This window comes from Eschrichtius robustus, chromosome 15 (genome assembly GCF_028021215.1).
Source record: "Eschrichtius robustus isolate mEscRob2 chromosome 15, mEscRob2.pri, whole genome shotgun sequence".
Lineage (NCBI taxonomy): Eukaryota > Metazoa > Chordata > Mammalia > Artiodactyla > Eschrichtiidae > Eschrichtius > Eschrichtius robustus.
In genome coordinates this window covers 13086652-13375009 of record NC_090838.1, presented here as the reverse complement: position 1 = coordinate 13375009, position 288358 = coordinate 13086652, and the positions used below count along the sequence as shown (strand labels likewise).

Genomic DNA, 288358 nt, shown 5'->3' with positions numbered 1-288358 from the left:
CATAGCAAATGTGGGTTTGAAATTGTGGTCACCACAGAAGAAAAGTAGCTTATTTATCAGCCACTGCAGAAGGGAGATACAGTTTTTTTCCTTAATAAAAAAGTTTTACATCAAAGACAAGATAGTTCTAACACACACACACACACACACACACACACACACAATAAGTTAGATCAAGTTATAGCATAACAAATACAAAAAAAGTAAATGGAAAAATTAGCATATGGCACAAAACCAATAAAAGCACACAAACCCAGACTGAAACAGAAGGAATGCTGGTTGATAAGATCATCACACAGATTCCACCTGGCAAATGATAAAAAAGGAAATGGACAGCTTACAAAGGCATGAGTAAATGCAGGTAATAAATCACCACATGGCCACGGCTTGACTTAACTTGCTGTTGTTAAAATGTAGAATTACCCCTCTGAAGGCACTGCTGCTTACATATCAGAATAGCAAAACTGCATTTAACGCTGGTAAAATCAGAAGTTCACAGGGCCGTCTTCATAGACATATAAAGCACCTCACGCCATTCTATACCCTGGAAGCAGGTAGTTTTAATAAGAACAACATTTTTCTTGTAGGATAATCTGCTAAACAACCAAAGCCAAGACTGGACTCCTTGTAGTTATAAAATGTAAGTCAAGGGTAAATGAAGAAAGTACTATTTTATATCACACACGTCCTTATATAGATATGCTGAAGGCATTCACATATCAAAAAATAACACAAAATAAAACCTCCCAACCCCAAATTCCTCTTTGCAACACAGCTGCTTGAAAACATTTTTTACACTCATCCTTCCTTCTTCTGCTACAATACCTACCCTAACGCCGCACTAAGTGTTTTTGCTAAAGGCACCTTCAGGTGACCAAACCCGTCTGTGCGTGACTCACTTGTCCAAGGCATCTGTCACTGCTGGCCTCGCGGCCCCTGCCGTTCACTGACACCACTTGTCTGGCTACTCATTCTTGGTTTCCTATGAAACTCTGCTTCCTCTTCCCAAATCTTAAATCTGAGGTCACAAATAAAATACCTGCAGGGGCTCGGCAGGTGCCCAAAATGAGAAAGGAGGTCACCGGGCCATTGTGACAAGCTGGGGACCACCAGCCCTGCCAAAAAAGGACCGCTGTCCCTTATCTGTGAGCATCAGGTGGCCAGACTGCCCCACACTGTCAAGAACGCCCACAAATCTTATTTTTATGGGAACTTTCCCAACTCTTTCACTGTTATCAGCTTTGTTGTTAATGTTTTAATACTGTAAGCCAAATCAAACAGATCTGTAGCCTGGATACAATCTGCAGGCCTCAAGTCTGTGTCACCTCCCCACCCCGTGGGTTCTTTCTCACCCCGCTGTTCTTCTCCCTGAAAATTTCACCCAACTCCAGAGGTCAGGGGTGGATCTCCAGCCCTAAGCTTCCTCCTACATTGTGGACTCATGGAACTGCCTACTGGATGTATCCATTCAACTGTCCTAATGGGACCTTGAAATAAACACATCCACACTTTCCCTGCATCCTCTGCTCCCAAATATCTCTCAAATCCCTTTCCTTCCCCTCTCTCTCTCCTGCCTCTGCTTTAATTCAGACACTTGGCATTTTTCCATGGTTTACTCAATAGACTTCTGACTGTCCTCCCTGCCTTAGGCCTGTCCCCATTCCCTACTCTCAAATTCATTCTTCAATCCAAGCTAAAGTTACCTTCTAAAATGCACAACCTTAACGTGCTTGATGGCTTCCTTGGCCTTCAGGATAAACTCTGGATCCAGACCGCTTGAGTCTGAATCCCAGCTCCGTCACTCTCTAGCCATGTGACTTGGGCAAGTCACTTAAGTTCTCTGAGCCTCAATTTCCTCATTTGTGAAACATGGCTACAAAATATCACATACCACATCGGGCAGTGACAAGGACTAAAAATGAGATAGTACAAATAAAGCTCTCTGTGCTTGGTACATAGTTAATGCTCAATTAAATGTTAGCTGTCAGTATTATTATCATTACTCATCCATTATCTTCGCCTGTCACAACCCAACTCAAACTCTAGAACTGTAAAGAATTACTTGAAGTTCTCCACAAGTGCCCCCAGCTTCTCACTTGTTTGCTCAGAATGCCCTTCAAGACTCATATTCTCTATCATATTCTTCAAAACCAAGCCCTGACCCCTGACCTCTCCCTATCCCCAAACCAGTTCCCCCCATCCCCCATCCGCCAGTATCTGCCTCCATCTGAGTATATAACTTGCTGAGCTGCAGTAGAACAATTTCCTCGAAGCCTCCACCATGACCCTGTGAGCTCCTCAAAGGCAGGGCCTATTTTTTCTTAATTTTTGCATCCTTAATGCCCAGCAAGAAACAATGAATGAATGAATGATCTTCTTTCATCCCCAGATCCACCCAGAGAGGCAGGCATTATTATAATCCACCACTTACGGATGAGGAAACTGAGGTCCAGAATGGTTAAGTACACATGGGAGATGGCAAGCCCTGGGCCCAAGCCCAGCTCCCCGAGTGAGGCCCGTGTGGGTAAGCTGGTCATACTCTGCTCCTGTTGGCTGTCTGTCCTCACACACCAGGCTCATGTACTTACAGCAAACTTCATTTTTATCCTATATCCCTAAATAAGTGTGGGGAGAATACATGTAACCTTTATCATCTCATGTTCTTTCTATGAAAAGCTACAAGATATCTTCAAAGGTCATTGTATAGAGCACAGGTGTTCAATACAAGGGTCACAATTTTTTTGTGCACTTTTCTCAACAAGGTATGTACAGTCAGTCTTCCTGATAGTATCTAAAGCTAAGGTTCAAATTCATAGGCAAGAGCATGGACTCTGTACTTAGCCTGACTTGATTTGAATTCCAATTCTGCCACTTTCTAGTTCTATGACTTGGATAAATTATTAAAATCTCTCATTGATGTTTCTTCATCTGTTGGTAGATACATAGATTAGATAGATAGATGAACAAGTAATATAAGATAAACTGATAATACCTACCTCGAAGTATTGTTATGAGAAATAAATGAGTTATTATGTATACCACATTTCGAGCAGTACCCAATACTTTATATAAGTACTACGTAAGTATTGCCAGAGCCCTGAGTGTCCTCTGAGTAAGAACTGAAATTCTAAATACACAGAGATTGCCCCATCTCTTTGATGCTATTTTCACACACACACGCACACACACACACGCCCAGGTAGACACACCTGCAGCCAGGATCACCTGCAGCAACACCGCAACGTTCATTGGCAGGGCCTTAGTCTCCGGTGTCCCTTTCAGTACTTCCCTCGTTCCCTTTCAGCAAACACCATCCTGTGTTTGCCCTGTTCCCCTTTCAAAACCAGTAGAAAAGGCTATGAGATTAGTCTTCATGCTCTGGTGTGAAGTAAGGCCTTCGGACACTTCCCACATCACCAAAGGCTCTTTGGATACAAACAACACCTGGGGTGGCTCACTAACAAATCCAATGTGTGTCAGTCAGAAGGCTACCTGAAGCTCTCAGGACCAAAGGGAAGTCTGAAGAAACCACACCTGGCAACAGACAGGAGCCAGGGCACTTCTGAAGGACATGGAAACAGGAACAACTGATAGAAGAAGACGTCTGGTTAGGGAGACCAAGGAACACGCTAGTGGACTCTTCCGTCCTCCAGTTCCTCCACTGACAGAGCGCCTGATAGGCTGGGCAACGCCACCTGCCCACCCAATGGCTGGACTGGGGCAGAAGGAACCTCGGGGAAATCCTTAACACTTACCATCCCACCAAGACAACATTCAAACAGGGAGGAATAATTACCCAAAGGAAATTATGAGGCTGCAGGAAGTGGAAACAGATGTGTGGCCAAAAATTCCATTCAACCTTCCCAGAGAGTTCTCTATTCTTGACCTTAAAGTATAAAGATAAAGAATGTAGAAGTCTAAGGAACAGGTCAAATTAACTACCTGGGTGATAGAGGCCCCGCTCTAATGCACCCAAATCCCACTAGTAGACAAGTCAGTGACGGCATCTTGCCCCCGCTTCTCACTGACACCCCTTCTGCCTCCGCAGGCAGCCAGAGAGACTTTTCTAAACTACAAGTCAGAACGTGTAGTTTAGATAAAGCTTCAGTGGCTCCCCAGTGTGTTTGGGATAGAGTTCAGACTCCTCCACTAATGTCAAAGCAAGAACATTCCTGCCTGCCTCTCTGACGGCTGCGTCCACCAATCTACTTCCAACCCCTCTGCCTCAGCCCCATCAGATTCCTTCCCATTCCCAACCTTAAGGTTCACTCTCTTTCTCATTGAAGCTGTTCCCTCTGTTCCCTTCTTTTCCAGTTAGTCCCAGTTTTGTCCTCAAGAAATCAGCTCCAATGTCACCTCTTCCAGGACACTCCCCTTTGATGTACTACACGTGTGCGCACGTGCACACGCACCCACATACACGTCTCATGCTACATAGGCACCACCCGCCACGCTTGCAGAACCGAACCATATTTGTAAGCAATATCACCAATACACAGTGGTATCAGCGTCCGATATACAGCAGAGAAGTGGGAGAGATGTTTGGTGGAAGCATAACTAAATTAATGTTCTGCATGAGGGTAAAAGACAAGGATTTTCCTGCTCAAATGAGTGGAGAAGGCTGTTTGGAAGGTGCCTTCACATCATACAGTCTTTCCTGGAGACTCCAGGACAACAGGATGAGAATGCCTGACCAAGCTATTGTTTCTACCTAGTCTGCACACCTGACACATTATGGTCTTTCCAAAGGATTGTAGAAAAGTATTTATTGCAGCTAGGAGTCACAGATTTTGCCAAATCATAAATCCTCGGCATATTTACAACAAAACTCTGAAAACAGCCAAATGTCTGTTGCTGTAGTAAGTTGCCACAGTGACGATTTATTTCATGGGTTGAAAAAAGAAGTTTCACTTAACATTTTAAATATGATGGTTTATATAGCATCTAATAAATACGATGGTTTATAGAACACCTAATCCATTATTTGGAAGGGAGAAAAAATGTTTTTATGCTTCACGGACATCCACATCCAGCTCCTGAAAACCATCCTGAGAGGATTTTTTTTAATGCTTTGCCCAGAACTATCCGCTATGACGAATTCCATACTTTATCAATATGAAAAAAATTATAAAATAATGAGATCCCCGGTGACGCAAGTCAGAAGGTTTTCAATTTGACGTATTAAAATAAATTTTCACAGCTCTCCTTTCTCCAATCTATGTCCTATGTGTGCTCACCTCTCTCTGAGTTTCCAAGTTCTCCATACAACGAAGAATGAGGTGGGATAGAACAGGAAGGAAGAAAAGGAGAGCCCCCAAGCCCTCCAGTGAGCGCAGCAGTAACATGTGACAGTAGGACAGAGTCCCAGGGACAGCTTTCAGCACAGCCTCTGGAGGGGTGCAGACTTTCCTTCTGAGATGTTAAAAGGAAGTCCTCATTCCATAGTAAATAAAAATGCATGCTTGAGAAAAACAAATGATACGATAGTTGTTTTTTTTTTTTTTAAGGAGCCACCTAGTTCTTTCATTTGAAATCATAGACAAACAACATATGGAATTGCTAAAGTTCAAATTCAGATAATATTAGATGAAAAGAGACGAAAACATATAACACAACCAAAAATTAACTTGGCTGGAGATTTATTCTATAGCAGTAGTTCTCAAAGTGTGGTCAGGAAACTCTGAGGTTCCTAAGATCCTTTAAAGTATTCAGGAGGTCAAAACTATTTTCATAATAAACTAAGATGTTATTTTCCTGTTTCCCTCTCATTCTCTCACAAGTGTCCTATGGAGTTTTCCAGAGGATGTATGATGTTTGAAAACATAACAGACTTGATAGAGAAGCAACTCTAAGAATTCCATTGTGTTCTATTAAACCGGACAGTAAATAAATTTGTAAAAGTGTAAAACAATGCCACTCATAATTTTGTTGTTTAAAAAAGATAGTTACTTTTCATAAAGATATGCCATTTATGTTAACATGTTATGAGATGATTATTGTTATTTTTAATGAATTAATAATTAAATACTTTGAAATGCGTCTGTCTTCATTTCTAATATAAATATTGACAGATATAACCCACATTAACAAAAGCTCTTGGCGGGTTCTCAATAATTTTTAAGCATGTAAAGTCCTGAGAGAAAAACATTTGAAAATGTTATTTCATAGCACTGGAATCTCAATTTCTCCTTCTTCCAAATTTTTTATTGTGGTAAAATACACATGACCTAAAATTTACCATCTCAACCATTTTGAAGTGTACAGTTCAAAGGTATTAAATGCATTCATGATGTTGTGCAACCGTTCACCTTGCAAAACTGAAACTCTCTACCCGATACGGTACTTTTTTGTGGATTTGTCTATTTCGCCCAATCGGCTAAGCAGCCCACACTAACGGGCGCTCTTCCTCCTCTAGGCTGTGCGTCTGAGAAGATGGGTATGTGGGGCAGGACCCTGTCCCCAGGAGAGAGAGCTCCGTCCCCTCCCGTCTACACCACACAGTCTTGCACTTCCACTGCTCAAAGCCATCTACCGCCCCACTCCTTAGGACTTAACTCTGCATTCGTGGGGCATTCTGAAACCTAACCCCGATGCCTCATAACGCTTAAGTGGGAATTATTTCCGAGTTGCTGACACTAACTTACAAATGAAGGATTGTAAAACAGGGTTTGCTGGCGTGCAACTGTTGATACGGGTGATAGGAGCAACTGGTAAAAAAGCAAAGCCAGGGGAGTTTAGGGCCACATTACATAACTGTACATCCTACTGGGTACTCTCTACTTCAAAGTGCCGTATAAAAGACACGAGATGAGAAGGCAAAGTGTGCTGCACCTTCCGCATTTTAAGTCTGGAGGAGCTGGGGGAAGAGAACTCAGGGCTCAGCACCAAAAAGAGGCACCATGCTGACATTTGATTTCTATTTAGATCCAGGAGCCTGGGGAAACTGCTTAAAGGTGAAGCTCTCAGGCCCCATATGAACTTTCATAAGATTCCTATTTTTGCTTATTTGGAGAGCCTACACTGTAGGATTTGTGATTTAAGGAGATGATAATGTATGGGGATATTGATATCATTTTGCACCTCAGCATAGATAGATAGATAGATAGATAGATAGATAGATAGATAGATAGATGATAGATAGATAGATAAACACTGTCACATAATGACACTTTTTATTTACACATTTAGCACAGAGGAGACAAGCTTCACCAAGAAGTCCCAACCTTGAAACAGCCTAGGGGATAAATCTTGGCCAGGCAATAGCTCATGACCAAGGGGTGGAGGGCGGGCAGAGGTCTTATGTCAGTGGCCTCATGAGGGTACCACACTTAGAAAACTGGGATCTTAAAAACCCACAAGAAGGGCTTCCCTGGTGGCGCAGTGGTTGAGAATCTGCCTGCCAATGCAGGGGACACGGGTTCGAGCCCTGGTCTGGGAAGATCCCACATGCCGCAGAGCAACTGGGCCCGTGAGCCACAATTGCTGAGCCTGCGCGTCTGGAGCCTGTGCTCCGCAACAAGAGAGGCCGCGATAGTGAGAGGCCCGCGCACCGCGATGAAGAGTGGCCCCCGCTTGCCACAACTAGATAAAGCCCTCGCACAGAAACGAAGACCCAACACAGCCATGGATAAATAAATAAATAAAATTTTAAAAAATAAAAATAAAAAGAAGTTGAAATCTTAAAAAAAAAAAAAAAAAAACCCACAAGAAAACACTACCCAGAAGATATGATTTACTGACCTCAATGACAAAAGTGCTGAAATACTTTTGCCAGAACCCAGGCGTATCCATATCTGCAAACCACGATCTTTAACCACAGAGTTCTCTCATCTCTTTAGCCAAATAAATTCTTTACCTTAAGTAAATCATAGGAGATGATTTTAGGTTCACTTTGGCAGGCCAATCAGGGCTTAGGAAAGCCAAACCAGTTCATAGAAGAACGTAAGTGAAAAAATGTAAACATGTTCAAGCCCAAAATGTTAGTCTGCTGACATTCTTTTATCTCAACACACTAATTATTTGCCGGGATATAAGTCACCATCACTGAAAGAAGTCTTCAAAAGGCCTCTTAACCAATGTTTGCAGTAATTTTCAATTATGTGGTCCTGTTTATGCTTTCCCTACAACTATAAATTGGTCACTGGGTACTCCACCGCTTCTTCAAGACTCCATCAGGCTATCTGTGATGTTCCTTATTGATCTTTAGGCCAACATATTCCACTGAACATGGGTTCCCAGATGACAGATCATATGTTGCTCTCTTGCATCTTTTTACAAGATACCAGTGGGTAAAGAGGAAGAGTCTCATGTGCCGAGGAAGACCTGGTAAAGGAGGATTCCACTGAAACACAGAAAACTGGCCTCTAGCCATGCCTCAAGCTCTCCATTGGGCCTCGCCCCCATACATCTTGGAGAGGCTTGACATCTCCTCGCCACCACGCTGACCACTGATTTCTCTCCATTTAAGCCAATTCGAAAGCAGCTTACTGGTGATCATCAAGGACCAAATGCTTAGAATCTCACCACAAATGTTCCCACATACCCACTCATAGTTCTCCTAATTCAATTTATAAAAACAATCCAAATTAACACATATAAATGACATTATGGGAGAAGAATATTCATAGAAAGATTATCTGTTTTTTTAATCATAAAATTTCCAGGCTGTGGGAAAAAAAACCAGGGAAGGACAAGTGATACGCTTAAACTTACCCAGCGATTGGAGACAGAGTCAGACAAATGTCTAACCTTCTAGAAGGGCTAGTACGTACCATGTAACCCCACATACAGAGATGGGTATGTGTTGGTTTATTGAGGAGCTGGACTCAGCTCCCTAACCTCAGCCGCGGTCACCTTCCACATAGACAGACATAAATGCAAACCCTCCCCTGCACTCACCCTGTCTCTGTTTTGTTTCATAATCAACCTGTACCTGTCAGGTCTCCACTTCCTCACCGCCCATTCGTTCTCACTCAGTCCAAGCTGGCTTGAGGTTCCACATCCCCAGCACGCCTCTAACTAAGCTCCCAACTGCCATGCTGGAACCTCTCTAATCTTTTCTTCTTTAATATCGTTTTCACAGCCTTCACAGGTGATCTTCTAGAAACACAAACTGACACTCCCCTGCCACTACTCCATTATCTCCTTCCCGGAGCCCTCGGGATAAACTCTAAGATCCTGAACTTGGCCCAAAGCGCACAGCGTGATCTGGCCCTTGCCCTCCTCTCCAACCTCCTCCCAGTGCCCCGGCCGGTTCTCCTGGAGTTCCTCCAACCATCAGTGCTCATTCCTGCCTTAGAATCCTCACACGCTTTGCAGCCCAGACATCTTTTTCTCTGCCTTTTCACGTGACAAACTCTTCTCCATCCCTCAGAAGGAAAAGTCTCTTCCTCAGAAAGGTCTTCCCAGCTCCCCCATCTAAACTAGCACCCTCCCACCCTTGCTACTCTCCCAGATGAAGCTCTTTAGAACATTTGCCACTGCTCAAATGTTTGCATTTATTTGTTTAATGTCTGTCTCCTACCCAGCCCCAGCCTTGTACATAATATGGGGTAAGTACTCAAATACTTGTTGAATAAAAGCTTGTGCATAATTGTATATGTAAAGAGGATATATACACGACCACAGAAGTTAATCACTAAGTCAACATTGGTGAGCATCTGCTGGGTGCTCCGTTGAGCTCAGCTGATCTGCTCAGGACCCCAGCAGGATGCTTCATTCGCTAGGAACTTCGGCAACCACACTGTAGCCAGCTGCTGTCAACATTAACTGCTGATCTGTTACGTTACTGCCTAAAAGGGGGTCTTGGGCCTTTATCATCCAACGCTTGTGCAGTTAAAGACTATTTTATAAGGTATCTACTCCAAGCAAACCATGGTGCAACTGGGAACTCTGCTCAATATTATGTAGCAACCTAAATGGGAAAAGAATTTGAAAAAGAGTAGATACATGTATATGTATAACTGAATCACTTTGCTGTACACCTGAAACTAACACAACATTGTTAATCAGCTGTACTCCAATATAAAATAAAAAGTTAAAAGAATAAATTTTTTTTTTTAAAAAAGCTGCTTGCTTTCTCTGCCTCTTATACAATTCTGACCAATAGAAAGTAAGCAGAAATGTTCTGGAAAAGCTTCTGAAAAAAAAAAAAAAAACACCATGATGCAAGGCTCTTCAGGATTCCAGAAACAGCAAGACCCCCTCGCCCACAAAGAAAAACACTACAACCTAATCTAGGAACTACTTATAGCTTAGCAAGAAGAGTTTCCTTTTATAAGGGGTAGGTGTGTGTGTTGCAAAGTTGCCAAAGGTGATCTAAAAGAAATGGTAAAGGAAGACAAGGATGGGAATTCTTCTAAATCAGCTTCGACATTTGACTGCACATTATAAACATCGTTGTTGTGTTCACCACAATTGGGATTTCTCTCCAAGTTTCACCTACCACGTCACTGAATGCAAAATAAAATAACAACAGTAAAAAGTACTTTCTCCTCCTTCCCTGCTCCAACTAAGCACCCTGACTAGCCAAGAGCAATAACCAAAAGCCAGCTTCAGGATGAAATTCAAACTCCACCACCTCCAAGGACCCTCCACATCCACTGCCCTCCTTGTGAGACACAAAGATGATGGACTTGGCCCACAATCTTTATGATCTGTCTCCTTTTTTCCCAACTAGCTGGGCAGAATTCCACTGGAAAGAGGATAACTTTGGCAAAAGAAAAAAGAACATTTTTCTTGCATAGTTTTCAAGTTTCTTTCCAAGGGGAGACAGGGGGCCGAAAAGTCGCTTGGTAACAGCAAGCCACCTCTCCCTGTCACCATTCAACAAGCCCAGTCTGAGTCCTATTAAGCGCAGGGCACAGTGTCGGGGCTATAGGGATAAACAAAAAGGACAGAATCTCACAGTGGCTCCACAGCCAGATTGCCAGGGACAGAATCCTGGCTTCACATCATCCTCATTATGTGACTTTGCACACGATACTCATTTGTCTCTTTTTTTCTCATCTACAATAGGTTAATTCATGGAGGCAGAGGTCAGAGTTATGTAGCCATAAGCCAAGGAATGCCTGGAGCCACCAAAAGCTAGAATAGGCAAAGAACAGATTGCCCACAGAACCTCTGGAGGGAGTGTACCCCTGTGGGTAACCCTGATTTGGGACTTCCAGCCTCCAGAACTGTGAGAGAACATTTTTCTGTTGTTTTACGCCAATACAATCAAATTAAATTAAAATGGGATCATAAAAGAGCCTACCAAAAAAAAAAAAAAAAAAAAAAAAACCACAGGATGGGACTTCCCTGGTGGTCCAGTGGTTAAGGCTCTGTGTTTCCACCGCAGGGGGCAAGGGTTCGATCCCTGGTCGGGGAACTAGGATCCCGCATGCCACACAGTGTGGCCAAAAAACAAACAAACAAACAAACAAAAAGAGCCTACCTTCTAGGGTTGTCATCAGGATGAAGTGAATTAATACATGGAGAGCTTTCAGCATAGTGCCTAGTACAGGGTAACAACAATGTCAGATGTCTACATCCTTGCAGCTAAATAGACTGAGGCTCAGAGAAGCAAAGTGACTTATGTTGAGTCAAGGAGCCATAAGCAGGTAGGAATCAGGCTAGAACCCAGGTCCCCAGTCCTAGTAGGTTTTTCACACAAGTGGCACCCAGGCAGATCTACCTTCCTGACACCTGATCAGCAGAGACAATAAGCACGCCCACCTGCCCCTCTGCCTCACCCCACCCTGGATAGCTGTCCTCACCTGCCAGTGAGACCTCAGGCTCAGCCCCACCCTGCGGTCTCCCATCAGGCTCAGAATGCCCGGCAGGGACTCCATCTACTGCTGGCTCCCACTGAAACAGTGTGACCAAGAAGGGAAACCTCACTTCCCAATGGGGGTGTTCTGAGGATTAAATGAGATAATGCCTGGAAAAGTGCCAAGCAGCATAGCTGGCATATGGTATCCAGACAATAAATGTCATCTATAAAAAAAAAAAAAGAAAGAAAGAAAGAAAGAAAGAAGGCTTCCCTGGCCGTCCAGTGGTTAAGGCTCCGCGTTTCCACTGCAGGGGACCTGGGTTCAATCCCTGGTCTGGGGAACTGGGGAACTAAGATCCCGCATGCCTCTCAGGGCGAGGCCAGGAAAAAAAAAGAAGTGGAGGAAAACCCTTGTGATGCCTGCTCTCTCACGAAGCTGACACACATCCCAGCCCCAAATGCCAGACACAGGGCAGATGGAGATCTCTGGTAGAACAGAGGGAGGCAGGGTCTGTGAAGGATTACAGCGAAGGGCAAAATCCACTGAAGACAGAGGAGGTGGCTGAAGTGCCCACTCTTCCCCTACTTTTTAAAAATAATAATAATAATAATAATAATAATAATAATAATAAGGAAGAAGAAAAAACTTAGCTAGTGCTTTGCTGGCAAACTCCAGTGTCAGAGCATTGGCTTTTTAATATTTTAACATTTCTGAACAGAACAAAGATTGCTTCCAACCTCCCAATTTGCTCTCACACACTTAACCAGCAAAACCTTAGCTTTGCTGTATTCATTAATGGCTTTTCTGTTCAGGCTGATTTTCCAGGTAATGATGGCTCAGACACAAGCCTGAGTCCACACAGATCCTGCAAGTCTCCTTAAAATATTCACAACATGCTCTGGCTTCAGAATCCTTGAGTACTTCAGTCTCATCTCCTCCCTACCCTAATATTGACAACTCCTAGTTCTGAAATGGCTAATTTAATATTAGAACAGGAGAAGGAACGAATCTGGTGAGGAAAAACAGAATAGACTGGGAGGCAGAAACTTCACCATGCTCTGGGTATGACCAAGGACTGGCCCAGCCACTGTGGGCTGGTTGTAGATACATTCTGAGTGAATCAGTGTCCTCAAGCAGTTTACAACAGAGGTAGAATGAGGCCTGCCCAGTGCACCAAGTTCAACCACAGAATCAGTGCCACCCTCTCTCAGCCTGAGACATGTGGGGAGAGAGGCACTAGGGCATCTGCCTTTAGCAAGGGGGCACGTGCTCAGGAAAATGCTTGCTTCCTGTTTACCTGGGCAGGTATTTGCAAGTAGTCTAGAAAGGGGAGCAACTAGGGGTAACTTACACAGTTCTAAGCCAGTGCTTATGCAAATCACTTAAGCAAATACATGAAAAGGGAGGGGAAGGTTTCTGATCCGGTTTATCTCACCCGCTCCTCTCTCGGAGGGTGACATGAAAGACAAAAATCAAGAGTCTACTCTCCAAGAGGGCGAGGAGAAACACCCCACCACCACGCCCCAGCATCAAACTAGGGCCCCAGGGCCATTCCCGCGGGTGGAGGTGGTTCTCTGCTGCCGTCCACCCCAGTCGTGGGCTGCCTCAGTTAGACTACCGGCTCAGTGACCCCCGCCGAGACGCTGGAGACACCAAGGGCACAAACGACAAGAGGCAGAGCCGGGGAAGCGGCGCGGGTGGCGGCGGTTCAGAGTGATCCCTGCAATGCGAAAGGCGCCCAGCCCGGCTCGCCGAGGCCCCTGCCGGCAGGTCTGCCTCGCTCGCCAGCCCGTTCACCTGCAGAAGTCGGGCAGCCATCCAGAGAGGCGCGGGAAAGGAAAGTTCCCGACCCCGAGGCACCCACTCCCATCGCTATCACTGATCCAAACGCAGTCTGCGGGCGACTCAACACGGGCCCTGCAAGCCCCAAGCCGCTCGCACCCGGAGCGCGCCCGCAGTCCCTGGGCGCAGCGCGGCACCAGAGCAAGGGCCCTGGGTGCGCTCTTCCCAGCAACTGTCGCGGGGCGCCTCGCACCGCTGCAGGGCAAAGGGGAGGGGAGAATGACAAGGAAGAAGGCGGAGCGGCGGCCTGGGAAGCACTTACGTTGGTCAGGAAAGCGCCTCCTCTCGAGGAAGAGAAGGAACGGCTTCCCGGCTAAGGGAACGCCCCAGGGATGCCCCTCCGCGAAGTGCCGCCTTTCCCCAGCTCCTCGATTTCTCCCGCCTCCATCGGTCCTCCACCTCGCGCTCAAGAGCGGATTCTAGACACCCTCCCTGCGGCTTTCCGAGGCACCCAGACACTGTCTCGGCTGCCGGCAGCCCGCGCAACAGGCGGACCCTTAGGACTCCAGCAACGACGCGTCTGGGGACCGGAGGATGGACAGCGCCGGAGACAGGCGCCCAGCCGGATGCAAAGTCCCCTGCGGGTGTAGATCTGCGGGGTCGTGCACCCGTGACCTGGGCCACGGCGGGGCTGGGCAGCAAAAGGTGGGGAAAGTTGCGGGGTCGCACGGAGAAGTCTCCCGAGCGCACGGGGAGGAGGGGACACAAGCAGGTTACCTGCGGGAGTCCCGGCGCCTCTGGCTGGCTCCGCTCTGCGACGCCGCCCGCCGGCGCTGCAGGGATCAGGCGTCTCCGCGCGGCCCTGCGCCCGCCGCGGCGGCGGCGGCGAGGAGAGCCGGGCGGCCCGCGTCGGTCCGTCTGTCCGTCCCGCCCGGCAGGAGCGCGGCGCCCGGGAGCCGCCGGCGGGGCGGGGCGGGGCCGGCCGCTCGGCCGCCGCCCCATTGGTCTCAGCTCCGCACGCCGCCTCGCTTCGGGCTCTCAGCCGGCGCTCCCCGGGCCGAGAGCGCGGCGCTGTGCCGCGGGCGGTTGCTGGCTGCCGGGGTCAGGCCGCGCGGCAGGCGAACTGTTGGATGGACAGAGAGGCGGCCCCGCGGGGCGCGCGCCCCCGCCCAGACCCAAGTGCAGAGTCACCCGTGGAGCTGCGCGCCCAGTCCGGGGGGGGGGGAACCGGAGCGCGCCCCGCGCCTCCCACCTGCGAGCCCTCCGGGGCTGGGAGCACCTTGAACCTGTGGGAGACAGATGACCTCCTCTGCGGCCCAGGCGGCTCCGGCAACCGCCTCTCCTCCCAAGCAAAGCCCTGCGAATTTGCCGGGATTTTCTTAGTAAGTATCGCGGCCCCCAACTTGTTTTAAAACAAAGTGCGAAGGAGGAAACAGACTCAGGTCCTGCCTGTTTACCACCAGCTCGGCTGCCTGAAGACTCACGCACAGTGCAGAACAAGATTGTTTCACACGCTCCATTCCTCGACTTACCAAATCAGAAGAGGTGGCGGACGTATGCACTGAGCGGAAAGAGGACGAGTCCGGTCCCCTTCCCGAAGGTCAGAGGAAGATGCCTTCTGCCGAGGTTGAGGAGCGAACCAGGACTTCAGCAAGGCCGGCGTGTGGTCCAAAGGCATCGCCCGCCCCTCTGCAGTGAGCGAGAACGCTCAGTGAACCGCCCGGAGGAGAAATGGGACGCTCGGTGACCCACCCCCGCGCTCCCCCGCCCGCCCCCAAACTGCAGATTTTTAAGTTGTGCAGACTTGCAATAATTCCTCAGAGCCAGCTGCGCCAAGCTGTAGGTGCCCAGTGTTCCTTGGGCTCCCGCCCCACATCAGGCAATCTGCCAGCTGCCCCCAACCCGGCACCCTCTGATCACTGGCCTCAGACCAGCACCCAGCAAGACCACACATAGTTAAGTTCCAGACCCTGAGCCAGGCCCACGGGGGGAGGGGGTGGGGGCAAAGAGATATATGGAAAAGGTGAAAGACACTTTCTCTGACCTCATCGAAGTACCCGATGGTGTCTTTGGGTTTTTCTCGTCATTTTTGTTCGATCAAAGCCCACAGTGGGAGTCAGAGGTAAGGGAGCAATATCTGGTAGGCTTCTAGAAGGTCAAACCTGCACCTTACAGGGTTCAGGTATCTGGTACAGTATCTGGTAGGCTTCTAGAAGGTCAAACCTGCACCTTACAGGGAGGTTTGGCTAGAGGAGAGGGTAGCAGCAGGCAGGAATGGCAGAGGAGGAGAGAAAACCCGCCTTCCCTCAGCCTCCAATATTTTCATTTGGCTCATGGAAGGCGAGGTGGGGGGCTCAGGTGCCTGGAGAACAGTTGTTTGGGGGCCCTCTGACCCTGAGCCCATGGTTCTTTAGCTCCCCCAAGCCTGCGCCCTCTTCTGTGGAAGAGGAGCCAAAGCATTTGTCTACACTGCTGTTAGCAAGCAGCTGGAAAGGTAAATTTTCATGCACCATTCATCATCTTTAGCATCAAATCTAAGATTATTCTAAAAATATGTTTACATTGTGTCAACACCTGAGAAGAATGCTTCCAGGTCTCTTCCAGCAGTTAGCTGTTAAATCATTTTTAAATCACTAAGCTTATCCCAAAAGTCCGGCATTGTTTACTTGGGAATGAACTATGTTCCGAATCTCTAAGCACTGCAGAAGGCATCTGCAGTGCAGAAGAGTCTGGAGTGAGGTCCTTCTCACAGGGTCTGGATGGCACATGTGAACTGGAGGGAAGGCGCACAAGGGGGCTCGGAAAGGGCCCCCACTTGGCATCTGTGAAAGCTGAGCACAGAAAGGTCAGGCCTCCACTCTGGGCATATTTGGGGGACGGGGTAGAAGGGGCACAGATTTGAGAGTCAGACAAACTGGGTTCTCATCCTGCTGTGCCCTGTGGGGAGCCCTGCAAGCAAGTCACTTAGCTTTTTCAGCCCTGGTATCTTCATCTACAAGAAAAGTTTCTCCCTCAAAGGGTGATCATGTGAAGCCAATGAAATAAGAAACAGGAAAGCATTGCGTGTACCATAAAAAGCGTGTCTGTTCCCTGAAAGTTTACCAAGGTTGAGTCAGGCCAAGTGGTGAATGCACTCCTATACACACACACACAGCCACGCTCTCACCCCCTGTGTCTAGAGCCCCTTCCTCTGGCCTCAGTCTCCATCACCACGGTGCATGCACGGATCTGTCTGACTGACATGCTCTGATCTCCCTCCTTCCGCACACCCACCTCCCACCCCGTCAAAATGTCTTTTTGCCGCATGATACAACACTCCGTCTTCTTTTCACTAACCCTGCCCACAGGGAAGCGTCTGGGCAAGCCATGCACTGGGCTGTAAGGGGTTAATCACCAGCTGACGATAGCGCTCACCCTCCACGGTTTCCGAGAAGATTCCCAGAGTCCGTGGAGGCGTCGCAAGCAAATGTGGGCTTTGTGCAGCCTGTCTTCCAGGGCTCCATATTCTCCTTGCTCTGGACACATCTCATTTTCAGGGTCTCCCTCTCTCACCCACTTACCCACACGTCCCTGTACTCCCTTCCCTCTCCCCACCCAAAGCAGTCCTTGACCTTTCATTCTCGCTAAAGTCCAAATGACAGAAAACAGCTGGGCGTCACCCCTGGAGGCAAGGGAAGTACTAATTTGCTTTTTAAATGGGGGATAGGTCTACACGTGGATATGAAGAGGCTCTCATCTCTGGTGGGAAGTTGGAGCGTGAAGGGGTATTAGTAATGATGGTCAACATTTATTCAGTTGGTGCCTTTTATTCGCTAGTCTTTACCCAGCCAATATGAGCACGTTAAACACTTGCAATTCCCCAAAGCCCCCAGGCTTTTTCATGTTTCCCTGCCTTCTGCTTAGAATACCCTCCGCCAAACCCTTCTTTATTCAACAAACTCCCTTTGTATTGGGATGCCATTCAATCATAATTACTACCCTCTGGAAAGACCCCCTTCCTGTCCTGAGTTACGTATCTCCTCTCCCTTTGCAACTACCATAGCATCTGCCATATTGAATTTAATTGTTTATATGCAACCAGGCAATGAGCGCCTTGAAGACTGAATTTCCAGGACCTTCTATAGGGTCTGCATGTTTTGGGTTTTTTTGGTTTTGGTTTTTTTTTAATTAATTTATTTATTTGTTTGTTTTTGGCTGTGTTGGGTCTTTGTTTCTGTGCGAGGGCTTTCTCTAGTTGCGGCAAGCGGGGGGGGGGGCAACTCTTCATCGCGGTGCGCGGGCCTCTCACTATCGTGGCCTCTCTTGTTGCGGAGCACAGGCTCCAGATGCGCAGGCTCAGTAGCTGTGGCTCACGGGCCTAGTTGCTCCGTGGCATGTGGATCTTCCCAGACCAGGGCTCGAACCCCTGTCCCCTGCATTAGCAGGCAGATTCTCAACCACTGCGCCACCAGGGAAGCCCGGGTCTGCGTGTTTATGAAGTGAATTACTGAAGGCTCTGTCATGGGGCTGCTCAGCTCCTCCTGCTCTGGATGGGGGCCATCATCCTTTATTTCTCTGTTACCTTCTATCAGGTAAAAAGAAACATATAAACTATCACATTGATCTCTTTGCTTGGATGCCAGGCAGCTCAAGACCAAATCTAGAATTCTTTCATTCCAGATTATTGCTACAATGATCACTCTTCTTTCACAAAATCATTTGTATGCTTACTTTAAATGCCCTGTTATATTATTTTTATTTTGAAAGTGCCTTAAATATTTATCATCTTCAAGTTCGAAGACTTGAATTCTAATCCACCTCTGCCTCTGAACATCTCAGTGATATCTCCTCTCCAGTTCTGTTTGGGTTTGGACTAGATGATCTCCAAAGTCCTTGCCAGTTCTAAAATTTTTACAATTCTACAGATAAAAGGACACCGTTTACACATTATTAAAGAAAAAAAACAAAACAAAACCCTGTGACAGAATATGGCTTAAGTCTCCAGGCACAAAGGAACACTCTCCTAGGTACCTGGAGGTATCCTCTGAGGACTCCCAAGGTGAGTTCCACAGAACACCTGTGCCATGGTCAAAGGCTTTGGGCACACACATACTGCATTCCACTTGTCAATACATATAATACATTTTAGCACAGTAAAGGCTCTGTCTGAGAAGTCAGGTCATAAAAATACTCCAAGGGATGGACTTCCAAATTGCTCATAATCTGGCCAAAACTTATCATTTTAGCCAGTGTCAAGCTCTTCACAATTTTCTCTCCGTCTTACGCATTCCTACACATCTCCCGCCACCCCAACACACACACTCTCCACTCACATTCCAACCTGACACATCAGCTCCTTCTTTCCCCTGTGCTCATTGTGTGCTCTCTGAGCCTTGGCCCTACCTACACTCTATTTCTATAATGCCCCCTTCTCTACCTGGCAAATGCCAACTCAACCTCCAATATCATTATCACCTATTCTGTGACCCTTTCCCTTAACCCACAAATCATGTTTAGTTGTTCCTTCCACTGGGTTCATTATACTTTGTACAGTTATACTCCTGTAGTATTGTTTCCTGCTTGGAATGAGTCTCCTCTATTAAACTGTGAGCTCCTTGAAGGCTGATATTACGTGGTGTTATTCAGCTCAGTACCTTCAAAGCCTAGCCCGTTACAGATGTTCCGTGACTGCTTTAAGAATAAAAAGGTGGGTGATTGGATGGATGGATGGATGGATGGATGGATGGATGGATGGATGGATGGATGACAGGGTTTCAGACTTCAGGGAGGGTGCAGGAAAGCAAACTCAGAGGCACTAAAGATCAGATATGTCAACCTGGTGGGTTTTCCTCTGGGGGAATTCTGCACCTGTTTTAATAATCCTTCATTTGTATGATGGAACTTAGGGTCTAGTCTTTATTTACAACTAGAAGAGTAGAGAGTTTCTCCATGACAGAGATTGCTAGGAACAACCCCATGATCTTTTCTCTTCTGCTTCCTCAGTAATAATATCTCCAATGGTTACCCAGGTAGTACGGTGAACTACTCTTCCTGGTTTTCCTGGGATTGTCTCAGTTTTAAAACTGAAAGTCCAGTGTCCCAAACCTCCTCAGTCCAGGCAAACCAGGACAGTTGGTCATCCTACAAGATACATTGCTGCCCAGGATAAAGTCTACATGCTCAAGCTTCCCATGTCACTAGGGGCGAGCATACGACTGAGGTCTTTCCACTGGGATGTCAGTGGAAGTGACCCATTCAGTTGCTGGAACAGGAGAAATTTCCTATTAAAATTTCTTTTGAAAAGAAAATCATAGCGTCTTATCACAATAATTTGGAGGCAGTTCTGCCATAGCAAGATATGGTGGAGAGAAGGAACCAAAAGATCTTTCTGGAGGAGCGAGATGGGAAGTAAGTGCCCTGCTCTGCTGGCAGGGCACTCTTGGATGCATCCACTCTTCCTCTTTAAATACAGCTTCAGTGACCTATGAGTGTGGGTCAGCTGGACTGACTTAGTCATCTTTCTTTCCTTCCCTTGGTTGCAGAAGGCTACTCAATACCCTTCAGTAAGAGCATATCATCATCATTAGCACACACAAGGCCTTCTCCTGTTCTGAATGTTTATTTCGCCTTTATTCCCCATTCCACACTTGCATTGTCACCCCCTCTCCATAGACTGCCATTCTAATGAGCTTGTTGATCGCCTTCATTTCCATGTGCCCTTGCAAAACGTGTATGGTTGTTTTGAATGCATACATTTTAAATTTATGCAAATAGTCATTTGACCTTTACCTCAATCTTCTCATGTGTTTCATTCCACACGGCGGGATGGTTTTTACCTCCATCCCTGTTGGTCTGTGTGTATCTCTACTTTATTACTGTGTATGTCATCCACTCTCCAATGACGGGCACCCAGAATAGCCCAAATTCCCCACCACCATAAAAAACACTGGGATGAAGAACCTCACACGTATCACCTTATGGACCTGGAAAGAATTGAGGGTGGTAATATATTACCAGGATTGCTGGTCGTAGAGTCCAGAGGGGGCTGATACAGAAATACTGAAATATTTCTGTACTTGTTGGTAAGTAGCCCTGCCCCCAAGCTTCCTGAGTATCCTTCCCATTGACCCAGCCCCTTCTCCAGGAGCCCCCAGAAATTTCCACCATCCACCAACTAAGGGTTAATGCCTGACCCAGTGAGAACTGACAGTCTTTCTAGCAGTTATAAGTATTTTGAATATCACCCCTGGATATGCATATGCTTAATTTAATGGTCCTAGTCGTTATTTCTCCACAGAGCAACCAAAGCAAACAAACAGACAAAAACACCCTTACCTAAAGAGTTCAGTCCAGTCTCTTGTCCTGTCCTTAAGGAATTCTCAGAGCTATAGAAACACTGCTGATGTTCCCATCTGCAGCCCCAAGGTCATGTCCTACGCTATGCTAAGCAGAGATATGGGAGCCAGCAGGTTGTGACCACCCACCTGATTCAGGGCCAACACCACAGGCAGCTGTGCCAGCATGTGAAGCACCCTGGACTCAACACCCTGAGTTTTAACTCTCTAACTGGGTGACTTGGAGCATTTCACCTCTCTCTCTGACCCTCAGTCTCGTCCTTGGAAAGATGCTTCCCCAGAGGGTGGGAGTCAGGTTCAAATAAGATAATGATGTGATACACAGCAATATCAAGGAGGGAAAAAGCCTTTTGGTATTAAACTCAGCATTCTACTGGCTGTCTCACCTTGACCCTCCCCGGGTCTCAGTTCCTCCCATGTAGAATGGGGATAATTACACTGTATTGTACCCCCCAATTATGAGATTCCATGTGCTGCCTTAACATCGTTGAACTTCACAGGTCCGCAGAAGCTTAGCCATGAGTTCCCCTGCTCCGGCCAGATATGCCCCCACCCAATGGGGAAGGCTTTCCTCCTGGCTAGGTCTCCCGTATCAGCTGGACCAGCTCTACTCCACTGGGTCCTCAGCCTTATGGGTTTCACCTCCCTGCCAGTTCACAAAACTACTCAAACTAGCCAATAACATCCTCCTGTGGAAAGCAAGAGTCACGTCATTTTCTTGTCACCGCAAAGCCTGCTGGTTCACACCGCTCCTGAATGCAGCCCTGTGTCGCCCTGCTTGGCATGTGGTGTCCTCCTCCCCAGGGCTGTGAGTACATGTGAGCAATGACCTGCAGTCAGCCTCAGCAGTCCAGTGTCAGGGGTTATGTGTTCAGCCATCTCATATTTAGTGGGGGGGATCCCTCCGTCACCAGTGCGGTGAATAGGAGGTGATCAGAACAGACACCTATCTCAAAGAGTTAAAAAATTAAAGTGAATCATATATGTAAAGCATCCATCATCATGCCTGCTCTGGTAGAAGTTCATGCCAACAGAGAAGAAAACAAAAGGGAATGTAGCCACGGGCAGGAGGTATTCTCACCAGAGGCTGGGACACTGCTAGAAGTCATGTGGGAATGAACCCTATTGCAAAGACCTACCTCATGCTGACTGGTTTCATGTTTTCCTTGCCGAAGGGGAAAAACACATAGAAAAATGATCTCTCTTCTTTTTAGTATAACAAGGAATGTTGTCACTCATAATTGAAATGGCATTGTAAGGCACCCCATCTCCCTTTGGCTCAGTTTTCTCACCTGTAAAATGGGGATTTTGAGCTGAATAATATGCCAGATACCAAGCTAAAGAAGGGAGCTGAAGAGAAAGGATCAGAATGATTGATAACTGGGTCCCTCCCTGCAAGAGCTCACAGTTCAGAGGGATGATACCGCCTGCCTTTTGCACCAGGCAGGGAGTGAAGATAACTTAGCAGGATAATATAATTGAGAAATAAGAGCGCTAGAGAATGTGATGGGGACTGCCACTTGTCACTCAATTTTTATTTACAGGGCAGTCACATCCCTAACCAAACACATTACACTTCCCAGCCTCTCTTGCAACTAGATTGGCCATACCAACTATTAGACAGTAACCTGTAAGCCCAAGTGGTCTTTGAAGATGTTTCCAGAGAGTCTTTTTTAAAAGAGTAGGTATGCCCTTTTTCCTACTTTCCTCCAACTCCTGTGTAGATTGTGGATGAGATGGCTAGAGTTCTAGCAGCCATTCTGATCCAAGAGAACAAGTTACATCCTAGGGATGGTGGAGTGAGCTACTGAAATATGGGACCCTCACCAGTTCACAGAGCTGTTATATCAATGTCAAGGGCTACGCTTCTTTTACCTGAGAGAAAAATAAACAATTTATTTGTAGGACCATGTGTGTATATGTGTATTAATGCAACCAATTCTAATCTCAACTGATACAACAAATACTTAATATTAAAAAATATTATACCTAGTTACGATTTTATTTAGTTCCTAAAGATCTTATGAGATTTTCTAAAACATAAGACCCTTCAAGAATTCATTTTAGCTTCTGAAATGTCAAGTTTCATGGTGGTACAGCCTTGCATCGCAGGTATTCTCACAACCAGGAGACCCAAATCAATGTTTGGGCTTAGGTCATTTTAGGACTGAAAAGTCTAGAAAATTCTACCTTCTGAACTAGTAGGTAGATATCTAGGACTGTAAATCTGCTGTACAGAACGTGGGTCCACGTGCACCCTCAGCCACATGCCTGTACAGTCACGTGCGCACACCTGCGGGGGGCACACACATACTCTCAGGAAGTTGCACTTATGCATCACACACACTCACAGCCACACACAGGTACATTCTCGTATCCACACACGGTGAGAGCTCCGGTGGTTCCCTGAGATTGTGAAAGCCCCAGATTTCTCCTTCGTCAGAGCACTAAACTATTATATGAGTTATTTTCAATAACCTTGTATCCTGAACTGGAAGTAGAATGCTGAGTCATAACAAGCAAGAGCAAGAAAGCTCGGTAAGTCAATCCTTGACCGTAGAGGTGCACTCATGGCCAAGCAGGAAAGGGAGGATCTCCTTCCCTCCCCCATACGGGTTCAGGGTCAGAAGGAAGATCCCGGTGAGTGTGGGAGGGGGGCAATGTGGATTTCATGAGGCCTCACCTTCATGGGGGATACTTCCATGCGAGTGTGCGTTAAGCTGCTACCTGAGCCTCTGTCCTTCTCTCTCCAGGGCTGTTCCCCTAAATTGAGTGTATCAGTTGACTCAGTCCCTGCCTGTATAGTCTGATGTCTCCTAGAACTCACCCCCTGGCTCTGATCCCAGTCTTCTGAGAGCTTGCTCAGCACTGCATGTTGTGCTAAGGACTTTGGAAAACACAAAGATGAAGGAACTTAGTCCCTGCTTTCAAGAGGTGAGCATTCTATCCAAAAATCAACTGAGAAACAAATATGGAGAGCTGACTCCATAAAAATGTATGGATAATTACAGAAGTTGACATGAACCTAAAATGTCACTTGCCACCTTTCGAACCTTGAGAAATTCTAAGTTTTCTCATCCACCACTTGGGAATAATATCTGGTTCCTTCCAACATGGCTGTTAGCCATACCCCCTTCTTTGGGAGACGGGTCCCTTTGCCAGTCCAGATGGCTCAGGTGTCTCACTGGAAGTGATGCCAGTGGTCTGAGGGTGGGCCTGGCAGGACAGGAGAACCTCAGCGTGGAATCCTTGTCTAGCCATTCATTAGCGTTCAGACTGCTTCTCACAGACCTCAGTTCATCTCTCTCCTGAGCAGGTGCAGAGGCTGACGTTCCCATCCATCCATCGCCTCCCTGCAGGCACCTGGGCAGTCTGTTTGCTGGTGAGAAACCTGTAATCCTAGTTTACTCTTTTCAAATTGTCCAAACTATCCTCTGAGCACCAGTCCCAGTGGATTTAGTTCTCTCCGCTGGTGACCCCAGCCCACCTGGTGTTGGAAGAAAACTTTACCAATCAGAGCTCACTCCCAATTAGAAAACTGCCTGCCACTCAGCGATCTCAGAGATGCTGGAGAATTCACACTTGTCAGGAAGTACCAACTTTAGCTCCTCAGGGCAGGCTGGCACTCAGAGAACCATTTCTAACAGCCCTCCAACTCCTTCTACATAAAATAAAATACGCAAGCACCACCAAACAGTTAACATTCCTGAGAATTCTCTCAACTAGCTGCTAGAACAGGGCTGGCGCTCTGGAGAAGACCAAAATGAAAAAATCATCATCATCATCTTCTTCTTCAAAAAAAAAAATTAAGGCTGTTCCTTTTCTTCCTCAACCATGAATTCATCTAGTGATACTCACATCTAAAATCTAACCCTGAAAACCACTGACCCTCTGCCAAACAGACTAGGGTATTCCAAACCTGTGTACATTTTTAATCCATTTATATAGTGTCCAGTACTTCACACATATTTTAGTTTTTCAGACTTTTTTGTGTTCAAATATGACTAGGGATACATACAAATTTAAGACGTGCATATGATGTCATTGATTTCTTTAATATGCTTCCTTAAATCGTTGCTCTCTGAGAGAATAATTCTTTTAGAAAATTCACCTAATATTGCATGGGACATATTTATACTAAAAACATTTAATTGGTGTATATATATATACCAATTAAATGTTTTATACATATATAGATATATATACATATATATGTGTGTATATCTATTTATATATATACACACACATATATCTTAGTCCGCTTAGCTGCTATAACAAAATATCATAGACTGGTGGCTTAAACAACAGAAATTTATTTCTCACAGCTCTGGAAGATGGAAAGTACACAATCCAGGTGTCAGCAGATTTGATTCCTAGCGAGAACTCTCTTCCTGGTCTATATACAGCCGTCTTCTTGCTCTGTGCTCACAGCCTTTCCTTGGTATGTGCTATGGCGAGAACGCTCTCTGTCTCCTTTTGAGGACACTAATCCCATCATAAGGGTTCCACTCTAATGAACTAATTCAAACCTAATTATCATCACATTGGAGGTTGGGGCCTCAACATGTGAATTTTGGGAGGACACAAACCTTCAGCCTATAACTGCTCTACACACACACACATATATAGTGTGTAGATACTTTTTCCTCTGCTAAATCTGGTAACCTGTCTCCTACCAGTTCATCCCCTGCATGCCCCCTCCCCACCCCGACCCTCAACATATGCACACAAATCCGTACCCTTAGGAAACTGGTAGCATCCACACTGCTGCCCTGGGGCTGTCCAGGCTGGACCACAGATCCAGTGTCTGCTCATGTCCTCCTACCAACTCTGCTATGGTGTTGAAGAGCTCACCTCTCTCCTGAAGAAATCCAACTTTCTCTTAAAAAAAAAACCCATGTTGAATGACATACAGTTATAAAATTCTCTGCATAGGTCACAAATTTGTTTCTCCCAGTTCTGGAAGCTGGAAAGTCTATGATCAAGGTGGTGGCACATTTGGTGTCTGGCGAGAGCCGGCTTCCTGGTTCATGGATGGCCATCTTCCCACTGTGTCCTCACGTGATGGAAGGAAGCCGGGTAGTCTGTGTCAGAATTGAATTGACCCAGTTGATGTCTTCAGAGAACTGGAGAATTGCTTGGAGTGGAAAACCCATATATTTGGTGTCAGAACTGTTGTGACAATGAAAAACAGTTCATAGAAAAAGCAGGGGTGGGGACAATACAAGGGACTAAACTCCCCGCCTTCCTGTGGTTTGTTGTGTCAGGGATGTGCCGTTTCCCCAGAGGCTGAGGTCAGGCATCGGGCAGACACTATGGGATGCAGCTCAGCCCGGGCCATCTTGCAGCTACTCCCCCCCGGGGAGGGACTCCATCAGCAAGAGGCCCTGAACTGGGCACTGGTGGCAGGAGCCGAGGAGGAGGGAAGAGTTAGGTTTCCCACGGGCAGGGACTGAGCAATGGGGAGCCTGGGGGCCCACTAAAAACCCAGCCCCCTGAGGCCATCAGAGCCATCAGTGTCAGCCAGCGCAGCAGTGGTGGTCGACAGGGAGGAGACTGTATCTGTGCCCGCTCAGGCAGAGACCAGCCCTTTATCCTTCATCCAGGGGTGTGCTCACTCCAGCTCACATCTCTTCCCAACTCCACCTCCAGTGACTCCACATCACTAACTTGAAATCAGCCTTGGAGGTGGGGCGGGGGGGGGGGGCGGTGGAGGGCATTTACCCCATGGAAATGTGCAAGCACTGCAGGTCAGGGAATCTTTTCCAGGGAGCTGGTTGTTAAACATTTACCAGCGCACCACTGCCCACTTTCCACCTCCCTGCCCAACACTCTGCTGGATTAAAGACTACATCAGGCAGGAGAAACAGAGGAAGAGAAAGAGGAGAGGGAAGCCGTGCCCCACTCCCTACTCCACGCCCTTCGAGCATGGCAGTGACCTAAAATGGGCCAGAAGAACAACTCTGAATCACATATGAGGTTGGCCTCATGAACTGGACTGGACTGGTCTGAATCAAAGGAAATAACCAGAGCCTGTGAAATCTGCCCAGCATGTAGCGAAGGGGGCTGGCCATATTCCAGCTGTGGAAAGTGATTGTAAGAAACAGCACTATTCTGTGTTTATGCCTTGAGTAGAGGGTCCTCAGAAAACCCGTTCCATCAGTCTCCCCACTGCGCTTAGTAGGGCGCTGAGCCACAGGTGGCTCTCCAAAGCGCGTTCACATAACTATTACCTGGTCCTCACCTGGCCACTGGGCTGCTGATAATCCTGGGTTAATCGCTTCCCTCTTGGGGCTCCAGTGTTCTCCCCTGTACAGAGGTGACAGGAGGAAATGCCCTCTCCTCTCTCAAGCATGTGATGCTCCTCTGTGAATCACACACACACGCAATACACATACACACACCCCATACACCCAGCACACACACACGCTTTGCAGGACACCAAGTTAGTCATCACTGAGGTTGACAGTCCACTATCCTCTGGGGATTTCACAACCAAGAGAGAGGACAGGAGGCCTGAAGCGGAGCCAGGATGCCTGACGGAGGGGGCTGGCAGCGTTGTCCTTGCGCTGGGAGCCCGGGAGGTTTGGAATAAGGGTCTGTGGGGAGCGATAATGTCCTCTGCATTCTGCTCACCCACTTACGTGGTTTTTAAGAGAAACCGTGTGCAGAGAACATGCAGGGGTATATTTATTGATCACCGTAATCTGAAATGGGACGATCTAGGGCAGGAGTGTCACTAGAAGGGCAGACTGTGCCCCCCGTCACTGCAGCTTACCCCTGAGCTGCCCCCTGCCCCTCTCCCCAGTTCTGGGCAGCGGTGGCTAAAGAAGGGAAAACTGAGGCCAGGAGGCTTATTGATCAGCCTCGACTCAAAAATAAACCTGAAGAGGATTTCTTTTCCAATCATCAATTCAACCTCATCCCGTCAAATGGCTCTTTTTTTGTCCTTAGTGACGCCCGGGGAAATGCCACAACCTGTCAGGTAGTTGTGTTTGTTAAAAGTCCAGGATAGTTTGAAATAAAAGAGGCAAACAGGCAATAGGCTGATAGCCAACGCGCAGCTTTCACTCCCCCAGGTCCTGGCTGGTCTTGAGGCTGAAGGGACCCAAGTCAGAGACGCCTAGGAGTGGAAGGGGGGACTGCTCTTTCCCAACACCCCCCTTTCTTCTCTAGGAGCAAAAGGCCTCCCTATATTAGGGCGAGGAGGAGAGAGAGGGAAAAAAACAAGCATCTTGTGGGTTGTGTGTGTGTGTGTGCTTTCCCCGCCTCTCCCCAGGGCTCTTCTCGCTCAGGTGGCTCAGGGCAGATCTGCAGCATCTCTGTTCAGCCAGGTGCCCAGTCTCACCTTCATTCAGTCTCCTCCCCGAACCTCCAGGAGCCTCCGGCTTCTGACCCGTGCTGTGGGACTTTGCCTTGCACTTCGGTTCCTAGAGATATGTAGGGGCCAGAGGAAAAGCCCCACCTATCCCAACAGAGCAGAGGGTGCCCGGTCTCCTGCCTCTGAGCTACACCCTTCAGATCCGAGCATGCCTTTCTCAGTCCCAGCCTCCTTTAGGCACTTCGCCCTCGCTAAATGGGGCCAGTGAATGTTATAAAGGAGGGCTTAGGACGGGTGTTATTTCAGTGCGGGGCCGTTCCAGGAACTAGGACGGTCAGGTTTCACTCTGCTCTCTGCGTTCAAGTTGTTCACTAGCAGCTCCGCGGCGCCTCCTAAAAGCCATCGGAGGGGCACAGGCTCCGCCCTGTGGCCGACTCCTAACATTGCACCTGCACAGGATTACAGCCTCAGAAAATTCAGATCTCTCTTAATCTTACACGTAAAAATCCTCAATTTACCATTCTGTTGTATTTACTCCCAGTAGGCTTTCCATGGGCACAGAACGTATGAAGATCTATGTCCTTCTTTTCTCACTTAACTGCCCAAGATAATTTAATTTTGCTACTCTTGGGCATTTTTTAATGTACAAAATTCCTTGCGCAAAGTATTGAAAAACTTGCTAAAATACTGAGAAACGATCACTTGTTTTACACTGAATAGTTTTCTCTCTCTCTGCCTCTCTCTCTCTCTCTCTCTCTCACAGACACACACGCACACACACACATTTAGGGAATCTTTATTTTTCCAAGTAGAAGTTGGAGGTCGAAGGAGAGAAGGGAGTTTCTTATATGCTTTCTTGAGTGTGTGTCCCTAATTTGCCAGGCACTTTTTACATGAGAACATTGTGACACAATAAATCCCTATTTTACAGATTAAAAAAAAAAAAAAACACCTCAGTTCAGAAGAGTTAAGTAACCTTCCCAAGGTCACACAGCTGATGAGTGTCAAGATCAGGAATGAAGCACTTTCATGACCCCAAAGCCCTGAGATACTAGACCTGCCAAATTAGAGCTTCCTCCTACCCCTGGAAATGGTATCATTGAAGGATATCAGTTGGGACAGCGTCCAGGGTTTTTTGGATCAATTTCACGCATTCATCCAGAATGGCTCTGGCTCTGCCACAGTTCCCCCCAATGAATGCTCACACTGCCCTCAGGGCAGAGTCTCCTCACCCGCTCCCTGTCCTTGGAAGGTACACCCTGCCCACTGTTCCCACAGTGGGAATCGTTTCCAATGACAGAGACTTGACAAAGCCCTGTGCTGTTGAGACCATCTGGAAGACGTACATGACTGAACCCTATTAAGACCTCTATATAAACTTTTAAGATTCCTGGGGGCAGATGTGGCGACCCACTTGTCTTGCAGCCTCCCAGGACAATCCTGGTATGTAAGTTCCCTTGCTTATTAAACCTGCCGCCTATCAGTCTGGAGTGGTCTGCCCCTTCTTTGGTGTCTCCTTGACCTCCGTGTGCAGGAGCCAGTTTCAGATCTCACACAACAGCCTAGGGGCTGGGTTACCAGGGGAGATTAACTTCACCCCCATATCCCCAGTCCCTAGCACAATCCCTGGTAAATAGCAGGTCCTCGTTAAAAGGGTCTTAACCCATGACAGATTCCTGCCATGGAAAGTTCTTATTCCAATAAGGAGAGAGGTGTTCTCTATGTGTACACACATAGTCAGGTTCACTCGCTCCCAGGTTGATTCCATTTAGTCTTGGCCAAATATCTCACAGGTCTTTCTCAGCTACCTGTTTAATATGCACATCGAACCAAAAGTGGCAGAAAAATTTTTTTTATTTGGACAAATACATATTCTTTCTCATCCTAGTTTTCCTTTCCTGCTCAGCAAAACCAAGACCTTGCAATAGGGGTGCCAATTTAGCAAATAAACATACAGGATGCCCTGTTAAATTTGAATTTCAGATAAACATGGATACTTTTTTACCGTAAGCATGTCCTAAATATTGCAAATATAATAATTGCAATATTCCCCAGATTATCTGAAATTCTAATTTAACAGGGCATCCTGTATTTTATTTGGCAGCCCTACTTGGGGGCCTCTCCTGGAGTGTTTGTGGAACATTCTGGGTGAGCTGGAAAGGGAAGCCTTGGGAAGGAGTCAGCAGATGGTGGAGGCCTCCTTGCAGGGCAGCTGTTCTGGACCCTGCCTTGTTTCTGGGAAGAGGGGGAAGGGCCGCTATAGTGGATTCTCCTAGTGATTGCAAGTCCCACTGAGGACAGGTCCATGCTGACAGGCCAAGCAGAAAGCAGAGCTTGTCTGCAGAGATAAAAGGCCAAAAGTCTGGGCTGGGCCTCATCTTGTACCTGGCTGCATGTCTTGCCGTGAGGTGAACAATTGTACCTGGCTCTTACTGTAGGTCTGCAGCTGAGAGAGGCCACAGGACCTCAGGGCTCTCGGCTATTTGAAAATACGAGTTGGAAGATTAGTCCCTGTTCTCGATATTGCTCTCTCCCTCTCTCTCTCTGCATCTGTGTGTGTGTGTGTGTGTGTGTGTGTGTGTGTGTCTGTGTCTGTCTGTCTATGCATATCTATCTGTCTGTCTATCTCTGTCTCTCCTCACCCGCCCAGCCCCTCTTACTGACACTGTTTGGTAAATTTCTCTCAATGCCTCTCAAAGCAGGATGCGGGGGGAAGGCATTCAAGTGCAGACTTAGCAGCAGAGTTTGTGCTGTCTTTGATCACAGATTAATTCTTCTTGGAGCTTCAGTTTTCAGACCTGGGGCCCCTGTTACAGGTCGTTGATGAGGTTTTTCTTGTCCGCCTGGGCATGGTACGGCTAAAAGTGATATTCAGAGGCTCACCGCCCCCCTTGTCTTTGCTTCACGTAGCTGCCTGTCCCTGGACTATGTGGGGAGCGTCATGTGAACAACCGCGGAGTCTGCACATGGCAGGGGCAGTATCTGGACTTGCATGTAGTTGGTGAGCCTCGTCATCTGGGGACAGTCTTGGCTACACTTCATTCTCATGGGGTAGGGGGAGTCGTTATCTCACTCGGGTTTTTTTCTGTTTTTTGGTTTTTTTTTAAAACCCCACATTTGTTTATTTATTTATTTTTGGCTGTGTTGGGTCTTCGTTTCTGTGCGAGGGCTTTCTCTAGTTGTGGCAAGTGGGGGCCACTCTTCATCGTGGTGTGCGGGCCTCTCACTGTCGCGTTTTAATCGTGCCCAAGGATTGCCTATTTTGCAAGTAGAGCTCAGAAAGGCCTCCTGGTTCTCACAAATCCCTGGTACTTCCTGGCTTCCTCGGTATCAACACAGCCCTGATTTGCCATCTGTAGAGTATTTCACTAAATCCTAGACCTCTAGCCATGGCATAATTGGCAGATTTCACACGTGGGTGGATTTGTATATAAACTGTTGCCTATTACCAATAAGGAACAGCCCACACTTCAGAAAGGAGCTATGTGTCTTATAGAAACCACAAAATATCATGGAGAGTGCTAAAACCTGAGTTTAACTTCACCTCTGTTGTTCACTAGCTGTGTGACCTTGAAGGGTACTTAACCTTGTGATCCTCAGTTTCCCCAGAAGTTGCAGACAGACGACGTCATGTGTTTTGCAGAGGGAGATGCATGGATGAAATACTTGTCAAGGGTCCAGCAGAGCCCCTGCCACATCATAGTAACTTATTCCTTAACAGCCATAATTGGGCACCTACAGTATACCAGACACTTCCTGGAGGCTGAGGGAGGTGGGGTCAATGAGAGAGACTACAAAAATTTCTATTTTTATTTAAAAAAAAAAAAAAAGACTGAGAGTACAGGCCTTGGGTCAAGTGCCTGAGTTTGAATTCTGGCTCCATCTCTCCTTAGCTGTGTAATTTAGGCAAGGTTTTTCTCATCTATAAAGTGGGGACTGGTAGATTGGCACCTGAAGCTGAATAGGGAGAAGGGGGTAAGAAGGTGTCTGGGGCTCTGTTCAGACCAATTTGGCTCAGGAAGAAAAATAGATGAGGCCCTGGCTGCCCAGTGTGGCTACAGCATCCTGTCGGACCACTGGGAGAGTGTGGGCATCTCTCCTCAACCACTACACTTATGTACAGGTGTGACCCAAGCCCTCTAGGGGCACATTTAGCCTTGGAAGTGGCTATAGGCTTGGAGTTTGGGATCTTCCCCGAGTTACTAATATATTAGCAGTCTCACCCTTGGCTTCCCCAAGCCCTTTCTTGGGGAAAGGACATCAGCTGAGTCAGACACAAGGACCACTCAGGGCTGGAGTTGGACCCCTACCCAAGGAGTCCATGACCTTTGAGGTAAATGTTGAGATTTGATGGTTCCATGTTAATTTTTTTTTTATCATCCTATGATGATTCAGTCATTAACGGAAGCTTCTTTCTTCCCAATCAGATTTGCTACATTATCTACATTTGAAAGAATTTATGGTCAACAGTTTATCCAAAGGCTTTTATCGAACCGCTAGAAAGAAAGCTACAGAGCTAGATACATAATACTGAGACATCACCTAGGCTCAGATCAGCTCTAGAACCTAAACTAAATAGTAAATTTTCTTCATATACACATATAGTCTAGACTCTGAATCCTCTTGTATGAATAGTTTTGTTTGGCGTCAGAACTGACTGCACAACCTACTAGCTCTTTTTTGCCCACATTCCCTTGAGGCCAACTAGACAACAACCATGAAGATTTTAGAACCTGTGTACAGGGTGGGATTGGGGACAAAATCACCACAAAATAGAAAATGATATTTTAACCCCCCTCCTTCATTACTCTGAAGCCACTTGGGAAATCTCTACCAGATATAATCTGTACTCTCCTAGGAGGTAAGTCCTTCCAGAATCGCTGCTTCACTAAAGTTACTTTTGAAAGACAGTCAAACCCTTGCTTATATGAAAGGTTTGTCTATTATTTATCCCTTCTCTTCTGAAAAATTAATAGGTAAGATATTTTTATACTTTTATAACGTAAAGCTCCATGCTTGACACACTAGCTATATCACTCTATGAATGAGAAAAAAAAACCTCTTAAACAAGGAATTCACAACCGAAGAAATCTATGGATGAAAGCTGATTATTAAGCATACCATATTGTTCCATCTGTCTCATTTTTTGCCTAATTTCTCTCCTCACTAATTTTGCTTTGGGTGGTCAGTTTGGAGCAGTAAAGAATGCTTTAGTTTAACCTGAGACTACCACAGACTCCTAAGCAGGAATAATTACTAAAATGCAAGAATGTCTTTGACCTAACATGTTATATCCAATTAGAGTTACGTTCAGGATTAGTAATACTTTTTGAATCTGAGGATGCCTGTCTTTTATCAGTTCTAGGATACTCTCAGCCATTGTATCTTCAAATATTACTTTACCCATTCTCCTTTTTTGGAACATCTATTAGACATGTGTTAAACCTTTATTTTTCCATGTCTCATTTTGTTCACATTTTTCACCTGCATCTTTGTTACTTTTATTTTTTTTTTGACTGCGTCGGGTCTTTGTTGCAGCAGGATCTTCGTTGAGGCACGCGGTATCTTTCATTGCGGTGCTCCCCGGCTTCTCTCTAGTTGTGGTGTGCGGGTTTTCTCTCTCTAGTTGAGTCGCGCAAGCTCAGTAGTTGCCCTGCGGCATGTGGGAACTTAGTTCCCCAACCAGGGATTGAACCCGCATCCCCTGCTTTGGAAGGTGGATTCTTTACCAATGGACCACCAGGGAAATCCCCTTTGTTACATTCTGAATAAATCCTTTAGATGTACATTCCACTTATCAAATTCTCTTCAGCTAGGGACTTCCCTGGTGGCACAGTGGTTAAGAATCCCTGCCAATGCAGGACACAGGTTCAGTCCCTGGTCCGGGAAGATCCCACATGCCGCAGAGCAACTAAGCCTGTGTGCCACAACTACTGATCCTGTGCTCTAGAGCCCACGAGCCGCAACTACTGAGTCCTCATGCCACAACTACTGAAGCCCGCGTGCCTAGAGCCCGTGATCCGCAACAAGAGAAGACACTGCAATGAGAAGCCCACACACTGCAATGAAGAGTAGCCTTGGCTCACCCCAACTAGAGAAAGCCCACCTGCAGCAGTGAGACCCAACACAGACAAAAATAAATAAATAAAATAAATCCATAAAAAAAATTCTCTTCAGCTATATCTAATCTTTTACATTTTCCATTAACTTTAATTTCAGGAATGAGTTTTAATTCCTAGAACTATTTGATTCTTTTTCATATGTGCCTCTTATGTGATAATGCCATAGACTTATGTTTAATAACATTTGTACAGCTCCTAAAATTGACTTTGTAAATTATATCTTACGGTTCTATTACCTGAAATTCTTTTTTTTTTTTTAATAAGTTTATTTATTTATTTATTTTTGGCTGCGTTGGGTCTTCGTTGCTGCGCATGGGCTTTCTCTAGTTGCAGTGAGCAGGGGCTACTCTTCGTTGTGGTGCACAGGTTTCTCATTGCGGTGGCTTCTCTTGTTGCGGAGCTCGGGCTCTAGGTGCGCGGGCTTCAGTAGTTGTGGCTCGTGAGCTCAGTAGTTGTGGCTCGCGGGCTCTGGAGTGCAGGCTCAGTAGCTGTGGCGCACGGGCTTAGTTGCTCCGCAGCATGTGGGATCTTCCCGGACCAGGGCTCGAACCCGTGTCTCCTGCCTTGGCAGAGGGATTCTCAACCACTGTGCCACCAGGGAAGCCCTATTACCTGAAATTCTAATCCTACTGTTTATCTATTAACTGAAAGATTTCTTTGTGTGTTGTGTTACTTTATGTTATGAACTCATCTTGAATAGGATTTTGGTTGTAGGAATCTATGTGGAATGGTTTGAGAAGGCATTTTTCCCATAGAGGTTTTGTTGTTTCTGCAAGAAACCCTAGGTTTATTTTCAGCTGGAGAACATTCTTTTTCTAAAGTTCCCAGTTTGGTTTTCTACATCAAATGGATTAGAAAACCTAAAACCCAAAATCATGTTGTGAGGGCGGGCTTAGTATTATAAATGCTCAGGGGAGACTTTTCTACCTGACTTTCATCAGAGATGGAGAATCTTCCTTGTTATCTTTTCTTATTGCTATGTGGAAACAAAGTTTTACTAGCTTACCATTTCAGTGAGAGTATAATCCTTTGCGAGGGGTCCAGGCTTCATGCAAGGGTCACATGTTAAATCCAAGCCTTCTACAATCCTGAGATTCTCCTGTCACCGTACAGGTGAAAATACACATCCTTGGTTCTTGGGACTAACGCCATCATCTCTAACCCCTACACCCGTTCTACAGCAGCTGCAGCGTCCAATCATCATTTCTTTGTCCAAGTTGTGGTAACCTCTTCTTTATGGTCTCAGGGATTTCCTTTATGGTCTCTGCAAGCTCAACTGTGCTCCTAGGTATATTTGTTATATTCTCTCAACATTTCCAGCTTTCATTCAGTGGTAGGGTTTTCACATTTCTCTGGTTCACAATGTTTCTGGAAAGGAGTCTCCTCACCTGTGTAAATGTCTGCAGGACTGCACATCCAATGGCTCTATGGTAGTTACTGCAATGAAGCTGGAAGGAGTACCAGGCCTGGATCCATCAGAATTCACTTTATGAGACAAATGTTGCCAACCTATAGTTGTTATCAAAACAAGCACGACATTTATGTTCAGCGTGAACACTTGAAGAACCAGCAGAGAGGTACGATTTTTTTTTTTTTTTTTTACCACATCCCTATGTCTTGTCTATTTTCAATGTGGTTGACTCTGTATTCACAATTGTCTTCCCTACGTAGCTTGAAAATCACATCCTGACTTATGAGGACCATGTCCTTTACTTCAGCCCTGGAGCAGCTGATCCTGTGTACCGGTAAGATGGTGTGCAGGGCAGGGGGGACCAAAGCAGAAAAGACATTGCTTCAGAAAGCTTTAATTTGGGGGTTCTGCTTCTATGTAAGTGAAAGACTTTGATATTCCACCTCCTTTCTCTCCCCATCTGGAGTTTTGTGAAAAGCAGCAGAAGGGGGGATGGAGGTGGGGGAATTAAGTCATAAGCTTTGTAGTTAATGATGCTTGGTGATTCAAGGAGTATTATATCCTTTCTAAGGGGATACTGTTGTATTTTTCTTCGAGGACACGTGCCTGTTAATATCCTCTCCAGTTACAGTCAAAGAAGAACCCACACCCAGGGTTGAGCCAGGACTTGGTTGTGTTGCCCTGACCATGAAGTTGTCCAAATGTAAGTTCTTCTTGGTCTTATGGGAAGATAATTCATCTGTTGACAACAGTAATATAAAATAATTCAGCCGTGCCTTAAATAACACTTCCTGTCACTCTTACTTATGTCTGTTTTCTCATTTGTCCTTCAGCTACCATGAGAGGCAAGCAAGAATTACTCCACTTTTTTTCTGTCAGGAAACTGAGGCTTAACAAAAGTAGAACTGAATAGTACAACAAATTACAGAAGAGAAATATGCTTAAAATGAACAGATCTTATGAGTGAATGACTTACTGATATCAAACAGAAAGGTGGGAATGCGATACATACAATTTACCAAAAATACAAACATCCTATATATAAAAATGTTGATCACCAGAAATTAGAAATAAAGATTAAAAGTAAGTTATAATTTCTTACCCACTAAATTAAAAGACTTGGCAAAGTTGATTCTGTGTTGGCAAAGGTGTGGTAAAACAGGTGCTGTCATATTGCTGCTGGTAATAAAATTTGGCAACATCGTTCCAGAATGCAATGACAGTATGCCTCAAGAACATGAAGAGTTTATATTCCTATGGCTAGAAATTTGTTGTAAAGAAATAAAATTTATTCAGACTCACATACAGATGTGATCATCTCAGTATCTATAAATGTAAATACATACACACATATCTACTGAAATAAATAATATTCTATAGTGAGATAGATAATATTCCAGAGAGAAAGAGGGACTATTCCAGAGTGAGAGAGAGAATATTCCAGAGAGAGAGAAAGAGAATATTCCAGAGATTGATTGATTGATTTTTTTAAAGCTGAAACCTCTAAGAAAAAGGAAGTTAGGGTACATCCAAGTGACAGAAAATCTGTGTTATTATATTAACTCTGTCTTAATGAGTCATTAGTCAAGTTGGGAAAGCAGTAAGAAGATAATGATAGAATAAAATGAAATTTTAGATAAAATAACTGAAAAATCTAGAAAAACAGTGTCCTCTGGATGGGTGTTTAGGATTTTAGAAGGAATCCTCAGACCTCATTTTTCTGTCTCTAACTTGATTTGTATTATATCACAGTTGCTAAGCTGTCGAAACAATTGTTTTAAACGTGAAACTTTATATTAAACCTGTGACCAAAAGAATTAATTTCTAAGCTGATTCTTGTAGAATTCTGAATACAATGAATCTGTAAGGATGACAAATATCCAGTCATGAAGTACTTAAGAGAAGCAGTTTTCTTCAAAACTGAGCTTCAGAATACATCTGAAGATCCAGAGCTGGAGTTATTCCTAGAGGACTTCTGGTCTACCGTCAGCCCAGATCCCCAGAGCAGTCCACGGGGGGACATCATTATTAATAGGTAAGTGACTTCAAATTGATAACAGGTGTTAGTTATGATGTGTTACAGGTGAATGAAGTGAGTCCTCTACTCATAAGAATGCTTAAGGTATAACAAGTCCTAATTCATTTTCCGCTTAACTTAAACTACTTCTATGCATTCTCTTTGTATTTTGGCCTTTTCTTCCCTCATCTCTTGTAGAAATTCAATTTGAAATCTTTGGTTTCTTTTCCTGACTTAGAGGGCGCTATATAACATGAAATATGAGGTGTTCCTTTCTGAGTCCAGTCCTAAGAGAGACTAAGTTTCAGTATAAGGTATCTTGTAGGTAAGAATTAATTCACTCAAACTGAGCACAGAGTATGGACTAAGTACTGTCTATACACCAGAAATAAAGCTGCGAACAAAACAAAGTTTCTGCCCTCAGAGCCTACATTCATTTGGGGAAAACAAGCACAGACATCATCTATTGCTCTAAAGAATAGGAAGTGTTGTCTCAATAGTAACTCGTAAGTCCCATGTTGGATGTGATAGTTACACTCCTTGAGGAAGTGCCTTTGGGTAGAGACCTGAAAATTGAGGCTTATCACAAGGAATCTGTGCTATTTCAAATACCCAGGAAACTAATTAATAAAGATGTTTCTGCCTAGAAGTTAGAAATTTGGCCAACTGAGCTCATTCCCTATGGTGACTTCTCCCTGAGAGCAATTCCATCGTGTCCTTGGCTCATACTGAGAATCAATGTAAAATCATCACATCTCGTCGTCTTCTAGGAAACCATGTTTGAAGGTCGAGCAATAAAATGGACTGGCCCTTCTAAGACCAGTTCTTTTTAGCACTTAATGCCATAAACATCTTTTTTTGTAAATTTTGTCTTCAGACAAAATTCCATGACAGTTTCCTCTCCTGCCTTGACTGCTAGGAAGCTCAGAAGTGAACATTTTATCTACCTGGAATTAAACTATTCTCCCTACTCTCGATAGTTTTCACTTTTCTTGTACTATTTCAACAGCCTTTTTATTTATCTCCCCTCTTAAATATTTATGATAAGCAAAATTTTTAATTCAGCATAAAGATAGTACATAAAGTTGACCCTTCAAGTCCATTTCCACAGAAGAACTAAGATATTGATATTTTTCTGTTCCTGTAGCACGCAGATGATCCAATATCTCAGTAGTGAGGTTTGTTTTGTGAGATAATGAGAAACATTTAAGACTGTACTCTTTGGATTGAGATTTAGACCTTAATTGCAAACATTAATTGATACCCTCTAGCGCTGATCTTATAATAAGGTCTCTCTTCCCAACCCTACCCCATTTTTTATAAGAAGCTCCACAAATGCTGAGGATTCCCGTGAAACCGCCTTTTATCATGCGGATGTAACCTTCATAAAGTCTCCTTCCCACATGAGGAAATTTGAAGTAAAAATATTTACCTTCATGAAGGAATAAAGTACAACGTTGGAAGATGTGAATAGGATTTTTGCTTATGACTATTTATTTTCACGCTTGCACAAAGAAACCTACTCAAATATGCCAATGGACAGATTGAAGACCAGGTGAATAAGAACGAATTTAAAAGTTAGATTTGTCCAGTTGTAGGTCAAGTTGTAGGACAAGAGGGAAACCAGGATGAATCAGCAAATCCCTGTTCAAAACAGCTGTAGCACTTTCTTTAACGAATGACCCTCTCTAAAAATTCATTGCCAGTACAAGCCATAAGATAGACATTGAAATACTTATTTTCTTTTATTTATAGACATTTCTTTTAACTTGTAACTTTCTTTACCCCAAATCACTCATGATAGTTCTATGTCTAGACCATGAAATCTTCTATCTATAACTCCCTATATTTTGAGATTAACCCTATAAGCATTTGCATATAAAACTATAACCTTTATATAAAACTGTTACCAAAACTGTTACCATCATCTTCCAGAATTTTAGAATCATTAGACTTAAAAGTTGAATTCTTTAATCTTTTGGAATTTCACTTAGCCTCTTGACCTTGATTTATTTAGCTTAATATTATCCAAGTTAATGAGTCCATACTACAGAGCAGTCTCTGACTGGCAGCCTTTAAGTGGTGAGACCAAATAAATTTCATTGGAATTGTTGGCTTGTCAGGATAGTTCATGTGTCCTGGCCAACCTCACCAACGAATGCCTTTTAATTCCTGCAGCTTTATTTCCACTGTAGAGTGGTAATATGTGACGCTAAGGCGCCCATATCAGACCTGCTGTGTGCAAGAAAGTACATTCCTGGCAGACAGAGACCTGATAAGCCACGTTAGCAATATTTCACTCTAACCAGATTTGGTTCCACAAAGTCAAAGAAAGGTAATTGGCCTATCAGACCATCTGAGTGATCTAATGCAGATGTCTCTCTTCCACGAGAGACTCTAATAGATGTCAAGTATAATTTTTTTTTAAATGTGTGATTATCGCCTAAGATAGGACATCATATATCCCTACTATCTCCTATCTTCTTTTGGTATAAACGCTAGCTTGAAGGAAGGATCTGACTTTACATTAGAATCTGGAATTCAGAGATCTGAACAAGAAGAGTATGGAACCAGCTTTTACAGAAGAAATACTTGTTTTCAGACAGCAGAAAACCCAGAAACTAAGGTCCATAAAATTGAAGGAATTTTCCCCGAGAGATACTTAAAAACAAAAAAAAAACAGTGACGTTAGCCAAAGACTAGAATAGTTTGAGAAGAATTTCCTTGGAATTATATGTATATTTCACCCCCTATTTATCTACAGGAAGAAGTGCTGGCTTATATCACCCGAGAGAACATCTCTCCCAGAGCCATCATCTTGGCCACTTCACAGACAAGCTAAGCACCTTTTCACCCAGAAGTCAATGACACTTCTCCAAAACCATATCCTTATTTATATAATGGGTTTCGGAAGATGTCTAGACTTACAGCTTCTAATGTACACATGTGTGTGATATGTAGCTTTCAAGCATTGAAAAGCATGATGAAGCTCTGTCTGGTCATTGGAAAGAGCCTTCAAGTGAGACCTCTTCTTTCCTTCTTTGCTTCCATGTGTCTTAAACCACATAAAAATCAGTACTATTTAAAAATTTAATTAAGACTAACTTAGATCTTGCTAAAAGTACAAGAACTGAGCTAATCTTGTTCTTCTACCAAAGATTTACTGAGTACCTGATACAAAATAAGATAAGCTGAGTCCTGGCCTAGAGCCCCTCAAGGTGGGGTATCTGTATAATAATAACAAGTAAAAGAATATAATAAGACTGAAACAGACAAGCACCTAAACTATATTTTGACAAAAATACCGCACTGTCACATAACCCCTTGCTGCTTTCAGTGGTAGTTTAAAAATGCTATACATTCATTCCCCAGACGCAGAAGAACCTGGACAAAAGTACGGGGGGTATCAGATACACTGTGTACCTTCATGTGGTTTAAAAATGCTATACATTCATTCCCCAGACACAGAAGAACCTGGACAAAAGTACGGGGGGTATCAGATACACTGTGTACCTTCATGTGGTTTAAAAATGCTATACATTCATTCCCCAGACACAGAAGAACCTGGACAAAGGCACAGGGGTATCAGATACACTGTGTACCCTCATGGTGGTGGTGGTAGTAAATGCTTCCATCACTCCTGGGCCAAATGCATTCATTTGACAAATTACTGAATATTTGTGTCAGTCAGGGTTCTCCAGAGAAACAGAACCAATAAGATATATACACAGAGAGAGAGATTTAGTTTAAGGAATTGGCTCCTGTGATTATAGAGACCGGCAAGTCCAAAATCTGCAGGGAGGGCCATCAGGCTGGAGACCCAGGAAAGAGCCGATGCTTCAGTTCAAGTTGTAAGGCCACCTGTGGGCAGAACCCCTTCTTGCTCAGGGAGGCCAGTCTTTGTTCTGTTCAGTCCTTCACCTGATTAGATATGGCCCACCCACATTATGGAGGGCAATGTGCTTTACTCAAAGTTTACCAATTTAAATGTTACTTCTGTCTAACAATATCCTACAGAAACCTCCAGAATAATGTTTGACCACATATCTGGGCATCATGGCCCAGCTAAGATGATACATAAAGTTAACCCATCATACCATCTATGTGCCAAGTATTGGGGATATGGTACTAAATAACGTACTGAACTTGTTTACTGATTAAGGTACATAAGCTAATGTCAGAGAGAATTTATCACCATGAACACCATAATGTAAGGTACACAAGTTATGGTAGAGTTGAAAGGGATGGCTGCAGGGGTGAAGATGGCTTTTAAGCTCTGCTAGTTGATCGAGGGAAAGAATGTTTCCAGACAGAAGTAATAAGAGAAAAGGTCTTGAGCTGAAAATAAACTTTTAAGAAATGGAAAAAAAAAAGTTTAGAGCAGAATGAGAACAGTGGAGCCTAAGACTCAGTGGGAACTAAATAAAAAGACATGCTGCCGTGAGATGTCACCAAAGCGTTTCCAGCAGGGGTGTGAGGCATCTGACTTGACTAGAGGTTGCACTGGCTTCTCTGGGGACTTCTGACAGAACAGACTGATCCAGGGAGGCTCAGTCGGGGCTGGTACTAGGTGGTGCCAATGGAAGTAGAAATTGAAAAGGATGTGGCTGGAAAGTATCTACTGCTGATGCTTCTGAATTTGTTTGAGTCTCTTCCCCAAGAGGACTTGGTTCTCTCAGATGCATCTGCTCCACTTTCCAAACACAAAACCCTCAGCAAAGCATGACTGTCCTACACTGAGGTGTTCAGCTTCTCCGTTTAAAGTATGAGAAAATAGGCAAAAGTCATTCTCAATACTGCTATTGGCCAAACACTGCCATTCCTCTGTTGCTAGCCCCCCATTGCAGAGCAAAGAAAAAGGGTCAACTTTCCATGAGGCTGAGAATGACTGTTGTCTACCCAGTGCTGACTCTCCCCGTTTTCCTTACTTACAGAACCTCAATTTGGTTGTCTTATACTTTACAAATGAAAGCACTGAGAAAGTGACTTTTCACTTTTGTCTCACGTTTTAAATGGAGAAGCCGAGCTCCATTGTGTAAGTCAGTAAATTATTTGGATGACCACCAGGACTTTCTCTGGCTTTGCTCTGCCAGAAATATTTATGACATATCTGGTCCCAGCACGGGCAGGGTAGGGTTAGAAGATCCAGGACTCTACTCCCCATAGCAGTAGAACAATCTTTCTGGAGGGAAAGGTATCATCAGCTTACCCAGTATATCACAGGCAGGGTGGTGGAGAGGGGAGCAAAACAAGGGCTGGAAGATGGAATCAGGAAGATCTTCCTGGATGACCTGGAGTATGAATCCAGGATGGGACTCTCTGGGCATCCAATATGGACTTTAACAGCTTCTCACAAGTGTTGTCTCTGAAACACTCTTAAATGCCTTTTCAGCTTTGTTTTATGGTCATTGCTGAACACCAATCTCTGCCAGCATTTATCTTTATATGGAATTTGCCACCTGCTTCAAACAGTGTTTCCCAGTGATGGTAGTTAGGTACAGTGCTAGGTGCTACGATACCTACTTTATAGATAAGGAAATTGGGAAACTTAAGGTTGGGTGGGGATGGAGGAGACCCTTCTGTTACTGCTGATATGAAATTCCCATCCAGAAGCCCCTCCAGGACAAAGGAAATGGAGACTTTGGGGGAGTTTGTTCTAGATTTTATTTTAAATTCTTGCATCTGTTAGTGAAGTTATTCTATGGTTTTTTAATTACTCTATGTTTTTCCCTTTTGTGCTACATTTCTTAGGCTTTGCTGTTAATATTATGCTGTCGTTGTAAAATGAATTTGGAAGCCCCGCCCAGAGATTTCTACTTACATGTCATTGGCCGGAACCAGTGCACATAACCGTCCCTTGCTGTAAGAGAAGCCAAGAGACTTAGGTTTATTTCTTGTCACTGCCCATAAAACTGAGGCTGTGTTAGTAGAGAAGGTTGTGTTAGTAGGGAGAGTGAACATTGGGCAGGTAGCAATAGTTCTCAGCCTCCTGGCAAGCTGCCTCTCCTTCGATTCTCTGGGAGAACTTATGTAAGATTGAAATTGTATGTTCCTTATGTGTTGGGAAGAATGTGCACATAAAATCACTGGGGCCCACTGTAGATAATTTTCATTACTGAATTCATTTCTCTGATGATTATAGAACTACTTGGGTTTTGCATTTTTTTCTTGAATGACTTTTGGTAAGCAGTATTTTCCTTGGACATTGTCCATTTTCTCTAAATTTTCAGGTATATTAAATTAAAGTTTTATGTAGTGTTAGCTTAGCTTTTAATATTCTATTTTTTTTAAACTTCAGATAGGTTATTTCTGCCTTGTCTATGTTTTCATTACCAGCTTTACCAGAGGTTGATCGTTAGGCTTTTCAGAGAACAGCTGTTGCTATCGCTAACGCTGTTGTCTCTTCGTCATTTTATTAATTTTTGCTCTCACGTTTATTTCCTTCTTCTGTCTTTGAGTTTATGTTGCTGTGATTTTACTAACTTTTTAATTGGATGCTTAGCTCATTAATTTTCATTTTTCTTCTTTTCTGATGTATGCATTTAAGGTATATGTTTAAAGCTAAATGTTCTAGATGTATTTCACAAGTTTTGATAAATAGAATTTGCCTCATTCAGTATTTTAACTTTCCTTCTGTTTTCTTCCTTAAACTATGAATTCTTTAGAAGTATGTTTTAAATTTTCCAAATGTGTTATTTTCTGTTTTTGTTTTTAATTTTTTCTTTTATTCCTTTCTAACTTCATTGCATTGTGGTCAGAGAACAGTATGATCCTGATACTCCAATATTTGTTGAGACTTGCTTATGGCCCAGTATGGGGTCGGTGTTCATAAGTGTTCTACGTGTGCTTAAAAATATGTACTCACTAATTTCTGGAAAGTGGCTTCAAAACAGGTCTATAGAGTTCACAGTTAAAAGTTCTAACAGGTTTTTCAAATTTGTTCTGTTTTTGTTGTCATTTATCTGTTTCTTTTTTGCCTTTATTGCTCTATAAATGTGGAACAAGTTGTTCAGTTACTGAAATTTGAGGAGTTCTTACCCTGCTCGCTAATTCCATTGATTGTATTTGCTAACCTTATGGTGTGTGTGTGCCTTTTTGCACTTGTTACTTTTCCCTTATTTGTAGCAAGACTCCGGTGACACATGGCTGGAGGTCTGTGCCTCCAATAAGTTTGTAGTATGCTTCTACCAAGCACCCAAGGGGTATTATGGGTTCAGAACCAATTTTAATGTCCATTTCTGTGCTTCCCCAGGCCCTGAAAGTAGTATACATTTGAACTCTAAACCTATGTATCATGCAGACTCGTGGCTATATTGCTTCCATTAGGCTCCAAGCACACCATTAACTTCTACTATGACTAAGAATTCACAGCATAAAATTTACTGAATAATGTTGTAAAAGCTGTTTATCAGTTTTCAGTTTTTAGATTTAACCTATAAATAAAACACAGAACAACTCATTGTAGTTAGAAAACAAGATTTATTGTTATAAATCTTGCCAATGTAAAAAAATGGAATAATTAGGAGATGCAGTATTTGAAAAAGGGTAAATGCCGATTTCTCTGTCTTTCATATATATCATTTAAAATCATAAGGCAAACTCCAGAATAAAAAAGTGTAGTAGTTACCATACGACCCAGCAATCCCACTACTGGGCATATACCCTGAGAAAACCATAGTTCAAAAAGAGTCATGTACCAAAATGTTCATTGCAGCTCTATTTACAATAGCCAGGACATGGAAGCAACCTAAGTGTCCATCATCGGATGAATGGATAAAGAAGATGTGGCACATATATACAATGGAATATTAGTCAGCCATAAAAAGAAATGAAATGGAGGTATTTGTAATGAGGTGGATGGAGTTAGAGTCTGTCCTACAGAGTGAAGTAAGTCAGAAAGAGAAAAACAAATACAGTATGCTAACACATATATATGGAATCTAAGGGAAAAAAAAAAAAAAAGGCCATGAAGAACCTAGTGGCAAGATGGGAATAAAGACACAGACCTACTAGAGAATGGACTTGAGGATATGGGGAGGGGGAGGGGTGAGATGTGACAGGGTGAGAGAGTGTCATGGACATATATACACTACCAAATGTAAAATAGATAGCTAGTGGGAAGCAGCCGCATAGCACAGGGAGATCAGCTGGGTGCTTTGTGACCACCTAGAGGGGTGGGATGGGGAGGGTGGGAGGGAGTGAGATGCAAGAGGGAAGAGATATGGGAACATATGTATATGTATAACTGATTCACTTTGTTATAAAGCAGAAACTAACACACCATTGTAAAGCAATTATACTTCAATAAAGATGTTTAAAAAAAAAAAAAGTGTAGTAGTTGTCTAGCCAAGGAGGAAAGGTAATTGTACTTTGCATTTTCAGTTCCTCCATACTGTCTGAACTTTTTATTTTTTTATTTTGCTATGTAATGAATTGAAACATATTTTAAGTAATACTATGATTTCAAGACTGAATTCAAGGCAACAGCTTCTTTCTGTAGTGTAGTTTAGTTTGGGTCTCTGCCTCCAGGCTTGATCATTTACAGCCAGCCCAGTCTCTGCCATCATGAGGCCATCTACCCCCTGCCGGCCCCACGGGGGGGCAAGAAATTCACCTACTGCCAACTCTCCTCTGCTGAGCTTGCTGATCTAACTTTTTGAGAAAAATATCAGGTAATTCACCAGAGCTCCTGAACTTAAGGGGAAGGAAATTAGCATTTGCTTCATCAACCACTGTGCATGTCACGTCCCATTTAATCTCTCGCTCCTGGCCATGAAGTAAGCTTTGTTCCCCCATTTTGCAGATAAGACAACTATCTGGAGTTTATGAACCCTGTGACTCTGGAGGCATTGCTAAGGAACGCCAAAACAGAGCGCTTTTTACTAAACCACCGGGCTTCTCAGTTTCCCGGACCACGAAACAAAGCTGTTCCTCTGCTTTGGTACCGAGTCTGTTCAGAGCCTGGCTGAGAGGAAGGGACGTACGTGGCCTTCGTTCCCCCTCCCGCCCCCAGGCTCACGCTTGAGCACCGCTGAGGGTCGCATCTGCTTTGCTCTTCCCTCTCCTCAGTCCAGGACCAGGTCTGCAGGATTGCCTACTCGCCCGGAAATAAAGTTTTCTGAATGGATTCCTTGTTTTCCAGCCAAGGGGCCTCCCTGACAGCGGAACAGTCGGCCGACGCCCCTCGAAGGGAGCCTGGCGGGCGCTGAGCCGGGCTGCGGGGACAGGCCTCGCTGTCCCCTCGCCGCCCAATTCAGATACCCGAGGGCAAGCTGGGTCTGGAAGCAGCGACCGGGTGCCTGGTGGGGAGGGAAACTGACCTCAGCATTTCATGAAAAAGGCCTCGGTTCACAGGATGGACGGGGAATTCCAAAGGTGGGGGAAATCGGATCCGCCTCGGGTTCCTGCCTCCGCCAAGACGCGCTGCCCTACGGCGACTGGTCCTCAGCGTTGCTGGACGTCCTCCGGCCTCCGGAATGGAAATTGTTGTTCCTTCCTGGTATTTAAAATACACACACACCAAACAAACAGAAAACAAGGCCCTAGCGTTTCTCTGGCACCTCTTGCTCCTTTTAACTAGAGCCCTTTGTGATGGAGCCCCTGGTCCCTCCCGGCCCCCCAGGGGCCCACTTCGGCGCCTCCAGCCTTGTTAACAGCGTGAAAAGCCCGCTCTGGGAGCCCCTCGGAGGCTCGCCCGCTGCGGTGATTAGGGGCGGGGGCGAGGGGACAGCGGAGCAGGACGGACTGAAAGGGCCTCTTTTGCAAGAACCAGAGACCCCGAGAAGTGACTGGAGCGTTTTACTTGGATTTGCATACTTATTTAAACCGCTGGGTCATCCCCCAAACACGAAAACTGAAAGATCAAAATAGGGAGGCGTTTGCATTCCCTTAACTCAGCTGTAAATGGAGAAATACATCTCACCGCTTCTCCCGATCCCTCATTCACCCTCCTCTCCAGTTCCACTGGGATGCTCTGTTTCTGTGTCCTTCCCACCCCTCCAGCCTCAGCTCTCTCATTCTGTAACCCCTCAACCCCTCCTTTCTGCACTTCCAATCCCCAGAGAACGCCCCTCCAGACTCACTCTCTGAGCCACAGTCCTCTCAACCAGTCATTGAATCTTATTCCTCCACCGCTAGCGTGTAAGCTTGCAAAGGCCTGGGGTCCTGTCTCTCTCCCAAAAACCAAACACAGGCTAAGAAACATACCATCAGTTCATCAACTCTTGTTCGGTGAATAAATTCATCATCTTCACATAGTCTTACAGAATAGAGTTGTTTGCTGAGTCCAACCCCTTAGTTTAGCATCCGGGCCCTTTGTAACCTGTATCCAAACTCACTCTCTACTCTCTCTCTCAGCCCAGGTGCCCTCATACTGTGCCTCTCACTGATTCCTGCCTTTGGACCTTTGCTTTTGCTGTTCTTTCTCTCTCGAACTGCCCTTGTGTCCTATCAAGATTCCACTTCTCCATCTAGGTTCAAGTTCAGTGCCAGCTTACCTACGAAGGCAGGTACCCCGTCTAACAGAACCCCTCTTTCCTTCCCTTATTCCCACTGATTTTAGGCACCCTTTAAAAATGTCTATCGCTTTATTTTTTGCATGTATATGCTTATTTAGGTACAGGCCTATCTCCCCCAACTCCATTTAAACTTCTTGAGAACGAACACTACATTTTGTCTTCACAAGGTTATCATGAGGATTAAATGAGATCATGTGGGTTAAGAAAGAGCACAACGTGACTTGTGTTAAATGTGTGTCATCTTGATCACCCTTCACCCACTTGTTGCTCCAAGGCCCAGTACTCAGCTAGCTTCACATGTGCTTGATAATCTATACTGCATGAATGATTAAAAAATGAAAGGGGCCCTTAAATGCAAGCCAACGCTGCATGGAGGTCTATGCTCACAAGCAGCGTAGGATGAACAGTGCCTGACTGTACCTAGCGAGGAAAGAAGATCCCGGCTTCATCTGCTTCATTTCTCCCCCTTCCCTCCCTAGGAGAGCTCTAGAGCTGGGCAGGTGTGGTCAGAACAGAGGGAGGGGCAGGTACCGAAGGTGGGGGCCGATGATGGGGAGAGCGGGAGGGGGGAAGGACAAAAGTGCGGAGGAAATTTTTTCGAAAAAATAAAATATGAGTGAGATACAGGAAAAGCAGAAGTGGAAAGATGATTTTAAGAACTATTACTAAAGACTGGATTTCTTCGTGGATATGTAAAGAAGTACAACATAAGAAGGAAAACAAGAAAAACTAGAGGATTTAGTAACTGAGCCAGCGGATCACATCCTCAGTTGCTCATTACAAGTGTGTGATGTTCTACGCCAGGTGCGTTGATCGGGACTCGGATAAGTAACCACCTGAGTTAGGCTGTGGGTGAGAGAGGCCTCTCTCATGTTGAGAGTCAGTTTCCCCACAGCTGGAAGGGGGTTCAAGCCCTCAGCCTCCCGGTCCTGCTTTCCTGTACGTCTCCCTTCCCTGCCCACCAAACTCACTCTGCGCTTCAACCAAACCAGCCAGCTTTTGATCCCCAAACCCCAGCGCTTTCTCGGACCTCTGTGCTTTTGCACATGCTGTTTCCTCTGTTCAGGATGCCCTTGGCTCCCTAGAGGACAACTTCAAGAGCCTCCTCCTGTGTGACGCCTTCGCTGAGTCCCGCCAGGGGCATCGGGTCCTTTCATCTCTTTACTTGTCCTTCTCCCTCGCTGGGCTGCGCGCATCTCCGCTCTGCATCTGCACCGCCGCCGAAGGGCTGTCGCTGAAATCTGACTCCGGTCTCCTTCCCTAGCCCTGTATCTGGTCTCGCAGCTCCCACCATTATTGCACGTCTCCCCTCTGTTTCAGTGCCGGGGTACTCAGCCCACTGCCTGACTCTCAGCTGCCCCACAATATATTAGGCTTTTGATGTGTGTTAGAATCCTGGAACTTAAATTACTTAAATGTCACCTGCTTTCTCTGCTAGGAAGTAATTAGATGTGCAGTAAAAACAGGGATGGGGATCTCTTGGGGATGCAAATTCTCGAGTTATGAAGGGGAATAAAATTCTGTTCAAGGGTTTAGGCTTTTGTCACCCTTCCTTACATGCAGATACAGATTGTTTTGTGTACACACGGATGAGATTCAAAAATTCAGAAAATGTTCCATAGAAAACCCACCTTGAAAAAATGTACCATAGAGCACATTTTGTTGTTCTGTTGTTATGAGGATCCCCTTAGGGGCAGGCTTTAAGGCACAGCTAGATTTCCTTTGGAGACAGAAGAGTTTAGCCAGAAAGTACCAGACCAGGAGTTTAAAAACTTGGATTCTGGTACCAGAGCTGTCATTTATTCATAGTTAGGATATTTTGTCATTATGAGCCTTAATAACCTCATCTGTAAACTGGACATAACAATCCTTGTTCAACTTCATATATAATTAGGTTAAATAGGAATTAAAGAATTAAATAGGATAATGTATGTAAAATGCTTTGTAATCACCAAACCAATATAAAGACACACCGGGTGTAATAGTAAGGGCTTGGCGTGGAACCTGCTGGGGTTTGATTCCTGGGTCTGCTGCTGATATGTTGCACGAACTTGGATAAGTTTTCACTTCGCTGTGCCTCAGTTTTCTCATCTATAAAATGGGGGAAACTTTAGTCCTTATTTCATAGGGTAGTAGTTATTTCTTACTTCATAAGGGCTTAAAATAGTTATTTCATGTAAAGTACTTAGAACAGTGCCTTACCCAGACTAAACACACAATAAGTATTCGTTGTTGTGCCATTATTGTTAATATTATGATTGCCATTTTTCGTTTCTTCATTTTGCACCCAAAAGAAACTGAAGGAAATGATGTGTAAACTGTAGTCCCTGGGAACAAGTACTTCTGAAATCTGATCTGTGATCCCTTTGGAGGCATACATTTCCGGCACCTGGAGCTTAGTATTGTCAAAACAATGAGTCAAGCAGCCCTGGGTGGAATCCTGGGCCCTGCACCAATTATGTGACCTTGGGCAAGGTGACTTGGCTTCTCTGAGCCTGTCTCTTTATTTGCAAAATGGGCTAATATTAGTGATCTCCTATTGTTGGCTGTTAAGAGTAAAAGACAAAAAGTATATTGAGTCTTTGGCCCTGAGACTGACACCTCAGATGATGAATCCACAACTACTGTTGGCCTGGCTGGGAATAGCCTGTGCGGTGCCTTCTAAACTCTCCTCCCTCCTGCACAGCCCTGACCTCCAGCCCTGCTGGGCTCCCCACTTAACTTAATGAAGAGAAGCAGAAGTCAATAGAGTTTATATGAGAAAGAACTTCATGGGAGACTCTGCTAAGGAAAGGAGAGTCAATAGCCCCAACCCCAAGAGACAAACAAGTAAGTGTGCTTTCTCCCCAGACTTCTCAGAAGTTTTTTGCTTTCTTCCTCCTCAGGGATGGGACTTTCTAGAACCAAAATAATAAGAGCAAGTCCATCCAGCGCTGCTCTAAGAGGCACTGCTTAGTCTTCAGTATTTCATTGCAAGGTAGAGGTTATCTCGGCTTCCCAGCAGGAGGACAAGAGGTGTTTGCCAAGCTCTTATTGCCATCAAGCCAGCTTGGACTGCGCCCACAGGGGTCAAGGCCCAGGTCCAGTCTCCTTCCTGCGGCCTGGAGCCTGTATGGGAATCAAACAACGCCTCACAGGAGTCACATAACATGCTAAGCTACTGTAACGGGAGCTCAGAGCGGCAGCGCCAAAACTCACTTGCACATGCATCTTCTTTTGCTGTTGTTTTTTTTTTAAGATGGCTTAAAGTAAGGGTAATTCCGTCGACCTGTCAGTTTGCTGAGGCTCTCTCCCACCCCAGCTCTGACCTCTCTCCCAATTAGCTGATGCGGCTGAAACTACAAGAAGAACAAAGAAACCTCAGCCTGGTGTGAATCGTGGAACATTTTATTGAACACAAATGAACAGAAGAAGTCAGGTTTCTCTGTGGATTAAGAAGGACTCTAGGCGCCAAGCAAGGAGGTGAAAGGAATTTTGGAGGAAATGTTTGGGGCAGAGGCAGAAGTTCAAAGGGAAATAGTTTAGAGGACAAGATGAAGAGCCCTTTCAGAAATGCTTCAGACAGTAAAAGAAATGAGGGCCCCAGAGACGGCGAGGCAGAGACAAAGCTGAGAAACCTGGGAGTGAGCATTTGCCGAGAAAGCTCTCTGTCTGCTCAGCCCAGGGCACACAGAGTCGGCTGGAGGAAAGGGCAGCGCGATTCTACAGGAGGGGCCCGAGCTTTTGGAGTTAGAGCTGAACTCACTCGCTGCTAACGAGCCAACCACGTGCCCGCAGCTAATCATGTGGCTTTACACCATTTAGCTGTCCTAAACCTTCGTTTCCTCATCCTCAAAATGGGACTGATAAATCCACCTCCAGGGGCGCTTAGGAGGATTACACGAAATTATGAGTGTGAAAACTCTGACCACAACATAGTAGATGCACACAAATTTTGGTTCCCTATCCAAGCACCAGAAATAACTTAATCTTGAGCTACGCTTGAGCCAACTGCTTTTAACTGCTTTGTAGAGGAATTAGGGACCCGGTCCAGCTAGCTCTCCTCCCCACTCGGGAGGCGACTTCACTGGGGATTACTGCGGAGTCGAACGCTGATGTGCTGCTGCCTCTCCTGGTGACGGCCTGCCGGGGCCGCAGGTGGTGACGGTAAGACAAGGCCCTGGGCCAGAGGCCCACTCCCAGGAAGCTGTCACCCTCTCCAGGCTTTCCAAATGCCTCCCCTCTGGGGAGGACCTTAGGAGTCCCGAGGGCAAGCCCACCTAGTAGTTGAGTTGGTGGCTTTCCAGAATTTTTTGAAAGTAAAGACAGGACCTCCTAACCCATCCACAGTATTTTGTCCCCAGGGCAACCAAAATTACTCAAGCTATTTATAAACCATGCTTAAAGCTTGAGCTTGAAAAAATCAAAAGCCAAGCACATTTGGGTTCCACTCTCTTTAAAATGGCAAGGAAAATACCAGTTGGTCTAGACTCTGATGAAAGGCTGAACACTCCCTTTCCCATATTATTATCCTCTCTAATTCTCTTCCCCCGACACATGAAACACCACACACACACACACACACACACACACAGGAACAAATACACGTACATCTGCACACACATACACGCTCACATGAACACCTGTACATGCCCAGGGTGGAATCCCTTGAAGAAAATCTTGATCTTATTCAACATTTTCTTGTTTCTCCTGTAAGGCACCAACAAGAAATACATCAGAAGCAGATGAAGATCTGTATACATAGGATGACATTTTAGCAACTGTTCCCCACTGTCACCCACCACCGTCAATGACAAGTTATACTTATTTTGCAGTTATAAAAAGATTAATCAGAAATAAAGTTAGATTCCTTCTTTGCACTATGGACAAAAGTAAATTGCATGTATATTAAAGATCCACATATAAATATTAAAATATTTGAAAAATCAAAATATTTGGATAGCCTTGGAACTGGGAGAAGTTAAGCAAAGGGAAGAAACACATAAGCCATTGAAAAAAAGAGGAGAGATTTGATCATATACAAATGAAAAGCTTCAAAGAACAAAAGATATCAGAATCAAAATCATAAATATAAGATACCATACACAAAGATGATAACAAAATGAGAGACTGGGAGGAAAATTTTCAATACATATAGTGTGCAAAGAAATCTCCCAAATTCTTGACAAGAAGATAAATAACCCAATAGAAAAATGGCAAAGAACATACACTGGAGAGTTATAGAAGAACCAAAATGAGCAATAGTCACAAAAAAATTTTAAAAGATGAGCCATCTCAAATTGTACATAGGGAAATTAAAATTAACACAAGAACAGCATAACCCTTTTTTAATCCATTGAAAATTTCAGAAGATTGATAATATCCAGGGACATCGTGGACCAGCTGCTTCTGTCCCATAATGTTGGGGGAGGGTAAATAACTACAAACTTTTCTACGCCTAACTGTATTTATTTAAATTTACAATGTGCAAGCACACAACTCTGATCCAGGAATCCCATTTCTGGGAAATTTTCAGGCTAATGATAATATCAGTGGATAAAGCTAGTTGTCCGTGATGTTTGTTAACAGCAGTTTTTGGTAATAAAAAATTGAAAACAACCTAAATATCATTCAAAAGGTGATTAATTAAACAAATTATGTTTAGCATAGCATACCTGTGTTATGGAACATTGTTTGAACCTCTACTTTCCACTATATTTTTCACGTGTGACTTAGGGCAAGTCTGTGCTTCAATTTCCTCATCTATAAAATCAAGGAAATAATGGTACTTACAACATAGATTTATTTGTGTTAAACCGGAAGGACTTTTACTATATATTGCTAAGTTTAAAAAAAGCAATTTTCAGAATTCAAGGTATTCTTAACAAATGTATATACACCTATATTTATTTGTATACGTTTGTATCAGCAAAGGAAAGAAAGTGGAGAAGTTATATATTAAATTGTGAACACATCTACTGCCTTTGTAATCTGTTATTAAAAACAAGAAAAATAACCAGTAGAAAAAATGACAGGAGACAATTCACCAAAAAAAAAATGCAGCTGGTTAATAACAATTGGGAGAAAAATTCAGCCCTAAAAATGCCTACTAGTTTTTGAGAAACTCCTTAATTCAAAGCCTCCATTTCAATGACATGTGCCATCAAATCAGCCAAGCTGAGGGTGCTACAGTCACCACCCTAAGATGAGGTACTGTGAAGAGGGGGGTGTGTTTGTGTGGGCGTGCATGTGAGGTGATTTGGGGGGTGTAGGAGGAGGAGATACGGATAAAGAAATAAATCCCTTTGGAGGGGTTAGTTATAGACTTGAGTTCTAATCCTGACCCTTTCACTTATCTCTAGACTCAAACTAGTCTCCTATTCTTTCTGGGCCAATCTCTTCATTTGAGAAATGAGTAAGTGAAGGGATTCAATGAGGTCATATTCACACCCGGCCTGGCTCAGGGAGCGCCCACCCTCCCAGCTCTATTCAAGCCCCGGCTGTGATGCTGAGTCTTCCTCTTTTTCCTCCTCCTTCCAACCCCCTCATTCTCTGGCTCCAAGAGCCTATAAAGCCTCCTTTTCTTTCCCTTAAGAGAGAAGGGGCTGGTCTTTAAACTCTCCACTCTGTCTTAATGTAGCCTGTCTGCCTGTGAGTTTCTATTTCCCATGACACTAATTTCTTCCGCATTTAAGTGATTTTGTTCCCTGCAAAAGCAAAGGCCTGCTTTTAGTCTCACACACACACACACACACACACATGCACACAAACAAAATAAAACAGGAGCGCTGTAGCCCTTTACTTGACACTAATCTTTCTAAATAAGAATCCAGGTGTCACCCTGGATCCCGTACAAAATACAGGTTTAGTTAGCAAAAGAAAGAAAGCTCCCCCCCAAAAATGGCAGGAGAAGATTAATTGTAACAATTTTACACAATTGAAAAAATGCATTTGAAATCATTGACCCTTAAAAATACCTTGAATAGACAGAAAAGGGCAAAGCCAACTGTCTCTTTGCAAAGGGCAAGTCTCTTGAGAAATGGTGGGAAAACTGGAAGCAAAAGTACCTGCTGTCTGGCAGTTAAGTGTTCTGGTGGTCCTGACTAGTCCAGTGGGAATTCCCTTAGAGCTTTTCAGACAACAAGGTCACCACGCTCACTGTATAAAGATAACCAGGTACTGCTGTGCCGTGAGGTGGTCCAGGTCTTTAAAGCTGCTCTGCCCCCGCCCAGGGGGCTGGATGGTAAGTCCCTGAGTCCCTGGGCCGAGCTCAAGTGCTCTGGGGCCGTGGCTCTCGCCCGCTGTTGAGAAGGTCTGTGAGTTCTCCGATGTACTTGATGGTGTACTTCAACGTCTGGATCTTGGTGAGCGGCTGGCCCCTTTGGCTGTAGACAGGTGGCAGGTAATTCCGGAGGGTGTGCAGGGCATCAGCCAAGGTCCTCATCCGGAGCTTCTCCCTCTCGCTGGCCTTCCGTCTCCGCTGAACGGACATCCTGACTTTGGTGCCCTTCTGGGTTTTGGGGCCACCAGCGCCCTGCAGATAGGCAGGCTGGAAAGCTAACACATCATAACCCACCTCCACCAGGCCGCCAGTCCCAAGGCCACTGCAGGCATTGCTGCTCCCATTGTTGGCACCTCCGTGCCCACAGGACAGCCCAGCCACAGCCGGACAAGGAGAAGAAGAATAGGACTCCATCGATGGGGCCGGAGAGAGGCTCTGGGTGGGAGAGGCCTGGGTCAGCTCAAAGGGCCCTGCCCTGTCTTTCCAGTCCCAGGAGGACAGCAGGCCAGGGCTGTCGGAGGAGCCCAAGCCGTCTTCGAGGCTGAGGAAGGTCTCACGCAGGTTGTCCATGCCTGCGACACAACTGCAGAGAGAACGACTCCCTGGCAAGTGAGAAGGAAAGTTCTGCCGCCCGGCCAGGGCAGAGGTCTCTTTTATGATGGTCGGGGAGAAGTGATGAAGTGGGAAAGAGGGCCGGGTAGAGGGAGTTCAAAGGAGAAACCAAGGACCAAGATGGAAAATGAACTCTTCAGGTGTCACTTTCTCCTCATTGATAATTAGCATCTTCCAGCTAAAATGTCTTTAAACAGAAAGGCCTCTGAGAGAAGAAAAAAGGAATTATCTTGTTGTAACTAACCCAATTAAAGCTGCATAACTAGACTTAACATCGTCCTGTGGAACTCATTAATGAGGGAGCGAAGAAAAACAAACCTAGGGCAATCTGCAGCAAGGAAGTGGTGGTGAGGGGCCTGGTGGAGAGGAGCAGAGTGCCCCAGAGGGGCCACGACTGCTTAGATATTTCGGAGCAGATGGGGTGCAATGTTGGAGAAGCGGTGTGGTCTAGGGACAAGGTAACCCCTCTGAGCTTGGATTCTTCATTTGTCAAATGCAGACAACAGCTCTTACTTCATGGGGCTCTTGGGAGGAGGGAACACAGGCAAACCTTGGATGCCCGTTTCCTCCTTTCCTTCCTCTTTAGCAAATTTCCTTGGGTTTTGCAGAGTGCAGACAAGCCCCCAGCACTCCTATATTGAGAATGACAAAAGCCGGCAGCTCCAGTAAACCCAGAGCCTTAATGAGCAGGAAATATCTTTCGAGAAGCTTAAAGCCCTAGCTTTAACTGAGCAGTTTGGGATTTTCCCCCAGCAAACAGACACGGGGAAACAGAAAGCTCCTTTAGGGCAAGGAGTTTGGAAAATACCTGGCATTTAGCCTTCTGAAGGTCTTTTTAAAATCCAGCTGCAGAGTCACACCTTGTTTTTTGAAATGTATAGAGGAAGTGTGAAATTAACTCGGGAGCCTGTTTTCCCCACCATAGCTCCAAATGCTGCTGAATGTGTTAAGTTGGATGGTCCTGCTACTTTGCTTCACTTCCTAATGCTCTGAGAGATAGACCCTGTGCTTTGGAAAGGGGGTCTCAGATTCCCCATTTGTCCCACAGATGTAACTGATTCTCTGTGCAACTAATTCTACAAATTCGTATGAACATCAGAATCACAGTGAGTTACATTTCATATTAATGTGCCCTTTAACATGGTTATTAAAGTCCCTTTGCAGTTATCGAAAAGAAATGTCAATGGCATAATTAGAACATTTGTGGTATTTTTTAATTAGCTTGGCTCAGGGGGAAAAATGCTCAAGCAGGTCATCTGTGGAAGAATGCTCTTCATTTGGCCATTTACTAAAAGACCCTAAGCCATATCTTGAAGAAGAATAACGTTAATGAAACATAATAAATGTAATAAATGAGTTCTCCTTTCCCTTCTCCTCTTTCTCCCCCTGCAGCTCTTATTGGAAAGCCTAGAATCTGTTGATTCTATTCAAGGAATTTTATATATTGTTATAACTAACCTTTATCTTAAAAAAGAACAAAACACACTTTACAGATAAAAATACTGAGGCTCTAAGAGGTTGAGAGACTCAGTAAAGATTTCCCTGGTAGGAAGTTGTAGTGCCACTAGGAAGTGGTTGGCCCAAGATCCCTCTTAAGACCCCAAAGCCCACCTTTAGAAAAAAACCTCTTTGGTTTCGGTAGAGGCAGGTGACGTGACTGCGACTCGGAGAGAGGGGTACTCTCAGTAGACCTCAGGTGGATGTGGTGGTCCCCGTCACCATGGGCTTTCAGGCCTTATATTCTAAACCACGTAAGATCATTTCCGCTTCCAGACGCTATCATATTTTTCCCTCTCTAAAGCTTCTTTCTAAAATTGCTGATTTCTTAAACTTCTATTTTCAGAAATTTCATTTTCTAAATGAGACAATATCTGTCAAATCCTTGGTATACATAGACACTTAATAAATGTAGGTTTTGTTCTCGTTGTTACTGTATGTGCACGGTCAAATTAACCAGTACCAGCACGACTGACTGGGTTCTGACTCCTCTCTCCCCTGACCCTGGTCACCCAGAAAACCTACTCTTACAACAAGGAAAGCTGCCTGGCTTCCATGTTTGTCAATGTAGACTCTCACTCTGGTAAGAAACAAACCAGAACCAGATTTGCATTTCCCCTGCAATGAAGCATTTCTACCCTCAGAGGAAAATGGAGGCACAGGACAGCCTAACACTGTTAGCATTCGAAGGCCTGTAGCTGAGCCCATGCTAGTTGGTGCTTTTTTATCTGCATTGAGGACCAGGCCACAGAAAGTGGACAAGACTAAACTGGACCCAGTAAAGCCTAGTTGACAGTGTGGAGTAGCAGGAAATGAGCTAGAGTTTACCTCCTTTAGAGCAAATGACTCACCCCCTCAGGGCCTGAGAATTTTAATTTCTAAAAGGAGGATAATAACATCTGTTCTACTTTGCAAAGAGCACCTGTAAAATGAGTGTAGACCAGAGGATCATTAAACCCCCTTCCAGCTTTAAAATGCGATGAAACACATTACTGTGTGAACATGGTACTTGATCGAAAGTAACCCATGATCACACCCATGAAGGGACTTAGAGACTACTGAGTCCATCCTTTTATTTGCATTCTGGAGATGACAATGACTTGCTCAGTGTCACACCAAAAGGCTATGGCAAAGATGGGAATAGAAAAGCCAAAGTTGTCTGACTCCCAGATCTGTCATTTTTCTTCCCTTGAAGCTAATACAGATTAAGTGATAGATAAGCTTTCATATCAGTCAGAATGCATAGTTCCCACAATACTGAGTTATTGGAATAAATATTTTAATATGAACTTAAATGTCATTCATTCAAAAAACATTTATAAGCTATTGTGACTATGATTGCAACACGTTAAAAAGAAGTCTCCAATCCCAAGGCATATTCCTAAGAGGACTTTAAAATTTCTTGGTCCTCTTTTCCAAAGAGTAACATACGGGTACAGATTGTCTCAGCTTTCAAATCCCAGGTTGTTACGGTAAACTTTTCACTGTAGTTATACCCATAGAGAAGGACCCAGGATTTGCTGCACAGATTAATGAGTGGTTTGGTGTCTAATTTTCAGAATGACAAGCTTCTAAGGGAATGACAGTCATGGCCCCAGTAACAGTCATGACAGAGGCATGGACAACTGGGCATATCACACTAGCCAGAGGTGATTGTAAACTTTGTATCTAAGGCCAGGTAGAGCCACTTCCAGGAAATTGACAATAGTACTCAAAGAATCAACTGGAAACAGGAGGCAATAGGCTGCTTCAATGCTTGAGTCTGAAACTACCAGTGGTCCCATAGCACCGCTAGCCCATAAGGCATCTCGGCACCAAGTTAGGAAAATGCAGAGCTTGGACCTATTTCAGCCCCACTGACCTCTGGCCAAGCACCTCTGTGCAGGGCTCAACCCCAAAAATGGTGGCCCTGGGAGCCCTCTGTGGTGTGTCTCCTTTGCAATATTAGCATTTTTTAGTACTTTAGAGGCTGTTCAGACATTGGTGGACAGATGGAATGTGGTACTATTACAAGAATGCAGCCATTGGAGTCAGACTAACCTTACATTGGCTCCTGAGTCATTGTGACCTTGGACGTGTTAATGCATCTCTCTTAGCTTCAGCTTTTGTCTGTAGAATTGAAATACTAATACTGACCTCATAGAGACCACACCTTCACCATGTCTACACATGGTATGCTGTATGTATGCCAAAAAAGCTTAAAACTGCGCTCAGTCAATTCTTGATTGCTTGAGTCAAGGGAGGTAAGGGCCACAATATATGTAGTCACAAATGCATCTCTCCCATTTTCTTTGACCTCAAGTCACCTCTGCTTAGAAATCAAAATTCCCTCCTTCAAATGCAACCTGATAGATAGATGATAGATAGGTAGATAGATAGATAGATAGATAGATAGATAGATAGATAGATAGATAGATAGGTAATTTTAGATGAAACCAATTTAGACAGAGTTCTTTACCAAAGAACAATGGTTACCCTGGGTGGGTGGTCAGAGTCAATCAGCCTCCGGTGCTGATGGAGTATGCATTACCTAATAAAGGGATGCATTACCTATAGATAATTTAGAAACAATGATAAAGCTGACTAAAAGTTGGTCTGTGTTTTATTACCGCTATGAAGTGTCAATTCCAAACAATGACAATAATAAAATGACTACTCTGTGCTGGGGTTGCCCACTTCCACCACCACCCCATCTTTGGTACCACTGCCAAAGAGAACTTTAAATTTAGCCCAGCAGTTTGGAACTGCAACCCAGGGCACCTGAACCCTAGTCCTCTTTCTGACCCTACTCTACCGTGGAACACTGAGTGACTCATTCATTTATGGACCTTGCCTTCCTTGTGTGAAAATTTGGACGGTCCTATATACCTTGTTGCTAGAAAGTTAAGAAGATTGAAAACTGAAGCTTGCCTTTGGAAAATGTAAAGGGCTATAGGAATATGTTATGATATTTTCAAGCTTAACAAAAATAACTACTTTACCTATAAAATCAATATTGCCATGCTCCGTAGCAGCAGATAAATCAGCATGGACAATGGCACTTTAAAGCCTATCTCCTGAGAAATAGTGCTGTCACCAGACCCTGGAGAAGCAGCAAGGCAGAAGGTCTGTTTCCCTTGTGACTTCCTGGATCCCCGTACACATGAGGCAGTCTGTGTGAGCTGTTTGCTCAAGGCAGAGGGAAGGGTCAGATGGATTGCAACCTCCCAGGATGCTGCAGAAAAGCCTTCAATAAATAAGAATCTGGTCAGTAACCAAAAAAATCTAAGCCTGGAGTCTAGTTAAAATGAGAGTTACTCTGTTGAATTCCTGTTGTGTGCAGAGAATGAGATTCATTTATTTTATTTTACTTTTTAATTTTTGGCCACTCCATGAGGCTTGCGGGACCCCAGTTCCCCAACCAGGGATCAAACCCGTGCCCTTGGCATTGAAAGCGTGGAGTCTTAGCCACCGGACCACCAGGGAATTCCCTACACTCGTCTGTTTTAGATTCACTAGTTCATCTTAATTTTCATAGCAATTCTGTAGGGTAGAGGTTATAAACCACCCTCTAAAGATGAGGAAGCCCGGGTTCAGAAAGAGACCCAGCAAACACAGCAAGAAGATAGAAAAGGCAGGATGCAACCTAAGGGCACAAATGCCAAGTCCCAGGCTCCTTCCACTACACACACTGCCTCCCAGAAGAAGTCATCCATGTAATGCAGTCACGGGGAGCACCTACAAGATGCAAGGCTTGGCTCACATCTCATCTCCTCAGTTCTTAGAAATTCTCCCTTCTCTGATGGACAGACAGTACAAAGCTTTGACCCCATTCATTCACCACTAATACTTAGTGCCTGATGTTCTAGTTATCTAGTCACATAAGTCTAACTTACTTTTCCAATCACATCGCCGTTCCTTGAAGGTATGGATGATTATTTTGCCAGGTCTTAGCATGGTACAAGGAGCTGAGAAGGAATCATGGATTAGCCTGTGAGTTTTAATTTGCTACATGCTGCATACCAAGTACTGCACTGGGTGCGGAGGACAGAAAGTTAAATTAAAAAGCTTCTTCTCTTTGTGTTGCTGAGAGTATTGAGGGTGGAGATAGAGAAGTAAAAATACTTATAAAACCATGTGTAAGTGCTATGATAAATTGAATCATAGGGCACCACCTGCACAACTGTATGTGGCAGCCCTGGGAGCCCTCTGTGTCCCCATTGCAATATTAGCACCTGTAGTACTTCAGTGGCTGTCCAAACACTGGTGGATGGCTAGAAAGTGATATTAGAGTCAAGAGGCGAGCCATCGGAGGCAGACTAAACCTGGGTCAAATCTTAGAAATAGTTGCACACAGATGAGGCCATGGTAAAGAATCTGGAGGGCTTTCTGTAAGGTATGACGTCTGCAGCCTTGCTTTTTAAGTAACATTCCTGTGGGTTCTTAAAAGGCTGTTCCTTTAAAAGTAGAGCCCTTTTAACAAGGTGAAAGTTTGGAGGAGAGCATTCTAGCCATTGCTTGATGGTTAGACCTAGCATGAATTGTGCAAGAAACTACCAGTCATTCCATGGTCCCAGGGGTTCAACTGGAGCTGGAGAGGAGAGCCTTGTTCATAATGATAAGGCACTTGGAGTTTACCTTGTAGATGACAGGAGCTTCTAGTCATCACGATGAGATTTAAGCAGAGGCCGGATCTGGCCAGCAGAACCCTGGAGCCATCACTCCAGCTGCTTGTGGAGGATGTGTTTGAGTGGAACATGCCTGGAGGCCAAGGCTGCACCAGGTCTTATTCTAGGTGCTTAACAGAGGTTAACTCACATTAATCCTCGAAACAACCCTATGAAGTATGTGCCATGATCATCACCAATCCTCTTTTACTAATATTAGAAATTGAGGCACAATTTGCAGCAACACGGATGGACCTCGAGATTATCATACTAAAGCGAAGTAAGTCAGAAAGACAAATACCATATGATATCACTTATATGTGGGATCTGAAATATGACACAAATGAACATATCTACGAAACAGAAACATTCACAGATATAGAGAACAGACTTGTGGTTGCCAAGGAGGAGGGGAGTGGGGGAGAGAAGGGTTGGGAGTTTGGGATTAGCAGAAGCAAACTATTATATATAGGATGGATAAACAACAAGGTCCTACTGTATAGCCCAACATCCTGTGATAAACCGTAATGGAAAAGAATATGAAAAAAAATACATATATGTATAACTGAATCACTTTGCTGTACAGCAGAAATTAACACAACATTGTAAATCAACTCTACTTCAATAACATATTTTTTTCAAAAAAGAAATTGAGGCACAGAGGGATTAAGTAATTTGCCCAAACCCCACACCTAATGACTGGTAGCCCTAAGATTCGACCCTAAGCAGGCTGCCTCGGGTCCAGACTTTTAACCACGGGCCAAAACACCTGAGAGGAATTAGAGGCATCAGCATGATGGTCCCTGTAGTGCTCTTGAAGCCAGAGCTCAAGCTTGAACTTCAACTCTGTAAATACGAGAAGCCTGATTGATTGGTACCATTCAATCACGTAGACAGTACATACAGGGCGCCTGAGATTGGCGCTCTGGGGGCTAAAAACACGGAGTAGGTTTAGACTTGCTGTCCTTACTCCTAAATTAGATGTTAACATAAGATAGGTGCTCCTCTCTGCCATGTTAGTGAACAGGCATAATTCTTACAGTCTAAAAGGAGTGTCATGCGTGCGTGCGTGCGTGTGTGTGTGTGCCCTGCAGAAACACTCCCTTTCTTGGCCATACACATTTATTCCAGTGATGAAACAATAATAATAAACGTATTTAGTGCTAAGTGCTTTGTATAGTTTATTCCATTTAAATTTTACAAAAAATCCTTTAAAGAAAAAACTGGGGCTTAGAGAAGTTGAAAAAGTTGCCCAAAGTCACAAGATTAACCCGTGGAGGAGACACAGTCAAGACCCAGGCAGTCTGACTCTGGAGCACCAAGCTCCAGGGAGTGATTTTATATCTTGAGGGAAGAGGTAGGTGAGGGAGGGTTTTGGAAGTCCCCTTGGAGCCTGTTGTAAGGTTTGCCACTGTTTTCCAACTTTGGGTTTGCAGTTCCAAAATAAAGGCCTCTGTCACCCCATACCACTTTCTACTTAGACTTAGGCCACAAAATTATCTTTATCAAGCAGGTAAGGGTGATATTTAGACATATTTTCCTATAATTGAAATTTTTAGAAAGAACTTTTTTTGTATAGATAAAATACTTTTATGTATATACGTCAATCACAGCAGTAATAACACCTTTTTTTCCTAAAGCTAGTTTTTTTTTAAGAGATGCTTTTCTTTTGTAAGTCACCAATGTCTTTTTTATTTTTATCTATTTATTTAAATTTATTTATTTTATTTATTTATTTTTGGCTGTGTTGGGTCTTCATTGCTGTGCGCGGGCTTCTCTAGTTGCGGCGAGCGGGAACTACTCTTAGTTGCGGTGTGTGGGCTTCTCATTGCGGCAGTTTCTCTTGTTGTGGGGCACAGGCTCTAGGCGCGCAGGCTCAGTAGTTGTGGCTTGCGGGCTTAGTTGCTTCGCGGCATATGGGATCTTCCTGGACCAGGGCTCGAACTCGTGTCTCCTGCATTGGCAGGCGGATTCTTAACCACTGAGCCACCAAGGAAGTCCAATAACACCTTTTTTGAAGACTTACAACACTTACTCTGTGCTAGGTGCTAAAAATGAGGGCTTTGCATACACTCTCACGTAATCCTCGATACAATCCAGTGAAGTAGGCATCATCCTCAGTTTACAAGAGAGGATGCAAAGCTCAGATGCTCGGGACCTCGCCCAAGGTTCACAGGACACAGCGTCCCCTTTGGAGGCCCAGGCTTACCCAACACCTGTGCAGCAGACACCCCCAGAGCCACAGCCCAGTCACGCGGCCACTTCCAGCCCTCACTGCCTCTAGCCCTGTGCTTGGCACGCCGACACTCAGTGGGCCCTAGTTTCAAGAACTGTCTTTGGCCTTTGGGGTCTACACACTCCGCCAACCTTTGCATAATCCGCAGTCCCTTATCCTAGCCACAGCCCCACAGAACCCCACGGTCCAAGCTAGCTCCTGGCCTTCCTGCTGGCAAGGGACACAGACAGTGCTTGAACACAGTTGGGACTAAGTTAAAAACCTGGACCGTTTGCCCTGTCACACAACCTCAGCACCCAGTTCACACTTAGATAATAGATACTTTTCATGGGGCAGAGGGTGTATGATGTGTGTGTGTGTTTGTGTGTGTGTGTGTTTAAAGAAAACACTTAAGTGCAGTGTGATATCTTCTTATGTCCTTGAGCTGGTAAAGAGAAATAAAAGTAGCAGTTTCCTAGTTGGTTACTGACACAGCCTCGTGCGCTGTGAAGCCCGTGAGGTTCTAGCGAAGCCAGTGGCGGTTCTTCCCAGCATCGTTTTCACGGCACTGCCATCACTCCCTCTACAAACTAGGAAAATAACAAAAGTTTTGGCTCTCACAATTTGAGTTTGAGGCTCATTGGAAAGCCAAAGAGTAATCTTTCTGTTTTTGTCCCCTTAAAAATAAATTGCAAAGCATTGTGCATTGTGCACATAGATGACTTTCACCAGCTGAGTATTTAAACTAGGACAAAATAGCAGAAAAAAAAATACGAATGAAATCATATGGCTTACTTCATAGGAGAGATGACAGACAGAAGATAAATATGCTAAACTGTAGAAATCCTTTAGGACAGAAAGAGAAAACCTTTGCGGACTTCTCAAGCAGTTCCTGAGGAGGATTACCTGACCTGAAACGATGTTTATCTCCATCCCCTTGGCTAAGCGATGTCATGGGGAAGAGAAGCACCCTTGCTCCCAAACACCTCTAAGACGTCTTTCTCCTCAAGTGCTTGCATGACCTGAGCTCAAGGTCCTCACTCATCAACCCACTCCACAGCCAAGTGCTGGGTGAATTTCCTTTGCCAAATGAATGTAGATGGAGGCCAAGGCAGTGTGGCTTTCTCTAAGAAAAAGCCTAAAAAAGGCTATTTCCAGATAGCCATGTCCCTGTGGGGTCCCTACAGTTTTGTTTTTTTTTTAAATAAATTTATTTATTTATTTTTGGCTGCATTGGGTCTTCATTACTGTGCACAGGATTTCTCTAGTTGCAGAAAGCGGGGTCTACTCTTCGTTGCGGTGCGCAGGCTTCTCATTGTGGTGGCTTCTCTTGTTGCAGAGCACGAGCTCTAGGCACGCAGGCTTCAGTAATTGCAGCACGCGGGCTCAGTAGTTGTGGCTTGCGGGCTCAAGAGCACAGAGCTCAGTAGTTGTGGTGCAGGGGCTTAGTTGCTCCACAGCCTGTGGGATCTTCCCTGACCAGGGATCGAACCCGTGTCCCCTGCATTGGCAGGCAGATTCTGAACCACTGGGCCACCAGGGAAGCCCCGTCCCTATGGTTTCTAATCAGAATATGAGCCACCTTCACTTTTGAATATAAGACTAAATGTGTTCATTTGGGAAAAATATCCAGTCACCGTGTCTGCACAAAATGGGCAGTTCGGTGGAAGACAGGATGGTAGCAGAGAGGGGCATGTGATGTGTGGGGCAGAGGAACATCAGAGCAGGGGAAGAGGGTAATAAATAGAAGAAGTGAAGCTAATTCTCCCTTGAGAGGAGCAGGGCAGAATGTGTCGGGTTTTCCTATTGCAAGGGAATATGAGCAGTTCCTCTTGTTTCAAAATCTCATGTCAACATTTAGTCCACAAATAGCCTGGGGTTTTCCACACAAGGAAGGAGGCAGCTTTGAGAGCTTCACCGCTGATTCTTCAGCAACAGTCTAGCAAGATTCCAAAAAAAAAAAAAAAAATCTCATGTGTTACATTTACACCTACTCTCCCTTTTAAGTTGGATTCTTTATTACCGCTGGTATTTGGGGTGGCATTTTAATACCCATGTCAAAAAAGTTGAAAGCAATTTGCACTGAGGCTGTTCTCTAAGGATTTCCCTCTGTTTTTATCAGCCTGAACAGCAGAAAAGTGCAAAGTTTCTTCTTTAGTCATTGCCAATACCAATAACTAAGATGCTGAAACTCCTGGTATTAAATGAATACTCAATGTTTTTAGCAAGATATCTGTCTCATGAGTCTGCTCATTTTCAGAAACTCTGGCCCCTCCTTTGGACCATTTTCAATTCAGACTTCCATATTTGCAAGTTAATTGACACCTAAAAGGCAGATACAAGGCAAAGAACAAACTTGGGAAAATATTTCCAACAAATATGAGTCAAAAGGATATTGCTATGAAGAACTCATACAGACAAGAAAAACACAAGCTTGCCTTTGGGGAGATGAACAAGGGCATAAATAAACAGCTCACAAAAGAAGAAGTACCCAGCGGCTAACAAACGCAGAAGAAAATGTTCACCTCACTAGTAATCAAAGACATGCAAATGCAGCAACAAGGCGAGGCCATTTTTCACCTCCCAAATGGGCAAAGTTGGCAAGAGGGTGAGGAGACGGTCCCTCCCACACACTGCTTGTAGGATGGTAAACTGGTTAGATTTTTTTTAATATTTTAAAGTCTCCAGAATGCATTTGAGATTTAAAAGTCTCTTCGACACGTGAACTTTATTCTATAGAACTAAACCAAGCTGAAGTCAAATATTTATGAGCAAGAATGTTCATCATAGTATTATGAGAGTAAAAAATTAGAACCAACCTCAACATCTAATAACAAAGCAGTGATTACATAAACTATGTCCTCACCATATGATGGCATGCTATATAGTGGATAAAAACCATATTTATGAAGAACATGTAATATAGGAACTATAATTTAATATTAGAATTGTAAAGCAAGATATATGAAATTAATACTTTGATACAATTACATTTTTTTTTTAATAGAAAAAGACTAAGTGTTTGAGTGGTTATTTCTGGTAATAGGAGTTGAGGGTAAGTTTTCTTCATTCATCTTTCTTCTTGAGGGGTAGTCTGGTGTCATGTTTAGAAAGTGTAGACTCTGCAGCTAGGCTTCCTAGGTCCAAACTTTGACTTGTCTACTTTTGTAACTGTATGATCCTAAGCAGGTAACTTAATCTCTCTGCATCTCAGTTTCTCTATCTGTAGTATGGGAATCATAACAGCACCTACTTCACAGGATTGCTGTGAAGATTAATACATGTAAAGAAATTTCAATTATTTGTAGTTGCTATTATAAAGTAACTATACTTTATAGTTGTCAGTATTCTCTCAGTTTCAAAAAATTATTAATTTAAAAATTAGAATTTTCAAAGCAGTGACTAGGCAAGGCTGGCCTGAGTAGGTCCATGTAGAGTATACAGTACAAAGACTTGAGGATCACAGTTGCCTTCAAGTTGAATCAAAGCATCTGGGTAGTCCCCTTATTTAAAAAGAAAGAAAGAAAAGACAAAGTCGGAAGGAGGGAGGGAAAGAAGGAAGGAAGGAAGGGCCAGGGCAGGCGGGGGGACAGCAGGGGGGACAGTGGGTGGGGGAAGGTGGATGGTCCAGCTGCTACCCCCGTTAAAAATGCAAAAAAAGAGCATCTAAAGTGAAACAATCACAAAGTGAAAATCTATCCTCAAACGGCCCCTGAGATCCCCACAGGGGAAAGGAAGGGAGGAAGGGAGGGACGGAGGGAGGGACTCTGTAAAGACACTAGGACATCGACTAAGGTTGTCCTTAGTGTCCATCCCCTAAGTGTGGGATGTGCTAAGGTTGCTGAGTCCTTTCTGGGGCTCCGCGTTTAGCACGCATGGCACATAGCTCACGTGCGCACCTCCCACACTTCCATGACAGCAAGAATAACCTGGGGAGAGAGGAAGAATTATTTTGAAAAGGAAGATTCCTAGGCCCCTCTCCTGAAGCTCTGATTTGATAAGTCTAGGCTGGAGCCCAGGAATCTCTTTTTTTTAATAAGCAGGGAAGCTGGGAATCACTCACTTGGACAGAGAGAAGACCTCCAGGGCTCCAAGAGCTACTGAGCCTGGCTCCAGAAAGCCAAGAGCATGTCCAGGGCAGGCCCTTTGTCTAGACTGTTGGAGAGAGATAAACCCTTGGAGGCAGGGAGGAGGTGACCTCCCGGGCTTGACTTTTTCATGCTATGAAAATCTCTCCTGATAACCTCTCTGCCTGTCATTTAAGGCCATCCATGTTCTGGCTCATCCTGACCCTTCCAACTTTCCATCCCCCTGGTCCTCAGGCACATTCCCTGCCCCGTTCCAGGATGGCTCTACTTTGTCAGTAGACCACATTTTCTTCTCTCACCGTTTGCCTGGGCTGTGTCTCTCACCCAAATCTCTCTCTCTCTCCCTTAACCTCTCAGATTCTACCCATCCCTCTAAGCCGGGGCCAAGTGTCTTCTCCATACACTTCTGTGATTTCTCCACTCCTCAGAGACCATTTATATGGACAGCCCAATTCAGAAGTTTATTATACTGACAGCCCATTCAGAAGTTTATTATTATTCAGAAGTGTATTATATTGTTTAATAATTTTTCACTTGTTAAAATCAGAAACAAGGACCTTAATAATACCTAATACAAGAATATTGCCTTATAACATGTAAAAGATTTTCATATCTATTATATCTTTGGAGCTTCACAAACAACCTCATGAGGTGGGTAATATTATCATCACCATCAGAGGATTGAGGAAACTAAGGTTTAGAGAGGCTTTTTAGGCTTGTCTTCAGTAAAACTACCAATAAGGGGCAGAAATAAGAAACTGTGCCACTGGTAAAAGGAATAGGGGATCCCCCATATGAAAACTTGAAATGTGGGGTGTTCATGAATGGCTCTCTTTGTTGTCTAGACCTGGGGAGGGCTAAGACATCAGGCTTTAAAGAACAGCTGCATTTCGGGGCTGAGCCTGTGTCATCCACAGGCTCAAATGGTGGGTTCATTATTGCAGCTGTTGCTGCTTTAGGGAGGCAGACAGCTGTTACCAGGAGGTGAATTCAAAGAGAACAGAGGAAATGGAATCCTGTGAAAATTACTGTGCCTGTATGTACGTGCTAGTGTTCTCCCTTCTCGCAGCTCAAAACGTCCTAAAGATTTAATCTAATTACTCCTTGTAGGAAGACCAGGCTTGGCAAGCACAAGTGAGAAAGCCAGGCAGAGAGAAGGTAAGTGTCTTAAACTAGCCTTTCCTGGACATTCTTAGGAACGGAAAGCCGAGTCTTTGAGGACTGCACAAACTTTTCAATCATCAGCATCTGTGATCAGCTCTGCAGAAGCGTGTTCTTGGCAGAGCCGGGAGCCCTGGGAGTGTCTGTGCTAAGGAGCAGACAGTGGGGTTGGAGACAAATTTCCCACTCCCCCTCTCCCTCCCCTCCCATCCCTTCCCCACGATGCAAGCTGTTGTCATCTTACGGATCTTAGCAACATTTTCCGATGTTTTGGAGACTGTGCCTGCTGATAAGCCCTTGGTCTGTTTTCTCTTTTGATATTCTTATTATCCAGCTTACTTGTCACTAAAGTTTCTTATTCCCTTCTCACCTGTCTTTTTCCTTCAGTTTGGACTTTCCCTTCTCACTCTCCTTAGAAGACAGGCTGCTCATCCCATTGTTATACGTGGGCTGGTGTAGCTTTCCTGCCTGGGGTGAGTGGTGCCATCCCATTGCCTCTCCAGAGCCAAACTGTTTTTTCTGGTCTACTCTGACTGCCAGTCAACCCCGTGGTGGTGACCTCTATTGTGTTAATAGTGGGTGCTACATGGGCTAACACAAGGCTATCCTCCTGTGGTACAGTCCACTGGACTAGACTGTAAGCTGAACACTAAGAGAACAGGCTTCCTTTCTTCTAATTACCCTCAGATGCCCATCACTTACTGTGGTAATCATATGTATTCAGTGCCCACTTGCTTGAAAATATCTATTTCTCTACTCTTTTAAACTCATTTTTCTACTTTAAACTATCCTGTTTTATGTTGGGTTGAATTTTGAAATCATTATGAAATTGTATGGGGCACTTTCCATACATTTTGACTAGCACTTTATCTCCTGGTTTAATCAGTACACCACCCTAGGGGCTAGGGACCGTTAGTACCCATATTTCACGGTGAAAAACCTGTGGCTAAAAGAGGTAAAGTAACCTGCTGGAAGTCACAGGCTTGTGGTCCAAGATCTTAACCATTCGTTACAGTGCTTTGCATAAAACACCGAAAAGCCCTTCTAGGAAGTGTACAAATGAACAGTTCTAATACAATAGATGTTCCAAATAAATAGGTGGGCTGGCATTTGGAGAATGGGGTGTACCTCTCCAAAGGCCAGGCTCTTGCTACCATATCCCAAGCCTCATCTAGGAACGATATGGTCCAACCAAGGGTTTGTTCTTCCTTAGATGCCTGGTTGAAACTTACTACACTGCTAGTGACAAGCAGCTTGGAGGGAGTGGGCAGGTGTACCGAACTCCAGTCCCTGTACCTCTACACATCGATTATTTGAACTCAGAGGATCTAGGGAAAGGGGCTTGAACTCTGATTTCCTCAGGAGATATCTGTTTCCTGGGAAGCTATGATCATGTGTCTGTAGGCACTGGCTTGGAGGCAATTCTTTTTTGACCAAAGTGGTAGCCCGTTCTCTTAATTGAACCAACTATGAGTGAATTATGAGGTAAGCCAGTGAACTTTCTTGGGAAGCCTGTGGCCAAGGTATAGACGGGCTCAATGTGTTTTCAGAAGTCATCTTTGCTGAGAACACGTTCTTGCTGCAGCTCTTTTTAGAGACTTAACTGACCACATACACCTCAATCAAATCCTCTGGCAGGCGGTGTTCTTCAGGCAGCTCAAGGTAACCCGCAGAAGGAGACTGAACACATGGTTCAGTGCCACCATGGCCCGATTCTGCTGGGTCGGATCCCACGGTGCAGGATGGAGAAGTGACCCTGGTATCTACCCCTTGGGATCCACTGCCTTTTTCTGCTCCCTTTGATGAGTGCCCTGTTCCCCCAGGTTTCTCCCAATACTCAGTCCTCTTAAATGAAACCTGCTCTGGATTGCTTTCCCCTTTCCGGATGTACCCGTTATCCACTCTCATCTACAGAGATACTGTGCCTTAAAACAAACAAACAAACACAAAGCCAAAGGATCTGGTCCAGGAGGAATTTGTATTTGAATGGACTCAGACCCTTTCTAAGCTCCTATACTGAGTCCGGGGAAAGGCTCTGCTTCTGAAGACCCAGAGGCAAAAGTCACAGACTTGCCCTCAAAGAACCAGGACTGTGCTACCCAGTATGGCCTCCACTTGCCACATGTGGCCACATGTAGCACTTGAAATGTAAGCAAGGCTGAAATGAGATCTAAGTGTCATATACACACCAGATTTCAAATACTCAGTGTGATTTTTAAAATCTCGTTGATGATTTTTATATTACTACTTGTTGAAATGACATTTTGGATATATTGAGTTAAATCAAACATGTTATTAAAATTAATTTTACCTATTTATTTCCATTAAACAAAATACGGCTACTAGAAAATTCAAGATTATATATGTGACTGGCATTACATTTTCATTGCACAGCACTGGTGGACAAATGTCGTATGAGGAGTGGGTCCCGCTATAAAGTGTCATAAAGACACTGGAAATGTGCCATGGAGGAGAGAGAAGGGGGAAATAATAAATTTCAGTTGGACGTCCCAGGAAAGCTTCCTGAAAAAAGTGACCTCAGAACTGGGTCTTAAAATGAGATTACAGGGGAAAGGCCTGGAGGCATCCACACCAGATCTAGGATGGGAATTTTTGATCTCAGCTGGCTGGAGGACTGAAAAATATTTTGTGGTGCTAGAGTCCTCCTAAAGTTTCCAAATCTGGTTGCCCATCCAAAATACCTGGTGGTTTTAAAAGAGCGCAGATTCCTGGGTTCACCGCAAACCTTCTGAGCCAGAGTTCAAGGGTGTGAGACCCAGACATCCATATTTCACAAAGCTCCATGGGTGCTCCTCCCGCAGCTTAAGGATTCCAGTCTGGGAAGCTGCATTTGGAAATGCCAGGTGCAAATGATCATCTTTGGGCCTCTGGGAGGCCAGCTGTGGACCTCCCATAATCCATGGCTAGAGGCAGCCTTGGCATCTTCTGTTCTTGTTATATGTCATTGGGGAGAAGCACCTGAAAAACAGGGCTCGAAGAAACAGCTCATGTCCCAGGCGGGTCTGCTGGTTTCCCCTCGTGGGAGCCAAAGTGAAAGCCTCTGTAGGCTTGTGCTCCTCCCCGTTACCACGTGAGGAACTTGTGCAGTGGCTCCTGCCTGCGCAGTGACCAGCCTCTGCCAGAGCAGTGATTTCGGAAAAAACAAACAAAACTCTGCAGGCTAATATTTGTTCACTCTGGGCAATGTGTCATAAACTTTCAAAAGCTCTTTATAGCTGCAGCAGATTAAAAGAAGGAGATAGAATGAGAGTAAAGGAGAGACAGACAGACAGACAGACAGAAAGAGAGGGAGAGAGAAAGAGAAATTCATTATCCTTATCGTGCTATGGTGAATGGGTCTGTGCCCCAAACAACATTATTTTCCTTCTTTTCTTTCTTCAGCCTCTACATCTTTCTCTGATCTACAGCAGTGTTACTCTAAGTGTGATCCGAAGACCACCTGACTCGGAATCTATGGTGGTGGGGTCCACCAGACTCTTCAGACAAGTCCTAAGGAGGCTGAATTTGAGAACTGTTGGTCTGGAGGTTTGCAATCCCCAGGGCACTCACCTGGCCCCTCTTCCGGTCTATGCCATCCCAAGGTGTTTCCCTTGTCAATGCCATCAGCCTTGTTTGTTCTGCCCTCTCTCATTTCCACCCAAGTGCAGCCTTGGGGACTCCCTCTGAGCTATGCACAGTGTCACTTAATGTCACTCTTACTGGGCCAATAGAGCAATGGCCTCCTTCATGGGGTTATCACCAAGCCAGCATTGCTCTCACAAACTCACTTCCAGATCAGTTAATTCATTCAACTTGCAACACACATTTCCCAAGTACTGTATCTATTATGCACCAGAAACCCCACTACACTCTGGAGACACACACAAGGAACCAGACGAGGTCCCCGGACCAGGGTGCTCTCTCTCTAGAACAGAGGTTAGCAGTGTGATAGACGTCAGAAATGGGCTTCAGGGTGTCAAATATAGCACGCAACAATAATCATGTATGTTCCCATGTAAAGTTTACTGGTAGATAAGAGGTTTCAAAAAGTTTTAAAGGTTTGGCATAACTGAAAAAGGGCTCAGAGCTACTGGATGGATTGATAACAATGTTGAGTGCTTTCTAAAAAGAGAAAATGTCATCACTGGCAAGCTAGCAAATGTCATCACTGCAAGCCAGCAAAATGATGCCAAATCAGGATCATCAGTAACACGGTCATTAGCAGGTCATCCCTTCCCTCCAGAACGGGTGATATCAAGATGCAGAAAAGTTTCCTTATGCACTGAGGTCAAAAGTGTCCCTGGTCGCACAACTAAATGCCACCGATGACAGTCTATCCTCCTGATAGTTACGTGTGGGTGTATCTCATTTCCGAGGAGAATGGAGATTAGCCTGGATGGATGGCCAAGAAAAATGTTTTGGGAGAAATGGGTTGTGAGTTGTACCTTAAGAGCAGCTGGGGCTGAGCCAGGGCTTGCTGGGTAAGATTTGAAGCCGCTGGACCAGCGTCATCTCCTACCCATGTTGTTCTGAACACCGGGACCCACCGCTGCAGAGTCAGTGCGAGTGATTCAGAAAAGAGCTGTCTTAGGAGCAGCCCAATCCGCACCAGCACCTACCCCGGTGCTCAGAAATGGAGATCTCTGCCTCTGTAGCCGTTCTTCCTGGAGAGGAGCTGCCCCAAGAGCCTCTGCCATGGTATCCATCTGGAGAGAGCAGAGAGGATGCCTCAGACCCCCCCGTCTGACCCGCAGCTCAGCACAATCCAGAGGCGTTTACAGGAACTGCAGCGGGGGAAGGGAAGGCGCATCCCCTCTCAGGATCGGAGACAGGGTGGGGAGAGAAGGTGGGGAAGCTGCGGCTTGAGCTTTGAACCTGATCTCTCAACCTCAACAGGAAGACTCGGCGCTAGCGACAACTTTCTTATGGCTCCCAATTTGGCACTTCTAAGGCCTCCTCTTTGAGGGTGGGGGATGGATTTTCCAAGGAGGAAGGGAACTTGCGGAACCTTCTGATTTGTAGCAGACAGTCTCAGAAAGTCTGGGGAGAGGCTGCAAGTAGGCAAGTGGTCCTTGTTTCCAGGGGGAGGCCTTATTGGTCAAAAGACCACCCAGGTGGTGGTTGGTGAACGCCAGGTAACCTTAGTTTAGACTTGACTTCCCAAGAAATCCACGAAATGATAGCATTCATCTCTTTGTCCTGTTGCTGTTTGCTCTGAATTCAGCACAGGAGCGCATTTCACAGGCCAGTCACCCCGGCCAGGATGCTGTCTGCGCTCCTCAGCCCATCCCACCGGCTGCCGTGGGAAGGAAGGCTCTGTACAGTCCTACCGTCGCCTGGGTTCAGATCCCGGTTCCAATAGTCACTCATGGTGGAACCTTCAGTCAGTTATTTCTCTGAGCCAGGGCTCCCCTGTAACACGAGGATAATAATTGATTGTACCTCACTGGGTTGTAGTGGAGATTAAATAAGACAAAGCACCCAGCACGTCAAGTGTCCATGTGATTTGTCCTTTTTATCTTTCACTTTTTTTTTTTTTTTAAAGGAACTCCTTTATTTATTTATTTATTTATTTTTGGCTGTGTTGGGTCTTCGTTTCTATGCGAGGGCTTTCTCTAGTTGCGGCAAGCAGGAGCCACTCTTCATCACGGTGCGCGGGCCTCTCACTATCTCGGCCTCTCTTGTTGCGGAGCACAGGCTCCAGACGCGCAGGCTCAGTAATTGTGGCTCACGGGCCTAGTTGCTCTGCGGCATGTGGGATCTTCCCAGACCAGGGCTCAAACCCGTGTCCCCTGCATTGGCAGGCAGATTCTCAACCACTGCGCCACCAGGGAAGCCCTATCTTTCACTTTTAACATAGCAAATACATAGCAGGTATTCTCATAAATCTGACACCAGCTACCTTACATGAGTTATTCTCGGAACCTCTGCTTCCTAGATGTTTTCTAGGATCCTTTCCAGCTGCAAAAAAGTAAGGGTCTGAGATTCTGAGCTTGTTTCCAACAGGCTTTCTTTGGGTCAGAAGGCAGCTCTGTTCAGCAAATCCTACGGGCCTGCAGAGGACGGCTCCAAACCAAGCCGTGCAGCTGTCGGGCTGCAGAGGCCTGCGTGAAAGACGAGTAGAAGAAGGAAAGGAAAAAACTCAGAGCCCAAAAAGAGCTGCGAAGGAAGACAGCTGCAAGTTTGTCCCGAGTAAATCAAATTGTGACGTTTATTGGGCTGTTTCCAGAATAACACCAGCAAGAAAACTGGAACGCAGAGTAATCTTTTCCAAGAAGGATCTCAGCTAAGTAGCCTACCATAACCAGGCTTTGTGACTGGAGTCGGGCTGGCTTCATGAAAAGGTCGTAGGTTTGGAGATACACAGACCTGAGTTTTAACTCTGGCGCCATTACTTCTTATCAGTGATTTGGGGCAGGTTATTTAACCTCTCTGAGCCTCGTTTTCCTTTTCCCTTAACAACAACAAAAAAGGTAAATAACGAAACTTGCAGGGAGGTTGTGAGGATTAGAAATTAAGAAAAGTACTCGATATATAGCTGGTATTCAATAAATAGGAGCTTTATTTATAATATGACTATGAGCGTAACACCCAGGGCACATATCCTAGAAACCTCTGGGCCTGGAGCCATCATTTCTCAAGTTTGTACCTGGTGCAGTGTAGAGAACTGGGGGTGGGGAAGGCAGGCAAGGCTGGGGGTGGGTGGGTAGAGGGGAGTAAGGAGATCAAAAGGCCTATAAATATCTGTCAAACTTTAAAATGCAAATCCCTTGTCTGTGGCCCTGTTGGGACCAAATCTTCCATTATCACCTTTCTGGGAAGAGCTTGAGAGAAAAAAATGTCAAGTATAGTTTTTCCCTTCATGAAGTGTTTTGGTTTGCTTTGGTGTGATTTTGTAGCCAAACCTGGATTTCATTCAACTCTGACCTGAGTAGAGAGTTAAGACACTAACTCCATATGGTTTTCTTTGTGGATAGACCATGAGTTCCTCAAGGGAACTGTCTAACCCTTACTATAGCCCCTGCAATTTGCATGGTACTTGGCATAGAGCACCTGCTTGTTGAATGAATGAGTGGATGGATGGATGGATGGATGGATGTTAATTCTGGGCATAGTAAGTTGTCTACACCAGCTGCTGACCTAGTCCTCAGGGATCTCCTTATCTACACTTCACTGGGAGCCATGGTTGGAGGTGGAGAGGAGTCCTCTCTGAGGGGGTATCCTCATGAGGGGCAGCTGTGGCCCTCTGAGAAACGCTTGGATGGCACCTGCCAGTGGCCAGGGCTCTGTGCAGCCCCTACCTGGGCAGACATAATGCTGCAGAGAAGCTTTGCCCTCCCATTTGCCCCAAAAAGGTGGCTTCCTCATATAAGTCCCTGTTGGTGATTTATTTCTGGAGAAAGTATGTAATTCCAGGTAAATATTACAGAGGAGGAGAACTTCAGGGGTAAGAGAGCCAATAATTATGTGACACCGTGTGCCAGGTCCTGGTCCCCCACCACCATCCTAAGTCAGGAACATGGTACCTCACTCCCTTTCCTCTTTTCCTCTTCCCTTGCTGGCCTTGTTTTTCTCATGAAATAGTACTTGTACGTAATGGGTGACTGGGTTTTTTTAAGATAAAAGAATCTAATAAATGTGTCCAGCCTGGAATGCCCTAAAACACATGTCGTTTACGAGACTCTTCCTGGACAAACTCACCTGACTTCATCTTATCCAAGAACCTGACAGCCTTCCTTCCCCAGCTCTAAACTGCATCTGCCATTCAAGCCTCCTATCAAGTCACTCACCTCTAGGGAGCCTCTGACGATCACCTAGGTCCTTGCTGACCACTCTCTTCTGCACTCTGCTGCCACTCCTTTCACCCGGCACTTATCTGTAGAATCTGTTATTTCAAGAACAGAGAGTCTGGTTTCACAACTAAGTTACAAACATCTTGAAGAGAAGGACCAGGTATTATTCCTGTGTGCTCTGCACCATGCCTCGCCAGGACTGAATCCATCTCAAGTTCAATCACACATTGCAGCATTTGCATTTTCAGGTAAATATAAGCAGCACATCACTTATTTCATATGTAACCTTCCAGCTAAAAATGGCAGGTGGGGGGGGGGGTGTCGATTGGATGAGGACAGTTAGGGGAAAATTATAAGAAGATAACTCTTGAAATAAAATGATATGATAAAAAAATTGCAGCATGTTAGTGGTCAAATCTTGAGCTTTGGCTTCAGGAAGATTTGGGTTCAAAGGTTAACTTCATGCACTCATTCATTCAACAAGGATGTATTAAATGCGCACTACATGTTAGACGCTGCTGCAAGCTCGGGGGATATAACAAAGAACAAGACAAAGTTTCTTCTCTTGTGTTGTTACTCTAATGACATGAGACAAACACAATCTAATTATTTGTGAAGAAAATAGTGGGGTTGGAGTGGGGAGGTGAGGCCGCTACTCAGCTGGCGTGGTCACAGAAGTTCTAGCTGAATGGCGTGGAGGAGCTTACCATCCAGAGATCTGCCAGAAGTCCAGGCAGAGAGAACAGCAGGTTCAGGAACTGGAATGTGGAATGAGCTCCATGGGCTTAAGAAGCTGGGACGAAGTGAGAGAGTGGCATGGACATATATACACTACCAAATATAAAATAGCTAGCTAGTGGGAAGCAGCCGCATAGCACTGGGAGATCAGCTCGGTGCTTTGTGACCACCTAGAGGGGTGGGATAGGGAGGGTGGGAGGGAGATGCAAGAGGGACGGGATATGGGGATATATGTATACATATAGCTGATTCACTTTTTTATACAGCAGAAACTAACACACCATTGTAAAGCAATTATACTCCAATAAAGATGTTAAAATTAAAAAAAGAAAGCCAGTGCCGTGGGAGCCAGGTGAGCTAGGGGAAAGAGGCAGGAGATAAGGCTAGGGAGCCAAGCAGGGGTCAGCCACAGAGGACTTTACAGGCTCTGTAGAGGACTTTGGAATTTAGACTGAGAGTGATGGGAAGCTCTTGCAGGAGGGCTGTTAGAAAGTGATTTGCATTTTATTTATCTGGCTGATGTGTGCACTACGAAGGAAGGGAGTGAGTGCTTTGAAGCAAAGAGATCAATCAGAAGGCGCTTTTAGGAGTTCCTGCAAGAGATGATGGTACCTGCCCTTTGGAGGTAGCAATACAACTGGGAGGAGATGTTTGTACTAACAGTGTGACCACAGGCGAGTTGCTTTACTCCCTTACATTGCTTTCAAGATTAATGAAAAATGTGCTTAACTGATTTGATTATTATGGGGCCTCTGGCCCATTTTAGGCACTGTGCAAAGATGATTCAAGTCAGAGATGAATGCTAAAAAGGAGACACTCTTAATTAATGCTCTACTGAGAACTTGCAGACAACCTCGTCTTGAGGATATCTGGCCCTAGTGGTTAGAGCTTTGAAGGAAGGGGACAAAAATTCTGGGATATTTGGTGTCCTGCCTGTCCCTCACATGCTATTCTTTCCTCACACACAAAAATCCCCAACCTCCCCGAGTGTTAACTGTGATAATTATTTTTTAATTCTGAAAATTAAAGTAACTTTTGTGATTATGTCTTGAATGTTCACAATACTGCTTTTCTGACATTCTGAACTACTCTGACTTAGTGGCCAGTTGCCTATAAATAAGATTAGTAGAAGTCATTGCATCTCTCTGATGGGCAGTTTCTTTAAAAGTGACACAGACTTAGGGGCTTCCCTGGTGGCACAGCGGTTGAGAATCTGCCTGCTAATGCAGGGGACACGGGTTCGAGCCCTGGTCTGGGAAGATCCCACATGCCGCGGAGCAACTAGGCCCGTGAGCCACAACCACTGAGCCTGCGCGTCTGGAGCTTGTGGTCTGCAACAAGAGAGGCCGCGATAGTGAGAGGCCCGCGCACCGCGATGAAGATTGGCCCCTGCTCGCCGCAACTAGAGAAAGCCCTCACACAGAAACGAAGACCCAACACAGCCAAAAATAAATAAATAAATAAATTAATTAATTAATTAATTAAACAAAAAGTGACACAGACTTAGATAAATGTGGAGTATACAGAAGCCTTAATTTTTGCCAAAGAAACTTTGGAGTTAGACTAGCTCTGGATTCAAATCCTGGTCCTGCTGTTTAATAGATTTTGACCTCGGATAAATTCCTTAGCTTCTCTTAGCCTCATATAGAAACAGGGGATAAAAGTGCCTGCCTTTCAGAGTTTTTGAGGGGCATATAGGAGGAATCTGAAGAATCAGTAAAGTGGGTGGGCATAATAGTAAACAAGCAATATATGTCATTTCTCTTTTTCCAAGATTCACTAATACTTTGCATCACTGTGTGAACCTACTCACACTCCTTACTGCCCAATATGTTTTGCCTCTCTTTTCTTCATATGTAAACTAGAGACAATTGCCTTCTCAAAAAAAATTATACAGGTTATAGTGGAACACATTTTAATGACATCATTTGTGGACCATCGATGGATTTAGCATATCAAAATCAGTAATGCTAAATTTATACATTAATATATGTCTCTCAAAAGCCATCTGTCCTCAGTGTATAAATGAGGGCAAAGAGAGGCAGAAGCATCATTCCCACTCACAAGAAGAGAAGCAAGCTGAAGGCTGGGAAGGTTTGCCCAAGGCAGCTAGTCTCCTTCAGAACTAGGACAATTACTCAGACCACTGCCTCCCAGGTTAAAGAGAGTGTCCTTTGGTCTGTTTCACAGGATGTCAACCTGGTTGTACTGAGTCCTTTGACACCTCCCGTAGAACTATCCCAGCTGTGAAGTCGTGGGGCCTTCACAGGGCCTGGATGAGAGACGTCTGTCTTTGGACACAACCCTGTAAAATAAGCCTTCTGGCATCTGGCATCCACAGAATCAGCATTCTCAGTTTAATAAAAATGTAAATGATTTAAGCCATAATAATTACTTTGGAGCAGTTACTGCCACCAGTATTGGTTTAAAACAAAACAAGACAAAAAAGGCAAAGGATTTGTAGTCTATCTTCACATGGATGGTGAATAAATCACTCATTCTCATTTGCAGAGTCAAAGGACAGCCCTTTTAGACGTTATTCACAGCTGAAAGGCAGGTATCTATTGAGTGGAAAATGAAGAGATTTAAGTTATGATGATGCAAACACTATAGAATTCATTCATTAGGTCTTTGATCAGAGAATTGTAAACATACAGGCACCTTTTGCCATTTGGGAGGTCAGTATCTTCCCTTTCAGGTCTTGGCACAGAATAATGCTGAGGAAGCACAGACACTTAATCCCCACTAAAGAAGTTCTGTTTTAGTGCTTACAAAAAGAATTCTTCCAAATACTAGCAAAATATTCAGTCATTCTGCCCACAGAAGGGTCAGCCTACCTTGCTGATGACCCTCCCCTCCATTGCCAAACAGACAATTTATTGAATTTATCTGGTCTGGGGCTAAATAAGCTATTTATTCTGGCAATCATCTGCCAAGGTTCCACATTTTGGAGTATTTGGGCTGACTCTGCAGCATCTCAGGTTAAAGGCAATGTGGCAAGTCCTTGCAAGAGGCTAATGCGAGCTGTTAGCTGAGCCTGATAAAAGCTTTTCCTGGCTAAGAAGGTGATAAACGTTGCCACGTTAATCTGCAGATGAAAGGAGGCTGACTTCAGTAATATTATTTAAGCTGTTTTACCCTAAGTGCTACCAGCACAACAGGAACCGTCGGCAGGTGATTTAACCCCCCACCTTCAGAAAGCAAAGCATCTCACCACGGCATCTTAAAATGACTAACTGGGACCAGTGATCAAGGAACCATCCAAATGGATTTGATCTTTCTCCACAGTCAGTGGAAGAACTAAGACCCTGAATTCATTACCAGGCAATCAGCACCCATTCACTGAATGCTTTCTATGCCAGCCCCTCTCCTAAGCGCTACAGATTCAGAAATACAAGATGCTCACAGCCTGGTGCCCGAGACAAAAATGCAAATCAATCAACACAAAACTACTTATAGCTAATATCTTAGATATGTGTAGGAACTAGTAGAGATCCATAAGAAGCTATATAAACCCTTCTTAGAGAAGACCATGTTTACACTGAGTCTTGATCAGTAAATAAGAATTAGTAAAGTAAAGAATCAAACTCTGTGCAACGTTCTGGGGGCACAAAATATTGCAATACAGTCCTTACAGAGTTGTTGAGAGGATAAAAAATCTTGTAAGGAAGCTTATTTTGCACATTCATAGTAGGTACTCAGGAAATGTTAGCTTTCCCCTTGCCCAGTGATGTATTTATTTATTTTTATAAATTTTATTTATTTATTTATTTAGTTAGTTATTTATTTATGTTTTGGCTGCGTTGGGTCTTTGTTGCTCCACGTGGCCTTTCTCTGCTCTGCGTGGGCTATCTCTAGTTGCAGCGAGCAGGGGCTACTCTTGTTGCGGAGCACGGGCTCTAGACGCGTGGGCTTCAGTAGTTGTGGTACACGGGCTCAGTAGTTGTGGCTCGCGGGATCTAGAGCACAGGCTCAGTAGTTGCGGCACATGGGCTTAGCTGCTCCACGGCATGTGGGATCTTCCCGGACCAGGCATCGATCTTGTGTCCCCTGCATTGGCAGGCAGATTCTTAACCACTGCACCACCAGGGAAGTCCCTTGCCCAGCGATTTAAAATTCCTTGTCCTTGTTTTCCTTCCGTTCTATGCAAGTTGGGTGCAACTTTGGTACTTAATGTGTGTGAATTGATGAACTCACACGTAATTTTTTTTTTCTTTTTGAATAAAAGTGTTAGTTTCTGCTTTATAACAAAGTGCATCAGCTATACATATACATATATACATATATCCCCATATCTCCACCCTCTTGCGTCTCCCCCCCACCCTCCCTACCCCATCCTTCTAGGTGGTCACAAAGCACCGAGCTGATCTCCCTGTGCTATGTGGCTGCTTCCCACTAGCTATCTATTTTACATTTGGTAGTAATATAAGACCATGCCACTCTCTCACTTCGTCCCAGCTTATCCTTCCCCCTCCCTGTGTCCTCAAGTCCATTCTCTATGTCTGCATCTTTATTCCTATCCTGCCCCTAGGCTCTTCATAACCAGTTATTATTTTTTTAGATTCCATATGTGTGTGTTAGCATACGGTATTTATTTTTCCCTTTCTGACTTACTTCACTCTGCATGACAGACTCTAGGTCCATCCACCTGACTACAAATAACTCAATTTCATTTCTTTTTATGGCTGAGGAATATTCCATTGTATATATGTGCCACATCTTCTTTATCCATTCATCTGTCATTGGACACTTAGGTTGCTTCCATATTTTGGCTATTGTAAATAGAGCTGCAGTGAACATTGTGGTCCATGACTCTTTTTGAATTATGGTTTTCTCAGGGTATATGCCCAGTAGTGGGATTGCTGGATCGTATGGTAGTTCTATTTTTAGTTTTTTAAGGAACCTCCATACTGTTCTCCGTAGTGGCTGTATCAATTTACATTCCCACCAACAGTGCAAGAGGGTTGCCTTTTCTCCACACCCTCTCCAGCATTTATTGTTTGTAGAGTTTTTGATGATGGCCATTCTGACCAGTGTGTGGTGATACCTCATTGTAGTTTTGATTGGCATTTCTCTAATGATTAGTGATGTTGAGCATCCTTTCTTGTGTTTGTTGGCAATCTGTATATCTTCTTTGGAGAAATGTCTATTTAGGTCTTCTGCCCATTTCTGAATTGCTTGTTTTTTTGATACTGAGCTGCATGAGCTGCTTGTAAATTTTGGAGATTAATCCTTTGTAAGTTGCTTCGTTTGCAAATATTTCCTCCCATTCTGAGGGTTGTCTTTTCGTCTTGTTTATGGTTTCCTTTGCTGTGCAAAAGCTTTTCAGTTTCATTAGGTCCCATTTGTTTCGTTTTGTTTTTATTTCCATTTCTCTAGGAGGTGGGTCAAAAAGGACACACATAAACTTTTATATGTGGTTTATACACTCAGAATCCTTTAGCATCCTGGTCAGGTTCTTTGCTATATTTCTTTTTTCTCTTTGCCCTAAGATAGCCTAGCTTGCTTTCTGCTCCAGATTCCTCATTACTTCTTCTCAGTTCCTGGTGATTCCTTTGCCTGCATAGCAATTTGTTCTCCAGAGACTGGAGTTCCAAATAACTCCACAATTGAAAGGGATTTCTCACCATTCCCTAAACATGACAACTCTCATTCTTTAATCTGTGTCAAGGTTACCTCAAGGTATTCACTCATCCACTGAAATATCTTCTGCTGGTAGTGCTGCTCCAATTCTGCCAATCAAACTGCTGCCTGTACTTCAAAGCCCTAATTCTTTTACTTTGCTAAAAAGAATCTTCCCTCGTCTGAAAGATTCCTGTAATATTGATTGCCTACTGCATTCATTTAACAATTCTGTGTTAGCCAATGTAGTTTTTTCTTGGATGCAAATATGCCACACTGCCCTACCTTGCTCTAGCTTGTCAATTTCTTGAAAGTAAAAATTGGGCTTTACTCCACTTTGTCTTTCCTGGCAGCCCTTGGCATTTGACGTGTGTAATACTTATTCACTTGACTCTGGATAAATGTTTCTGGGCTGAATGAATGTACACTACCCAAATGACTTCACTTGGAACTAGCAACAAGTTACAGCAAGGCTTGGAACTACATCCCGCGTTAGAGGTGCCGAGCACCTCAGAGCCTCTGTCGTCTCTATTACCATACTCATCCCCGGTGATGTCAGAACTTGGTAAAATGGGCAGATCTATAGAGTAGGAGAGAAGCTTTGGCCAAAGATCTATATCTGAGTCATAAGCACGTAAGCAGTTGAAGTCATGAGTATAGAAAATATCTAGAGAGGATAGAGCCAGAGAGAGAACTGAAGGAACACAAGTATTTAACGAGTGTGGATATTTAAGCCTATGAGGAGTTTAAAATGATAGCCAAGGACGTGGGAGATAAACCAAGAGGCAGTGTTGACATGGAAAACAAGAGAACAGAAATTTTCAAGAAAGAGGGAAGTTCAATAGTCCCAAATTCTGCAGAAAGTTAAATTTAAGACTGTAAATTGTTTATGAGCTTTAGTAACACGAAGGTCAGTTGGTGATCTTGACAAGAAAATACAGGCAATGAACAAAAATACAGTACTTGATTTCAAGACTTACTATAAAGCTACAGTAATCAAAACAGTGTGGTATTGGAGTGATGAAAGGCATACAGATTGATGGAAAGAATATGTCAGCAATAGACCCACTCTTACATGGTCCATTGATTTTCAACAAAGGAGCCAAGGTAATTCAATGAGGGAAATGATGTTTTTTCAACAAATCATAGTGGCACAACTGGATATCTGTATGGGAAAAAAATTTTCCTCAATCCTTACCTCACATTGTACACAAAAATTAACTTGAAATGAACCACAGACCCAAATATAAAAGGTAAACACTATTCAACTTGTAGGAGAAAACATAGAAAAAATATCTGGGACACTAGGTTAGATAAATATATCTTAAATAGGCCACTGGAAACAAAAATTAATAAAGTAGACATTAAAATTTTAAATATTTTGCTCTTTGAAAGACAGTTACAATGACAGACTCAGGGATACAATTTTTGCAAAACACATCTTGTATCTAGAAAAAAATAAGGAACACTTATAATTGAATAACAAGAAGACAAACTACCCAATTTAAAAATTGGCAAAAAGAATCGAAATTTCACAAAAGAAGATATATGAATGACCAATATGCGCATGATAATTAATCCACCAGTTATCAGGAAAAGACAAATAAAGCCACAATGAGATGCCACTATACACTAATTAGAATGACTGAAGTGAAAATGATTGACAATATTAAGTTTTGGTGATAATGTAGCATAATTGAAACCCCCATGGTGGGAACACAATGCTTCTTTGGAAGAGTTCGGTAGTATCTTAAAAAAATTAAACATATGCTGATCATATGAACCTGCAATCTCACTCTTAGATATTTATCCAAAAGAAATGAAAATGTGTGTCCACCTAAAGACTTATATCTGAATATTCATGGCTACACTATCCATAACAGCCAAAATGTGAAAACAACCCTATTTTTCCATCAACTGATGAAAGAATAAAAAATTATGGTATATTAATATTATGTCATACTATTCTACAATGAAATGGAACAAGATATTAATATAGACAACATAGATAAGTCTTAAAAACATGCTAAGTAGAAAGTCAAATACAGAGACTATATACTGTATGGTCCCATGTATATAAATTCTAGAAAAGGCAAACCATAGTGAGAAAAGAGTACCAGTTGTTGTCTGGGATCAAGGCTTGGGAGAGAGGATTAATTGCAAAGGAGAGTAAGGAAACTTAAGGGAAACTTTTCCATATCTTGATTGTGGTGGAAGTCACACAACTGTATACAATTACCAAAATTCATCAGACCTTACACTTAAAATGAGTGGATTTTATTGTATGTAAATTAAACTTCAATAAAGAAAAAAAGTCCGTGAAAAAGGAATTGAGTCTTTAGGTTTATTTCTGAGAACATAAACTGACTGGGTGTGGGATCAGGTGAGCAGTTCAAAACAAAATTAATTACTCCAAAGTAAAATTTCATACTCATCCCCTCCAATGTAGAGTATTGGGTCTTTGTACAACTCTAACCTCAGAACTTAGAGCTGTACACACACCTACGAAGTAATTAATGTCCAATTTATGTCAAAAGCATGATTCCTTGAAAAATTAAAAACTTACATTACATGGGCATTTAAAATTGAGATTACTAAAAATATGTGGTACTAGTTCAAAACTAGTCAAACTCTAAAATGTGGTGATTTTGCCACGGAAATAACACTCTTGGTAGCCATACTGTCAGCTTTTTTTAATGTCAGGTCTTCAAAGTAAATTTATTATTTTCATATGTAAATTCATGTCATTTACAATTATGCTTAACTATTTAAGGGCATATGGGAAAATTTTAAAAGAGGGAGCTTACAGCAAAGTCAAATATGAGTTTTAAAAGCATTCATATGATTTAGTTCACATATCTGAATTTCAATAGTTTAGTTAGCCCTAGAGATTTAAAAATGTTTCAATTGTACATTTATCAACAGTTAAAATCAAACATGACATTCACATCTACTATATATCTCTAGGCATCTGCGCAAAGATACACACGTAGGGATATTGATGTCATTAAAGAGTGAGACATCATATTTCCTAACATGGGAAATTTCTAAGATATGTTGGTACAGATATGTTGGTGTTAATATGTTGGTACGGAACACCTCTGGAAGGATCTACAAGAAATTAGAAACTGTGTTTGCCTCTAGATGCAAGAATTGGAGTCTGAGCATTAAAGGTAGAAAGGAGATTGACTTTTTCACTCTCTATATTTTTGTACTGTTTCACCTTTTTACTTAACCACACAGAGGTATTACCTTAAAAAGTAAATACAGTTGACCCTTGAACAACACAGGTTTGAACTGCGCAGGTCCACTCTTAGGCGAAATTTTTTTCAATAAATAAGTACTACAGTACTACATGATCTGTGGATGGTTGAGTCTGGGATGTGCAACCGTAATTATGGAGGACCGACTGTAAGGCTCTGTAAGGCTTTTCGACTGTGCAGGGTGGGGGGTAAGTGTTGGTGCCCCTAATCCTCCACATTGTCCAAAGGTATACACTTATATCAATACAAATAATCACTAGGTTTTAAAAAATATATCAGTTCAATTAGAATAGGTGGGTTTCTTGAGAGCAGAGGACTGACTGCCTTTATTTAGTACTCTCCTTGCCCAGTAAGATTTTATATATATTAAGTGCTCTGCAGACATGACACTTTTCTAAAACAATGTTACACTTGATTCAAAGTATTTTATATATTTTTAGTAGAATTTTCACAAAAAACAAAAAACAAAATCATAACTTCAGAAAAGCACAAAACTTCAAATGTATCCCAAATTTGATCCTAATTTTACAACATGGCATAATGAAATAAATACTAGATAAATAAACACAATTCCATCTCCAGTCCTGGGAAAATAAGTCTCTTCACTTTTCTGGACTTATTTTCAAATCTAGAAAATAATGATGGCAGTGCATATATGACAGTGAGGTTAGACTATATACATTTTAGATATTAAAGAGTTTGGACAGGTAAAATTCTCCACAATTTCTTTTTGTTTTTAAAACACCTTTATTGTGATATAATTCACATACCACAGAATTTATCTATTTAAATTGCAGAATTCAAGGGTTTCAGTATATTCGAACTTTCACAATCATCACAATCAATTCTAGAACATCTTCATCATCACCCACTCCCCCCAAAACCCATCTTACAAGCAGTTATTTCCCTTCTCCTTCTTCAAACTCCCCTCCCTGCCAGCCTTTGGCAACCATGAGTCTACTTTGTGTTTCTATATATTATAGATTTGCCTATTTGGAACACTTTATACAAACCGAATCATATAATATATGGTCTTTTGTGACTGGTCTCTTTCACATAGCATGTTTTCAAACTTCACATTGTAATATGTATCAGCACTTCATTTCTTTTTATTGCCAATATTTCGTTGCATTGAAATGCCACATTTTGTATATCCATTCATCAGTTGATGGGCATTTGAGTTGTTTCCACTTTTAGGCTATTGTGAATAATGTCACTATGGACATTTGTTTACAAGTTTTTGTGTGGGTGTGTCTTCATTTCTCTTGGGTATACACCTGGGAGTGGATTTGCTGGATCATATGGTAACTATGTTTAACCACGTGAGGAACCAACAGTCTTTTTCCATAGTGGCTGACCCATTTTACATCCCTACCAATAGGTTATGATGGTTCCAGTTTCTTCACATCCTCACCAAACACTTTTTTAAATTTGTCTTTTTTGATTCTAGCCATTTTATTTGTTGTGAAGCGGCATCTCTTTGTGGTTTTGATTTTCATTTTTCTGATGACTAATTATGTTGAGAATGTTTTCATCCACTTGTTGGCCATCTGTATATCTTCTCTGAAGAAATATCTATTCAGATATTTTACCCACTTTTGTCTTTTTATTATTGAGTTGTAAGTGTTCTTTATACAAGTCCCTCTAGATATAAGCCCCTTTATTACATTTATGATTTGCAAATAGTTTCTCCCATTTTGTGGGTTGTCTCTTCATTTTCTTGGTGATGTCCCCTGAAACGCAAAAATTTCTGGTTTTGATGAAGTTTATTTTTTCTTGTTGCCTTAGCTTTTGGTGTCATATCTAAGAAACCCTTGCTTAAGTCAAAGTCACAAAGATTTATGTTAATGTTTTCTTCTAAGAGTTTTATAGTTTTAGATCTTACATTTAGGTCTTTGACCCATTTTTGTGTTAGTTTTTTTATATTGTATGAGGTCGAGATCAAACTTCATTCTTTTGCATGTGGATATTCAGTTGTACCGGTAGAATTTGCTCAAAGACTACTGTTTCCCGATTGAATTGTCTTGGCACTCTGGTTGAAAATCAACTGAACATAAATGTGAGGACGTATTTCTGGACCTTCAGTTCTATCCCACTGATCTATCTGTCTACCTTTATGCCATTCAACACATTCTTCATTACTGTAGCTTTGTGGTAAGTTTTGAAGTCAGAATCAGGAAGGGCAAGTCCTGTCCTGCCATTTCTTTTTAAGGATCGTTTTGCCTATTCTGTGTCCCTTAATTTTCCGTATATATTTTATTATTTTTTTTTGTTTTTTTTGGCTGTGTTGGGTCTTCGTTTCTGTACGAGGGCTTTCTCCAGTTGCGGCAAGCGGGGGCCACTCTTCATCGCGATGCGCAGGCCTCTCACTATCGCGGCCTCTCTTGTTGCGGAGCACAGACTCCAGACGCGCAGGCTCAGTAATTGTGGCTCACGGGCCCAGTTGCTCCGTGGCATGTGGGATCTTCCCAGACCAGGGCTCGAACCCGTGTCCCCTGCATTGGCAGGCAGATTCTCAACCACTGCGCCACCAGGGAAGCCCCCCGTATATATTTTAGAATCAGCTTATTGGTTTCAGCAAAGAAATCAGCCAGAATTGATGGGGATTGCATTGAATATGCAAATTAGTTTGGGGAGTATTGTCATCTTAATATTAAGTCTTCTGATCCACGAACATGGGATGTCTTTTCATTTATTTAGGTTTTCTTTCATTTCTTTTGATGATATTTTATAGTTTTCAGAGTAAAAATTTTGTACTATTGCTAAATTTATTCCAAAGTATTTTATTCTTTTTCTTATTGTTGTAAAAAGAATTCCTTAATGTCATTTAGTATTATTCATTAGAAGGGTATAGAAATACAACTGATGTTTATATATTGATCTTGTATCCTGCAACCTTGCTGAACTCATTTATCAGTTCTAATAGTTTTTAGTGAATTCCTCAGAATTTCATAAACACAAGATCTTGTCATCTGTAAGTAGCAACAGTTTTACTTTTATCTTTCCAACCTGGTTCCCTTTAGACTTCTTGAGTGCTAAATAAATAAATGAATAGCTTAATATTTGGAGGTACTGTAGTTAATATCGTATAGATGCATTGTTAAAACAAAAGGGGAAGAAAAAAGTGCTATCGAAGAAAAATTTTAACAGAAAAACCAATGAATTGAGAGGCAAGAAATCTGGTTCCCATACCACTATTAATTAGCTGTATGATCCTGAGCAAGTTCCTAATCCTCTTCTGGTTATACATTCTATTTTCCAAATCTTTTTCCACTTGGCATACCTGTGGACTTCTGGGGATATGTAAGAAGTAGATTTCCTCAGTTTATTCAGCTGCCACAACCATGATTTTCACTATATATATTGATCATCATCCTCCTTTTCCATTTTTTTTTTGTCCCTCACAAGAGAGAATAAGATTACTGAAACTGGGAGAGCAGCTGAAAGTACCTTCACATTGAAAGCTAATCTAACTCTCAGAAAGGCACAACAGAAGATGTTGTGAGAATGCAGGCAATTATAAAGAGTTTTCCCTTGGGAACAAGCTGGAATATCAAAAAATGCTTTAGGGGCTTGTGGAAGAAATGAATAAAAATGAGCAAATGAATGGAGCATTTACTCTGTCTAGTAGTGTACTAACATTTTAAGGATATAACTAAAGAATAATCAATAAAGATTTTTTTTTAATGAAAAAAGTATGTTATAAAAATATACATTATCTGAAGTTTTCACTACAGAGGATCGTCTTTTAAAACCAAAGTTTTAGGTAACATTTTTTATTACAGTTTTGATTAAAATGGCAAGTGTCTCACAACATATAGAATCACGTTAAGTTTTTCTAATATACATTAACTAGATACCTTCCTTCTGCTTCTGCTAATGCCAACAGTAGTAGAATTATAAGTTATACTTGAATATTTTAAATTTAATTTCAGGTGTTTTGGAACCTTAGTTTTAATCTCTGACTTAAAGGAAGAGGACTATCCAAACAGGTACCAGAGACGTCTTTTTCCTCACGACACTGTAGAAAACTCAGAGACCTTTTTGCTGCATCTTGGAAACAGGTTTCTTCATTTCCAGCTGCTTTATAAGGCTGGACACACTGTTCAGTTTCTTTAATATGTGCTTTAGGGTTACTCAATTTGTTGGCATCATTTTTTTTGAACTGGGCTGGGCTATGTTTCTGAGAACTCTGTTTCATTTTTTGAGTTGTGGACTTAGCTTTCCCAGACTCTGGGATAATTTCTTCACCAGAGGAACGTGTGCCAGGGCAAACACTCTTCTTCATTACAGTTTTCCGAGTGGTTTGCACATCAACTTTTCTACTATAATCTAAAGCAGTATTTGGTGGTCCAATTCTAACATTGGAGGTCTTTACTATTGGGTTATTGACAGAATAAGGTATAGAAGTATTTGCTTTATAGTTTTCTTGAAACAGCTGGTTTCCTTTTAGGACTTTACAGTTTCTAGATTCATTTTGCAAATGAATTCCTAGAAGATCCTTTGAAAGATGTGATAGACATTCAGAACTACTATTAGCAATACAGTGTTCTTGTACAGTAAGTAGGGACAATGTTTTCAGATCATCATCTGGTTGTATATTATTCTGAGGATATGATGATTTTATACGTATTCGTTCCTTTAAAGGTAAATCCTGAAGATGTAAATCAGTAATGCCAGAAAGTAGGTGCTCTTCAGGATCAGTCTTTTGAAGATCCCAATCGAACAGTTTATTAATGTTTGTAGTGCACCATTCTGATTCACATGACAATTGCTCTGTAATATTTTTAAAGCTATCAGGGATAGCTGTTTCAAGTTCCGATTTTACACCATGAGCAAAAGTGTTCCTTGGGATAGCTGGAGAATTACTAAAAGAAGTACCTTCCCAGTCAATGGTGCTCAAGTGCAGATCAGCAATTGCAGATATATTATGGGATGAGGTACTGGATTGACTAGATTCTGCAATCAGAGACTTACTGACAGCTTTAATTTGCTGCACAGCCAAAGGTCTTGGAGAAGATATTAACTGTTCTTGTGTATTCAAACAGGGTGCATCTTCAGGTAAAAGCAAGGTATTCAATGACACAGAAATAGATTCCTGGGGTAATGTAGAATCAGGGGAAATTTCCAAATTTAACTTGGAATTTTGCTTAGAAAAGATTTCACATGTGGGTTTTAAAGTCATGTGTGATTGAAAAGTCATCATATCATCTGATTCTGGCAAATTGTTTTCTTTAGACTTAGTTTTCATGCCTGAAAGAAAAAATATATATAATACAATTAAAATCTATTTTATTTTCCTAATATGGGTAAACAAATTAAAGAGCTCAGATCAGATATCTTCTGTATGATCAATTTTTGCATTTTTTGTCTCAGAGCATTCCTGAAAACTGTGTTATACATAATTATAACAAAATAATTATTAATAAAATATTATAAAATATTTTATTTTGGAAACAATGTTATAATTGAGTGGCATGTTATAAAATAATGTTGTAAGTTCCTCACTGAGTTCTGGGAAATAAAGAAAACGTATTTAAAATCCAAAATATGTTATATATACTAGTTGCTCAATAAGTGGTTAGTATAATTACTAACAGCCAGTTAAGTTAGCAGACTCAGAGCAGAACGGTCTATTCTTGGCTTTTAGATTTTAAAACAAAGTGTGTTGAGACAAAGAAGAAAAAGTACAATCCTTACTCTTGATTTTACAGAACTTTCAACAAAATTTGGACAAGATAGATTCAAATAGGATGGGTCGCTCTTTTGTAATATTTGTGTGCAGCCTAAATAGTTATCAAATGTGATACTTACTTTTTTGTTTCTTGCCTTTAATTTCTGACTTTTGTTTTTGGTAAACAGCAACAATCTCAGGATAAGCTGCTTCAAACAATGATTCTTCTTCTATTGTTTGTAAAACCAATTCTCCAGGTTTATCTTCTATAGAGTAATGTTCTAAAGGATTAAAAATACAATAAAACAGCTTTAATTACAGATTTGAAATATTACATTTTTCCAGGTAACTTCAGTTTACCAAGTCAACTAGGTCATTCACAAATGGATAATTCATTCAAATCTTGCTTTACAACATCTCTATTCTAATAATCTGTTGATACTAGTACAGAAGTGATTTTATTCCACCTGGGAAGAGCTGGAAAGAGGTTCCTTTTAAATTAGAACTTTAAATTTCTCTTGCTTCAGAGATGGTAGGAGCAGCTTAGAGAATAGAAAACTTCATTTAGATAAGGTTAGTTTGTTTTAATTTCATATAATAAGTGTAAAATTTCAGATAAAGAATGGAAACAATTTCCTAAAACTTTAACATTGGCTTTCTTTAGTGGTAGCTTCTGAAAAGGACAGAATTGAAATGGTCATCAAAACTATCACTATTTTCCAGATTGTTGTTTCAAAGGTTATCAATCTCTTGAGGACACACCCGGGCTTACTGGACTCACAAGCACCTGATAAATGAAAATGAGAATGCTTATACGTAAACTTACAATAAGATATGTAAATAGTAGACTAGATTCTTGTATTTATCTTATATGAGGGCAAAACTGCATAAGAAGCCAAACTATAATGAAACTATTAGTTGATGAGTTTAAAGTAGAAATAATGGAAACAAGTGAACTTAGAATATTTCTTAGTTAAAGTAGTGTGGGGTACATTTTTTCCCTTAAGGGATAACTCCTACAAGGATAAGTGAAAGTGGGCACCCAATCCTCAGTTCTTAACAAAGGAGATGCACTGCCCAACTGGGTTAATGCCATTGTCTTTCCTGAAAATCTACTACAGTTGGTGGAACTGTTCCTAAACAGTTTTCAAAATTCTTTAGCTATTTCCTATTATTGCTTAGAACAACTTATCTAATTCTTTATCATTTAATTCTTCAAAGTTACCTACAACTTTCATTTGATTTCATTTCATTTCAAATCTGTTCTCTCACTCACTCACATGTAATTATACAATCTAATTTCAAAGCCAAATACAAATGAATTTGGTATGATTTTCCACTTTAAATGATCTGTGCTTTCCTTGCCTTCAGTTTTGGAGCTAGTTCAGAGTTCACTGTATTTCTGCCTGTAGAAGAGAAGAGTAATTTGACCATTATAAATTCCCATGAAAACTAAACAGAGTAAAGAAAGGAGAGGAAGAGCACCCCAGGTGCTTTTCAGCAACCCTGATTTCTTTAGACCCAGCTATACAATGAAATCCAATGACTAGACCATTTGTAGCAGTATTTTCTTGAGGAATATAAATCAAAACTATTTCCATATTGTTTTCGTAAACATTAATTACAAAAGAAATATCAATTTAAGACATTAAAATAAAATTACTTAAGTTTTAAATATTTACTATTAGTCAACGGCTGTTTACACAGCACAGGTAAACTATGAAATTAATCCTTGGTGTATGTGATACATTTTCGTCTTTATTTTTTATATACATACATATGTTTTACATATGTATATGATATTTGCTAAACATACATGACCAAATGTTATAAATTTTGCTTAAAGTGTATACATACCAGGCTTTTCCCATTCTATTTCAAAGCAATGAACTCCATTTCTGATTCGGTTTTTAACAATTCTGAAAAAAAACACAACTCATCTAATGAGGTTTAATTGCATGAGTTATTTGGAAATTTTCAATTTGTAGATTGAATAATTCAATTCCCATTAATTTTTATTCTGTTTTAATAATATTCTAAAAATGTTTTAAGAATTATTGTATAGCTATTCCTTTGACTTGTTTATTTAAAAGATAGAGTTTATAACTGTTAGATCTTATCAGTAGATTTTTCCTCTCATTATTATTCAGTGTTCCTCTTTTCCATAATAATGGTTTTTGTTTTAAAGTCTTTTTTGCTTCTGTTAATTTTGCTACACCACTTTGGTAAATATTTGCCTGGTTAAATCTTATAAATCTCTTTATTTTCAAACTTAACATAATTTTATTCTGTACATGCCCTATAAAGCAGAATATTGTTGAGTTTTGTTTACTCATCTGATATAATGTCTTTTAATAGATGAGTTTAATCCACTTACATTTATTGTGATTACTGATATAGTTGGATTCATTCATACATGTTATTTTGTGTTTTTGGTTACTAAGATTTTCTATGCTATTTCCATCTTTCACCTTCCTGTATTCTTTCAGTTAGATAGTTTTACTTTCTTATTTTATGTATTGGTTTTAAAGATAGAGGTTGTATTTCTAATGTTTTAGTGGTCACCCTTAACTGTTTACATGCATACTTTGGGAGTTTCAGTTTATTATCATCCTCATATACTAACCATCAAGCATTATTAGGATATTTATATAGATATTTTTTCCATTCCATTTATTAAATTAGCTAAACATGTTTTATCAGTTTCTATGCTGGCCACTGTTTGTTGTTATCCACATCTTCCCCCTGAGTTCATTTTTCTTCTTGCTGAAGTCATCCTTTAACAGTGCTTTTGATGAGGGTCTGTGAGTGGCAAACTCTTAGTCTTCACATGTCTGAAAATGCCTTGCCAATGAGTGAATAATTTTAATGATGTCTGGGTTGCCAATTATTTTTAGTCAAAGCTTTGAAATATTACTCCATCATCTTCTGGAATCTACTATTGTCATGAAAGATGTATGGTAGCAGACTGTCACTCCTTTGTAGCTTATCTTTTTTCTTTAATACTTTCCCCAAAACTTTTTATTTTGAAAATTTTCAAACCTTAAGAAAAGTTTCGGGCTTCCCTGGTGGCGCAGTGGTTAAGAATCTACCTGCCAATGCAGGGGACACGGGTTCGAGCCCTGGTCCGGGAAGATCCCACATGCCGCGGAGCAACTAAGCCCGTGCGCCCCAACTACTGAGCCTGTGCTCTAGAGCCCGTGAGCCACTACTACTGAGCCTGCACTCTAAAGCCCGTGAACCACAACTACTGAGCCCGTGTGCCACAACTACTGAAGCCCACGCGCCTAGAGCCCGTGCTCCGCAACAAGAGAAGCCACCGCAATGAGAAGCCCACGCACCACAACGCAGAGTAGCCCCCGATCACCACAACTAGAGAAAGCCCGCGCACAGCAATGAAGACCCAACACAGCCAAAAATAAATTAAAAAAAAAAAAAGAAAAGTTTCAAGAAGAGTACAATGAATAATCATATACCCTTCACTGAGAGCCACCAATTCTCCGTTTCAGTCCCTCCATTCACTTTACATTTCTGTTCCCTTTCTGGTCCACGGAAATAATTATCTAGTTAATCCTAGCTATATCTTTTTATATTTATTTCTTTTAATAGTCTACTATTACTATATGTTTGAGGCAGAGAAGTGTGTCAAAGCATGAACTTACTATGTCATCTGGACTCTAAGCCCTGAATAAGCTCTTAATATTCCAGTAGACCTTTCCTCCATTTTTATAAAACAAAGAGATATATATCCCACTATTAAAGATATTAAGAAGAATATTTTAGATAAAATATTCCAATGAAAACACAGGGACATATTCATACAATTCTTTATATTACCGAAGTGGCTGTAGTTGATTAGAGTTCCTTCTACCGAGCTTTCTTTCTATCATGTCATAGTGCGTCAACAGTATCAACAATTTCTCACATGCATAGTGACTGGGCCACTCCATTTTTTCAAGAGTAAATCTCTGTAAATATAATAAAAATAAAACAAGATTTTGTTATCTCTTGGAGACAAACAGCACTCTCAGGGTGATATTATCTTTTCCTTAAGAGATAACATTAGTTAAAGTTGTATCAACGAGAATATTCCCAGAAAGAACAGTGAGCCTCCTAAGGAGGCAATATGGCACAATGATGTAAGTGTGAGGGTTCTGGGTTTGAGGGTCAGAATATTTCCTAGATTTGGGTCAGTTACTTAACCTCTTTTAGCCTCAGGTTTTCCCTCTGTAAAATATAATCCGGCACACACATTATAAAGTTAGGGAAGATTACATGTAATGTGTTAAATATAACAGCAAATTTTAAATGTTCAATGAATCTTGGTTGCCATTATTACTACTGTTCTTGGTAGAGCTAAGCAACAAGTAGTTACAATTTATTGAGCCACTCTGTTTCTCTAGCTACTATACTAGGGGTTAATATAAATAATCTCATTTAATCTGCATAGTGACTTCACAAGATAAGTAATATTATTTCTATTTTGAGGAAAACACATATCCAGGGTCACATGGTAAGCGACGGACTGTCCAAATTTAAATTTAGGTCACTGATTACAAATCTCAATGCATTTGTAAACTATACTGTCTTCCATAACAATACATTGTCTTCCATAACAATATACAATAACAATATATATCTTTACATTCTCTGGTTATTAGTATCTCTCCCCCAACATATCCCTGAATACAATACATCTGTACATGGTCTTTAAGGTGTCTTGTAAAGAACAGCATAATTGTGATTTGTCTTATGGGCTGCAAAGTATAGTTACTGTGTGGCAAAGGAACGGAGATTAGATATAAATGCTGAAAAATACATATGCACTCAAGAGCCATCTATTTCAAACTCCTCTCAGATCAGTCAAAGTGATTACCCCTTCTTATCTTCCTAGTATCCAACTTCACACTGTAAAATAAGAGCTTATTTTCAGATACCTGAAACAATAATAAATCAGGTCTTTGGTACCTGATTGCCGTCACCAATTTATCCTTGTTCAAAAGGAATTCTTGAATAACCTAGCAAGAGAACAGAAAACAGCAATTGAGATGTCAAACTTTTAAAAAAAGCTTCTGAGATAAACACATGGTTGAATTATTACTCATTACCTCGTGGAATGGGAATCCCTCACAACTGCAAGCTTTTCTGAAAATAAGTTATATACATGTTATTAATACAATCAGGCAATTTTAGATAGACTCTAAAATCATCCATTTAATCTCTTCTCATTTAATGGAAAGTGTCCTTGTATAGTATCCTAGTCATCAAGCTTCTCAATGAAACATTATTAAATTACTATCTTCTAAGATAGCCTAATTTTTGAACAGAGTCTAGAAAAGGATTCTGTGAAACGTTATTAATCTACATGGGGGAAAGTTATGAAGAAATAATTCAACCACAGGTGTATAAATAGGCCACATCAGGAAACAATGAGTACAAAAAACTTACTTCTTAATACTGTTTTCTACTGCATTTAGCTGTCTCTCATGTTCTGTTCGGTGCCACTCACAAGGACAACAGTATTCATAATCATGTGGCTCACAATATCGATCAGTTTTACATAATTTGCATCCATTACGTTCATGATCCTTAGGTGAACCTTCATGGAGACACAAAAAGTATGACTTTCACTGCTTTTTAGCATTACCTTCGATGTACATTTTTTTTTTTTGCCCTTATCTGAATTTTCAAAAACAAATACTGCCTAGCAAAATGCCTAGCATATAGAAGGGTTTCAATACATTTAGGCTGAATAGAGTAATGAACACAATAATAATTCTTACGATAAAGTACATCTTTAGCTATTACTATCACATGACACTATTTTTTTTCTGTAAATTACCCTTCTGTCTGAAAGTGTTAATTTGTAATATGAAATTATACATTTATAATAATCTCAAATGGAAAACTGTGGTGTATGTGGTAGCTACATACAAGAAAAGAAGGACATTATTAGTAAAACATTATTTAGTTAATAGAATAATTCATGAAATGGTTTCTTTAATAAGAATATGAAAAGAATAGAGCAGTTAATTACCTCTGCTAGTGGCTAGCTCTCAGTTACTATATAGCTATTTTTAAACTATGCTTGGAACATAAATTGTGATTGTGGCCTGGGTGTGGGGTCCTAGTGCCCAGTAAAAGGAAAGCATGACTACCTTCAACACTTTTGAGAACACAAAGAACCTACATAACTGACATGACCTAAAATCATCATTTATAAGGTACCAAAAAAACTACAGAAGGGCATTTTATCTATAAAAACTTTGATTTCTTCCATGGTTTCATCTATCATTTTAAAAGGCTAATGAAAACATATTAAGACAAATAGATAAAGCAGAATTTCTTTTAAAAGATGAGCTAACATGATCTCTTAATCTCTCCTGAGAGCAAAAGGCCTTTTTAACCCAGTACATGTCAGGGACATCATTTTTTTATCAAGACTAATGAACAGGGTCCAAGCTACTGAACAGTGAACATGTATTAGAAATTAGTTTTAAGTCACTATCTTCACACACAATAAAAATGCACTATAGGACAGTTAAGAATTCTCTAAATATATAAAGATAAATCACTGATACATAAGCAAATGATTTCACTTCCATTTTTCCCTAAGATTTATCAGTACAATTTTTTTTCTTAAAATGGATTTCTATATTGAAAACATAATTTTAGGATCACAGTAATCTGATAACATAGTTCGAAACTGCACATATCCTATATTTATCATTTACATCACGTTATTTCATTCAATAAATATTTATCGAGTGTCTACTGTGTGTATGTGACACAACTCCTGACACTGAGGGTTCCCAATCTGGTAAGGAAGGTAGGTATGTAAAAAGTACTATAAGAACAGAGATGAAAACGTAGGTATCAGACAATAATATTCTAGAGCTATCATTCCCTATGTCTGCTTACCTGGATGGGAACATACAGAGCAATGAGCCAGTTTGCTAACGACTGCTGGTTGTGAAATAGAGTAACAAAATTTTTCATTCCACTGATTAAACCTATAAAAGAAAATGGTATTAAAAAGAAAAAATAAATAATAAGGTCACCAAAATGCCATGTTCTCAAATATCAGGCTATTCTGTTCCTTTCCACCCGCCTACTTATTTTTCCTTTGGCGGTGAAGTTGCTGTTCCAGTCTGGGGACATAAAAACATAAAAAATTAAAAATAACCAGGGGGAAGGTTAGTCTAAATTAATAAAAATTGGAATGACAGATAATTATAACAAAATGTAATCTCATTATTTTCAAGCGTGAAGGCAAACATTTTATAAAATGTTGCCAAAAGTACATATTTGCTGAAACTGTCTCAATAAGAATGATCTGCGGTTAGCCAAGTGCCATATTTGCTTGCTTTTCCTTTTTTATTTTATTCTTCACAATTCCCAAATGATTCCTTAACTCACCCCCATGCCAAAGTATACCTTTGCTTTTCTGCTTTGGAAAACAGTAATCACTGATGTTTTAGTGATGTTAATAATGTTATTAAATAACATAATAATGTTATTAAAGTCTTAGATCAGTAGCTTTACAGCTGAAAGAGAAGCACTAAAAGAAAGAGCATGGCTATTTGAAATCTTTCTCATAGTCATCCCTTTTTTTTTTTTTAATTAATTAATTAACTAATTTATTTATTTATGGCTGTGTTGGGTCTTCGTTTCTGTGCGAGGGCTTTCTCTAGTTGCGGCAAGTGGGGGCCACTCTTCATCCCGGCCTCTCTTGTTGTGGAGCACAGACTCCAGACGCGCAGGCTCAGTAATTGTGGCTCGCGGGCCTAGTTGCTCCGCAGCATGTGGGATCTTCCCAGACCAGGGCTCGAACCCGTGTCCCCTGCATTGGCAGGCAGATTCTCAACCACTGCACCACCAGGGAAGCCCCCATCCCTTTTTCATTTCTACCACTTAATGTTTCCTTTCACGTACTCACTATCTCATAACTACTGGAGGCAAGGACTATTTTAAGTCCCCAGTGTCCTAGTTCCTTTCTTTTTTATTCATTTTATACTTTATCATCATAAGTATTAATTTTTATAAAACATTGTCCTCATCAAGTAAATATACCTGACATGCTTTCAAAACTAAACAGCACAGGTTGTAAACGTTAATATACTCTGTATCCTAACTGTCTTGTATCCTCAAATTGTACAGTTAATTCATTAGAATTAACGTATTACTAAATTTGTGGCTATGGAACAAAGGGCAGTCAAGTAAAATTTTTGATCAAGTGTTATTAAATATTTGCAACATGTCAGGCATTTCATTTATAGAAAAATATAGTATCAAAGTATTTATATAAAAAGTAATTTAAAATATAAAATTAATTTAATGTTAGTTTATCTTTACTTTTTGATGAAATAGTCTAAAATAGCCTGTGGCAAATGCCCATGGTTATAAATAAATGCATTTGACATCTTACTACTTGTGTTTGTAATGAGTTAATAATATTGAAAAAACCAAAATATGGCTTAGGACATATACTTTTCAGTTTTCTTTGGAAAACTTCTGAATAAATAAAATAACTGATTTTAAATAAAAATACAGATCATCTTAAAAATACAAAACATTTTTTTGGAAAGCACAATACTTTTTGTATTCACTATTAAGTTCAACAAGAATAAAAGACTAATGTCACAAGAAAAAGTAATTTTTAGTTACCTCTGAAGTAAACTTTGCCCTTTCAAAATCTTTATAAGTTTTAATGCTTGCTCTTTTCCAACTCCAGGGACTCCCTTTCAGAAAGTGGGAAAAGAAATTCAAATGTTAATCACTAGGGAATAGATAAATGAAGGGTGAGATGTCCATTCAATGCAAGATTGTGTAGCTCAAAGAATGAGGTAACTGTGTGCAAGACACATTGTTACGTGTAAAATGAAAATTGCAAAATAGCATACAGTATGATTTAGATTTGTAAGTTAAATAACAATTATATTGTTAATTTATGCAAACAAAAAAGTCAGAGTGTTATATACCAAACCACTGACTGTTTATTTTAGGAGAGGGAGGAACAGAATTTTAGAGGGCTTTCATTTTCTATGTTAATTATTTTGATAGTATTTTAATTTGACCTAACTTTATGTTATATTTGTAATCAGGAAAAGGCATGTTCATTTGATTATATGAACATATAATATTTAAAGATCCAGATATCCAAAGAGAACAAAGGAGAGTTCCAAGTTAACTCTTGAAATTAATAACTTAAGAAAATTAAAATAAGCATTAAGTTTCCTACACAAAAAATATATAAATAAATGTATATTCACACGACAATTTCTGGTTTAAATTGAGTCTTCCAGTTCCTATAAAAGTTTATTAATATGTCTTTGTAAGCAAGGCTGTTCTTTAGCCAACGTGCATCAGGGGAGACATACCAGTGTTAAAATACTTCTAAACTGGTTAGTAAATAGCCAATGCCCATGTACCCTGAGTGCCTGCCAGCAAAGGGGTCTCCCCCTTAAAATGAATTCCCTTTCCAACCCACCTACACTCAGGATTCAGCTAAAAGGGTAACACATAGCACAACAGAGGGTATCCAGAAGCATTTTTCATCTCTACAGCCTATGTCTTTAGCAAAACAGTTGCTGGATATTTTGTATGTCACCCTTCATGTATTAGCATTTAATTACATATTAAATTTTTTTAGGCAAATCATGATAGTAGAGTCTTAAAGATCATTAGGTACAATGATATAAATAGATAGCAGTTTTGGTTGCAAGGAAACAAAAAATCAAAATAGGTAAGGCTAGTGTATAATGTAATACCACTGCAGCTAAAATTGGTTTCTGTGAGTTCAAGTTTGCAAATTTTTTCTTATATTCAACACTGAGCTGTTTTTAGACTTTAATTATGATACAATTACATATGGGAAACAGAAATCTATTTCAGAATGAGAACTATAATAATTATTTTCTGTGTTATTTAACAGTTCTTTTCCTCCTGTTTTCTTTTCTTACTAGTTAAAAAAAATTGTTGATTTCTCTATTTGGTCACTGGTGACACAGATTAGAAATCAGAGTTAATAATTTTACTATCCTACTATTTTTTCCTCTCCCAAGCTCTAGTGAAAAAAAATTATATGTCATCCTTCTTTAGACTTCTCTTGGGGATAGAGTCTATAGTATAATGAGGGGTTTAGTAAGGATACAAAGATGATCAGCAGGGACATAATAATGGGACTATATAAAAATAGTAGGAGCTACAGTACAAGTCATTTTATATTTTTAAATATCGTATTTATGAATGTGGTTATCATTGTAATTCTTAATTTATCCCTCACCTATTATACCTGTTACAGAGAACTATATTGTGTATCTTAAGATATAAAATAAAAGGTTTTCATGAGCAAAACTCAATGCAATGCTAAGAGGCATGGAAGGATGAATGGCTTAACCCAATAATCATGTTGCCTAGCAACAGTAACAATAACACTGAGCATGTGCACAAATAGAAAGCTACAATGGAGATGCAAAACTCAGACAACAGTGATAGAAACTAATATTGGCAAGAGACAAGGAAAGAGTAATTCCTACATTTCTCTAAAAGGATAGTCAACCGTGAATGTGAAACTCTTAGAGTAATGGTTTACTGAGATTTAAGCTGTGGTACTAGTTATAATTCTATTCTCATCTATAACATTCAGTATCATGATGAGCAAGCTGTTTAATGCCACTTGAAATGCTGATTATTTTAGTTACTGAATAGTTTATTACACCTATATTCTAAATTAGGTTCTTAATTATATAAAATGATATTGTAATTCATATTTATGCAGCATGTAAGGTATCAAAAGAACCCCACTCTGAACAGTAAATGAATATGAAAATTTCAGCGTACCTTTGGAAGATAATCACAGCCAAGTAGTATTGCTAGCCCAACCAGAGCATTTCTATCCAAACCTAGTTTACTCTTGATGGATGACATTGTATAACAGTCAACATGTGGGTCCTAGAAGAAAGAACGGATTCAGTTTCATCTTCAAAAAACTAAACAAAAAAAAAACATTATAAAAAATAATTTGTCAAAGCTGTTTCTAAATGTTTATTCCTATAAGTTTAACATTATCCTGATCACCAGAATCTTCATAAAATCTAACACTTCAGTATCTGGAAATAAAGTCATAGTTTCAAAAATGGCTTTAAAAAATTAACTATAGTAGTCATTTTTTCCTCTTTATTGTTTTTTGGTGTCTACAAAAGTAGATTTTCATCTTGCACAATTAAGCACTGTAAAGTGTATATTATAGAAATTGTATATTATTGTAATTACATCATCAGAAGTTAACTATCATTAACAGCATCAGGCATATTCTTCTAAGAAACAAGTTCTTTGACACATACATACAAATATTTATTACACTATTTTTAAGTAAAAATAGGATTATATAAAAATACTATTTTGCAATATTTCCTGCCCACTAATATAACTGTATCTTTAATATCAATAATACATACCTTTTTAATGATTGCTTACATTAGACAGACTCTAAGGCAGTGTTTCTCAATGGGGACACTGGGAGCATTTTCAGAAAGATAACAGAATTTTTTGGCAAGAGGTTTAGTCTCCCTGGCTCCAATCCACCAAAGGTCCATAGTCTCCCTTGCCCAACCTTGAACAGTTACAACCAAAATGTCCCATGTATTACCTCCCTCCATGAGAACCGTGGCTGTATTTAGCCATTCTCTATCAATGGGCATTTGGGTTGTTTGCCAAATTTTTGTAATTAGTGACAATGCTGCAGTTAACATCCTTGTATATCTCTCCTTGCATATTTGAAGGTGTTTTTGAAGCTTACTAAAAGTGCAAATTCTGGGTCAAGGCAATACATATTGTATGCAATTTTATAATATGTAGTTGAAACTGATTTAGAATTAAACCTTGTGAAACAAGTCAAGCCCTTAGGAGAGAAATCCACATTTCAAAGAGAATGAACTATGTGGCACTGATATTTTTAGTAACAGTAAACATTTTACTTAGTGATTGCTAAGTGCAAAGAATTAATCCCTTTAAAAAAAGTAGTGTGTAAAACAAATGCTGAAAAAGAGAAAGAAAAAATACCTTGGTATTCAAAGTGAAATTTCTATAAACAGTTTGGGCCCCATAAAGGAAAGCATCTCCATCATTGGTGAGGCAGCCATCTACATAACCACTGGCATTGAGGTAAGCACACATGGCTTCAGCTTCCCCAGCAGCTTGGACCCACGGAATTCCTAAGCATTCCAGCATATCAAGACACTGCAAAGAAAAAGTAGGTGCAACAAATCTAAGAACATTTTTATTGCTGCTTTTTTCAGTGTTTAACTTACTTCTATATCACAAATATTAATAGTAGATATTTAGGTGTTTTAAAACTTATTACACTTAAGAAAAAACTGGAAACTTGAGCACTGAATACTTAATGGCAAAGTATTAGTATTAAACTTTTAGGTGCAATAATAAAAATTGTATTGTGGTTATGTTTGTATTTTTTAAGAGCCCTTATCTTTTAGAGAAAGGTACTGAAATACTAAAACAATATTATGTCCGGGATTTGCTTCAAAATAATGTGGGACCTCCTAGAGAAATGGAAATAAAAACAAAACTAAACAAACGGGAGCTAATGAAACTTAAAAGCTTTTGCACAGCAAACGAAACCAAAAACAAGACAAAAAGACAACCCTCAGAATGGGAGAAAATATTTGCAAATGAAGCAACTGACAAAGGATTAATCTCCAAAATTTGCAAGCAGCTCATGCAGCTCAGTATCAAAAAAACAAACAATCCAATCCGAAAATGGGCAGAAGACCTAAATAGACATTTCTCCAAAGAAGATATACAGATGGCCAACAAACACATGTAAGGATGCTCAACATCACTAATCATTAGAGAAATGCAAATCAAAACTACAATGAGGTATCACCTCACACCGGTCAGAATGGCCATCATCAAAAAGTCTACAAACAATAAATGCTGGAGAGGGTGTGGAGAAAAGGGAACCCTCTTGCACTGTTGGTGGGAATGTAAATTGATACAGCCAATATGGAGAACAGTACAGAGGTTCCTTAAAAAACTAAGAATAGAACTACCATACGACCCAGCAATACCACTACTGGGCATATACCCTGAGAAAACCATAATTCAAAAAGAGTCATGTACCACAATGTTCATTGCAGCTCTATTTACAATAGCCAGGACACGGAAGCAACCTCAGTGTCCAATGACAGATGAATGGATAAAGAAGATGTGGCACATATATACAATGGAATATTACTCATCCATAAAAAGAAATGAAATTGAGTTATTTGTAGTGAAGTGGATGGACCTAGAGACTGTCATACAGAGTGAAGTAAGTCAGAAAGAGAAAAACAAACACATATATACGGAATCTAAAAGAAAGAAATGGTTCTGAAGAACCTAGGGGCAGGACAGGAATAAAGATGCAGACATAGAGAATGGACTTGAGGACCCGGGGAGTCGGAAGGGTAAGCTGGGACAAAGTAAGACAGTGGCATGGACATATATACACTATCAAATGTAAAATAGATAGCTAGTGGGAAGCAGCCGCATAGCACAGGGAGGTCAGCTCGGTGCTCTGTGACCCCCTAGAGGGGTGGGATAGGGAGGGTGGGAGGGAGACGCAAGAGGGAGGAGATATGGGGATATATGTATATGTATAGCTGATTCACTTTGTTATAAAGCAGAAAATAACACACCATTGTAAAGCAACTATACGCCAATACAGATGTTAAAAAAAAAATGTGGGAGTAGAGGAGTGGGTGGGAGTATAGATGAAACAAAATTGGTCAAGAGTTGATAATTGTTAAAGATTGGTGATGGGTTACTTTTGTATTCATTTAAAATTTTCTGAAAGGAAAAGCTAAAAATTTTAATGTCAATTAAAAAGTAATCCATATTCGATTAAAAAATTAATTTTAAAAGTACTTAAAAAAGTAATGAATATGCAATTTTCATTGTTTTGTTCAACGCTATTATCTCAAGAGTCTGAAAATATCTTGACATAATAATAATTAATCACATTAACATTTACATCTGTAAAACTACAGCAATTCTTCTCACATGATGATCATCCCAATATGAGCCCTTCCAAAGAAGACGCTATTACACAATTTTGGCTTGAGACCGTAAAGTTCACTTCTTATCACCTCCCCTGTACGATGAAACTCTCACATTATGGGGAACCACACAGGGGTACGTTGATGGAGTGCTCCTAGGAAGTCAAACGTCTGTACAGGATGTTTATATCAATTTGCGGTTTTCTTGGGGTTATGAATTTAACCCAGCTGAGTAGCTTATAGTTTAGCTTTACAGCCTAGTGCATTCTTTCTTGTCATATGTGATACTCTCATTCTATCACTGAGGAATACTGGATATGGTGAGGAAAAGAGGCTATTTACCTGTAGTTTCTAGAGACAGAAAAAATATCATCTCTTTTGCTGTAACTGATTAATTGTTTGCATGCTACATGATGTAATAAAAACCTCTGCCAGATGTTGCCCAAGGTGGACAAGGTTCAGAAAGAGAAAGTACTATGTCGAAAAAAAAGGTGCTTTTCAGAACTCCGGCTGGGTGACTTTAGAGAGACGGTTTTGTTATAGGTGCTACTGCAACACCATAGTTGTTTCTAATTTACCCATACATAAAAAGTATCCTTTCATAAAAAACAAGAGTTTAAAAGTCATTTCAGATTCTGTTCAAAAACCAGCACAGAATTTGTGATGAGGTTGGTTGCAATTTTCTCTACCCTAAGTCTCTATCACGTGGGGTGGAGGTTGTGTTGGAGGACTAATGTGTGCTTTTCATGCTTGTAACTAAAAATGGCAGTAGATTAGGAGAACGTAAGGCTTAGTAACTGAGTGTACAGAAATATGATAATGATTAATGGGCAGGCAACATTGAACCAATACAAAATGCCTAAGAACACCACAATTAGAGAAATAAAGAAATAGGAATAGAGCAATTTTCTCAAAAGGACATAAACATCTTTTTGCTTTATACTGGGTATTTAATGCCTTAAGTATGTAAACCATAGATATTTCCAGGAACTGATTACAGAAGAAATAATTAGAATTCAGTACAGATATTTTCGTCAATTACTGATAGTCATTAAGGTAGAAGAATCACTAACTGAAAATTATTATTTTTAGTCACATAAAAATAGAAAATAGAATTTCTGGAGAAAAATGCTTATTAATTTATGCAATGCCTTTTAAAAGAAATTAAAAATTTAAACAACATTAAAAAGAAAAACAGGGATAGGAACTCAAAGCAAATATGATAAAAGGTTTACTTCCTTAGTATATAAAGAATTTGAACAAAAGAAAAAGTAAAACCTCAAAAGATAAGTGGGGAAAGGATATGATGGTCATTACCCAGAGAGGGACTAAAACTAAGTGAAATGTTTAACCTCACCATTAAAAGAACAATACATATTAAATATGTATTATATGTATTTATACGTATTATATATATAAACAAATAAATGTCTTCGATTCTGCATACCAAATAGTACAAAGATAAACCTCCTAATATCCAATAATCTTGTGGGTGCAATGAAATTGCCTATCTCATATCTGTACTGGTAGAAAGTAATTGGCCAGAGTTATAAAATCACTCCTAAACTTTGGTCTATCAATCCCACTTTGGGTAATTTTACCGTAAAATCACAAGAAAAAGCTATGCTTACAAAAAAGTGTTCATCATAATTTCCTGTATAATAGAGAAGAACTAAAAAGCAAACAATATACAATACAATATACAATCATGGGGAATGATTTCATACCTTCATACATGGTGTACCATCATTAAGGTAATGATTTTGAATAGAATATGGTAACAGGGAAACATGGGTATGTTAAGTGAAAATTCCAGATAAAAATTATTTGTGCATGATTACCGCAATTTTTAAAAGTATATACACTTTAAAAAGAGACAGGGGACTTCCCTGGTGGCGCAGTGGTTAAGAATCCTCCTGCCAATGCAGGCGACACGGGTTTGAGCCCTGGTCCGGGAAGATCCCACATGCCACGGAGCAAATAAGCCCGTGCACCACAGCTACTGAGCCTGTGCTCTAGAGCCCGCGAGCCACAACTACTGAAGCCCGTGTGCCTAGAACTCGTGCTCCACAACAAGAGAAGCCCACACACGGCAAGGAAGAGTAGCCCCAGCTCGCCGCAACTAGAGAAAGTCCCCGCGCAGCAACGAAGACCCAGCGCAGCCAAAAATAAATAAAGAAATTTATAAAAAAATAAATAAAATAAAAAGAGACAAAATAATAATAGCTTCCTATTGTTTTACTTACTTTATCGTATTATAGATTTCTCTTTAAATTTTTATAAAAATATATATAACGTATAAATATATTAAAATATAACAATAAGTACTTTTTAAAATTACAAAGCCCTAAAGAAAGCCAAACACGTATTGTATCTATGAACTCTAATCCTGAATGGGTAAAGTATGAATCAATGGGACCTCTATTCTGGGAATTCTTTAAGTGCTGAAGATGTCATAAAATGTAACATATTAAGTCCTGACTATGCACCGGTTGTTTTAGATATATTTTCTCTAATTTTCACCATATCCCTGTAAAGTATTACTATCCTATTTTACAGAGTAGGAAACGAGGCAGAGACAGGTTAAAAATCTTGCCCACTGTCCCAGAGTTTCTAATGGCCAGAGTCAGAATCTGAATGCAGGTGAGTTTCACTCCAAAACTTAAACTCTCTTCTCTATTCACACTGTCCTTCTAGTCACAGTAAAGTTAACAAGTATTAAGGATACTGAACGAAAAACTTTATCCAAGTAAAATATACTCTATAATTCAAATCAGAATTATTAAATCAGATGTGAATGCTCACCTCCTTTAAGACTGATTTAAAATGTGATCTCCCTGTTTTCTGAGACCATGTTTTTCCCGAACCTCCATACCGAATCTGATTCCTCTTACTTATGACATCAGCTTTCAGCTTTGGCGGTTCCCCTTCCATAACGAACACCAGTTTTACGTCCATTAGCGTTAAATATGAGATACGAAAAAATAGGTTCCTGAAATATAAAAGTTAATAATACATTAATCATCATATATTGATAGCAGAAGTCAACATAGCAGTATGACATAACGGCAAGAACATTAATATCAAAAATGTTATATGCAATAACATTTTATTTGTTAAGATTTTATTTTAAGTAGACTGTACTGAGAGACCACTGTGTGTCTTTTAGCAAAGGAGATTTATGATTATTCTAATTGTTATGTGGAAAATGGTTTGGAGGAGGAGGAGGCCAAGAGAGGAGGGAGGGAAACTAGCGAAGATTTCATCTCAGCAGGGCAGATAAGAGATGTTGGCATCCACTGAGGCAGTGCTTCTGGACATCGAGAGAAGTTTGTGAACGCAGGGTATATTCTGGAAGTAGAACTGGCAAGACTTCTGATGGATTGGATGTGTGGAGGACAAAACAGGGGGAGAATGGCTCCCAAATTTCTGGCTTTTAGTCATCGAAGCATCCTTGCGGATATGTTAAATAGGCAGCCAAGTATATGAGTCTGAAGCTCAAAGGGTACGAGGTACAAATTTGTGTTATCAATATGGAGATGGCAGATCGAGACATGTTAATACATTTTAAAATCTCAAAATGTAAAACAGCAACAACAAAAGAAATGAAGTGGAAACAAAACCAAGACATCCACTGCTTATGCAATCATCTATTTATATTCTGAGCATGTTTACTCTACCTGAGGTGGGGCTTCATGACTGTCCCAATCATTTTTTTGACTGTCTGTGCTTCACATACCCAGAGACTCAGATCAACCGCAATGGTTTTCCCACCAAGACTGTGCAAGTGGACGTGTTGTTTAACAGGCTCCAGAATCTGCCACAAGTCATTCACTCCCATCCTGGTGATTATCTGCTGTTATTTGAGGCACACTTTTCAAAAGATTGTAAAAAGACATAGAAGCTCAGAACAGAAATTCAAACAGTGTATTTTGAGCTAGTGTGGGGTGATTCATAAATAATAGAGTATTCTTATTTCTTCCATTGGTCAGCTCTTCGGAATGAATCAAGAACACCTGAAACATTAAAAATGGTGGTAATACACTTAGTGGCTTCAAAAATATTGACACAACTAACAGATGAAAAGTTATTAACAGATTATAGCATGCTGAATTTGTCCTTAAAATCCACTCATGTCACCAAATATGTTTCTCTATAGTACTGAAAAATAGTTATTTTTAAACTTAATGTAACCAAATGTCAATGGCTGCCTTGTCCCTCCTCATTCTTTCCTCTTTTCCACGCAGTCTTTAGCAGTGACTGAGAATAAAATTTTTCACATGGTCACATTAATATTGCAAGAAATTTGGAAAACAAAAGGAAAAATTACCCCCATCTCAAAAAGGTGGTAATTGGCTTTGTCCCAGCTAATAAGAGCTAACAAATGCTGAGAAGGGAAGAAAATCCACAGATGTGGTAATGCATATTTCTCTTCTTGAGAATTCACTCCTTGGTTTACATACCTAAAGAGAGAATAGGACTAGTCCTCTATCATAATCAGGAAAAACAAAAAGACAAAAGCAAGGAAGAATGCAAACACATAAACAAACAAAAAAACACAAAAGATTAATGAAGGAAAACTGATGGAAAAGTGGGGGGGGGGTTGAAAAGGAAGAGTTGAAGGAATACATAATTTTTTTTTTTTTAAAGAGCATTGGCTTTTTAAATTGCAAGGTCATGCAGGTTCATTGTGGGAAAATAAAAAATCTTTTCAAAGAAAAATATTTTAAAATCACCTATAGTTCCACTATCCAAAGAAAACTGATGTTAAACTCTTTTCTATGTACATGACATTTTAAAAACAAAATTGGCTTAAACCCTGCTATCGTAACCTGCTTTGGTATTTTCTATACGCCAGTTTTTCCTTATTAAACACATATAGCTGTTTTTCTTTTCCTTTGTTATTATTTGATAAAAAATATTATGTAGCATTTGCATTGAAGATTCAGTCTGACTATGTAAAGTCTGACTATGTATCCTCTGAATAATGACCTTAATTCACTCTACAAACACAAGGTAGGATACAAGACATATTAAGACAAAAAGCTATCACCACAATGTAAAGCCATTCTAAATAAAATGTAACTGTATGGTCTGTTCCTTTAACAGAGTCCATAGTAAAACCAAATGTTCTCAAATTGTACATGGCTACAAAGAAAATAAATGCTGGAAATGTGGCTATCTGTCATTTTCTCTGAGCTTTTCTGAATCTTAATTTTAAACGTGGTCAGTGTAAGCCTAAGTAGTATTTTGTGCACTCGCTTTTATGAAGAGCTGCACAAATATTTGCCGATATGTCACTTTAGAAGGAAAATTATAGATTTAAATAGAGAAGAAAGCATTAGGTAGTAATGGTAGTTCCAGTGCTAATATTGTCTATTGCACATCAAGAAGGCCCACAGATTGAACGTGGGTGGCACTGTGACATGGATTCAGAGTCAAGGTTTTATCTCTTTGTTAGTGAAAAGGTGTAGTAAACTCTGGAAAAAGAGCGGGGGCGCATGTATTCCCTAAAGCATTATTATGAAGGGAAATAAGCCTTTTAAAGTGTTAAGCACTAGGGCTTCCCTGGTGGCGCAGTGGTTAAGAATCCGCCTGCCACTGCAGGGTACACGGGTTCCAGCCCTGGTCCGCAAAGATCCCACATGACACGGAGCAACTAATCCCGTGCGCCGCAACTACTGAGCCTGCGCTCTAGAGCCCGCGAGCCACAACTATTGAAGCCCGTGTGCCACAACTACTGAGCCCACGTGCCACAACTACTGAAGCCCGTGCGCCTAGAGCCCGGGCTCCGCAACAAGAGAAGCCACTGCAGTGGGAAGCCCACGCACGGCAGTGAAGAGTAGCCCCCGCTCTCTGCAACTAGAGAAAGCCCGCGTGCAGCAGCGAAGACCAGCACCACCAAAAATAAATAAATAAATAAATTTAAAAGAAAAGAAAAAAATAAAGTGTTAACCACCACAACATGTAAAATTCAGAAATAGAAAATTTGAGGGGGAAGTTCTTATGGATAATTGTGCTTTCCTTTTATTTGTGACTCATGCTGGATACTGGAATGTGTTGCTACTGAAGGAAATTAAGCAATTTCTCTCTGGAGGAACGCTATCATAACTGATTCTAGTTCATTTAAATTTGACCCTGACGCTAGCTGTCAAATTTTTAAATGCAGGTATCTCCTGATTTAGCAGTAGCTCTCCTAGGAATTTACTTTAGGATGTGCTCTTAAGTGTTTACAGATTTATATTCATTGTAGCATTGTTTATATTAGACACTGGGAAGAACCAAATGAGCACAACAGACATATCTTTAAGCAAATTATGGTATATTCAAACAATGGAATAGATGATGCAGCAAATAAAAATGGATACATCTACCTGTACTGATGGAAAAAAGTCTCCAAGTTTCGAAAGAAATGAAAACAGGTACGAAATAGGTTATTTATTAGGGATGACTTAAGTTGAGAGATGTGAAAAATTACTTTGTGTTGTTTAAATTTTGTGTTTTTTTTTAAAATAACTATATGCTTGTATTACTTTTCAAATTAAAAAAACAAAAAAAAGCTAAAAATGTGGCCCTATCTGTAAAGGGTTGGGCAAATAAACTAGAAATCTTTAGATGGTTTATGTCTTGCCTAAATATTAAGTAATGAAATATGGACACAGTTCATGGGTCAATTAAAAAGCAATGTTCTACAAATTTATGAGTACCTGAATATCAAATATGAGTTCAGTAGGCCTTTTTAAGGATAAGAGATTCACTTTTTCTGGTTTCCTCCAGAATGCCTAGGAATGAATTGTGTGGTCTTAGGCAAGGCGCATCTTTTCTCTGTCCCTTCCATCTCTAAAGTTCAATCCTTCCTACCATGTCTCTAATGCTTCATTACATAGGCTGACTACACATACATAAATGAATAGTAAGAATAAAGACTGTCGCATGGTGCAGTGTTATCATGGCACACACAAACACATGTTTATGTATAGGACTGTGATGTACCCTGTATTCCTTCTGAGGGTGGTGGAAAAAAAAATTGGAGAAACGCTAATGAGGTAGACTCACCCTTAAAAACCGTAGTCCTCTATTTCAAGCACATTTGGAACATTTTTAAGGATTTTAATGGAATATATTATTCACTGGGGCAGCCATGCCTGGAAAAATAAACATAAACCCAGAACTGATTCTATTAATATTTTAAGATTCCCACAGATTGGATCCCTTAAGCAAGACAAAGAGGGCTTTTAACTAAGCCCATAAGTAATGTCTTTAATATAATATGATCATTACACTTGAAACTTAATTATTCATGTTATTTTAATTTCTTTTGTCAGAAATAAACCTGGCTTAAAGAAGGAACATCCCGGGACTTCCCTGGTGGCGCAGTGGTAAAGAATCCACCTGCCAATGCAGGGGACACAGGTTCGAGCTCTGGTCCGGGAAGATCCCACATGCCGCGGAGCAGCTAAGCCCGTGTGCCACAACTACTGAGCCTGCGCTCTAAAGCCCGTAAGCCGCAACTACTGAGCCCATGTGCCACAACTACTGAAGCCCGCACACCTAGAGCCCGTGCTCCGCAACAAGAGAAGCCACTGCAATGAGAAGCCCACGCACAGCAACGAAGACCCAACGCAGACATACATAAATAAATAAATAAATAAATAAATAAATAAATAAATAAATAAATAAATAAAAAAGAATGAGCATCTGTGGTTATGTTACAGAACAACTAGCATTGGCAGCTGAACAGATATGTACCTAGGATATCTATTTTGGCTATTCCTTTATTATAATATGAGCAAAGACTACAAAGCTGTAACAATGGCTACTTAAACACAACTAGTATGAAAAACGCAGGCAAAAAGAAAAAAGGTCTGTAACAAAATTATCATTTAGGTCTCAGAAAGTAAAAATTAAGTTACTATCTCTGAGCTAAGGTGTTCTCTTCTCCACTTTCCTTAGTTATATGACATTTTCTAGGAAAAAAAAGGTCTCTTTCATTGCCAGTCTTCCTGGTCACCATATTTTTTTCTTCCAGTTTTATTGAGATACAACTGACATACAGCACTGCTTAGGGTTCAGTTGTACAACATAATGATTTAACTTAAATACATCATGAAATGATTACAGTAAGTTTACCACATCCATCATCCCATAAAGACACAAAATTTAAAAATGTTTTCCTTGTGTTGAGAACTCAGGATTTGCTCTCCTAACAACTTTCACATATAACGTACAGCAATGTTAATGATATTAATCATGCGGTACATGACACCCTTAGTATTTATTTTATAACTGGAAGTTTGTACCTTTGACCACCTTCATCCAATTCCTTTTTAAACTACTTTGGTACCTTGACCTAGAGTCGCAATATATCTACTGAAATGCATTTGAAAAAGGTTAAAATATCTCGTGTCCCCCAAGCATACTCCTATAAAGTAGTAATGCTCTGCTGTTTCTTTCATAACCACGAAAGAATTGCTGCTATCGTGAATCGTGCTTTCTCCCACTTTTTTCTCTGAATGATAGGACCCAAGGGGACAATTTTTAGGAGCTAGCCTCTCTCTAACATGCCCCAATGAGTCTTTTTTTTTTCTTTCTCTTAGTAACTTACCATTAATGAATTTCCATTAGAACTTCTTGAATAACTGCAAGACTTTATATAGCCTTCACCACTTTTAACTAAAAAATAATAGATTAGAACTATGCCAAGCAACACTATTTAAAGGATTGGTGGTAGGCATAAGAACTAGAAAGTTAGAAGAAAGACTCACAGGAAGATTATTTTTAGAGTCAGAGAGCTGAGTCTCCTTTGAATACTCTATAATGAAGAAACTTCTCTTCACTTTCCCTCTTTAATATTTATCCCTCATCATCTGACAACTTCTCCGAATTCTTGATAAGAACATCTAATCTCCTACTTTATCTTTACATGGATGCATAATATGCATCTAATTCTTGATTCCACCATCTCTCCTCAAAACTGTTCTACCCCTAGTCATTGCCAAACATCCAGTTGCTTAGGCCAAAAACCTAGCAGTCATTCTTGATTGTTCTCTTTACTTCACTCTCTAACAGCAACTTGATCAACAAGTCCCCTGTCTCCAGAACACATCCTAAATCCCCATTTCTAAAGATACTCTTCTAGTACCTGAAGTCTGCTAACTGGCCTCCCTGCTTCTACTTTTTACTACCTGCCATCCACGCAATCATCCTCCCCATAGAAGCCACAATGATCTTATTTAAAAATCTAAAACATATTTAAAAATCTTCATCTTTCTGGTAATGGATAGTGAATTTCCTTAAGGGTGACATAACTTGTTTGTTACCAGTTAATTTACTTCATTTATGGTGCTATCTTATAGCCAGTTGTAAAATGCAAAAAATATTACTGTAAAATTACAAAGCATTCTAAATGTAATACATTCTTTTAAAATACTATTTTAGGATTATCTTCAATAGATCTACAACCTAAGGTCTTTGTGCTCCTTTTGAAAATCACTTGTAAAAGCAGAATATTAAACGAATACCTCAATAGTTCTGAAAGGGTAAAATTATGTGAAATATCTTATGAAAAATTACACCGTGTGTGTGTTTGCTTTTTTTGGCTGTGCCGTGTGGCTTGTGGGATCTCAGTTCTCCACTCAGGGACTGAACCTGGGCCACGGCAGTGAAAGCCCAGAATCCTAACTACTGGGCCACCAGGGAACTCCCCATAACATGTTTTAAGAATGCACTTAATCTAAAATGTCTACTTCCACGATCTATTATTTCCCCTTCCTTGTCACTTTCTTTGCACCAGACCTTCCTTTGAAGTGATATTAAGTAGCAATGGTAAGACTGTAAAAGCATTTAAAGTTCCAAAAGGGGACAGAATGCAACAACTTTTAAGATATTCAAGTACAACTACACTCAAAGATAGAACAGATGGTTCTTGCATGAGGTCATGATCAACCTGAAAAGGTTGCTTGAAAATAGCACAGCATTAAGTAAAATTTAAAAATACTACATATAGCAAACTCACCCCAAAACTATGTATAATTTTATCTTCCATTTTTATTTTAATAGGGTGAAATTTGAAATTTTTTATGACGTAAGATTTGGTGAGTCTCTACTCCTATCTTTTATAATGTAATGATTTCATTGACATCAATCTGCTCATGCAATCAATGTATATTACATATATTTTAAAAAGTCTCCTAATATAGTTCTTAAGAATTAATGTGATGCAAGAATACTTATGTGAATCAACAAAATCAGAACAACCCATAGCAAATAACTTTATAGCCTACTAGTGGCTTCAATTTATACGCTTTAGTGAAAGAGCATTGGACTTGGGATAGAAAGCCTAAAATTTTGATCCTGGATATACACTGACTAGCTGTACAACCTTGGGAGGACATTTAACCCATCTACAAAACGAGAGGTATTAAACCAAATGAATTACAAGATTCTGATATCTTTTGAATCTCATCACCAATTTTGATAGCTTGGTATTAAAAACAAATCACTATTTCAGATATTATTTCTTGGTAGAAAGAACATGAATTTCTAGTTTAAAAAAAGAGCTTAAGGATCCCCTTCAGGTTAAAACAAAACCAAATCTTTTGATGTAACCATATGGTACCCATAAATCAATTTATGCTCCTAAAACTTCCTTAAAAGCTAATAAGCTTTATTGGTTAATTATAAAACTGAATGAGGTGAGAAAAGCACAGAACCTTGCTAATTCCACTAATGAATCAAATTTAAAGAACATAAAAGAGGTCAATGGTTTGATATGTAAAAACATACATTTTATTAAACAGCTTTCCAGTTTTATTTCAGTTTTAAGCAAAAACATTAGAAACAAACTTTTTTAACAATAAAGCAGGAACTACTTTAAATTTCCCAATTCCCATGCAGATGACTCTATTTCATATAAAGTTTGGTAAACTGTATAATGCTTATTTCAGTTCAGGATTGTATTGTATAGGACTTATCACATAATTTCACTAATTAATGCTGTGTTTATTATTTCTTCAGTTTTATTTTCATATGAATTTAGCTTAAACTTTGAAGAATAATATAACCCAGGCTTAAATTACTTGTTATTAATAAATATTCATTAAATGCCTACTATTTACCAGAATTATTCTTGGTGCTGGAGATACAATAATGAAAGATCAAGCCCTGCATTTAAGGACCGTGGTTAGGTGAGATTAGAGATAAAAAGGGAATTATAAGAATGTGACAAGTACAGGCACAGAAGTAAGGCTAGAGAACTATAGGAGTAAATAGAGCTAAAGAAGGTATCCTACCTAGTGTAGGGCATCAAGGAAGACTTCTTAAAGGAAGTGACATATAAGCAGAGACCTCCCAACTGTGTTTCCCATCTTTTACCCACAAGGACCACTTGGGCCAGATGTCGTAGTGTTTTCACCTATTTTGACTATGTCATATGTGTATCATGGCAAAGGCCAGGATAGGAACAGATATTTGATTATCTTTATAAGTAAAAGGGTAGGAATTTCCTTACTGGAGACCATAAGTTTGACATCAATTTCTTCGGGGGTGTTCTGGGTTAGCAGTAAATACCCCTTTTTTCCATCTAGAAAGGAAGATTTTGGGGTATAGAAAGTATATTACGTAGATACATCAGCACGTCACGTGAAGAGCTGTGTAAAGACAGAAGCGGTAGCTTAATGTCGGGTTGAGAAGGCGCTGAAAGCTAAGCCAAGGAACTTAAACTTCTTTAGTTCCGATGTTTATTGAGAGGGTTTACAATGTAGGCACGCGCCAGCGGAAAGAAAGATTGTAAATAAACAACCACAATGCCTTAAGGTAACTGCTATAATGGAAGTATTTCCTAAACACAAAGTTAACACCAAAAAAGAGGAACACCCAAGTGTGCCCACGGGGATCAGGGAAGGCTCGCCGAGGATGGCCTTGCACCAGGCGTGGGAGTGTACCCCACGGTGCCCGGGGGAGGGACATTCGGGACCCAGCGGCCTCGGCACGGCCGGCAGAGCGCGGAGCCGGGGCCAACAGCTCCCACGCGCCGGGGCGAACCGCAGGGACGGGGAGACTCCGGGCTCGGAAAGCAGGGCTGAATCCGGCCGGGAACTTCGGACCGCTGTCCTCCCGGACCCAAAGGGAGCCTCTGACGGTGTTTTGGGAGGAGGGGCAGGCGCGACAGGGACGCGAACACAGAGCTCGCCCCCAACCCAGAGTGCAAAGGAGCCAGTGGAAGGACCCGGGCGGTGCCGTCTCTCCACCGTTCTGCGGGACTTACCGGGGCAACCCTTCCTCCTTGGTTTTGAAAGACGCCCTTCCGTGATTTACCAGTTTGGCCTGAATCCTAACTACTGCTGTCTCCAAGCTTCTAAATTTTCTCTTCTCAAAAAAGAAAGAAAAAGAAAAAGAAAGACTTTCTCTTTCCTTCCCCAAGCAAAGCCGACCGTTTGGCGCTTAGCACCCTGCCCCGGAAAGCTCCTGGGGAGCACTTCGAATTCGGCGCCTTCTCGCCCACGGCCCCGCCTCTTCCGGGAAGTGACTGGCCCCTTTGCGCGACCGCGGCCGTACGCTCGGCTTCCCGGCCTCCCAGCGGGTCGCTGTACGCATGGGTAGAACTGTAGTCGGGGGGCTCCGAGTTTTTTTTCACTTTCACTTAGGCAAATCACCCGCCCCACTCCCCGCGTCCCGCTGTCGCCGAGCCCTGAGCTTCTACAAGCTTTCTCCGTCCGCCCAGGAGCACTTCCGGCCCCTCCTCTTAGACTCCAGTGGCGCGAAAACTCCGAACCGCGCACGCGCGGGCGGAGTCCCGGCGGGAGGGGGGGGCGGGGCGCAGGCGCGGAGTGTCCCGCGGTGGGCGCCGGGGCGGCCGGGCTGCTGCCTTCTCCCGCGGTGGGCGCGCGGAACCCCGCGGGCCGACGGCGGCTGGCCGACGCCGAGACGCCCCTCGGGTGGCTTTATCGTCCGGTTGAGCCGCGACCGCCCCGCCGATCGGGTTCCTTGGGGAGACTTCGACTTGTTCGAGGTAGGGTGAGGGCGCGCGCCGTCGCTCTCCCTTGCTGCGGGTCCATGCCCCTTCACCGCGCTCCTAGCTGGCGCCCGCAGCCCACCCGGTGGCGGCCGGGTCAGCGGAGCTGCGGCAGTGTCCAGGGGGCTCGAGCGGCCCGTCCCGCGGCCGGCGGGTATCTTCGCGCCCTCTCCGCAGGCGGCACAGGTCCCCTCAGCCGCGGGAAACTTGCCCGTGTGTTTGCTGGGCTCCTCCCTCGGGCGGCTGTGGTGGCGAGGCTTGCCAATCCCGGCTCGGGCTGCGGGACCCGGCGCCCGGCCCCCGGCCCCAAACGGCCCTTTAGGCTTTGACGAGGGGCTTGGGGGGTATAAGGGCCGGGGGGTGAGGTTGGGTTCGGGAATCGGGCTCTTATCACCCGTTTGATGGTACCTCGCAAGTAGCAACTTAAGTATGTTTAAGAGATGTATGTAAATATTACTTAAATTGGATTTGTTGCTAAATGCCAGTTTCATGAGAACGCAAACTGTTCTGTACCTGGAAAAATTAAATTGTGGTGTTTGGAGGTTTTATGATGTCGTTTCTTTTCCCTGATTTTCTCGTGGAGATGAGCTGGAGAAGAATCACTATTGGGAATTGCGGAACACAGGACTCAAGGGTAGAGAAAGGGCTTGAGAGGATCCTGGGATGATTCCTAGAAAGAGCAACTATTTGCTGTTTAAACCCTGAAGACAGAACTTATGTGAGTGCTTACTACTCTGTATATTTCATGAGGAGACGATTACAAGCGAGTATTTTAAAGACAAGCTACTCTGGAATGTATATTCAAAAGAAAAAAAGTCCAAATTCGCTGACAGCTTTTAGACGGCTGCTGTGTAGTCTTTTAACATGTTCACTAGCATGTGCACTGGCCTGCAGAGAGTTCCATGGGTGCATGGGTGGAGAGGGAGCATATTGGAACTACTTAGATTTACTTTATCTCGTTCTTTCACTGTGTGAAATATGCAGAGTAATAATTTCCTATGAGGATGTGTATTTACAGTTGTGTTGGTTTTTTTTTTCCTTGAATGGCTGTAAGTACAAAGAAGTTTGGAGATTACTAGAATATTGCTTAAAAAACATGTTTTTGTGCAAGACAGAACCAGTGTTGTGTGACCCGGGACAAGTCGGTACCACCTCTGCAAATTTCAGTTCCTATTCTGTAATTGGAGAAAATAACATGGTCCCTAACTCACAGGATTCTTAAATATGTGACGGTGGGGGGGGATAGAGAGAGAGAGAGTTTTATCTCTGTACCTGTCTATAATTAGTATGAAGTATTTAGAATTGAGCCTGGCAAAAAGTCAGCACAAAAGGCATATTAAAGTGGTTACAGTGAAAAACCAGTTTCATTCCCAAAAGTTTATTTTACTGAGTGCCTGGATGTAGAATTTTGTGTAAAACCTGCCTAAATCTTGACTATCATTTTTAGACCTAAGTTAGGAAAATTAATCAAAGCCATACTTGGCTTCCTTTCAGGAATTAATAAATAACTCAAAATTTTACCACAATAGTATGCATTATATTTAAGGCAAAATTAAATGTCACAGTTTTATATATACACACATACACGCACACACATAAGTCCAGATGACTGAGGGTCAAGTGTACAAGTGTAGATACTTACATTAATGTTAGTGTTTTGGATTCACTAGTTAATGAGATACATCTTTCTCACTAAACATAGTTTCCCTGGTGACCAAATTCAGAATAGTCCTGTGGCTTTCTTAGCTCCACTCCCAAATCTGCCTCTACTGCAGAGTATGTTTTACTGCCTACTGGCCTCTGTATCTCAGGAGCACTTCAAACTCAGTGTTTTCAAATAACATAAATGTATTATTTATCCTCCTTCCTTTCCAAACCTGCTCAGTCTACTGATAATGGCATTTAGTATTAAGAGTAAAGGTTGTTTCTGAAAATTAAACACAAGGTAAAATTTTATAAAGCAAGCCCAAGTTTTAATTGGCTTGAATAGTAACATTAGAGGGACATATCACATTAGAATCCTTTATGTAGTTTTATACATTATGTTAATATCCAATATCCAATTAATATCCAATTTGGATATTAATCCAAAATTAATATCCAATTTCACTGCCTATAAATAGTCAAACTTGGTTAAACTCAGTTCATACCACGAGGAACCTGGACGTTAAAGAGGTTTGACTTTGGGTTTGGACAACCTGGGTTTGGATCTAGGCTGTGCTAAGTTATAGCTACATAAGTCTTCAGATTCAGTTGGTTTAACTTTGGGAGGTTTGACTTTGGGTTTGGACAACCTGGGTTTGGATCTAGGCTGTGCTAAGTTATAACTACATAAGTCTGGGTATCTTTTAATTGAGCCTCAATATCCCCTTTTGTAAAATAAGGACGATACTTAGAAGGATGTTGAGGATTAAAGGAAAGGTTTGTACCTCTTAATCCCCTTCACTTATTTCATCCCCGACCCCTCCCTCTAGCAACTATCCATTTGTTCTCTATATCTGTGAGTCTGTTTTCATTTTGTTTTGTTTCTTTTGTTTTTTAGATTCCACATATAAGTGAGATCCTATGGGTATTTGTCTTCCTCTGTCTGACTTATTTCATTCAGCATAATACCCTTTAGATTCACCCATGTTGTTGCAAATGGCAAGATTTCATTTTTAATGGTTGTGTAATATTCCATTGTGTGTGTATGTGTGTATCACACCTTTATCCATTTATCTGTTGATGGACACTTAGGTTCCTTCCATATCTTGCCTATTGTAAATAATGCTGCAGTGAACATTGGTGTGCATGCCACTGCTTTTGTTCAGCACCCCTTATCCTTTAGAGACTGGTCTCTTTTGCCCCTATTCTTACTCTGTTTCGTTTGTCTTCTATATTGAGGTCACAGGGATTTTTTAAAACACAAATCTGAGTGTTCACATTTTATTGTCTGAAGTGCTGTGCTTAGTACTTCCTAGTTTTGCTCATCTGGAATTGTTTGATGGATGGCCTAATGAGTTTTTTCACTTATTTATATTATTATCTATTGCATCTCACATTACTTCATGATATATTCCAAGTAGTGTGCTTAATTAATTCAGTACATTAAAAATGAGGTGGTATAATGCAGAATGAATTTGTCTGTGGTGGTGGGAGAAGTAGAATTGGGAATGAGGTAAATAGTCCATGGCAGATTCAGAAGCAGCAGCAATTTACCTTTTTTTTAACCACTGTTTTCTATTAATAATTCCAGTTCTGTTATGACTGTTCTCACTGCTGTTAGCCCCTACTTTGATATGAATGGGAAATGTGAATTACTACATACTCACAATAAAATTGAAAATTTAGAAATTTATAGTCCTTTGTTAAAATGCTTTTGGTCTCTTATCAAATTTCCTATGTACATGCTTGCTGTAATTAACCCTTGGCGATTGATTTTTCTTCTTTAACTTTTTTTAATGAGAATCTGCATATTTGTTAACTATTCCTGCTCTGATGGAGTTTGCTTTCTGTGAGGGGGAAATGATATGTCCCTTAATTTTAATTTTTTTTATTGTAAATAAACAAATATTAAAGACCATGAAGAGCTTTATGGATATATTGAAAATCCCAGAGGAGCTTTTTTTTCTATTTTTATATATTGCAGGATATTAAAAGTATTTGTCTTTGCATCTGTTTATATGTCTCTTTAGCCTATTAGAAACAATTTTACTATTGTAACCTAAAATTAACTCTCAGGGCATTCATGTGTGTTTTTAAAAATCCATTATCATTAAATTACAAAGTGATTCCTATTTTAAAAGGTAGGATCCTTCAGTGTCTGTTAGATGCAAGTTACCATGGCAACCTAACAGCAAACTGCAAATCCCAGGCTAACCACAGCAAATAAAAAACATCATTTTCATGTAGCACACTGTCTTCTGTCTTGTATAGAATCTCACATTCGTTGTGAGGAGCTAATCACATTTACCTTCGTGCCCCTTGCTCCCCCCAATTTTACTTGAAAAACTACCATTTTCTAATGGTAAAATACTAAAATCAGTCAGCTGATGTGTCTGCTAACTGCAAGATCGTGTATTAAGCATTAATAAAAACAGTGTCTAAAAGGGCATTTAATGTTGGGAAAACCAAAAAGTAATGCGTCTTCTTTGCTCTTCTATAATAAATAAATTACTGTAATTGAGAAAGGAATAGAGGTATGGGTGGGAAAGAAGGAAGTGTTGGGAAAATAATAGCCTGGTGGTATTCTAGGGAATTTAAATTAGCAACAAGTTGAAACTAATATACATTAATTCTTGTTATTAAATAATTTGAGAATTGTTTGATTTTCAAGTTCTGACTTGTGTAAGAGATTCAAGATAAACATTAAATTATTTGTAAAAAAGATGGTGAATATTATGTAATTGTGACTGTAACACCAGTACTGTCTCAAAAGGCATTTGTTAAATGTCCTTCTTTGGATGTTAACTAATATGCCTTTTAAGTGGTATTTGATTCATCATGATAAATTAGGTTCCTTATTGCCTTCAGGATAGGATAAAGTCCCAAATATTTTAATGTTGTTTACAACAGCTCTTCTCAGACTTTAATGTGCTTGTGAGTCACCCGAGACCTTGTTAAAATGAAGCTTCAGATTCAGTTGGTTTAAATTGAGGCCTGAGATTCTGGATATCTAACATGTTCCTCGGAGATGTAGATGGCTGCTTGATGGTCCTTGGACCACACTTTGAATATCAAGTCTACCAGTCATTCTATGGCTGGCTTCTTCTCTGCTGCCTTATTACTGGTAGCTATGCCTTGTCATTTATGGCACTGTGTCATGGACATGCTTATAGTATCCCCTACAGTAGCAGTTTGCCAAGTGTGGTCCAGGGATCCATGAGACTCTTTCAAAGGGTCTACAAGATCAAAATTGTTTTCATAATTATTGTAAGATGTTATTTCCCTTTTTCATTTTCATTCACTTGTGACTATACAATGGAGTTATCCAGAGGTTACAGACACGTGATGCTGCCATCGCTCTGACGACTGATAGAATGTGTACTTGTGTGTTGCTTGTTTTAAAAGTTTTTCAATTTTAATTTATAATATGGTAAATATTGATAGATTTAAACAAAAGCTCTTTGAGGTCCTTGGTACTTTTTAAGACACCACAACCTTTGAGAACTGCTGCCCTATGGTTTTTTTAGGCCATGGACACAAAGACTCACATCTAAACTTTACCAGAGCTCTTTCCATAGCTTCTGGTGGCTGTTCGGCTAGGGCGGGAGTTTCAGCCCCCCACGTGGACACTGCAGTGGGGTGGCCTCCTCACCTTTCCGGGCAGTGGTAAAAGGCCTCCTCTGACCCCATCCAAGGGGGAATGGGAGTAAGTAGCATCCAGTTACCCCCTGTTGGGGGTGGACATCTAAGTTCTCCATCTGATGCCATCATCATGGCTCCCTACTTGGCCTACACAGCCTTCTCTGAAACTAGCTTCACCAGGGTGGAAGTCCAGGCTACCCACTTGGCCTTTGCTGGTGTTGTGGGGGAAGAGGAAGGGCCAACAGTTCTTTTAGTGGTATTTGACTGGAGTAGAGTGATTATTGTCTAAAAGTTTCCTGTCTTGTTAGGCTCCCCTTTTCCTGCTCCTTTGTCTAGAGAGAGCAAGCTTTCATTAGGCATTTTTGTTTTTCCCCTGCACCTGTTGGTGTTTCCCCAGTTGCTAGCTTCTCCAAGTCTGGGATAGTTGAGGCAAAACAAAAACTCAGGGAACCACCACGATGTCATTCCTTGGGTCACGTGGTTCTTAGCCAGTCTGCCTCCTTCTTCAGAGTCGTCTTATGTTTGCTTTATAGTATATAATTTTCAAGGATTTTAGTTTTTACTAAGCAGGGGGAATAGGGAAAATTACATCTATTCCATCTTCCTGGAAGTGGAAGTCTCTGATTGCTTTTATTAACTTGCACTTTGAGATAAAGAATTAGAGACTGAACTCCAGCCCCACTGCATATCTCTTATATTGGGTTGTATAAAAATATATGAAAACATTAAACATTAAAATATTTTCATTAAAGAAAAACTAGGTTTGAAAAACGCAAATAACTACTTTTGGGAGAAAAAAGTTTAAATTTAATTAAATAGAATTGATGTGAAAGGAGTCATGACCACAGTTGAGGATTTTACAAAACAAGGTAATTATGTGTAGTAAATTTGAAGGTTTAAATTATCAGTGTTCTGGAAAATAAAATTATAGCCAACTTGTTCTAGGAAGATATAATGAACCTGTAATAACCAGTGTACAAAAAAGAAATTGAAATGATTTCATAAAATTAAAATAGTCTCCAATATCTAATATCTTTAAGCTTAGTTCTTTCTCACTTTCAAAAAACATTTCAGTGTCATGCCAGAGTGGTGATTTCAGAGCATTAAAAAGATGAGGAGGGCTTCCCTGGTGGCACAGTGGTTAAGAGTCCACCTGCCAATGCAGAGGACACAGATTCGAGCCCTGGTCCGGGAAGATCCCACATGCCGCGGAGCAACTAAGCCCGTGCGCCGCAACTACTGAGCCTGTGCTCTAGAGCCCGTGAGCCACAACTACTGAGCCCACATGCCACAACTACTGAAGCCTGCGCGGCTAGAGCACATGCTCTGCAACAAGAGAAGCCACCACAGTGAGAAGCCCACGCACCGCAACTAAGAGTAGCCCCTGCTCACCCGCGCGCAGCAATGAAGACCCAACGCAGCCAAAAATAAATAAATAAAAATAAATATATTAAAAAAAAAAAAAGATAGGGAAACTACCCAGTTCACTTAATGAAGCATGCATTGTCACAATAAAACCTGTCAAAGATAGTTCCCCAAAGTAGTTCCAACACAGTACGTATAGATATTTGATGTTTCTGCAAAATTGGTTCTGTCAGTGTAACTTTGGGAAGCAGTGGATAAAAATTAAACACTGTACGAATGTCTGTCTCGCCCGCCCTCCTTCTCTTGCATCCCTGCTCTAGGGTCCCTGTTCTCCGTCTACTTTATGCCGTCTTTGTAACACCGCTCCACTAGCCCCCCAGCCTCCCCACACACACACACGCACACTTCAGCTTGGCTGTCTTGCCCTGCCGGTACATCAGCAAGTGGAGCTTTCCTCTCTTCTACTGAGAACTGACTTGAGTCTTTCAATCCAAATGCATGAGAGAGAAAATCTCATTTAATCCACTGCTGCCCAGGTACCTGGTACAAACAGGGCTGCTATAGTATAGCACTAGGGGCACCTAAATGGGTTGAGAGTAGAGCTATTTTTCATATTCTTACATCTTAGAAATTTTTTATTACCTATGCTGTGGATTTTTCTTTCCAGTTATTCAGCAGTTATTGGGTACCTATCATTTTAGATCTCTAAGTGAATTTTTAAGAGAAAAATGAAAGCAACATTTGGAGTAGTCAACCATTTAATTTCAGTCAAAGACCATCAGCTTTGACTTGACGTGCAGCATTTATATGTTTAGAAAATCTTGATGATGTTCATTTTCTAGGTATAAATTTTATAGTATATCAGTAAAAAACAAAAACAAAACCAGACAGTCAGCATGGGCTGTTTCTTTAGAGAAGAGTTAAAGGACACTATTGATGCTAGGCAACACTGCTCCAAATATGCTTCTTTGGGAAAATAATTAAAATTAGCTTTATGTGATTCACTATTTATAACTTATAAAAATTGGATGATTGCTCTGGAATCATTTCAGAGGCAGTATGCCATCTCTATCAATAGATCCACAGTTTCACAAATAAGATCTTTTACCTTTTGTGAGCTTAGGAGTTAAAACACTTAGGTAGGCCCATATGAGTAAAAACCTTGGTCATGAATCGTTCTGAAGTAAAATCAACTAGTGTAGCATATGCAGATTTTTTTTTGGTTTTTTTTTTTTTTTTTTAACAAAAATGTATTATCTTATACTTCTGTAGGTTAGAAGTCTGACATGTCTGCCTGGGTGAAAATCAAGGGAGCGGTAGGACTGCATTCCTTTCTGGAGGCTCTTGAGTATCTGTGTCCTTGCCTTTCCAGCCTCTAGTGACCACCTGCATTTTCTGGCTCACGGCCCCCTCCCTCCATGCAGATGATAGTTTTACTTTTTTTAAAGTAAAAATGAATGGATATAGTCCTAAAACTTAAGCTTTGCCTGTCTTGTTTTGAAGTTTTTTAATGTATATGGAACAATCTTATGGATGCTATATATGATTTTCTTCATTGTCACTAATATTTGTTTAGACCTGATGGCCAAAAGAAAGGAAGGAAATTTCTTCTCTCCTGGAAATGCCAAAAGACCAAGACAAGAAGAGCTGGATGATTTTGATAAAGATGGTGACGAAGATGAATGTACAGTTTCTTTTACTAATGGTACCTCTACTTTGGTGAGTGCAAAATTACAATATTATGTCTTTTGATTTGCATGTTTCTCATGTCTGGTTTATATGTCATATTCTTAATTCAGTATCAGGAGCTGGGTCTCTGGCTGCAGAGGAAAAGTAATATGAATTTTAAAAAGCTGAGATAAAATCACCTGACTAATTTTGAAGTTTATGTTAATGATTAGAAAAAATTAGTAGAGAAAACAATGAAACTAGGAGCTGGTTCTTTGGAAAGATCAATAAAATTGACAGACCTCTACTAAGATTGACAAAGGGGAAAAAAGAGAGAAGACACAAATTACTAATATCAGGAATGAAACAGAGGATATGACCACAGACCCTGCAAACATCAGAAGGATAATAAGGGAATACTATTAACAACTCTACACACATAGATTCACAGCTTAGATAGAGTGGACCAGTTCCTCGAAAGGCACAAACTATCACAATTCATTCAGTATGAAATAGATCATTTTAATCACTCTGTAACTATAAAGGAAATTTAATTCATCGTTAAAAAACTCCCAAAAAAGATATCTTCAGTCCCAGTTGGTTTGATTGGAGAATTGTACCAAATGTTCGGGTTCAGGTTCAGGTTCGGGTTAGCATTCAGGAGCAATTCTTAGACTTAACATCAAATGTACAAACCATTAAATGAAAAATTGATAAATTGGACCTCATCAAAATTAAAAACTTTTCTTCTGCAAAAGACCCTGTTATAAGGATGGAAAGTCAAGCCAGGAGAATATTTGCAAATCACATGTCCAACAAAGTTCTAATATCTTGTTTGTATAAAGAACTCTCAAAATTCAGCAGTTAAAAGCAAATAATCTGATTTGAGAATGGGCAGAAGACATAAAAGAGACATTTCACTGAAGAAGAAGATATACAGATGCAAATAAGCACATGACATGATGTTCACCATAATTTGTCATCAGGGAAATGCAAATTAAGACCACAATGAGATATCACTACATACCCATCAGAATGGCTAAAATTTTTTTGAAAAATGACGACACCATATGCTGGCAAGGATGCAGAGACACTGGATCATTCAGTGGTGGGAATGTAAAATGATATAGTCACTCTGGGAAATAGTTTGGCAGTTTCTCTAAGAAATTTCACATGCAACTATCTATCATATAACCCAGCATCTGTCACAGAGAAAAGAATATTTATCTTCACACAAAAATCTATACACGAATGTTCATAGCAGCTTTATTCATAATAGCCAAAAACTGACAATCCAGATGTCACACAGTGAGTGAGTAGTTAAACATGCTGAGGTACATCTATACCCTGAGATACTACTTAGCAATAGAAAGCAGTGAAGTACTGATACAGGCAAAAATGGACAATTATGCTGAGTGAAAAAAAAGCCAATCTCAAAAGGTTACATTCTGTGTGATTCCACTAATGTAACATCTTGAAATGACAATGTTTCAGAAATGGAGAACAGATAAGCGGACCAGGGGTTAAGGAGGGGGTGGATTGGGTGGGATGTGGATGGGGCTCTAAAAGGACAGCATGAAGGATACTTGTGATGGAAATCTTCTGTATCGTCACTGTATCAATATGAGTATGCTGGTTGTGATATTGTACTGTAGTTTTCGAGATGTAACCTTGGGCAGAAACTGGGTAAAGGATTCACAGGATCTCTCTGTACTGTTTCTTACAGCTGCATCTGAGTCTTCAATTAGATCAAAATAAAATGTATTTTTAAAAAGTCTTCAACCACGATTTCCAGTATTCCACTCATACAAGGATGTAAATGTTTTCTGCTTTTTAATAAGCTGGTGTCTAGTAGAAGAGAGCCAGGGATTTTTTAAATAAATGACTAAAAAGGCTGGAGACGTTAAGTGTTCTTTAAAACAATTTGTAAGGTTTGGTAAAATATGTGTGATTTATTTTCATATTTTTAACTACGAAGTCTGACCACTGTGTGCCGAACTTTTGCTTAAAACATTTATAAACCTTCTCTAATTTAATTATGACATATATTCACAATATGAGAATTATAATTATATACCCTCCCCACAGTGGACATTTAGCAGTGTCTGAATATATTTTTGATTGTCACAACTAGGGTGGGGGGAGAGTGCTACTGGCATCTGGTGGGTAGCAGCTAGGGATGCTGTTAAACATCCCACAATGCACAAGACAGCCTCTCTCCAACAAAAAATGATCTGATTAAAATGTTGGTATTGTCCGTATTAAGAAACCTTGATACACTTATTAGATCCTATAAGGACTTTAGAATGAGTGGTTAATCATATAAGGTCTCCATTTAATATCATTTACTCATTGACTTAAGTTAACATTTAAAATTATACTTCCTGTAACTTTTTTCATTGGTAGCACTGCTGACCTTTCTCTTCTAGCAAATGATTGCATGATTGTAGTGAGTGAATTTGATTGTTTTCTCTCATTTTTTTAATTAATAGACAGCAGCAGATGTTGGAATAATTGAGAGTATTCAGCTCAGAAACTTCATGTGTCATTCGATGCTTGGACCCTTTAAATTTGGTTCTAATGTCAACTTTGTTGTTGGCAATAATGGAAGTAAGTGCTTTTGCCCTCCTTCTTATTTGACTTTGAGCAGTACATTGAGATCAGAATGCATTAACTTTTTAAAATAGGTGACTACTAGTGCTGATAAATCTAAGTTTTAGACCTCTGATTTGTGGTCATGAATTTTTTCAGTATTGCCTGCCAGTCTGCACTTTAAGAAATGAGTTAACTTTAGGCTCATTATGCAATAGGGATAAACATTTCCTGCTTATTCTTCTGAGTCTATGTACCTTGGAATTCATACCACAGAAGAGTAGGCAAGCCATCCTCATTGCAACTGAGGCAGGCCTGTGTCTTTTATCTATTAAATGTTGTAACGGCGTGAATAAAATACCTTGGGAATCCAAACTTGAAAGAAGCTAATTCTTACCGTTGTGGCCAATGAAAGCTTTAAGAAGAGGTGGTATTTGTGGTGGTACTTGAATAAAAATGAAAGATTCTTTAGATCTTATTGGGGAAGAAGAAGCTGAGATGTTCCAGGCAAAGATTGCTCATCACCAAAGGTTGGGAGGGGTAGAAGCAGATGTATGTGGAGAGAGTGAACAACCTCATAGGGTTTTATCATATCATACATGGTAGGGAGGGGCAGAAGCATACACTGGAGAATCAGTTGTAGGTGATGTTGTTGAGGATATTGACTGCCATGATAAATATTTGGGGATTTCGTTCACAAGTCAGTGGGGAAGCAGTTAAAGTTTTAGAGTATAGAGGTGACATGGTGAAGATTTGTGAAACAAACTGACCACATTGTAGAGAGTAGATTAGAAGGGGGAAGACATAGGAGTTAGACCAGTTAGGTAGCTTTTGTCGTAGACTCGCCAGATGTGAGATGTTGACTGCTTGACTGAGCCAGTACAGAGGGAGAGGAGCTTGCCAGGGTCCACGACTGGTGGCCGTGCTAGAACATGAAACTAGTACAGGTAGCTGCACGGTCTGTTTAGTTGTTGTTCTTTGTTTTCCCTACTCTATTCGGTCAAGAGGAAAGTATTTTCAGAAGGAGGGAATAGACAAAGGAACCAGAGCTACGGGGAGGTCAAACAGGACAAGAAGTAAAGATAGACTGGTGGGTTGGTTCTGCGGTTAGATCTTAACTCCTGAAACAGCGAAGTTGTTAATATAATGCAAGTGGTGGAGGCAGTGAATTTGGAAGTGAAGAAAAAGGAGAGAGTTAGGATAGGGACTTGAAGGGCATTCCAGGAACTAAATTGGGCTAACCAGTGTGTACTTTGGTTAATTTGGAGTATATTGTGGAAGATGATTAGCTGATAAGAGTTGATTAATTTGGTTGATTGTGGAGTTGAGAAAATGGTTACCATAATTGTTAAAGATTTTGGAATTTTAGCTTGTGATATTTTATGTCTGTTAGGGTAAAAAGAAGTATACTCTTCAAAGAGCTAGCAAATGGATACTATTCAAATTAGGAGTAATAATTGTCAAAATATTATATAAAAACATTGTCTATATGACTGATAATTTTTTCATATTTAAGCTCATTCATTCAATAAATATGTGAGTGCCCATTATGGGCTAATATTGGAGATAAAGCAATGAATAAAAAACGAACAGTCCTGTCCCTCTGGAGCTTGCATTCAAGGTTAAAAATAGTTTCTGGCTTCTGAGAATTTATGGAAAAAGTAAATTTTGATTAAATTAGGATGTAAGAAAAATTAGATGAGTTAAATGTATATGGGTAATTAGAAAGATAAATTCATTTAATAGGCTGATGGGCCAAGATGACACAATGAGAGTTTTAGGTTGGAAAGGTATCAACCATTTTTTCCATTTCCTTATTAGTGGCAAAGATTTGATTCCTGAAATGTACTGATTTTTTTCTAATAGCAGCAGCTAAATATTTCATGATATGTACAACTTTTTGTTTGTTTTTGGCACTTGAAGAAAATTATAATTGAAGTATAATGTTTTAGTGCAGAAATTTTTTTACATCAAATTGTAGGAGTCAGACTTCTCTTTTCTCCCTGTAATGAACGTGATTCCTTCAACACCTGTTTCTTTAGGTGGGAAGAGTGCGGTACTCACAGCTCTCATAGTTGGTCTTGGTGGAAAAGCAATTGCTACAAACCGAGGATCTTCTTTGAAAGGTTTTGTGAAAGATGGACAGAAGTAAGTGTTTGTTTTCTACGTGTATTTTTCAGTTCTTTGATAAGAAGCAGCTTCTTTAGAATCCCAATTCATGTAGACATGGTAGGAAATGAATTGGCTTCCCGGAACTGGAGCAGCGATATCGTATCTTTTCATTCCTTTCTCTTGCCCCCTGTTGCCAGCATAGCCCACTGTTGCCTGTTCACCTCTCCCGACAGAATGCTTGTGTCAGTTAGTGCCATGTGCCTGCCCACTAACACTCGTTTCTGTTACCTTTCTGGAAGAACAAGCAGTGATAAATCTGTGTACTTCTGTTTAAAGGAATATTTATAAGTATTGGACTTTGCTGGCTCTTGACCCAAACCCAGCTTCAGCAAGTCCACATCGGTATGATGTAGGCTAAGGCAGAGTTAGTGACCAGCCAAGGTGTCCCTAAACAGAATTTCAGCTCTAAGAATTTCAAAAAAGTATTCCATCTGTCTCTCATTTTATATCCTTTACGCAGGGGGTTCACCAGTGAGGTTAACTTGAGGACCAAGTCTCTTTGGGGTCCATCTTGACCCTTGGTGAATGGTCATGTAACAACCCTCTGTGGCTTTACATTTGTATTTCTTTCTGTTATAGTTTGCCATCACCTAACTATATATTAATTGCTCAGTTTGCATCATCATAGACTCGTGGCCTTTTGGCCGTTAGGAAACTCTCTTCAGGCTGATCTCCTTATTCTTTTTAATTCTGCCTCAGAAAACTCTGAGGGATCCTCGTTTCTCCTGACAGCTAGATGTCCCAGACTCCATCATATCAGCTCCCAGAGTCAGGCTGCTCTTTCCTCTTTCACACGCCCGGTGCCCAGAACTTCTGGAACTTTGATAATTAACAGTGATATCTTTTTTTTTTTTTTTCCTTCATGTAACAGACTTTCCTCCTGCTCAGTGTTGTATCTACTTAACTTCCCCCATTTTCCATTTTATTTCTAAAAAATAGAACGGGTACGGGATGTGAGTCAGGATTGCGGGTTTCTTATGTATCTCTCAGAAACCTTGGGAATCTTAACCCTAAGCCAGGGTTCCAAGTTGACTCAGGAGAAGGGAAGAAAAGATACAGAAAAAATCATTTTCCGTGCTGTATGGCCTTGAAAAAGAACTGTTTAGTAACAATTCTCCAGCTTATTTTCTGTCTCTCCTTATCTTACTTGGGTGCCAGCCCAGCAAGGTCTTCTCTCACACAGTCTCCAAACAAAATTATGGCTGAAGTCAAAAATTAGTTATCTTAACACTTTTAAGGTAATGGTCTCAACTCTGCTTCAATTCATTATACTGAACTCTACATTTCTTAGTTGTCCAAATAGTTACCTAATCTGCCTAGCTAGACAACACATTGATCTTTCAAATAGAAGCCTCAGGAAGAAATTTGTTTTTTCTGCACCATTAAATGTTTTATGTCTCAATTAAAGATTTTAAATGTTTTTTCCATATGGGAAGTAGCTGGATCAAAGCAGAAACTTCTTTCTGAGATGTGTCCTTGGAATACCATTAAAAAAAGAAAGAAAGATAAAGGCTAGCTTACACAAATCACCGACTTTGAAGGACACAGCTGCCTGTAGATAGGCACATTAAAATATTTTAAACAGTTAATAACAGTTAAAAGCTTTAACCTGAGCTCAGTCTCCTTTTTACTGACCTCGTCTAAAAAAATAGCTAAAACGAGCTTTTCCAAACCCATTACTATTCCTCTGTCCTCCCCTTCCTCATTTAGAACATTTGGTATCTATCAAATTTCTCTTCTTTTATAGTCTCTGATTCTGTCATCACTTTTTTACAGAATCAGCTCATCGAGCTTTTCGGTTCTATTCTGCACCTAAAATCTATGAGGCTATCCCGTTTTTCCTGAGGAATGTCTTTCAGTCTGGCAGAGGTTTGAGGTGGTCCTCAGGACTCTGTCCCTCCCGCACATCTGAAACATTACACTCTGCATTTGTGACGCCTGGGCTCGGGGCTACCTTTGTAGAGGGTTTCAACTCCTCAATTAGAGACGCTTGCCGAATATGGTTAGGAGAAGCCAGACGACTGTGCCTGGAGGCTCTTGGCGCTGCGGCCTCTGATTATCCACTGAGGCTTTGCAGTGAGTGGTACAGGTGATGGAATTCTCCAGTGACCAAGGTCTCAGACCCCTAGCTGTTCAGGTTCTTCAGCAGGTTCAGTTTACTGTTCCCTCCCTCGGCCTTCCTAATCCTAGCCCTGGTGGCATTGGGATCTTTCAGGCCTGTTTTTGACCTCAGCTGTGGCATTGGGAGTGGGTTATGGGGGGAACAAAAACTCATGCTCCTGCTGTACATTCCTGACTTACTAGTCAAGGTTACAAGACTTACTGCAGATGAGCTGGCCACCCAGAGAAGGGACAGATGCATCCTATTTTTACATGACTTTTTCCTTGTTCCTTGTTCCTCGTGCCCATCAGTGCATGATGCTACCCGTCATCTCTGTGCAGATAGGTTCTCCTGGAGCTAAGCAAGAAGCCACATCCTTATGGTGGCGCTGCTTGTGTGTGTTGTCGTTCTGAAGGAACTTGCAGTGGCAGTCTCTCTTCTCACTCAAGGGTCTCTTTATTTACAGACACTGGGCTCTAGGGCTGTTGACCATAATTCAGCAGCAGTCGCCTTAGTAGGTGGGGAGACAGCAGTTAGTCCCAGCTCAGTTACCCCTGTCTCCTTGTACAGGTTTTTTGAGCAGTTGTTGTGAGGGTTTTTTCTGTAAGCTTTAATTTTTTAAATAACTTGCCTTTCTTATATTTACTAAATTCATATGGCAGTAGGATACCCGTGCCTCCAAAGCTCTCACAATACTAAAGATAGCTTTCAAATGCAAGGAGTAGCTAGGAAGGAAAATAACAAAGTAGATGTTTGCTAATCAAGGGAGATGTCACTTTGTTTTTAAAATGTTTTCATGAGGTACATTCACTTAATACTAGGTAATCATACTAGTTAATGCAATAAATATTGTTTGCTCCATGTTGTAGGCCAGCTACCCTTCCCCTATCGTATACTTTAGTTAATAGTTTTCAACCTTGGCTGTTCATTAGAATCAACCCAGAGAGCTTTCAAAAATCTCATTGATTACAACTTTTCAGGAGCATATCTGTCTTAATTAGGTATTTCTGATTAAAAACACACAACCCCCCCAAACCACTCAGGGTAGCTTTAGAAGAGGAGATTTATCATAAAGATGCAGGGATATAATATGTCTTGGAAACTTCAGTGAGGCAGCGTAATTGGATCTCATGAATGACCAGAACTGAGAGACTCAGAACCAAAGATCTTCGGTCTCTAGGTCTTTCTTTTCTGTGTCTCTGCCTTTCTTTGTGTCTTTGTCTCCAGGCCTCTGTCTCCCTTCCTTCCTTAGCCGGGTGTGTGCTGCAGCTCTTCCGCCATACGACCTTCCTGCCGCTCCTCAGTGGCTGCACTTCTGTGCTGTGCCCTCCTCCCTCCTTCTCCTGTGACAGGCATGCAGGTGTGTGAATGTGTTTCCCTCTCACTGTCTCTGGAGCATGTGTGCTCTTTCTCATTCTTCAGGTCTTTGGTACTCTGTGTCTTCGTGGGCAGGCGTTTATGCCTTACTGTCTTGGTGTGTGGGGCTGCGCATGGAAGGAAGTGCTCTCGAGTTCTCTGTGTCTCTGATTCACAGCCAGTATCTGTGATTATGTGTCTCTGCCAGTCTGTCCAGGTGGTTTCCCAAGAGTTTATCTGTTCTGTGCTCCTGCTTCTCTCTGTCATCTCTGCAGACTTTATACTTGTTCATCAGAATATAATGCCCCAAATTGGTTTCTCTAGTCCCAGAGGCCTCAGAACTTTGTATCTCCAAGGAATCACCACCTTTCCACTTGATGTGTCTTAATTTGAGTTTGTTTTAAAAACTTGTGGTTTTGAAATAATTTTAGATTTACATAAGTATTGCAAAGATAGTACAGTTTCCTTACAGCCTTTACCCAGTTTCCCTTAATGTTGACATCTTAAATAACTGAGGTACTTTTATCAAAGCTACGCGGTTAACACCGGTACAATATTATTCACTAAACTACAGACCTTACTTGGATTTTACTAGTTTTTCTTAATTTGAGTTTTTAAAGAAGGGAATATGGCGCAGTTAGCATTCACTTTCTATATTTAGCCCAATCTGTGGAGGGAGGGATGGGGGCTGATAATGGCTGCTAAGCCGTCTTTCTGTGAGGGCACTTGCACAGAAGTATGGGGGGGGCAAGAGCTGAGCACCCTTCAGGGTGTCCACCAAGTGTAAGTTGACAGTGAAATTCATCTTCAGTATTTTTACCTACATTTCCTGCAAATAGGAACAATTTTGGGGTATGATTACTCCGAATTGATGAAAACAAGTTTATTCTGTGAAATATGTCATTTAATTACCAATTAAAGCAATTTTGCATTAAAGGACTTTAGCATTTTTGGCAGATGTTTATATTAACCAGAGAAAGTATTATCTGCTTTTATGTTTAAGGAAATTATAAGTATGTATTTATTAATGCCCTTCATTAATTTTTAAAAAGTTTTTCTACAAAGTCTTATTTGAACAGAAGTTAGAGTAGAAAAATAAAGATGGATTCTCCCCCCCCCATAATATGTTAAAATAAACATGGCTATAAATGCTTCAGACGTCTTTAAAACTTTAAAAATGATTATTTTGTAATACCAATAAAATTTTAAGAAGCTTTGAGATTTAGTTTACATCTCTTGATACCAAATACTTTAGCCTTTTTTTTTATTGCCAAATAATAGAAGAATTCAAGTTGTTTCCCTTTATTCTAATTTTCTTAGAAAATATATAACTTCACTTTAATTCTTACTTCATCTTTCTTAGAGGCCTGCTGTCAGGATGATGCTTTATTATATAATTTAGCATAGTCAGGCAGTGTAATATTGATTATACATAGCAGATGGGAAAATGTGTAACTTATCTACATGGTGTGAAACAACCAAAACTTAAATGGGTTTTGTGCAAATGTATTTCTCTTATGGATAAAATAGTCAATTATTTTTTATAAAGTTTCTCTTCTTCTCAACTTTGTTGCTTGGTATCTTTAACATTTTTCTGTAGTAGCCTGTCAGCCATCAACTGCTGGTATAAAGCTGCTTTTCAAGCGAATTAGCCAAATTTCTTGGAGGTTTTTAAAATTATGGTAACCTAGTGTTGTAATTGCCCTGTACCTTCATGTGACTTAGCTTAACCTTATTGCTTTAGCTCGGCAGATATCTCAATAACATTAAGGAACAGAGGAGATGATGCCTATAGAGCCAGTGTGTACGGTGACTCTATAATTGTGCAACAGCACATCAGCATGGATGGAAGTCGATCTTATAAACTGAAAAGTGAAACAGGTTTGCTGTGAATTTCTCTTTATTTCATATAAAGTATTAGTAAACATCCAGTTAAAAAGAGTTAAGTGATTGTGCTGGTATCATTGAGAGGACACTTCTCATCTCTTGAAACTGCTTTCTTGCAAGAGGATTGGTTGGTTGCATGTATGTGTACACACACGTATATATCCGTACATAGTTTCTTTACCACAGGGCATTCTACAGCAAAAGCATGATTAGCAGAATTTGGGTCTGTTTGAAACAGGCTGTGATAAGTCATTTTGATCTCACTTGCAGACTTCCTTTCACCCCCATAGTTGCTATCACATGTGGAAAGAGAAAGTTAGCCAAAGGTAGAAAAAGACATAAAGGAAGAGGAGGTGGGTGTGGAGAGTTACTAAAGAGACAGATGAGAAGGAAAAGGAAATGTTTAGCTATAGGAAGAAGAGAAGCACCTGCCGCTGCATTTGTGTGCTTCTGCCTCCTGCGTACTTGTGTCATAACAAGTGTGTCACCCCAGTTCATTCAGATGTGTGTATGTGCAGTGGTACCTTTCTTGATGACATCAGGAAAACTAGTTAACATTTATGTTTATAAATAATTGCTCATTTTAAAAAGCGTATTATTGCCCTAGAAACAGTCTGGTCATTTTGTGTTTCTCATAACTAGGCACCGTGGTTTCCACTAAGAAAGAAGAACTGATTGGAATTCTTGATCATTTTAACATACAGGTAATTGCTAAATTTGTGTTTCCGATTAATAAACACAACTGGTTACTTTTTTGTGTGGTTTCATTTGTGGTGTGGAAAGAATTTAAATGGTCTCATATAAGTAAATTGACCACAGGACAAATGTATTTAACTATTGTTAGTGAAGTTCCTTAAAGCTTCCTAATTCAACAGGAACCTTCAATATATAATATAACATCTTTAATTTGACAGAACACACAAGAATATCTTGTCTATACTAGTATGTGCCAAAAGTTATGTTAATAAAATTTATGTTATAAAGTTTCTTTGCTTTCTGCTGTCCAAGTCAGAATAGCATCATAGCTTCCTAAACTCAGTTGCTAAATTTTTGTAGAAAGGAAGTTTATTCTAGCCATATAAAGAAAGCGTTTCTTTATGTATTTTGGAGTTATTTCATCATACCTATAGGAGACAAGACTTGAGTCCATTCTGCTAAGATACTTTGACTGAATAATTGGAAATGGGGCTCATATAGTCCTATAACATTAGCACTGGAATTGTCTTTGGAGGTCATCTACTCTGGACCCTTTATTTTGTAGGTGAGAAACTGGGAGCCAGCAAAAGTAAACTTGCATTTACAGTTGTCTAGGCGTGGGTACTGGTGGAGCCTGCCTTGGGATCCAGACATCCCTGTTCCATTCTAATGCTCTATCCATTGTATCACCCTGCCTTATTCCAGGATTAAGAACACCAAGAGTAGTCACCAAGGAAAAAGAATAATTATGAGTATGGGTCTCTTTCCCAGTTTGGTTTAGAACAAGTTGTCCAGAAAAACTTTCTGTAATGGTACAAATATTCTGTATTATGGTGTCCGATGGGGTGGCCACTAGCTACTTGAGCAACTGAAATGTGTGACTGAGAAATCAGATGTTTTATTGTATTTTACTTAAGTGTCAAATGCTGCATGTGGCTAGTAGCTTGCATATTGGGCGGCACAGGTTCAGAAAAATAATTAGTAAAATCTGGAGAAAAGCAGATACAGCAAGTAAATTTGAGGCTAGAACACAGGTCAACTTGCTAAGCAAAATCAGGAAAACCAAAAGTTAGAGTGTGTGGATTCACAGGTGTTGGGAAAGTCTCGAAGGGCATCCAGTGTAGTATCACACTGCATGCTTACCCTGTGTGCAGTCGCCACCAGATGTTCCTTCAGCGGGTACTTGAGTGGGTAGTAGTGGGGAAATGACCTCTTCCTGAGGCTGCTGATTCCTTCTGTAGGTGGCTGTATTTATTAGAAAGTTGTTGTTAATGGGAAAAGTTGAATAAAGTCAGTTTCTCTAAGCTCCCACTTCCTTGGGGAATATAAAATATGTTTCTTTTCTTTTGAAATATTTGAAGATTGTTATCATAACTTCATTAGTCCTCTTCTTGTACAATTCAGTTAACTAAAGGTTCAAGTTCATTGATCAAAATAGGGAAGGTCTAGAGCTACACTTGCTGAGTAACCACTAACCACGTGTGATGGATATTGAGCCCTCAGAATGTGGGTAGTCCAAATGGAGATGTGCTCTGGTATGAAGTACACACTGGAGGTTGAAGACTTAATGCAAAGGAATGACTCAGTTTTCATACTGATTACATGTTAAAATGATAATATTTTAGATATATTAGATTAAAAATATAATACTAAGATTAATTTCACCTGTCTCTTTTTATCTTTTTAATGTGGCTACTAGAAAACTTAATTATATGTGTGGTTTGCATTATATTTCCATTGGACAGCACTGGCCTAGAACTACCAGGAGGAAGGAGAGTGTTTAATGTCTTTAAGTACCTGATTATATTTGTCCCCTGTGCCTCTTCTTACTTTTTCTCTGAAGTTTACCTGTGTGTGCTTGCCTTTTGCTTACTCCAGGGTCTTGATGGGTAAAGCTGCCAGATTTTTAAATAATCTCTGGTGTAGTATAGAAACTAGGAACCCCATTTCAGAGGATGTAGAAAAAAGAACATGAACTTTGGTGAAGCTGTTAATCCAAAGCTGGTGATAAAATGTCTGTCATTAAAGCTAGTGCACTAGGTCTTAGTTTTAAGAAGTCAGATACTGTGTGAAATTAAGATGCCATACAGACCTTGTTAAAAAAAATACGTGGCAATCAGGGTCTGGTCTACCTATATAATGAGAAAAAGGTGATATGTAGACGTTTCTTTATAACTGCATAAATGTTTTTTATCGTCTTAGAAGATAAGACCCAAAATCTTGCTTAACAGAAAGGTTTTCACCAGTGGTATACTAAATAAAGTACAGTCAGTATTTTACAGATGGTAAAATGAAGGAGTTAAGCATTTTTTTCCTTTAGAGTGGTCCTTCATGTTCTATACCTTATAAACAAGATTATTTTCTAACATATAAATTACTTTGTTATTAAAACCAAAGATATAAATGAAAAATGAACTTGAATCTTTTTGAAACAAGTTGAATTAAAAAAAATTTTTTTTTCAACTCCACTTTGAACTGTTATTATATTGTTATTTTAACTGTACTTTAATTTGTTAGCCAGAGGTAGTTTAATTCAAGTAATGGCTTATTTAAAATGACTTCTCCTTCAAAAGATAGAAATGATCCCAGTATTTCCATTTGTTTTACAATATCCTTATGAAAAAATGACAGGATAAGAAATCTGAAGAACTGCTGTACAAAAAATAAACAATACTTGTCATTATAGTTCTGATTAGAAGTAACTGAGTTGGACTTTTTGTATTTAGTTGGAGGAAATAACTAACTTGCCTGCGGCTACATAGGAGGTTCAGACAGAGCCAAATAAGAACCCAAGTCAGCTGACTCTCATGCTAGAGCTCTTCCAGCTCTGTGGTCTGATGGTTGACCAGTAGCATAGGAGTGGTACTCTATAAAACCAGTGAAAGGAATGAAAACTTTCTAAAAAAACACACTTCTTTTGAAAGTTCTTGTGCTTGTGCCCTCATGTAATGGCAGAATACTTAATTTTGGCTGTAGTATTGATATTTATTTTAATATAATGAAATTTTGAAATATTTTCTCTCTCTTAGATCACTTGTAATGGATATTTTAGTTCATTTCTCTTTAAGGAATTAAAATGAAATATTTAAAGATAATCGTTTGTTTGTTTGTTTGTTTGTTTCAGGTAGATAATCCAGTTTCTGTCTTAACGCAAGAGATGAGCAAGCAGTTCTTGCAGTCTAAAAATGAGGGAGACAAATACAAAGTAAGATGCACTAAAGTAAACATAAACCTAACCAAAAAGAATACATTTATAGATTAACATCTATACTGAACATTAATCTTGGTCACATAGTAAATATCGAGGATTTTTTTAAGTCACTATTTAGAGTAATGTTGTAGGACTAATTTAGGAACTTGTTAAGTAAGACGGAAGTATAATTTTCTTGGTAAATCCTTGCTTTAACTTCTTTGCTTTTAATTCTGAAAGAGAATGAATTCTAAAATTTATCTTAACGGAAGTACAAGGGAATGATTACCCAAACATACATAATAACTTTTAAATGTTAGATTATTTTAAACTTTTTTTTAAATTTATTTATTTATTTATTTATTTATTTTTGGCTGCATTGGGTCTTTGTTGCTGCACGCCGGCTTTCTCTAGTTGCGGCGAGTGCGGGGCTACTCTTCGTTGTGGTGCGCGGGCTTCTCATTGCGGTGGCTTCTCTTGTTGCAGAGCACGGGCTCTAGGCGCGTGGGCTTCAGTAGTTCTGGCACACGGGCTCAGTAGTTGTGGTGCGCAGGCTCTAGAGCACAGGCTCAGTACTTGTGGTGCGCGGGCTTATTAGTTGCTCCGTGGCATGTGGGATCTTCCCGGACCAGGGCTCGAACCCGTGTCCCCTGCATTGGCAGGAGGATTCTTAACCATTGCGCCACCAGGGAAGCCCCTATTTAAAACTTTTTTAAAAGCCAACAAAATATATGACTACTACTACAGCTTACAGTGTGACTTTTGAATGGGTTTTGGTATTCCCTATGCTAAAATATTATGATGCATTAAGATCAAGGATACTGGGACTTCCCTGGTGGCACAGTGGTTAAGAATCCACCTGCCAATGCAGGGGATATGGGTTCGAGCCCTGGTCCGGGAAGATCCCACATGCCATGGAGCAGCTAAGCCCACGCGCCACACGTACTGAGCCTGCGCTCTAGAGCCCGCGAGCCACAACTACTGAACCCGTTTGCCAGAATTACTGAAGTCCGTGTGCCTAGAGCCCATGCTCCGCAACAAGAGAAGCCACCATAATGAGAAACCTGCACACCGCAACGAAGAGTAGCCCCCGCTGTCCGCAATTAGAGAAAGCCCACGTGCAGCAACGGAGACCCAATGTATTTACTTGCTTAAGTATGTTTTTAATGTCTTTTTACATAATTGGTCTAAAAGTTTTTAGAGACCAAATTCTTCTTTTTTTCATAGTCCCGTGGAAGTTTACAAACTCCTAATTGTGTTTCTCTTGTTGTTGATATAGTTCTTTATGAAAGCAACCCAACTGGAACAAATGAAGGAAGATTATTCATACATCATGGAAACAAAAGAAAGAACAAAGGAGCAGATAAATCAAGGAGAAGAGGTTTGTAAACACTTAATGCAGTTATTTTAGAGATCAGTCAAATTCCTGTAGTACTTATCGGGTAAATGGTATTGTAAAATTATATACCTATATATCTTTATATGTATATCTATATAAAACTGGTAACATTTTTATAGTACTCTATCAGCTATAACAAGTATGGTTTTTTACATTCAGGGTATTTATTAGCCTTTACTTTTTTGTTTTATAATAATGGGTATGTCTATATCTTAATTCTTCTATGAGGCTATAAAATAGAGGACAGGGCAGTATCTAACATACTTATCCCTTGGTTCCACAATAAGCTATCACTAATTCCCACTTGGAAGTAGTTTAAAAACTATATTTCTTTTGATGGGAAAATAAGCACAAGCCTCAAGTTGGTATTAAACATAATATGCATTTATAATTATATACGATAGATAACTCTTTCATTACATTGGTAAAATGTTAACATTCTTTAAGCACTGATAGCTTGGTAGCAGCTGTCACATTAGTATTCACCAGCTTGGCAGCCATGTGAATGTGCTTGAATTTGAAATCACTCAAGCCAATGTGACTTTTTTACTTAGATTTGTTTTTACATCTGCTATAGTTTGTTCTTGTACTTTCTTCTTCTGATTCTTGAAGAGCAAACCTTTGTTTGATAATCAGAGACCTCAGAGTTATAAGGCTTATGTTTCAGCTGTTCATCCAGTACATTAAGTCCCACCAATTTTTGTATGATTCTGTATCTTTTTCTTTTGTCACTTAGTCAGTTTTATACAGTCAGTTGCTTTCAGCAACTTTTTAGCATGTTCTTTTGAGATAGAATTGTATTAATGATTGACCCGAGTCAACTTTATTAGCTGTTACACTGACCTTTTTACTTCAAGTTTTTGAGGCATACATATTTAAAGTTGGGTTTATAGTTATATGGTTCATTAAGTGAAAACTGAAAAAGCAAAGATGAGTATATTTATTTTTATTCCCCACATTATTTCTTCAAACCTGGGGTGTGTGATAGTGTGCAAGGATGTACTATAAACCACAGAATTGATGATGGAGTATCAATGTTATTGGAGTGTCAGTGTTATTATTGGGGAAAGGAAGTATTGTATATTCAAGCAAATGTACATAGTATATATTAATATCTATTATTTTAAAAACAATAAATCAGGACTTTGAAGAAATTTGTTTGCTTCAAACAGCTTGGTGTTTAAATACCCACTTTCTTCATGGTATACTTTGTCATAAGCTATTGAAGATACTTTATGAAGTTTAAGAAGCACATCCCTATATCATGTATCAGAGTTGCTTATGCATAATAGGCACTTGATAGGAAATTTTTTCCTAATTAATTAAATGCACTATATTCTCAAAATAAGCTCTGGATTTGAATAGTTTAATCTTTAAGAAGTAGAATGTGACCTAACACAACATTGTAAATCAACAATACTTCAATAAAAATTAAAAAAAACAAACAAACAAAAAACCCCAAGCCAACAAAAAAGGATACAGTGGGAGATACAAATGAAAAAGTCAAAAAAAAGAAATAGAATGTGAAGATTAGAAACTGGAAGTCATTCAGCCATCAAATATTAAGTTCCTACCATGTGCCTGCTAGCATTGTGCTTTGGCCATGACCATATAATGGCAAATACGTACCAGGATTCTTGGGGTCATACACCTAACTATTCAGCAGAAAGCAGATGGTGGATAATTGACTATGGGGAGCACTACTAAAGGAGTTAAAGATTAGTTTGTGCAAAAGCACTTAATAGGATACTGGCAACGGGTTAGGGACAAGGCAGGGGCAGTGGGAGAGGTATAGCTGTTAAGTAAGTAATGTCTAAGGTAAGAACTGAAGGGTGAATCATACCAGGCAAAGGATGGCGAGAGTGAGGAAGTGTGTTCCAAGAAATAAGCATGAATGGAGTCTTGTGCAAGAGAGCATGTGGTGGTTTTAAACAGCTGAAAGAATTCTACATTGTCTAAAGTGGAGAACACAAGCATGAGAGTTAAGAGGCCAGATGATGGAAGACCTTGTAAAACTTAAGGGCAGTACAACACATGAAAGTGGATGGCTTGATTAAATGTATATTTTCAGTAGATCACTCTGCTGCAGAAGAGAGTGAACTGCTGTAAGGAAAGAACAAACAGAGAGATCAATAAGGAAGGTATTACCGTTGTCCAGACAGATGAGGATGATGTAAGTTAGGGTAGTGGCAGTGGTAATGTAGAGAAGAGCTTTGAAATGGTTTGGACCAATGTTCTGTGGGACATGTAGGGTAGTGGTGAAAACAGAAGCCAGATTTGTGGGTCTGAAAACCAGAGAGAGAATTGAAGAGCTAGAGATAATTTTCATGAAACTTGGATGGAAAGGGAAGATGGCTTTTAGAGGAAGAGGTGGTATCCAGGGGTGGATATTGGTGGTTTTGTTTGTAAATTGGAAAGATAAGTAAGTAAAGTTTTAAATGTGATCATGGAAAGGAGTCAGTGAGGAGGATTAAGTGGAAAAAAGATGAAAAAGATGGGATGAAAGATCAACTAATTTAGACCTCTTGAGAAGGCAGAAGGGGGGTGAGTAGGATCTAAGTAAGAGATAGGAACTGCACTTAAGTATAATGAAGCCACCTCTTCCATTTTAGCAGGAGGAAAAGACTGCTTTAGGTTTATATATAAGGTTGTTGAACACTGGAGACGGTTTCTTTCTGATAGCTTCTGAGTTCTGTGAAATAAGCATCAGGGAGAATGAGTAAGGGATTAGGGTGGCAGTTATATGAGGTTTGAAGAGAGTGATAATGGATTGAAATAATCCTGAAGAATGGGAAAGTGACTTGGATAGGGAAATACACTTAAGATCCATAGTGAAGACCCTAGTTGAACCTGGAAACCATGAATGAAGAGGAGAGGCCGTCTACCCAGGTGTGCAGCTTTAGAAGCTGTTCATACGTCACTATAGTTGGTTTTTGCTTTATTGATTAATTATTAAGAGAAAACTTGGGTAAGAAAAAATGTAACATTTGATTTTTAGAAATAAATTCCTTTTGAGCCTTCCATTATCATTGGAATGGATCCTGGGTATACTTCGCCCAGAAGAACAGTCCAGTCTGTCTATCAGGTAGGGAATTGAGAGAAAATGAGACACTGAGTTTTGTCTATACTTGTGTGGTCTTGAAACTGTTATTCCTTTGCTCTTCTTCATTTGAAGAGTATCTGGTCATTTTTATAGTGCAGAAATTAACAAAATGATTGCACTTAGTAAAAGTATACCAAAGAACCAAAAATATTTTTTATTTTTGCTTTAATTAAAGAAGTCATTTCCTAGCACATCTTTTTCAGTACTTGTTTAGGCAGTATTCAAAAGAAATACATTTGCAGAAAGTCTTGTCTCTTCAATGTTGGTAAGAAATATATTCTTTTTTCTTTTTTTAAGCGACTTACTGAACTAAAGCGCCAGTGTTTGGAGAAAGAAGAACGTTTTCAAAGTATTGCTGGCTTGAGTACAATGAAGACCAATCTGGAATACTTGAAACATGAAATGGCTTGGGCAGTGGTAATTTTCACTTAATTACTTATTCACACATATTTGTAATATACAGAATATACTTGGTTGTAGTTAGTCTTGACTTTCTATATAATTTCTTTTTAGGTCAATGAAATTGAAAAACAACTGAATGCTATCAGAGATAACATCAAAATTGGAGAAGATCGTGCTGCTAGACTTGAGAGGAAAACGGAAGAACAGCAGGTAATTATATTTTTTTTATACAGAGGTAGAAGGTGGTTGAGGGGTAAATAAAGAGAGTAATTTTCTGTTGAGGGTTTCCATATGGACCTTTGTACCACAGAGCAGACCCACTCTTTATATTTACCTTGCCATTCTCTTTTTAACAGCTTTATTGAGACATGAGTCATATACCATATAATCCACCCATTTAAAGTTTACAGTTCAGTGGTTGTTTTGTATATTCACAAGGTTGTACAGGCACCACTGTGGAATTTCTCTGCTGTCGTGCTGGAAGTAGATCTCCTAGCCTTTTCTTTCTTTATAGGAGCCCCCGTGTACTCAGTGTGACTGACTTACATCTTAGTATTTTGTTCTACTTAGCTTACGAGCTTTGGCTCCCAGGCTTAGTTGTAGTACAGGGTGTAATCTTTCCCACCTTACTTTTTCCTGTCTACCCCTAAGATAAGCAGGTCAGTCTTTTTCCTTTTAAGGGTTATGACATTAATCCGTGAAAGGTAATAGATGACTGTGTAAAAGTAACAGAAATGGTGAAGACAGTACATTTACTTAGTGATCTCTGGGCTGAACTTCTTATTCCCTCTTCAGGTAGTAAATGGAAATTCAACCCCACCCACCTCTCTCACCTTAGATTTTCATTTCTGAGAGAATATTCTGAAATTTTCATTCAATTCTTCTCAGCTTCATTTCTTAGCTTGTCATAGGGGAAGACCTTGTTGCTTTCCTCTTTAGATACTCCCCAATCTAAAAGTGAAATCCAGTCTTAGTAATAAACACTCTTTTTTTTTTTTCAAGTGGGGAGAGGAAAATCTTGAGGTTGGATGATATTTAGTTCTGTGGCTATTTGCTCTACTTAAGTATTTGGCCAGACTATGTAGTAAATGGTAAATTTCTGGAGGGTTTGGACTATCTTATATTTATATCCTTCCCACCATGTCTTACATAAAACCTTTCACATAGTTTATGCTTGTTTATTGATTATAGAATAACTATTGAAGGTTTCTGAGGAAATAGTGTCTAAAGCAGACTTTAAACTTGTATTAACCTAATTTAAACTGAAGATAGATGAATTCTATTTAGTTTGTATAACACCTAGACCAACTTCAATTTTTATAAAACACATAGAGATTATACTACTGATGTCTTAATAACAGAACTACACTACCATTCTATATAATGTTTCCTAAATAGCCTACATATTGACAATTCCCTAATCTGTATCTCCTAATCAAACTTTTATCCTGAGCACTTGGTTCAAATATTTGTCTTCCCATCTTTACCTACATGTTCCAGACACTTCAAACTTAGCATTTCTAGTTGAATAGCTGTGACAGAGACTTTATAGCCCACAAAGCCTGAAGTATACACTATCTGGCTCTTTCTAGAAAAAATTTGTTGATCTCTGATCTAAATAGTTCTCATATTTGTCCCTTCCAATCTATTCCTATTTTCAGTGCGACATTTTGGTCACTAATTATTTTTGTCCCAGAACATTACATTAACTTCTTACTGACATCATCTCCTTTAATTTTCCCCTTTGCCTTGCCTTCCATGTGCTTCCAAAGCGATTGTACGTATAGACTTACATATAGTTTCATTATAGATTTACATATAGTTTCGTATCTTGTTTCCCTGTTATCTAGAGGATTAAGTTGTAAGCTGATCATGGAATTCAGAGCCCTTCTACCCCTTCATCTCATCTCCCACCACTACCCTCTCAGTTCAAGCTCCAGAAATAATTTTAATTCCTAAAATGGTTTTAATGCCTTTCCACATGCTTTTCCAACTCCCTGTAACACCTTTCCCCAGCTTTTTTCCTGGTACATTTTGATTAATCTTCCAGGTTTCAGCTCAAATGCTTCTTTGAAGGCATTCCTAACTTTTTCTGACAGACCTATAAATTCTTCCTCGTGCTTTCACAATTATAAATATACGTACCCTACTTAAGCACTATTGCGTCCAAACTGCATGATCTATTTGCATGTTTGTTTCTCTGCTAAATTGTGGCTACCTCCCTTTAATTGTGTTACTTGAAGACAGTTGTTACTATATCTTTGTATCCCCAGAAGATAGCACATTTATTGGAAAGCTAAATGTGGAATTAAAATACATTTTAGCATTTCAAATTATGAGAGAAAGGCAAGTCAAAACTACAATGAAGTATCACCTCACACCAGTCAGAATGGCCATCATCAAAAAGTCTACAAATAATAGATGCTGGAGAGGGTGTGGAGAAAAGGGAACCCTCCTGCACTGTTGGTGGGAATGTAAATTGGTGCAGCCACTATGGAGAACAGTATGGAGGTTCCTTAAAAAACTAAAAATAGAGTTACCATACGACCCAGCAATCCCACTCCTAGGCATATACCCAGAAAAGATGAAAACTAATTAAAAAAGATTCGTGCATCTCAGTGTTCACAGCAGCACTATTGACAATAGCCAAGACATGGAAGCAGCCTAAGTGTCCATCAACAGATGAATGGATAAAGAAGATGTGGTACACACACACACACACACACACACACACACACACACACACAATGGAATATTACTCCACCATAAAAAATAATGAGATACTGCCATTTGCAGCAACATCGGTGGACCTAGAGATTATCGTACTAAGTGAAGTAAGTCAGACAGAGAAAGACAAATATTATATGATATCACTTATATGTGGAATCTAAAAAATGATACAAATGAACTTATTAACAAAACAGAAACAGCCTCACAGACATATAAGGCAAATTTATGGTTACCAAAGGGGCAAGGGGTGAAGGGTAAATTAGGAGTATGGGATTAATGTATACACACCACTATATATAAAATAAACAACAAGGGCTTACTGTATAGTACAGGGAACCTATATTCAATATCTTGTAATAACCTATAATGGAAAAGAATGAAAACGAATAGCTAGCTAGCTAGCTAGATACATAGATATGTACCTATCTATATATATCTATGTATATGTATAACTGAGTCACTTTGCTATACACCTGAAACTAACATAATATTGTAAATCAACAATATTTCAATTAAAAAATACATATTTATCACTTTATATAATTATGTTTGTTTACCTAATTAATGTCTCAAGTTTAGTTAGAGCAAAATTAAGTTTATTTGAAATGTGAACCATATATAATTATTTTTTTATTTTTTCTGTTTATTGGAGAAAAATAAAATATACTCCAACAATGTTATTTTCTTAAAGGTCAGACTTAATGAAGCAGAAAAAAAATACAAGGATATTCAAGATAAACTAGAAAAGATTAGTCAAGAGACAAATGCACGAGCACCAGAATGTATGGCATTGAAAGCAGATCTTACTTCTAAGAAAAGGACCTATAATGAAGCTGAGGTGAGAGAAATTTTCCAGTATTAAAAATTGCATAGCAACTATAAATACTGTTCATTTATTTTTAAAAGTAGAGGTTTTTGTAATTGTGTTGCTTTCAGACTTTAAAAAGTGTAATGATTTCATATGGCCATATATGTATGTTGTTTTAAAAATATATTTCTGCATATATTCAACCTCTGATTTGACGATTTGGCAAAAGTGGTCTTGAATGGGGTATTTGTTTTTTCATTTTACTAAAGTATGTCTAATTTTTTTTAGGTTTTGTACAACCGTTCCCTAAACGAGTATAGAGCATTAAAGAAAGATGATGAGCAGCTTTGCAAAAGAATTGAAGAACTGAGAAAAAGGTAAGGTAGTTACTTTGCAGTGTTCATAGTTACCTCATTTTGTAATAAAGTAATCCAGGTGAAATGGAATATTTTATTTTCTGTATTATTGCTAAAGGAATTTTATCACATTGCTTTATGTTTTTTAAATGTTAGGTTTTTCATTGAACATTTTCCACTTTGTATTATTTACCGTTAGTGCTGATCAGTCTTTGGAACCTGAACGGTTGGAAAGGCAAAATAAAATATCTTGTTTAAAAGAAAGAGTAAAGGTCTTACAGGATCAAGAAATTTCCATCAATCAAGAGATCGAACAATTTCAGCAAGCCATAGAAAAGGACAAAGAAGAACATACCAGAATTAAGTAAGTGTCCACATTCTTATACTTTTTTCAGTTATTTGAAAATCATCTAGTTTTCCTCTTCATATGAAAAGAGAATGCATGTTTTTTTTGTTGTTGTTCTTCTTCTTCCGCATAATAAGGGATCTTTTAAAATCACTTTCCTAATAAGACTTCTTAAACTTGTAGAATTGGACAGTTTCTGGGCTTTCTATTCCTCGTCACGATTGCATTTTTTTTTTTTCCATGCTAAGTTTTGAGGTCTTCTGACTATTTTTTCCTGGTAACACAATTGTTTTCAAATGAAGAAATCCGCTTTTAGTTTTTAGGTCAGCTGTGTCATTCACTGGTATGCAGGTATTAGGGGAAAAGACTGAGTATTTCTGTTTAACTGTATCACATATCTGTTTTGTTTTTCCACTTGTATTTTGTAGGAGAGAAGAGTTAGATGTGAAGAATACACTGAACTATAATCAGAGGCAACTGAAAGAATTGAAAGATAGTAAAACTGATCGACTGAAAAGATTTGGCCCTCATGTTCCAGCTCTTCTGGAAGCCATAGATGATGCTTACAGACGGGGGCATTTTACCTATAAACCTGTAGGCCCTTTAGGTATTTGTCACCAATTAGTCAGGGTATAATAAAAATTAGAAGTACATTTTTATTTTCAGGAAGGAGTCTGTTGAATATAATTTTAAAACGCTGTTATCGAACAACCATGTAGTTATATGTAGACTTTGTACATATTTTAAGAAATAATGATAAAATCACTTAAACTTTGTAACTTTCCTCTTGTATATTTTTAAGCATAAAAAAGCCAAAAGAAAGAGAACTTAGGAAAAGGAAAAGTGATTATAGAGTTGAATAATCTGGTTTTGATATTTTTTCTGAATGAATAAATCAATGAGCTAATTTGCATGTAATTGATTAGTAGGAAAATTCAGTGATATCAAGATATAGTTAAAAGGCCAATCACCTGAGTTTTGTGTAAAACTTGATAAAATGACTTGTCTTTTTAAGTTTCTGTTTAGGTTGGACAACATTACTTCTAAGTCCTCTTTCAGCTATAAGCCTGAGGTTATTTAGTTATCCTCAAATATACATGAGAAAAAAAAATCAATTGAGTTCTGAGGAGTTATCTCTAATTCTGTACATCATTAGGTGAAAATGATGCTATAAATATAAATATACTTTTTTAGTAAAGTACTGTATAAGTACAGTATTATGTACTGTATTAAGTGTTGTAGTAATATCTCTTCATTTAAATGATATGTACCTCTATACCAGGATCCATTTCAATAGATGAGGTATTTTTTTCCCTCTCTAAATCTAAAATTTCAATATTAATCAGTTTTACAGAAAATAGTGAAGAGTCTATAACCCTTTTGGCTTGATTTTCAAAACACCATTCAGAGGCTGGAATAGTATTATATATATATACACGTAGGAAAAATACTGTTGATTTACATTAGAGCGAGACAGCTTTTCACAGGATTTGGTGGGTTTTCTCCCCAGTGTATCCAGTGGAATGGGGTATTTCCCATTTGATTAAAATAAGATCTATAATATCATTTAAATTGCTTCATATGAAAGTATTTTAAAGTCATTTGTGAACTATTATAAAGATAGTTACATTAATATTTCAAGTATTTATGGGCTTTTTAATAATTTTCTCTCACTTTTAGGAGCTTGCATTCATCTTCGGGACCCTGAGCTTGCTTTGGCTATTGAATCTTGCTTAAAAGGACTTCTGCAAGCCTATTGTTGCCATAATCATGCTGATGAAAGAGTGCTTCAGGCACTGATGAAAAGGTTTTACCCACCAGGGACCTCACGGCCACAGATAATAGTTTCTGAGTTTCGGAATGATGTGTATGATGTAAGACACAGGTAAGGCATCAGTAATTAAATACTGTTTCTGGTTTTGCTTCGTTATGTGCAAGCTCAGAAAGACGTTAAAACATTTTTAATGTTAACCATATCTACACTACTGATTTGTAAAATTCCATCAGGCCACGTCTTTAACTTGAATCTTAGGCATTGGAGATACATAGATAAATGAGAGATACTCCCTGCCTTTGAGGTCCTTACATGAGCTCTGTTTTGGGAGACATACTGGGAAATAGACATTGTGTGGCTTAGAAATTGTACTGAAGAAGGGAATGGTGCAGACCTGGCCACGTTAAGAGGGAGGGTGTACGGAAGAACTTGGGCACTCATTACTCACAGTTCAGCTCTAGGTGGTTTACAGATTCCATAAAGAGCTGTGATTGTTTTCTTTAATGACCCTAACAAACCTTCTCAAGGGCACCATACCCAAACTGCCTTCTTTCTTAGCTGCTGGCTAGCTAATCACTTTACCTTTAAAGATACACATGTATGTGTGTGTGTGTGTGTATTCCTACATATATATAGTCCTCTCTATATATCCCTATATATATATTCCTATATATATATATATTCCTATATATTTATATTCCTATTAACAGATTGTTTTAAAATTTCTTTTCTCTCCCACTCCACTTTTTCTTATAAATCCAATTTTTGCTTTTTTCAATTGCCTTATATTTGGAAACATTAAAAATGCCCTTCATTTTAAGCATGTTTTTTCTATATTTAATTTGACTGTGGTATTTTTCCTTTTACTTGGCTTTGGAAATCGCGTGTTTATTCAAGCTTTCTTCTGAGCTTAATGAGGATCATCAAATCATCTTGTCTTATAATTCCTCTTACCAGTGAGGCTCACCGTGCTCGCCTGGAATTTGATGTGCGGTTTTTCCTGTGTCCCTCCCGTCCTCTTTAGGCTTTCTACGTTACGTTGTTTAGTGAGCCTATTCCATACTTGTCCTTTCCTTGTCTCATTACTGACACATTATTGCTACTATTCCTTCCTACTTTTAGTTTTCCTCGACTGATTTTACAGCATCTCTCAGCGGGCAGCTAATTGTGATATAAACTAAATATGAAGTGCATCCCAGGGAAGTAGAGCAAAAGGAAGGGTTGGTTGTGACGGGGTGCTTTAGAGCAAGCTGGTGGGAGCAGCCCTGCCTAGCAGTGGCCTGTGCCTGCTCCAAAATACTTGCTCCTTCCTAGCGTAGAAACCTGTGCTTTCAGTGGACTGGCCAGAGCCTATGTTTCACCACAGTCCCCTTCCATGTCCCCTCCCTCTTAGGCTCGGGCTCCCTATCCTCTCTCCCCTCACTCCCTGCGTTGTTTCACTGACACTGCTTGATGTTTCTAGAGCGCCCACCCCCTATTCTTTCCTATCTTTGTTTTTACTTCCACTTGAACTCTGTCCTAAGGTTACTATCCTATTTCTCTGCCTCTTTTTAACAGGAAAAACTTCTCAGACGAGTTGTCTGTGTCACTAATTTCTCTCTTCCCCTTCCTTCTTGAACCTACTCCAGTCAAGTTTTTATAGCTTCATCACATACCAGAGCAGCTCTTGTCCAGGCGCCAGTGAGCCTTGCTGGGCTTGGTCCTGTCGTCCTTCCTTCCTCCTCACTGACTTGACCTACCAGCAGTATTTGATTCAGTTGATCGTTTAATTCTTCCTGAAACACTTTTTTTTACTTGGTCCCTAGGATGTCACTCTTCTTGTTTTCCCAAATCTCTAGGTATCCTTTTTTAATGTCTTCTGCTTATTTCTCCTCATTTGGGAACCTCCAGTGTCAGTGTTCCAGACCTCTTCTCCATGTGCACCTACTCCCAGCACTTACTTCCTGGGTGAACTCATCCAGTTTCATGGCTTTAAATATAGTCCATACACGGATGATCACCACATTATGTTTCTAGCTGGGCTCTTTCCTCTGAACTCCAGAATATAATACATTCAATTTATATTTTCCACTTTGATGTCCAAAAGACATTTGAAACTTAACATATCTAAAAGCCAAACTCCTGAGATCCACCCTAAAAACTGCTCTTCCTTTAGTCATCCCCATCTCCATTTTTCAGTTGCTCAAGCCAAAACCTCAGTCATCCTTGACTTCTTTCTGCCATCCCACATCCTACTGGCTATACTTTATAAATGTATCCAGGATCTAAACACTTCTGCAGTGCCACCCTGGTTCACGCCATTATCATATCTCAAGTGAGTTTTGCTTCTGGTTCCCTTTCATCCACACTCTCAGTATCACAGCCAGAGTAAAGTCAGACCATGTCATTCCTCTGCTCAAATCGTCCTGTACGTTCTCATCCTCTTTAGGCCTAACTGCGACCTCTCGGGCCCACATGACCTGTTCTCTTGCCATCTCTCCTGTCCTTGTGCCCAGTAGCACTCGCAGCACTGCTCGTCCACCACAGCACACTGGCCTCCCGGCTTCTCCAACAGCCCTCTTAGGGCCTTTGCAAATGCTGCTCCCTGGGCACGAAATGCTCTTCTTCAGTATGCTAATGTAACTCCCATTTCCTCAGGTGTCTGCCTGTTGACACCTTAGTAAGGCTTTTCCTGAACCTTTCTGTGTGAAAAAGCACGGTATGCCACTTTTTCTTGATTTTTCTGTCTCCCTTCAGTAGAATGTAAGCTCCGTGGGGAGAAGGATATAGTCTGTTTTGTTTACTGCTATCTCCTCATCCTCTGAACAGCATCTGGCACATAGTAGGTGCTCAGTAAATACATGTTGAATTAATGAATGAATAAGTGGAAAACATATATATACAAACATATTTCTTTGTTTTGGAATTCTAGAACTAAGAAAGCAGTAAGAATGCCATTGCCATTTCCCAATGTGTTTTAATTAAATGACTTTTATGTTTGTATGATAGAGTATAAGATTTAAGAAAATTGTAATGATTAAGTATAACAGGCAATAGGACATAATGATTGAGAATCTGGGTTCTAGAGCTGAGCTGCCTGGTTTAAATCCTAGCCTGACCTCTTACCTTTATGACATTGGGGAACTTATTAAACTCTCTGAAGCTTCCTCATTTGGGAAAAAAAAAAATAGAGTGAATAATATTATCTATCTCATATAGTTGTTTTGAGGATTAAATGAGCTAATACAGGTTTCCGCAGGGATATCCCTCTGTGGGTATAAAAATCTGTGGATGCTCAAGCCCCATACTTGGCCCTCTGTAGCCACAGTCCACATCTGCTGATTCTGACAACCACGGATACTGCAGTGCATACTGTATTCATTGAAAAAGAATCCACATATAAGTGGACTTATGCAGTTCAAACTCGTGTTGTTCACGGGTCAACTGTATTTATAATATGCTTAGAACAGTGCCTAGCACATTGTATTATATAAATGTTTGCTAATAAAATAAACCTATTACAGATGCTTTCAAACATTATCACATATTTTCCATGTCTTGTTACTATCCATCATCTTGTCACCCATTTTTAAAATATACATATATAATTACAGTTTGGTAAGTTAATCCTTATATATTTTTGTCTCCTAGAGCTGCTTATCATCCAGAGTTCCCAACGGTTCTGACAGCTTTAGAAATAGATAATGCAGTGGTCACAAATAGCCTAATTGACATGAGAAGCATAGAGACAGTGCTGCTGATCAAAGTAAGACCAGATGCTTGCTGTATTTTATATTATTTTAAATTTCCTAAACTAAGGTTGGTTATATAAATTCCTATTCTGCTTAAGTACTTGATATTTTATGAATTCTTTTTATTAAAAAAACTTTGAGCTCTGTAAAATAAATCAGTGTTTATTCTTCATCAGTATACATATTTCTATTGATATGTACTTGTTAGATTAGATCACCAATATTGTGTTTCATCTATTGTCATAAATTTGCTGAGAAAGGACAAGGGAATTCAAAACAAATCTGTAATTAATACAAACAGAGTCTCTTTTTCTCATTAATGGAACCTGAGCGACAATGACATCAGTCATCCAAATGTGTATATGTGAATTGCAAGTTCATATTGTAATTATTTTTGGGCTTGGCCCTCTCATATTTTAGACAGACACTTGAAAGAAAATAATGAAGTCCTCTTGTAAAGGTCTGTTCCAAGGAAGGTTGATTAGGCCTCAGTTAAGCCTAATCCTCTTTTTACTTCCTCTAGGAAGTAAAATACTAAATATTTCCAGGCTTTCCCTACATAATTCAGTGTACTAATCTTTTATTGGAATTTGCTGTTCTCTCACATCTTTTCTAGGGTGTAAAAGACCTTTAGAAAAAATAAGATTTCATTTTTCTATGAAAAATAAGATTTCTAAGGTAAATATTTTCACGTGAAAAGGTACTTAAAATCTTTAATTTTAGTAGATAGCAATATTAGAATTTAAAAATAAAATCTATCAGGGAGATTGGTTCAAGATGGCGGAGTAGAAGGACGTGTGCTCACTCCCTCTTGCGAGAGCACCGGAATCACAAGTAACTGCTGAACAATCATCGACAGGAAGACACTGGAACTCACCAAAAAATAAACCCCACATCCAAACACAAAGGAGAAGCCGCAATGAGACGGTAGGAGGGGCGCAATCACAATAAAATGAAATCCCATAACGGCTGGGTGGGTGACTCACAAACTGGAGAACACTTATACCAGAGAAGTCCACCCACTGGAGTGAAGGTTCTGAGCCCCATGTCAGGCTTCCCAACCTGGGGTTCTGGCAATGGGAGGAGGAATTCCTAGAGGCTTTGAAGGCTAGCAGGATGTGATTGCAGGACTTCGACAGGACTGGGGGAAACAGACTCCACTCTTAGAGGGCACACACAAGGTAGTGTGCGCATTGGGACCCAAGGGAAGGAGCAGTGACCCCATAGGAGACTGAACCAGACCTACCTGCTAGTGTTGGAGGGTCTCCTGCAGAGGCGGGGGCTGGCTATGGCTCACTACAGGGACAAGGACACTGGCAGCAGAAGTTCTGGGAAGTACTCCTTGGCGTGAGCCCTCCCAGAGTCAGCCATTAGCCCCACCAAAGAGCCGGGAAGGCTCCAGTGCTGGGTCGCCACAGGGCAAACAACCAATAGGGGGGGAACCAAGCCCCAGCCATCAGCAGAAAACAGGATTAAAGTTTTACTGAGCTCTGCCCACCAGAGCAACACCCAGTTCTACCCACCACCAGTCCCTCCTATCAGGAAACCTGCACAAGCCTCTTAGATAGCCTCATCCACCAAAGGGCAGACAGCAGAAGCAAGAAGAACTACAGTTCTGCAGCCTGTGGAAGGAAAACCACATTCACAGAAAGATAGACAAAATGAAAAGGCAGAGGACTTCGTACCAGATTAAGGAAATAGATGAAACCCCAGAAAAATAACCAAATGAAGTGGGGATAGGCAACCTTCCAGAAAAAGAATTCAGAATAACGATAGTGAAGATGATCCAGAACCTTGGAAAAAGAATGGAGGCAAAGATTGAGAAGATGCAAGAAATGTTTAACGAAGACCTAGAAGAATTAAAGAACAGACAAACAGTGATGAACAATACAATAACTGAAATGAAAAATACATTAGAAGGAATCAATAGCAGAATAACTGAGGCAGAAAAACGGTTAAGTGACCTGGAAGACAGAATGGTAGCATTCACTGCCACGGAAAAGAATAAAGAAGAAAGAATGCAAAGAAATGAAGACAGCCTAAGAGACCTCTGGGATAACATTAAATGCGACAACATTCGCATTATAGGGGTCCCAGAAGGAGAAGAGAGAGAGAAATGACCTGAAAAAATATTTGAAGAGATTATAGTCAAAAACTTCCCTAACATGGGAAACGAAGTAGCCACCCAAGTCCAGGAAGTGCAGAGAGTCCCATACAGGATAAACCCAAAGAGAAACACGCCGAGACACATAGTAATCAAAGTGGGAAAAATTAAAGACAAAGAAAAATTATTGAAAGCAGCAAGGGAAAAACGACAAATAACATACAAGGGAACTCCCATAAGGTTAACAGCTGATTTCTCAGCAGAAGCTCTACAAGCCAGAAGGGAGTGGCATGACATATTTAAAGTGATGAAAGGGAAGAACCTACAACCAAGATTACTCTACCCAGCAAGGATCTCATTCAGATTTGACGGAGAAATCAAAAGCTTTACAGACAAGCAAAAGCTAAGAGAATTCAGCACCACCAAACCAGCTCTACACAAGTGCTAAGGGAACTTCTCTAAGTGGGAAACACAAGAGAAGAAAAGGACCTACAAAAACAAACCCGTAACAACTAAGAAAATGGTCTTGGGAACATACATATCGATAATTACCTTAATGTGAATGGATTAAATGCTCCAACCAAAAGACACAGGCTCGCTGAATGGATACAAAAACAAGACCCATATATACGCTGTCTACAAGAGACCCACTTCAGACCTAGGGACACATACAGACTGAAAGTGAGGGGATGAAAAAAGATAGTCCATGCAAATGGAAATCAAAACAAAGCTGGAGTAGCAATACTCATATCAGATAAAATAGACTTTAAAATAAAGAATGTTACAAGAGACAAGGAAGGACACTACATAATGATCAAGGGATCAATCCAAGAAGAAGATATAACAATTATAACTATAAATGCACCCAACATAGGAGCACCGCAATACATAAGGCAACTGCTAATAGCTATAAGAGAGGAAATCGACAGTAACACAATAATAGTGGGGGACTTTAACAACTCACTTACACCAATGGACAGATCATCCAGACAGAAAATTAATAAGGAAATACAAGCTTTAAATGACACAATAGACCAGATAGACTTAATTGATATTTACAGGACATTCCATCCCAAAACAGCAGATTACACTTTCTTCTCAAGTGCACACAGAACATTCTCCAGGATAGATCACATCTTGGGTCACAAATCAATCTTCAGCAAATTTAAGAAAACTGAAATCATATCAAGCATCTTTTCAGACCACAATACTATGAGATTAGAAATCAATTACAGGGGAAAAAAACATACAAAACACAAACACATGGAGGCTAAACAATACATTACTAAATAACCAAGAGATCACTGAAGAAATCAAAGAGGAAATCAAAAAATACCTAGAGACAAATGACAATGAAAACACGATGATCCAAAATGGGATGCAGTAAAAGCAGTTTTAAGAGCGAAGTTTATAGCAATACAAGCCTACCTCAAGAAACAAGAAAAATCTCAAATAAACAATCTAACCTTACACCTAAAGAAACTAAGAGAAAGAAGAACAAACGAAACCCAAAGTTAGTAGAAGGAAAGAAATCATGAAGATCAGAGCAGAAATAAATGACATAGAAACAAAGAAACCAGTGGCAAAGATCAATAAAACTAAAAGCTGGTTCTTTGAGAAGATAAACAAAATTGATAAACCTTTAGCCAGACTCATCAAGAAAAAGAGGGAGAGGACTCAAATCAATAAAATTAGAAATGAAAAAGGAGAAGTTACAACAGACACCACAGAAATACAAAGCATCCTAAGAGACTACTACAAGCAACTCTATGCCAATAAAATGGACAACCTGGAAGAAATGGACAAATTATTAGAAAGGTATAACCTTCCAAGACTGAACCAGGAAGAAATAGAAAATATGAACAGACCAATCACAAGTAATGAACTTGAAACTGTGATTAAAAATCTTCCAACAAACAAAAGTCCAGGACCAGATGACTTCACAGGTGAATTCTATCAAACATTTAGAGAAGAGCTAACACCCATCCTTCTCAAACTCTTCCAAAAAATTGCAGAGGAAGGAACACTCCCAAACCCATTCTATGAGGCCACCATCACCCTGATACCAAAACCAGACACATACTACAAATAAAGAAAATTACAGACCAATATCACGGATGAATATAGATGCAAAAATCCTCAACAAAATACTAGCAAACAGAATCCAGCAACACATTAAAAGGATCGTACACCATGATCAAGTGGGATTTATCCCAGGAATGCAAGGATTCTTCAATATATGCAAATTAATCAATGTGATACAACATATTAACAAATTGAAAAATAAAAACCATATGATCATCTCAATAGATGCAGAAAAAGCTTTTGACAAAATTCAACACCTATTAATGATAAAAACTCTGCAGAAAGTGGGCAGAGAGGGAACCTACCTCAACATAATAAAGGCCATATGCGACAAACCCACAGCTAACATCATTCTCAGTGGTGAAAAACTGAAAGCATTTCCTCTAAGATCAGGAACAAGACAAGGATGTCCACTCTCACCACTATATTCAACATAGTTTTGGAAGTCCTAGCCACAGCAATCAGAGAAGAAAAAGAAATAAAGTAATAGAAAGTGGAAAAGAAGAAGTAAAACTGTCACTGTTTGCAGATGACATGATACTATACATAGAGAATCCTAAAACTGCCACCAGAAAACTACTATAGCTAATCAATGAATTTGGTAAAGTTGCAGGATACAAAATTAATGCACAGAAATCTCTTGCATTCCTATACACTAATGATAAAAAATCTGATAGAGAAATTAAGGGAACAATCCCATTCACCACTGCAAAAAAAAGAATCAAATAGCTAGGAATAAACCTACCTAAGTTGGTAAAGACCTGTACTCAGTAAACTATAAGACACTGATGAAAGAAATCAAAGATGACACAAACAGATGGAGAGATATACCATGTTCTTGGATTGGAAGAATCAATATTGTGAAAATGACTATACTACCCAAAGCAATCTACAGATTCAGTGTAATCCCTATCAAATTAACAGTGGCATTTTTTTACAGAACTAGAACAAAAAATCTTAAGATTTGTATGGAGACATAAAAGACCCCGAATAGCCAAAGCAATCTGAGGGGAAAAAAACGGAGCTGGAAGAATCAGGCTCCCTGACTTCAGACTATACTACAAAGCTACAGTAATCAAGACAATATGGTACTGGCACAAAAACAGAAATATAGATCAATGGAACAGGATAGAAAGCCCAGAGATAAACCCATGCACCTATGGTCAACTAATCTATGACAAAGGAGGCAAGGATATACAATGAAGAAAAGACAGTCTCTTCAATAAGTGGTGCTGGGAAAACTGGACAGCTACATGTAAAAGAATGAAATTAGAACACTCCCTAACACCATACACAAAAATAAACAAAATGGTTTAGAGACCTAAATGTAAGACCAGACACTGTAAAACTCTTAGAGGAAAACATAGGACGAACACTCTTTGACATAAATCACAGCAAGATATTTTTTGATCCACCTCCTAGAGTAATGGAAATAAAAATAAACAAATGGGACCTAATGAAACTTAAAAGCTTTTGCACAGCAAAGGAAACTACAGACAAGATGAAAAGACAACCCTCAGAATGGGAGATAATATTTGCAAATGAATCAACTGACAAAGGATTAATCTCCAAAATACATAAACAGCTCATGCAGCTCAATATGAAAAAAAAAAACAACCCAATCAAAAAATGGGCAGAAGACCTAAATAGACATTTCTCCAAAGAAGACATACAGGTGGCCAAGAAGCACATGAAAATCTGCTCAACATCACTAATTATTAGAGAAATGCAAATCAAAACTACAATGAGGTATCACCTCACACCAATTAGAATAGGCATCATCAGAAGATCTACAAACCACAAATGCTGGAGAGGGTGTGGAGAAAAGGGAACCCTCTTGCACTGTTGGTGGGAATGTAAATTGATACAGCCACTATGGAGAACAGTATGGAGGTTCCTTGAAAAACTAAAAATAGAATTACCGTATTACCCAGCAATCCCACTACTGGGCATATACCCAGAGAAAACCATAATTCAAAAAGACACATGCCCTCCATTGTTCATTGCAGCACTATTTACACCAGTCAGGTCATGGAAGCAACCTAAATGCCCATCGACAGATGAATGGATAAAGAAGATGTGGTACATATATACAATGGAATATTACTCAGCCATAAAAAGGAACGAAATTGGGTCATTTGTAGAGACATGGATGGATCTAGAGACTGTCATACAGAGTGAAGTAAGTCAGAAAGAGAAAAACAAATATCGTATATTAACGCATATATGTGGAACCTAGAAAAATGGTATGGATGAACTGGTTTGCAGGGCAGAAATAAGAGACACAGATGTAGAGAACAAAGGTATGGACACCAAGTGGGGAGACTGGCGGGGGGGGGGGCGGTGTGATGAATTGAGAGATTGGGATTGACATGTATACACTGATATGTATAAAATGGATGACTAATAAGAACCTGCTGTATAAAAAATAAATAAAATTCAAAAATTTATATATCAGTTTGTCATAAAACATCATTTCTTATGTTTTTAAGACTCTTAATAGTTTAATTCTTTGAATCTTGAAAGTTTTTTTTTAATTATTTTATTTTTCTCATGTAATTATTTCATTTGAATGTTTAAATAAAAATACTTGAATCTTAAATTGGTAATAGGTAATATTTTGAAATTATATACAACAGAAATGCTTTGGCATTTTTTTAAAATGTATTTTCCCCTCTATTTTTTTAGAATAATTCTGTAGCTCGTAAAGTAATGCAGTCCCAAAAGCCACCCAAAAACTGTAGAGAAGCTTTTACTGCTGATGGTGATCAAGTTTTTGCAGGGCGTTATTACTCATCTGAATATAAAAGACCTAAGTTTCTCAGCAGAGATGTGGATTCTGAAATAAGGTTAGTGTCCAGTGTAGCTTTACTGTATTATTCCCACTAGTTCTTTGGGGTTCATTTCTTTTCATATTACTCTATTAGTAGTTATGTAAGTGAAGAATTGTGAGTAATCTGTTTGGTCTTAAAAGATCATTTATCTGGATGTAGGATTCTAGATTGACGGTTATTTTCCATCATGACTTTGATGACAGTATTCTGGGCTTGACGAGCTGGTCTGCACATTGATTATTACCTGTCTGCAAGGAGGTAAGGAGCTTAACTCAGAATGTAAATTAGCTACATCACTATACCACTGTTTAGTTTTGCTGATTTTTCTCAGCAAGAGTACAAGTGTGGTGGGTATACATTCTGGCTCAAGGTCCTTGCTGTGTCTCTGCTTGGAACTTTGAGTTGCACTGTTCTAGAAGAAAAATCAGTCGGCACTGTTAGATCAAATGCTTAGGGAGGTAGAGCTGCTAGAGGAGACGCAGTGAGAAGCCAAACAAAAAACTAAAGGTACTTAATAAGATTCAAACGCGTGCAAAAAGAATTTTTGGTACGAAAAAGCATGATTTTCCCAACTGAACTGTCAGTTGATGAATTGATAAGGTGGAGCTGAATTAATGACCTAGAAGACCTCAAGCAGAAGAACATAGAACTTAGGTAAAAGCACTATCTAAGAAAACTAAGTAAAAGTGAAAGTATTCTAAATGGCTTTTATATATAGGGGGAAATGAGGTTTTTTTAAAATAGATATCTGATTTTCAAATTATATTAGTTATTTTTGTATGATTATGAGAGCAGCATAAAGCAAAATAACCATAGTGAATATTGGAAAGTTTAGTAAAATTTCTTTTTTAGCAACAGAAAACTGTTGAATGACCTGCAACTTGTTATTACAGCACTCAACACACATTTTAAATTGACACTGAATCTTTGTGATAGGATAGATGAAAATTCATCAATGTCTGAACGTACCTGTATAAAAGTGACCTGTAAAGTGATAAATTTTTGTCCGCTGTGCCATGACACTTAAATCAGGCCCTTCTAATTCTTAACTGGGTAAGACTAAATTATATAGTACTCAAACAAACATGAATGCAAATGTATAGGCAATATCATGGTAGTGTTACTGTGTGTAATTCATGCTTTTTCTTTCAACAAAAAACGCCTTGTGCATTTGTGTTCCACATCTTTAAAAAAAAGTATGACATTCTTGGAAAAGGTAGTAAGTGTATCAGCAGCAAATCAGGATCCCTGATTCTAGCATTTTAGTAGTAATGGTTTAAGACTTACTTATGAAGTTAATAATTGGCTTCATTTTTAGCTAAAATATTTGCATCAATGTGTAGTGGACAGAGCTTTTGTTTAAAAAGCCAGATGAACATTGTTTTTTTAAAAATTGTTTCTCACCTTGATAAACTTTATTGATTGAAAATGTACTAAGTTATCATGATACTTAAATGATATTTGTGTCGTCTGTTTTGACCTGAACCAGTATGATAGTTGTCTGATATTTGGAAATTTAAAAAAATTCACTGGTGTTTTTTAATTACGGAAAATATAAATTGGAAAACAAAAGTAGCTCATAATTCCATCTCTCCACAGTCCCTGTTGACATTTTAAAAATGATTAAAAGTAATATAGGCATATGGTGAGAAAATTCAAACAGTACAGAAATGTATGCAATGAAAAGTGAAGCCCTTTGCCCCCGCTTAGGTATAATGTTTTCAAGGTTCATCCATTTGTGCTGTGTATAAGTGTGCATATGGTTTCTGTGTCTTGCTTTTTGTCTCTCAATATTACATCTTGGAGATGGTTCCATATCAGGACACTTAGAGCTGCCCCTTGGTATGGCTGTTCCATAATCCACCTGACCAGTTCCTGTTGATGGACATACATGTTATCTGCAGTTTTCTCCTACTGTAGCAGTGCTGCAGTGAGAACACACATGTGTATCTTGGAATACTTCTGAAAGTATGTGCATCGATTAAATTCTAAATGGTGAAAATGCTGAGTCAAAGGATATGTGAATTTAAAAATTTTTTAATAGCTGTTGCCAAATGACTGTCATTGTTTTATTAACATACAATTTATGGCCTGATTTTAAATATTTAATAACATTAAACAATTACTAATATTTTCCATACTTAATAATATTAAATGAGCCTTAATATTTATTAAAATAATATTTAAATTTTATTTTATTATTATATAAGTTGATCATTTAATAGCAATTGCCAAATGACTACAGAACAATTGATTCCCTAATCCCCTCTCACACTATGAGTATATGAAGTATGCTTTTCTATACCCTCATCAACTCAGCACTGGCAGATTCCTGTTGATGAAAGATGGCTCTGAAAAAGTTTTTGCATCTGGCTCCATTTTTACCAGAAATACCACACTTACTCTCCTCTTTTTCTCATTTTCTCATTTGTTTATCATTCATTCAGCTAACATCATTGATTTTTGTTTTTAATTTTGAGACTTCCACAAGGTAGCACGTTTCTAATAGTTCATCAAATTTAAGATGCTCTATTATTTTATATACCAGTAAAAAAGAAAAGTATTGATAGTTGAACCATGGACTGGAAGATGATTTCAGAATTCAGAGATGTTAAAATGTGGGAAAATGTGCATCTTAGTGAAATCTGGCATACACTCTTTATCAGAGAAAAGTTGTTCTTAATTGCACAGGTGGTTCTCTTCCACCAGGCACAGAGTTTTAGAAGAGAGAGTCAGTGAGACAGGAAAAGATCACTTCTGAAGACAGTTGCCTCTGCTGGCATAGAGACCCTTTATGGCTTTGGCATCTGCTGACCTTATCCTCCACCTCTTTTCATTGTCCTCTCCTTCCCTTTCACTCCCCACACATTCATAGCATGTATTCACCAGAGAAAATGTTGAGCTGACCTTCAGTTTTACTGACCTTCAGTCTTACTTGTTTTTCACCTCTTTGTGCCTTTGTGTATTTCTTTCCATCTTCTCCTCTAGGTGGTCCATCTGGTGAAAACTTCAGAGAACACAAGTCAGTTGGCACTTCTCCCAGACTTACTCTTAGGTTCCCGTCGTATTGTGGACATATAGTGCAGTGTCCTGTTCACATTTCAATGTTATGGTTTATTTCCTGATGTTTTGCCTTTTTGTTTGATTCTTTTATGCCTTAATTTTTTTTCTGCCTCTGCCTATCACTGTGCACAATGCCTACCACAGATAAATCATAAATACTTACTAATGAAGTAAGTAAAATTTAATTCCAGTTTAGAAGATGTTTTTTGAAATCTCTGTATTTTCATGTTATGAATTACTTGGTAGGAATAGAGAACTGGTTTAACTGCATAGGTTTTGCAAAAAAGCTATTACAAATAGGGCTTTCTTTGTAAAGATCTAAATATTTGTAATATTCAGAAGTAAATTTAAAGTATTTTTTTACCCTCTCTTCTCTGTTAAGTGACTTGGAGAATGAGGTTGAAAATAAGAAAGCCCAGATAGCAAATCTTCAGCAACATTTGTCTGCCCTTGAAAAGGATATTAAACACAATGAAGAACTTCTTAGAAGGTGCCAACTACATTACAAAGAGTTAAAGGTAAAAAAAAACATCATTTTGTTTTCTCAGCTTAATCATTTCCAAGTTATTTTTAAGGTCTTAACATTCATTTAGTTAGACGAATAGTTCTCAAATATTTTGGCTCAAGCCCCTTTACAATCTTAAAAGAGCTTTTGCTTGTGTGGGTTTTATCTATCAGTATTCATATTATTAAAAATTAAAGCAAAATTTAAGAATATTTATTAATTCATTTAAAAATAATAAGTCCATTATATGTTAACATAAATAACATTTTTATGAAAAATAACTCTTTTCCAAAACCAAAAAGATTTATAAAAAGATTGACGTTTTTTATATTGTTTTAAATCTCTAACATCTGGCTTAATAAAATTCACCTGAACTGTCATATCAGCTTCTGTAATCAGTCTGTTGCAATATTACACATCATAGTTATAAACCTCCTGTACACCTGTAAGAAATTGATAGTAAAATTGGTCTTAAAAAAAATAATGCCGGGCTTCCCTGGTGGCGCAGGGGTTAAGAATCCGCCTGCCAACGCAGGGGACACGGGTTCGAGCCCTGGTCCGGGAAGATCCCACGTGCCACAGAGCGGCTAAGCCCGTGCGCCACAACTACTGAGCCTGTGCTCTAGAGCCCGCGAACCACAGCTACTGACCCCGGGTGCCACAACTACTGAAGCCTGCGCGCCTAGAGCCCGTGCTCTGCAACAGGAGAAGCCACCACAATGAGAAGCCAGAGCACAGCAACGAAGACCCAACTCAGCCAAAAATAAATAAAATAAATTAAAAAAAAACGACCCCCCCCCCGCCAGGTGCCGCTGCTGGGCAGCACTGGCCCACGACTTGGGCTGTGTCAGGAAATGCCAGAAGGGCCTCGTGTGTTTAGATTTAAAATTTTCAGTCAGCCTCAGAGTTGGAGGCCTCAATTCTAAAGAAAGCAAAACCACTGTAGTCACTACGGGTAAATACAAACGCCGAAGCCTCCTCCGCCTCCAAATTTAATGCACCGGCAGGCGGAAGACCTATAGGGTCCGGTTCAGAAAAGGGCCCGTCAGGACCTCGAGCCCAGGAATAAAAGATCCTGGGGATTCTCCTGGCCGCCCGGTTGGAAAGGCAACATCGTAGGCCGCCCGGTTGGAAAGGCAACATCGTAGGCCGCCGGCTCTGGACCCCGATGACCCGGGCCCTGCTTCAGCCCGGGCGAAGAGGGAAACTGAAAGGGCTGTTTTTTCCTTGAGGGGGAACGATGACTGCAACGCACCGGAAACGGCGCGCTGAGAGGCCCGCGGGAGCGACGGAGACGCCGCCTGATGGCATTGAAACGAATGGGAATTGTAAGTGACTATGAGAAAATCCGTACTTTTGCTGTAGCAATAGTAGGTGTTGGTGGAGTTGGCAGTGTGACTGCTGAAATGCTGACAAGATGTGGCATTGGTAAGTTGCTGCTCTTTGACTATGACAAGGTGGAACTGACCAATATGAATAGACTTTTCTTCCAACCTCATCAAGCAGGATTAAGTAAAGTTCAAGCAGCAGAACATACTTTGAGGAACATTAATCCTGATGTTCTTTTTGAAGTACACAACTACAATATAACCACAGTAGAAAACTTTGAACGTTTCATGAATAGAATAAGTAATGGTGGGTTAGAAGGAGGAAAACCTGTTGACCTAGTTCTTAGCTGTGTGGACAATTTTGAAGCTCGAATGACAACAAATACAGCTTGTAATGAGCTTGGACAAACATGGATGGAGTCTGGGGTCAGTGAAAATGCAGTTTCAGGGCATATACAGCTCATAATTCCTGGAGAATCTGCTTGTTTTGCGTGTGCTCCACCAATTGTAGTTGCTGCAAATATTGATGAGAAGACTCTGAAACGAGAAGGTGTTTGTGCAGCCAGTCTTCCTACCACTATGGGAGTGGTTGCTGGGATCTTGGTACAAAATGTGTTAAAGTTTCTGTTAAATTTTGGTACTGTTAGTTTTTACCTTGGATACAATGCAATGCAGGATCTTTTCCCTACTATGTCCATGAAGCCAAATCCTCAGTGTGATGACAGAAATTGTAGGAAGCAACAGGAAGAATATAAGAAAAAGGTAGCAGCACTGCCCACACAGGAGGTTGTTCAAGAAGAGGAAGAGATAATACATGACGACAATGAGTGGGGTACTGAGTTGGTACCTGAGGTTTACAGAAGAGGAACTGAAAAATTCTTCAGGTCCAATTCCTGACTTACCTGAAGGAATTACAGTGGCATATACAGTTCCCCAAAAGCAAGAAGATTCTGTACCTGAAGTAACAGTGGAAGATTCTGGTGAAAGCTTGGAAGACCTCATGGCCAAGATGAAGAACATGTAAATAATGGACTGGCCTGTATTTTATTTCCTGTGTCTAAACCTGTTCCCTAGCAATTAAAAAGAAAATCATTTAAAACTGAGAAAACTTAGGGCAACATCAGTTGATGTATAATCTTCACTGAATTGTTATACTGTTTAAAAATACTGTGACTATTGCTTGTTACTCTCCCCCCCACAACTAAATCAGAAACTCTCCTAAAACTTATGTTTCATTCTAGTAAGAAAACTTCAAAGGATTATTGCAGGCAGTTATAAATCTTATTTAAAACTTAGCCATTGAACTGTTTTGGCCTTTTGGGAGGGGTGGGAAGAAAGGACCAATTTGATTTGCCTGAGGCCATGGACAACAGAATAGTGTGTGGTCAAGTATAGGGAAAGGACAAGAGGTACAACCTATTGATTAGAGCCAGCAGGCATCTACTCATTGTGTTTGGAATTCCTCTCTACAGGAAAACTGCCCACTACTACTAACTTGAGCAACAATGAATTTCAAATAGTAAACCTATAAAATAAAAACATCCTTTCAAGTGTTTCCTGATGAAACACAAGCTGAAATACAGTCATTGGAAAAGTTTGTAAACCTCTGAATTATATATTCAAAACAAGACAGAGTCAAATAAGAGGAAGCTTTCTTCATGGATAGACAGATAAAGATATTTTCAGGATGTACAAATTATATTTCTGCACTGATTAAGAAAAAGCATATCATCTGTGGAACATATATCTGAGTCAGTGTGCTTTATTGAGGAGCAAAAGATAAATTTAGGCTAAGATCATCTAAATTATACCCATCATATGGGCTACCTTCTAATACTTTATTTTATTTAAATTTGATTCCGTGGGTAGTTAGATATTGGCAAAGGTTTGTCCTGGATAACAGACAATAAAAGAGGTCAAAATTGCCTCTGCAACGATTGACATGTATTTCTTCACAGGGAAGAGTATCATTTTCCCTGATCGTGACCACTAAATCGTAATTTGATAAACTGGTTTTCTCTGGATTTTGCATACAAATAATGAAGGCTTAGAGGACCTTGTTTGAAATAAATTCCTAATGGTTTGGAGAGTAATAAAGACACATGCATGTGTAACCATTATCTGTAGGCTGGTACTATGCTAGTCTCCTATTTTGATGACTTTTTTTGCTGTGAAAAGATATAAATGTCTAAATTCTATCTCTAGGAGGAAAATGTCATTAAAAAATTAAAAGTGCATTTCCCACTTGTAAAGTAAAATTCTAAAAATAATTTCAGAAAGCCCCAAATATCAAATATGTTTAATATATTAGCTTTGAGATTTTAGCATACTGCGATTCTTATGTTTAGAGTGATGCCAGGAAAGTATGGGGATAGTTTCTCTAGCCCTGAAACATATTTACGTTGCCTTAGGAGGTCATTTGTTGTTGTTTAAAATTTTAGTGTAGTCATCTGTAAAATAACTTTTCTAGTTCCTAGAGATGCTTTGAATTTCAAAAAAGAAATGCAGTCTTTCTAAGTCCCATTCCTTTGGTATACTAATTTGGTACCTCTGGTACACTAATTTGGTACCTCTGGTACACTAATTTGGTAATGCTTTACTTATAAGTTTATATAGTTTGATAAATAGCTAGAACCTACTATCCTTTTTTTTAAAAATTTTTATTGGAGTATAGTTGATTTACAATATGTGTTAGTTTCAGGTGTACACAAATTGAAACAGTTATACATATATATATTAGAACCTGCTATCTTCTAAAGACCTTTTTTCTGTTCTTAATTTGGCACTGTACCCTGCTGGTGTCTTATACTGTACCAAATCTTATCTAATTTTTTTGTCTTATATCTTCCATTAAAGTTATTATTTTAGCAGAAAAAAAAAAAGCTTTTAAATAAATAAATAAATAAATAAATAAATAATAATGCCTTAGTGTTTTTATGAAAATAGTGTTGACTTCATGGACCCTCTGAAAGAGTCTCAGAGACACCCAGGAGATAGTGGGATTGGACTTTAAGAACCACTGGAGTAATCTTTCCATAACTTGAGACTGGATGTTTCAGGAAAGTACTTTCTCTGTGGACTCAACACTGTCATCATTTTAAATGCTAAGGTGGAGTACTTATATCTGCTTTGCATGACAGTGGATTAGCAATAATGGTGATCAAGGCAGGCTTTATACATACTTTTCTTTGGTTCATTTAATACTAATGTGTCTCTTTCATTAACTATGGAACCCTTCTGTAACATAAAGCAGAGTAGAACTTTGTTGATTAATACATCCTTCCCCAGGGTTTTTGTTTTTATTTTTCATTTATTTCTATTTACTAAAATCTAAATACTTTTTTTCAAAAGATGAAAATAAGAAAAAGTATTTCTGAAATTCGGGAACTTGAGAATATAGAAGAACATCAGTCTGTAGATATTGCAACCTTGGTAAGATTCTTTTCCTCAATTTAAATGTAATGTTAAAGGACAAATCTGTCATTTAAGTTAAGAGTATCTACTCTCAGCTTTATAAAAGAATCCTTTTTTGAGGCTACTTTTTATGATTACTATGTCCATTTACAAATAAGGTAGAAACTACCTGGTGTATGGCCTTCAAGTTCCTTAATATTTTGTATATGTAACTTGCATACATTGTAATTGGTTTTGTCTTCTTCTGTCAATACATGAAATAAAACTTTATCAAAGCTTATTATGTAAATAGTTCCCTTTCAAACCAAACTACCTAGCATAGTTTTTTTCAGAATTAATCAGTATCAATATTAGTGATATCTTTTAGTCAGTTGAAGTTGGTCTCTTTGCATTATTTTTTTTTCCAAGTTAATGGTTTTAGTTCACCGCATATTTGTTACTCTATTTTAATTTCTCTTAGACATCTTTTTATGACATTCAGCTTAGCTCCCTGGGTTACCATAAGTAGTGAATTAGATAGATTGCAGAGTCTTGTTAAATGAATCAGTATTTACTAGTTGTCTACCCTCTACCAGGCATCATGTTAAATGCTGAGGGACACAACAGTGAACAAAACAGATCAAGTCCCTGCACCGATGGAGCTTTACTCTAATAAGAATTTGTCTTCATTTTTTATTAGTAATCTGGTTTTCCACTTAGTGTTTTTCTGCTTTCATTACTTTTATTGATAGACTAAATTTCTTAAAGGTATGGACTGTGTCTTGTTTATTTTTGTTTACTCAGCGTCTAACACATTGTCTGGCATAAGATATATATGTATATACATTATATTTTGAAAGAAAAAGTGAGTAGATAGAATAAAAGTTACCCCTTTTGATTATGACCTCAAGCACAATATAGTTTGTCTTCTAAATGTAATCCTTTTATATTTTTGAACCTATTTCTTCTACCTCCTAATTTACCATTAAGAGTATGAAAATATCATAATTTGTTATTTGTATTTGTCTTTAATCTGATTTACTTGTAGCCTATAGTTTCTCCTCTTCTAGAATTGTTTGTACTGTTTTTCTATTTGATTACTTAAGTGTTTTAATTAATTCTATATGCTCTGTAAATGTCGCCAGGAAGACGAAGCTCAAGAAAATAAAATCAAAATGAAAATGGTTGAGAAAAATATGGAACAACAAAAAGAAAATATGGAACATTTTAAAAGTCTGAAAATAGAAGCAGAAAACAAGTATGATGCAATTAAACAGAAAATTAATCAGCTATCAGAGCTAGCAGATCCACTTAAGGTATGTATTATTGTTACTCTACTATATATATTTTTTATGTTTCAGTTTTATATACGTGCTATACTGGCTAGATATTACCTCAACAGAATTCATGGCTAAATGTAAATATAACTGTATAAAACCGGGCTGTAAACCAACTTTTCATCATTAGATCAATTAGAATTAGACACTCTGCTCACACCTTTAAGGAGAATAAATTGCCAAATTTCTGACCCCCCAGAAGATTACAGCTTTTGTTACCTTTTTATTTTGTGAGATTTTTTCTTCTTTTAGAACTACAGGCAGGACATCTAATCTGTCTATACTGTTTCTGTGCTTACCTGTTCTCTTGTCCCACTTTTCCTCAATAGCTGAAGAATTAGTTGATATAAAAGCCAACTTGAAATAAAATGCTACCCAATTCCCATTTATTAACATATCTGCATTATATTCCAGCTAGAATTCAATTAGCTTTTTTTTTTTTTTTTTAAAGCACATACTTTTTGGAACCAAAGTAGGGAAATAAAGTTATTTAACAATTAAATTCTGTAAATTTCACCATGTTTAATAGCTTTGTTGTCAAGTAGCTTATTATCATTCTCATTTTTATGAATAGCTCAATTATTCTCGAAACCTCAAATTTTATTTATAAGACATTGAGAACAATTAATAGTATGTTTTAAGAGGAGAAAGGTTTATTGATGATATAACCCCCTTTTTTTGCAGGAAAATTACCCCTTTGAATCAAAATGTATTTAGATATTTTAAAAATTGAAAAGAATTTGCATGCATATGAACTTTACTGTAATTGTCTCCATTGACAATTTTAGAAAACATAATTTATTAAAGGAAGTTAGAGGAGGAGCTGAGCAGAAACAGCTTTTCTCTGTTTGCGGTGGCCTCTCTACAGCTGCTTTCCATAGAGCTGTGATTCCTGCCTGCTGTTGTAATGCAAGGTGGTTTACTTTTTTTCTATTTGAGATAAGAATAAAAAATGGGAAAATAGACTGATAAATTACTGATTAAGAAGAATATAAAATTTTAATAATAAAGTTGTGAGGAAGGAAAAAGTATTAAGGATACTGTTGAAAATGACAAATAGTAGTTACTACAGGAAATTAGAATTAAAAACACAAAAAGTCCAAGATAAAAAAGAAGACAAAATTAGTTTTTAAAAGAAAATAGAATAAGAAGAAATGAAATAAGTATGAAAATTGTCAGGAATAGGAGAGAGAGAATTCAAAACTCAGAAATTAGAGCAGTGAAGTTAAAACAAAGATGAGATAAAAGAAACTTTTAAATGGGTGAAGGATTGAGCAGGGAAACTTAAAATGATAAAGTATGCTAAAACAATATAGGAAAAGAAACAATTCTCACCCAAATTGTCCCAGATAGCTTAAAATTAAAAACAAAAAATGAAGGATAAGCTGTGTTCTGTTCTTTTAGGGACGTGTAGGCTAACGCAACTCCTGGAATTGGGAGTCCGTAGATAAGTTCAAGAGCAGAACATATGGGCAGAAGGCAGTATGAATTCTTGGTCTTAAGTTCCTTGCCTTGGTTGCAAATAAGTGAAAGCTAGATGAGTCCTTCAGTAAACCTGCATGCAGTCAGCCAGTAGCCAAGAGGGTTTTGCTTTGCAATATGACATCCCAATAGCCATCAGTAACAACAGAACCAAGAATATTTGGCTAACAAAAGAATTTAATTCCTCCGAAACTGTCTTTGTGATATATTAGCAGCTTCTAAATATAATCTGTTTGCTATCAGGATGTTTGTTCATTTTATGTCAGAGGAGTGGTAAGGAGTGGAATACTCTGTTCAAATATGTGGTCCTTGTAATCTTGGCATAAGATTTCAATATTTTTCTCCCTTTGAACAGTTTATTTTGATTTACACTGCAAACAATGCTTTAGTCACAAATTAAATTTTTTGTACAGGGAGCATGACCTACGTCAAGAATGATGGTCTGCATTTTGGAGTAGGAGGGCCTCTCAGTTTCTGATAGGGATAATGAGTGTTTACTTGGATTGAGGCTGACTGTGCTTTTGAAAATTCCAAGATCTAATGATCTATAGCTTTTTAAAACCTCATAATTGATGTAGAGTTATATGAAGCAAGTGGCTATAATACATACTGTAGCAATTTATCCAATGTTGTCGGGTAACTAAAATTGGTTATTTAGACATCAAAGAGAATAAAATTTTTCAATGATTCTGTCCCTTCTAGCATCTCAGCCTATTTTTTTAAAGGCTGAACTTTTTAGGGCTACATCAGAATTAATTTTAGATCTAATCCGACCTAGTCCTCACCCCAAAACCAGGATGAGTGTCACTAACTGGCCTTTAATATCTCTAAGTCTCTGTTTCACCATCAACAAAATGAAATTAAAAGAAATACTCTCTTGGTTTCTTTTTAGTTTTAAATTTGATGATACCTATGATATAAATTTATTAAATATATAAGGACAAGTCAAAAGCCATGATGAACATGGAGAAAAGAACATTAAATTCTTTTCATCCTATTTTATAAGTCACATCTTTCCCTTTCTAAAGTTGCTAGGAGAAAAGATTAAGCAGCACAAATCTGCCCTGATATAATTGACCCCTTTGGCTCTAGAAAGCTGATTTGGTTCCCTAAAGCAAACGTGGACATATTTATTTTGAAAGTTTCTACCAAAAATGATTAGAAAGTTTAGTGTTCAACCATTCTGTTTTATAAACTATTCCAATTTCTAACTGTAGTATCTCCTACTATGTAAATGGCACCCATTTTCTTTTATTCTCCTCAAAGTAAAGGAACAGAGTATCTCCATACTCCATATAACAATGTTTTTATTTTTAATAGAACTCTGCTATAAAAGCTGTATATTATTAAGTGTCTACCTTGGGTGATAGTTATTTTTAGCAGTACGATCAAGATGCAGTAAATTGTATTCTTAGGTCAGCAAATAGCCTACATCTATTCTTTTATATGAGGTAAATACTTGCAATTTTTAGATATTTCACGTGTTCTTTTTCTTTTCGGGATATCTCCAAATATTCTGTCTTCCTTGATGCTGTTGTTTTGGTTTGTGTTCGTTTCTTTTTCCTTATAACTGTGATTCTTGAGGCTGAACATGATCATCGTAGTATGTGTGTCCAGTGCTACGCTCAAAAAGCAAACTGACTAAAATTTAATTGGGTGGTTATTAAATCAAGAGCCATTTTAAAAATTGAGATTCAGGGATTCTCAACCTACTAAAACAGAATCTCCAAAGGTGGAGTTTGGAAATCTGTTTATTTTTTAAAACATCCAAATTAATGATAAAGAAGTCAATCTGTATATCAGTATTTGAGAAAGCTGCTGCAATTGGTGGCTATATATATATATATATATATATATATATATATATATATATATATATATATATATATATGTCATCTTCTAAATAAAATCTTTTCACCAGGCTATGCCTCCTTTAAAGAAATTTGTTTACTGCGTGTACTCAAATAGAAGGCAGATTCCCATAACAAGGGAAAAATCCAGTAACAAAGGAAAATATATTTTAGTTGCCATTCATATGTGAAACTATTAGGCAAAATAATCAAAATCTGTACTTGACATTCGGTCTACTAATTTAATTATACATGAACACAAAATCACAGGTACAAAGTGATATGTTTAACATTTAGAAACACTGCTTTGTTTCCATTTGCATTTCATGAATTAATTTTTTTAACCTTTCTCATGTGTCTTCTGCGTTGGCATCTTTATCGTGATTAGAGCTGTATTTTGAGTAATTAGAAGAGTTGAGTGATGGATTTTTCCAGAGCTCTTGATCTTCTCTTTCATCTACATTATTTTAAATATAGCACTTATAATAAATCATCTTTTAATTTAAATAGGGTAAAATTTACTCTTTTTTGTGTACACTTAGGAGTTTTGACAAATGCATAAAGTTGTGTACCCAACACCACAATCAAGATACAGAACAGTTCTATCATCCCTCCCCCCTCCCCCCCTCCCAGATTCCCTTACACGGCTCCTTCGTAGCCAAACCTCCCCCGCCCTTAATCTCTGGCAGTCACTGATCTGCTCTTTATCACTATGGTTTTGCCTTGTACATAATATCACGTAAGTGGAATCATAATATGTAACCTTTTGAGTCTGGCTTCTTTCATTTAGCATGGTGTATTTGAGAGTTATTCATGTTATCATTATCTGATCAATAGCTTATTCCTTTTTATTACTGAGTAATAATTCCACTGTATGGAAGTACCACAGCTTGCTTATTCATGCACCTATTAAAGGACATTTGGATGGTTTCAGTTTTGGTGGTTATGAATAAAGCTGCTCTAAACCTTTAAGTGTAGGTTTTTGTATGATAGGGTTTCATTTCTCTTGGTTAAGTACCTAGTACTATAGTAAATGTTGTAGATTTTTAATTCACTTTTCAATTATTCCTTCTATGTAGAAATATTACTGATTTTTGTATTGGCCTAGTATCCAGTGACCTTTCTAAACTCACTTACTAATTTCAAAACTTTTTCTTTGAAATTTCTTTATTCACAGTCATCTCTCTTTTAAATACAATTTGATTCTTCCTGTCCAATCTGTATACTTTTTATTTCCTTTTCTTATTTTAATTGAACCATCCAGGACCTCCAATAAATGTTAAATAGAAGCAATGGGACTGCACGTCCTTGTCTGGTACTTAATCTTAAAAAGAAAGCACTTGTTATTTCATCTTAAAAGTAATGGTTAGCTGTTATTTGTTCTTGTTTGTGTTTCTTCTCTTTATTTCTTTCTTTTGGGATTAGCCAAGTAATTTTTAGTGTTCCTTTTTAAAATGTCCTCTACTAGTTTGTTTAGCTACAATTTTTGTGTTTTTGTTTTTTTCCCAGTGGTTGCTGTGCGTTACAATATGCATCTTTACCTTACAGTTTACTACTGTTTCCCTTTAAAGTGATCTTGGGATAGCTTCTTTACAATTATATTTTGTTCTCAAAATTATGAGGTTACACCTCCAGAAATGATGACCAAATAAGTCAGTGTTAAACTTCTTCACATCTTTTCCTCCTCCACCCCAATTCACCTTTTATTAAAACCAGGTTTCCTCTGTCAGGTACCTCTGTAATATACAACACTTGCATTGTTTTAAGTCTTTTCAGGCTAACGTAGCTTCCCAGGAAACTGCCTTGTTTACCAAAATAAAGTTGAGAACACCATAAGGTATGGAGACTTCAGACAAGAACTTTAATATGATAATGTGACTTTTCAATTTGGGAAACTCCTCATTTCTCTTCAGAAACGTATGGATATGAACTTAATAACACTTGCCTCTTAAAGCAGCATAATCCTGTCCACTTTATTGAGTTGTCAATTAGTTTATGCCTATGCTGATAATTTTTTAAAGCAATCTTTATAGATTATTTTGGTTTTATTTAAACAGGATGAATTGGACCTTGCTGATTCCGAAGTGGATAACCAAAAACGAGGGAAACGGCATTATGAAGACAAGCAAAAAGAACACTTGGTTACTTTAAATAAAAAGAAACGAGAATTAGATATGAAAGAAAAAGAACTAGAGGTTATCCATCTTTTTTTTTAATGTTTTGTTTATACCCTTAGTCATGATTATTAAAATGTGTTTTCCTAATGTCATTTTTTTCCAGACATAGACATGTTGTCTGATGACTATCTGTTTTGTATGAAGTAACAGCTGTTTCAGTGAATCAACAGAGGAAAAGACTGAGGGACTCTCAGAGTGTGGGGACTTCTTAGACCAACATGAAGAGGACTTTAGGCAGCACTGCAGCATCCCCATGTAGTGTCATTGAGTGATTTGGAAAATGGCACTCCCTCCGCTGAAATAGTTCCTTAAATGCCCAGCTTGGCAAGTGCATACAGCTTTATGTCAGAAAAATGCTCCCCTGCCTCTGAGTAACTTGGGTGTAAGCTGGGTTGCAGTTCAGCTCCCACTTACTAGATAACCTTCGTTGACAACTGAAAGCAGCAGCCCTGTTTTTAGAGGAGAGTAAGTTGAGGGCAACCGTGGTTTAACCTAATAAAAGAGATGAATTCCAGCTTTGCTTTTACATGGCTTAGGAAAATGATTTAAACTCTGTAATTCATTTCCCTGCTTGTTTAAAACTTACTGTACTACAAATGTCGTGAATATAAATACTATGTTTAATATTTTACAAACACGAGGGTCTTTGTGTTTTCAGTACTACTTGATGTTCAGAATCCATCCTAAAACACACAAAATGCTGTGTCTGACCTCAGCACCCTGGGTGCCAGACCTTTCATAACTGCTACTTGAAATTTGTTTCACTAGGAAGTTACGGAGCTCTTACAAATTATTAAAGTTGTGTACACCAATGCAGTTTTCTGTTGAAGATTATGACAACTCTGGACCGTATTCTCAATATAAAGCTTAGAACAATAATGACATTAAACGTAATTAAAATACATTTCTTAAACATAAGTTCAGAATTCTATTTTGCATATTTTGGCACAAGTAGTACGGTGAATTGTTATATCAGAGAAGAGTTTTAAAGTTAAACATCTGTTATCTTAGGAGAAAATGTCACAAGCAAGACAAATCTGCCCAGAGCGGATAGAAGTAAAAAAATCAGCATCAATTCTAGACAAAGAAATTAATAGATTAAGACAAAAGATACAGGCAGAACATGCTAGTCATGGAGATCGAGAGGAAATAATGAGGTAAGTGATTGCTCGCTTTTCTACTTTATGATATTATCCATAGATATATAATAGTGAGACAAAAAATAACATTTATATATAAATCTTAAATTTGGGTAAAGTGTTGCTATGGCATATAGTTATAGCTAAACTAGCCTTTCATACCTGTATTATTAATAATAAACTTTCTTCCTTCAGAATTATTACAGAACTCATTACAGAATGACATTTTAACATAATTGCCATTTTTATACCTGTAAGATTCATATAGACATGAGGATATTCAGCTTCAGAAGTAATCAAAGAAATGCAAAGCAAAACAATTAGAAGCCATTTTCATATATATCAAGATGAAAAGAACACATACTTCATGTCAGTGAGATTTCAGTGAAATGGATATTTTCATATTACTTGTGAAAATGGAAGCTCTAGTTTAGTTAGAGCGCGGGTTCTGAAGCAAGAGTACCTCAGTTTGAATTGCAATTCTGTTACCTACTAAACTGACTTTGGAAAGTTATCTAATGGCTCTGAACCTCAAATTTCTCATCTATAAAATGGGTATAATTATAGTACTTACCTTATAGAGTTGTTATGAAGATTAAATGAGATAACCCATAATAAACAATGTATAGGATACATAATATGTTAGATGTTATTGTTATTAGTCTTTCTGAAAAGTTTTAAGGTAGTTTATATGTTAAACGCCTTTAAAAATTTCAATTTGGCCAAGTAATTTTGTTGTTATAATCCAAAATGAAAAAAACAATTTGTACTTTGATGTTTATTGCAGCATTAGTATTTTTTTTTAGTTGAGATATGGTTGATTTACAATATTATATTTCAGGTGTACAACATGGTGATTCAGAATTTTTATAGATTGTAGTCCCTTTATAGTTATAATAAAATATTGGCTATATTCCCTGTGCTGTACAATATATTCCTGTAACTTATTTATTTTATACATAGTAGTTTGTGTAACACTAAAAAATTAGAAATTTTGTATAACTGGATGATAATGATTGAATTACAGTAGAAAATTATAGCTATTAAGCTTTATGAAGACTTTTTCATATTAAAAAATGCAGGGAACAGGAGTGATCTCAATTCTGTTTTCACAAACTTTGGGGGAAAAGGGGAAGAAACAAAACTAGTAACAAGTTTTTCTTTAAAATAGTAATTACACCTTACATGTTTTAAAAATATAATGTGAAAGGGCAGACAATGAATTTTTTCACTTTTATTTTATTTTATTAAATTAATTTATTAAATATGCTTTCATGTTTCTGTATGCAAAGGCAAGATGATATGAGTATGTGTTTTCATCCTTGCAGATACAAAAAGTAGTACACTAAGCTGTTTTAGGTTGCTTTCTTTGATTTAATGATATATTTTGTAGATCTTTCCATATCAGTACATAGGCATTTTCTCATTGTGTTTTTATGTTTCACAGTATTTAATCATCTCCTACTGATGGATAGTTGAGTTTTAACTTGATTTTTTGCTATTATAAATGGTGGTACCCAACAAATAATTTTATACATGCATTATTTTGTATAAATTCGGGTTTTCGGTTTTTGTTTTTTTAATAGGATAAACTCCATTTTGGCAGAGTCCCCTTTCTAGGGATTGTCCTTTTTTTTTCACTCCTATCAGCAATGAGTGCCTGTTTCCCCACAGCCTAAACAATGTGTGATTATCTTAGATTCTTTTTGCTGATACATATATTTCCTAAAAATATATATATATACACCTCAGTGTAATTTTAATTTGCATTTCACTTCTATTAAATGTGGTTAACATCTTTTCATGTCTTAAGAACCGTTTATTTGTATTTCTTTTTCTGTGAATATTTTTGATGTGAGGAATGTATTTTATCTTTTTCCAAACGGCTGTTTAGCCATTTGGAAAGTTATTGGTCCTCTAATTGTTTTCTTAAGAATGGCCATAGGAGTAATATTTTTTGTATTTTTGCAAGTTCAAAACTATTTGTGTCTAGCTTTTGAGTTTGAAAGATAAGAGTTTAGCCTGGTATAAAAGCCTCGTTCTCCTGAGTATCTGTGTATCATGATGCTCATCTGTTAAGTTCTGTAACTTATCCAGAATGTCAAATTCTGTGATCCTTTCCTTGGTATACACAGTGCTTTTTTTAAAAATATATAGATTTAAGTCTTACTTCTTAAAAGTTTTCTGGCATTTTACTTTTAAGTATTTTCTGTTCTGTTGTCTAGTGTTCTTTTTAGAGGTCTTCAGTTGTACATATGTTGCATGTATTTTTTCTTCTCTAGCTATTTTGTCTGACCATTTTATCTGGGTTTTTTTTCCTGTTTTGTGTGTTTTTCTCATTTCTCATCTCTTTGTCTGTTGATGTTTTCTGTGTTGTCTGTTTGTTCCTATGCATCATCTCATTTTGTCTCATGTCTTTGCTTTTTTGCTTTTTGTCTACACTCCCTTGCCCCACCTTGGGTTCTGCAAGTTCATGCTTCTCCTCCTCTTGTCTGTTTGTAACCTGTTGTTGTTTACCTATCTGTTAGCTTTGAATTCTTTGATTTATCTTTTCCTGCAGTTCTTTCATTTCTGCTTTGAGGTATTCCTTCCTGGTAGCACTTGTGTCTTGTTTTGTTTTCTTTTGTTTTAATTTATCGTGTTCAATTACAGTTTTAATCTGCTTTGTGATGACATTGTTGTAATAAGTTTTCTTTGTCTGTAGAGAGAGTTTGGCTGCTCTTTCCCAGCGCTTTTTTTCCCCCCATAAGTATCTTTGTATGTGTGCTTTGTTTGTGCTTTTTTTGTTATTCGTTTTTTAATTGGTTGGATTTTCTGGGACTGGACATTTGAAGGAAGATGGGGGACGGATCACTGAGAGCCTTGGCCAGGGTTCGCCCTTCCTCCTTTGTCAGGATCTTTCTCTCCCTCACTACAGCAATGAGCTGTTGCCTCCACAGTAGCACCCTGAGAAGCTGTGTCTTCCCGGCCTCTTTGACCTTGTCTTGTTCAGGCTGGGGCTGGGGGGATCCTAATGCCCAACCTGTGTTCTTCTGTTCCTGCACTGGCATCTGTCACTAAGGGGAACATTTCTTGCCTTCTGGTGTGATCCCTTCCTTGCTAGAAGATCTGTATTTGCTGGTATTCTCTTACGATCAGCCACTCTGGGCCCCACTTGGGCACTTTCTTCACTTATTTTCTCTGCCTTCTCTAGGGCTTGCACTTTGTTTCTGCCCAGCCCTGCTAACAGCTCTCCCCAGTCAGGGCTGCATGCTCGCATTCTGGCAGTGTATTTGTCTGGAGATTTATGAAACCTGCTACTGCTGGGCCCTCTCAGCACTCCCTGCACTCCCTGTTCTTCCTATTAAATATATTTGAGATTTTACTTTATGTTTCATTGAATGGCATTTATTTACTTAACATTTTTTTCATAAAATAGGCAATATCAAGAAGCAAGAGAAACCTATCTTGACCTGGATAACAAAGTAAGGACTTTAAAAAGGTTTATTAAATTACTGGAAGAAATAATGACCCATAGATATAAAACATATCAACAATTTAGAAGGTAAGTGCATTAAAAAATATTACCACATATTGTACATTTTTGTTTTTCTTTGTTTTCACATTCTCCCTTATAAATAATAAAATTAAATTAAAAGAACTTGCATGATTTAATCAGAAAAGAAATGGTGGTATTGCTTGGGATCCTGGATTTGAAGGGACTTTTATAGTCAGCTTTTTAAACTTAAACTGCATTAGATATGCTTTACTGGATAACTCATAGATGGCTGTTCAGTGTATGCTTAAATGGGTCATTTGGAAGCTCACTGGTTCTGTTAACAGACTGTTTCACTCTTGCATGTTCTTAAGGCATACGAGTTTTGATGGGACATGTTAAGGCAGTTTCTCAGTTGATTACCATGATCTACTAGAATGGTGTAGCTCCTTGGATGCAGAATCTATGTTTTGTTTGCTGCTGTATCCCCAGTACCTACTACTGTGCCTGAAATATAGTAGAAACTTGATATATATTGGTTGAATGAGTGAGTACAGGATCAGCAAAACTGGATGTCATTAATATACTCAGAAATGTGCAGATTGACAGAGATAAGTTAACCTCAGCTAAAATCACAAACCACAGAAATAAAGGACAGTTTATAGGGTAGGGTTGCCCTTTGATATGCTTGGATCCAAGGCAGCCCTAGTCCTTCCGCCTAACGTCTGTTTTCCCCATGGCATTCCCTCAGTAACACGCGTTTTAACTGTACTTATACCAAGAACTATAATCTTAAGACTGTAGAAATTTTTTTTTAATTTAGCTCTAGTACGTATGGGGAAATTCAAGTAAAGCCATAATGAGAAACAGGCTTTGCATGTTGGACCATATTCCTTAACTAAACTATAGCTTAGTTTTTGAAATGTGTATTTCAGTTTTATATGCATGTTATTAGGACTTGACTTAAAGAGTTTTTAATTTTATCCTTTTGAGGCTGCCTTGCAGTTTTGTTAGGTGGGACCAGAGCAGGCTTTGGTGAAGGACTGATTTTTTTCCTACCTGTGAAGCTGTGTTCTTCTGGGTCCTCTACTGATACGTTGTGAGGTTATTCCACTCGTGCCTTTGGGAATATGAACTATTCCTGGCTCTGGGTGACCTCGGGGGTTGTTTCTGCTTCTGTTGGGTGTTTCTCTCACCAGCCTCGGGCAGTATCCTCACACTGACACTGATGAGGAGGGTACTCAGCCTGAGGCTCTCCCACCCGCCTCTGTGGTCCTCTAGAGCTCGCTCTGTGCTGCCCTCTTTCCCACACTCCGCTTCGTGAACCGGAGGTGCCTTGGCCACCCCAGACTCCTAAACAGGAAGACTTCTGGACTCTGCTTGGGTTTCCACTCCCCTTTACTCTCAACATGAAAGTCATTTGGGGCATTCACGGGGCTCAATTTGTTTGTTTCCCATCTTTCAGAGATTGTTTTGACTGGAACTGAATGCGATGTCTGATGTCCAGAGTCCAGAAACTCTTGTTTCATAGACTTTGTCCAGTTTTCTAGTTGTTTCACGCAGAAGAGTAAACCTAATGCCTATTACTGTGTCTTTTCCAGAAGCAGTAGGGTTCGTTTTCATATTGTTATTCAGAAAATTTTAGAATATTTTCTGTAAAGGTATTGGTCTTATTTAGTTTATTATCTTGATATGTTTCTTCACCACTGACATGTTTTATATTGTTTATCCAATCTTGGGAGGACAATAAAAATGGTCAAATTTTTAAAATTGTTTGTCTCTTTACACTGGAGAACCTTGCCATTTTATGAGGACAGTCTCTTTTAGTCATCCCATGAGTGGAAGCAATTGAAGAATACATATCAGTATTGAAAGAAAGAAAAGTTAACGGAAAATTCTGAAAACCAGCTAGCAATAGTTGTGGCAGCAAAAGAAAACTCAGACTATCAGTATTTTCTAATGTGGAGATTTAATACAGTTTAGGAAGGGAATCGGGAGGGAATAGAATAAAACGATAGTTATTCTGAAGAAAGGAGCCTTAGACTCATTAAGGAGCAAAGATGCTAAGAAAAATAGCCAGTCACTTGTCACCTAGATCTTATTTTCTCAATACCATTCCCCAGCAAAAGGAATCAAGGCTCCTTTGAGAAATGGCTGATGATACCGGAGCAGAGCAGGGAAGGTATAGATGAGCCTCTTGCTGATGATACCGGAGCAGAGCAGGGAAGGTATAGATGAGCCTCTTGCTATGCCAGAAAGTAAGGAAGTGCCCCCCAAAAATGTGGAGTCATGATAAAAGGACATAGGCAGCTTGAAGGGACTCCATTGGCAAAATCTGGGACAATTTGAAGACCGAAATAAGTAAGAACAGTAATGGATGATAACCCAATGAATAAAATAAGAACCTGTGACTGCATCCTTATAAATAGAAAGGTGGTAAGTAAATAAATGAGGAAGGAGGGAAAGCTCTTCCTTACAGCAGAATGCCATATGACAAATAAGTGAAGTTCACGTTGTGCTAGACAGTGCGTAAGGTATTACAGATACAGCATGATTAAGAGATTGCCTTTGCCCTTTTTGCTACTGTAAAGTTAGGAGGAGACAGGCAAATGAATAGGCAGTTTACCATTATCTTAACACTACTAGAGTTTAATTCTCTCAAGGACAAGATTCATGTCTTCTGTATTAGGGTGATATATAAATTAGTTGAATGATTGATACATTCATATGGACTGGCTGTAATATAATGGGTTTCATTATATGTGGGATGATATCTTTATTCATTTTATCGATGTTTGTTTATTAAAAAAGGAAATGAAGTGGTAAAAATGTGGAGACATGAATGAAATATAAAGACACAGGCAAAAATCATCTAGAATTTTACCTATTAAATGGGCACCAGTGTTAATATCTTGGCATATTTTCATCTGGCCTTATTACATGCTGGTGTGAAGATCATGCTGAATATACAGTTCTGTATCTCTGTAATCTTTTTAATGTGCCCAATTTCTTTCTTCAAGGTGTTTGACTTTACGATGCAAATTGTACTTTGACAACTTACTATCCCAGCGGGCCTATTGTGGAAAAATGAATTTTGACCACAAGAATGAAACTCTTACTATATCCGTAAGTATCTTAACTCATTGCATGTTAGTCATTAGGAGAATTAGCTGCTTCGTTTCTTTTGATGATATTTTGATCTGTTGTCATTGGAAAACAAAATAACTTATTTTGAAGTTAAAGATAGTCTTTGCCAAAGTGTTGAAAATTAAATTGATTTTACTGACTAAAGCCATTACTTTAGCTTTTTTTTTTTTCCCCCAGACAGCCACATTATTTTCTTATGGTGATAATTAGGAATTTTATTTTCAGTGACAAATATTTACCTTCTCTTTTCACTCCACTGGTTCCTTTTTAAAATTCATATAGCATTTTTTTTAACATCTTTATTGGAGTATAATTGCTTTACAATGGTGTGTTAGTTTCTGCTTTATAACAAAGTGAATCAGTTATACATATACATATGTTCCCATATCTCTTCCCTCTTGCATCTCCCTCCCTCCCTCTCCCACCCCTCTAGGTGATCACAAAGCACAGAGCTGATCTCCCTGTGCTACGCGGTTGCTTCCCACTAGCTATCTATTTTACGTTTGGTAGTGTATATATGTCCATGCCACTCTCTCACTTTGTCACATCTTACCCTTCCCCCTCCCCATATCCTCAAGTCCATTCTCTAGTAGGTCTGTGTCTTTATTCCCGTCTTGCCACTAGGTTCTTCATGACCTTTTTTTTTTTTTTTCCTTAGATTCCATATATATGTGTTAGCATACTGTATCTGTTTTTCTCTTTCTGACTTACTTCACTCTGTGTGACAGACTCTAACTGCATCCACCTCACTACAAATAACTCCATTTCGTTTCTTTTTATGGCTGAGTAATATTCCATTGTATATATGTGCCACATCTTCTTTATCCATTCATCCGATGATGGGCATTTAGGTTGCTTCCATGTCCTGGCTATTGTAAATAGAGCTGCAATGAACATTTTGGTACATGACTCTTTTTGAATTATGGTTTTCTCAGGGTGTATGCCCAGTAGTGGGATTGCTGGGTCATGTAGCATTTTAAATTACGTGGGACATTATAGAAAGTCTGTATGCTCTGGCCCCACTATAGGAAGCCAGAAAAGAATTTCTCAAAGAATGTTCGACCCCATGTAATTGTCTTTGTGCTACTTATTTTGGAAGGTATCCCTAGATCTAGCCTCTTTTATATAAACGAAGCCACCACTTTCAAATTTTGGAGTCTGTGTGTCTGGATTCTATCCTAGTCACATGCATTAAAGGAGGAGTGTGGGATATAGCATTAAAAATAGTGTAGTCAGGAGGTCAAAAGCAACTACGCACTCTAAATAATTGGGGCAAACTTCTCAAATATTTGCTTACTATTCTTAGTTGCCATAAATTTTATACTTCCATTTTAATACTTAGAATAAGTAATAATTTGCCATACAGATATGCAACTAAGAACTCATCTAAAAATTTTTAAGAATAATAATCATTGAGAAAAAGAATGACAAGACATTTAAAAATGGTTAAAAGTCATTAATTCGCCAAGTGGTGAATAAGCACATGAAAAAGTGCTCAGTATCGCTAGTCATCAGAGAAATACAAGTTTATACCATAGTAAGTTACTATCCCACTCCTGTTATTGTGACTAAAATGAACAATACCTTGTGTGGGTGAGGTTGTGGACTTAGAACGCTTACACCTTGCTAGTGGGAGTATAATTTGGTAGAACTAATTTAGAAACCTGTCTTGCAGGGTCTATTAAAGCAATTCCACTTTTCAGAACTCTTCAAAAACCAGTAAAACTTATCTACAGTAATTAAAGTCAAAATAGTGGTTACCTTTTAGGGGCTGGTAGTTGACGGGAGAGGACACAGGGAATCTGCTGAGATGCTAGAAATGTCCTGTCTTGATCTGAGTAGTGGTTACCCGGGTGTGTGTGTATATGTGTACGTATATGTCAGAATTATTTGAGCTAAACACTTAAGCTTTGTGTTCTTTACTGTACACAAATTATACTCTAGTAAAAGTGAAAAAAAAGAAGAAAATATTAGGTGTTTGGATAATTTATCCCCAGAGCCATAACTGTTCAAGACAACTGAAACTAGATTTTCTGACAACTATCATCGCTGTTATTCAACAGAATATTATTGCTTTAAGAATCTTCAAGTTTTCTAGTCTTCATTTTACAAATAAGAAAACTGAGGCAGAAGTCCCATGATAGGTTTACTAATAGGCCAGGGATAAAATTTAGATCTCCGTAATTTATCTGGGGCTTCATTCATTAGAATGATACAAGATGCAGTTTGGGAGCCAAAAGACTGCATCCTGTTACTTAGTTCTTACTTTTCTTTTGGGGTGTGTGTGTGTGTGTGTGTGTGTGTGTGTGTGTGTGTGTGTGTGTTTGGTTGGTTTTGTTTGGCTTTTTACTGCTTATGTTGCTTTTGTGTTTGGATTTTCATAGAGAATTCAGACTTCAGATGATAAATATAAAATTTCAGTGTATGTTTAAATTCAGAATTTTTTATAACCCTTAGAAGATTAAAATATAAGTGAATGCTCACTTGAGAACCAAATAATTTTTCAGATAGTGTTTTGGAAAATACGTGAAGCTGTATATCTGTTAAAACACATATGATAAAACTGGTTGGTGCTCTGTTTTTTCACCTTGAGTGCATATATGTATATCTGGAATTCTCTTAAAATGAAATCGAGTTCCTTCGAATGTTACTTATACTGTCTTCTTAGGAAATTATATGAAAATGTTATCTCACTAATTACTTTTATATTGTTCCCATGAACACTTACTAAGAGAAATTTTTAAAAGAGAGTTATGTATTTCAATTGATTGCTGCTGTTATTCTTTGACCAGTGTGAGCCTCTTTAAGTTGGTCCTGTGTCCTTGTGACATTCGGTAATTACTTTGAAAGCAGTTTAACCACTAGATGTCACTAGAATTCAAGTAACAAAAGATTAACTTTGCACTTAAAATGTTTGAGAAAAAGAAATAAAGAAAACGATCCCATTTACAATAGCATCAAAAACAATAAAATACTTAGGAAATTTAACCAAGGAAGTGAAAGATCTATACACTGAAAACTATTAAGACATTGATGAAAGAAATTGAAGAAGACACAAATAAATGGAAAGATAACCCTTGTACATGAATCAGAAGAATTAATATTGTTAAAATGTCCATACTATCCAAAGCTATCTATAGATTCAGTGCAATCCCTATTGAGATTCCAAAGGCGTTGTTCACAAAAAGAAAAAACAATCCTAAAATTTGTATGGAACCACAAAAGACCCCTAATAGCTAAAGCAATCTTGAGAAAAAAGAACAAGCTGGAGGCATCACATTTCCTGGTTTGAAGCTATGTTGCAAAGCTATAGCAATCAAAACAGTATGCTATTGGCATAAAAATAGACACAATTGGTCTACAGTGGGACAGAATAGAGAGCCCAGAAATAAACCCAGGCATATATGGCCAACTAATATTTGACAAAGGAGCCAAGAATATACAATGGGGAAAGGATAGTCTCTGATAAATCGTGTTGGGAAAACTGGATATCTACATGCAAAAAATGAAATTGGACTAACGTTGGTACTTTTATTATTAAGCCTTTGGACTTTGGTATGTTTGATCTGGTTATGGTGAGAAAATGTTTTCAGTTTGATTCTCTCACAATAAAACAGAAACCACGGTTACACAGCTCACTGTTTTACTCTAAAATATTTTGAATAGATGTCATTTCCAAGTCACTAAGTGATTTTTTTTTTACTATAAATTCATCCTTTCTAATGGTAGCCAATCTTTTTTGTAAAGAAATTAATCTGTTTTTTTCCTATACTTTGTTTTTTGTCAACTCATTCAAGGTTCAGCCTGGAGAGGGAAACAAAGCCGCTTTCAATGACATGAGAGCCTTATCTGGCGGTGAACGTTCTTTTTCTACAGTTTGCTTCATTCTTTCTCTGTGGTCCATTGCTGAATCTCCTTTCAGATGCCTGGATGAGTTTGATGTCTACATGGTAGTGTTGACTTTTAAATTCTCTAATTTTTTGTTTGTTTGAAATGTATATTTTGAAAGGAAGCAATTCATTCTTTAGTTTCACCCATAACAGAAAAGATCCTGCTCTGACAGTTTAGTCTGTGATAAGTGACAGAGAAGAACCAAAGAATTCCAGTTCTGTCCCTTGCTAACATACCACACTGGCAGAGACCCTGTCCTGGATTTGCAGCCTTTTCCCCAGTTCGCCTCCATCTTCCGTTTTTACACGTAATTATAAGCAGTTCCCCACGCTTGCTTTCACTGACTCTCGCCACTGTTCTCTCCCTTCCTGCACAGCCACGCTTTTCAAAACAGCAGTGTGTGTAACATGAGGGAGCAAGAACACTGGACTTCGAAGTTAAAAAACTGAAGATTGAGACCCACCTCTGTCACCAGTCACCCAGCTGACTTTGGACAAGATATCTATCCTCTTTGGGCCTCAGTTTCTTCAGCTATAAAATAAGATTATTAACCTTTCCTACCTCGTAGGGTTAGAGCGAGGCTCCAGTGAGGTCCTGTCTGTAATGTGCTCACTGTGGTGCAGGCACATAGTAGGGCCTCCCAAATCAGCTGTTAATCATTCTCTTTACTGCTTCTTGCCTCCTTCTTTACTAAATCCACTGTAACCTGGGTTTCGACTACAATACTCCAGCAAAACTTGTTTAGCAAAAATCATAAGAACTTTAATTTGGTGAAGTATATGGCACCACAGACTGACCTTCCATCTCTTAAACTGTGTCTTCTTACCTCCTCTTTGTTCTCAGTGTGCCAGTCTGCCTCCCCTAATTCGGGTGCCCTTCAATGTTTGAGGTCTTCTTTGTTTTTCATAGTGGTGTTAATTTTCCTGGATATCACGTTCTACCTACCCCTGGCCCACGCACACACAGACACACACAGTCCCACAGCCTGCTGTCTACGTTTGGATCCCTCCCAAAGCTAAGCATCTCATTCTGACATCTCTCTTGTTCTCTGGACCCGTGTGCTCGACTACCTGTGAGACCTCATCTAGTGAACAGCCCACATCTCAAACTCAGCATGTCTGAGTCTGAATTTTTCTACTCCAGGCCTTTCTTTTCCTGAATTCTTTTCCTTGATTAGTTGCAAATTGCCATTTCCAACCCAACACCTAACTGCAAAACCAGTGATTTATCTGTGATTCTCCTTTCCTTGTTACACATTAAGTCTGACCTCTGTCTCGTCCTCTCTAAAGTATCTCCCTGGCCCCGCCCCCTGCTCTTCCTGTTTTGCCTCTCGTGTCCTCACCCCTTGCTTGTTGTCATCGTTTCCTGTCCACACTCTCAGACTTCAGTCCTGCCCCTTCTCAGTTCTTCCTTCACTGTCTTGCCAGGTTTATATTTCTAAAAGAAATCTAATTGTGGTCACTCACTTGCTTGAAAATCTTTGGTTTAATTCTGAAGAGTGACTTTGAAACCCTTCATGATGTAGTATCCCCTGACTTTTTCAGCTGGACTAAGCTGTTTGTGATTTTCCAGACACTGCGCCTCTGCCCGTTGTGCTCTTCTTCGTTGTATGTCACACTCCGACTCATCTTTCAGCACTCGGTTCAGCTGTCCCCTTTATGTAGTCCCCGTGACCACCACCCTGCCAGGCAGGATTAGGGACTTCTCAGAGCTTCCTCAGCACCACCTGACATCAACTCATGCAATTATATTATTTTTTATATTTTATAGTATCTAATATTATATATTATACACATTTTATTATTACATATATTTATATATTTTTCATTCTATTGCAATCCCCTATTTTCATGTCTGAATCACCCACCAAATTTTCAATTTTGAAGTTATCAACTCTGTCTTAATCATATTTCTAACTCCTAATGCCTAGCCCGTAATTAGGATTTAGAAAATGCTTATTTACGAATCAGAATTCATATTTGTAAGTGCTATATAATCCTTCAGTGGTTTTTTTTTTTTTTTCCTGTGCTGTCACTGCTGAAGATTAGTTAGAAATTCCTCTGAGATTTGGCTTCACAGCTGATTCACAAATCATAGATGATTGCTCTTTCCATATAATATTTTTGTCCAAAATGCTATTATGTAGACTTATCACCCATCTTATAAGTCAGATATAATTCTGAACAATTTCTTTCTCTTTCAGAAACTTACAGGTTCTTAGTCAGAATGACATTTTGCCTCATTGAAATTATTCAGAAAAATGTACCCAAGTTCTGAGAACCAATCCAGTGGAAATGAATAAATATTTCTTGGTGCATTGGCAGCTTTTTTATTAAATGATGGGCTTCCCCAAGGCATTGTTTTGAAAGGACAGTTTTCAGTTTGGGCAAGCTCCGGTCACTTCTGTTAACGTTAAGTTAGATTACTTTAGGGATGTGCCTGATGGAAGAATTTATAGAGTAAGAGCCACTGAGCAGTGTAGCTGGGACGCAGGGCCCCTGTCTGTCTCCAGAGCCCAGGTTCTAAACCGCCACGCCGTACGGTACGGCCACATGCGGTTTCATTTGTCTGTGTTTTCAAATTTCAGGAGTCTTCAAGGGAGGAGAGAGGTACTTTGATTTTTGTTTTTTCTGTTATTTAACTCAGAAAATGTAAGCACACAGTTTAATTCCTGTAGTCAAAACCTGTTACAACCAAGCATTTTTTCCCTATACACGGATGTGCTGTTTAACTTATTTTAAAGATTCAACTGAGAAATTAGTCTGTAAATTCAAATTGATTCACATTGTACAAATTGTAGAAGGTGATGGGGACAGAGTTTTTAGAACACCTTAATCACTGAGGGAAAACTTGAGAGACTTAGTAAGTTTGAATCTGGTCACCTTTGATACTGTTCTCCTGAGTAATTAAATATTACCGTAGAAATTAGATTCACTCTGCAACATCTAGTTGTATCTTTTGACTATTTTCCGATTATTTTAATTGTTAAGTATATTTGAGGCAAGGGGCTATATACTTTGACTATAGAAATTCCCGGAAGATACATGTTATTCAGTTATTTTCCCCTAATAATTTTAGATACTATCTTTCACAGTATGTATGAATTGCTCGGCATCATAGATAAGATAATGGATGATCCTTGGGTAAAAATCCAGGGGTTCGTAACAACCAGCAGAATGCTGCTTTCACAGGAACATGATTGACCCAGCAGCAACTCTGACTTCTGCCTCTGTTCTACAGGATATGGTTAACCGGAGAATTGCGATGGACATGATACTCAAGATGGCAGATTCCCAGCGCTTCAGACAGTTTATCCTGCTTACGCCTCAAAGCATGAGGTAACTTTTTAAAACTCTTCTATGAATTATATATATATCAAGTATATAAAAGGGGGTGAGAAATCTTTTATATTCTTAATTTTAAAATGCAAATGCATAAATGACCAGTCAAAAGAAAAATTAACCCCTAAACTAGTTCCAGAGATCGAATGTAGTTTTCCCGTATTAGATATTTAAAATTTTGTTTGTGTTATCTCCCATTAACAGACGCAATTTAATTGAATATGATTATTGACTTGTTAATATTTCTATTTTGAATCTGCTCTTCTGTGGTTATCATGACCCAACTAGTATAAAGTAATTTTAGTAATTCTGCTTAGACTGAAGAAGCAATTCATGAATTTCCTAGTCTTGATTCTTTTCCTGGTGACTTACAAGTAGCAGTCTTCCTAAATGGAGAACGCCGCTCTGCTGTCAATCAGCATTTATTAGGTACCTCCATAGTGTGAGGCTCTGTGTCACTTAAAAGTTGGGCTCTGTGTCACTTAAAAGTTGATATTCTTTCTCTAAAGTGGTCACTCGATCGTATGGGGACTCAAGTTTATGACTGGAAATATTCAGGTGACTCCTTCCTGACTAGACAAGAAGAATAAGAGAGATAGTTGATACATAAATCTCCTTCATTTTCTTTTTCCTCCAAACTGAAAACCCATGGCATTTAGCAGGAAGTTAATTTTTAAAAATGAAAATTTATTTCCCTATTGCAAATTATATTTCTCCTAGAATTCCAGGTATCAGACATATCCCCCCATTAGCAGCCATTTAGACATATATTTTCATGAGGTAGTATTAGAATTTTTCTTTTTTTATGAAAAAATTTTCTTGGAAATTGGAATAATTAATTTTGCTTCCTCTAGTTCACTTCCAGCAAGTAAACTGATTAGAATTCTTCGAATGTCTGATCCTGAAAGAGGACAAACTACGTTGCCTTTCCGACCTGTGTCTCAAGGAGAAGAAGAAGACCGGGGTTGATTTACTTTGGCTGACTGTGCCACACCCTCATGTTGAAAGACGTGTAAGGGGAGACACCCGGGACTATGGGAAATAAAATGAAACTGAAGACATTCTGCGGTGAAGGACTCACTCATGTATCTGACACAATAAGCCTAGAAGACCGGGCACAGCCCGCAATTTAAAATTATAATTACTTTGCTTTGAGAAAATCAACTTCATAGTACTGGTTTTAGATCTTTTTGTTTGTTATTTTAACCATCTACTTTTATAGATTCTTTTTCAGAAGTTTAAAATTTTGTACATATGTACATGTACATATCTGTTTAGTTTGGGTTCATTTCTATAGTATTTTGTAAGAATTAAAATAAACACTTGATCACCCAGTTATATTTAGTTTTGCTTTTCCAGAATATTACATTATTCTCACTGCAGGGGGTGGGGCAGCGCCCAGACGGGCTGTGAACAGGGACCAGTTTACAGTAGATTCATTGTCTGTTTTGTGCTTATTAATGAGGAGGGACCTACACAGAGCTGTAGGAACTTTGGTCACAATCTCTGCAGAGGTCATTTTTAACCCTAGAGATACAATTGCGGATTTGGACGGTAGTTTTAATTATTGTGTTTCATCACATTTAAGATGCTCTCTATTAAGGCACGTTCTCGGAGCTTTACTAAAGCACTGCCAATCCTGACACGGTGTCTTTCTCTGAGTCCCTTAACCATCATCCACCCTAAGTGTCCAGCCTGTGTCGGAACTGGGTTATGACCCACTGGTGCACCCTGACCTGCAGCGTGATTGCTTGCTTGCTTTAAAGTCCCGCAGTTTGCAGTCCAAAGCGTCTCAAGCTCTGGCTCAGCCGAGCGAGGACACAGGCCAGAGGCACTGTGCAGACCAGGCTGAGGAGAGGGCTGGGGAAATTGGGGCAGAGGACAGCTCCCCCTGGAGCAGAGAAGCAGCTGGGAGCCAAAGGCCCAGCTGCTGATAGGGAGCTGATGTCAGTTACAAGACACACCCTGATTTTAGAGTTGTTAAAAAGTGTGCTTCTTAGAATGATGAAATATAGCCTGTTGTAAGCAACGGTATTTATGAACCTTTTTTTAAAGAAAACATGAGTAGAACTTGCATTCTCTATGTTTGATACTAGGATTAGTGCTAACCTTTTTAAAAAGACGTGGATATCCAACAAGAAGAATTCCCTATATTGCTAGCAATAAATATTTGTGAAATTGAAAGGAAGTATTTTAAGAAAAAGACAGTTATTTTAAAAGCAGCGACACTTCTGTAGTTACTGAGAAAAACTGGATTTTGTTTGTGGTGAGGGGAGAGAGTCTAATTTAGTCTTAAGTTGAGATCCATTGGTAAATGAGAAGTCCAGAAACTGTGCTTTTCTAATCTTAAGAATTTACAGAAAGAGAAAACGTGTGCCGCATGTTTTAAACATCCTCCACTAACAATACAAAGTCTGATTTTTTTTAAAGGTACATTTATAATTCATTTGTATCAAAACTATTTTAACATACATGTGCTTTTTCAAATAAAAAAAAATGAAGTAGAATATACCAAATGCATAAACTTTTATTCGCTAAACAATTTCAGTGTCTGAATTTTTGTGATGATAGTTTTTTAATGTTGTGCTTCTTAATACAGAATGGGAAGTAGACTGCTCAGGTATCCAGGCATCTCTTGTTGAGTTGAAGATTATTCATTGCTTTGGCCTCACAAAGTTTTGCTTTCAACTATCATAAGTGAAAATATTTTCAATTAATATTCTAATTAATGGTAATATTAATTGGAATAAAAAGAAATTGCTTTTTTGAAATATGTGTAACTTCTAAAAATAAAACTTTAAATTTATCTGTAGTTAAAGTCATCCTTTTGTGAATTGGGGAAGATATTATAAGTGACAGAATCAAGCCTCTTCATGAATAGTGACTTGAATACTTCATAGAGATGACTCTTCTACCCCTGGTTTTATCAACAGGGCAGGTGTGACTGAACTGAGTCGTGAAGTCCTGGGAAACAAAGAAGAAATGCTGCTTTGGACTTTTAAATCCTACCTTCTCATAACTTTGGGTTAGACATGATTAAAATCGTTCTTAAAAATGACAAATGTGATTAGTTTTAATAAACCAACATTTAAGGAATATTGTTACTCATACTGATCATCAACACTACAGATTCAGGCACTGCATTCTTCTGAAGTATTTTCCAAATTTTCCCTTCTCCCTTCCTCCCACTCCCTGGTGCCTTTTTGCATGTCTTCAAAGTGTCTGGGCTGTTTATATATGGAGACCAAAATGTTTCAATTCTGCATAAGAAGCTGTTGCCTGGGACTCACAAACTGGATCAGAATTGTTGCTGACTATGGTGAAAACCAAGTGATCCAGAGTGTCTGCTTAGAAGTTTCCCTGAATGCGAATTAGACGTGGTAAAAATTAGTACAAATTATGTCCTGAGTCAATAATTTCCTGGTTAGATTTTTGACTTGTTTATTCATCTGCTTAGAGGCCTATACTTTGCATAACTCAGATTTTCAGAAGAATTGGTTTGAAACCTAGAGTTCTAAAAGTTTAAACAATTATTGATATTTCATAACTTGAACTAAATGCCTGTGGACTTGAAGGTATATCAAAATATTTTTTGATATATCTTTGAAGAGTTTTGTTCTTTAAAGAGTGAATATAAATTAGTTGTTTCTTTGAGTCAGCAGATGAAATTTTCTTAATTTTATATAATATTGATACCTAGCCTATTTCGTTTTGGCTCTGACATCTGGATAGAATCCATAGATACTAAAGCGGCCTGAGAATACTCACTAATCATCAAGCTTAAGGGGCCTTTTGCTGCCTACGTTTTCTTCAGTTTAAGGATACAGAGATTAATTCATTAACATGAGTAAGTTCCTGCCATGTGCTAGGGACTATTTTAAGCACTGGGAATCCGACTGTAATACGAAATCTGCCCTCATGGAGCTTAAAGTCTAGTTAGAGAAACACAATACCATGTATTATATCAGATTATGGTAATTGCTGTGAAGAATAATAAAGCAGGATAAGGAGTTGAGAGTGGAAGGGAGTGGTATTTTGGATGAAGTATTAAGGAAAGACTTTGCAGAAGGTAATGTTTAAGCAGAGGCCTGACACAAGCGATAGAAGAGCCATGGAAAGATGTAGGGTTGACAGTTCCAGGCAGAAGAAGTGAGTGCAAAGACCTTAAGGTGAGAATGAACTTCATGTCCAAAAATCTCAAGACCAGAGCTTAGCATAGGGAATGAGGTTCAGAGGCAAAGAAGTAAGATGGTTTCAGGTCCTAGGCAGGTTTTCAGACCTGGTCTGGTAAGCATCTTCAAAGAATCCCTCTGGCTGCTGTGTGAATAGGTTAGGATTAGAGTTGGGCAAACATGGAAAGAGCAAGCAATCTGGAGGCTTTTGCAGTGATCCAGGTCAGAGGTCATGGGGACTTGGACCAGAGTGGTCGAGATAGAAGTGTTCAGATTCGAAGTCCAGAGGCAGTGAGACTTGCTGATGAGAATACAGTTGACCCTTGAACAACACAGGGGTTAGGGGCAGTCAAAAAGCCGAGTTTAATTTATGGTTGGCCCTCCATATACGCGGTTCCTCCTGTCTCCCTTGCGCATCTGTGGATGGGGTAGCACTGTAATATTTACTATTGAAAAAAATCCGCCTATAAGTGCACCTGTACAGTTTGAATCTGTACTGTTCAAGGGTCAGCTGTACTGTAGAGTTGTGAGAGGAATCAAGGATCATTGGCCTGGGGTCTGGGGCCTACAAAACCGCACGAGTGGTGGTGTCATTCACAGAGCTAGGGAAGATGCGGCTGTGGAGAGCTGGGGCGGCTGTGGAGGAGAGCGATGGATGGCTGGTGGGGAGACGTATGGCAGCTCTGATCTGAGCAGGCAGCGTTTGAGACAACCATTTAGTTAATCGGGTATTTGATGGGTAACTTTACGTTGGTAAATGTAAGAACTTGGGAAATAATAACATAAGGTAAGAGTCTCGAGATCTATATTTCGCCTGCAAAATGCTGGGAAGAACCCAAATTGCATGCCCAAAATATATTGGAAACGGAATTGCTTACACAAAAGGACCTAAGGGAACAGTGTGTCATTTTATTTAGAAGCTCTAATTGACTGTCATTTTCTCACTAAACCCCTACACATCTGGTGCAGTAAGGCTCTCTGAAGAAGTCTATTTAAGCGTGTGTTTTACCTCCTGACATGGTTTCCAGCGGTGTGGAGGAAATCAGCATCTGGCCTCTTTAAGAAAGTGGTTCATGTTATTCATCTAGAGACTGTGATCCTGAATGAGGGAACTACAGGGAAAAGGAAGCCTTAAAGCAATATGATTCCCTTTTAAAAACAATTTAGAGTTATTTAAGAAATAAAAAAGAGGAAATATGGAAACTTAGGTCTTCTAAACGTAGAAAGAGTTCAGGCTAGAATAAAAGTAAGACATTTGGGGGCATTTTCCTTTCAGAACAGCAGCAGGAGTTAAAGAGCCAATTAACATGGTAACCAAAAGAGTAGCTGAGTATAAGCTGCAACTGATAGAACCCAGGCCCACTTGAATGATGAGAGGATGCCCACAGCTGGTCCTTTCTGAAGGGACCACAGGCTGGGAGGGACCCTGAGGTTCCTGAGGATGCCCGTTGCTGAGGGGCGTGTGTGTGTGTTTAAACGGAACTCAGTTACAGAAGTTGTGTTAAACACACCCTTCAAACAAACAAAGCAACTAATACTAAACTTTCTTTGGGTTATTTGTATGGAAATATGTTAATATAAATGTTTCAGACGTTACATGAAATTTCTAAACATCTTATATGTTCTGGTATAATGTTATAAGTCATAATTCTAGTTATTACTTTAAAATGTATATCTCAGAAATAACTGAATTTCCTTGTCAGTTGCATTATTATGAACTTTCATCAGATCTTTAACCGTGGTCATTTTTAAGTCTTTTGTCATTTACAGACAGTTCTGGGTGTACTCTGATGCTTTTGCAAAAATGTTCCTATAAAAGGGTTTTATCTTCAAGGAATTCATGGAAAAGACTCTGACAAGTACAGGTTTCTGGTAACTGACTGTACTGCTGAACTGAATGAATAAGCATTTTCAGAACTCTGATGGAAAACTGATGAACTCATAAAAGTGCTAACAAAAGATCAAGATGAAAAAAAAAATTAATTACATGGGACTGAGTGAACCGATGAGGATGATTATAATTTTTGTGACTTTCTGTTTGAATAAAAAAAAAAAAAATCCCACAAGGCCTCAGAGGCAAAAAATATACAAATCAATGTTCACTGCAAAGTAAAGAAGCTGTTACAGTGGAGGATTACTGGACTGACAGTAATATGACATATGTCATATGACAGTATGAGTGTGTTTCGCGTTTGGTAATTGCAATCATTGTTGCTTTTGTTGTGGTCATCCATTTACAATGCTTGGTGTTAGTCTGTTTATCTCTTGTAAACATAAAATACAGTATGTGTGAGTGTGTGAAAAAAAAACAAAAAAAAAACACACCCTTCAGTTCATGGCTCACCTTCATCTCTGGTCCATGCCGTACTTATTTCCTTTCACCTCCTGTCTTCATTCCCTGACACAGATTGTATTTTCTGAAGATGACCACAACAAGAGATCCCTTCTGTGTCCTTCCAAAACCTTGCCTTGCAGAGTGTAATTCCCTTCTTAAACTAGACAGATTTGTATCTCACTTATAACCATTAGAATGACAGCAGAAATGTGTAACTTCCAAGGCTAAGTCAGAAAAGGCAATGAAGAGAAGCGGAAGTCCCACCCTGGTCTCTAGAACACTCGTGCTGGAGCCCTGTGCCACCATGGAAGCAGTCTGACTTCCCTGAGGCTGCCACACCATGAGTAAGCCTGAACTAGACTAGCCTGTGTGGGGAAACCCCACGGAGAAGCCCTGGGACTACATGAAGAGAGGTGCCCAGCCACCGTCAGCTGCTCCAACTCCCAAGTCCCCCATCTCACTACAACCGCAATAGACCTCCCAAGCCAGAACTGCCCAACAGAGTCCTTCCTGACATCCTGGGCCAAACAACCATGAGCGATAATACAATAATTATTATTTCAAGCCATTAAATTTTGGGGTGATTTGTCACATAGCATTAGTAACAAACAGATTTAGGTATCTGAAAAAAAGAGTACCCAAACAAAAATAAATATAAACCATGTGGCACTGGCTGGAAGGACCTTGAGGAGGGTTAGAGTCACAAATGCATGAATCCAAAGGGCCTTGAGGAAGATGCTACTGGAAGCCTAAAGGGCCTTGGGGAGAGTGTTAGCAGAAACTTAAGACTTTCAAGGATGCTCTTGGTGAAAGCTAAAAGAAAGTAAGGAAAATGCCATCGGAAGCAGGAGCAAAGGGGACCCTTGTTATGTAGCGGTGGAAAGTTGGCATCACTGATGCCACAGTAACATTGAAAGTAGGAAATGTACCTAATAAACTGGTGATCTAGCTGAAGGCATGTGCAGGTAGAATGTGAAAAGTACCTCCTGGCTTCTTGCTGCCTATGACAACATGTGAGAGGGGAGAGATGAACTAAAGAGCAAGCAGTTACATATAAGGAGCCATGTTTTATTCCCACACTCTTCCAGATGACAACTGATTTTTAAACTATAGAGTGGCTTCAGTGCAAAATTAAATCCAGGGTAGAACTGTAAGACCCTTGGTTAGGACCTCAGAAAGATCTAAGGCAGTGCTTTTAGACCTTTTCAGACAGAAAAAGGGCCTTTTTCTTTTTTTGGTGGGTGTGGGGGGGCAGGACTGGCTTTAATTGTGTTGAGAAAGGAAAGTGGCTGTGATATGAAAGACTTAATGAGGTTAGAAATCTAGAAGGAAATGGAGCGGGACTGGATTACCAGGAGGAATGAAGGCAGTCGTCAGAGAGAACGGGGACCTCCCTGTGCAACCTCCAGGCCAAACAGAGGGAATCCACTCAGGGCCCGCACATGGTGGGCAGGGGCCAGCAGCCAATCTTAGAACCACATCTGTCATCGTTACGCAGAGCAAGGGGAAGGTGTCATCACGGGACCATGGAGGGGGCTCCACCCACAGCCGGGGGGCACTGGGAGTGCCCACCCCACTGCCAATCAGCCTCATCAATCGCGGTGACAGCTGGCCTGCTCCCTCATGGCTGCCTCTCTGGGGGGCAAGTGGATGCAGGGGCTGCAGACGAAGGCCCATGGGCCGTGTGACAAGGACACCTGCCGAGACAGGGCCCCATGCATGTGAGGAGGCCAGTGTGGCTGGGGGGTCATTGGTGGGGTGTGGGGGACAGGCTTCCTGGGCTGGGCTCCCCAGCCTCGGTTCATCCTTGCCGAGCTGCGAGTGTGAAAAGGCCTTTATCTAAGGCATGACTTTCAGGTCCTCTCCATTAAAGAACAGGCTTCTAAGAATATTAGGGGTGTTGTTCCTTAGTAATCACACAGTGAGCCCCTTCTAATGGAGTGGATTTTATAAATTGATACATAAAAAACCCTTAAGAGTTTTTTTTTTTTTTTTAAAGAATTGTATCAGCTTAGACTGAAAGAGACAGTACAAAAATGAAAAGAAGGTATTGGACTCCTGAACTTTTATGGGCAGGCAGTAGGCAGAGAAAACTCAGCTATAAACAGACTATTTTTTTTTTTTTTTTTAATAAAAAAGGAAGGCTAACTCAGAGGGTAGAAACAAGAACACAAAATGCAGAGTCAAAAGCCATGGAGAACAATCTGCAGAAAATAGGACTCAGCCCTAATCAAGGAACTTACAAGGTGTACCCGGCTAGATTTCAGAATTGCTATGGACCAGAGACTGCTGTGAGCTTTCCAGTTTCCCCTGTTTTGAAAGTGTGTCTCTATTGCAGTTATACTTCACCTGTCCCAACATTCTATGTTGTGTAAGGGGGAAAAGGGGCAATAATTACCCATTGGGTTCACAGGCCTTTGGATCAAAAAGAATGGTACTCAGTGTGCTGTACCTGATGAACCACAGCTGAGGAGCCTGTAGACGATGAGATTTGGGGCCTCCAGCCTGACCCTGAAGTCATAATGGGGGAAGACTTTTGTGGTTGCCTGGGAGCAGGTGAGTGCATTTTGTATGTGGAAGAGATGTGAATTGTGGCTACGGGGCAGACTGTGGCTGATCGTTTTCCAGAGAGGGTGGAAACATCTCCCCTGTTCTTCTAGAAACTTGTTGTAACCTATCAAGACATAGAGTTTAATTTCCTTCTTGACTATGAATAGGTTTGTGACTTTGTTGTAACCAATAGAATGCTGGACAAGTGTTACTTCATGACTATTGAGGCTAGGTCAGGAAAGAATATGAAACTTCCAGTTTCTTAGCAGGAATACTTGTGCTGGAGACCTGAACCATCAGGCAAGTAGTATGACTGCTCTGAGGCCTCCATGCTGTGAGGAAGAACAAACTAGCCCATGTGGAAAAGCCCTGAGGCTGGAAGAAGAGAGATGCCCTCTCAACTCCCAGCTGCTCCAGGCACCTGTTGCACCTCAAGCTTCCATGTGACTGCAACTGCACGAGACACCCCCAGCTAGAATCATCCAGGTGAACCTTCTCAAATTCCCGACCCACAGAAGCCATGAGGAATAATAAAATGATTGCTTCTGTTTTAAGCCATCACATTTTGGGGATAAGATGTTGTGATGCACACCCTGGAAACAATTCCAGTGTGATATTTGCTTTTATTTTATGTGCCTTTTGTGTACTTTTGCGAGAATGTCTTTTTCATTTATATGTATTATACGGTGCAATAGATTTTATTGTTTCTTTTTTCCCTTTCAGCCTTGTAAAAACATGTGCTTGTTGCTGTGTGAACATCAGTTTCCAGCTGAAGCCTAGTATGCCGCAGGGTGCGTGCACCACGTCTTACCTAGTCCTCTAGTCGTGAACCATTAGGTTGCCTCCAGGCCCCACCCCAGAAACAGAATTGTCACGGACATCCTGGGACAAGTCCCTGTACATCCTCCTGTGAGGGCTTCTTGGGGCAACACACCCAGGAGTGGAAATGCTGGGTCAGAGGGCATATGTACACTTATTCTAACCAATACCGCTGGACCGCTGTCAGGACCCTGCGCCAGTCGACACTAGCAGAGCAGAGAGGACTAAAACAAGCACAAAACAAGATGTCTGTTTGCTGGCCCAATTTCTACATTTTATTTATTTATTTACCAGTGAGTCTGCTGCAGGGTTTGTTTTTCATGAGTGCCCCAAGTACCCACGTGGCTCACTTCCTTCACTTGGGTCTTCCATTAGTGTCACCTAACCAGCCTATAGGAAATAGCCACTGCTGCATCCCATCACTCTCCCTCCTTCTTTATTTGCTGTGCTTTTCTTCATAGTTCTTACAATTAGACATTGTGTGTGTGTGTGTGTGTGTGTTTATTGTTTATTGTCTGTCTCCTCCCATACGAATGGTGTTGGGTGCACAGAGGGTGATCAGTGAAAATTTGCTATGAATTCATTGCCTGGAGCTTGACTTAACCAAGTGTCTTTCCAAGGAGTCTCCCCAGCTCCTCACCCCACCCCGCCCTCAGTCAGAGGAGAGCATATTGGGAGGCACAGAACACCTCTCCTTTGGACTCACCAAGCACAGGGGTTAAGGGCACCAGGACATCCTATTAGCACTTGGGACTGTTCTCTCTGGGGGCAGAAGTTTGTTTCTGTCGGGGTTTCGGGTACCGTCGTTGCCCTGAATGTTCGTGGGGAGGTTTGCTCGCTCCCAGTTTCTTGCTGAATGGATGAATGGAATCATCAGGCCCTGCTCTGTGGTCTCATTTAATGATCCTAAGACAGACAAAGGAGGAGTATTTAGAAAAAAAGGCACTCCATAAAAAGTGAATAATTTAGCACTGTACTGTCTGATACAATAACTACTGGCTACACGTGGCAAATTAAATTTAAATTAATTAAAATAAAATGAAAAATGCAGTCCCTCAGTCACACTAGCTGAACTGGAAGTGCTCAAAGGTCACATGTAGCCAGTGTAGGTACAGATGTTTCCATCATTCGAGAAAGTTCTACTGGACAGCACTGTAGAAAGAAACGGTCTCATTCAGGCTTGTTCTGAAAACGCAGGCCCGCCTTTAGAGTTCTTGATGGAATCTCTCTGCCTTCCTTCCTCAAGCTTAAAAGGGTCAGGATTTTGTTCCCCCGTTAAAACAACGAGTACACTTTTGATTTGGAAAGACAGCTTTTTGGAGGACGTTTCTCAGCCAGCGAAGTGTGTCCTCCACATAGTTGTGTAAAACATAGTGCGTGGCTGGCACCACAGTCACACTGAGAAGACATGTATTGTCATATGAGAATGAGCAAGTTTTATGTTTTATTTAAACTTTACACGCCATATTAATTGTCCCTCTTTTGAGGGCCAGGATGAAACATTGGGAAGTTGCTTTTTTCCCTTTGGTTGTCACTAATTCTTTGAATCCCCAAGTTGTGTGTTCAAAGGTAAATTTAGTAAGTTGTTGCCATGGACCCTTGACAATTATGAACACCTGTTTCAAACTTAAAATTCTGAGATAAGAACTGAGGGAAAAAGTCAAATGTTATAAATTTATTTGGGACATCTATTGCCACCTCTTTGGAAGCCTTTGAAAATTCAAGCAAAATCAATACACATACATCTTTTTTTTTACTTTCAATAAATAATATCTTTGAGTATATGTATATATAGATAGATATATTTAATTAATGCGTCATTTAGCAGTGTTTTTAAGTTTTATACTGCATTAATTCCAACACAGCTCTTTCCAGATTCATAGGATGCAAATGAGGTAAGAATTAAGGCAAACCTAAAAGGCATGCAAATTTCGTACATTTATATTCACTGATAATACAAGCTCTTGTGTGTGGACCACACAGAGGAGTCAAGGGCCCCTCTGGGTGTCTGTCCAGTACTATTTTACAGGAGAATGGTGACACAGCTTATAATTCAGTTACATTACCGTGAGGGTTTCAGTGCTACTAACATTATGTAATCAAGGAGACACGAGCATTAGCAAAACATGAACAAGAAATCATATAACTCTTTGCAGCACATTTCTGCCCAGGCTTCGGAGGAGGAAGGTTTTTTTTTTTTTTTTTTAATGAAATGATATCACACATATCACATTGTGGCAGGTTGTTTGTTTTATAATATATGCTTTTAAAATTCATTAGCAAATGACATTCTCATGCACACAAGTGTTTCAAACACAAGAAGCAAGTCCATTTATAGGTAGTCCAAGCAATATTTGTGTGTGTGTGTGTGTGTGCGCGTGTATGTGTGTGTGCGTGTATGTGTGTGTGTGTGTGTGTGTGTGTGTGTGTTAATAGCTGCAGACTGAATGGAACATTGAGACTTTTGTGCAGTCCATAGCGTTGACCTCTGCTCATTTCTGAATGTCGCACTGCAGAAGTAATACGATGGAAGGGTCGCTCTTTGCAGCTTCTTTGAATTCATCCAGTGTAATCTGGTCGTCTTTGTTCTTATCCATCTTGCTGAAAATCTTGTCTACTCGCTGCTCAGGCGTGAGGCCATCCTCATTCATTTTCATCATGATCACGGTGCCCACCATTTTGTAGATAGCCTTGGGAAAACAGGAAACAGACCGTAAAGTTCTCCTATGATAGGGTAAAGAATTTAAATTGACTTCCAAGGACTCCTTAAATGGTTTAAAGTAAGATAGTGGTGTAATCAAACCTGTGTGAGTCTCATGACCAATTGGATAGAGAGGAATTTCATGTGATTCCCAGGTTTCTGACTGGAGGAAGTGATTAGGAAGAGTAGTGGTGGGATCAAGAATAACGGATTAGGAACAGGTTCAGGAAGGAAAATGATGAGTTCAGTTTTAAACATTCTGAGTTTGAGGTCAGATGAGAGGCAACAAGCTCTACTCCTTGGAGATTTAGGAAAAGATGAAGTGTGGTCCCAATTTACAATCTGTTAAGAAAGCAAGCAAGGTGGACCAGTAAAATTTAGCCCTGAAAGAAGTTAGTTTAGGGGGATCTGTGAATCAGGGACTCTGTTCATAAGTCAAAGAACAGAGTAGGAAGATTCCATTTTCCAGTTCAATTAATTGTGCATAATTAATTCTCCAATTGGGAATTAAATGTAGAAATGAGTTTCTTTCTTAGGAAAGTGCCTTAAAAAAATAAATGCTCATCTACACAAAGACCTGCAGGGGAATATTCATAGCAGCTTTTTACATAATGGCCCAAAAGTGAAAACAGCACAAATGCTCATCAACTGGTAAACAGATAAACAAAATATGACATATCTGTACAACTGAATACTATTTTAGCAACAAAAAGGAATGAAATACTGATACATGCTATAACATAGATAAACCTCAAAAAAAAAAAAAAAGCCAGATATAAAAGGCCAAACGTATATTCTACGATTCCATTTATATGAAATGTCCAGAAAGACAAATCCATAGAGACAAAGTAGAAGGGTAGTTTCCAGAGTCTGGGGGTACCAACAGGCATGAGGGACCTTATAGGGAGAATTAAAATATTCTAAAATTGGATTACGGTGATAGCTGCATACTTCGGTAAGTTTACTAAAAATCATTGAATTGTAAAGCTAAAATGGGTGAAGTTATGGCCTAGTTAATTATAACTCAATAAAGTTTTAAAGAATGCCAATTAGAAAGAGTAAACCATAACAAGAGTTTCATTGAACAAGTAAAATGTCTATTGAGATAAAATATATTTTGTTTGCTCATTTTTGTAACTAGAGTGTGTTGATTTATGGTAGAAAAAAATCTAGGACATTTGACTTTAAAAGAAGCAGACTATTGGGACTTCCCTGGTGGGCCAATGGTTAAGACCCTGTGCTCCCAATACAGGGGGCACGGGTTCGATCCCTGGTTGGGGAACTAAGATCCCGCATGCAGCATGGTGCAACCAAAAACAAAAAAAGAATCAGACTACTGAAATTTCATTTGAGGGACAATTGGTAGAGGGGGTCCTGATTAACCTAGAAGCCTGAGTGGTATGTGAGGGAAAAGCAGACATGCCTGGACTTTAAAAAAGAGACAGATGGGTCATCCACATGCAAGCTGCTACTCTCACTCTGTCCCCTGAAGGGTGAAATGAAAAGGGCTTAAAGGAGCAATGGGGTAGAAAGGCTGTTAGCACGACAAAGGCACCATTGATGAAGACACGGCAAAAAGAAATGTAAACCCCAAAAGTCCACCCTGGACCACGTCTCACAACTCTGAACATGGCCAGGTCTCCTTAACTGTATCCAAGATGCAGCCCTGCAATTGGGATCATGAACATGACAACCAGGAAATGACGTTCCAGACGCAGGCTCACACTTCACACCAACCTAGGCCAAGGGCGTGTCAGGCTCAGAACTAAATATGAACGTGTTCCCTGACAAATGTAAGGAATCCCTGTCGGCGCATATGCTTCATGGGTTGCTCCGGCATGCAACGAAATATGTAACACTGTCTTCTCTGAAAAAAGGATATGTTATCACAGGTGCTTTCCCAGGAAGGAATAACTGTCTCAAGTACTCTCTTATTCAACCAAAACTTGTGGATAAGTTTACTCACAAACCCGTTAGGTTTCGTGACCCATTAGGCCTGTGCCCAACACTTCAGGGCAGATACACTGTCCTTCATTGGGGTTACGTGGCCCTTGCTGGTCTCTCCTCGCACTGACCCTCCCCCGTCACAGCACCTGCCTCACTCTGCTGTCACTGCCTGATCACTTGTGTCGACGCAGGCCCTTGGGTCAGTGAGCTCCTCCAGGGTGGGCACTTGCGTCTCTTCACGTCTGTCTCCCCTCCACCTTGCAGGAGGTTGGCGCCTGCAGAAAAGCTGACTACAGGCTACAGGAGCTTAGAGGGTGGTGGGCAGCTCTAGGGTGAAGTGGGCCAAGAAGCCTTCTTGGACGTGGCAAGATAACCTAGACCTTGAAGTGCGAGAGGATTTGGATGGGCCCAGAGCCCTGAAGGACATTCCAGGGGAAAAGCATGGCCAGCTGTGCGTGTGCAAGAGTGAGGGGCCCCAGATGGGCAGTGAGGCGGGAGCAGACATGCAAGCAAACAGATGCTGGCTGGACCAGCTGTCAGAGACCTGTGTGCCTGTGCCTGGCACAGGGGTACTGCTCTGTAAAGCCTTTTGATCAAATGAATGAGCAGCTCCTGGAGCACAGAGATGCTGTAAAGACTGTATCAGTTGTTGATACCTTGGTTCTGGAAAGGTAGCTCAGCAAAAAGGAACCTAGAGGCCAGAAAGGGTGCCAGGGCGCAGGTGCAAAGGGCCAGAAGTTGGTGAAAATACCAGAGATGGAGAAGGGGAGCCACATGCAGAGGGAACATGAAGGTGACACGGCTGATTAGAAGGAAAGAAGCTGAGAGTTGAGGCGGATGGTATTTCCAAGGGAGACAGAGCCTCGAGAGCTAACTGCCGGCTACTGAGCATTTCCTACATGAGAGGAAGTGTGACATGTGCTTAATCGTTACCACAGACTTGGGGGGTAGGTTTTATTACCTTTATTTTTTCACCAAGACACTGAGGCTCTGGTGCCCTCAAAGCCCTATAGCCGGGAAAGCAGCAACGCCAGGCCTGACCCTTGCTGCTGTTGGCTTTTCCAATCTACTTGGGAAGGTAAGTGGGTACCAAAGGGAGAAAAGGGGCTAAAGATGCCAAGGGAGGGTGGGTAAGTGGCAGGCAGGGCTCCAGAGGCCGCAGGAGGAGCGAACTGCGCTGGGGAGCCGCCCCAGGGGAGGAGAGTGAGCGTAGCATGGTGGGCATCTGGGGATTTGGTCACTTGGGTTTTGGCTACTGTCTCTTCCCATCAGCCCCCAGTTTTCACTTGGGGACCCACCCTCCCTGAATCTCAGCTCCGTGGTCTAGACGGGGCCTCACCCCAGCTCCAGGATGGGACACTTGGCTCTGGCCTGTGGCAAGTGGTGCCTTTCCCACCTTGGGTCACGCTGGTCAGAGCAGAGGTGGACACACATGCTAAGACAGTCAGTCAGTGAAAAGGCACTGATTCATTCATCAGTAATTGGGTGCCCGCCAGGCTCCAGGAATGTTCTGGTTCTAGGGATACAGCAGCGAGCGAGCAGAGTACTCTCTTTACAGCGCTTGCGTTCTACCATATGAGGTCATTTGGGGCAGTGATAAACGCTGTGACAAAAAATCATGTTGGTAAGAGGTTAGATGGCCCTGGGGTGGGGCATGGGCACTCTTTGGGGAGGGGAACGCAGGGAGGAAGGCCTACCGGGAGGTGAGATGAGGGCACAGCCCTGAGTGGAGTGAGGGGCCCGGGGAAGGGCCCTGGGCAGAGAGAGAGGACATCAAGGCCCTCACGTGAGGCTGCGTGTTCCGGGAAGACCAGGAAAGCCCAGGCATCTCTCGAGCGCAGTGTGTAGGGAGGGGTGTGGAAGGTTAAGGTCAGAGCAGTGGGCAGGGGGTCCTGGGATGTCTGCGCAGGCAACTGAGAAAGATGCCTGTTCCCATGGAATGATGGGAACCTGGGGGCCGCGGGCAGGATCTTGTGCCGTTGGAGGAATGGACAGTGGAGGGAGCTGGTTTGTGTCAGAGGGCGGCATCCAGAAGGGCAGAGCTAACACACGGGCTGGAGAAACTGAGTCCTGATACCATCCTTTGCACCCACTAGGCTTACGTTTATGGGAGATGTCACACTGTGAGCATGGCTGGCTGAAATGGCGATTGACAGCCAGGGCCCAGCACCTTGGACCTGTGACATTTCCCAGCGCCTCGACGGAGCAAGGGAGCAGGGACGGAGAAGTCAAGGCCCGGCAGGTCTCCTGGCCTGGGGGGTGAAGGGAGCTGCCGTAGGCCTGCGCCCCAGGGAGCCCCTTCCCAGGGGTCTGCCCGCCGTGCCCACAGCAGCCCCGGTCCTGACCACATCCCAGGGGCCGCCGCCTCACCTCAATGATCTCCAGCATCTCCACGCGGGTGATCTTGCCGTCGCCATCCAGGTCGTACATGTTGAAGGCCCAGTTCAGCTTCTGCTCAAAGCTGCCCCTGGAGGTGATGGAGAGCGCGCAGATGAACTCTCGGAAGTCGATGGTGCCGTCCCCGTTCTTGTCGAAGGTCCGGAAGGCGTGCTGGGCGAACTTGGAGGCGTCTCCATACGGGAAGAACTACAGAGCAAAACACACAAGGTCAGGCGTCGGGAGGGGACGAATCACAGGCCCCCGAGTCAAAGACCACCGCTCGCTTGCTTTCTGCTCACAGCCCGGGCTCGCCCAGCCACCCGGGACTGTGGACAGGCTCGGCTGCCCGGACAGGGTCTGGCCCAACGCGCAAGGCCAAGGGCTGGCACAGGGAGGCCATCCGCCCGGGTGTCCTCGCTCCCAGGCCCCTCGCTCTCTCCGGTGGGTGAGGCTGGGGACACTTCTGGGTTGGCGGGGCCTGAACTGGGGCCGCTAGGATTCCACATCTGCGGCTTCGGAGCCGACTTCTCTCCCGCACGGGGCGGTGCTACCTGGATTTCCACGTGCCTCTGGGTGTGACAATCCAGGTCCACTGTGCGCGGGGCCCGAGCGACATGACCCCGACCTCCGGCCAGCGGCTCCCCCGTCCCCAGCCCGCAACCGTCTCCCTGGGTGAGGGTCCAGGGTGTGACTTCTTCTTACGGGCACTTTTTTTTTTTTTTTGGCAGATCATTTAAGAGCCACTAAAAATAGAACATGACCGGGCTTATTTCTGAGAGACGTAAAGAGGTGACTTCTCAGAGCCGACGGGGAACTGTAGGAGACCCAGGATGGGCACAGGAAGGGGAGGAGGGGCAGATCCCACAGGTGGTGAGAACACGGAGCCCGAGGCGGTGGCCGCGGCCCCAGACGCGCATCTGGGCCGGTGACACGCAGCAGGGATCCCGGTCTGACACCTGACCTTCTGCCCCAGCAAAGCTAAAGGACATTCTCCAGGTGGAGCGCAGGAAACCAGCAAACAACCCTCACCCCACCCCCAAAACAAAACCAAAGCGCACCGCTTGGTGTTTTAAAGCAGAGAAGGTGTGTATGTGTTTCTGGACGAATAAGTCCCGCAACTACAAAAGCCAAAGCAGATTCCTGAGGATGCGACCGGGGCTCCTGTTCCTGCGTAGGTGTTGCCACTTGCTAAGTGGGCGGGGCTGGCCGCACACAGTCGGCCGGCATCGTGCCGCCTCTGGGCTGTGTCCTCTTTCTCGCTGTACATCCTGCCCTGGGACTTGCTGAGCTCGGCTGCCCACTCCTCCTACACTGAGAAGCACACTGGACAATAGAAAATTTCCCTCCAGAAGCAACATAAACATTTCATGTCAGGAGCCAATACAGGCGGGCCAAGGACAAGGTAAATGTTCCAGGCGAGGAGCTGACTTCGGCTTGTATTTCAGTAGCTCCCACTTCCAGGTGCCGGGACCTGTTCTGGTTGCTGCTGCTGTGTGAGAAACCACCCCAAAGCTTAGTGGCTGGAAACTGCATGACTCATTTTATTAATCTCAGAAAGTAAAAATCTGACAGTCTCTTCTAATCAAAGAACTTATTCTGTGACTACTTATTCTCCCACGTACTCTGAACTGTTCTTTACTCGTAACTCTTAGGACACCAAATGTGTGTGGGTTTGTTTTGTTATCTTCCCCTCGCAACAACCAATTTTCCAACTGGCTGGACACCAGCTGGGTGTCCTACAGTTCAATTCAATTCTGACCCTAACTGCCTGGAGTTACAGCAGACCCCAGAGGGTAAGGATTCAGTCCCACAAGACTGCGCCCACCTTAAACGCCAGTCACAAGTCCCAGGTTGCCACCTGTTCTTCTGAACGACCTGCTACGAAGTTGGAGGATTCCCACAGCCCCTCCTCAGGTTGGATAATTTGCTAGAACGACTCACAAAATTCAGGAAGGCACTTTATTTACTACTACCAGTTTGTTATAAGGTTACAACCCAACGGAGGAGATGCAGAGAGCAAGGTGTGGGCATGGGGGTGTGTGGCGCTTCCGTGCCCTCTCTGGGTGCACCGCCCTCCCAGCCCCTGGATGCGTTCACCAGCCTGGAAGCTCCCCCAGCCCCGTAGTTTGAGGGTTTTTATTGCAGTTTCATTATGTAGGCATAATTGATTATATCATTGGCCATTGGTGATTGAACTCAATCTCCAGACCCTTTCTCCTCCCCAGAGGTCGGGGTTGGAGCTGAAAGTCCCAATTCTCTAATCTGCCATTGTCTTTCTGGGACCAGCCCCCCTCCCAACCCTGCCCCAGTCCTGAAGCTAGGGGTCCCCCAGCCACCAGTTGTCTCATTAACGTACAAAAGACACTGTTATCACTCCAGAGATTCCAAGAGTCTTAGAAGCTTCTGTGTCAGGAACCGGGGACTAAGACCAAATATGTGTTTCTTATTCTCTCTCAATATCATATGTGCCCTGTGCATGAGTGGCCTTCATCTCTCTCTAGGGGTGTGCTGTTTGCTGTTGTGTCACCTGCTTCACGTTCAGTGGTCTTGGGCAGAGCGGGTACCTGTGAAATAGCCCAAGAACAGAGCAGAGTGAGCCCCCTGGTGGATTCCCAAGTCTCCCTAGGGATGTTTAGCCATCAGCCTTTCTACACGCAATGACATGAGGCCACTGGGTATAATTTTTCTCCATCCATGTAGGTTTCTGGCGATGTAATGCTTTACCCATCTTATACCTCACAGCAGACTTTTAAGTTGAGGGCTATCTGACAGTTTGATCTAAAAATAACTGGGCACCTTAGGTCAGTATATTAAAAATTAATTTAGATCAGGAAGGCCTCGAGAAAAGAATCGATTGTAAATTTTGAGCTATAAAAGTTACATGTGCCTTGCCGAAGGTCTATTTACTGACTTTTATAGCCAACATGTTTACTTTGGAAGAACTGAGTGTGTGATCAAGAGCCCTCAGATACCTGGAGGGGTTATTTCCTTTAGAAAATTCATCCTATCATGTTCCGAGTACTGCGAGTTTTTCTAATCAGGGGAATGATCCTTCTTTTGATGAAATAATTCAACTCTGGACAGATCATCACAGAAAAATGAAGCCATACTCCCTTCAATCTCTGTAGGAGGAAATCAGGGTCTTGAACTCATATTCACTTCTCTTGGAGGAAAATAGTGCCTGAGAAGTACAAGTATTTGGGGGGTATTGTTGCTTGCGGGGTGTTCTGTTTTATTTTTAAGATTCAATGTATTTTGCTTCAACTCCTGCATTAAATATTGGTGTGGAAATAATTTTTGGTGGTCTTAATAATCTAAACCTTTTAATATAATAGAAAAAAAGAATGGTGAGGTTGAAATTTTTTAATATATATAATTATATATATTTCACTTACTTCTTTGTAGTTCAGGCTGCTATTAAAAACTATCACAGACTGGGTAGCTAATAAACAACAGACATTTATTTCTTATAGTTCTGGAGGCTAGAAGTCCAAGATCAGGGTGCCAGCGTGGTCGGGTACTGGTGAGGGCCCTCTTCTTCATTGCAGACTGTCGACTTCTTGCTGTGTCCTCACATAGTGGAAGGGGCAAGGGCACTCTGTGGGGTTTCTTTTATAAGGGCACTAATCTCATTCATGAGGGCTCTACCCTCATGATCTAAGCACCTCCCAAAGGCCCTACCTCCTAATACCATCATTTTGGGTATTAAGTTTCAACATATGGATTTTGGGGACACACAAACATTCAACCAATGGCAACTTGTTTGAAAGAAAATAAATTTAGTTATGAAAATTTTCGGAAACTGTATTAGATAATCTAACATAGCTAATCTTCAATAAGTTTCCAGCCTCTCTTTTATGCCTATGTACACACGCACACAGAGTTTTTCTACTTTTGGTCAAAAATGTTATATCAAGTGTATCCTATATTTCCATTAAAAGGAAAAGAAATCTTCAGCTGGGAAGCAGCTGCAAATGGTCAATTAATGCCTGCTGATGTGAACCCAGGCCCCCAGCCAGGAGCCCTTCTGACCCCAGAAGCTGTGTGGTACGGTTCCTGGAGAAATCCTTTGGGGTTTGGCACCTGTGGGGCAGCCTGTCGTCCTGAGGGTGCCCGAGACAAGGCTCCTCTTTGAAGGGCAGGGTTTGGGAGTGGAGCAGTGTTTGCTCCAGGTTCTGGCCAGCAGAGCCCTAGGCTTAATTCTGGGGGTGTCGGTGAGCTGGCCAGTCCCCCAGGCTCCCTGGCTGGGGGTGATGGGTGGCTGGGCAAGTGCCCTGGAGGCAGTCTTCCCAGGACTCCCTACAGCCTGTTTTCTCAGGTCCTGTCCTTGCCCCTGTGCAGCCCACAGCCCTTTTGCTCTGACACCTGGGGGGCTCAGAGCCTAGTAGCAGAAGGTGGGGCCAGAAAGTAGACCCTCTGTCCCTGGTGAATTCTGGCCCTGCTGATGAGACCCTGACCCCGAGGCCACACAGTGATGTGTCCCCATCCTACCACAGGGACAATCCTGTGCTCCGGTTACACTCTGAGGGAACGGGCTCTAGAGGCTGCTGGCCTCGGGTTGGGACCAGGACCCAGCTACAAGGTGTAGCATGATGTCTGTAGGAAAATGTCACCCTGGTGCTGAAAACCAACTCACAGGTGAATTTTAGGGGCCTGCCCTGTTTCTTTTTTTTTTCTTTTCCAAATTCTGCCTAAGTATAGGCATTTTCTTTCTTTTCTTTTTTTTTTAATATTTATTTATTTACTTGGCTGTGTCAGGTCTTAGTTGCGGCACGCGGGATCTTCATTGCAGCATGAGGGATCTTTCACTGCAGCATGTGGGATCTTCATTGCAGCATGCGGGATCTTTCACTGCAGCATGTGGGATCTTCATTGCAGCATGCGGGATCTTTCATTGCAGCATGTGGGCTCTCTAGCTGTGGCTTAGTTGCGCCGGCTTAGTTGCCCCGCAGCATGTGGGATCTTAGTTCCCCGACCAGGGATCGAACCTGCATCCCCTGCATTAGAAGTCGGATTCTTAACCACTGGGTCACCAGGGGAGTCCCCCTGCCCTGTTTCTAACGGGGGCAGGGTCGCCTGTTTGTGGAAGGCAGATGGAATTACCCGCGGATCATAAGTGCCCTGTGCTTTCCTGCCTCTGTCTTTGCCCACACGGCGCCCTTTGTCTGTCGGACCCTCGCCTACTTCTCAGTTCTATCTCCTCCCCGTCATCTGAAGTGGAGCCCGGATGCCACCTCCTGCGGGGCCCTTCTCTGCAAACGCAGCCTGATGTCAACCCCTCTCTCCTTGCGTCCGAGTTGTCTTTGCACATGCGGCTTTCCTCTGCCGGACCACACGTTCCTTGCTTCGCTCAGCTCCGTGTTCTCTGCACAATCTTTGTTCACCAAGTGAAGGGGCCTTTGCTTGCAGAAAACCGGCAAAGCCTGCAGTGGGAGGTTCCTCCGAAGATGAGAACCTTGGAAACGAGGACAAAGGAGTTGAGAAAAGGCCAACCCCGTGAGGTCTCCTGGTTCTGCCGTGCTCAAGCCCACACTCGGGCCAAGACTAGTAGAGAACTAGGAACCCACAGCCCTCCTGCCCCGTCCCGAGAGAGGAAGTGGAACAAGGCTTTCTGGCTGGGCTCTAGGGACGGGGCTTCTCAGCAGATTTGCAGGGACGTCTGGCGTGGCAGAGGGCTGGTGCGCATGCCGGCCGCCTCCTGCTGACTGACAAGCAGGACAAGGGTGCCCTTGTCCCATGGCATTCCCTGGACTGACTTCTGGAAGTTTCTGAGATAATTCTTCTGGGCTGCACATCTTTCTTTCCTGTTGACTCCCCCTGCCCAGGATGCCTGGAAATGAGGGCTGCCAGCTGTACCTGCCATCAGTCGTGGGGAGCTGGGGCAAAGCAGGGCTGCACCCCTGCCTCCTCTTCCTGGAGGGGGTGGAGGGAGAGGTTTCCAGGACCCTCCACTCAGACTCTCAGCAGAACCCAGTCAGGTGGGCACAGCCTGACGGTGGGGGTCGTCTGCCTGCAGAGCTGGGTCACGGGCAAGCCCCCCGAGCCCACTCTGGCCCCGCTGAGGAGAGTGGGCTCAGAGTTCCCATGGACCGCCTCCTTCATCTCTCATTCAGTGAGTCCCCTGCAGCAAGGGCCCAGCGACTCAAGACTTCCTGTGCTTCTCTCCACATCCCCTCTCCCCGCCCACTTTCCAGTGGGAGGATCCACAGAGGCAAGCCCTGCTCTCCCTTCTGCCTCGGCCAGAGCCCGCACACCCCCCGTTGATTCTGACCACAGTCTCCCAACTCCTCCGGCCTCTGGTCTCCTCCAGGTCCGATACCCAGGCCACACTGACCTTCCTGCAGTGTGGCTCTGATTGTGTCATTTCTCTTCACATGAACACCCAGTGGAATCAAGTGCAAGCTCCTTCGCTTGCCACTCAAGGGCTTCCGTACCTGACCCGATGATATGTGCCTTAAACATTGCATGTCCTGCTTCCCTCTGCTTTTGAGCTCAGCCCTTGGAGGCTCTTTTGGCAGACGCTGAATTCAAACTTCTCACCCTGCTCTATGTGTGGCGCTTCGTGATTGCCCCAACCTGCAGGCATGTCTCTCTTGCTTTGTTCCTCTGCTTTATGCCCCTGAGCCTCGGCTGTCTTCCTAGCTGTCACCAAACCTGCTCTTTGCCGCCATACTTCATAAGCCTTCCCTCTCTCACCCATCTCACCTTGGCCAGTCTAGAAATCCCACCTTTTCTTTACATCCAGCTCAAATGCTCCAACTCCATGCAGCCTTCGTGGCTGGACGGAATCTCTCCCTCTGCTTGGTTTGTGTATCACTTATTTCCAGATGAATGTTTCCAAACCCTCTGCCTTAGACCATAGTAAGTTCTATTGCTGCCTGTGTCCCTACTGGCCTGTGAGCTCTGTGCAAGCAGAGGCAGTTGGCTCATCTCTGCTGCCCCACAGCTCTCTGCCTGGAGCCCCTCAGGGAGAAGCTCCAGAAATTCCCGATGAGTACAGGGTCTGTGGTCTTGTGTTTGTCATTGTGTCTTTGTATTTGTGGTTGTATCACTTCTTTTAGCAGCTCACTTTCATCTGTGAAATGGGGATGCTGCGTTGACTAAACGCATTCATGCTCCTGTGAGGGAAGAGAAGGGTTTTCACTACAGCTGAACGGTAATGAAAAATAGTTTAAAAGTCCTCATTACAGTGTCAACTCTCCCATCCCCAGAATTCTTTATCCCCCTTCACTGCTTTATTTTTCTTCAAAAACTGACTACCATACAACATATTTTAATTACTTATTCATTGTCTTTCTTCCTCCATGAGAAATGTAAACTCCATGAGAACAGAGAGCCTTGGCTGCTATGTTATTTTGTTCCCTGCCTAATCCACACATAGCAGGTACTCAGTAATTACTTAGTGAATGAAGGAGTGAACTAATTTCTTTATGAGGCTGTCCTGTAATAGGGAAGAACAAATCTGACTCCATATTGGATCTGTTTCTTTTACTTTAACTTTTGTATTCTATTGCTTTTGCCACAAGTTAAGGATGTTGCCTATAGCCTGAAATATACAGAATAGCCCATTCTCAAGGCTCTGACCTTTAAGGGTATAACACTTTTCCATTCATATAGAGATAAAAAGTTGCAGAACAGAGAATAGCATTTGTCTTCTTGGAAGTTTTCAGGAACACCAGGACCTGACCTGACCTACCTGGACAGATGCAAGAACAAAGGATTCTGACACCAAGAAGTTTGTGACAACCAACCACACCCCTCCCCTTTTAGTATAAAAGAAGCCTGAGTTCTAACTTGGGAAAGATGGTTCTTTGGGATGCCAGTCCGCCATGTTCTCCGTCTGCTGGCTTTCCAAATTAAGTCACTATTCCTTGCCTTAACAACACATCTCTAGATTTGCTGGCCTGTTGTGTGGCGAGAAGTAATGAGCTTGGACTCGGCAACAGTCCTTCCTAAGGAAGTACCGCATAGTCTTGTGATCAGTTACACCTTCAGCATCTCCTGAAATCCTCAAGGCAACCCAAGGGGATGGTTTGGTTCCCCTTACTTTTACTTAGTAACAGAGAAGCAGGTTTTTAGGACAGACGTTTAACACCATCTGTCGTACCTATTTCTTTAAGGGATTATTTATTTAGTATCTATTATTGAACTGTGAATCCCCAGAACACAAACCTATTTGCTCACCGTTGTATTCACAACAGACAGCACAGGTCCTGCAAATAGTAGGTGCTGCCTACTACCTTGTCGGTGTCAGCTGGAAGGTAACAGGCGACCAAACACTGCTGCCAAAAACTGTTACCGCCAAGTGGACATTTATTATAACCTAGCCAGCTCTGTTCAATAGAACTTCTTGCGATGATGGCAATATTCTATAAGCCACACTGTCCAAAATGACAGCCACTGGCCATATGTGTCAACCACTGTGTCAGGTGCTGGCAATAAAATAGAAAAAAAGACAGAGCATTGAGGACAGTGGGGAAGCAACCCTTGAAATGTTACTAGAGTACCTGAAGAACTGAATATTTTAATGTCATTTAACTTACGTATCACTTTCTTTTTAAAAAAACTAATTAATTAATTTATTTATTTTTGGCCTCACTGCACAGCCTGCAGAATCTTAGTTCCCCAACCAGGGATCGAACCTGCACCCCCTGCAGTGGAAGCACAGAATCTTAACTACTGGACCACAAGGAAGTCCCTACATATTATTCATACTTTCAATAACCACTCGTGGCAAGGGGGCTTCTGTATTGACTAGTATGATCTATGCTATGTCATTAGCTTTCACAATATTCCTGCCAAGCAGTTATCCGCAGCTCCATTTCATGGTCAAGGAAACGTGGACTCAGAAAGGTCCAGCAAACTCATAAGTTCTCCTCCCACTGTGTCAATCTGTTGCCATTTTGCAGAAGAGTAGTAAGAACTGTTCACGCTCTACCGAGTTGGCTCAGTGTATCCACATCTGTGGATTCAACCCATTGCAGATTGAAATTTGAAATTTGATCCGTGGTTGGTTGAATCCGCAGATGTGGGACCCGTAGCTATGGAGGGCTGACTGCACTAGGCCAGTTTATATAAGGGATTTGAGCATCTGCAGATTTTGGTATTGGTGGAGGTCCTGGAACCAATACCCATGGATGCTGAAGGACCACTAAATACAAAACAGAAGGTAGAAAGTGAAAAATTTTCGTCGGCCTCATCATTTGTTGGAATACTTTCATGATTTTCACGCAGCACTGGAATGAACTCACTTCTAATACTTCTATTAGAAGTATTGCTATTTCATTTAATCCTTATAACAAAACTTGTCATCGTAAGTTCCCTGTTGTGGACAAGGAAACAAGCTTGAAAGGTCAAGGCTTTTGCCCATGGTGCCTGGCTGGCTATGGGAGAGGCAGGATTTGAATGCAGATCTGTCTGGTCATTTCTGCTACATCTTTTGTTTCTATTAATCAAGTATTAGCTGAGGAAATAAACCTAAGTTCACATCTGATGAAACAAACAAATTTGCTGCGTTATGTAATTCTTAGCTTCCATCGCCTCTAATGCTTGAAATCCTTGGCTGTGTGTATTTATGGCCACCTCCTGGCAGGAGGATGTACTACATGGAAATTACTAAAATGCCACTGAGGGATATTTTTCATGATTCATTCATTCTTTTAACTCAACAAACTTTTATTGAGCAGTTACTATGTGTCAAGCACTGTGTTAGGTGCTGAATAAAATAGAAAAAAAATGCAAAGAATGTTAAGGATAGTGGGGGAAATAGACACTAATCAATCAACTACATAAGTATAAAATTACACTATGATACAAGTGTATAGAGCCACAAACAAGAGTAATGGAGATGATCTTATGAGTTTGAAACTTAACAAAAATTTAGTGTGTGGTCCCCTTCCCCCACCTAATATTCAGGCGGCTGATAATTCATTGCTCTTCATCATAGTTTAGGAAAGGTCTCAGAGTCTGAAACTTTCTGGGATTACACAAGCCTGCACTGTATCCCCCTGTATTCCACATCCTTACTTGGAACTGACAAATGTGCAGGAGAGGAAAACCCCAGGAAATGCCCGTGGACTTGTGTCTCTCCCCAGGGAGGCAGTAGGAGAATTTGCACAAATTAACCTGCCTGTTCCAAAGCCACAGCAGAGGTTTTCCTCACAGATAGTGAGCCAAAGCCCCACGTTTCCATCTTTTCAATAATCTATCCAGTTGTGAATATTAAAAGGTTTGTTTCCTTAAGAGATGGTGAATGACCCCAGACACCTCACGCTGAATATGCGTCTGTACCCCCAGGCCCTCCACCCGCAGTGCAGCACAGGTCGCTGCATTAAGAAACGGCCTCAAAACACTGTGCTTCCATCCCCCACTCCACCCGTCTGCACCATCTTGCTGCATATAGTTCATCCTTCTAGAAGTTGTACTAAGTTCCGAGAAAACATTGTAACATTTCCCATGGATCCTTCCCCTCTCCCAGTGTCACTGGTGCCTGCCTCAATTTGATGGAGAATGCAGGTCCCCTAGAAGTTATCTGCCCAACCTTCAGGTTGGGGGAGTTTTCACAAGCATGGCCTTGCCCCACTGTGATGGCTGACGTGGCGGTGTCAGGAGGGAGTGGCAATAAGACTGCCAAGGAGGACGGTCTCTCTCCAGCTCCCAGCTGATGCTGGGCAGCCCTCGGACCTCAGACTAGATTTCTGCCCATTAGTCTGCCTGAAATAGGGCTCATGATGGGATCAGAGAACAGAAGACCTCTCTGCTGCTCACTGTCGTGGAGGGGTCTGCCCTCCAATCCCTCACAAGACACAGCCCCTTTTAAAATGTCCTCACTCAGGTCAGTTCTGTTTTCCTTTGTTCTCAAATGTCAGAAGCCTATATTGTCTGGCTTATGAACCCACCAACAGAATCCCCTCCCCAAGGGTGGAGTGGTAATAGGGAAGAACAAATCTGGCTCCACATTGGGTCTGTTTCTTTTCCTTTAACCTTTCTATTCTATTGCTTTTGTTACAAGTTAATCACTAAAGGGATGTTGCCTCTGGCTTAAAGTAACAGAATGGCCCACCTCCAGGAACCCTGCCTCCCTTGCCTGAGCATTAAGCTAAAATACCTTTGTTTAAGCTCACAGGAAACATCCTGACCAAGCCCACCTGTGATTGGATGCAGGAAAGAAGAAATTAACTCATCCCCTCTGGAGTCTGGTCTGGCTGCAACCAGGAAATATTTGCAACGACTTACCAGCTTTTTTACTTTACTTCCTCACCTTCCCTTCTTTGTTCTATAAAGGAAACTAAGCATCCAAAAGGAGCAAAATGGTTCTTAGGGACACTAGTCCAGCATCTTCTCGGTCTGCTGGCTTTCTGAATAAAGTCACTATTCCTTGTCCAACAACCCATCTCTCGATGAGTTGGCCTGTCGTGCAGTGAGCAGGATGAGCTTGGACTCGGTAGCAGAGTCTTTCTCTATTGCACCCCTGAACTATCGCTACTCTGCTTCCAAGGTCATCTCCCCTCACCTCTGCTGGAATTAGCTAGAGACCTCCTCTGGGTAGCCTGGCTCAGTACCGCCTTTCCAGGCCCTGCTACTAGAATAGTTGTTATCGTTTCATGAGGGCCTATCAGGGAGCGAGGCCCTAGGCAGGTCCTTTTCATGTGCCGCCTCAGAGCGTCCTTCAACACGTTTAGGACTTGAGGGCCATCGTTCTGCGTTATGTAACTGGCATAAGGTCATACCACTAAGTGGGGTGGGTGGGCTGGGACCAAACCCAGCTCGGTCTGCAGACACTGCCTCTCCTGCACCTGCCAAGTCCGCCTGGCCTTCAGCACCGACATGGAGCTGCAATCCACCTCCTGCACCAGGATCTGGAAAGGCTCTGCCCATCTCACCCATCCCTCTGCTTCCTTCTCCCCACGTGCACCTCCTGCTTTGCACTGTGCTCACGGGAGCCTCGATCTTTGTCATCAAGGCTGGGCCAGGTCACAACAGGCCCACAGGGAGCAGGCACCCACTATTAGGGGCAAAGGAGGCAAATACCTGCCCCTCACAGGGAAGATCCCCTCATCTCCAGGCAGCAGGGAAGGCTGGGCCAGGGGGTTGGGGACCGTGGCCCCTAGCTCTGGGGCAGGTGCCGCCGTGGAGGGAGAAGTGCCAACCAAGCCCGAGTCTGAGGATTGCAGTCAACCTCCTGGACCTTGGCTATGGCTCAGCTCGGTGCTGATACTCCGTCTTCCCCCCGGGGCTGCAGGAGCGTGGTGTCCTTGAGAGAAAGCAGGACCCACCTCAGGCTCACGAGGGGCAGAAGTGAGAGGTGAACCAAGTTCTGTCTCGTTCTGTGATATTAACTAAGTCAGTTAACCCATCTGAGCCTCAGTTTCCTCATCCACAAACCATGGCAATAATACTTAATACCTATCACGTAGAATTGCCGTGAGATGCAGTGGGGACGGCACGTGTGGAAGCCCTCTGAGGCCGCAAGGAGCTGGGCCCCTGGGGGTCGGAGGCTGCTCCCTCCCCTCCGTTTTCCCCTCAGGGCTGCCGAGATGCATCCCGTCCCCTGATGCTCGCAGATGGCACCTGGGTGAGCAGGTGGTTAGCGGTGGGGTCTCAGCACACATGCCCTGGGCTACCGGTCAAGCTGGTGTCCTTGACGATTAACTTGGTATTTGATTTTGGCTTTAGGCTCATCACGCCCCCGAGGCCTCACAAGTCCAGAGGGAACTTTTCACACCCAAGTTGGCTCATGCCCACTTCCCATAACTGCCAATAGCATCTAATTGTCCTCAGGACAAGAAACAAAATTATCCCCAAGCCTCCGTGTCCAGTTTCTGGTCCACTCCTCTGCCCTCCGGGCTTCTTTCACTACCTGGGACCTTGCTGGACTCTCTACCACAGCTGTGGGACCTTCGCCATGTTTCTCTCTTTGTCTGGAATGCTCCTTTTCTGCCCCAGCCCAGTTAACGCCTGTTCCTTCTTTAGACCTTGCTTCAGTCTTCATGTTCAGAACGCCTTCTCTGAGCTGAGGTCGGAACCCCCATTACACACATGCACATCACCAAGTCTCGCCCTTGGTAACATTTATCATCACTGTGAAGAAATGTTCCTGGCATTGCTTGTGGATTATAAGCTAAACAGAGGCAGGGAGTGGCCTGGTTTTGCCCATCGCTGTGATTCCCTGGTGCCTAGTACAGGGCCAGGCACACAGGAGGTGTCGGATGAACACGTGACTCAGCACAGCAGGTCTTTTTCAAGCCTGAGGAGACAGCAGCAAATCTACCCAAAGGCCAGTAAAAGGCTTGAAATGTGTTCCGAAGGTTGTCTTAAGTCAGCCATGCTAAAGAAGGCACTCCATTGGGCCTTAACACTTGTCGTTCCCATTGCTGCTTTAGCCGGTGATGCATGAGGGTATGAATCATTCCCAGAGCAGAACATGCACTTGGCCATATGGATGGGAAAAGGAGAGAGAGACTTCCCCTTAATTAGAAATGGCGAATCCAAAAACTGTTTTCTGCCAAAGTATTCGTTCAGCAGATACTCCCAGAAGCCAGGTTAGTGCCAGGCTCTATGCTGAGCTCTGCGTGGGCGGGAGGGAGGGTGAGGAGGGGCAACGAGTAAAATATAAGATCCGGTCCCTGCCCTCAAGCAGATGTAACAAATCAAAGGTAGATGCAGCCCAAAATATGAGCTGCCTTCCACATGTGGGCTCTCTGGAAGGAGGTTAAAGACACAGCCACCTTACCCCGCCCCCATGGGGTCACCCAGATCCTGAGGTCACGTCTCAGAGCCGCCCCTTCTCTTGTCCTCTGGGGGACGATATCCATTTTCTACAGTCACGGGTCCCTCAGGACTGCAGTCTTTATCATGAGACAGCCACTATTAGCTCATGGTTCTTGTATAACTGCATCTACTTGAGAAGAAAATTAGTCCTGAACTACATTTCTAGAGAAGGGGTTTTGCCCCATGGGTCAGGGGAAGCAATTTTCATTTATGTCCTCGACAGGTCACTCTACATGCATATTGTCCCAAGAAGGTCATAAACTCCCGGAGAAGTTCTGTTATCTTTCTGTGGAAAACAAGACACAGACAGTAGAAATCCAGACTTCTCACTAATTTTCAGGTCTCCCTCACTTTCGAATTCTCACCATGAGAAAAGTCAAAATTGCCTCTTCTTTAAGGGAAATATTATGCTTTGCTCTTTATTGTATCCTCACTGGTTTTAGATTAGGATCTGTTATGCTGCCGCTGCTTTATAAATGCTTAGGGCGGATAAGGAAGCAACTCGTTGCAGAGGAGTGGATGCTGGGTTGTGACAGGGTGTCTAGTTGTGACTAAACTCAAGTCACTTTGGACTTCCATTTCCCTGGATATAAAATGAGGGGATAAATCAGATAAGCTTCAAAATTCCTTTTAGCTATCATGTTTTATTTATTTTTCTGAATCTGGAAGTAAAATATTGAAAAAAGAAAAAGAAGAAAGAGGAAAATAATGAATTTGGCAAATGGGTGATACTTTCATGATTTTGGATTTGTTGTTAACCAAAGCACCTACTGCCCCCTTGTGTTGGTATGTCCTAATCACAGGATCAAACTTCGAAGGGTGAATATATCTACAAGTATATCTATATCTAAATCTACATCTATATCTGTATCTGTACCTACATCTATCTATGTGTCTTTATCTCTATGTCATATCTATATTTCTATCTCTACCTCTTTATCTCTTTATCTAGATTATATCTCTATTTCTATATCTATCTCTATTTGCATCATATCTCTATATCATATCTCAATCTATCTTTATTTCTATCTCTATATATTTACCCCTATATCTAGATTATATCTCTATAACATATCTATCTATATTTCTATCTATATATCTTTATCTCTATCTCTGTGACTTTTCTATCTCTCATCTGTCTATCTCTTTGTATTTTATCCCTATTTCTAGCTCTTTATCATACCTCTATCTCCATCTGTACCTCTGCTGGAAGCGTTACAGACCCTGAGGGATACCCACTGGTTACTCAGACTTTAAAAACAAACTCTCTCCACTTCTGTCCAATACCCAATTCACCTTACAAATTGGATCAATGACATCTTGATTTGGGACAGGGGGTTTCCTCCAGTACTTCTCTTGTTGATTAATGTTGAGCCACCAGTATAAATCAGTCTACTGTTAGCATTTGTTATGAAATAGGAGATCAACAATAGTAAATTACACAGCAATAGTACATTGTCATGAGTTCCCATTTAAAGCCAATCCGCTACATTAGAAAGACGACTGTTTTGTCAATTTTAAAAGGAACTCAACTTTGAAACTAAGGAAGGGGTGAGGCTCTTGGAAGGTGCTCAGTGGAAGGCTGGTTGTGTGGGGAAAACTGGAAAGGGATCCCTCACCTGATAGTCTCTTCAGTTATTCCAACTGAAGTGGGTAGAGCAGCAGATTTTGCAACAGGTCTGAAACCGGTTATTTATTTCATCTCCCAAACTCCTCCTAGAACAAAGTGGTCTATTCGACATCGATCCCCATTTCACCCTACACCCAACTCATTTCACAATGTCATGGTGACAACGATGAGAATGCTTGTCTGGCTGCATCTCAGTTAAAATCCTCTCCGATGCCGTGAGCCACCAGGCCTGCAACCCTGGAGAGAGAGCTGTACGTCACAGCTGGCGACAGGCACAGCAGCGATCACCCGAGTGGGGGAATTCTATCTGTAGAAGTTGAACACGTTTGTAAGACATGAACATATTCAGGTCCACTGCCTCAGTAGATGTGCCCTCCATTTCCTGGAAAGAGGACTCTTCCTCCCAACTCTAAAATGTTTCCCCCAAGTTTTTACTGTCCACCATTACTGACATATCTATAACGTCTATCCAAATCGTTCCAAATTGTAGTGCCATCTCTGCCGCCAGAGGTGTAAGAAAAGGTCTGGCTGCAGACCAAGAAACAGACAAAGGAAAAGATCATGTGGGGAAGTAAGGGTGGTGTGCCATGGTGGTGGGGCTGTGACCTTTGTGATCAGATGGGTCTGGGATTGAATGTCAGTTCTGCAGTTTCCTGAACGTGGGACCTTGGGCAAAGGGTTTTTAAATCTTTTTCAAAGTCTTTGTTTTTATGAAAAATGGGAGAATTGGCTGCTGGGCTGGAATCTTTGGGATTTAATCGAGTCAGGACACCTGGGATTGGGTACCAGTTCTCCCACTCGTGAGGAGCTGGGTAACTAGGGGCAGTGGGCTTTCCTTCTCTGGTCGGACCTCGCAATGAGGATTAGGATGATGTAGGTAATGACTCCTGCACAGTGCTTGGTTCATAGTAGGCACTCAGCGAATGAAAGATGCTATATTATTATTACCATTATTTTGTATTTCAGCAAAGCTGTATTCTATATGCATCAAGAATACGAAAACTGAGGAACACTAAAAAATACATGTAAAGGAAATGATTTTCTTTTATTCTTTTATGAAAAAATGTATTGGGTGATTAGTTAATAATCACCTACTACGTGCACCCACGATGTGCCCAGTGCTGGGCTAGATGCTGAGAGGGATGCAGAAAAGCATAAACTGTGGTCGGGGATTTCAGTCTGGTTAGGGAGGCAGACCCAGAGGCACCCCCAAAGTTAATTAGCAGTAGAGGCAGCCAGGGATGGGGGCACTCGCCCCGCCTTGCTGGATGTGTAGGATGAATCCTGGTGTATTTATAACTTCTTTTGATTACCTTCAAGCCCATACACAGCCCAGTTGAATCAGAGTCCAAATGTGCTCAAAACCAGTAATTGACTTGAGGCAAAGAATTTTTGCAACAGGAAGAATTCTGAGGAGTTCGGGCCCTCCCTCGGCCCCCAGGGCAACAGTGCATCCCGCCTCCCCAGCCAGCCCCTGAGCGGAGGGATGGAAAGACCAGAACAGACCATCGCAGTAGATTCCCGCAGAAAACTCCCAGATCCCTATTTCCAGATCTTGCTGGGCTGCTGATTCCGGGAGGAGGTCCTATTTACTACAACCTAGAGTCTAGAACCTGCTGGGGGAAGGATGAGGGTTTATCTGAGAAGTGCCAAGAGAGGCACCAAGAGTCAGAACTCAGGGGGACAAAGAGCAGGAAATAAAACCCACACAAAAGAGCGGCCAATCCTGGGCATCAGACCCCCACCATTTCTCATCCTCCCTGCAGGGCCTAGGACACAGAGGAGAGCCAGCCTTGGACACAGTTCCCTGGGGCGGAGGCTACCTCTGCAGTCTCTCCTCCCAAACTCAGACTCCTTGATTTCCTCTCCCTGAGGAGTAACCCCAGCAAATGCCATCTGATTCTTGACTCAGTTGCCTAGGAGGATCAATTTACAGATTAGACCTCAGGGCACAGGGGAAGTCTCTGGAGAGTTTGCCAGTAGGGGCCACAGATAGAATCCTCCTACCCTGATGAGGACAGAGGGCAGGAGCCTCAGAAGGGTAGGCAAGTTGGGCTCCGGTGCCAGACCTGCAGCCGCTCTGCTTTCTAACCATGTCCTGCAGGCCGTGACCCCGCAGCAGACAAGGGTCAGCGTCCAAGTTCCACCGTGCCGCTTATTGGCTGTCTGATGTTGGGAAAGGGTCTGAGCAACCTGGGCCTGTTTCCTCTTGTATAGGATGAGGGAATTGGCTCTCTATCAGCCCGAGAGGGCCTATCAACTCCTGTAATTCTAAATCTGCACAACTGACAACGTTATACGTGACAGAAGATGCCGATTTAATTAACAACACTTTTATAGCACTTCCTATGTGCCAGGCATGTTTAAGCACACTGCCAATGTTTCCCCATGTAATCCTCTCACAACCCTCTGACGTAGGTACCACTGCTAGCCCATTACAGAGATGAGTAAACAGAGGCACAGAGATATTACATTACTTTGCCCAAGATCACATACTTAGTTAGTGGCAGAATTTGAACTCATTTTGCTCTAGAGGTTATACTCTTAGCCACCAAGCTACATGCCTCTGATCTAACTAACACAGGAACACAGACACCGAAAAAGGCAAAATCCCAATTCTGCCTCTGACCCTCACCATGTACCAACAGTAGACCATCTGCATCCATTCTATTCAGACAGATGCAGCAGAGAAGCTGGGCAGGTGAGGTCAGCAGACCTTCTGAAGCTCCCAATGGGCCAAGTCGCTCAGAGGTTGCTCAGGGATTGTGGGCTTTGGCCGGAGCCATAAGGACCCAACATAGTGGTTCTTTCTGCGCTTATAGTATCAGCTGCCAGCTTAGCGCTGTGCCAGGCGCTGCAGCGGGCATGGTGCTGACCTGACACGTGTCCTGCTGTCACTGCTGTGGCCAGAGCTCAGCTTCTGTGCAAGTGAATCTTCTGGGGGTCTGGTTAAAATGCATTCTGGGAATTCCCTGGCAGTCCAGTGGTTAGGGCTCCGAGCTTCCACTGCAGGGGGCACGGGTTTGATCCCTGGTCGGGGAGCTAAGATCCCTCATGCTGTGGGGTGCGGCCAAAAAAAAAAAAAGCAGATCCTGACTCAGCAGGTTTGGGAGGGGGCCGCGGGGTCTGCACATCTAACACACACGCTCACGGAGCAGAAGCTGCTGGTCCACAGACCTCACTTCAAGAAGCAAGGATGTAACTCTGGGCACCTGGGATTTGAAGGAGGAGGCCCAGGCAGGCCTGGAGAGGTGAGAGGAGGCACGCTGCAGTGAGTGGGGCCTGAGAGGCTTCTCAAGGTAGCAGGAGGTAAGGAGGCGCATGTGCATTTGCGGGGTGCTGGGGGCAGCCTGCGGGAGGCGGTGTGGGAAACAGAAAGCAAGGGCCGGTGTGGGGAGATGCGCAGTGAGGCAGCTGAGTCAGCCTGGGTGATCCTGCCGAGGGGGGGAGTGAGGGCAGGAGGCTGGAAGGGGCCGTGAGCAGGGCTGGGGAGACTGAGATGATTCAGCCCCAAGGGGCCCCTCCTCCAGCCCCAGGTGTTTAGGCGTTAGAGGAGGTGGCAGGCCTGACTCCCGACAGGGAAGCTCTCCTCTCACATTTCCATATTTATCCCTCTGCAGGGAGAGCAGAGAGCAGCCTTCGGACAGGTTCCCTGGGCTCCCCTCTGCCAGGCTCATGAATAAAGATGCAGAGCCTCTGAGGAGAGAACTCCAGGCCTTGCCCGGAAGGGAGGGGAGAGGAGGGGAAGGGAGGGGAGAGGAGGGGAAGGGAGGGGAGAGGAGGGGAAGGGAGGGGGGAGACCACGCAGGGCACGAGGCGCTGAAAAAGACCCACCAGCAGCCCTAGGTGTGGGCATGGGAAGGGGGGCCGGGGTCAGAGCGGAGGGTCTACAGCTGACCCTGGACCACCAGAATCATTTCTGCTCCCAGTGCCTCAGTTTCTCTGCCTGTAAATCGGGAGACTGAACCCAATGGCTTAAGGCTCTTCCTTCCGGGTCTGACTTTGTGTGATTCTACCACAAAGAAGAGCAGGTGCTTTATGACTGCTAAAGCGTGCTCCAAATGCAGGGCCGCTTATGAGTACCTCTGAGAGGAGCCCTGTCCGATAGAAAGATATTGTGAGCCACAAATGCAAGCCACAAATGTCATTTGAAATGACTATATTAAAAAATAATAGCTGATTAAAAAAGGTTAAAAAAGTGACATTTATTCTAATAACATTTAATTTAACTCACTATATTCAAACCACATCAAATTATATCATTTTAATATGTAATCAATATTAAAGTTATTAATGAAATATTTGGCATTGTTTTGGACGGAGTCTTTGAAATCGGTGTGCATGTCATACACTTGGGGCACATCTCAATTCTCACCGGCCATATTCTGAGGGCTGGTGGCTCATGGTTACCGTACAGAACCTTGTAGCTCTGGACAGTGGGTACGCTGCGAAAGAATGTGTTTTAATTACCTAAAGTCTAGAAATATAGGCTACTGCTTTAAATGAACTTTGGGAATATGTATATGTCATAGCATAAGCGTCCACGTGGTCAGGGAAGCAGGGGTTTGTGTGTTAACCGGCAAAGCCGTGAGCCTCTGAGAAAAGGCTGTGACCTCTCAGGCCCAGTCACTGGGTTTTCTTCGCGCCCTTGGACACCCCAGGCTTCTTGGCCAGCTAGTCTGGGCCTCCTGCTGATGTGTGGAGCTTTATTCCAGATCCAGTGTCTAATGCCTTCATACCTTGGCCACATCTCTCCTTTCCCCAAAATCCTGACTCGTACTTCCCCATCCCACGTACATGCACAAGGAGCGCCATGGTGTAAAGCCACTGGCCTTGCACAGTGTTTCTGAACTGCCACTCTAGGGAAGAGCTCTCTTCAGCACATCCTGACCCCCCCGGGAGAGATCAGTATTTTTTTTTTCCTTCTCTGAGAAGCGGTAGGGGAGACAGCTTGGCTTAGAGGAATGAGTGGAGCTCTGAAGCCGTAGTGACCATGTCAAACCCTGGCTCCGCTTGCGAAGTGGCTGTATGGCCTTGAGGAGGGCGCTTCATTTCAGGTGTGAAAAGACCAATCCCAGGGGTGGTTAACGCGCTAGCTTACGTAAAGCATTTTGTTCAGTGCCAGGTACATGGAAGACGCTAAAGAAAAGATAAAAAGGTAGCTTACAACTTTTCCTTCTGCCCTTAGGCTGGAGGACGTCTGTGTGTTGGAATCGACATTACGGTTTGTGCCACCTCTGACCAGAAGTACCTTTATCATCCCAGAGAAGTGTAACTGACCACACATCGATTCACACCCATGAGCTAGACATGAAGTCCTCTTACCTGTTTTAACTTAATTCTCGCAACGGTCCTATGAGGTAGCGCCCACAGGTGAGGAAGCTGAGGCGCAGAGAGGTTAAGTAACTTTCTCAAGGTCACACAGGAAATGGCAGAGTGGAGGTGTGAACCTAGGAAATCTACCTGCAGAGCCCTGGGGCTGATCCCTTTTGCCCCGCTGCTATACCAGAGGCAGGACTCCTGGGGGAGCGATTTTGACCTTAAGCACCAAAGACAAGAGCCACAAACCAGGGCGGAATCTTTTAGGGTGGCCAGAATGATGACCCGAACCCAGATCATCCTGCCAAGGCAGATCCCATAAAGGCAGATATTTATGAATTTTTACATTTCGCCTGCCACTTGTTATCAGCCATCCCCGCAGCTTCCCCGCTGCCCATGGCTTTCTGTCGGCATTCTGTTTTCTGCAGCATCATTCCCGGCAGGTCCCTCAGATTCCTGGCCCAGCACCAGTGCCCTGACTGTACGGTCTCTGGGGTGTCCTTTTGGCGGCCGCACACCCCTGCCCTCAGCTCAAGTCCCTCCCCAGGACCCTTCTCCTCCCACTGGGGTACCTGCGGTTGCAGCAGCCAGAGAGGCATTTAATTCCCAGCTCTGCCCAACGGCCTGTTGCTAAGCTGCTGGTGCACGCTGAGATGTGCGGAAGGAAACCCTCATGGTGACAAACACAAACCGTCATGTTCCCAGAGCCACGTGCGTGTGTGCGTGTGCGTGTGTGTGTGTGTTTAAAGGAGCTGGGGATGGGGGCGGTGAGCTTCCCACCCACTCAGGCCCAGCTGCCCACGAGCATGCTGCCTTTGGGACTAATTCCCTCCAGCAGGACCCCAGCACAACATGGGAGCAGCAGGGAAGCCCGGGTTGCAGGAGATGGGAAGGTAGCGGGTGGGAGCTAAGTGACCGGAAAGCAGGGAGGTAGCAAGTTTTCTCTTCTTTGGTAGCTGTGCTCCCCCCCCCCCCAAAATACACAAAAATACCTGTCTCCCCTCCTCTCCCAGCTCCTACTGAGAACCTCATTCTTGCTAGGCTGATCCCAGTTTCCACACAGACGTGAAAGGAGGGTGTAGGGACAGGAGAAGGGGGGCACAGTAAGTGTGTGCCTTGGACTCAGTTCTCCCACTTCTGCGTTGCAGGGCCTCTTCCCAGGCAACACCACTCATTGCCATCTTATTTGTTGCTCGTGCCATGTACACTGTGTTGAGGAGACCCTTAAACACAACGGCTGCGAGAGGGAGAGACAGAAGCCTGGACTGCCTTCTCTTCTGCTTCACTGCAGCACAAAGCTGGCCTCTGGTCTTGGCAGGATTTGTGGGACCCAGAGCACAGTGAAAACGCTGGCCCCTTGCTCAACAACGATTAAGCATTAAGCCGAGCGCGGGCCCTTCTGAGCATGGAGTCCTGAGCCGCTGTGCTGGCCGCACACCCATGAAGCCGGCCCTGAGTCTTGCCTCCACCCTGCTGTTGGAACGAGCTAATCCATAAGCAAATCTAACCCTTTCAGGTCTCTACTGAAAGATTTTTGATGTCCTCGCCACCACAGGCTCCCACAGCCCCAGGAACAAAGTCACTCTGCTTAGCTCAGTCACACAGACCCTTCTGGACCTGGGTCCTGCAAATCCCTCCAGCCTCATTTACCAGCCCACCCCTTGGGCACTCCATGCCTGTATGATCCACCGGAAATTCCTCCCAAAGCGTTCTTTCGAATTTCTCTCTCACTGCCAGGAGTACCCCTTTTCTCTCTCACTCCTTGCTACTTCCCATTAGGCCATGGTCACTCAGCTCAAGGGTCACCTCCTCTGAGCTGTCTTCCCAGACTGCTCTTTCCTTTCAAGCCCACAGCCCACACTCTCCCCACCTAAGCTTACCCTCTGAGGGATGACGGAGCCCTGCCTGTATCAATGTGTACAGGACACTCGTCATTATCATGATCTGTTACATACACCTGCTCCAGCTCTGCTGTGATGTCCTCCAGAGAAGGGTTGTGCCTGACTCATTTATGTGTCCCTAGTGCCTGCAGTACAGTGGATATTCAATCAATGGCTCTTGATCTACTTAATGGGTGAAGCCCTCCACCACATCTGTCATATACAGCTCTGTTGTAACTCTATACGAAGTTAACCAAGAGAAACTTCTTACAAGCTGTATTCCGCATTTCTGTTATAATTCTTCTCCACAGAGTGATCTGCTCGATGTATAACTGAAGGAGATTCATTGTTGATGTTTCATTGTTGATGTTTTTAGAAAAGCACTTTTATTTTCATTCAATGAAAATAGCCATTTGTTTTCTGACTATAAAGATAAAACACATTTATAAAGAAAAATTTAAAACATAGCAATTAAGGAATAATTATCCAAAACTCTGCCACTCAGAGAGAGCCGTTATTAACAGTTCATTCACTGATTCAACAAGTATTTATTGAACACTGACTATGTTTCATGCATTGGAGATAGAGCAGTGAATCAGACTCACAAAAAGCCTTTTCTTCATTCTAGCCATTGTTTACGTATATGTCTGTGTACAGTTCTGCACACACACGCACATACACACATAAACATGTATATTTGCAATTTCAAACTGGGTTTATTTATTAAGTGATATGCCATAAAAATCTCTTCATGCCAGTGGCTTTAAATGTATGACCCTCTTTTTCATGGTCAATACGTTTTGTAAGTGTCTTTAATCAAATCGTAACTCTTGGACACTTGTTTAAAACGTCACTGTCATCAAAACCTTAGTGAATTATTTTTTATTTATAAAATTGATCAGGCTACCTCCTAAAATAGATGGCTGGTGTTAAGAGTACACAAATTTTAATTTTGATGCATGTTGCCAAATGACACTCCGATAGTTAACCAAAGTGTTAATTTGTCCTGCATCTTTGTCAGCACTGGATGTGAGCTTTCTCCTTCATCTCTCCTCTTTTAGTAGAAGAAAAATGATATCACATTATTATCTAAGCATTTATGCATTTCTCTGATTCCTGGTAAGTTTAAATATCTTTTGTATTTCCTTTGAGAGAATCATAAGTAAGCGTGGTTATAATTTTCTTTTTTTTTTTTCTATACAGAAGTTATAATTTTCAGGTAGTCAGATCCATCAGTATTTTTCTAAATGGTTTCTGGTTTGGGGGTCATACTTTTTTTTTTTTTTTTTTTTTTTTTTTTTGCTGCGCTGCATGCGGGATGTTCCCTGACCAGGGATTGAACCCGTGCCGCCTGCAGTGGAAGCACAGAGGCTTAACCGCGGGACCACCAGGGAAGTCCCTTGGGGGTCATACTTTGAAAGGCCTTCCCCACACTAAGATTCAAAATATTCCTTCACATTTTTTTCTAATTCTCTCTTTCTCTCTCTCGTTTAACCCTTGAACAGTCACATTTATTTTATGAATATAATGAGTAGACAACTGTTATATGATTTAACGAACAGTCCATTTTTTTCCCTGTTTGAAATGTCACATTTCCCCCATATCCTTGGGCCTATGTTTGCACTTATTATTCTGTTTCTTTGGCTGTCAGGCAATCTATTCCTCTGTCAACAGCATACTGCCTGAATTATTGCAAGCTTATAATACGTTTTAATATGTGGCAATCATTCCCTTTACTCTTCTATTTTGGATTATTTTGAAAATATATTCTTCCAGAGGAACTTCAAAATAATTAGGTCAAGTTTCAAAACAACCAAACAAAGCAAAACCCAATGAGATTTTGATTGGGGTTGCTTTGAGCTGCTACATTCATTTAGAGAGAGCTGGCATCCCTGCAATACTGCATCTTCCCATCCGAGGACTAAGAGCATCCGTTTGCTCATTTATGCTTGCCCAACGGATCAGGCTCCTGGAGTGTGAAGAGACAGCTCCCTTTCTCACAGAGTTCCAGGCCTCGAAGCTTGGAGTGGAGGCACTGAGCTCTGGGAACAACCCGAGAGGCTCTGGGTTGGCATTCCCAGGGGTAGCTGTAATCCACTACCAGGTAGGTCAATACTGCTGGACCGGGAGGAGCATACATAGGGAAGGAATTTAGAGAATCCTGCCCCGGGGAGTAAATATGTCTTTCTCTGGAGGATTGCCCCAGCCTAGATCTCAGCAGGGGTGACCCAGGAGGCCTCTTCTGAGCCAAGAGGAGAAGGGTTGCTAACCTGAGCCCACCTCCTAGGGCAGGTGCTTTATGTAAGCAGCTCATTGCCTCTTCCCACTGACCCCGGAGGTGGGTGCTGTCGCCCCATAAAGCAGGGACAGAGCCGAGGGTTTGGTGACCTGCCCAAGGCCTCGTAGCTGAAGCTCTGGGATTGGATCCTAGATCTGTCTGGCTCTAAGCCTTTCACTAAGTCGCCCTGATCACCAAGGGACCTAAGAACAGCCTGAAAACCCAGCCTGGGGGAGGGTGGAGACTGAGGGGAGGGGGCAGCTCCGGAGCCTCAGGCTGGAGGCCCGGGGAGAGGGGCCAGGTGGGCGGATACCCAAGAGAGATGCAGGGACAGAGGAAGGACCGGCCCTCTGAAGCCTCGCCCGGCTCTCAGCTCCACATGGAAGGCAGCCATTCCCCTTGTCCAGCGGGAGCCCGGAGATTTGAAGTTCGGACAAGATGGAGCCGAGGCTCCGTGTCTGTGGAGGAGGGCAGCATCGAAACAGGTGGCGCAGAGGCGAGGATGAGGACCCGGAGAGAAGGGTCGAGTCCTCCAGGCCTGGAGCGGGCGGCAGAGAGCCGGCTCCTGAGCCCTGGCTCCTCAAAGTCACTGATGGGGCTGCAGACCGGGCAGGAGGCCGGGCTTCGCGTCCAGCTCAGGGTCCAGGGCCTTCCCTGACCTTCTAAACTCAAGGACTTTGGATATTATGGAGTAAACCTCCCTTGCAGCCCAGATGGTGGGTAGCCTGTTCCAGGGCTGTGGGATTGTGAATTTCTCTTATAACACTGTGAACAAAAAAGGAACAAAGGGTGTCACTCATCACCCAGTCCCACCAAGGGTTAAGTCGGAACCCAGGAACAGTGTGCCCTGAGGGGAGTTCAGGATGGAAAAACTAGGACGGAGCTCTCTGTGCTTTGGAAAAAGGGCCCATAGATAGTCTGATGTATCTCTCAGAAAGAATTTCAACGACCCCAGATCCTTGCATCTTCCCATACCTAGAAGAGCACTGAAATCATTAACTTGAGACATATGTTTTTGTGATTAGCAGGCATCTTTTATCAAGACGTACGCTTGACTGCATGGATTTCCCAACCAAAACAATTCCTATATATATACATATACTGGCTCCTTCCCTACCTCTCTGGAGCACTTTCTCAGAGCTACTGAGAGGCTGTCTCCTGGATTACAGTCCTTGGCAAGACCCTGAAGAAAAAAACATAACTCACGACTCTTACGTTGTGCGTTTTTCTCTCAGTCGATAACACCGTTTAAAAGATGTTCCAAAAGACTGAAACCCACATCCGAACACAGATTACTGCAGCCGTCACAAATCTCTTCTCTCCCTTGAACAAAACTACTTTCCCAGACCTCCTGCCTTTAATCACCACCCAAGGGCACTGTTTTCTATAACACACATTTCACAGCCTCTCGGATCTCTTTAACATCTTTCCTGCCCCTTCTTGCCCAGAGGAAAACAGTGTTGACTCCCAAGCATGGCATTCCAGGGCCTTCAAAATGGGGTACTGATCTCTCATCACACGCTCTCTCCTCTCTATGCTGTACCCTAGACGTATTGAACTATTTGTTTTATTCAAATTCTTCATATGCCTCCAATGCTGGGTTAATTGAACAAATGTTAGATATCCAATATGTGTCAGACACCGTACTAGACTCAGACGAATACAGAGAGAGAGAGAGAGAGAGAGAGAGAGAAGATGCAGGGCTGCCCTCAGCTCACACTCTTGTGCCTTTGCTGACTCAGGTTACAATCTCTATCCTGGACGTGCGCTTTCTTAAGCTTTTATTTATACTTCTCTTAGGGTTCCTATCCTAGTGTATCTTATTTTACAGGTAGGTATCTGTTTTGGGGAAAAGGTCACTTCTTGTCTCTCTTTGTATCCCTCAAAGCACAGAGCAGGGCACGAGATAGGTGCCTCATTGAGAGAATGAATAACTGAATGAGCCCTGGAAGCAATTACAGTCTTGTCTGTGTGTAAATATGTCTGAGTGTTTGAAATATGCTCCCCAATCTCCTCGAGTAACCATCAAGGCAGCTACACAGCAGTGGTGTAGTAGAAGGGGGTCCAGGTCTGGAGTCACGTGGACCTGGGTTTGCACCCTGGCCATGAAGCTGTTTGGATGCAGTGTTGTTAAAATGAGGGTGGAGTTGCTGGGATAGTTGCTAGGAACAGTGGGCCTTGGACAAAATAACCCTCTATTGATTTATTGCTGCTTGGGGCTTACCCCATCCTGAGTCTCTGTGGCAGGGATGTTGGACCCAGCAGACCCTGGCAAGGGTCAGACCCAGTTGGAAGTGGGGCTGGCTTAAGAGTGCTGTAGTTCTTCATCACGTGAATACATTAATGGATCTTCCCGGTGCTTCTTCCGAGAATTCAATGAAGCTTCTAGCCAGTGACAGATTTTTCCTGGTGTCCTGGAACTGTGGCCAATGCCCCAAACTGGGAATCTAAGGTGCTAAGCACTCCTCATTCTAACTTCAGAGAGCTGCTGGCTGTTGGGTCAGCCATATGCTGATAGGGGTGTATGAGAAGGTGCTAATCCAAGCCAGTCCTGCATCCAACCATGGTCTCCCAGGTCAGCTGAGAGAGTCTGATCCCTTTCCTCCCATGCTTCCCCTCCGCACCATCAAAGTGGGTGACTTTTTACAAAAAAGAACGAAATAATGTCATTTGCAGCAACATGGATGGACCTAGATATCATCATACTAAGTGAGGTAAGTCAGACAGAGAAAGACAAATACCATGTGATATCACTCATATGTGGAATCTAAAATATGACACAAATGAATCTATCTATGAAACAGAAACAGAATCACAGACATAGAGAACAGACAGGTGGTTGTCAAGGGAGAGGGGTTTGGGGGAGGGATGGAGTGAGAGGCTGGGGTTAGCAGATGTAAGTTTTATATCTAGGATGGATAAACAACAAGGTCCTACTATATGGCACAGAGAACTATATTCAATATCCTATGATAAACCATAATGGAAAAGAATATTTTAAAACAGAATGTAGATATATATGTATAACTGGATCACTTTTCTGTAAAGCAGAAATTAACACAACATGGTAAATCAACTACACTTCAATAAAAAAATTGATAAAAAAAATAAAGCAGTTTCTGTTTCAAGAAAAAAAATACACAAATTAATTGAATTAAAATAAAAAAGTGGGTGGTTCCAAGGGAATTAATATAAAAGAACAGTGGTTTCCGTGTAAAGCAAAGACTGGCATCTTGTTCCCTGGATGAGTGCTGTGTAGGCGGTTCCTCAGTGGCCCCTGTGCTTCTGCCTGGGGAGCACTGAAGACACGTGATGTGGTAGAGAATGCCTAGGCTGGATGCTCCCCACTCCGGTCCCCCTTTCCGGTTCTTACTTCCTAAGGGGGTTGGACAATGGATCTGGCGTGTGCCCACTAGCGTGAGAGTTGGCCTGGGGGTGGCTGAGGGGGGAGTACAGCCTGAGTCCTCACAGGAAAGCAGCACGAAATCCACGACTCCCAAGGGGCAACCAATGCTTAGGGGCACCGCACGCATAGTCATAAGCTCCGTTCTTGTGGGGGAAGCCTACTGGAGTCACGGCCATCCTTCAAGGAGCCTGAGTCAATCAATGGGCTAGATCAGAAGATCAGCCAAGGAGAGGCCCGTAACCTGCCTAGTTCAGTAAGGAGAAGACAACCTTTTCTCTGTTTTCTCCTGCCCTAATGCACTGAAGAGGTGGAGGAGCTAGCTAGTCGTAAAGGAAGGAGGAGTGCTTTGCCAAGAGCTGATCATTGAAAATTCCCGCCCCCATCACTAGAAGCTGCAGCCTCAGACAAGTCAGCCTACGCTGTGGGAAGGAAGGAGATCCAGACTTGAGATGGAGATGGATTTTTTTTTTAAATGAATAGGACTGAGTCCCAAATACCTGAAATGAGTCTGTTCTAATAACCGAAAGTGACTGCAAACTTAGGGAATCTTGCCAAGACGCTGTCAGAGCAACTACTAGAGGACAGAGTAGTATGGTTGCTATGTGGGATTATAAGGGGAAAAAACCGCTTCACGTTTATAAGTCAAGGAGTTCAAGATTCCTCAGGAAATCTGGTTACCAGTACTGAGTCTCATTACAGCTGCCACTGTTACGGTAACCAGGGTAGTTTCAGTTGAGCATCTGGATGCCGATCACCATAGCAGCATTTCACATAGGTGCTTTCATTGAAAATATCTTAATTATACATTTGAGTGTTATTTGTTGCATTGGTTTCCTACTGGTGCTGTAACAAATACCTCAAACTTGTAGTCCTAAAACAATGCAAATATGTTATCTTACACTTCTGGAGGTCAGGAGTATGACATGGGTCTCCCTGGGCTAATATCCAGGTGTTGGCAGGGCTGCATTCCCTTCTGGAAGCTCTAGGGGATAGTCCATTCCCTTGCCGTTTTTTTTTTCTTCTAGAGGCTGCCTACCTTCCTTGGCTTGGGGCCCCTTCCCCTATCTTCAAAGCCAGCAGTGGGCGGTGGAATCCCTATATCACGTCTATGATCTCCTCTTCGGCTCCCCTCTTCTACTTCTGAGGACCCCTTGTGATTACATTGGGCCCACCTGGATGATCCAGGATTATCCCCCTATTTTAAGGTCAGCTGATTAGTAACCTTAGTTCCATCTACTACTTTAATTCTCCTTTGCCACATAATGTAGCATATTCACAGGCTCTAGGGATTAGGATGTGGACAACTTTGGGGGGCATTATTTTGCCTACCACATTTGTCATTTTCCACAGGAGGCAAAAGGCACAGGGAGGCAGAGGGACTGGCCCAAGTTTACCCAGTTAGCAAGCTGCAGACCAGCTGATAACCACACACTGGAGGTATCCGTCCACAAACAGCCTTGGCTTCCCAGAAGCACTGGGTGTGACACGTATCAGCTGAATCAACCGTGGCCTTAATCCAGAAACAAGTCTGGGAGACTTGAGCGCTTCCTTTCTTAAGAGTTGCCTTGCAGAAATCGGTATTTTTGATCAGCTCCTTTAGTCCTTATGGTAACTCAGCACCAGGTGTTTCTACAGCAGAATTCCAGTTGGTTCTTGGCCTTTAATTTGGCCTGTGGTGTTTTTGGATCTACACTACTTTTAATTTGTATACAGTCAAACTACGAATCTAACAGATATTTTCCACTACTTTTTTAGAAATCACCCCCTCATCCAGGCAATTAATAGCCACTTCTATTTCCTTAGTTTCCTTAGTACTTAAAACAGTATGATACTGGTGCCCACCACAGAGAAATGGCACAATTAAGTTAGAAACAACCCCTCGCCTGCATAAGAATGTGGCGTGTGATCAGATGCCTTCACAGATTAAAGACCGCTGGGTCATTTGTTGGTTTTGGTATTTCGTGGGGAGAGAGCAGAAAAGAAATTCAGATCCTCTCCCTCCATCAGACACTAAATAAATTCCAGATAAATTAAAGAGTTGATTGTTTAAATTAAATAAGAAGGAAATAGAAGTGGATGTTAATTGCCTGGATGAGGGGGTGATTTCTAAAAGTAAAAGTAATGGAAAATATCTGTTAGATTCGTAGTTTGACTATATACAAATTAAAGATAGTGTAGCTCCAAAAACACCACAGGCCAGATTAAAGGCCAAGAACCAACTTATTTAATTTAAACAATCAGCTCTTTAATTTATCTGGAATTTATTGTCTGATGGAGGAAGAGGATCTGAATTTCTTTTCTGCTCTCTCCCCACGAAATACCAAAACCAACAAATGACCCAGCGGTCTTTAGTCTGTGATGGCATCTGATCACATGCTACATTCTTATGTAGGTGAGGGGTTGTTTCTGACTTAATTGTGCCGTTTTTCTGTGGTGGGCACCAGTACCATACTGTTTTAATTACTGAAGTTATAAAACATGTTTTCGTATCTGAGATAACAAGTATCCCGCTTACTTAAAAGTCAGCTGCTCTCAGCCATTTATTCTTCCAAGTGGACCTCAGAATCATCTAAAATTGACATTTAATTACACCTAAAATTAATTACAGAATAATTGATATCTTCATAATATGTAATTTTGTTATCCAGGAACATTGTGTTTCTCTCCATTTACTTAAGTGTTTTTTATATCCCTCATCATACAAGTCCCACACTTTTTTTCTAAAGGTTGCCGCTAGGTATTTTATTTTATTGCTATTGTAAGTGTTATCCTTTTCTATCAATAATATGTTTTCTGATTAATTATTGATGGTATATAGGAAAGTTATAAATATAATGACTACATTTATAACTTAGATCTAGTTTAAGTTAGTTTAAAGTTAATCATTTTAATATAAATTTTTCTGTTGATTCTCATGGATTTTGGGGGGCATGGTCCCTCAATAATGATAAATATATCTCTTAATTTATGATACTAGTGCTGATTTCCTGTCTTACTGGATGGAGGAGAATTTCCATAACAAAAATAAATAACAGTAGTCAAAGATCATGAGTGTCTCTTCCTCAGTCTTGACTTTAATAAATGTTTATTATTAAAGATGATGATACCAGTGTAGGTTTATGATAGTGAACCTTCCTCAAACTGAAGAATTTCCTTCAGTTATTCGTTATTTTTTTTCTTTTAGATGATGTTATTTTTAATTGCATCTATCCAAATGATTATATGGTTTGTTTAAAAAAAATGGTATAATTATAAAGTATTTATAGTTTTTTCTAAGGCCAAACTATCCTTAAACTCCTGGGGGAAGAAAGAACTTAGTGGTGAATGATTGTTTTAATATGCATTAAATATTGATGACTAGGATTCATGGAAGTTTTTCTATGTTTAGAGGTGAGATCGGTGCTGGATTAAGAGATGAGCTGGAAGAGGCTGATGGTTTGGATGCCTCTGGGTTTGACTTCTGTCATGGGTAGGGGGAAGGGGGAGGCAAGAAAGGGTCCCAGAAGAAGTGAGGAGACTGCATGAAAACGTCACCTGTTCAGACGACCCTCTGGCCTTGTGACTCCTCCCAGTCTTCCCAGCTATCCAGAAGAATCCAACCTAGGGATCAGTAGCCTCCCCAGAAACTGCTGATTTTTATAGGGCTACCTGCTAAGTGAGATTCCCTATTAAGTGAGATGCTGGATATTGTTTTAAGAAAGCTATCCTTGGGCTTCCCTGGTGGCGCAGTGGTTGAGAATCTGCCTGCCAATGCAGGGGACACGGGTTCGAGCCCTGGTCTGGGAAGATCCCACATGCCGTGGAGCAACTGGGCCCGTGAGCCACAACTACTGAGCCTGCGCGTCTGGAGCCTGTGCTCCGCAACAAGAGAGGCCGCGATAGTGAGAGGCCCGCGCACCGCGATGAAGAGTGGCCCCCGCTTGCCGCAACTAGAGAAAGCCCTCGCACAGAAACGAAGACCCAACAACACAGCCAAAAATAAATTAATTAATTAATAAAAATGATTAAAAAAAAGAAAAAAAGAAAGCTATCCTTCATCAAGTTCATTCCTGTATATGAAAATGACCATTCTGCTCATGACTCACCATTAGGTAACACAGTCTATTATATTTTCATATTCACTTGCCTTATTCTACGCATTGGCATCTGATTACACAAATATTCTCTTACAGTTTTCTTATGCTTAGATGTGAGAGGATTATAATTCCATTTCTTAGGGACCACGTAAAATTCAAATAAGCCTTCCCCAGTGAGTTTAAATTGAGAGATTTCACTCTTCTTTTTTCCTGAATTTGTCGGGAGTTACTCTCTGTGCTTTTTTACAACACAAGCAAGGAAACATTGTATGATCTTTGCTATTTTTTACTACACACTCTCGTTGATTTCTGAGGCCTGGAATCTATTTGTAATGGCACTAGATAAAAGACAATGGTGGGCGAGAAAATCCTTTTCTCAAAAGATAATATGACTAGCATATTACTCACCTACCCGCCCACTTTTCCAGGAGAGCAGAGATGACTGCACTCTTTCGGTGGCCCCTTGGTTTTAATTACAGGATTGATCTGTGGGTGAGGGATCCCAGGCCAAAACCAGAGACAGTCCTCCATCCTGAAAACCTTCCGTGCAGGGTAATCCCCTGGGAGCTCAGCTGACCTTCCCCGAGGGAGGAGACAGGCCCCACCCACCTCCCACCTGGGTCACCTGGGTCACCTGGGTTACCTGGCTGGTGGCTGCTGGCCTTGTAGCCTCCAGTCTGCCCCTCTCATTTTGCCAACCCATTGTCCACACTGCTGCCAGAACCAACTACTCAAAAAGGGGCCTGTTCACCTCTCCAGGGTTTATCCCATTCATACAGTGGTGCCCTCCCTGCCTGATCAACACTTTCTGCCCTGGTAAAATATACTTTTGTACTTCCCAATGTGCCTCCCAACGTCTGGCTGGTGGTTTGTCGCCTCCATGCTTCTCCCATTACATGGAAAGCTTCCATTCTGATGCCTTCCTACCCGCTGGCGTTTTCCTACACAACTTCCAGTACTCAGCTCACATAGGAAGCTTGAACTCAAGCTAGGTGGAGTGCCCTTCCTCCACGCCTTCTTAACACCCCAAACAGGACTCCAACATGGCACCAACCGCGTGCTAGAATGGCCCAGTAACATCCCTGGGTTCTTGAAGAGTAGGGACTACATCTAATTTTTATTTTTTGTTAAGACTGACATTAACTCATCTTTGAATCCCTGGTGTCTAGTACAGTTCCTGGTCATAGCAGGTGCCCAATAAATCTTTACTCAATGAATGAATGAGTCACCCTCATTCTTCAGGTGGGAGAATGCAGCTGATGAAATAAAAGGAGCACTAGATGGGAATCAGGACAAGACGTTCTAATATCGTTCGTGACCGGGCTACTCTACTTCCTACTTTTTCTAAAAAGGCAAATATGAGAAAATCAACCTGATTGAGCATGTTGAGGTCTGAGGCTCAGATTTCCCGCCAGTGTACACTTAAGAGTAGAGAATACCTGTGGCCTCAGCTGGCTCGGGGGCTGCTGAGTTTGAACTTTCACATTTTATTTAACATTTATGTGAAATATGCATTATACTCCCTAAAATGTCTCCTTCTAAAAATCGAAACATGAAACTCAAACGTCTATTGACAGATGAATGGATAAAGAAAATGTGGTATATACATACAATGGGATATTATTCAGCCTTACAAAAAGATAGAAATCCTATCATATGCAGCAACATGGATGGACCTGGAAGACATTATGCTAAGTGAAAGAAGTCAGTAGTAAAAGAACACGTACTAAATGATCCCACTGATACGAGGTATCTAAAATAGTCAAATTCATAGAAGCAGAAGGTAGAATTGTGGTTGCCAGGGTTGGGGGAGGGGGCAACGGGGAGCTGTTCAATAAGTATGAAGTAACAGTTATACAGGGACTTCCCTGGTGGCCCAGTGGTTAAGACTCCACGCTTCCAATGCAGGGGCCGCAGGTTCAATCCCTGGTCAGGGAACTAAGATCCCACATGCTGCACAGTGCGGCCAAAAGGAAAAAAAAAATTACAAGTATACAAGACGACTAAGTTCCAGATATGTGCTTACACGTATCACTGAGTTTCTTACATCCCATTTCCCCATTTGTAAATTAGGAAAATTACACCATCCTTGTGGAGCTTTACTGAGGATTAAATGAGCTAATATGTATAAAAGTTTAGCTTATCACAAATTAGGTGCTCTATATGTGGGAAAGATCACTCTTATTGAAACCCACATTCACAGAGCCTGGATGTAGTAGGCAGAATAATACCTCCCCCAAAGATGTCTATACTCCAATTCTTGAAATCTGTGAATATGTTATACAAACATGGAAAAAGGGACTTTTCAGACATGATTAAGTTAAGAATTTTGCAATGGGAAGACTATTTCTGGATTATTGGATGGACCTAATAAAATCACAAGGGTCCTTAAACGAGTCAGAGAAGGAGATGTGAGAACATAAGCAAAAGCAGACGGAGATTTGAAGATGCTACACTTCTGGATTTGAAGAGGGAGGAGGGACCCTGAGCCAAGGAATATAGACAGTCCCTAGAAAGGAGAAAAACCAAAGAAGAGGATTCTCTCCCAGAGCCTCCAGAAGAAACACAGCCTTGCAGGCACCCTGATTTTAGACTAGTGAAACCCATGTCAGACTTCTGACCTCCAGAACTGTAAGATTATAAATCTGCGTTGTTTTAAGCCACTCAGTTTGTAGTAATTTGCTGTCACAACAGTAGGAGACTGATACACCAGGGGACGACAATCTTGAACAGCGACAGCAACAATGACCACCAAACTCTGATCACTAGGTACCGTGACAACAGCTGGTCCCCCTCACACTTCTCTCATCCCCCACTCCCCACATCTCTTCCCCAGGTTGCTGATGCTGTCTGGTGCTGGGAAGGTACATCCATACTTGAAATGTGCCACTGAGAACCAAGCTTTTCCTTCCCGGAGCAAAGATAGTGGAAAGAGGTGCAGGTGTGTGTGTGCACTTCTGTGTGTGTGTGTGTATGTGTGTAGACAAAGGCATTTTCAAAACTGAAAAAAATATTACATGATGGGGCGATAATTCAGCCCTGCTCAACTCCAGAATGCCCAACCCGGCAAGCCGAGGATGAAAGGCAGTTGCCATGGAAACAGCATCATTTGGCTTCTGCTCACTGCCTCCTTAGCACAGCTCTGCTGCTGTACAATGCAGTCATCTCCCAGTGCTTGGCAGTTCCTCATCATGACAGGGTCCGGCTTACCACAAGGCTGGAGCACTTCTGCTATTTTCCCTCTTTCTAAATTAACTGCATGGATTCCAGAAGCCAGGAAATTGGTTTGAGAGCAGGGATAGGAGGCTGCAAGGTACAGTGGGCAGAGCACGGGATTCAAGATCTCCTCGTTAAGTCCTTTCCCTCTGAGCCCCAGTTTCCTCTTTAGTGTGATGAACAGGGGGTTGCCCAGGAGGGTGCCTGAGATCCCCTCTAACAACTGTGGGATCAAATTCACCAGGAGACAATAAACTTAAAGACTGGGGTGGAGCTAAAGAACAGTCAGGTTGATGGCTATTTCTTAGTGTTCCTGAAAACTAGCCTTTTCTACTCGGAGGGGGAGCCCCAGGGGACAGCTGGATGCCAGAAAATGCTGCTCTCTGTGTCATTCCAAGTCTCCATTCTTCTCAGAGGAGTGTCCCATTCCACAGTGAATGAGGTAGGAGAATGGGCAATGAATCCACCCTCCTGCCACCATCCATTGGAAGACCCCCTGCTGTTGAGTTCCAAGGACCTCGCTCCCTGTGCTATTTATTCCTCAGGGACCGTGTCATAGCTCTGAAGCCCTGCTCCTGGCCAGAATGGACTCTGGGGCCGTGATAATACAAAGCAGGAGAGACTCCTCCAACCAATCTGACTGACCAGTTAACTTTTCTAAGGATGCTCAACTAGCTCCAGACTTCTGGGAGCTGTAGTCAAGCAAGGAAGTTGAGACATACACACAAGTAACGGTTATCCAATCCAGGGTCTACGTGGAGCTCACCTTGGCCAAGGGTGCATTTAGAAAGCAAATTCACCTCGCTCCGTCAGCTCATGCCACCTAGCACTGCACCACTCATCAGCATGGGGTGTTTGCAGATGTTCACTCTGTCCTTCCCCATCTTTGTGGGACTTGCCACAATGCTGCAGAGAGGGTCCAGGGAGCTAGCAGTGTTGATGGGGCAAGGCTACACTATGTCATTTCATAACACTTCATAATAAATAAACCGAAGTTTATCAATTAACCATGAGAGCCCGACAGGAGCAACAGGGCTGGCTGCAGGGCCACCCGGAGTCAAGAATCAGTGTGTAGCTGCTGGATTTCATTCTGTGATGACACTCACAGTATGTGAGTGCCTTGTTCCCTTCACCAGGACCTCCCAAGGGAGCGTGTCATAGGCCAAGAGAACAGCTTGAGTGCAGGGCTGGAGGTGCAACCTTGAAGCTTGTTTCATGACTCTAAGCTGCCTGTGTTAGCTGGTGCATGGACCGATGTTGTGAGAAAGGAAGGTTATTGGGCCCTTCAGCAGAGAGTCTAAGTCACCTCCTACTCTCCCTTCCCAGGGTTTTTGTTAACTTGGCTTTTGTTCAAAGCATCAATGTTCCCGGCCTGAGGCACTGGATGACGACTGGACTAAAACGAATCATGACAATCCTGTTTCTTGCTTTATCATCATGATCATCATCGTCATCGTGATCGTCATCGCCATGTGATAGAGTTTAGGCCAAAGAGACAGAAGAGTAAGTCTGTTAAAGATGGGTGGGTAGGAGGCACTTCTTGGAAATCTTTCGATTTCCTGATAAAAAAGGACTGAAGCAGCTGGTACCCTTTCCCTTTCTCTGGCAGACCTGAATAATGATGTGATGCCTGGAACTGCAGCACTCAGCTTGTATCCATGAGGGCAAGGCCAAGAAAATCCCAGAGATATTTTTTTTTTTTTATGTGAGAAAAATAAACTCTTGTCTATTTAAGCCTCTGTTTTTTTTTGGTTACTCATAGCCAAGTAACTGAGACACAGGTCCAGTGCAAGGAAATGGAATCGGTACTTTTTCCAGTGCGCAAAGGGACCCCTTAGAAGGGCTTATGTTGTTGTTTTGAAGATTAGTTTAAAATGAAAAGAAATACATGTGTGTCGCAAAAACTTGCAGGCCATAAAAAAGCATATAAAGTAAGGAGTGAAGGGCCCACTCTCACCAACCCCACTTCTTGAAGGTAAACACTATGAAGAAGGAGGGGTGTGAGGAGAGATACATGTGCATTTTGCAAAAATAGGATCATGCTATACATTTCTCTCTGTATAGTGTTTTGCAACTGGCTCTTTTCATTTAATGATACAGCATGGATAGAGCAGGCTTTTGAGGAAAGGTAGGATATCATGGCATATCTTTAAGGAAGATGAAGTTGGTATGTATTCAGTAATCTATATAAAGAGGGCATAAACAAAATTAGACAAAATCTCTCCTCCCTCTGAAAAGAAAAAGGAGAAACTGAGCCGTATTGGTAACTTCCTAAATGCAAGCGCTATGCTAGGCATTTTTACTTAGTCCCAACTCCTCTGTGAGGTTATTCTTGTTTTACAGATGAAGAAACAGGCTCACTCAGATTTGGAACCCAGTTCTATCTGACCCTAAAGCGCCTGGTTCCTCTATTTCACCAATAAGCAGGTTTGCATTTTTCCATGAGATGGTCCTTCATAACTGCCCACATGTTTCATGCTTCCAGATGCAAATACATGAATGGCCTTGATGGGGAGGCATCACGCAAAGTGGGCACCCAGAGAGCCTCTTCCTGGTGGGTTCTGCTAGGAAGCAAACTGCTCTGGACCTGATCCTGAGGGTCAATGCCCCCTTGGGTGCTGGCCAGAGCTGAGCAAGTGAGGCAGGGACAAAGTGGCATGGGTTTGGAGGAAAAGAAGGACAGGACGAGAAAGCCAAAGGAAGTGCCGTGTGGAGCCCATCAGCCTGACTTCCCTGCTGACTGTTAAGCAAAGCTTTTGGGAAAATGACAACTGGCAAACTCATAGGGAGGGGTAATTATGCTGTCAGAGGAACTCTCTGGTGCTCAGGGCTGGCAAAATCTGCCAACAGGATTCATTGTGACTATGTAATTTGCTGAACATTGTTAAGCCAATGCTTCCCCCAACTAGGAAGTCTGACAGCAGGAAGTGCCGCTTCAATGCCCCCTTCTCTGCTGCCACGAAAGCAAAGGTGGTGAGAGAGGTCACCAAGTCTTCTCGTGGCCTCAGCTATACCCCAGGAGGCTTTGCCCACATGAAAGGGATGCCTGGTGCAAGAGCCTCCCCGGCACAACCCTGGGGAAATTCTACCCTGGTTCAGCTCTAATACAACCTCTTCCATGAAATGTCTTCTGACAGCCCCTCCCCATCATGTTTCCTAGCTCCCACCCTACTTTCCAAACCTTTGTGACTTCCCTGTTGAAGGGAACTGAGCATGTTTTGCCTTATAGAGTTAACAGTTTCTCCCTTACCCCGTGGATTGGGAGCTCTTTTGGGGGCAGGATCTTGTTGGATTGCTTTTTGTCTTGATCGCCCCACAAAGAGCCATTTAAATGACACGTGCTACTTATGTTTTGGTGGAATGAATGAATGAATAACTGGTGGGGGAAAGATGTATCCTTTGCTCCTGGGCAACAGGATGGAAAGTGGAGTGAGCCGATGAGCTATGGACCAGTAGCTCTGTCCTGCTCAGGGGAAAACCGAGCATCCTCTTGCATAGGGCCCCGCCTTCTGCATGCGGCGGGGCAGGGGGGGGGGGCAACTAGGCATTGCCATGAGCGAGAAGGGAGTTCAACACAAAGGAAACATTGGCTGACTGTCCCAAGAAGGAGAGTCCTTAGAGGTTATTTAGTCCTGACACCTTTCACGATGAGGGAACAAACCCAGAGACGAGGCCTGTCTGGTCTCCAGTCTCATGGGGGTCAGTGGTCGGGCCGGAACGAGAACCCTTGTCTGCTGATGTTCAGCTCAGTGCTCACTCGGCTGCCCGGGCTGCTTCTGTTCACCATCCCGTGGCCGTCATCTGAATTTGGCCATAATGATCTGAGGAATGTAGACAAATGTATAATTCATCGAACGCTTTCCAAGAATTTCACTCTATGTTTCAACCAATTTGTTTTTTACAATTCCTATTTTCTACCTCAGTTAATATTTTCTGTGCACTCACTGAATAACCTCCTGTTGAAGACTGGAGAGGTCACTCCTGTAGCAGGTACCGTCACATGGTCATGTTCTTTCTCGTTCCACTTGGGCTGGCCTTCCTGGCCGTTGGTGGCCTGTGACGGATCACAGGGCAAGGATGCTGCAGTGCACGGTCTGAGCTCCCGAAGGCGAGAGAAGAGAGGGGAAGATGGAAACAGTGAAGGCAGTGGATTTGGGGGCGAGGACAAAGAAGGGGGTTGGCCTGGGGAGGAAAGGGGAGGAAGGGGAGGTGGGGCGCTGAGGGGCGGGGGGAAGAGACCGTAGTCCCCCGAGGCAGCATTGAGTGTCTTAGTCACCTCTGTGTCCTCAGCACTGAGGACTGAGCCTGGGCCTGGCTTCGAGAAGGGCTCTGGGAACTCTTTGCTGAGTGGATGAATGAACCGTAGCATGGGAAAACCCACCTTCTGGGAAATGAAACAACTGCTGTCACCCAGAGTCATCTGTCCCCAGTCGGTGTTGTATTAAAACCCAGTGGGATGCATTTCAGAGTCATCTTGGAGCTTTTTCACAGTATAGATGTTGATCTCACCTCCCTTATACTGAATCAGAAGAGGGAGGGGCCGGCTCCAGCAGGCACACAGAAATCAAGAATGCATACCCCTGAGGCTAGGAGCTGCGCTTTTTCGATCCTTCAGCTTCCCTGGCCTCTTGCAGATGGCCTTGCAATGGCTGTACAGTCGTCACTTTGGCATATTTGGGGTGATCCATTCGGTAGGGTTTGGTGGGACTGAATATCTACTTGGATTTTCCCAACCACAGGAACTACGACTCTGTGTCCCACCTTCACACTCACCTCTCCCCCCGGGGTCCTCTGATGAAGGACTGATGGGATATCTGTGGAGGGAGAAGGGGGTCTTTATACTGGGGACACTCTGAGAAGGGAGATCCTTGCTGATCAGTCCCCCACACAAGCCACAGGGATCACACGGGTGTCAAGCATCCTCTGTGGCCACCCACCCTCTGCTTCCCTCCTCAGGGTTGAGAACTTCAGCCCCAGCAAAGAACCGCGTTGCAACAAGATTTTTTTTTTTCGCCGAAGGGAGCCGAAGTCAATGAAGGCAAAGACTTTCAAAACACCCGTCCCTTTTCTCGCCCCTAAAACACACACACACACACACACACCCCTCTGGAGTGCAGCACAAGGCTTGACAAATTCCCACCCCTGATGATTAGCAATGTCTTGCCTTGTGTTGCTCACCTGTGTGATGTGATGTGAATTCCAGCACATAAAACAGGTTCCTTCTACAGGCCCTGAAATCTCACCATTATTACTTTGAGTTTCCTGCTAAACTATTGATATAAATCTCTTAGCATGATGTACACACTAATCTAATCGGTCATTGATACGTTGGTATAAATAAATTGATTAGAAACATTTGGGGAGCAGGTTAGGATGAGAGGATGGCAAGAATGGATAGATAAGTGTGGGGAGAGAGAAAAAGGCACAGAGAAATGGAAGGGGAGATGCTGGGGTCAAAACTGGCTCATTTCACAGCTGGAGCCACCCCTGTCCTCGTCAGAATAATTCTCCAGACCTCATGCTAACCTGGAAAAGTCTACTTTTTGGTCCAGCTCAAGACCCACTTCCTGGATAAAGCCAACCCCAGAGCAGACGTACATGAACGTTCCACTGCATATTTGTTACAGACATGGTCACCCTTCATTCTGTCTCCACACAAGCTTGGTCTCTCAGCATAATGATTGAACACGACAGAGCACTGCTACCTCCATCACTGAGATGAAGAAACTGAGGCTCAGAGAGTTTATGTAATTTGTCCAGTGTCACACAGTAAAGGCCAGAGCTGGGGGTTCCAAAGTTAAAGGCTGTATACAGCTTAGCCAGTTCATTGTTTGTGTGACCTTAGACACGTTACTACTCTCTGTTTGTGCCCAGTTGCCTCATCTGTAAAATGCAGCCAGTAAAGGTACCTAGTACAACAGGCTGTTGTAGGAATTAAGTGGATTAATATACAGAACATACATAAAATAATGCCTGGCATATAGAAAGTGCTATGTAAGTGTTTGCTATTATTACTGGACTCGTCCTTGTTATTGTTACTATTCATTATTGCTTCCAAGGGGATTCTATCTCCTCGGTTTCTCTCATAGCATCTACTGGACACATAGGAGGAACTCGGTAAATATTAGCTCCCTCCTCCTTTCCCTTTTCTCTTTTTTCTGAAAACTGCCATCAGGACCAGAAAAGAGACACAGCTGCTTGTTTTATGGAACAAAGACTTTCATGTTCCTCGGGAGAAAAAGCCAACACGGGCACTACTGGATCAAAGCAAGCATAGTTCAGGCTTTGAGCTGTGGCCCTTGCCTGGCTAGAGTTCAGAGGAAGATTCCTTGGAAGCACACAGTGGAGACGGAGAGCCAAGGCCCTGTCACCCGGATGCTTCCAGTGCCATATCACTGACACGTTGCAACCCAACGTCATGTTCTTGGGTCCTTGACAGGGCTGTTCTGATAAAAGGCTGACTAATGGGCAGGAAGGGGAACATTTTGCCAGTGTGCTTGTTTCCATTAGATTATGTATGTATTTTTAGTGTGGCTGAGAAGTATCTAGGATCTTGCCTTGCATGTTGGCTTTGTGGACTAGGAAGAAATAAATCTCAGGCAAAAAAAAAAAGAGAGATTGCAAACGTTTGCTGCTGTTAGGAGCTCCTTCTTTTCATTGCCAACCGGCTCAGTATGTTAAGATGTGGCTCAAGTATTTTTCTTCTGGGAAGCCACCTCCGACCCCCAAGATCCTCTTGCAAGCACTACCCATTTTTCACTGCTTCTAGCCTATTTACCTCATTGTATTATCAATACCAGTTTACTTGACAATCTCTCCCATTGACTGAGCTCACTGAGGATAGGAGCCATGGCTATTGGTTCATTTCAATATCCCCAGCTCTTAATTTGGTACTTTTTTTTTTTTTTTTTTTTGGCCGTGCTGTGCAGCACGCGGGATATTAGTTCCCCGACCAGCAATAGAACCTGCGCCCCCTGCAGTGGAAGGGAGGAGTCTTAACTGCTGGACTGCCAGGGAAGTTCCTAATTTGGTACTTTTGTAGGGCATTTTAATGAATAAATGGATGGATGGATGGATGAATAGATGGAAGGAATACAAAGACCAAACAGTCATTCTGCATCAGTAAATCTTACAATGAATGTGATTACAGGTCCTATGTCTCAATATCTCTCACCCACTGTTAGGTGTTTGCCCCCCACATGATGCTGCATTTGCCTAATGGCACCAGAGGCCTGCTGTTCACGTGATATTCAAGTCAAGTGGGCAAATAAACTGACACAAGGAGAGAAACACAAGCGCTAATCATGGTCCACTAGTCCAGTGGCACATCCTGCAGAGGCGCCCCAGTGGGGAGAAAGATTTGGGGAGCAGGCACAGGAAAAGGGTAGAGGTGACAGGGGCTTCTTGTGTTAGCAAATTATGGACAACGGTTTCTCATGTTTAAAAAATGAAACCCACTGCCTGCAGCACACAGAGTGACTAATCGTTGGTACCTTTACGGCCACATTTAACACTCTACTTGGATGACGTTTCCATCAAGCCCCGGTGCATCAGACAGAGCAAAGCCCTTGGGGAGGTAGTGAGGCCCAGCCCAGGCAGCAGAATAGGGTAACGGCATCCCACACTTTTGGTAAAACAAAAGCACACACAGAGTGAGTCCATTTCTGCTTGTCATGGCCTCAAATCTCAACCACAGAGAAGCTCAAGTAGCTTCACATCTTGCACCTGACCTTAGAAGAGAGGCTGATGACAGAAAGGAGCCTCCCCAAATGTACCCTCTGGACAGAGGCTGCCAGCTTTCCCCAGTATCTGGTCTTCTCTCCTTCCAGGATGACTGACTTTGTAGCTGGGCATACGGCCATCCAAAATTAAGGCTACTTTCCCAGTGTCCCTTGCACCTAAGCGTTGCCGTGAGACTAAGCTCTGGATATGGCTGAGGTGATATATGCAACTTCTGGGTCTTGCCCTTGACGGGAAGGGTATACTCCCCCATCTCTTCTCTTCTCCTTCCACTAACTGCAATGCGACGCTGTGGGGAGCCATCTGGGGTCCTGTGAATCAGAGCAACACCCTAGGAAGGTGCACCAGGAAAGGAGAGGACTGAGTCCCTGAAGGCTTGCAGAGCAGAGCTGCCAGGCCAGCTTGGACTTCCCACGAGAGAAAAATAATCCTCAGTCGTGCTGAAACCAGGTGAGTCTCTGTCATACTCAGTTGAACTTTTATCTTAACAAAGGCACCCATATAAACGAATATATTTACACGAAATAACAGGGCATCTTCTTCAATATCTTTGAAATCTTGAAATGGTGAGACTGATTCTTAGGGAAATGATCTTCTTTGTTTTTATATATTATATGAACTCTCTATCAACTGGAATCCTCAGTTACCCAGAGCATTCTTCATCAGTCAGGACTCTTAAGATTTTTTCCATTTAGGTGGCTGATCCAGGTGTCTAACGCTACCCCCTGCCAAATGTCCCCACCGTGTCCTATGTCCTCATCCTGAACTCTTTTCATCCCTTGACTCCAGGACATCCCTTAACTCTTCCCAGTTGGTCTTGTCTTATGTAATCTCTCCCAAAGCCAGGCAGATCCTCATCCAGTGAGTTACCCTGGCAACCCAGCTGTGTCATCTTGAAAGATGTCTCCAAGCACCAGCTTCTGAGTCTGCAAGAGATTTTACTGGGGCCAAGCTGTGAAGCCACAATGTATTAGCTTTAACACAGTGTCATCACCTATCGTGCTCTTGGTAGACATGTCACATTTTTTGAAAGAACATGGATAAAAATAAGTCTTACCTTGACTATGCAGTGAGATTCGCTTAGAAAGCAGACACAGCCATCTATTTTCAGAGACCATCTACATCTTCTATGGTATCCCTCGCACCTCTTCTAAAAGAAAATCCTTCCACTTCTCACAGTTTTGTTTTGTTTTGTTTTTGACAATCTCACTACAAACTCAAACGTAAGCAGCCTAATTTTCAAGTCATCACATAGCTTTTTTCATATTAGACATCTCGAGTTTTACATTTTAGCCTTTCATTTCATCTTTGGGAAAAATAGTATTTAAGGAAGTTCATGACGACTCTCTTGCTGAAAATTGCCTCACATATTCATAAGATTAGCCACTTGACTCTGAGAATGGGGATGGTATGTTATCCTGTTACATGATGTTGCATCCATTTTTGTTAAACATACTATATCACAATGGTTCATTATGAATCTCTGTGGGTTTATTATTCTGGATAACACACTAGGAAATGTTTCATTCCTTTCATTTATTCTTTAAAATGAATTTCAGTGAATCTATAAGACAGAGTCCTTTATTCATTTATTAACTTGTTCTATTAACCAATTAGTTTTTGCTACTGGCTGCTGGGGATACAGAGATGAGTAAGACACAGTCCCTGCCCCTGAGGGTAGTTGGGCAGGAAAACTGCTATGATACCATGTGACATGTGGTACAGGGACATTCACATCTAGCAAAGATCTAGTGACAGCTCCATTTGGCTTCTAGAATCTTGGCATTGGAAGAGAACTTAAGAGGTCATATGGTTCTCTCCATCATTTTTCAAAGGTAGAAACTGAGGCTGTGCTTACCTCTTCTACCTCTTACCTTCTATCTCTGGTCCCTTTATAGTCTCTGCTCAGCCATATTGAACTCCTTTCTTCTGTCCATGGAACATGGAGTTTGCTCCCATATCTGTCTTTTAAAATTCATTTTATACATTTATTTTATTTCATTTTATTTACTCATTCATTTTTATCCACACCATATTTTATTCATTTCTATATCTTCAGAACAAAGTAGGAAGTGGGGCTAAAAATGTTTCATGTGGTCTCACAAATGTTCTGAGAAGGAGGTAAAGCAGGGATTACTTGCCTCTTCAATAAATTGGGACTTCCCCCAAGTGGTCCAGTGGTTAAGACTAAGCACTCCCACTGCAGGGGGCATGGCTTTGATCCCTGGTCCGGGAACTAAGATCCCACGTGCCTCATGCATGTCCAAAAAAATTTAAAAATGAAATAAAATAAAACAGTATAATATAAAAGTAAATAATTAAATAAATAAATTGAGACCCTATGACTCGGAGAGGTTTGTAACTGGCCCAGAATCACACAACTTATTAGCAGCAGAGCCCTGACCAGGACCAGGGCCTCCTGGCTCTCAGCTCCATTCTCCTTTGTATTAAGTATGATGCTTTCTTCTGCAAGGAACAGAAGACCAACCAAAGATGGCCCAAACCACAGAGGGTTAATTATCCCATACAACGCATGGTCCAGATACTGTTTTAGGATTTAGTCAACAGCTCAGGGATACCACCGAGGGCTCAGGTTCTTTCTATCTTTCCATTCTGCCACGTTCGGCTTGGAATCAGTATCTTCCTTCGCCTCTGACAGTTAGCTATAGCAATTCCAGGGATCACATGCAGACACTATACAAACACCAGCATGCTAGTCTTTCTACAAGTGAAGAAATCCTTTTCCTCAGCTTTCAGCAGAGGTTTTCTCAGATCCCTTTTGACCAGGATTGGGTGACATGTCCACATCCCAGATACAAGATGGACCTAGATTTCTGGCCTCTGCAGTGGGAGGTAGGCCATGGCCAGAGAGGAAAGGGTAAGAAGAGGACCATGGCCACTGGGTATATAGCCAACAACATCTGGCACCTCATTTCATCCAGCCACCCCTCTGTGTCTTCTCTGGTCAGTGGCAGGCAGTAGGCGGCACAGTCCCATAATTTGTAGTCATTAAGTCGGCTTGAGAAGGAAGCTGTAATTCCTCGTGGCGGGTGGGCTTCTCCACCCTCATGTACATAGTCAGCCCTCCCTGGTTTTCCACCGACCCAACTCCGACACTGCTGAAAAGGAACTCTCGCACCGGAAATGCAGGCACCGTCAGACTCTCTGCCATGCTGGCCTTCACAAGTACCCTGGCCTTTCCCTTGTCTGATGAGGAAACTCAGACTCGGAGACTGAAGAACTTGCCTCCGTCCAACAGGCCCCTGGACTCCTTGTTCCTTCCACCTGTCTTCACTCCGCCTAGAAGTCATCTGGAACCACACCAGTTGTTTATCTGAATGTTTTCAATTAAAGACCATAGGAAGGTAAACTATACAAACTACCCTTCTTAGTAGGGATCAGGTCTCCTGAGATTTCCATCAGGGATCCATCTACCTAGTAAAGAGCACCGGCAATGGAGCCCAACAGCCTGGGTGTGAATGTCATGTGACCCTGGGAGAGTTATTACCCATTTTGTGCCTCAGTTTCCTCATTTGTAAAATGGGGGGAATAATAATGTCTACTTCATACACCCTTGTGAGGATCAAATGAGTTAATATACACAAAATGCTGTGTTTGGAACAGTACCTGACACTCGATAAGCATTCAGTTAATGTTGGCTATTGTCATCTGTCCATTGTTCATCTATGCATCTAGTCACACTTTGATTTTTTTCTAGAAAGGACGTAAGTGTCTGGTTTCTACTGTATTTTTTGTTGTAATGACAACGTGCCCCTTCTCTACTCACCTCCAGGGTGTGACAGTCCCCTGGAGCAGACAGTAAATGAGTGGATTGCACAGGGACAACAGAAACCGTCCCTGCCACCTACCTCGGTATCTCGTGTTAGTATGCTTTGTCTCAAACGGGATCCCCCTCCTCCAGTTCAGCCCTCAGAGGGGCTGGACACACACCCCAAACGCCCCACCTGGGTGCCTGGTCCAGGGGACCGCGTGTTCTTCTCCCAGAGCTCTACTCTGGAGTCAGTGTAACGCCTTCGAGGCTGTTACTGTCTGCAGCAGTGAAGCACAGGGAGGGGGAGAATTTCCTGTCTGCTGGCTTCCCTCCCCAACCGCTGGGAGAATTCCCGCTGGCACCCGCGCCCGGGGACAATCTCTTCTCTTCCTCCTTCTCCCCTCTTTCTCCACAGGGGCAGGATGGCTTGCCAGCCGGCAGGGCGTGCTGGGGAAGACTGGTTCACACGATGGAAGCCGAGACAGCCCTCCCCCCAAGGGAGGGACAGTGTCCTGGGGCGAATGGTGACTTGAGGCTGCAGAGAGGCGAAGAGACCCATAAGGATCTCTCTGGCACGCGAGACCAGCTTCCTCACCCTTGCACTCTTTTCGTCAGTCCCTGGGGCCCCAGTAATAATGAAAGTGACCTTGAGTATTAATTGAGCACCTTCAGTGGAAGCACTTGTAAGGTAGATATGAAGAATTATCTAACAGCGGCGGAAGCTGAAGATAAGGGAAGTGGAGGACCTCGTCCAAGAACTCACAGCTCTTAGGGGCAGACCCTGGGTTCAAACTGCGGAGTCAGCTCCAGGGCTGTTCCTTCCACAAAAGCAGCTGCCTTTTCAGCTCTTACTTAACACATGTTCTAAGCTGCTCTCTGTGTCTCTGATAGAGGGAGGGATCCAAGCCCCAAATGATAATATACATAACTTCAGCTCACATCTTTATGCCCTTTAGTAAAAAATACATACACGGGGCTTCCCTGGTGGCGCAGTGGTTAAGAATCCGCCTGCCAATGCAGGGGACACGAGTTCAGTCCCTGGCCCGGGAAGATCCCACATGCCGCAGAGCGACCAAGCCCGTGCGCCACAAGTACTGGGGCTGCGCTCTAGAGCCCGCGAGCCACAACTGCTGAGGCCCGCACGCCTGGAGCCTGTGCTCCGCAGCAAGAGAAGCCACGACAGTGAGAAGCCCACGCATCGCAAGGAAGAGTAGCCCCCGCTCGCCGCAACTAGAGAAAGCCTGCGCGCAGCAACGAAGACCCAACGCAGCCAAAAATAAAAAACAAACAAATAAATAAATAAATTTATTTAAAAAAATACACAAAAACACAGGACCACATCCATCTTGCACTTTTCCCTGAACACGCTCTGAACTGCCCTGATAAAACAACCCATTTGTTTTTCATTTCAAGTCAGAACACATTAAGTTTCCTTCTTTACTTCAGAGAGAAGGGATTTCATCTACAGAAGATGTGGCCGTGGGCTGTGACGGCACGGATGCTGCCTGTAACCGCCAGACCCAGCTGGTCGTCCTGGGTCACCCAGTGTCATCGTTTTCACCCCAAAAGTTTTAACTAATCCACTTCTTTCTCAGCGACTGGAGGGCTCAGAGCAGGCAGCTCTGGCTGGGAACTGGGCCAGGACGACAGGACAGGACTAGTCTTGTGGGCTGGGGTCAGCCTCTACTGCTAAAGCGGGGAGGCAGAGAGGCTGCCCGGGCAGAAAGACTATGGGAAGGACAATTCCAAGTCCCCCTGAGCATTCCAGGAGGTGCCAACCATTCCAAGATCAGGGCCTTGCCCACCTACTGCTGACCACCAGCTCTGTGGAGGCGAGACGTTTTTACCCTCTTTGTCTAAGTCTTTCCTGGGGCCTCAGCCCCCAGCTCCTGTGCTGCCCCTGTTCCCCCTGCCCAGGAAGCCTCGCCAGCCCCTCCCTGGCCTTTTCTCTTCCTTCCCCTCCCCTGAGCTCTCAAAGCTCTGATTGACCCATAACCTCACTTAGCTCTTGGGTTGTCACTGCAGTTATCTGCTTGGAAGGCTGCAGCTTCCCACACGGCCTGGCACTTCCATGGGTGTCCTACCTGCTTCTCCCCTCAGGGTTTAGTGCAGCACAGACAAGGTACAGTCGGTAAATACTTGATGAATAACTCAGTCAACTTTGATGTAAGTCATTCGTTCAAGGGCACATTGCGAGCTCCTGCAGCTTCACCCACTGAGTCACGGGGACCATTTATGAGGGAAATGAAAAATAATTCTTCCTTCCTAGTACCGTCATTATGCTGTTTTAAGAGGAAGACAATACCAGGTCACCAGAATTTCCATGGTCATCGAACAAATCCCAGCAGGAAGCCATCTCTTTGCCTTGTCTACAACATTCTGGACTTCAGAGCTTTTCTGGCAGTCTGGGCCCTCTGTGACTGGGGCCCACTCACATCTCCAACCTCACTTTTCCCCTGATACCTCTTTGGTGATCCAGACATTTTAGCCAACACAGTGACTTGCTATTTCCCGCACCTTCCCCTGCCTCCCTGCCCTGTACCCTTGCTTAGGTTGTCCCTCCTCTTAGGACTGTCATCCTTGCAGCTGCAAATCCGACCTATATTTCAAGGCATCGTGAAATCTTCAGTGAAGATATTTATATAGAAACTCGTTACTGTTAGAATATTTACACGAGTCTTGGGACAGATAGCCCTTTCTCTATGATCTTTTAGCTATCTACATGGATTGTTCTACTAGGCTGCAAGCTCTTTAAAGGAGTGAGGGGGTCTGACTCAAACTCTGCATCCTCCATAGCTCTTGGCTACAGACTTGTTATAGATACTGCTCGGTAGTGTTTGTTGAAGGTGGGTGGCTGCTAGAAGCTACTATGGATGATTATCTACAAAAGGATTCCCCTAAGATAGCTAAGGAGGCCCTTGGGCATTTCGTAGATGGATTCAGGCCTATTTTGCGGCTGACCACCCCTCCCCCCCATCTCTCCACTGTGATGACAGGAGTACCTTGCATCTGCGAGGGGAGACGCTGTCTTAGAGCCCAGCGCAGGACACAATTCACAGCAACATCAGCACTGCCACAAGGGGGGGACACTAAGCTCCATAACAGCCTCGGAGAGAAACAGATGAGCGACCAAGAACCATTCCAAGTGGAGACACCGGAGTGCATAATCAATAAGACAGAGAGCTTTCTTCCGGCAGGTGCTGAATAGGCCACAGGAGGGGAGGAAATGATTTCCACCAAGGTGGGTCAATGATACCTGATCCAAGCCCCATCACCCTTTCAAAGGGTCAGAAAAATCCAATAATGTAAAACAGCTTTACATTAAGAGATCCAGATATGATTTTTTTATCCTCCAGTCCAACCCTGTATTTCCAATTAGAAATGTATTGTCCTTTAAAAATTAGCTGACGAGAAGAGCTAACTGGAGAGCAGGTCCTTCTGGCTTTAAAACCTCATAATCTGGCTGGAGTTGAGACACATCCTTTTGGATGTTACTTGGAGCCATTAGGAAACAGGTTCTCAGACAGCCCTCCCCGCTCCAGGGCGTCTGTTTCCTCTTTTGTAAAATGGGGGCTGGGTGGACTGAGAGACTTCTAAAGTGCTCTTTCTAACCTTATCCTGAGGACACAGAAGTTGAGGTATCCTCTAAGAGCATTCCTTTGGATGGCATGGCTGCAATGACCACTGATATCTCTCTAACTGACACCTGCCCTATCATGGGAAAGCAAAATCCCAAGGTGTGGAAGCCATTCAAAATAATTTCACACCCGTTGAGACAGGAGAAGGTTATCACTTCCACCCCTCTGGGATAAATGCTCTCTCTAACGCAAGACATGCGGGTAGTAGCTAGCTATTCCCTGAGACAATCTCGCTGTAATAAAATGTCTTTGGAGCCTCACATGGGACACTGTTTTCCCAGAACTGTAATTTTATTGTCATCTCTTCCTTGAGATTTCAGACCCCAGCTCTTGTTTTCCACATTAATTCAATTTGAAGTGCAGCCTAGATCATGTTGGCAAACATTCCAAATGGAAATGAATTCCCAGGTTCTCACTAAAAATTGCAATGTCTTCACCAGCCCAATCTGGATAACATTTTGTGTCTTATGTAATGTCTATTTCCCAAAGGAATTAAAATGCTTCTGTATATAGCTCTGCCCAACAAATTTTTAATAAGGCATACTCCTAATTACCTCTTATGAACAAGCAGAATCTGAATCCCTGAAAACCGATCACCCAAAAATCTTTTCTTGCGCCAAGAGCATTATTTTCAAAATTGACTTGAATCAGATGTTGAGAAGCGATAATAGTCACCTCTGTCACATTTTCTTTGGATAAAATATTTGATAGGGGAGCCAGCGCTTGATGCCACAGCCAAGAGACTGGGCTGTTTGGCATCTGGAAGACTTTCCATGCCCAGGTGCCTAAGATCAAGCATGATGAAGCAGGGCTCAGAATATTCTCCCCACCTGACAGATGAGGAATCTGAGGGTCAGAGTGGTTTGTTGATTTATTTAACAACTTTTAAGCATAAGACTTTCCCAAGTTCACACGACCAGTGTATGGTAGAGCCAGGTACACATCCAGCCTTCTGATTAAACCACATCACATTTAAGTGTAACCTGGCAAAACACCAATAGCAGTGTAGGCTCTGGGGAATGAAGAAGGGCTCTACCTAGAGAGGAGGCGAGAAAAGCTTACAGAATTGTGTTGCGAAACTATAATGTCCTTGTTAACAGAGGTGAGGGGGAGTGGGGAACCAAAGTCTTAGGAACTCAGAGGAGAAAGAGATTCTTCTGGCTTTGAGAGTCGGGAGATCAAAGAAGGCTCTTCCAGGGAGAAGCTTTTAAGTTGGTCCTAGAAGGATGGCTGAAATGGAGCAACAAGAGAGCTTTTGATGCATCTGCTTCACAGCAAAGTAGATCAGAGAAGCTCCCAGATGCCTGTTCCTGCATGTGACCCAGAGGCCACAGGAAGCACAGCAGGAGGGAAGAATGCTGCTCGCAAGGTGGGCCAGGTGTTCAACTGCTGGCCCCTCTGCAGCCCTGGTCAAGTCTCCTGACTTCCCAACCCATACAGCTTGGAGTAAGGAAATGCTACCTCCAAAGTCTGGTTCCTTGGCCATGGTGAGAATCAAGTGAGCTAACGCTCACTCAGATGAAAGCACTTTTAGAATGATCACAAAGGAAGGGGCGAAAGGGAGGGAGAGAGAAGAGAAGGAGAAATGAGACAGGAGACCTGTGGCAGGAGCCCCGGGGGTATGAGCTTTATCTTCAACAGGTGGTTTTCCAGATTATCTCAGCAGGTCTGCCAAGAGGTTTTGGTTGGTTGGTTTGTTTGTTTTGTTTTGTTTCATTGTACTTTTGTTTCAACCTAATATGCTCAATCTGGTGGGTCTCCTGCCAACACTATGCAGAGGAGCTCTCAAACACAATAGCTGTGTTTTATTCTAGCTTTTGTGATTCTGGTCAGTGAGATTTTTGAGCTTCCAGACAGACTGACAGCTCATGTCCAAATCACCCTTCCTTTGAGAGTCAGAGTCAATGTCACCTTCCCCACCAGCCCTCCCTGGGCCTCCATGTCCTTCCCTGTCTTTCATGGTACTGATCACAATGGTCCCTGTATTATAGATATGTGTGTGTGTGTGTGTGTGTGTGTGTGTGTGTGGTATATACCATACACTTGACCTATAGACTTCTTGGTGGCACCAGACCATAGTCACCTGAGGGCAGGGATCTGTGACGGTCTCTGTAGACCCAGGGTCTTCACAGCATCTGGCACATAGGTGCTTAGGAGAATGAATGGCAAGCAGGGGTGCATTTCATCCCCTTGGGGCTTTCCCATTTGCATTTTCATGGGGCTCTGGACAAAATACAGCTTAATTAATGGGCCTGGAATGAATCAGGAAAACATCTCACAACAAACTGAAAACAAATTTCACAAAGTGCAGTCCAGAAACTTTTGTTCTTTTTCTGCCTGTAAAGTTTATTTGAAAGTCTAGTTTAGAAGGGAAATTTTCTCCATTTGTCTTACTGTCAGTTGAGACCCAATAGCTCTACGGTCACAGAAATTAGAATATTAGGCCTGCCAATGATTACAAGTTATCTTTAGTGATTCTTAACATTTTGGGAGCTTGCAAAGAACCATTTATATACCTGAGGAAAGTTATCCCAAGAGAGTGTAGATACAAAATTATACATACAATTTCAGTGTGTACAGAACTCCGGAAGCCTATCCCAGGATACTCTCAGGTCAAGCTCTAGGCCAGTGTTTCTCAAAAATGTCATTCATGGATTTTCTCCATTAGAACTATCTTTGAGGTCTTATTAAGAATGCAGACATTGGGGCTCTGTCCTAGGCCTAGTAGAACAGCAGCCCTGAGGAAGGGGCCCAGCAACCTGCTGACTGAGCAGTCTGCCCAAGTGATTTTGATACCCACTCAAGTTTGAGAGCCATCGATAGAGACTGATTTTTTTTCATTTGCACAGATGACGAATCTGAGAATCAGAGGGAAAAAGTCCCTTGTCCAAGTTACGCAGTAAACAGGGCAAAACTAGACGCACATGTTTTATTTCCTAATTCTACAAAACAAAGATTACATGCCTAAAAGCCTACATTTATTATGTGTTTTCATATAACTTTCAGGAAGTATGCCTTTTCCTCCTAATAGTAGGTTTTTAAACATAAGAACACAATTTGAGAGTAAAATTATAAAGCCATATAGAGAATTAGGTAATAATACTTCATTAACTAGAAAATCTTTCTTGTTTTATTAAAATGTCTTTAATCATCAAATGTTTTGGGCTTCCCTGGTGGCTCAGTGGTTGAGAATCTGTCTGCCAATGCAGGGGACACGGGTTCGAGCCCTGCTCTGGGAGGATCCCACATGCCGCGGAGCAGCTGGGCCCGTGAGCCACAATTGCTGAGCCTGCGCATCTGGAGCCTGTGCTCCGCAACAAGAGAGGCCGCGATAGTGAGAGGCCCGCGCACCGCGATGAAGAGTGGCCCCCACTTGCCACAACTAGAGAAAGCCCTCGCACAGAAACGAAGACCCAACACAGCCATAAATAAATAAACAAATATTTTTTTTTAAAAAAATCATCAAATGTTTAGGTGCTCCTGATTCTGTGATATAATTTATTTTTATTTTGTTTTAATCCACGTCTCTGGGTAGTTGTATCAATAGAATTTTGGTGACTAGATTTATATTTCCTATGTTTTAGGCCTAGAAAATTTCTCATTGAATGGAATTCCAATTACATTTTGTTGTGAAAATAAACATGGTTTTGTGACGTGAAAAGCATTATACAAAAAAATGAGATGATATTCCAGCTCTATCAGGCTCTGAGCTTACCGAGGGCAAAACTCAAGACAGCGTCTGTCTTACAGAAAGCACAAAGGAAATGGGTCTTGAATGACTAAATGAATGAATAAACCCACTCTTTGAAGGATAAGCTGCAAGGGCATTTTCTAATAACCAAATTACAGAAGCTCTTCAGGAAACGACCACTTGGATGGACACGCGGAATGACTCAGCAGGAACTCTTTTGTTGTATGCAAATAAGTTTTACTAAAATTCAAACTGTTGGATTAGGGATGATCAAATGGCACTCGAGGGCCCTCCCACCTGCCTCAGGTACACCTTCCAGTTGCCTAACACCTAACACTCTTGAGAAGAAAATTTGGTACAGTGGTTTTTGCTTGGTGGAAAAGCAGTGGCTCAGGAGAATTGGGCTAGACCCCAGAAGAACAATCTTTGGCCATTTAATTACCTCTTTCTAAAGAGGTAGAATTTATGTCTTTCTCCACCTGCAAAATGATACGCTGTAGAGATTGAGCAGGTGGAGACACATGAGAGACAGGACGCCAAGTGGTTGGTGGGACCAAAAAAAGAAGGTCTGGAATGCCACGCCTCGCCTGTCTGGTAGCAGGGAGCTGGGAGAGGCCTTTGTGCTGGAGAGGACACAGAGCTCAGTGTCTAAGAATCTACGGAGGAAATGGTGTTGGTATAGCCTCGTGGTGGGTCCTGTTACCCTGGAAAGCATGGTAGACACACTATTTGATCCAGGCACATTCTACTGAACCTCTGTAGAGCCTCACTTCCTCTTCTGTAGACCATTCTATGCTGCCATTGCCTTTGGCATGTGAAATAAAAGCTGTTTTCTACCTTGGTTCTCTGAGAGTAAATGAGCAGATCAACAATCATGATGGCAAAAACGTCTTGTCATAGGTTGTAAGTCATTTTTACTTCCCTTCTTTCCTTTAGGACACCACCACTGAGGTGACAGGACAGGGCTTATTATTTCCATCACTTAGATAAGGCAATAGATTCAGAGAGGCAGAGATCTGGCAAACGTTAACACAGCTAGGACTGAATCTCAGGGCTGTCAGATTGTAAATCCCATGATCTTTTTAAACTAACTTCCTTTTCAACTCAACCTGAACCCACCCAATGATCCTGAGGAAAACAATCCCGAAAGTCGAACTCCAAACAAATATCAAAATGCGTTTAGCGCTTTGCAGGACTCTGCCCGGTTTGTTACTTGGTTTCTTTGGCTTTGATGTCACAGAGACTAAACGAAGCAGGAATGGTATCAGCCTTCCAAGGAAGAGGACCTGGGATAGGGGCACTTCCTCCCTCATGCAGCTGCTTGCTCTTCCACAGGGTTGGTTTTCTTTTAAGATTAAATTTAAAAATTCTCTGAAAATACAGTTCAAATTGCAAACTCTCAATCTTAATTTGTGATCTCAACTTGGCAATCCTTATAATTATTGAAAACAGGAAATTCTCAAGGGGGAAAAAAATCAGGTACTTGATTCTTGGTGACAAAATGCAAAATCTCTCTCCCCAACCTCTCAGCAGCAGTACTGTGGTTGGGCTGATGAAACATCTGAAGTAACATGGACACCTCTGTGTGTGCCAGGAGTGTTAGAACATTCCTGACAGAAGGCGTGCTTATACCAGATACAGAGGGCTCTGGGTTTGCCCATGAGAAGTTTGTAACAGAGAAGGAACGAGTACTGTTTTTAGTTTGTCAAGGCTGCCATAACAAAGTACCACAGACTGTGTGGTTTAAACAATAAAAGGTCTGAAGGGTAGAAGTCCAAGATCAAGGTGTTGGTAAGATTGGTTTCTTCCAGGCTTCTCTCTGATTTGTAGACGACCATCATTTCCCTGTGTCTTCACATGGCCTTTCTTCTGTACATGTCTGTGTCCAAATTGCCTCTCCTTATAGGACACCTGTCATACTGGATTAGGGCCCACACTGATGACCTCATTTCAACTTAATTACCTCTTTAAAGGCCCTCTCTCCAAATACAGTCAGATTCTGACATACTGGAGATGAAAATTTCGACACACGAATTTGGGGGGGCATGGGCACCTTTCACAGGTACCAAGTTTGTCAAAGGTAAAAGCTATCTACTCAGAGATGTTTTATCTTCTAAAAGGCTAGGAGAAAAGTCTTCCTTTCATCACTGCATTAATTAACTTCTTACTTTAATATCCCATTTTGAAATAACCTCTATTTTCCACTCGTGCCCCACCAACAAGCATTTATATCATTCTGCCTTGTGTTGTGGTTAACTGTCTCTCCAATTAGCCTGTGAGATCCTGGAGCGCAGGCAGGACTGTCCTTTAGTCACTTCTATATGCCTCCCCCACAAGGTTTCCTGAGAAGGAGATACACAGCCAGCATTCGATACAATTCACTCACCAAACACTGATGCTTGTTCTGTGGCAGGCCCTGTGTTAGCCACTGGGTCGTATGTTGATTGAAGTGAGGTGACTATTCTCTACATGACTAAAGAATGAAACCTGTGAAACCGTGCCCCATAGGGTTAACAGAAATCCTTGACTTATGGAACAGCAGATAAGGAAACAGCTTGTTAAAAACTCCTCTGCTTGTAACCTGCCTTTACTGATGAAGCTTGCTTTAGTTATTTTTTTCCCATCTTTAATTGCATACCCTCCAAGCTTCACGTAGCTAGGTAATATATCACAAGACTTCTTTACCACCCTTATAGATAATGCCTCTGACGTATGGGTCACTAGAGTAACAGGCACTTAAGCTGTTTTCCAGAAACCTGGAGTCAACTCCCATCTAGTCAAGCTGACAAAAGCTGGCTGGGACCACTGAGCCTAAAACTGGGCCTGCACAGTTGTCTGATGAATGACCTTTTGATGTCAGAGGGCCAAAAACTCTACCCTCAGACCATGCTAAGAGCCTCCATTTCTGCACACGCATCCCATGAAGAAGCATGTAACCCAATTCTCCTGCTCAGAACGCCGATTACCTCACCTTTTCCCCACCTCCAATCACCTTTCCCCACGCCTAAGACCACCCTGCTTCTTTATCCCATAAATATCTCAAGCCTTTTGCCTGCAGGGAGGTGGACCTGAGACTTCTTCTCCTGTCTCCTTGCTTGGTTGCCTTGTGAATAAACTCTCTGCTACAGACCTCAGCATCTCAGCGTACGGCTTGCTGCGTGTTGGGCAAATGAGCCTGGTTCGGTAACACCTGTAACAAACCAGGAAGGTCCATGCCCAGACCTGTGTTTTTCAAATCCCACTCCAGCAGCTGTAGGGCGGAGGGGCTTGGAGGGAGGCTGATGAGGGGCTGCCAGGGGAATCCAGTCGAGAGGCAGGGCCGTGTGCTGCAGCGCAAGTCAGCATACCCATCTTTAATGTCTGTCCTGAACTTCACTCTTTTTGCAGCACTGCGCAAATTACCTCATTTTTCTGAACCTTAGTTTTAGACAGTTTTACATGTAGACTTAATGGAATTCCTTTATATTTTGGATACAAAGGCTTCTGAAGTTGAGGGTTTGTGGCCCCTGGCCTTGCAGGGGGGCCTCTCCCGTTATCCTGTCACCCCACACCCTCATCAGAACTGACTCCACAAAGCGAGGTGACTCTCCCGGAGCCTAAAATGGATCAGGTCAGTGACAGTAGATGTGCCAGGCTGACCACACAAGCAGGAGGGCAGAGGCCACCGGTGGCTTTGCTCACTCAGCTGGATTCCAGGATGTCTCAATGTCCACACTGAGATAGAAGGAATTACTGAAAAGTGCCTATTCACCAAGACAAAGACTGTGTCTTGCTGAACATTTGTACTTTTAAGCTGCATTAAAGAAAGATTTTTCTTCTCAGCCCTTCTCCTGGGCCTTATTACATAAGCCACATCTTTCTCTGTTATTCTCCCTTCTAACCTATCAGACCTGTCTTTCTTTCTTTCTTTTTTTTTTTTTTTTTCCTGTGGATGTGGCATATTTCCTCTGCGATTCTCTTTTGTATTTTGTCCTCGGACAACTCTGGAAGGAGAGGAGGACTTTGCCTACTTTCTAACTATTTGATACAAGAGCACAGGCTGAGTTTAAATATGGCTGTTAAGAGGCTGCCAAGAATCTAAACTTCATCCACAAAGTTATATATCCCCTTCCTGGAAAAAAAAATCCACTCTGGGGTGGAGTCGGGGAGGTAGGAGTAGGGGTTGATGTTGGTACATATACATCAGTTGTACCATAAAACACTGAGGGATGTTTGATGTTTACACACCCCCCTCCCTTATCTTGAGGTGGATTTTATTTTCAGTGCTGAGTACTTCCAGCATGTAAATAAAATACTTCCTTTCCTGCATTTGAACTATTTCTTCAAAGGCAAAACCACTCTCACTTTGAACAAATAGTGAGAAACATGGCACACAGAGCTCTCTTAAACACAGAGTGACAGCTTGCATGGCTTTTACTGATATGAAAGTGGCTTTGACAAATCTCATTTGTCTGTTCTTTCCTTGGGGCTGAGGGAAGACAGTGCTGAGGCACAGGCTAACTTCTGGGTGATAAAATGGTAGAAGATGTGACTTTGAAAACTACGGTGAGTTGTATAAAAAATCTAGGAAAATGCATACCATCCCACTTCTCGGCAAAATCAATTTATGTCAATTGAATGGTAAATGCATTCCCCAGTGCTTCCATGTAAAAGATCTCTACATACTAAAAACTAATTACTCAGATATTCTTAGAAGTGTCACAGTAATCTTATGACATACACACATACCACTTTTTGTGTACGTTTCTACACACATTTAAAAAGACAGTTATAGATACCTTGAGCCCTCAGGTGGTCAGCAGTGGATTAATGATAATCATGGATTCTTGACATTCATTAGTGGTCCATGCAGGATTAGCGAGTTTTTAATAATGCAATAACCACCTGCAAACCGAGCACCCAAAGCCATAGCTAAGACTTTGACACAATCCATCCATCTATCTAACCATGTGGCTAAACTTCCATCTCATCCCTTGCCTCTTATGCACTGGATGTAACCATAATAACTGCTGGGTGGGTGATGCAGTTTGAATCCTGTGTTCATCACTCTCTTGCTTTCTTTTTCATGTGATTTTATTGCTTTTATTTGTAGTTCTATAAAACATATTTTTATCTTATCTGTGTTTAATTTAAAGTACTTTGAGACTTAACGTTTTGCACTTAATGTTTCAGTGTTGCTGCAGTTCAACTGTTTTGACTGCCACGTGAGTATACCACAGTTTATTTTCCACTCTCCCTTTGATGGGCGTTTGGGTTGTTTCCCAGGTTTGCTATTGTGAGCAGTGCAGCTATGAGCATTCTTATACATGTCCCTTCTTGTACATACGCAAGGATGGAATTGCTGGAGCAAAGGCTATATGAGATGTTCAACTTCAAGAGAGAATGACAATGTTTAATATTTTATATAATCATCCCATGCACATATATGCATGTGGATGGTTCACACTGCTCTAATTGATACTGCTGCACTTGAAATGATAAGAGCACTATTATCTATTTGGTATTTTAGTCAGAAAAAGTTAAAAGAGAAACAACGCGTTTTTTCCACAAGCCTCACATTATCGAAGTATAAACAAAATGGAATGTCTTAGATCATGCCAAATCTAGAACAAATACAAATGATAAACTCAGACAAACCGAAGCAATACCACTGCAGTACAAATTATACCTTACACAGAACAGTTTTATCTAATGTCCAGGGGAATGTTAACTTCTAAACAGTACAAAATCCTGGCGAAAGTCCATATTTTAGACCTTGATAAAATGATAGAAGACCATCCTGGTAGACTTTGATGTATATCAGAACTCCCTACTTTCTTCTAAATGCAAAGCTGTGGAGATCCGTATATTTTTCTTACCTGCAAATAAGGGGACCTTTCTGGGTACAAAAGCCCTCCCACATACTTTCTCGCTAACTGAGAGAGGTACAGATACCTTTAACAAGCCAAACAATGGTGCAATTAGCCGCTTGTCAATAATCATCAGCAAATGCTATTATCTGAGATTTTTACTGTGTTTTACCAGATGCTATCATCCTATGAACGGTTTGGTGTTTTGATTGAACAATTACTCTTCTTGTTCAGAAATTGCTTGACTTATGTCTGGAACAAAACACATCCCTTTGCATTTTTAAAAATGACCATTTTTCTTTTTGGGTGGAAAACCACCAGGGTTGAAAGAAATTGGCTATTTCGAGTTATAATTCCATGTGAAGCTCCATGTGATGAAGACAGTGTTTTCTGGCCTGAAGATTAAAAAAAAGCTGAAAAACAACTTACCTTCACGTAGAGCTGCTGAAATTCCTCAAGATTCAGCCTCCCACTTGGACAGTCCTTGAGAAACCCTTTGTACCACTGCTTGAGCTCGTGCTCATTGAACTCTGTGCTCTTCACCAGGTCCTCCATCACTTCGGGGGCCAGTTTGCTATTCTGTTTCCCCATTCTGTCTGATGAAAAGCAGATTAATGCAATTAGCGCTGTGGCTGTGATCATTTCAAGCTTGATTAAGAGCCAAGCTAGAGTTCTGAGCAGTCCCTTGGCTGGAAGTCCCTCCAGTGTGTCTGATCAAAGTCTCCCCAAGTCTGTTTCCTTCTATTTGATATTCTAGAAAAGAGATGACCAAAAAAGACTTCTCAAAAGGCTGTAGAGTTCATCCTCCTCCATCACGTGTCATCTTTTACACGGCGCTGACTCCCACATGGAAAGCCAACATCCCTTTTATGCTATTCATGTAAAGTAAATGTTTGTATTCTCATTTTACGAATTATGATTCATTAGCACTTACGGCACAGGTGCCTAGTTCTACGTGTAGTTTGCAGGGATATTAAGTGGGATTCTTGACAAGAACAGTAAGAAGGATTTATAGCCAAACGATCGAAAAGTGGCTTTGGAAATCTGATCAGCAATGGTAGGGAATGTGTTGTTCTAGTTCCAAAGTTTCCGCTGTTGTTTTCTTTTTCAAATGGCAACAGCTCATTTTACTGTCTCATTAATTCTCTATCTCTCTTCTCATCTTCAGAAACTTCCTACGACATTGCCTTCAGTGTTGACAACTTCTGGGTGGCTTTTTTTTAAAGACTGGTTAGTGAATTTCAGTTGACATAATTCCATTCTATTCTTATTACTGCTAGTAAGTCAAAATAATAGTGTGTAAAATAAAATACAAAATACATTGATTATATGCCAGGTTGTGTGGCCAACATCACAGTCAAGTGTAGGTGGACAGAGCATAGGTTTAGAGTTATCCCTGATTTGGCCATTTACCTTATGTGTTGCTTACGGCAATATTAATTAACTGCTTTAGCTTCAATTTCTTTCTCAATAAAGCACACATTAAAAAAAACTCTTTCAGGTTTACTGTGATGGCTAATTAAGAAATACGTAGGTAAACAAAGACCAAAACACATTCCAAAATTAAAACAGTTGTAATAGTGCAGGAGAATTAAAGATGATTTTTAAAAATTTCCCTTTAATGTTGTTGCTTTGTAACAAAAAAGAATTAAAACAAAACAAATTAACCACAGAGTGATTAAAAAAGTCAAGTTAGGGACTTCCCTGGTGGCGCAGTGGTTGAGAATCCGCCTGCCAATGCGGGGGACACGGGTTCGAGCCCTGCTCTGGGAAGATCCCACATGCCGCGGAGCAACTGGGCCCGTGAGCCACAATTACTGAGCCTGCGCGTCTGGAGCCTGTGCTCCGCAACAAGAGAGGCCGCGATAGTGAGAGGCTCGCGCACCGCGATGAAGAGTAGCCCCCACTTGCCACAACTAGAGTAAGCCCTCGCACAGAAACGAAGACCCAACACAGCCATAAATAAATAAGCAAAATTAAAAAAAAAAAAAAATTAAAAAAAAAAAAAAAAGTCAAGTTAGACTTGAAAATCTGGGGGATCACCAGAACAAGGCAAGTATCACAAGATCTTTAAAGTCCTGTTAGAGGAGAGGGTTAGGTTTTGGAGAATTTACCCAAGTGGACCTAGTCCTTCAGTGTGCTTGAGACAAATTCTCCACTAGGCTCTCAGCAGGTCTATACTTGCAATAGCCCAGAAGGGGTAATCTTACCACATATCCTGTTATTATTTTTTTACCTTCTTCTAAAGCAGATTCCACACCCATTGTCAGTAACCTGCCCTAACACTGAACAATTCTTTCAAAATAACGAAACCAAAACCACTCTTGCTGCTTTCAGGGGAAGCTTCGTCTTCGGAAGCACACAGCATGGTGAAAAGAGGCTGTTTAGATGGCCATTTGCTTCCAAACTCTTCAGTTTGATAAAAGGACCTGAGGATCAGCAACTATGCCCTTTCTCATGGAGTTTCTCTACATATTTTTGCTCTTAATTTCAAGTTTCAAGTCTCTTATTAAAAACCATCTCTTAATTATAAGTTACTGTGGGATTCCACAGCCGGATATGGAAATCAAGTGGGTACTCAGGTGTCAGGTTTAATTAATCTGGGTAAGAACGGTAATTCATGGTTATCTTGATAATCAAAAGATGTATTGCCAACCTTTCAGTACTTCTCTTTGTTCTTTTCAGTAGAGAATTACAAATTTTCATTATTGAACTAGAATCTCACCTAATAATAATAGCTACTGAACCCTGAGAGTGGCTGTGGGGCAGGCACTAGGATGGACACTTCACAAACTTGACCTCTAACCCTGTGACAACTCAGCAAAACAATTAGGGCAGCTCTCTTAAACAAAATCATACAACTAACGAGTGGCAGAGCTAGAATTTGAACGTGGATCTGCAAGCCTCTAGTGCACAATTACCGAGAGACAGGTGGTTGGAAGGCATTTCAGGAGAAGGAACAGGAAGAGCAAAAGCAGGAAGGCTGGAGAGGCTGAACCAGTGTTTTTTGGTGCTGAAAGAGGGATGAGAGAGGGATCGCTTTGCCAAGCTCTTGTTTGGAAAAGCCTGTTAGATTTACCAAAACCACAAGCTCAGAAGTGAGTTTGTATGAATGATGGGAAAAGGGGTTAAGGGTTATTAAAAACCACCTCCCCCAAGGGCCTTTAGAAGGTCAACGTGTCAGCTTCTCTCTGAAGCAAGGGAGCTTGGATTCTCTACGGATCATTGCGATGCCTTAAACTGTTCAGTTGACCCGGGAGAGGATGGTCTCTTACACACAAGGGGAACATTGTCAGCACCATGAGTCACAGTTTTGGGGACTCAAATGCATAACTTCATGCATCTTGGTTACAGGTCATGGTCAGCACCATCACTCAGGTGTGCCTGGAAATGAGTGAATCATGTACAAAATCAAGTTCTGACCTGGCTCAGAGTGGCACTGCCACCGCCCTCATCAGGTTTTGCCTGGATTAATAATCCTCCCTGGGCTCTCTACTCCAACCTGCCTCCTGCATGGCTGCTTGAATGAATTTCTGAAATGCAAACCTCAGTACCTGATCTTCTCCCAAAAACGCTCAACAGTTCACCGTTGTCTACAGGGTGTAGTCCCAGCTTGCTAGCATGGCACGGTCTTGCCGACTCATAGCCTCATTTTCTGCCAACCTGTCTTTTCACTTCACATGCCAGTAATAATCAACTGTTACAGGTCCCAGGGCTTGCATGCTTCCACACATTCATGCTTTGCATGTGCTGTTTCTTTTCCTGGAATGTCATCTCCCTTTATCTGCTCAGCACACTTCTTCTCCTTCTTTAAGTAGTCTCAGCTCACGTGCCACCTCCCTCCTCTGTGAAATCTCTGCAGACTTTCCAAGGCTGACTTAGGCATCCTTTGTCCTCGGCCTCTCCCTTCCCTTATAAAAGCTTCCATGACCATTACTGATTTCTCTACTGGATTGTTAGTTGCTTGAGAGGACTGCTTTTATTTATCTTTGCACCCTGGTACCTCATACTAGATGCTCAACAAATATTTTTTGAGGAAATGAATGAAGGGGACGTGAGCCACTATGAAGGACCTTGTCACTGGTCTTCATCAGTCCCATTATGGGATTTGGTATGTTTCCTTCTGGGAAAATCAGCCTCATAATAATCTATATATGAGGAGAGTCAATGCGATCGTAAGTATAAAGTACAGACAGCAGATGGGAGGAATGTTTCATTTAACTGTACAGAAAATAGCCTGACCTTCTAGAGATTGTTTCCTTGTCTGTCTTCATCATTAAATTCTAAATAGCCTGAAGTCAGGGCCTGTGCCTTTGTCTCAGCATCCTCAGTACTTGGCATAAAGGTGATTCTTAGTTATGTCTGATAAGTGAATTGATGCACTCCCCGTATTGGGGCTGCAGTGACATGGGCCAAGTAGTTTCTTTCATTATGAGTCTGGGATGAAAGAAAGGGTAAAATGACAGGAAAGCTTAACATGTTCCTCAAAAGATTCCATGACAGAATGGGGAGGATTTATCCCCACTCTATTTCTAGTTAAATCTGTGATCTTGGGCAAGATCCTTCCCTTCCCTGTTGCTCAGTTTCCCCAACTGAAAAATGAGTTGGACAAGATGACCTTTAAGGTCCTTGTGACCCCACCACTCATTGATTGGCAGCATAAATTTTCTAAGTATGAAAATATGAGTCACAGACTTCAAACTGGTTTGTCTCAAAAGAGTCGGTGCATGTTGGCTCTGTGCATTCTTTACCTGAAAACTGGTGGTACTTGAGCATTTGTTACCTAAGGGAGGGGACAGATACCAGAGTGTATTATTTTTAAGCTAGGGTTCCAGGCTGTAAGATAAAAGCCAGCCCAGCCCCAAATCAAATAATTTCTCATGCTTTGAGTTGTCATAGAGACTCAGCGCTAGGCACAAAATGGGACTGGTAGAAGGGTTCTGATGGGCCAGAGAAGACCACCAGGAACAGGCCCATGGGCGCGGCACCAAATCGCAAATGATAACCAGAGAAGACCACATTTTTATACACTACAGTTCACAAAAGGCTTTTGAGTAACAATATTTACCCGTCTAACAATGCTGTAAGAAATAGATAATTATCATCTCTTTTATTGATGAGGAGTTTGAAGCTCAGAAAGACTACATGATTTGCCCTAGCTCAACTAGCTAGTAAAAAGCTTAGTACGGAGAGAACAAGGTGTCTCAAACTTCATTGGTTTCCTGATAAAGGCTCTTTTCTCTTGCCTGGATTCTTCAACCACCTCTTAACTGGTCTTCCCGCCTTGGGTTTGGCCACTTCTCATCCATTTCCTACCCTGTCTTGATAACAGGATTCCAGAGCAGAAGAGGCAAAACATGTTAAGAATGCTCTAAGGAGAGAACTGGGAAACTTCCTGGAAGGGAGAAAAGACCCACCAGAAGGTCCGAGAGGCTCCCATGAGCATCTTTCCTCCACAGACCCTTTTGGCCTTAAAGAGGATTCAAATAAAATATATATGTGGTGTGTGTGTGTGTGTGTGTGTGTGTGTGTGTGTGTGTTGCCCTGAGCCTGTCCTTTGCCTACTCTGATACCTAAGCCCAGCTTCTCAGGACACACCAAGGCTTGCTGCGTGCGATGAGGCACACAGAACAGCACGCCTGGCTTCTCCTAGGTAATTGGACCATCAGCCTGGCTGAATCTTGGTGAGATTCATGTAAAGACGGGGGGGCTGAGATGGAGTGGCACCACCACACATGCAGACACACAGCAGGATGAGCACATTGATGGGGAAACAGCCCCGGAATTAGGGCTCAGAGCAGAGGATGAAAGAGCTTTCGGGGCTCAGTGGGAGGCCTATGGAACACACAACAGTGCCAGGTATGGAAGGAGTCTTGAATGGAGTTCATCTGGTTCTAACGTCAAGTTACCTGGGCCAGCCTTGAATACATCAGGTCTTCTCTCTGGGCTCTGGGATTCTCACCTGAACATGAGAATAACTGGAAGAGCCTGGTTTTGCTTGTGCTTAGACTTCTGCCTGGACCCCCCTTTCTTTTCCTTACCACTGGCCCAAATCTTACTCTTTCTGCAAGGCTCAGTTCCAGTGCTGTCTTCTCTGTGACACGTCTCTACAAATTCTCACTAATCTCCTCTCCTCCTGTCCTTAAAGGCATGGATTTGTACCAGTAATGGTTGATGGTCTGGTTAACTGAGGCAGATAGAAACTCTCTGGGCAACTCAGTTCAGTGGACATTTATAGGCATCGTCTATGAGAAAGGCCCTGTGCTGGGCACGGTGGGGTGTAAAGAGAAGACATGGTTCCAGCCTTGAAGGGCTCAGAATTGGACGCAGGAGACATTCACCTCTTGGAATATGGGGCCTGGAGAGATGAATGCCAAGAGGTAGGGAGCACAAGGGACAGAGAGACAAATTCCCACCCCCATCAGGCAACTTCAACTGTGGCTGGTCCCCAGGTGAAAACTCTTAAGCAGTTGTGTCCCAAACTTGCCTAAGTGCAAGAATCATCCTTGATTATTTTGTTAAAAATACAGCTTCATGAGCCCCTCCCTTAGAGGGAAGTCTGTACATTTAACAAGCAGCTCAGGTGAATATGGTTCTCAGTCAACTTGGGAATCACTGATGAAAAACATGAATAAAAATCAAGGTAGATGGTCTAACGAGGAAACACCCAAAGCAGCACAAACATAACCCAAGTTTTCTCTGATTCCTCACTCCTTCCATCTGGCATCCTCGACATGGTTTCAAGATCCTGTACTGGGGTCTAGCATTAAGATTTTAAAAGTCACACAACTAGGGAAGACCAAAGCTTGTAAAGATCTGACTCTGGGTTCTTCTGTTTTAAGCCCCTTGGTTTCAGTTGGAGAGTTTGAGGTCTTCCAGTATCGCACAGGCAACTGATGGCACAGCCAGGATGAGAACCCCAGTCTCCTGACCTAACTGGGCGGTCCCACCCTCCCACCCTCACAGTGTGCTGTCCCCACGCCAAACACACATAGCCCGTAAGCCAGGAGGCATGTTTACCTCTGTGCCAGGATGCTGAAACAATCCCCATCACCAACCCTCTTGGATCCCTTAAACAAATGACATTAGGTTGCTAGTTTCCAGAGACTGTTAAAACAACCCTGAAAATTAAGCCTCAAAGTTTCCCAGCACACTGTGTGGGGTTTTCTTTTCTAATAAAGGCAAATATCTGGCCCTCTGGCCCTTTCTGCTCTTCTCTCCTTCATCCTCCTAAAGCCGAGGGCTCACAAGTCCCCAGCAGCGCTTCCCAGGGGGCAGGGAGAGTGTCGATCACAGGCTGGCCTTTCATGCCACCTCTGGGGACTAGAACAGCTTCAGAAAAGGGGAGACGGCCTTTCTCGTGGCATTCTCTGATGACTTTCCCTCAAACTGGGAACCTCCTGGGATGACAGTGGAGATCCTACCCCACAAGCAGAAAACAGGCAGGGGGCACAGACTACATCCTTGAGGATTCAAGATAAGGCAAGAGTACTTATTTGATTTGTCATAAATGAGGAAAAACGTTTTGATGGCAGTGGCAGTGGCACCGTTAGGGCAAGTGACAAGAGTTCTATTCCATAAAGAAGAATAAATTGGTACATGAAGGTGAAAGCAGAAGTGGGCCCCAGGGATCAGCCATCTGATCCAATCCCTTTGTTTTCTAGAGGCGGCCTGGGAGGTCAGGGGACTTTTGCCAGGGAACACCGCAAGTTAGCAGTAGGCTCTGGCAGTGTCCTGGCTACCGAGCCTCGGCAATAAGACTCGAGGCTGCTGCAGCGGCCAGGCCCGTGATCCTCGGGCCAATGCATGTCCCTGTGACCAGGGTGTGAAGAGTGGCCTGCTCCAGCTGCGAAGTTGCCACCTGAGCTGTCCTTCTACCGCTTAGGGGCTGAGAGCCTGCTGGGGCCCTGGGGCCCTGGCTGGATGGGACAGACCTGACCCCAGGACAGAAGCTGCCAGTGGACATTAGCCCTTGGATCTGACTAGGTGGTTCCAAACTGACCCACCTGGTAACTAGGTGGCCAGGTGCTCAGGAACTCGGATACACAAGGAATCAGTGGCCTCATCAGCCCCTGGGGGTCGGATTCAACTGCCGTCTTCTCCCTCCTTTCCCAGGCGCAAAGAACATTTCCCAAGCACCTGGGCAATGCCACTCAGCCCAAAGCCACACTTGGTGCCCAGGTGCTGGGCTACGACTTCGGGAAAGTTTCTACTCAGACTAAGTTTCCCGCTGACCCCATTTTGTGGGTTCCCTGCTCTTTCTAGCAGGACACGTGCCTCTTTTATTTTGCACGTGGACTTAGTTTCGTGGGGAGAAACTGTGTGCTGGAGTCAGACCTGGGATCAAATGATGCTCCTGCTGCATACAAGGTGTGTGTGACTTTTGATAAGTTACTTGCCCATTGGAGCCTTGGATCCCTCATTAGTCAAACGGAAATGACGACATTTGCTCACTGGCTTGTTATGAGAATTAATGAGAGAACACATTGAATTCCTTCCAGCAGTGCCTTCCACGTAGCAGGTATTCAACAAACAGTAGCTATTATTATCTTCGTCGTGGGACCCAGCAAACTGGGCTGCTCCAGAAGATGGAGAGGCAAACATTTCAAGATTCAGGCCTAGACCCCTTGGCGTCATCCCAACCTCGACACCTACACCAGGCCTGGTATGTGTAAACAGAAGCACACAAATTGTGAAACGTGGAGAATTTTACTGAGGTCCCATTTACTCTCCTTCCTTTAAGGAAAAGTGCTTCATATCCAACCCGACAGAGGAAAGTCATCTGAGGACCCCACAGCCCTGACGAAGCGTCACCTGTTGAGTGACGTTTCCATCCAATTCCTTGCTCACCCACTGAGCAGAAGTGTGAGCTGATTAAGAGCTGGTAACCTTTCATCTGGGAGTGTTTCAAGCAGCCACTCACTTTTCTGCATCTTCTTTTTACTTCCCTGTGTGGCTTGCCTCTGACCATTCTATGTGTTTCTTTTTTTTTTTTTATTTTTTTTATTTTTTAATTTTGGCTGCGTTGGGTCTTCGTTGCTGCACATGGACTTTCTCTAGTTGCGGCGAGCGGGGGCTGCTCCTTGTTGCGGTGCGCGGGCTTCTCATTGCAGTGGCTTCTCTTGTTGCGGAGCACAGGCTCTAGGCAGGTGGGTTTCAGTAGTTGTGATGCCCGGGCTCAGCAGTTGTGGCGCACGGGCTTAGCTGCTCCGCGGCATGTGGGATCTTCCCGGCCCAGGGCTCGAACCCGTGTCCCCTGCATTGGCAGGCGGATTCTTAACCACTGCGCCACCAGGGAAGTCCCCATTCTATGTGTTTCTGAGCATCAATTTCTGTGAAAGGAAACGGGCCATCTCTGGCAGTGTCAGAACCTCACTTAGTTCTGTGAGGTAACAGAGGAAATGCTTTCATTAATAATCACCCCATTCTGTCCAACAGATTGTGTTCCAGGTTGTGCTACCAAGCCCCAGTGGGAAAGAACCATGGCCCTTATCTCAGAGCAGCAGGGAGCGTGAGAGAAGTGCGGACCAGGGGCGCTGCTATCACCTGCACATCCTCAGTCACGGGGCCAGGAGCAGCCTAGAGCATCAGTGGTGCAAGCTCTCTCCTTGCCCTCAGAGTAAGGACTTGGATATCCCAAGGAGCAAGTGACGTGTTCAAGTGTCTACCAGTAGTGGCAGAGTCACTCAAGTCTTCTGACTCTTAGGCTGGTGGTCTTTCCCCTCTGAGAACCATTTGCTCTTACCATGTTCCTAAATGCTTATCTGTACAGTAATTCTAAAAAACACTTTAACTCACATTGGTGGGCCTTAAGTACAAAGAACTTGGACATTCTCAGATAAAGGTGACTTGATAGAAGTAAAATGCTCTATCTGAAGGAAGTATGATACTAAATATTAATTCGTTCACTTATTTAACAAACTTTTGCTCAATATTATCATCTATTACAAAGATAAATGTGGTTCCCAAATCTCTATGGTAGGCCTTTCCTGAATAGCAGAGAATATATCCATCTACCTGCTAGACATTTCTACCTTTATATCCTACAACCGTTATCAAACTCAACATATTTTCCTGTGCTCCTCTCTGGGTAAATGGCCCCACCACCTGCCCAGGGTCCCTTATAAGCCTGGGGGTTATCCAGGACTCTGCCCTCTTCTTCATAATCCTGTATCTAATCAATTATCCAGTTAAGTAGTTTGTAGATTCTACTTCCTAACTCTCTCTCAAATTTCATCTGCCTCTCTCTGTTGCCACTACTTTAGTGCAGGACATGATCACCTCTCACTTTGATTACTGCAATAGCCTCCTAACTCGCTTGCTTTCCCCTCTACAGTGTTGCCCTCCATCTTCCACACTACAGCAAAAATGACCTTTCTAAAACACAAAATCCAATCACATCACTGCTCTGCCTAACCCCTCAGTGGCCTCCCATTATCCTTACTCTGAATCCAACCCTCACCTGGACCTACTCTGTCCCCACCCCACCTTTTGTCCACCCTCCCCATGCTCCCACCCTATGTTTCAACTTCCTATGTCATCTCAAACCTCTCTGGTTGTTTACTAGCTGTTCCTTTCGCTTTGAGGGCAGTTCCCATCAGGTCCACTTTGATCTTCCAGTAAACTCCAATCCATACTCCAGATACGGATGGGGATCATCTTCAGTGACTTTGTTGTCTGGCTTCCTCTTTCTCACCTTGACTCTTGTACACACTGCTGTCACCATGCCACCTGCCATGGCGTGGTCACCATAAGGCATGTCTGCTGTCTCACCAGACCTGGGCTTTCTCAAGGGGAAAGTGATTGTCATGTTCACCTTGGCATCCAGTTCAGAGCCTACCATTGAACAGGTGCACAGGAAACGTTGTTGAATCAATTATGATGTGATCTTAGTCAACAACGAGCTACAGCTTATCAGCTGAGCGATAAGCAAGAACCTATAAAACAGAGATCAAAGATGACTGTGCTAAATGCCATTAGGGAGAGACCAGCAAAGTGTTGAAAGAGAGACAGAGACAGAGACAGAGAGACATAAAGAGACAGAGAGACAGAGAAAGAGGATAGGGGCGGGGAACCTCCAGGAATCAGTAACAAAACTACCTTAGGAACTGAAAAATGAAAAATTGGATGAAGGATTTTTCACAAAGTGGTCCTTCAAAATTATCACAAGGAAATAATCACAAGCCTGCAGAGACATATATATATAAGAATGTTTACTCCAGCATTGTTTAAAACAATTAAAAGTAAAACCTTTTCAAAAAATAACCTAACTGTCCATCAAAGGAAACTGGTTAGATAGATTTTGGTAGAACTATACAATGGAAATGATGAAGCCATTAGAAGTGGTAATGTAGATCTACATTGACTGGTATGAACTAGTATTGGGTCAATGTCATTTATTTAAATTAAAACACACAAACATATAAAACAACTGTATATTCTCAAGGATAGACACCTGAGAACATATATTAAATACCATAGAATGGAGGAGGAGAATGGAAGTGAGCGCAGAAGATAAAAAACATAATAAAACATAAGAGGGTCTTTATATAGACAATGATGATTGTGTGTCACGAATGGAAGAATATGATTAACATAAGTGTACTCTTGAGGTCCAAAAAAAGAAAGAAAAAAGGAGAGAAGACATTGCAATAAACTGTTAAGTAAAAAAGCAAGTCACAAAACAGTATACGTGGTATCGCCTTGCTTTTACTTTATATGTACACAAGCTCAAGTTAGTGTGCACAGAAATTTTGGGCAGTACATAATTTACATCAAAGTGTTAATAGTGGTTGTAACTGCTGGCAGGATAATGGTAATATTTCGCTCCCCCAGTATCATTTTGGAATTTTTATAAGGTGCACATATAACATTGTAATCAGAAAAAAATGTACATAAATAATTTCAACAAACAAACAAACAAAATGTCTTTTGTTCACAAACAGTCTCAGGAATCCTGGAAAGAGAACTTTTGTGGTGCTTTCAATTAAAGCCACTTCTTTTTCAAACAGTTAATTCACAGCAGTATTTCAGGGTTCACCTGTAGGCCAAAGACCTTTAGTTCTCAAGCCCACCCTGGTTAGCTCTGGGTGGAAGGATGAATACGGAGGAGAAGCTCAGGACACACCTGGGTCCACTGCCTCCTCACCCATCTCGGCACATGGAGAAGCAGTGATGGGGAGACACAGTGTCGGGAGGGGAGCCCTGTGTGTCAGAGTCTCTGACCCTCAGCATCTACCCTGTTGGGAAACCCCTCTGAGTCTCACTTCTACCATCTGTGAGATTGATGACAAAACTATCAATCTCAGATGTGTTATCACAGGTGTAAGATAGGAAAGAGCTTTGTAAATGTCAATACACTATCCGGTGTTCATTATAATGACTGAAATTGAAATTCAAAAGATGGAAAATTCAAAGATAGAGAAAGGTGATAATGCCATAGATCATAATTTCTGGGTGCCTACGGTCAGATCTAGGATTGTCCAATGAGGTCCAGAGAGGGATCTATTTGAAGGTCAAAGGAAAGACCTCAGAAGGTGAAGGGGAGCAGAATTAGTCACTTCAAAACATGCCTCTTTCGCATAAGGATTATTTTAGGCTGATTATTTTTAATAAACAGCAAACATAGGAGAATCTCTGAAAACCGAGAAGTTACCCTTCTGAAGGAGACATTTACATTTATGAGGGAAATCTCCATTTGTAAGGTGTCTCCCTCTCTGTACAGAATTTAGGAGGATGACTAAATCTCCAGGAACTCTTATCAATGGAGAAGGTAACTGACTTAAATCTGCATAACAACCATACCCTTGCTTACTGTGCTTTGCCTGATAGGGTCTCACATCTGGCTTTCTTTCCCATCAACATCTTCTTTTATCTTTAGCTGAGGTTAGTATTTAAGGGGATGGCTTGGACCATTTCAGAGAGTTACTCAGTTTTTTGGACATTTCACTTGTATAAGAAGTTATACATGTTATTAAACTTATGTTTTTCTCCAGTTAATCTGTCTTAACCAAGAACCTAGAGGGTAGAAGGAAAATTATTTTTCCTCTCTTACAAAGGCTTTGGAAACAGTGGTATCTCTGGATGTGTCTGGGATCAAGCTTCCCTGCCATCTTCCCAGGAAACAGGAAATGGTGATTTGCCTGAAGGTAAAGACCACCACCCTGGGTTCTCAGCCTGGAAATTTTGGCCATGAAACCCACTGACATCCTCAGGAAAAGTTTCCCAGGGCCCTGCCAAATGATCTGTGTGGGTTTTCTGTGCTTTGATAGGTTAATGTGACCATGCCTTTTCCTAAAACACAAGAGCTGGTTTTCAGTCCCAACTCTGCCCATGTTTTCCTGTGTGACCTTGGCAACAGTTGGCTTCTTCTTTGAGCTTCCATTTTTCTCATCTCCAAAAGTTCTATGAAAGTTTCTGCCTCACCTAATTCACTCACCTAATTCGGGTCATTGCAAGGAACAAACCACAGAGGCAGCTTGTAAATTGTAAAAGTGTTTCTAGTTCTTAATCTAGAGCGCTTTCCAGGACACCTCGGGAAAGAAAACAAGACCCAGGCATGTGGAAAGAAGTGGGCTTTGTTAAGCAGGAATGAAGAGAGAGAGTGACGTGCAAATCCCAGGCTTGACGGAGCAAAGACACCTGCTGATGCAGAGCAGCCAACTGAAGCCTCACAAAGAAGCTAGAGAAGCAGAGGCAACCACAAGCTCCTTCTTGGGGCTTTGAGAGGTAGCTGGCAAGAGCATATTTACCAAAAATTGCCAGAGGAGAGCTGGCCCTCAACACTGAGGTTCCTGTCTTTGATGTATTTCCAGCTCTGAATCATGCTCAACCTGTCCTTGCTGGGCCTTTGTGAAGTATCCAGTAAGGCTGGAACAAAGCACTTTACTGTGGTGCATGAAAAATATCTTGGCTAAAAGGAACAATGCCAAGGCTGAGAGGGCTAAAATTAGACCTTCCGGTTCTGTTTGACTTTGCCGTTGTGTGCACAGGCTGCTAACGTGGCATCCTCTCCCCGCCCCCCTCCCGGCCGTGGGCCCTCTGAGAGCACAGGTAACATGTGCTGAAGGAAAGGAAGTGCTGCTTCCTCTGGCACCCCGTGGGGATGACAAATGCTTCTGGGCCTATGTCACTGCCACTTAGGTTGAGTAATAACTTAGTTTGAAGGAAACTGTTTCCACATCAGCTAATTTGTAGATTAAGATAAAACCATTATCTCTCCTTCCCATTCATCTAATGCCCTTCCATGTTGAAACCAAAAGGAAATCTCAAGACGATCATATAGTTGAACCTTATATTTACCTTTACCTAAGAATTTACAGCTTCACTTATGTAACTGTTGCAGAACTCAAAGAACTAGTTGTAAGTACTTTACGTCATGTTGTGCAGTAGTGTCATCTACAGAAAAGAGCACGGACCTCGGAGTTAGATGAGGTGAGATCCCCGACTCTGGCACTTCTATTAGCTGGTGCCTTTAGGAAAGTTATTGAACCTTTCTTATCCCATTCATTCAACTTTAAATGGTGTATGTTAATAACTATCTCAAAATGTTAAATGAAATCATAAATTTATATCATCAATATTTTAGCAGTAATGATCATGGCTTATATTAGTAAGTACTTACCATGTGTTCATGGATTACGCTCTTCATCTTTACAATCATTTAATGAAGTAGACACCATGTATGTCTTCATTTTACAGTCAAGGAAAATAAGGCTCAGAGAATTTAACAAACTTGCCCAAGGTCACACAGTAAGAAAACAGTGGGATTTGAATCCTGGAAGGCGCTTATCCACTGTTAGCTATTCTGCCTTATTAAAGGAGATGAGAAACAAGAAAGTGCTTTCCAGGGCAAAAACTGTTATTTCAATGTAAGGGTTCATTATTCTGCTTTCTGGCCTGGGTTCTGCCCTGATCTATGCATTTCTTTACCCAAGTGAGGCAACTTAAGGGTACTGAGAGTCCTGGTCAGTTATCTCCTGGGCCCCAGGGTGTTGGGGACGGGGTTGGTTGCTAAATACAAGGGCAGCAATTGAAGAAGCTGGGAACGTTCAGGCTAGAGCAGCAAAGACTCAAGAGAGGAAATTTGAGCTCTCTTCAAATAAGTGAAGGATTTACTGGCACAAAAACAGACTTATAGATCAGCATAACAGAACGGAGAGTCTAGAAATAGATCTGGCTGTACATAATTACTTAATGTATGATCAAGGAAGATTTTTAGAACAAGGAGGAGAGGAAATGTAATTTTGTAAGGGATGCCATCGTCACCACTTGATAGCAGTTAGGTGAAAAATGTAAGTCAGAACCACACCGTGTACATCTTTTAAAACATCACTAACATCTGGAATAAACAGTTTAATATAAAATTAAGTCAAAGAAAACTATTAGAAACTGAAAATATGCTAGACAAAATGTTAATAGCTATTATATACATATACATATAGCTTTAAATATAAAGCAAATACCAGTAATTAAGGAAACCATTTGAATCAGCAAAGAGGAATGATCAGAATGTGAAAAGATAATTCATGCCAGCGTAAACACAAATAGTTAACAAACCCAGAGAAACATATTTAACCTATTTATGATGGTTAAATTAAACTTTCTAAACATAAAAGCAGTGGCAGAAACTATAAAGTATATGATTGATAGATATAACTATATAAATTCAAAGTTTAGAGAGTCTAAAAACACCAGAAAAAAAGGCAAATATCAAAATGCAAAAAATATGTCACATAAATGTCATTTATGGATTAAAGGTGCTTCAAAATAAATGGGAAGAGAATATGACAGAAAGCTGGGCAATGAACGTGAACAGAACAAAAGACACAATATCAATGGCCAATTTCAATCGTTCAAATAATCTAACATGGTAAAATTGTATGTTGGTACAACCCACTAGAAAGTCCTAGAAATCAAGAAGCATTAAATATCAACACTTTTGATTCCAGAGGAAGCTATCTTAAAGAAATAATCCAAGAGAAAAAAGTTGCATATAGGGATATAATTATTGCAGCTTTATTTAATAATGGTAAAAACTCTAGAACTATAACCGTGTCCCATTAGGGAAATGTATAGTAAATTATGGCATGTTTACTCAATGGAACATAAAGTTGTGAATACAATGTTGAAACATGGCAAATTACTTATGATATGTTAAGTGGAAAAAGCAGACATGCAATATTAAATGCACGTTGTAATTACAACTATTTACTGAAAAAATGAAGTCAGTTGTTTTCCTGTCTTCCTCCTTACCCATCAATAAAAAGTGCAGACAAAAGGACAGGCAATGGTGAGGAAAAAATAGAAAAATAGAGACTATTCCACAAAATCAAACATATTACTAGTCTGAGTTTCAGAAAGAGTGAGAAAAGAAAATATTGAGGGGAATTATCAGAGAAATTATCAAAAACAATTTGTTTATTATTACTACTTTTTGATTTACAAAATGTTAGAGTTGATTTACAAAATACAGACTATGTGCAGAAACCTTGTTATGTATCAGGATATGGAGATGAATAAGAAGCTGCTTAATTCCTGTAGAAACCAATGACCCAGTGGAAGATATACATAATATATAAAAAATTTAATTACAATTTATAATATGGAGTGATAACACATTTCTATAATGTACAAGATTCTATGGTAGCACATTAACGTTAATGGTGAGAGATCTATAAGTTGCCATTTTAACTTACATTAAAATGTGAGAACTTGAAAAGATCTTTGTAAAATCTAGTTAATCTTCCCACTTATAAAGTTGAGAAGGCTGAGATCCAGAGAGTGTAAATAAATAGATCCTAGTTTAGATTAATGCTTTTCTTTTCCAGATGAGAAACTGAGGCCTAGAGAAGACACAAGCTTTTTCTAAGAGTGTAGAGAATATCTATGGAAGATGTAGTTCCAGAGCCTCATCCCCTGATTGCAAATCTAACGTTCTCTTCAAATGAAACTTACACCTAGATTCCATCAACAAAAGCACGAAGTAGCTGACAGAAGAAATGAGCTACTTATCTTCTAGAGAAGCATAAGGCAATGGAGAATAGAGGGGGCAGGACCTCATCTCTGTCTCAATAATTCAGGGAAGAGCCATGAGTTTGCAAGTCCAAGTCAGAAACTTAAATGTCTGTCATTCCTTCTACCCTACCTAGTTCCAATTAGTCTGAAATTCTGTCAAAAGTA

General features: G+C 41.6%; 4 protein-coding genes and 1 pseudogene across 8 annotated transcripts; 2 read left to right on the top strand and 3 right to left on the bottom strand.

Moving 5' to 3' along the window:
- Positions 1-55506: 55506 nt before the first annotated feature.
- MSGN1 (mesogenin 1) lies at positions 55507-56088 on the bottom strand. Its single transcript, XM_068564141.1, has one exon. The coding sequence runs from the start codon at positions 56086-56088 to the stop codon at positions 55507-55509; it is 582 nt and encodes a 193-aa protein (XP_068420242.1).
- A 34869-nt stretch (positions 56089-90957) lies between these two features.
- GEN1 (GEN1 Holliday junction 5' flap endonuclease) lies at positions 90958-119330 on the bottom strand. 3 transcript variants are annotated; one of them, XM_068564407.1, is made up of 15 exons: positions 119150-119330; positions 113941-114029; positions 110565-110900; positions 109690-109876; positions 104891-105067; positions 103670-103780; positions 101495-101568; positions 99749-99840; positions 98276-98426; positions 97936-97972; positions 97765-97845; positions 96665-96795; positions 94685-94746; positions 92968-93108; positions 90958-92406 (listed from the first exon to the last, which is right to left on the bottom strand). In XM_068564407.1, exons 3-15 carry the CDS (start codon positions 110723-110725, stop codon positions 91085-91087), a joined length of 2727 nt encoding a protein of 908 aa, XP_068420508.1. In that variant the 5' UTR covers positions 110726-110900; positions 113941-114029; positions 119150-119330; the 3' UTR covers positions 90958-91084. The 3 variants fall into 3 exon arrangements, with proteins under 3 accessions (XP_068420508.1, XP_068420509.1, XP_068420510.1); XM_068564408.1 differs by lacking the exon at positions 113941-114029; XM_068564409.1 differs by lacking the exon at positions 113941-114029 and having other exon boundaries at positions 110565-110740.
- A 382-nt stretch (positions 119331-119712) lies between these two features.
- SMC6 (structural maintenance of chromosomes 6) lies at positions 119713-196778 on the top strand. 2 transcript variants are annotated; one of them, XM_068564600.1, is made up of 28 exons: positions 119713-119893; positions 120480-120614; positions 128124-128266; positions 130708-130825; positions 132850-132955; positions 138181-138317; positions 138966-139027; positions 142144-142224; positions 143489-143590; positions 147009-147128; positions 147225-147323; positions 150535-150681; positions 150940-151028; positions 151207-151371; positions 151782-151960; positions 153034-153238; positions 156758-156872; positions 163736-163896; positions 167327-167462; positions 172129-172209; positions 173316-173486; positions 178897-179034; positions 180028-180173; positions 183574-183699; positions 186651-186756; positions 190575-190727; positions 193909-194006; positions 194864-196778. In XM_068564600.1, exons 3-28 carry the CDS (start codon positions 128129-128131, stop codon positions 194976-194978), a joined length of 3294 nt encoding a protein of 1097 aa, XP_068420701.1. In that variant the 5' UTR covers positions 119713-119893; positions 120480-120614; positions 128124-128128; the 3' UTR covers positions 194979-196778. The 2 variants fall into 2 exon arrangements, with proteins under 2 accessions (XP_068420701.1, XP_068420700.1); XM_068564599.1 differs by lacking the exon at positions 120480-120614 and having other exon boundaries at positions 194864-196777.
- LOC137777540 (ubiquitin-like modifier-activating enzyme 5 pseudogene) lies at positions 168721-170318 on the top strand (annotated as a pseudogene).
- Positions 196779-206377: 9599 nt separating the features above from the next.
- VSNL1 (visinin like 1) lies at positions 206378-271768 on the bottom strand. 2 transcript variants are annotated; one of them, XM_068564542.1, is made up of 3 exons: positions 271607-271768; positions 210904-211119; positions 206378-206575 (listed from the first exon to the last, which is right to left on the bottom strand). In XM_068564542.1, the coding sequence occupies exons 1-3, from the start codon at positions 271766-271768 to the stop codon at positions 206378-206380; spliced, it is 576 nt and encodes a 191-aa protein (XP_068420643.1). The 2 variants fall into 2 exon arrangements, with proteins under 2 accessions (XP_068420643.1, XP_068420644.1); XM_068564543.1 differs by lacking the exon at positions 210904-211119.
- Positions 271769-288358: the final 16590 nt, after the last annotated feature.

What these genes read in the sequence shown, in the direction of transcription:
- VSNL1 (XM_068564542.1), bottom strand. Translation starts at nt 271,768, where the DNA reads ATGGGGAAACAGAATAGCAAACTGGCCCCCGAAGTGATGGAGGACCTG. An exon ending in TTCAGCAGCTCTACGTGAAG is followed by an intron (nt 211,120 to 271,606) that starts GTAAGTTGTTTT and finishes TTTGCTCTGTAG; the next exon opens with TTCTTCCCGTATGGAGACGC. An exon ending in AGATGCTGGAGATCATTGAG is followed by an intron (nt 206,576 to 210,903) that starts GTGAGGCGGCGG and finishes TGTTTTCCCAAG; the next exon opens with GCTATCTACAAAATGGTGGG.
- MSGN1 (XM_068564141.1), bottom strand. Translation starts at nt 56,088, where the DNA reads ATGGACAACCTGCGTGAGACCTTCCTCAGCCTCGAAGACGGCTTGGGC.
- SMC6 (XM_068564600.1), top strand. Translation starts at nt 128,129, where the DNA reads ATGGCCAAAAGAAAGGAAGGAAATTTCTTCTCTCCTGGAAATGCCAAA. An exon ending in AGATAAATCAAGGAGAAGAG is followed by an intron (nt 143,591 to 147,008) that starts GTTTGTAAACAC and finishes TCTTTTTTTAAG; the next exon opens with CGACTTACTGAACTAAAGCG. An exon ending in GATCGAGAGGAAATAATGAG is followed by an intron (nt 180,174 to 183,573) that starts GTAAGTGATTGC and finishes TTCATAAAATAG; the next exon opens with GCAATATCAAGAAGCAAGAG.
- GEN1 (XM_068564407.1), bottom strand. Translation starts at nt 110,725, where the DNA reads ATGGGAGTGAATGACTTGTGGCAGATTCTGGAGCCTGTTAAACAACAC. An exon ending in TTAAATCAGTCTTAAAGGAG is followed by an intron (nt 105,068 to 109,689) that starts GTGAGCATTCAC and finishes TTTTCTTTGCAG; the next exon opens with TGTCTTGATATGCTGGAATG. An exon ending in AATCAACTACAGCCACTTCG is followed by an intron (nt 94,747 to 96,664) that starts GTAATATAAAGA and finishes GTTTTTTTTCAG; the next exon opens with AATTGTTAAAAACCGAATCA.